Source organism: Phycodurus eques, chromosome 1 (assembly GCF_024500275.1).
Source record: "Phycodurus eques isolate BA_2022a chromosome 1, UOR_Pequ_1.1, whole genome shotgun sequence".
Classification (NCBI taxonomy): domain Eukaryota; kingdom Metazoa; phylum Chordata; class Actinopteri; order Syngnathiformes; family Syngnathidae; genus Phycodurus; species Phycodurus eques.
In genome coordinates, this window is record NC_084525.1 from 4,204,382 (window position 1) to 4,492,739 (window position 288,358).

Here is a 288,358-nt window from a genome sequence, read left to right on the forward strand (position 1 = left end):
TTAGTTCAATTATTATTAATATAATTATTATTTATTTATTTTTCTCCCCCAAAAGGTCAAGCGTGTACACCACCTCTGCTTGTTACCAGTTACCCGTGACCCTAATGAGGACAAGCACTACAGAAAATTTATGGGACACTTGTTGCAGAGTTCACATTATGTTGCTTATTAGTTTTAAATTGTGTTTGTCTTGACATGCATATATGCGCTGACCATTTGTGTACGTATTGTAAACCACTAAAATAGGACTTCTGGGGTTGCCGTGGCAATAACAGAAACACAATTACCTGTATTACTTGTCTGGTGGACCATCCTAGAAAATCTAATACGTAAATGTTTAAGGTGAAATTATTACATATTTGTTCTTTGTCTAAATAAAATCGACACAAAACTTTAGAAAAGCAGGATTGAGGGTAAAATAAGTTCACAACTCTTGAGTGGGTTGAAAACCAGTTGTAATTAATTACAGTACTTATTACTTTTTCTAATCAATGTATTTAAAACAAAAAAAAAAACAGTTCAACAGCCTACTTGAAATATTAATGTTAAACTAAAATCATATCTGTATCTTACACACCTAATTGAACCAACAAGAATAAAAGACATGCGTTCCATTCCATAGTTCCTCATCCCCAAACTATCTGCCAAGGGGGGGGGGTCGCCCTAAATTAATTTCTTTATTTTAATATTTTGATGGATAAAACATAATTCTGGATTTGGACTGATTAACATTAACATTATCATAATCATCCATCGGTTTTCTTTACCGCTTCTGGAGCCTATGCCAGTTATCTTCGGGCAGGAGGCGGGTACACCCTGCACTGGTCGCCAGCCAATCGCAGGGCACATAGAAACCAACAACCATTCGCGCTCACATTCACACCTATGGGCAATTTAGAGTCTTCAATCAACCTACCACGCATGTTTTGGGGATGTGGGAGGAAACCGGAGTGCCCAGAGAAAAATCCCTCAGGCACGGGGAGAACATGCAAACTCCACACAGGCGGGGCTGGGATTTGAACCCCCGGTCCTCAGAACTGTGAAGCAGATGTGCTAACCAGTCATCCACCGTGCCGGCCATTTTCTTATTTTGGTTATGAAAACGGTATTTGGGATTCACGTGTTGATGTTTTGGTGCGCTTTAGAGGATTTCTAGAATTCAAATTGGGCCTTGGCGCACTGAGTTTGGGAATGACTCCGCCTCCTCTCTGTCCTCATCCTTCAACCTCTGATTTGCACACACCCAAATATTTCATTTAAAAACACACAACACATTTCCAAGCACCAAAGATGAAAATGATTACAGGAATATTGGGTGGCACGTTTGAACGATATCAGGATTCAAACAAAATAAACCACAAACACTGACTGTTTTCTTACAACAAATAAACTAAACAAATGCAGCTGCGAAAGCATTAAAAATAAAAACTTCCCTTTCAGAGATGCAAATTAACTTTGTTGGCAGCACCCTTCTAAAGAATAAGGAAAGCCGGTTTCGAGAGTCGAGCTGGGTATTATTAAAATGTTTTAGACAGAGGCCAAGGTGCTGAAATAATGATAATTTAAAAAAAAAAAAGTAAGCAAATGTACATGTATGTTCTTTCCTACATGATGGCTCTCGACTTGTGCTGCATTGAATCACTAAACTCATTTTACATTTACTCTCTACAGACCAAAGTATTGGCAAGTTCACTTTTTCTGTCTTGTGTGCTTTCAACTTAGTGGGAACAGTTTGAGGAAGGCCATTTTCTCTTCCAGTATGACCCAAGTGACGTCCATAAAGGCATGGTGGGGTGAATTTGGTGTGGAAGTACAGGTAGTAACTGTTGTCTCTGGATCCAGTTGACCCCTGCGAATAGCGAGTGGTCGACCGGGCCGGACCGCAAATAGCGAAAATTTGCGGATAATTGACGGCCATTATAATTACATAGGGAATTTAAAAAACAAATATTTTAAACCCCAAAGACTCTTCAATAAGCGGGGATAAACCGTCAAAAAGGATTTCAGGGTTGGTTTCCCAGCACCCAAAAAAAAAATGTTAATCATTTTTTTTTTTTTTTTAAATAGAAATTAAAAGAAAAACAAATCTGTGAATAGGGGAATCCACAGGAGCCGAACTGTGAGTATGTGGGGGTCCACTGTACATAATGTCTATGATATCTTAAAGGCAGTATTTTTGGGTATCCATCCAGCCATTTTCTATAATGTTTATCCTCACTGGGGTCGCGGGGTTAGGAAAGACGCAGGGTAGGTACTTGCCCAGCGAACAACTTTGGGATGAACTGCAGCGGAGATGGTCCAACATCAGTGAAACGTAATCTGGGAAAATGTTGTAAAAGATCTTGGACTGTCTGTTAGGATTTTTTGGTCCTTTCATCTGTGAGAAGTGTGGAGGCTGTTATAGCTGCTAATGAAGAACAATTGTATATGTTCTTCCATTCAGGACAACAGGTGTGACGCAACTTTAGCCAAAATGTTATTTTACTTTCAAAATGTGGTGCAGAAACACACTCTCCACATGCACACACTCGTCACACACACAAAGCCTTTGACCAAAGTTTGACGAACTTGGGAGGTTAAGCAAACCCATTGATCCATTCAACCTGCACAAGAAGCTGAAGCTTCAATTCCAGCATGCGCTGGGAATGAGTCTAATCACAACTGAGGATGAGCATTCCTGGAATGCAGTAATTTTATTATTTTATATTATTTTTAAGACTCATCTTAAAATGTGTCAAGTGGTCTAAATTGACACTTTGGCAGGCATTTCCACAGTGTAGCCAAGTCTACGTGCCCCAAGTCAAAGCCGTGGCGTACATTCAGCAGCCGCTGTGCCACAGACGAGATTCACTGGCCCAGCCTGGAATCGAGATGTAAAGCAAAATGCTTACAGAAGGTCACTGCCTCCAAAAATGCTGAAGGACACCCTGAGCTTCTCATTTTGTCAAATCAAAACAATGAGGCTTGACTGTTGCCAACTGCCAATAAACATTCCGCAGGAGTCTTTCAACAAGAGTTACTTTCCAAATTGGATCATACCTGAAAATTATTACGCTGGTCCTCCATTCCTGGAATGTGCGCACAGCGACAAAAACATCCGGCCATTGGTTTGAAGCCATGATTCCGAGAGTTTTGAAATGTGGAGTCTTTAGTGAGACGTTGGGCCTTGTTGGGCGTCCTGGTCCTGTGGGAGTAGTTTGTAGTTTTGCTGTGCGGCCATGGCCTGCAAGCGCTGCCGCTGGGCCTGCCTGGCCTTGTTGTACAAGAAAACCCCCACGAACACGAGGAAGGTGCCGGTGGCGCTGAGCACGGTGAGCTGATTGCTGAACACGATGACGCTCAGCCACACGGATAGGGCGTGCTTGACGGTGCTTGCGACGCTGAAGAAGAGGTGAGGGTTAACGGTGTGGTCAGTGGCATGATCCTGAGGTACTACAACTGGAAATTTGACTGCTAAATTTGCACAAAACCACCACAAGAGCTGAATTTAGTCAGCATCAAAGTTTCTAAGGAGTGACTCTGTGAGTCCAAAAATCACAGTGAAGTAAAACAGTGTGAGAGCTGGCTCCAAGTTTGATGAAATGAATTTGAATAAATTATTGGGTCGCTCTGAAGATGGGAAAATGGTCGAATGTGCTGGGGAAAAAATACAATTACACACATTTCAAATAGCACTACTTTTCTTCTAAATTAAATGTTGACATTACAGAATGCCTGAAAGATTTTATACTGTAATGGCTGAGAGATTATAAACTGTGAATTTAATGGAAGTCAATTTGGTATGGTATTTGGAACGACATGCAGTCAAATCAGTTTTGTTGCCATGTTTGACATATCCAAGATTCTAATCATCACCAAAGCCTTATCACGCTTACTATTTATTATATGGAAAATAAACAAATAGTTTTTTTAAAATAAAAAATAAAAAGTGTTTTAAGGATTAAAATAGCAAAAAAGAAATAACGCTGGTAGTTTTGAGCAAGTCTGTAGTGATTTATGGGGAAAGAAAGCAGAAAAAATATCGAAGTATGATAATTTTATAGGTGTTTGTATATGCGTGTATGTTTTTCACCCCCACAAAGGGGTCGAAAAGGTACGGCAATACATTTGAGAAGGGCGCCATGGTTAAACTAGACAACCCCAGTGTGTAAAGTGTTTAAAACGAATGGGAAAGTACTCTAACCTGAAAGTAACTGGAGAAATGCGTCCCATAAGAGCGTAGGCAGTGACACTCTGCAGGTGAAACAGGCCGCCATTGAAAAGCAGCAACAAGACGATGTCCCGGTTGAAGGTGAAGGTCTGTCCGCTCTTCTCAGTTGCTGGAGTTTCCTAGAAAAATGAGACACGCATCAGACAAAATTTCTACCAGGAAAAATCCTTGAGGGTCAAAAATCAAGAAATATATGTCATCCTCATATATTTCTTGATTTTTGACCCTCAAGGATTTTTTGAGTCACCATTGTTCATTTTAATTATTTGAAATGAAGTTTTGTTGCAAATGTTATACGGAAATGAGGAATTTCAGTATTGAGCGACGATCATAGAGTGCAGTTAAGGCCCAACTAGTTTGCTGCCTTAATGGGTTGTCAAACAAAAGTTGCACAAACATTTTGGGCGTTGCTTATAAATATTGAAATCCCGTACGTCCCAACAACAAAGGCTGGGGGAAAACTTTGCACACATGAACAATGAAAGGCTTATGCCATGTCAAACTCAGGCCCAGGGGCCAAATTTGGCCCACGATGTAATTATATTTGGCCCGCAAGACCCTATTAAATGTGTATTAGAGCTGGGCCGCCAGTATATAGCACATGCGCGCTACCAATATTACAAATCCCAGAATGCTTTGCTAGTTTGTTGGCCCATCAGTCTAGACCGCGAGCGCACTTCCCTTTCCGTTGCAGTCGTTAGCAACTGTGCTACCAGTCTCCTCGACACTTCTCCTTCCCAAAAATGGGCAAACGAAAGATGGAAAACAGTTAACTTCCAAGACAGGTGGGAGGCCGATTATCTGTTCACTAAAGTAAAAGACAGACCCGTTTGTCATGTGCGGAGCGCCGTGGCCGTAACAAAGAATATAACATAATTGAATGAATTTTTCTTTTAATGTCCTTGATCAACTCCTACGCAGGGACTGTTAATAGTTTGATGCTTTGATTTTTATTGAAGGACATTCTTATTTTTTGGGGTTATTTTGTTGTTGGCCTTTGAAAAAAAGATTTACATCAAAAAGAAATGTAGTTGGAGATAGATAAGTTGAAGGTAGCGAGACAGAAGAATTCATTTTATCGATTTAAATACATAACAACAAACAAATACCACTGATGTCTTTTATCGCAAATGGGATTTCTCGTGTTTATAATATTAAAGTTTGTTCATTCCAGATTCAGTGTTTAAGCAAAATTTAAGTTTGTTGTCAATGATAAACTTGAACGCTACATTTCTGCAGAAAAGGGAAACATGCACATCGTAGTGATTTTTCATGAAATATTGAGTTTGGCTCGCGACGTTGTCCCAATTTTTTATTTTGCCCCACCGTGAATTTAAGTTTGACCGTGAATTTAAGTTTAAGTTCGAGACAAATGGTCTCAGTGGTTGCATACATTTGTTCAGCACTGTATACAAGAGTGTGACTACACTTACTATTTAGTACCTTTATATCATATCAGTTTAAGACAGAATTCACGAGTTGTCCTACCAAGAGGAAAATCCAGGTTGGGATGAGCATAATGATTGCTGCTGCACTGGTGTAAAACTGCAATTCTGGAGGGCTGGAACAAAACAGAAATAATATTGAAAATGTATTATTTCACTTCTACTGTTACTTTTCCTACGTATCTTTTTTACCTGAATTTGTAAGTGTCACCACTCAATAGTTTCTTGGAGAAGACATTCTGTAAACTGAGACGGGAGGGAACGGGTTAAGTGAAGCGTGCCACTGTGGCGCTGCTGAGGCATGGTTGGATGGCGGCAGTTACCATACCAGTCCATGATGTTGGTGGAGAGCGCGGCGGAGAAGCCCAGCAAGTTGAAGCTGAGCTCTGTGGCCGTGCAGAGCGCCAGGCCCGCCATGACGGGGAAGAGGGAGAGGTTCACCCACAAGCCTGCATTAAAATCACACGGTAATCGTTCTTAGTCAGGATACATTTAGCGTGATCTGGGTCCACTTAAGACCACAACAATTCCTCCTTATTGAATACAAAACCCACACACGCACATGGGAGAGCATGCAAACTCGACATAGGAAGGCCAAAGCTGAAAATTTAATCTCAGAACTGTGAGCTGCTAAGTCACCGTGCTGCCCATGACAGAACATATAAAAGTAGTTGATCACAGTTTGGGAGCAGACAATTCCAAGTGGCAAACGTAACTATATGTGAATGTCAATGTATTCCTCGTGTACCTGTGTACTCTCCAAGAATCAGCCGGGACATGATGACAGTAAAAATGGGTGCAGAGCTCTTCACAGTCTCTGCAAAAGACACCGCCACGTTCTTCAGGCTCACCAAGCCCAAGACCACCGTGGTGAACCTGGAAAACAAGCACAGAGATTCTAAGTACTCCGCTGAACGACTAACTTGTGAGGTTTGTTGTACAATATTACTTCCACCAATCGGAACTACTTCTACCTAAAATAGGCCTCGGCTAACTTCAGCTGTGGAGAAAATCGGACCACTAGCGAATATTACTTCAGAGCATAGAATGATTCACTCTAAATTGAAACCGAGACCTTGGAATTTGAGTCCTCTTTCGTGTACTACGCTACAGAATGGGAGGAAAACAAAAGTGTCTGCTATGTGAATCTTCCAGTTACACACCCGCAGTGGAAAGGCTAATTCTATCAGGGGGCAGTGGCATTGTGGAACAGAGGATAGAGGGCTCCATTTGAGGCGAGCCATTTATTTGTTCAAGTGGACAGCGCACCAGGTGACTAATTGTGGCACAGGCCCCTATTTGGAGATATACCGTACGGTTTTCCATCAGTGTGAACGTGAGTAGTTGTAACAACCACACACACACACACCGTAATTTCTCATGTATAATGCGCACCCATGTATAATTCGCACCCCCAAAGTTGACCTCAAAATTCTGGAAAATCTTTGTACCCATGTATAATGCATTTTTACAATGCATGATTTTGCTTCAACTCATATGATCAAAACGAACTATTATCTGTATTTTGTTAGTTGTTTCAACGATTTTTTTCTGAAGTTAAGCACTTTATTTGAACACATAATACTTTCTTTAGATTTACTTGGTCACAGCCCTACTTTTATATCAAATGAGAAAACACACAGTTGTGCTCATGTTTGTTTACCCAGACAGAATTTGTAAGAGGGATACAATTTTCAAAAGAAAACATGAGGGACCAAGCGAAACATTACATTTTATTTTAATGGGATTCAAATTAAACTGTCAAGCATTTCAGAAAAGCATTATCATTACACTAAAGATAACCATAAAGAAATTAATGATGGATGTTGCTCAGTCATCAGTCATATTTAAAAACAAAACAAAACAGTATTTCACCAATTCTGCCAGGGTATGTAAACTTAGGAGCACAACTGTACATATATGCAGTCATACGTACGCACCTCTGTCATATTGGAATGAAAGTGTAGGTTACACCTTTTTCATAACCTCTAGGTGGGGGTGGCATATTTGAACGAACATGTACACCTTTCTCATAATCTCTAGGGGGCGGTGGCATATTGGAATGAAAGTGTACAGCTTTTTCATAACCTCTAGATGGCGGCATACATTTATAAAAAGTGAAAGTTTTTTTCATTTTCCTATATACTTATGTATAATGTGCACTACTGATTTGACAATTTCTTGGGGGGGGGGGGGGGGATGTGCATTATACACGAGAAATTACATTATATTCAGACACCTTAATCAATTGTTACAATTAAAAACGGTGCACTCTTACAAGAATAAGCTCATGAGTAGAATAGTGGAAAGTAAATAAAGTCTACCTTCGGGCGTGATTGTTGTCCCGTATGCTCATATTCCGCAACAAGAATCATTAGGCTGGAGAGGTACTTACTGTACTTTTGTAGAGGTAGCATATGCATTTGTACGTTAAGAACTTTAGCTAAGTCACAGGCTAGATGGGGCTTTCTTTTGTTAACTGTCATCAAAAATTCAGTGATTCCCAACCAGGGTGCCATGGCACACTAGTGTGCTTTGTGAGATCATCAGTCGTGAAATTAATAAGTGAAATAATCCAATTTCACTAAATTTGTCTCTTAATTGACATATAGTCAGATGCAGAACAACTGAATGGTCTTCCTTTACGTGGCATCCACCTGTTGCCATAAGTCCATCCATCCATCCATCCATTTTCTACCGCTTATCCAAGGTCGGGTTGCAGGGGGCAGTAGCTTTAGAAGGTACGCCCAGACTTCCCTCTCCCCAGCCACTTCATCCAGCTCCAGATCACGAGGCGTTCCCAGGCCAGCCGAAAGACAGTCTCTCCAGCGTGTCCCGGGTCGCCCCCGGGGTCGCCTCCCAGTGGGACGTGCCTGGAACACCTCACCAGGGAGGTGTCCGGGAGTCATCCGACTCAGATGCCCCAGCCACCTCATCTGGTGGCTGGGGCATCTGTATTGCATCTCTGCTTTTTACAGATGATGTGGTTCTGTTGGCTCCATCAAGCCGCGATCTCCAACTTGCACTGGAGCGGTTCGCAGCAGAGTGTGACGCGGCTGGGATAAGAATCAGCACCTCCAAATCTGAGACCACGGTCCTCAGTTGGAAAAGGGTGGCGTGCCCTCTCCAGGTCGGGGATGAGATCCTGCCCCAAGTGGAGGAGTTCAAGTATCTTGGGGTCTTATTCACAAGTGAGGGAAGAATGGAACGGGAGATCGACAGGCTGATCGGTGCAGCGTCTGCAGTGATGCGGACTTTGTATCGGTCCGTTTCTGCTTTTTTTCCCCATAAATCATTTAAACAACTACAGACTTGCTCAAAACTACCAGCGTTATTTATTTTTTACTATTTTAATCCTTAAAACACTATTTTTATTATTTGAATTATTGAGTTTTCAATACAAAAAAAAAACAACAAAGTTGTTCATTTTCCATATAATAAATAGAAGCGTGATAAGGCTTAAGTGATGATGAGAATCTTGGATATGTCAAAGATGGCAACAAAACTGATTTGACTGAATTGGTATTTTTATGTAGTTCCAAATACCACACCATACCAAATTGACTGCCATTAAATTCACAGTTTTTAAACTCTCACCCATTACAGTATAAAATCTTTCAGGCATTCTGTAATGTCAACATTTAATTTAGAAGAAAAGTAGTGATATTTGAAATGTGTGCAATTTTTTTTCAGCACAAATTGAGAGGAGATCATAATTCCTTTTAGTATTCATACTTTTTGTGACATTTTTGTTTGGTGGTGTGTGGTGAAAATGTTCTCATGTTGTTTCAAAGAAGGTCGGGAAACTGCACAAGGCTGTTCACCTTTTACTTGCCGGAATACAATTAGGAAAACCATGATTTCTCTTGACCGTTTGAAAAATATTGAAGCTTTTGAGGAGGTCTGCGTAATATGCGTAATATGTTTTGGGAAGTCACCTCATCAGTCCAACAAAGAGCATGATCATGATGAAGTTGGGGGGGTAATCGTTCCTGGACTTGTGCTGGTAAAGGCAGCAGGGGACAAACATTTTGAGGAAGCCAATGATGGTGGTGGAAAGCATCTGAATCGCACCTGGCCAAAGAAAGGAAGGAACCATGAGGAAGGAATCATTGAAAATTTTTGGGGAATTATCCTCAAACAGCATTTTTGGAACCTCTATTGTTGAACAGGTCTGAAAACATCCATCATCATGCGGGACTTCAGCATATTTCGCGCCTAGCACATCGCTTTTTCTTTTGATTTTTTTGTTAGTTACAACCACTTAAATGTATGTGTGATGGCAAATTGGAAAAGACGACCACAGAACCGGAAATAAGACCCTTTGGGTATGCCGCAGTGGGATTTGCTGTTTTTGTGCTCAGCCGACGCCACCTTGTGGCATCTTGGTGCCAAGAACTACAACCCCAATTCCAATGAAGTTGGGACGTTGTCTTAAACATAAATAAAAACAGAATACAATGATTTGTAAATCATGTTCAACCTATATGTAATTCAATACACTACAAAGACTAAGACATATTTAATGCTCAAACTGATAAACTTGATTGTTTTTGACAAATAATCATTAACTTAGAATTTTATGGCTCCAACACATTCCCAAAAAGCTGGGACAGGTGGCAAAAAAGACTGAGAAAGTTGAGGAATGCTCATCAAACACCTTTTTGGAACATCCCACAGGTGAACAGGCTCATTGGGAACAGGTGGGTCCCATGATTGGGTAGAAAAGGAGCTTCCCTGAAGAGAATCTGGAGAAATCACTGCATGTAAGCGGCAAGGCCGGAAACCAACATTGAATGCTCGTGACCTTCGACCCCTCAGGCGTCACTGCATCACAAACCGACATCAATGTGTAAAGGATATCACCTCATGGGCTCAGGAACACTTCAGAAAACCGAAGTCAGTAAATACAGTTTGGCGCTACATCCGTCAGTGCAACTTGAAAATCTAGTATGCAAAGCAAAAGCTATTTATCAACAACACCCAGAAACACCGCCGGCTTCTCTGGGCCTGAGGTCATCTAAAATGGACTGATGCAAAGTGGAAAATTCCACATTTCAAATTTTTGGGGGAAATTGTGGACGTCCTGTCCTCCGGGCCAAAGAGGAAAAGAACCATCCGCACTGTTATGGACGCAAAGTTCAAAAGCCAGCATCTGTGATGGTATGGGGCACTGTTAGTGCCAATGGCATGGGTAACTTACACATCTGTGAAGGCACCATTAATCCTGAAAGGTACATACAGGTTTTAGAGAAACATATGCTGCCATCCAAGCAACGTCTTTTTCATGGACGCCCCTGCTTATTTCAGCAAGACAATGCCAAACCACATTCTGCATGTGCTACAACAGCGTGGCTTTGTAGTAAAAGAGTGCGGGTACTAGTCTGGCCTGCCTGCAGTCCAGACCTGTCTCCCATTGAAAATGTGCAGCGCATTATGAAGCGTAAAATACGACAACGGAGACCCCGGACTGTTGAACAGCTGAAGCTGTACATCGAGCAAGAATGGGAAAGAATTCCACCTACAAAGCTTCAACAATTACTGACCCCAGTTCCAAAACATTTATTGAATGCTGTTAAAAGAAAAAGTGATGTAACACATTGGTAAACATGATCCTGTCCCAGGTTTTTTGTGCTGCAGCCAGAATATTCTAAGTTAAGGATTATTTGCTAAAAACAATAAAGATTATCAGTTTGTACATTAAATATCTTGTCTTTGTAGTGTGTTCAGTGAAATATAGGTCGAACATGATTTGCAAATCATTGTATTCTGTTTTTATTTGTTTAACACAACGTCCCAACTTCATTGGAATTGGGGTTGTATGTTAAAGTGAGGTGAGGCGTGACATTTAGACCAAAGTAGTGCTTTGCCAACATCTCTATAAGCAATTATAAATCGTCTTTGGGCGTGGGGTCAATTAGAGTTTGTTATTCGCGGCAGGGCTCAGTCCCTTGGAGAAGCACTGCATAAACAAAAGGTTGAAATCGTGGTTTCCTCAAACAGATTGCGCTCGACCTTAGAGGTTCCAGTGTATGTCATCCGCCCTTACCCAGCATGCTCGGCTGCCCCTCCAGCAGTGACAGGATGTATTTGTTGAGAAAGAGGGTGCAGAAGCTGAAGAAGTACCAGAGAGCCAGGTAGGTGAGGGAGCGGCGGTTCAAGACCCCCGAGCCGCCCTTGATCACGGTGGTCTCTGTGACGGTGATCTTCAGCACCTGGTCACTGGGTAGGCTCTCGCTGCGGGCCAACACCACTCGCTCTTGACCGATGCGAAGCGGGAGCAGAAAGCGCCACAGCGAATGCCTGCCGCTTTTCTGCCGAGTGCCCGGCATCGCCCCTGTTGCCCGGGACCCTATGGGAGTTGAAAGGGTGAAAGAGCGGCTGTATGACTATGGCATCTTCTGGTCAGTCATGTGATGTTCTTTGCTTGATCTTGACGTGAAGACATTGTAGTATTGATGCCTGCAGCGCCTGCAACACACAACAGAGAATACAGTGAGTGAACAAACCCTCGCTATATTGCAGATTTTTAAGTGATTATTCAATAGGAGTGCTTAGCATATACAGGAAAGTCTGCATTCAATAGTTGGGTGCCTTCAGTGTAATACCAAGTTGTGCCACAACACGCCAGACAGCCCTGAGAACTATGGAAGAGATGCGGGCATGCGGCATATTAACGGCAAGAAGTGGATAGCCCTTCAGGGTAATAATCCATATTTTGCCGTTTAAATATTTATCGTTCCCAACGAACAGAGAAAAATACATGCCCCTGAGTTTGTTGTATGCTCTGTTTGTATGTGTTGCTGCACAGTGTGTGCTAAATTAACAGTTGTTTGAAGGTTTATAATTACCTTAACGTCTATGCTAATTTCCATTAGCTTGTCGAGGGTGTTTCAGTATGTTAGCATTAAGATAGCAGATTTTTGTTAAATGAAATTACATAGTTTGATGGAACATGTTGGTGTTTAATTCTCGTGTGTTTTCTTTTTGTGTGTGTCTAAGTTACATGAAACTTCAACCGGGAGCGACAAATAAGCAGCACGAATCAGCGCGGCGATGATTCTTATTTGGAGAACTGCTTTAGCGAGCAAGCCAGTCTTCTTTTGATTTCCTCAAAGTGATACTATATAATTGTCTCTCATTTCTTTACCGCGAGAGTGAGAACGGAATTCTGTAAAAGATTGTCTTAATAGGTTTCTATATGTTTTTTTATAGGGTTAAACGTGTGTGTGTGTGAGAGAGAGAGAGAGGGGGTAAAACTATGAGAAATATTTTTATATTGACTCTATAGCATATTCTTTCGCGGGTGGGTGTTGAACCTATGCACCGCGATAAACGGGGGCGGGGGTGACACCGTAAACGGAATATCCCGCATCTTTTTTTGTTGTGACAACGACAGCAATATTGCATCACTAGATATACCAAATAAGTACATTTTACGGATATAAAAGGATTGCGCAGCATCGGTTTACTGTCCATCGACCCTGCTCATTCATTGCAACATGATAGATGCTGCAGTCTTGTAAACATTGAGTACGAGCCAATTCAGTTCAGAGTGCATTGCAGAAAACCAAATCTTATTAGCAAAAAAAATGCATGTTGTGAAACAAAACGGGAACGAACAGAAGCTTACACGAAGACGAACCGCTCCGTGGCAGCGTTCACCCAACGACCCAGCAACACAACAGACAGGACAACACTAGCAGGAAGTTGAGCGTTGACGTTAGCTAGCGGCTGCTCGCGGCAACTGGGTGCGAAAGGCCAGCAGAGCTTTTAAATCAGCGCCCAAGGCGTGGCAGGCAAGCGTGCGATGCAGCACATAATGCAGACAAACATTTTCTAATCTGCCAGAGGGGACTCTTATCGGCGCGTTTGACTTTTGGACGTGGCGGCTAGAACGTCAAGTATGTTACTTTAGGGCATCAGCAGCATGCCTTCGAAGTAAAATGTGTCCGTCGAACCTTTTAGCTAATCGTTTTGAGTTTCAAAATGATGAGGAATAAATGTTACTAGTAGGTAAGTGGTCTGCATTTCATTGATATATGTCTTTTATTGTCTTTTGACGGACAAGGCTCGCCATATATATGTTTTTATTTTCTTAATACATGCGTTTATTACACACGTAAACTTGACAAATCAGGCTCGGTTTCAGCTCACGATGCGTTCACAGCCTGCCGTACTTTTCAAATCTCCAACATCATTCGAAAGGTCACACAAAGTTGATGCAGCGCTCTCTCTCTCTCTTTATGTCAACGCTGCAAATTGTGAGATGCCTAACTGATTTTCATTGTTTCTGTGATGGTGACAATAAAGTCTAAATTATCTTGGTTTAAAAAAAAAAAGTACAAAACTGTTTATCTGGAAGCGTTTTACAAGCGTGAGATCTGTGAATACATCAGCATAAGAATTGTTTTCGTTTTCATTTTCGCTTGCTAGACAAGGCACCACTCGCTTTTTGTCATTGCACTTGACAACTCCTCACCTTCATCCAGATCTAATAATGGAAACGTAATGCATTTGCATGAATGATGAAACCGCGTACATGCCATCATCAACAGCTGAAATATTTTCTTCTTAGGACAGTGCAACATTAATAATTTTTCTTTTCAGGCTGTGTAAAGTTGTGTTTTCTAGTCACAATGTCTGCTAGCCAGAAGTTGAGTTGCACTGTGTTTGTTTATGGATTAAGCGTGATGAGAGCGCATGGCAGTAACATTTTACAACCCTTACCAAATATGTTCCGTGAGGGAATCCGAATACCATTTTTAAGGCTAGCTTTGAAATATTATGAAGTTTATTTTCAGAAGCTTATGTTGTAACAAAATGATGAATATGTCAGACCCCTATGGAGATCAGGCATTTTTGATCCCTGTAATTACAAGGGACAGAAAGTTGGTCAAAGAAATATGGCGCACACACACAAAAAAAAGTAGAACTACAAACTTAGTGAGGATAAAATGTGAATCTATCAAACCATTGTCTTCAGTTAAAAAAAAAGGGTGGTGGTATTGCTGTTATTCTTAATTCATTATTTCAGTGTAAAGAAATTATACTGGGTGATTTTGAATATCTCTGTTTTTTTTTTTTTAGTTAAAGGTGACCCAAAGGTTATTGGTTTAATAATTTATAGGCCTCCAAGATACAATAGAAAATGTATGGGGGACTTTTCGGAACTGCTGTCAGTTATTTGTACTGACTATTTTGTCATAACGTGAGTCTTTAACATTCATGTTGACAATGACATAAGACAAGGTACATAAATGAGAGTACCGGCACTAGGTTTATGGAGACCATTGCTGCGCCACAAATTGGGAATGCTGAGACAGTTGAAGAACTTTTGGATAATTTCACTTGTAAAATCTCAAATGTCACGAATGCTGTCGCTCCTATTAAAACTAAGACAACCTTGAGGCGACCAAGAACACCGTGGAGGAGCACAATGACGGTAAACACCTCTAAATCAAAGGGTAGGAAAGCAGAACGTAAGTGGAGAAAAACTAAACTCCAAATTGACTATGACCTCTACAGACCAAGTCTTTGTAATTTTAACCAAGACTTAGTCAGGGCAACACTTTTCTGCAATCATCAGTAAGAACTTCAACAATATTGGCACTCTGTTTACTGTGGTTGACAAGCTCAAATCTCTCTTTCATAGCCAAGATTGTTGAGAAAGTTATTTTTAATCAACTCAGCCATTTGTTGAACTTAAATGGACTTTTTGACAAATTTCAATCAGGGTTCCGAACCCATCACAGTACAGAATCTGCTCTTATTAAAGTGCTAAATGATATAAGGTTGAATACTGACTCGGGAAAGGTGTCATTTCTGGTCTTGTTGGACCTCAGTGTGGCTTTTGATACCGTAGATCATAATATACTGCTGAACAGGTTGGGAACGTGGGTAGGACTAAATGGAACAGTCCATAAATGGTTCAGGTCCTACCTGGAGGAAAGGAGTTATTTTGTAACCATTGGAAGTGTTCAATCTCATCGAATGGCAATGACCTGTGGGGTCCCTCAAGGGTCAGTTCTTGGACCCATCCTGTTCAGCCTGTATATGCTACCCTTGGGTCGAAGTCTTCAGAACTTGAATTTTGACCATCATAGCTATCCAGATGACACACAGTTATATCTAGCAGTGTCTCCAGATGACGACAGTTCAATTGTATCACTGTCTGAAACAGATAAATGTGTAAATATGTATGAGCCAAAATCTTCTTCAATTAAACCACAACAAAACTGAGATCATTGTTTTTGTCAATAAAGAAAAGAGGATTGCTGTTAGTAAATACCTGGAGTCACTCTCTTTAAAAACCAAAGACCAAGTCCGAAACCTTGGTGTTCTGATAGATTCTGACCTGATTTTCAACAGTCATATCAAATCAATTACTAAAACTGCCTTCTACCATCTGAAGAACATATCCAGAGTGAAGGCTTGCATGTGTCAAGCAGACCAGGAGAAGCTCATCCTTGCTTTTATCTCAAGTAGACTTGACTATTGCTTTTTTTTTTTTTTTTGTCCTGTTCGGCTGTTAAGTCAAGCAGAAAGAGAAACAAAGACAAAAGTCAAAGCACTAATTGTAAACAGGATGAGAGAAGTAAATCATTACATTATCTACAACAATGAAACGTTAAATATGAGTGTTTCATGGGGCTGTGCTGCTACACCCTGTGAGGGAAGGACGGGAAGAAGCATGCAGGACAAGGGTCGTGAACCCGGCTGTAAAACTGAAGTGTGGTGGCGTTATGTAAATTCTAAAGGTCTACAGTACAAGAGTATAAGTGAGGGGATACACAAGCGATTTGCATATTCATGAGTTATCTGACTCAGGTCAAATAGTTGAGCACAGAAGCAAAGCAAACATGGCGAAGCAGCATTTAACTATTGTGGTGCACACAAATGGAATAAGTTGCCAACAGAAGTGACGTCAGCCCCAAGTGTGCATGTTTTGAAGTCCAGGTTAAAACCTCTCCTTTTTTCCCCATGCTTTTTAGAACATTTCCACTTTTAAATATTTCTTGCACTGCACGGTGTTTTAATTGTATTTGTATATTATTTTTTTCTCTTTGTTTTAAATGTTTATAAGCTGTTTTTTTCTGTTTGTAAACGTTTTAATCATGTAACGCACATTGAGTTACCTTGTGTATGAAATGTGCTATATAAATAAATCTGCTTTGCTTTGCTATAAAGGACAGTGCCGTGAAAAAGTATTGCCCCCCCCCCCCCCCCCCCCATCTCATATTCTTATTATTTTGCATAGGTTCCCCATTTAATTGTTGAAGATCACCAAACAAATGTAAATATAAGACAAATAGAATCCAAGTGAACTTAAAATGCACTTTTTACATGATTTCATTTAAGGAAAAAAAAAATAATTCAGTTACCGGGCCGTGTGTGAAAAAGTAATTATCCCCTTGTTAAATCATGAATTAATTGTGACTAATCACCTTTGGTTAATTTTCACTCATAACACCCAAGACTGGTTACCTGCAAACCTATTCAATCAAGAAACCAATTAAACAGAATCCATCCCGACAAAAGATCTACAAAAGCTGCAACAAAATGACACGATCCCCAAAAATTCCAGTCGAGAAATAAAGTAAGTGACAGACAGTATATTAGTCTGGAAAGGATTCCAAAAGCAGTTTCTAAACCTTTAGTATCCAGCGAACCATAGAGAGAGAGCAATTATCCTCACATGGAGAAAACATGGAACAGTGGTGAAGCTTCCCAGTAGTGGCCGGCGTATTAAGATGAACCCAAAGAGACAAAACAATTACTCACCCAGGAGGCCACAAAGGAACTCAGGACAACTTCTAAAGAACTGCAGGCCTCAATTAAGTCATGACACAACATTGAGGAACAGACTGGGGGAAAAAATGGCAGGGTTCCAAGGCGTAAACCACTGCAAAACATTATTATTATTTTTTTTTTTGCATTAAAAACAAAAACATATCTGAATAATTTCCAAGACATTTGGGAGACAATGTAGCATAGCATTTCAGAAAAAGAACATCATACCAACAGTCAAACATGCCGGTGGTAGGGTGATGGTCTTGGGCTGCTTAACTTTTTCAGGACCTGGACAATGTGCTGTGATTGATGGAATCATGAATTCTGCTCTTTAACAGAAAATCTTAAAGGATAACGTTCAGCTATCGGTTTGTGACCTCAAGCTGAAGCGATCGATCCAAAACACACTAGGAAGTCAACTTTTGAATGGCTTAAGAAAATGATAGCGGGAAAAAAATAAATAAAAAATAAAGTGGCCTCGTCAAAGTCCAGACTCGAACTGATTGAACTGCAGTGGCATGACCTTAAAAAGGCTGTTCATGCTCGAAAATCCTTTATTTTTGTTGAATTCAAACAATTTTGCAAGGAAGAACAGGCCATTACATCTCCAGAGAGATGTGAAAGACTCATTGACAGTTAAAGAAAACGCTTGATTTCAGTTGTTGCTGCTCAGAATGGCCCAACCAGTTATTCGTTTTAGGGGCCCATTACTTTTTCACACAGGGCCAGGTAACTTTTAAATGAAATCATTTAAAAACAGCATTTTAAGTTCACTTGGGTTATATTTGCCTATTTGCATTTGTTTGATGGTCTTAAAGGTGGCCAATACTTCTTCACAGCACTGTATGAATGTATTTTACAACTATACTTCTCTTTATTCATAATTTATGATGTGACAGTGGATGAAATAGCGATGCTTGCGGTAATTTTCGCCAGCGACGATCATCGCGGCAGGTTCAATTCAAATGAATAGGAGCGGATGATGAGCGTAACATGAAAAAGTTCCCGTGTCTTTGAATTTCACCCACATTCCCTTTCGGATCATGTTCCCTATTTGTGGGCCAACAATCCGACGCTTGGTAAATTGGGCTTCACAATGATAGTAATGGTAGACGGGAGTCCCACTAGCCGACATGGCCGGTCATCGCCGGCCGCGAAGGTCTTGGGGCTGGAATGGAGAGTAGAACTGAGAAGGAGCGAGAGGGGGAAAAAAATTAAAAATAAAAATAAGTCACACACACAAACTCGAAGAGTGCTTCAGCCTCCTTTTAAGGCTCATTTACACGTCGGACAATGAGAAATCTGGCTGTCTCAAATACCACGCAGAAAAGACCAGCTAGAAGAGCTTGAAAAAGGACATTTTGGGCATTTCCAACCAAAATGATCACACAAACCTCATAAAAGGATATCAAAGATATCAGAATTAAATAGAAAAGTGATGGAAGGGAAAGACAAAAGTGCAGCTGACCAAAAAAAAACCAAACAAAACCACACAACAACGTATAGTAAAAAAAAATAAAAATAATAAAAGTACCAAACAGATTTATTTTCCCCATGATACATTGTAAACAGGTTAATAAAACACATTTTACAAAATACATCTTATTAAAGCGGCACATATATACAGTACATTGCGTTTAAGAGCTCAGTTGGTCCTCTTTGCTCATCTTTTCATTCCAATGCAACATTCACTGGGAATTTCTGCCGTGGCGACAAGATATCTCAGGTTAGGCCACATGGCTGCTTTCACTATGGCTTGGAGGACTTAAAAAAACAAACTGTATTTATCATTAAAAAAAATAGGCTGCATGTGATGTCCGCTGTAAGTAACAAACTATGTGTGAATGGCTACTGTGAAAATAGACAAGATTGGTGTTTTTTGTTGTTGTTTTTTACAAAAAACAGCCATGGGGTAAAACTGGAAAGGTATTGTTTTCACTCATTCCTGTGTCAATAGTCAATGTTAATGTAAGGCACAGATTGCAATGTTGACTCACTTTCTTACACAAATTCAGAAAGATGTGAAAAAAATAAGATTTGGCCACTAAAGTGCAACACCCTCACCTCGAAAGAATGAATGAATCTATAGTTTTTACCAGGTCGTAAGTCAAAAACAAATAAACCAATCAGACAACATCAGTTAGGTGTAATATTCTAATAATAAGCTTTGAAGTTGTGCACGTTTGCGCAGGGACACCCCGAAATCTTGATTTGTCGCCTTGGGATGACAAAGAAAAAAAGGATGATCCTGTAACAACTGTGAGCCATAGTCCATTCAAAAATTTTTTTTTTGGACTAACTTCTTTTCATTTCTCAAACTTCTGTCATCCCTTTCTGATGTTATACAAAAAAACGGTGCTGGTTTTATTCGTAAGAAGTATGTCCAATGGAGCTCGAGGCCTTCCACCATTAAAAAAAGGGAACGTTAAAACAAAGACTCAGAACTCATCATCCTCCAAGCTGAGGTAGTTCTGCTTCTTCCTCACGTTCCAGTGTAAACACTGGGCCAGGCTCTCGAACCAGTCGTTGACCGGGTTGCGGAAGCAGATACAAGGAACAGGGAAGCAGGAAGTTGTGATGGCAATACTGAAAAAGACAGGAAGAGAAAGACAAAAGAGATGTTGACGTCATGTGAGGCTGCCTGACTTCCTTGTGAAGCAATCCTGGGGATTTTTGCACATTGTTCAACAAGTCAAACTTTGCCGCAATTACCTAAAAGAAGACGTGCCACTCTTTAAAATTCCAGATTAGATTACGCAAAGCCACGCGTTGCTGTAAAGACAGCGACTGGGCCAGTTCTACTTTTCTTTCCTGCATTGTGTCAGTATGTGGACCAACCTGTCTCCGTGACAGATCTCCTGTCGGCGTCGCCCGTCGAACGACACCCACGCCGTATTTCTGGCATCACGTGACAGCATTATCTAGGAAAGGACACACAATTTTCAACAAATTACATTTTTTAATCAATGTAAAAACAATTTCATAACCAATTTAATAAAATAATAAATGTAAAGCATAAAACTATTCAAAATAAATTAAACTCCATAAATTGGGGGGGGGGGAAACAAACAAAAAACAAAAAAAACCCTGTGGTAGGTATGTTAGCTTCACTGAAGGCTCAAAATTGTCCTTAGGTGTGAATGTGGGTGGTTGTTTGTCTACATGTGCCTTGTGATTGTCTGGTGAATTTCTTTTTTGGTGTCCTTTTCGCACAGTGTACAGACAGGTAACAGAGAGAGAGAGTAACTGCATTTTTGCTAGTATGTAGCATATTTTTTGTATTTACATGAAAACGCACTGGACAACAAAGTGTTGTCATGTCTGCTTTTAAAAATAACTAGTGATCGGCTTGTGTCTACAGTGTGCATGTACCTTCAACTCGACTCCGGCCGGCACCACGATGGGTCTGAAAGAGAGGGAGTGGGGGCAGATGGGAGTGATCATGATGGCTGGCACGTTGGGGTGTATCATGGAGGCTCCCGCGGCCACTGCATATGCTGTACTGCCTGTAGGCGTGGACACAATCACACCTGTGGGAACAAGGCAGGCCCTTTGTTCAGTGCAATGCAGGTTAAAGGAAGGCACATGGAAGACTTTGTAAAGTCACTTAAATGAGAGGTCTAAATTTTATCTACTTATATAGGACTATTAGGAAAGTTGGCAATACAGGCTCTAATTTCTTTTGTTGCAATGATATTTTTGATTTACTATTTCTATATCCATCTGCAGGGAAGGCCCTGTTTAATGGGGGGGATACATTCCAGACTCACTCACAATTTGTGAAAATCTTCCATAGAGAGAGACCATATACAACTTTTTTATTACTATATATAGTTTTAACCTTTACACACAAACTTAAAACACACTGTAAACATATTTGAACACAAAATAAACAAAACAAACTGCAAGCATAATATGTATAGAAAATACTGCACATATTGCATCTGTGTACATGCATGTGCCTTTAAGAGGCGGGGCCTGGCGGGTGGCGTGTGATATTGGCCGTGACGTGCACAAGAGCGCAGAAACATTTTTCTATAGAACTTGTCCTCATTTGAGTCACAGGTGAGCTGGATCCTATCCTGGCTGACTTTGAGTGAGAGGTGAGGTACACACACCCTAGACTGTTTGCCAGCCAATTGCAGGGCACACACAGATACAAACAAGTATTCACACCCATGTACAATTTAGTTTTCAATGAACCTACCATGCATGTTTTTGGAATGTGGGACTAAAAATACATTTAAGACTAGACTAGACGGCCGATAATTAGCATTTTATGCTGGTCGGCATTCACGTCGATCGGCTCCGCAAAAAGACATTTACTCTGCGTCGCCATCGTGTACAGGATATTTGAATCCGAAAGCTAGTTTATTTTTAGCCTTGTCACGTGTCTTTTGATGTAGTACTGTAAATAGCTGACCACCAATAAAGTTATTTAAAAAAAAAAAAAAAAAGTCCACAGTGTGGGACAGACACCACATTTGAGACAGACAACATGTAATGGCTGGATCAGACTACAAGAGAAATGTGGTTCTTTTACGATTGCACTATGTCAGACTACTAGGGAAAAAAAAAAAAAAAAAAAAAATCTTGGATTCTGATACCACTGCATCCCGTTTTTTTTTTTTTACGATCACTGGGCTTCATCTTGTCAACTCAAACGCGACCAGATACACTCGTTAGCAGGGCGACGACAACAATAATGGATCGCACCGTGTGTTTATAAGAACAAAATGGGGGGGAAAAAACGTGTGTTTGTAGTCACCGGTGCTCAGGAGAGGACGTTCGTTTCAGGCTTGCTCAGACCCTTCAGGTTGTTGGGTGCAGGCTTATTGCGCGTTTCAAGAACCAGAACGAAACAAAGTGAAGCAGCATTGTGTTTCTATGCGCCTCAACTGCGGAAAAAACTTCCTGAACACCAGAGATCTGTTTATTTCTTGTTTTTATTTCGGTTCAACTTTATAAGCTATGTTTTGTTTTAGCTTTTCATTTATCCTGCTCTTACAGTTGGGATTTGATCTTGGTTTTCATTGTGTAATTTTGTTTTTAATAATTATTTCTTTGCTCAGTAAGGCACGATGGATTTTCCTTGTGTATTAATGATGGAATAAAAAATAAACTTGCTTTGCCTACTAATACTGGGACATTTTGGGGATTAAGTAAATACCCCCCCCCTCCCCTCACATTTACTCACTTATTATTGCACTTCAGATGAAACAAAACCTTTCAATGGCCTAATTCCAGTTTTGCGCAAAAGAGTGAGACAGTGAAAGAGTGGGGGAGTAGTAATGCCCGTTATGAAGGAAGTGTCGCTAGTGTAGCATGTAGTAGCCAGATGGAACCTAAATATTTTTTTTATTTAATGTTGCTTATGTTCACAAATGTCTATTCATCAAATCAAACTATTTGTGTAGCACCTTTCATACATAAAAACAAAGTGCTTCATAAAAAATACAACAGATGGGAAAAGACCCGCCCCCGATACTCCCACGCAAAGACACCCACACGAACAATGCATACATACTAACTGCAAATGCATACATACTAACTGTGAGTCGGTACGTGGCCTGGCCCTGAGGAACCAGAATCGGTAAGGGGAGGTTAACGGGAGCTCCACACTAATAGATGCCACAGCCCACGGCTGCAGGGAGCGCTGCACCAGAGAACACCCCACCCTAAATACCATACACAATTTTTTTGTATCAGACTTCAACTCCACCAACTGAAAATTCATTAAATTCTTCACAAAGATTTCAACGGAAAATATGACAGCGTTGTCTAGTGTGTCTGTGAAATGAAAACGTCATTTTAAAAGTATAATTAAGGCCTCAATTATAGGAAAATTATTATTTAAGACCGACACCCTGTCTGTCACGCAGACGTCAGGGATGACAAAATGTGTCAACCCACCATATGTTGCAGCTGTGACGCCTTTCAAAATACTGATGTTGCAAGATAAAAAGACCAACCTTGAAGCAGGTTTGACAACGTCACGGAAACACACATCTCTGCCAAGCAAACAGGTATGAACCCTGGCTGACTTGAGCGTGGGACAAAAATAATGTGCTCACTCACCATCCCCCTGCACCGTGGTGATGAGGTGTCCGTCCAGGAAGAGGTCCACGTTAGAAAGATACGAGGAGGGGCCTCTGTCCACCACCACCTCGTTAAGAACCTGAAACATGCAGAGGGAGAACGTGCCATGACATTCTGCGTCCGCATCTCATGTTACTATCTGCAAGCTCCAATTGACAATTGGCAAGGCTGCCACATGTGGACTCATCCCAAAAGTCGCTCAATTCATCGCATTTCACTTTCAAAAAAATGAAAGAAAAACAAAACATCCTACAGGAAACTTCAAAAACCCATTCAAGAGGAGACTGATGAGAGCAAGAAAACAGATCGCTGCAGCAAAGTGGAGACTGGTTCTCATTTTCAAATTTTACTCGTTATAAATAATTTAATTAGAATTAAACAATTATTTCATAAAATAAATGTTACATGTACAGTGAATGTAAATTTTTTATTTTACTAATATTTTTCATCTTATCATTTAAAATAAATGTATTGAACTAATTATTTGATAAATACTATGGCCCGTGGACCATACTTCCCAAACCTTGGGGTAAGATAAGGTCAGCATGTGTATGCATGTTTTTTTTTTTTTTTTCATTGTGCGTTTTCATGTTTAACGTTAGCTCTACGGCAGGGGTCTCAAACTTGCGGCCCGGGGGCCAGTTGAGGCCCCATGACGATATTTTGCGGCCCCCTACTTGACATCAAAGTTTAGTGTGACTGCGTTCCGTGTGTTTTTTGACGAGTTTGGGCCTTGGGTTTTTTTTTTCCTATTTTTTTTCTTTTTTTTAAAATCACGTTACCCTAGCTCAGGCTCATGACAGTTTTCGGCAGTGTTTGGTGACAAGTTACCCAAAGTTAATTAGCAATGTTAGTGGCTCGGTTGAAACGTATTTCTGAAGTGACACCAAGTGGAAGAAAACTATTTCCTGTCACCCAGTCCCAGTAATGTCTTTCTCAAAACCTGTGAAGAGAAAGGTTGGCGATGAGCACAGCCAATTTCAGGAAAAGTGAGAGGTGGAATGTTTTTTGTTGAGCACAGGGGCACCAGAAAAATTTGTGGTGCTCAAGAAATGCAGCATCAGATGTTACCATTACTCAACTAGACATGCCGAGGTATATGGAAAGTACAAGGGAGATGAGAGAGAGGACTAGGTCATCAATCTTGTTTTGAACTATGAAAAATAAAGACTGAGAAGACTAAATTAGTTGTACTGTTTCTGACTACTTGAAACCCTCTTATGTGGAATACTTGATGCGGCCCCGACTCTCTCCACCGGCCTCCATGGTATCGGCTCGGTACACTTGGAACCACACCTGACCAGGAAAAGTACCTTGTATCTTGTGTTCCATTGCCAGTGGAAAAAAACATCAATAGTGATTTGAGCTATCACGAGCCAGGTAGGTAAGGTGCAGTGGAAAAAGGTACATTGGAATTCAGTTTCAATTTATTCTAAGCTCGAGAAACATCAACGCAAAAAAACACAAGACAAAACAAAACATAAAAAAACCCTCCATATTATATCAAGCATGAATGACTTTTGTGCATACCCATTCACCAATCTAAATTTCATCAGGCTATCATGCCAATTGTGCATTGGGAACCAAATATATGGAATATCCCATAACATTCAAACAACCGTTTGTCAAATCTCATGAGATCAGACTGTAATATGTTTTGCTTACGTAGGCTCTTATCACATTGCGATCCATGTGAGTATATAAACGTCACCCTTTTTTCAGTTTGCAGCCATTTTCATTGATCACATGTGAGCACTCTCATTGTGTTTGTTTGCTATCCTTTGAAATCAAACCACATGGCGAAAGCAACATTCCTGGTGGTTGCAAACTTTCAGCTGCTCAGTTCAAAACCACAGGTGTGACACGAAGAGCTGACTCATGATGATGTCCTCAGGGGGCGAACTGCTCTGGCGGCTTTTTGATTCAAAGTGTATGTAAAAACGCTGGATTTGAACTTTTAATGTCTTGTGTCTATGGTTCTACACCAGAGTGGTGCTGACATTACCTGATAGTTTGTGGCTTTGCGGCTACCGTCCACTTCGCCATTGGTCAGAATGACGCCCTTTTCCCTCTCCCGGTGCACACACACTTTCAAGCGACTGCGCAGCACAATGGCTGCATTACCTAAAAACGATGCTTATGTCAGTAATTAATCGTATAGTTTTTTTTTTTTTTAACCCTGTCTCTAAACACCTTTGTTGGAGAAACATACAATACCTTCAATAATTTGGGTGACCTGAGACTGATAGGTGTCAAACTTGAAAGGCGTCAGGAAGCCGAGAGAGCCAAGATGGAAGGCCATCACTGGTGGAACGCTCTCCTGCACGGCGATAATAATGCAGAAGAGTTGCTGTTGTGCTTCACAACAGTGATTGTGATAAAAACACAAAGTAACACATACCTGGAAGAGTGACGACGCATAGAGCAAAGTTCCATCTCCACCGAGACAGATGATGAAGTCCACACGGTTGGATATGTCATCAAGATCTAGGAAACAGAGTAATATCTTAAAAGTAAGTGGCACATTATATGAAGAATTTACTTTTAATGCCTTCTCGACTGTACAAATAGTTGGGTCAAATGTGAAATGAAATGACCAAGTAAATGCTTCGTTATATGCCTTTGTCTAAAAAGGTTAATGCTGTTCTGCCCTCCGGCCTCGCGGTACAAAACAGTGGAGCTTTTTAACCAAATAACCACCGCCACACAGAGTTCCTCAGCCAATGACTTGGCAGCTAGACCGGCTGAAGTTGCAAAGATCAACTTTGAAGTGGCCGAATCATTATCATGTCAACCTCCATGAGTAAAAATGATTTTTTTTCCACACTCTGCTTATGCAAGTAGGAGCTAGTAGCCGGCCGGAGAAAACCCTCGGCACAGAGCGTCGCAGAAGAGGTTACGGTCAAACGGCGAATGGAAGGCACAGACTGGCCAGGCAAAATCCAGCCTACTGGTCGTCATTCAACAAAAGCTGGCCTCGCCATTGGCCCAGCAGTTTATGGAGTGGGATAAAGGCTGGCTCACTGCATGAGACAGATCCACCCCTAAACAAGATAATTTCACTACTGCAAGAAACATTCTGTATAAGAAGTGTCTAGAATTCTTGACTGTTTGGGTATTTTTAAGTATTCATTCGGCAAAAAACTGTCAAGTGTCCTATTGTGTGAAGCAAGGTAAGAAGACACAAATATTAGGTGTATGTGCACTGCAACGTGATGAAGAAGCACAGGGAACAACACAGCTTGCATCCTCAGTCTGTAACTTTTAGCCAAACTACGGCCGAGCGATTAATTGATGTAATTCTGTTTGTGGCTCAGGACGATTCTGTTGTTGGGGAAAAAAATAACTAATAATTTGCAGCGCAAGTAATTTAAAGCCCATCTTCGCTGATGTGAACTACTAGCACCAACAACATTGGTGCAAACAGAGTTAGTTAGTTTACCAAAGCACAGTCAGTGTTTTCAAAAAAGTGACTGGGATCTTAAATTCCTGAAAGGAAACAGACAATACAAGTGGAATATTTTTCACATTGTGTTCTGAATGACAAGAAAGGAGCCAGGTGAAAGGCAATCAGAGAGTCACTTGCTCTGAACACTGTCAAAGACAGATATATGTTTATAAAGTAAATCATACAAAGGGAAAAAACAAAATGCTAAACTTGTTTTGAATGTGATTGTCATTTGGGGGGATCTGAGATTTTATTTTCAGCTCATATTGCCCATCCCAAGGCTAAACCCAAATTTTTATTCTGAAGTGGAAGCAGTTTGCAAGACACTGGATTTAATGGAGGTGTAGTTATTAACAGAGCAAGGGCATTGCTCATCCAACTCTGGTTCCACTTCTTTAATAAGCGTTTAATTGTAGATTCAACCCTCACAAGGTCGTCATACCTTCTCTGAAAGTGCAGAACTTTGTAGTAAGAGTTCCAAAGTTGTCATCACCAGAAATAGCTGGGTCCTCTAGAACTTTCTTCTCCACATAAACAATCATGTTTTTGACCTAAGACACAAACAAAGACACAAGATGAGTCATCCAACTCTCGTGCATGACACCAACACAAAGTATTCAATGTCCACTCTCTGTCATACCTCAGTGAGGAACATGCAGAGCTCCTTGAAAGGCTGAAGCAGGGTGGCGTCTCGGATCTTCTTAATTACCAGGACACTCTTGGGGGGGGTGTTCCATGTTAGCCGCTGGGTGGCGGGGTCCTGAATGTGCCTGGTAAACACGTAAACAAAACCTTTAATGACACATGAGCCTGGGCTCTAGTCTCTTAAGAAGCTAAAGCGCATGCAAGCAGCAGTGTGTAGCCGCTATCCTATTAGAGTTTAAGGTCTGCAGTGGAATCCCGTCTGTTGGGCGTCACCCTTTTGCAAACTGACAGCAACTGGCGGATATTTTCTGGCGAGATTCAACCACACACAGGGCAAATCATCAGCATATGAATGAGAAAAAGATCATTAAACCAACGGAATAGGAAATTATTGTGGAGGGGAGATTTTTGTTGAAGGTTGTCTTTGAATTCAGGGATAAAAGGTAGGAAGCATGATTTATGAGAATGCTTAGAAGCAGACACTGGAATTTGCAAATTACAGTGCCTTGTATTTCTACCCCTGGAACTTTTGCACATTTTGTGACCTTACCTTACCTTACATTCACCAACTTGAAAGTGTTTTGTTGCGATTGTATGTGATAAACAGACAGAAAGTAGCACATACTTGTGAAGTGGAAGTATATACAGTTTTCCAAATTTTAAGCGACTAAAAATCAGAAAAGTGTGGTCTGCCTTTGTATTCAGCCCCCCTGTACTCTGATACCACTGAACACATTCTAATATAATAAATTACCCTCAGAAGTCACCTAACTAGTGAATAGGGTTCACCTGAACTGACAGTAAATTACACACAGTAAATGTTCTGTGACGACTTGAGTGTTTTGTTAGAGAACAGCAGCATCGTGAAGGCCAAGGAACTCACCAGACAGGTCAGGGATAAAGTAGAGAAATTTAAAGCAGGGTTTGATTATAAAAAGATATCCTCAGCTTTGAACATCTCAAGAAGTACTGTTCAATCCATCATCCAAAAATGGAGAAAGTATGGCACAACTGCAAACCTACCAAGACATGGCCTACCACTTAAACTGACAGCGAGCAAGGAGTGCACTGGTCTGAAAAGCAGCGAAGAGGCCAATGGTCACTCTGGAGGAACTGCAGAGTTCCACAGGTCAGGTGGGAGAATCTGTCCGCAGGACAACTATTAGTCACAAGCTCCACAAATCTGGCCTTTATGGCAGCGTGGCAAAAAGAAAGTCATTGCTGAAAGGAAAGCAAAAGAAGTCCCGTTGGCCATGAAGGGGACAGCGCACCGCAAACATGTGGAAGAAGGTGGTTTGAGACTAAAGTTGAATTTTTGAGCCTAAATGCAAAGGGCCATGTGTGCCAGATAATATGAATACTTTTTCAAGGCACTGTAAATTTGTGCTGACTTACCAGTCATACACAGTTGGAAATTAGTGACTTAACAAGTAGGGCACGTAATTACAGCGATGAAACAAGTTAGCTGCTACATGTAGCCATACTGGATACAGGCTGTATGCAAATGATTCTTAAGTGCATCTTATTGGACATAATAATGATAATTACATAACATAGTTATTTGTTAAGTTTATGTTTTGCTGTTGTGCAAGTCCAGGTTCAAAAAGACTATTTTCACAGGACATCAAGTCAACTTTTGAGCAAATGAAATACCTCATAACGCTTCTACGAACTCAAAGTCAGCGAGCAACATGGCTATAGGTGTGCAAATCTGTATAGCAATTGAATGCAAAAGTTATGCAAACCTAATATTTTAACGCAACACATGCCTTTTTTGTTTTACCTCAAGGCCGTTTGAGCCGCTGCATATTAGCTTCAGCATCCCACTGTGATGTTTGGGCTGGTCACATGTTGAAACTGATGTGCTCATAACCGATTAAACTGGACTGGAAGAATCAATGACGTCTTGTTAGTGAATTTTTTCCCTCTCTTTCATAAACAAGATGTGGCATGCGACCAGTCCTGGATGTACTCCACCTCTCACCCAAAGTCAGCTAGGATAGGTTCCAGCTCCCCCACGACCTCAAAGAGGACAAGCGCTATTGAAAATATTTTTTCAACTCTTTTTAAATTGACATGATATATGCAATATATTGACCCAACATTTACACAAGGGGCTTAAAAGACATTTAGCACAACAAAAAAGCGTGAAATGCCAAACAGTCAGTAAAAAGTGTTATGTAAAACTAATTGATTATATTTATGGGATTTCACAAAAATACATTTTTATGCAATGGTGTATGGGTCACATTCACTCATGAAAAAATTTGGGGTACCAAAGAAACAAACATAACAGGAGGCTTAACATGAACATGAAATTGTGATGAAAGAATTGACTTCACAGTGGAAAATGTTTTCTTTTTAAAAAAAAGAAGAACTGATTCCTTCTCCAGTCCAGCGTCCTTGAGAGCTGTGCAGAGGTACTTTAAAATGCAAATTCAACAACTGCAAAGCTTGAGTGGGGAACTTCATTTTCACATACAATACTAGTCACACAAACTTCCTTTGATTAATGACGGGCAAAAAATGAATCAAATCAATCCACTTATTTTGAAAATATTAATTTAATATTTTTCATGTTCATATATTTCACACTAAGTTTAACCCTCTGCCAACTTGCTATACATCTAATTTGGATTAGCAGTTGCCATAGTGTGGCTGCTAGAAGAAGAGCTTTGTTTCACTTAAGGGAGAGACTTGTGTGCATAACATTTTGTAGGGGAATGGTGCATGTGCTTAGAGGGGGGGAATTGTTGAGGATCTAGATCAGTGGTTCTTAACTTGGGTTTGCCGTGTCGCGTAGCGATGCTCAAGGTGGACGTTTGTTGTAGCGGCAACTAATGCGTGGTTCATTTTGTGTATTAATAAATAGCTGATTTGAAATAAAACATATTTTAGTATTGTAATTATGAAGGGTTCCGTGAATGCGTGTATGAAATTTGTGGAATTATGATCTACATAAAACAAATGTGGCATCAGTGGAACGGTGCACCTTTCAGTATCAGAATGGCACCACCCTTCTGTTAGTCATCCTTCATGAACCAGGAAGTAACCTGCTAACAAACATGGAAAAACCAAACAAACGAGACACTAACCATCTGCACTCCACTCAGCGACAATGTACTTATATCCTCTTTGGTCATAATAGAATTGATAAAACAAAAAAATCTAATAGTGTGAGACTTTCGCACTGTATTGTATATCTTGATCTAAGAATAATCCCTCCCCCCACAACAATTGGTTTATAATTAAACAATAAATGCTATGCAACAAACCACATTGCTAAAGTCGTTATTACCGTTTATATTACAAACTAGTTGAGAGTGAATCTACAACGCCTCTGCTGGTTGCTACAATGTAGTGGAATCTCCATTTTGTGTCAACTGCGTCAAGTTGCAATTCAGCAAATAAATGATTATTATTCAAATCCCTAAAAGGTAATGCAGCCACAGCTGGCAGAAAGCTCCACATGAATTAAAACAACCCGATTATATTAAAACTCATCCAACGCTGCCGTCTGTAAACCGCCGTGATTTCAAACAACATTAACATTTCAAACAGAAACCACCTGTGATCCATTCACAAAGTGCTTCCCAATGAACAATTCAATACCTGCCCCCCTTTCAGCAGGTGGGCCCAGTCCAAAACCAAACAGCACTGCCAGCACTGAGTTGAATATTTCTCACTCACTGCAGTGAGGGTTGTTAATATTTCACCCAGGTTGCATATTCTGATACAGCGAAGATGCTTAAGGTAGTCCTCTCACCATTTCCATACTTTGCTGTCTTTGCTGCCTGGCGCGTCCTGCAATACCACCTTCATGGCTGTACACATGTGACACGGATGGATGCCACTTCACGCTAGAGCTGGAGAACAGTGATCTGCCCGGTCACCAACAACATCCTTGAACGAGCTGGTCCCTGTGGTCCAGCCAAGAGATGAGCCTCTGTCCACGGTGGAGGGCCTCCGTGTGTGTGTGTGTGGGGAGGGGGGGGAGGGGTTAACAACCTTACAAGCTAGACTCACACCTGCTATATTTGTCCCAGTAAGGACTTAACACTAAACCCTCCTCGTGTGTTCTGCTGCTGAATCGAGCCTCTCACTTGTTTTAAGCTTCCTCTGAACCACACCCACACTGCTCTCTGCCAAACACGCCTATTTCAGGGAAGGGCTTGCCTGTATCTTTTTATTTTTCAACAGGTGTGTTTAAAAAAAAAAAAAAAAGCACAGTTGAATACACTACTTTGCCCAGAAGCACTTTATCCACTCTAATGATACACTGCGTTCAAACAGGAACACTTCCTGAGAGGTTAAAATGTGTGCAATTGAGTTGCAAAACAAGCGAGTTTCAAAACAAATGTAAGAAGGCAAAAGGCTCTACGTTATGCTCCAGTTTATAAAAAAAAAAAAAAAAAAAAAAAAACCCACTCAAGAGAAATGTTAAGACCAAGTCCCAACAAGAGGAAGTGAATGTTTGTATTCTAAATGATGTCATAATGTATTTTTGGAGGTTATTTTTTTAGCTTGCCCACTTTGTACGTTGTCATTACTTAAAGTGGTTTTGTAACATTCAAAGGTGGAAAATGAGTCTTCCATATTGGACAAATATCTGACATTTAAGATATAAAATGCCAAAACAGACAGAAATGGCTTGTCACCACTCTACAAACATAAATGCTTTGCGCGTCTTGCTGTCATCAAACTCTGTTGGGTGAAACCGTGCCAAGGCATGTGTGTGAGGCATAAACAACAATGTCAGTGGACAGTGGCCTGAGAAGTCAATGCACATTGTATATTACTGTTGCCGCTGAACGTTTTGTACTTTAAGACCACTGAATTACCTACCTGTTTTCAGAATAGAAAAGCGGCATTACTAAATATTTCCAGAGCCTCAAACTTGTAGCGACATGACCTGCTGGTGGCGTTTGCCTTGTGTAGTGTTATAATTAGGATCATTTTCTACACTGTACGTCATAGTGACTGGGATAATGCAACATCTACTTCAAGAATAATAAAATGAACGTGGGAGACCTTAAAAAAAAAATAAAAAATAAAAATCTAGGCTGATCACATCCATCCATCCATTTTCCATACCACTTTTATCCTCACAAGGGCTGTGGGCATGCTGGAGCCTATCCCAGCTATCTTTGGGCGAGAGGCGGGGTACACCCTGAACTGGTCGCCAGCCAATCGCAGGGCACATAAAAACAAACAACCATTTGTGCACACATTCACACCCAAGGGCAATTTAGAGTCTTCAATTAACCTACCGTGCATGTTTTTGGGATGTGGGAGGAAACTGCAGTGCCCGGAGAAAACCCACACAGGCACGGGGAGAACATGCAAACTCCACACAGGCGGGGCCGGGATTAGAAACCCGGTCCTCAGAACTGTGAGGCAGATGTGCTAACCAGTTTCTACCGTGCCGCCGGCTGGTGACACTAGATTTCCATTCAACTTCCAGACCTGCAAATGATTTATTTGAAAAACAGGTGAGATGATGCTCAGTCGCAGTGGAGTTTGGCAAGGTCCGGCTTATGAAGCAGAGCCAAGACGACAAAAAAAAAAAAAAGAGACAAAAGGTTCAAAAGTATTCAGCTCATTATTGACATTCCCTTCAGGGTGCGGGCAGGACGTCAGCGCAACTTAGGTGAATGGGTGGAGCACAAAGTAATGGTTAAAAATAAAAAAGGGGTTAGCCATTACAGTATCACAACCACACCCTTCCATAGAGTCAAGGAGGGGTTTCTGTTTCCAGTTTAGCCAAGAGAACAAAGCTTCATGTGCCACGCTGGCACAACAGTGTTTCCGTATGGAAACGGTTGAAAACATTGCCCATTATGATAGCTTAGTCTTAGCTGAAAAAAAATAAATAAATAATCGCAATCTGTGATTATTATTAATATTGTTTTTTTTCTTATAAATATCACAAACTAATTCTTTTACAATTAAAAGTCTGTTCTTGTAACATGCCACCGAGAAAATAGTTCTAATCTTAGGCTCGGACTGGAACAACGAGAGTAAAGTTGTAAGTTTAACAAGAGCAGAGCAAAAACTCAAAACTGACACACAAACAGTTTGAAACATGCTATAATCATTCATCGGACAATATTAATAAATGTGTGTTAAACGCACTTCTGGTTGATGATGGCATAAACTCCAACAAAATGAGGCAATTTCACCTTCACCTGTGTAGTTCTTTCTCAGGCACAAACACAAACAATAACACAATCACAATGAACTGTGCCTACTGTCGAGGGTGCTGATTAGACTTTATACCGATTTGATCTGCCTGATCGGTATCGGCCGATATTTAACATTTTGCGCTGATCGGCTTTAATGTCATAATTTCCTGATCCGATCAATGGCTCCGCCAAAGACATTTACTCTGCGTCGCCCCATGCACAGTATATTTGAATCCAAAAGCTAGTTTATTTTTAGCCTTGTCGCATGTCTTTTGACGTAGTACTGTAAATATCTGACGGCCAAAGAAGTTATTTAAAAACCTCGGCGGTGTGTGACAGACAACACGTCGGAGACAGACAACACGTAATGCCCGGATAAGACTAATTTGCTCTTTCGCGATTGCACTGTCAGACTACTGCAATAAAATCTTGTATTCAGATACCACCGCATCCCGTTTTTTATGATCACTGGGCTTTATCTTGTCAACTCAAATGCGACCGGATACACTCGTTACCGTGGCAACGACAACAAGAGTAGAGCGCGCCGAAAATGGGGAAAAACGTGTGTTGGTGGTCACTAGTCCTCAGGACAGGAGACAACGTTCGTTTAAGGCTTGCTTGAGGTATGTTCACGTACTTTTAATACGATACGGCTCACAAGCAGGCAATAAAATGTTATGTAGCCTAGCAAGCTAGCGGTACCACGAACGGTTGGATGTAAACATGCCGCCGTTCTGTCGAATCATGCTCTAAGGTTTCGGTGTGGGTGAAGTAAGTTAACTACAATAAAGTAATTTAATTACAGTAAGTTAGCAGTCATTATTTCTGTCATGTTGTAATGTTGGTTTGACCTGACTGATTAGAATACACGATCTGACGAGAGCAGTGATTTCCAACCTTTATGTAGCCAAGGAACATATTTTACAATTGCAAATCTCACGGCACACCAAAAAACAAAAATGTCACAAAAAGTGGATACATTAATTACTGTATTTACTTCCTGCCATCTAATAGAAGACCATTCATTTGTTCTGTCTGTCACTATGCCTCACTGGCATAAATAGAGGAACAAAGATACATTATTTATTGTAAATATAATTTTTTTGCAAGTACACAAGTATATATAGTAAATGAACAGGTCATTTAAATAGACACATTCCTCCATCTTGTGATCGGTTGTCGGTTTTTTAAACTCGCTGATCGGCCCCACAAATCCTGATCGTGTAAAGCCTAGTGCTGATGTGCCAACACATTGACTATTTCATTGTTTGATAAACTTAGTATAAACTAAACTTAGTATAGTGTAACTTGACAACAGTCCTCGTTTTAACACGGGTACATATTTACACTTTACTATTGTAAAATGGGCATTAAACAAAAACAGCCATGTGTCTTCTGTCATAGGTTAGGGTTAAGTTTATAGTTAAGGTAGGTGCTAACTAAGGCCTGGTACACAAGGATTTTTCATTCCTTAAAAGTTATTATTTTAAATCTGCGACAGACCCCAGAAATACAGATTTTAAAAAATTAATAAATAAATTAAATTAAATAAAAATTAAAAACAACAGTTTTAACAGTTTTGATCGTTTTGTGTGTGGTGTGCTCCGATATTCTCAACACAAACACCACACACATACCTTAGGATTCTGTTCTGCGGCTGATCTCACGTGATCAAACGTGATGTCACAAAAATGAAGATGAGCAGACACTTCTGGGTATTTTGGGCCAACATTTTCTTATATTTGTCAGTTCTAAACTTTTTAACTCATAACCTTTTGTCATCGAGCGTGTTCTGCCCCTTCATTTGCCATTGATTTCGTCGCACATCTGTTTTGTCGAACAATTGTTGTTTGCTGCCATTTGATGACGCACAGGTCAGATGACCATGACTTGTCCGCGTCCATACTGTACTCACATTGAATAAATATCCGTCTTATATCCACATACAAAAAAGGCCTGTGTCAGATACAAAAAAAAAAAAAAAAAAAACCAAACAAAACAAAACAAAAATCTGAATTGTACTGTTCACATTCACATGAAAAAAAATCACATTCACAATCTGCAAAAAAAAAAAAAAAATTAATTGACCTGCAGTGTGTGCCTATAAGCAAATGCAACAATAACACTCTGCTGAACTTACATTACTGCTTGTGGATTCTGTAGCATGCATGCCTTTGGACCAAATGTAGTCACAGGGCTTGGTCCGTGTAGAGATTGGGTCTTCCTGAAAGTAAACAAATAAAGCAATCTGAGGTTCGTTTGAGAGCATCAATTGTTAACAGTTTATTGGCCTTATTACATGTATGTGTATTTTATTTTACTAGTTTGAACATGCTTGAATCAATAAATAAATGAATAAATTGAGATAAACCCAGATTATTCCAGCCACAACATTATGATCTCTTGCACAAAAAAATGATAGCCAATAGGGAAAAATAAATATTTAGTCAGCCACCAATTGTGAACGTTCTCTCACTAAAAAGATGAGAGAGGCCTGTAATTTTCATCATAGGTATACCTCACCTATGAGAGACAAAATGAGAGAAAAATAAAAAATAAATTTAAAAAAATCCAGAAAATCAGTGTCTGATTTTTAAAGAATTTATTAGCAAATTATGATGGAAAATAGGTATTTGGTCACCTACAAACAAGCAAGATTTCTGGCTCTCACAGACCTGTAACTTCTTTAAGAGGCTCCTCTGTCCTCCACTCATTACCTGTATTAATGGCAGCTGTTTGAACTCGTTATCAGTATAAAAGACACCTGTCCACAACCTCAAACAGTCACACTCCAAACTCCACTATGGCCAAGACCAAATAGCTATCAAAGGACACCAGAAACAAAATTGTAGACCTGCACCAGGCTGGGAAGACTGAATCTGCAATAGGTAAGCAGCTTGGTGTGAAGAAATCAACTGTGGGAACAATTAGTAGAACATGGAAGACATACGAGACCACTGATAATCTCCCTTGATCTGGGGCTCCACACAAGATCTCACCCCGTGGGGTCAAAATGATCACAAGAACGGTGAGCAAAAATCCCAGAACCACACTGGGGGGACCTAGTGAATGACCTGCAGAGAGCTGGGACCAAAGTAACAATGCTACCATCAGTAACACACTACGCCGCCAGGGACTCAAATCCTGCAGTGCCAGACGTGTCCCGCTGCTTAAGCCAGTACATGTCCAGGCCCGTCTGAAGTTTGCGAGAGAGCATTTGGATGATCCAGAAGAGGATTGGGAGAATGTTATCTGGTCAGATGAAACCCGTGTTTGGAGGAGAAAGAATGCCAAGTTGCATCCAAAGAACACCATACCTACTGTGAAGCATGGGTTGGAAACATTATGCTTTGGGGCTGTTTGTCTGCAAAGGGACCAGGACGACTGATCTGTGTAAAGGAAAATGAATTGGGGCCAGGTATCGTGAGATTTTGAGTGAAAACCTCCTTTCATCAGCAAGGGCATTGAAGATGAAACGTGGCAGGGTCTTTCAGCATGACAATGATCCCAAACATACCGCCCGGGCAACGAAGGAGTGGCTTCACAAGAAGCATTTTAAGGTCCTGGAGTAGCCTAACCAGTCTCCAGATCGCAACCCTATAGAAAATCTTTGGAGGGAGTTGAAAGTCTATGTTGCCCAGCAAAAGCCCCAAAACATCACTGCTCTAGAGGAGACCTGCATGGAGGAATGGGACAAAATACCAGCAACAGTGTGTGAACGCCTTGTCAAGACTTATAGAAAACATTTGACCTCTGTCATTGCCAACAAAGGGTATATGAAGTATTGAAATGAACTTTTGTGATTGACCAAATACTTATTTTCCACCATAATTTGCTAATAAATTATTTAAAAATCAGACTGATTTTCTGGATTTTTTTTTTCTCATTTTGTCTCTCATAGGTGAGCTATACCTATGATGGAAATTACAGGAGTCTTATCTTTTTAATTAGGAGAACTTGCAAAATTGGTGGCTGACTAAATACTTGTTTGCCCCACTGTAAAAGCACGTCATTATAGTCCTCTCTTCCTCACATGACTAAAAAACTTCTGCATTAAGATTTTGTGTTTACAGATATTTTGACTAAAATTAAATCAATCTCCTTCATTATCAGCTCTAAAAACACAGCATCACAAGGTAGCACTGTCATATGTCACATTGAGTGTCACCAACGAGCAGTGGGAGGGTGTTGTCAACATTTAACATTACGTTGTTCACGTAGCCTACTCAAAAACTGTACAGTTCGGATGGAGGGTTGACGGCATGGGAAAACAAGGTGAATGCTTCACTTCCCCCACAGAGAAAAACCCCATCACGGTTGCGAAAGCACACCAACAGAGCTTTTGCGACACTGATTGTGAACAAATGTTTGAGCCCTTTCAAACAAATGGCTTCCTATAAGACACTGATGACTACATGAGATTGTGTGCAATGTGCGGGGGTGTCACAACGCAACTCATGTTACAATGCGCTCTGAGGTGCTTTTGAAAATAACAAAAGAAAGACAACACTAAAGGCTTCTTTATACTCTCGCGGTCGCTGACCGCGCTGCGGCTATCTGGCACGTACTTTCCCTTTGTACTCGAGCGCAACCCACACGCACAGTTTTGAAAATGTACTGCAGTTCACCTCCAAGTCGGGGGTGTCACTACGGCTGGTATTGGCTAGGACACCACAGGGTGGAGTTTACTTTGCATTTTGTTGGGCATTTCCGGTAGCCTTTACTTTTCCTTTCAGTAACAAGGAACAAAGCAACAATGGCAACCGTGGAACAGTGTCTGCTAGAACAAATGGACCTAGATGACCAGATGATATGTTTAATTATTCTGCCAGATCGATCGGGAAGGCGGCGGCGTCAATGGTATGGAGAACCAAGGGGCACGCTGAGTACGTCATCACAGAATGTGACTAAAACGGACCAATCACGAGATATTATCTCCGCAGCGTTCGACGCGCAGCAAGCTACGCAGAAGTGCTGCGCGGGGCAATTCGTCAGTCACGTGATGCAATGCGGGCGTTGTCGGCCGCGGGAGTGTAAAGAGCCATTAACGTGCAGCATCGTTGCTGCCGTAATTGTGCACCAAGCCTCTAATCATCCTTAAATGCCCTACCTGAGGAGAACAACTACTACCTTCAGGTATGTGCAGGAAGAGGCAGACAAGTACAACCTGATTAGCAAATGTACACAGGTAAATGGCACATACCAACGTGGCCACATGTAACAAATCGCTAAAGAAGAAGACATTTCAACAGCACGATAATGTTTGCAGTTGGAAAGAGTAAAGGTGCAGTCGGTGTGAAATTCCCCATGAGCAAATCTTTTAACATTGCCTTTACCGAATGCAAAGTAGGAGGTATGGCTTGGCGATATACCCCCACCCCCAGAATAAAAATCTGATATCCGATTTCAATATCCCCATTTCACTGATTGAAAAACAGGCGACAATAAAATTAGCCATATGTTTTGCTTGTTTGTACCCCGCCATTCTGAGATTTGCTTTATTTCTCTTGATAACACAAAAAGCTTTGAAACTGTTTTTTCCCCCCCAGCAAGTTTCCCCCCACCCCAACATTAAGGGATGGAAAAAAAAAAAAAAAAAATCAGCTTCACCGATTAACCGAAAAAAATAATTTTGATTATTAAAAAAAATCATGAGTTTTAGGCCTAAAGTAATTTTTTTTCATTATAGTTAATGTAAAAGTAAATGCTTTCTCTTGGAAAAATATCCTTCGTCAAAACATGTATGTGCAACCCCAATTCCAATGAAGTTGGGACGTTGTGTTAAACAAATAAAAACAGAATATAATGATTTGCAAATCATGTTCAACCTATATTTAATTGAATACACTACAAAGACAAGATATTTAATGTACAAACTGATAAACCTGATTGTTTTTAGCAAATAATCATTAACTTAGAATATTCTGGCTGCAGCACAAAAAACCTGGAACAGGGTCATGTTTAACATTGTGTTACATCACCTTTTCTTTTAACAACATTCAACAAACATTTGGGAAATGACACTGTGTATAGTGGGGATGGGGCGCTGCTGACCTCGACTCGGGACGTTGTGAGTCGGTGGGGAGAATACTTCGAAGACCTCCTCAATTCCACCGACACGCCTTCCCATGAGGAAGCAGAGTGTGGGTTCTCTGAGGCGGGCTCTCCTATCTCTGGGTTTGAGGTCACCGAGGTAGTTAAAAAGCTCCTCGGTGGCAGGGCCCCGGGGGTGGATGAGATTCGCCCGGAGTTCCTAAAGGCTCTGGATGTTGTGGGGCTGTCCTGGTTGACACGCCTCTGCAACATCGCGTGGACATCGGGGACAGTGCCTCTGGATTGGCAGACTGGGGTGGTGGTCGCCCTTTTTAAGAAGGGGGACCGGAGGGTGTGTTCCAACTACAGGGGGATCACACTGCTCAGCCTCCCTGGTAAGGTCTATTCAGGGGTGCTGGAGAGGAGGGTCCGTCGGGAGGTCAAATCTCAGATTCAGGAGGAGCAGTGTGGTTTTCGTCCTGGCCGTGGAACAGTGGACCAGCTCTACACCCTCGGCAGGGTCCTCGAGGGTGCATGGGAGTTCGCCCAATCAGTCTACATGTGTTTTGTGGACTTGGAGAAGGCGTTCGACCGTGTCCCTCAGGGAGTCCTGTGGAGGGTGCTTCGGGAGTATGGGGTACCGAACCCCCTGATACGGGCTGTTCGGTCCCTGTACGACCGGAGTCAGAGTTTGGTCTGCATATCCGTCAGTAAGTCGGACTCGTTCCCGGTGAGGGTTGGACTCCGCCAAGGCTGCCCTTTGTCGCCGATTCTGTTCATAACTTTTATGGACAGAATTTCTAGGCGCAGCCAAGGCGTAGAGGGGGTCCGGTTTGGTGGCCTCAGTATTGCATCTCTGCTTTTTGCTGATGATGTGGTTCTGTTGGCTTCATCAAGCCGTGAGCTCCAACTCTCACTGGAGCAGTTCGCAGCCGAGTGTGAAGCGGCTGGGATGAGAATCAGCACCTCCAAATCGGAGACCATGGTCCTCAGTCGGAAAATGGTGGCATGCCCTCCCCGGGTCGGGGATGAGATCCTGCCCCAAGTGGAGGAGTTCAAGTATCTTGGGGTCTTGTTCATGAGTGAGGGAAGAATGGAACGGGAGATCGACAGACGGATTGGTGCAGCGTCTGCAGTGATGCAGACTTTGTATCGGTCCGTTGTGGTAAAGGAGGAGCTAAGCCGAAAGGCGAAGCTCTCGATTTACCGGTCGATCTTCGTTCCTACCCTCACCTATGGTCATGAGCTGTGGGTCGTGACCGAAAGAACGAGATCCCGGATACAAGCGGCCGAAATGAGTTTCCTCCGCAGGGTGTCCTGGCTCTCCCTTAGAGATAGGGTGAGAAGCTCGGTCATCCGGGAGGATCTCAGAGTAGAACCGCTGCTCCTCCGCATTGAGAGGAGCCAGATGAGGTGGCTGGGGCATCTGATTCGGATGCCTCCCGGACGCCTCCCTGGTGAGGTGTTCCGGGCACGTCCCACCGGGAGGAGACCCCGGGGACGACCCAGGACACGCTGGAGAGACTACGTCCTTCGGCTGGCCTGGGAACGCCTCGGGGTCCCTCCGGAAGAGCTGGATGAAGTGGCTGGGGAGAGGGAAGTCTGGGCGTCCGTGCTAAAGCTACTGCCCCCGCGACCCGACCCGGATAAGCGGTAGAAAATGGATGGATGGATGAGGACACTAATTGTTGAAGCTTTGTAGGTGGAATTCTTTCCCATTCTTACTAGATGTTCAGTTTCAGCTGTTCAACAGTCCGGGGTCTCCGTTGTCGTATTTTACACTTCATCATGCGCCATACATTTTCAATGGGAGACAGGTCTGGACTGCAGACAGGCCAGTCAAGTACCCGCGCTCTTTTACTACGAAGCCACACTGCTGTAACGTGCAGAATGTGGTTTGGCATTGTCTCGCTGAAATAAGCAGGGGCGTCCATGAAAAAGACATTGCTTGGATGGAAGCATATGTTTCTCAAAAACCTGTATGTACCTTTCAGCATTAATCATGCCTTCGCAGATGTGTAAGTTACCCATGCCATCACAAATGCTGGCTTTTGAACTTTGCGTCCCGGAGGACACGACGTCGACAATTTTCAAAAACAATTTGAAATGTGGACTCGTCGGACCACAGAACACTTTTCCACTTTGCATCAGTCCATCTTAGATGAGCTTGGGCCCGGAAAAGCCGGTGGTGTTTCTGGATGTTGTTGATAAATGGCTTTTGCTTTGCATAGTAGAGTTTTAAGTTGGATTTACAGCTGTCCCGCCGAACTGTATTTACTGACATTGGTTTTCTGAAGTGTTCCTGAGCCCATGTGGTGATATCAATTTCACATTGATGTTTGTTTTTGATGCAGTGCCGCCTGAGGGATCGAAGGTCACAGGCATTCAATGTTGGTTTTCGGTCTTGCCGCTTACATGCAGTGATTTCTCCAGATTCTCTGAACCTTTTGATGATGATATGGTCCGTAGATGATGAAATCCCTAAATTCCTTGCAATTGTACGTTGAGGCATCCATTCAAAATTAAGAAAAGTAATCAAAAGCAAATAGTTATGTTACTTTAAGAAAGAAAAAAAAAAGGCTAAAACACTTGTATAGTGTTTTCAACAGGGTAACTTGCAACTTTTACCAACTACTTTTCCAAAGTCATCTTCCCAAAACTCCACCTTAGAGACATTTGTTACGCTCTGCTGTTAAATTCCAACAGCCATCATTTTAGCATGGAATAATAATACAGAAATAACAAGAATGTCGGTATAAAATAACTTAAAAGGCAAGTACCTGTATTCAGAGGAGCTGCTGGCTGAGGAAGTGCTCAGGCTGCGGGCCTTCTTGCTGCGACGGGCCAGGCGGGGTCCAGTGATGTTCCCTCCATCACGAGTTGACCAGCAGTATGGGGACGCTTTCACTCGCACCTCTTCTCCACCGTCCATCTCAAGTTAGTTGACGAGATACATCCATTATTCATAATCTTGGGTACATTTAAGATTACCTTTACATGGAAGGATCAATTACAAATAAACTGGAATAACAGCAGCCAAAAATGATCCATCTGGAGGTGCACAAAAGTGATCATGGACTACTACTACTTTTGTACTATAAAGGCTGGCTTAATTTAAAAAAAAATTAAAACCATTGCATTCACTATACAGATTTGCGCTTAATATAAAAATAAGCAAAATGAGCTGCCATACGATTAAAAACTTGGTACCTAGTTTCACATGGAGGGATATAGAAATTATCTCTTAAATTGGATCATTTTACTGTATTTGGATTAACACAAGCTACAGCTGCCTCCTGTTCTTGTTCATTAATGATTATGTAAGGGCGGCTTAGGCAGCTTTGTTGTTACGTACGCTAGCTATCGCCGTTAAATAATACTTTTTCACCACGCGAGCGTCTGCTTGCTTGAAAAAGGTGATTTGGGGGGAACATTGATGTGAAGGGAGCCCCTCAGACTTTAGCGACGAGCAACAAGTGAATGATCGCCGACCCAGCTGCTATCCACGGCTAACAAAGCTAATGTGACGCTACTTTGCAAGAAAGAAATGGCATATTCGGCGCAAAACGTAGTAACGGGCAATTCGTGAGCAAAATTGACCTTACCCTCGCAATGTTACAGACGGCGACACAAATTCAGGGCTTAATTTACTGTCGTAGACTTCAAACCGCAATGGATATTACCAGCTGACCATCTTAACTTTGTCAACTATCAACTACCATCACTTCCGGGTAGGCACCGGCCAATCAGACAACATACTTTCGTGACGCAAGCAAGCGTCGTCATGGTTATGCGGGACTCTTAATGGACTCCTTTGGTCAAACTGTAACTCAAAAGCTGTCAGGCGAGTCATTTACACTTCAGCTTTTAGAGCTCAGTTGCAAACACTTGGTAGTAATAGTCATTGTTATTTATCAACATTACTGAACCAAGCATTTTTGGATAAGATGCATTTGTGCATCTGACTCGCTCGCGTACTCTACTGTCTTTTTTCCTCCGTCGTTTCAGACTTTGTCCAACAGGTGGCAACCAAGATCCGAAGTCTGCAGGTTCGACATGGTCGAGCGGCAGGTAGGTCAGGTGATTTGACACTGTGGAACTCGAGCCAAGTATTTTGACACCGGGCACCAATAATCAGCCAAGTGTCACATTTCCACGCCTGAACACAATAAACGCACAATTAACGTGTTTATATGCTACGAAATACTGTACCAAGTGTGTAAATGAGTGGACGGAAGTCAGACAGCTGGAACAGTGAATAAGAAAGTTAATCTTGAACATAATTGGAAGGAAAACCAAACCGCTGGCAACATTCTGCAGGAACTGCTCTCATTGACTCACACGACACAACAGGTCATCTCAAACTGCTTTTTATTACATCTTAAATAACAGTACATTTTAATATAGTTTCTATCTTGCATCCAGCTTTCGGTTGTACACTGACTGACTTGAAAATTAAATACAAAAGGTGAAAAGGGAATAGAGGGGGTGCAGAGCTCTACAGTTATTTGATGGAGAAAGAGAGAAAAGGGAATATATTTTTTGTAACTTTTTTATTCAGTTTTAATGTTTTCTTTTTTGCCGACTCCAGGCCTAACGCACAATTACAGCATATCTTTTGTTGTACAGAATGTTGCAGAGAAAAAACAAAAAAATGGCACTACTGCTAAAAGGAAGAGGGTCTGTTTATAAGGAGAAGGGAACAAAAGTCTGCCATCCAGATGCTGCAAGATTTTGAATTTTTTTATTAAAGGACAGGGAAAAAAAACTGTTAGAAAATGTTTTTCTTTGTAAGTGAAATTTTGTTTGCTACAGTAGGAATTTGTCCCATTGGTATGTTTAGGTGATTAGATGTATATATGCAAGTGTGTACAATTTACATCTAAATTTGTGGAATCCCTCCCAAGTATGGACCAAGCAACTGTTAATGTCGGGTTTGCTTCTCATGTACATAGTTTTGACATTTTAGTTGTTTTATGTATGCACGGAGTAGCAAAAAACAAAGTCAAAACTGGGGGAAAAAAATAAATACAGTTGTATTGATATATTCAACAGGTTCTTTTCTCAAAGAAAACATCAAAGGACTTAATTCCATACGCACCTTTAAGCAATTCTACAGCATGCGATTCTAAGAGATAACCCACCCATGGCAGACAACCAAATTTTTTTTTTTTTAGTTTTTAACTTAAAAAGCTTCAATATTATTTTCAAACATTGATTTATACAACATGTCATTCACAGAGTAGTAACTGCATTTCCAAGCACGGAATGGGCACCCCTGTTCGAGAAAGCTCGGGAACGCAGTCTGGCTAAAGTAGAGCAACTGCCTACCTCACCAGTCACAACCCCCGGTGGTCCCAACCACAGCAACACAAAACTACAGGAGGAAAAACGTGAAATAAAAATAAAGAACGCGTCATGTGGATTATGATCCAATAGATTAATCTTCATGTCATTAGTCTAGACTGGTGCCAGACAAAAAGGTGTAAGAATGGTTAAATGTTTTTTTTTCCTTTTGCATTTTAAAAACAAGCATTCATTTATCACAGCATGTGCTTGGTTAGTTATTATTTTTTTTTTTCCTTTAAACAATATTCTATATATGCAAAGTTTACATTTTTGTGCAAACAAAGATTTCTGGACTACACTGGGGGGGAAAGACTAAAAGTTTCATGGGTCTAAATATACAAAGCAGGGCCAGAAGTGACTCGAGGACTCCTTATTGAAGCAAAATTCTCTCACTTTGTTCTCCAGTGGGCTAAAGATCAATTCCCAAGGATGTTTTCAAATTAAAACATTATTTAAAACATGTAAAGATCAGCAAATAAAACAAAGATTTTATCCTCATTTTAACAGACAACCTACAGATCTACTTCAACAGAGAGGAAGAAGAAAACAAATTGAAAGGTGGCCAAGAAGCTATTAAGAGTTAGATCACTGTCGCGTAATCTTCACTCGACCTGTGGTCATGGGAGGAATGCACAATTTTCCATCCGTCCATTTTGAGACAACCAAATTCCTTGACCTATATAGTTGGCGCTGAATGAGTGACAGACAATTGTGCTCTTTTAAGGAGGAGGGGAAGGAGAGAGAAAGATAGAGAGGATTTTTGCCCTTAATAGTTTTTGGGGTGTTTTGAGTCAGTATCATGTTTTGAAAAGATTGGATATGCAATACAATTGAACATTGTGATGTTGGAATGGTCTTCCACGCAACTTTGGAGGCTGGATACCATCTGCAAAATGAACAAACCACTGTTAGTTGATAGAATTACTCAACAACAGGCTTACTAATTAAATACAAAAGAGTGATACATGTTGTGTTGTGCTTTGCAACTGCTGCTCGTTACAAAGCAAGTGCAATTAGTGGCTGACTAAAGACAGGCCACCACAGGCGAGATTCTCCAGATTATCAATGACAGCCTTTGCCAAACAGAACCCATGCAACCCCTTCAACATCCCAGCAAAGTCACTCACCCCCTCTTCTCCGCACCAAATCAGTTTTGCATAGTTGGATCAAATTGGATTCCACAACGTATAGCTCCTTTAACATTATAGAAGACGACCGGTTGTATTTTGGGATCCATTATAGTAAGTTTTTGAGTGAAGAATCAAATTTCAGAGCGGAAGTGCTAGTAGTGCCTACACCGCAGTTTAGGAAATCCCTGACAAATGGTAGTGTACACACCACTAGATTCGCTAGAAGACCTTGATTTTCCTCTCAGAATCAACATTTTGTGTGGCATACTGTAGTACAAAATATTCCATTCAGAAAGTAGATATGTGAATATGCACTTATAAAAATGTAATTTTTCTAACCACAAAGTCTAGAAAGAACTCAAACAAAGGGGAGTGTAACCATAACACTGAAAATGGTTTTCAAAGGGTATGTACTCATCTGTTGAGAACTTTACTGGAGTTTATATCACAAAAACAAGTTCAGGTGATTTTCACCCCCGATTGGCACATTTTAAATTACCTCCAGTGCTGTTGTTTCTCATTTTTGGGTCAAATTCTTCAGAACTTTAATTTTGACTATCATAGCTATGCAGATGACACACAGTTATATTTATCAGTGTCTCCAGATGATTATATTTCAATTGAAGTGTTGTGTCACTGTCTAAAACAGATAACTGGATGAGCCAAAACATTCTTAAATTCAACCACAATAAAACTGAGATAATTGTTTTGGGCAATAAACTGGAGTCCCTCTCTTTAAAAACCAAAGACCAAGTCCAAAACCTTGGTCTTCTGATAGATTCCGACCTGACTTTCAACAGTCATATCAAATCAATTACTAAAACTGCCTTCTACCATCTCAAGAACATATCCGGAGTGAAGACTTGCATGTGTCAAGTAGACAAGTAGAAGCTCATGTATGCTTTGATCTCAAGTAGACTTGACAATTGTAATGGTCTTCTGACTGGACTCCCTAAAAAGAGCATTAAACAGCTGCAGCTCATTCAGAATGCTGTAGCTCAGGTTCTGACCAGAACAAAGAGGTCAGAGCATATCACTCTAATTCTAGTCTTTACACTGGCTTCCAGTCAGCTTTAGAATAGATTTTCAATTTCTGCTACTGGTCTATAAATCACTAAACGGTTTAGGTCCTGAATACATGAATGAAATGCTAATGGAATATAAACCCAGTAGGGCTCTTGAGATCGACAGACTCAGGAGAAATAGTGGAGCACAAAGTCCAAAGCAAACATTGTGAAGCAGCATTTAGTAATGATGCGGCACACAAATGGAATAAGTTGCCAACAGAAGTGACGTCAGGCCCAAGTGAGCATGTTTTTAAGTCCAGGTTAAAAACTCATTTTTTTCCCATGCTTTGTAGATAATTTCCACTTTTAAATAATATTTCTTGCACTGTGCGCTGTTTTAATTGGGTTTTTATTTTTTTGCTCTTTGTTTTAAATGTTTATAAGCTGTTTTTTTTAAATTTGTTGTTAAATGCTTTTCATCATGTAAAGCACATAAAGCACACCTTGTGTATGAAATGCGCTATATAAATAAATTTGCTTTGCAACATTTTATTTAAACACGACTGAATTTATCTGGCCTGTAAACAAAATAAATCTGGGTTAGCAAATTTAGTGCGTGATTTTGTATATGGGACAGATGGGAAGAGTCATTTAAAGATGAGGGTGAAAATTAAAATATTTTATATAATATCCATCCATCCATTTTCTGTACTGCTTATTCTCACAAGGGTCGTGGATAGGCTGGAGCCTATCCCAGCTATTATTTATTATTATAGTTTGACAAGATAATTCTAATTTTTAATGGCATCATTTTTTATTAGTTTAATCATCACGACCTAACTGAAATGAATGAAAACACTTTTAGTGGTTTTATAAATAAATGGACACATTTTCGGAAAAACAGCTAAATAAATGCAATAAATATGATTAAATTTGACAGACGCGCCATGTCATTCACAGATTAAGAGGGGACAATAGAAAAATTATTTTAAAAATCAAATAATGCACTCATTTTAATGGCATAATTTACAATTAAATCATCACTGATTCACTAATTAAACACTTCTTTAAATCATTTATTTCCCCAATATATATTTACCATAAATCAATCAACCAATTACTTAAATTAGATTCATGAATAAAAGAAACATTTTAAACATGTTTGAGGAAACAAATGGCTAAATGAATGCAACAATGATGATTAAATGTGACTGACGGGCCAGGTCATGCGTAGATGAGGGCAAGTTCATTTTGATAAAATAATAAATTTTTAACAGCATAATATATAATTGCAATATAATTAATTTAATGAACATTTATATTGTTTATTTTACAGACGTTTAATTTTATTATTTACAATAAATCAGCTGACCAATCATTAAATGAGATAAATTAAGTGAAATAACAAAGGCTAAATGAATGCAACAAATTGGTCTCTTCATAATGTCAATGCTTAAGTGGGACAGATTAAAGAATGGGGCGACCTCCGGAACCGAACTTTGCCCAGCCCTGCTGTAAATAAACCCACAGTGAACATCTTGGGGCCTTTCCATACCTTCAGACTCTAGTTCCAGATCTTGAGGAAGCTATCCCAGGACCCTGTTGCCACTGCCATGCCGTCGTCAGTCACACCCAAGCAGCTCACCCGATTATCATGACCAGCCAGGACACCTGTGGACACAGTGAAGACCCAGGAAAAGCTCAGCATCTACATAAATAATCAAGGTCACAAAAGTTGGACATGCATAAAGCCTGACTGAGACCTTTTCTCTAATATTTGTGGAAGGGTTTCATCCCTACAGTGGAACTTAAGCCTCACCTAAATTACACCAGATCTCAGCCAATCACACGGAATTTCACCACATCATGTGAGATGTCATCTCAAAGAGCATTTTGAGGATTAACTCCAAAAGTGTTTTGTTTGTGCGACACCACTGTACAAGGGTACACCAGTGATAGCGAAGAGGAAAAATAACAACCAAACAACAACTTATTCAAGCAAAGCAGTGGTTCACACATCCCTGTCCTGGCTGCTCAATCCAATATGACTAAAGTTACACTAATAAAATAATTGCATTTAGTCTTAATTTGAAGAGACTCACTTCCCAATAATGTCCTAAAAAAATGCATGACATTTAAGAATATTAAACAAAACGCATAATTTGTGAGGTGACTTGCGTTCCAAGCAGTAATCTCCCGCTTCACTTTTCCACACGCGTCCTAAAATGTTACCTCAAACATTGCCTGCCGTTAAATCAAGGTTTAATGATGACAAAAATTGACCCTAAAATGGAGTAATTCGGTTTCCACGATTTCCTTTGGGATATTTTAATTGTGAACAAGACCCCAAGATATTTGAACTCCTCCACTTGGGGAAGGATCTCATCCCCGACCTGGAGAGGGCACTCCACCCTTTTCCGACTGCGGTCTCAGATTTAGAGGTTCTGATTCTCATGCTAGCCTCTTCACACTCTGCTGCGAACCGCTCCAGTGAGACTTTGCGATCACGGCCTGATGAAGCCAACAGAACCACATCATCCGCCAAAAGCAAAGATGCAATACTGAGGCCACCAAACTGGACACCCTCTACGCCTCAGCTGCGCCTAAAGTTATGAACAGAATCGGTGACAAAGGGCAGCCTTAGCGGAGTCCAACCCTCACTGGAAACGAGTCCGACTTATTGCCGGCAATGTGTACCAAACACTGACACCGGTCGTACAGGGACCGAACAGCCCGTATCAGGGAGTTCGGTACCCCATACTCCCGAAGCACCCCCCAACAGGACTCCACGCGGGACACGGTCGAACGCCTTCTCCAAGTCCACAAAACACATGTAGACTGATTGGGCGAACTCCCATGCACCCTCGAGGACCCTGGTTCCCCCTGCGGTGTCTTAGGTGAGGGAAGCAATCCACTATCAACACTGTATATTATTGGAATGAGGCGCATGCTGCTGACCTCGACACAGGTTAAAAAACTTCTCGGGGGTGGACATGATCTGCCTGAAATTCCTAAAGGGACTGGATATTTTGGCTGACAACGTGACAGGCCTCTGAAACATCGTGTGGACATCTGGGACAGTGCCTGCGTTCTGCCAGACTGGGGTGGAGGTCTCCCTTTTTAAGAAGGGTGACCGGAGGGCATGTTCGAACGACAAGGCGAATCACAGTCCTCAGCCTCCCTGGTAAGGGGTTCTGGAGAGGAGGGTTGTCAGGAAGTCGAATCTCAAATTCAGGAGGAGCAGTGTGGTTTTCGTCATGGGAGTTAGCCCAACCAGTATACATGTTTTGTGGACTTGGTGAAGGCGTTCCCTTCCCCTACTTTTTGTGAGTTGTGTACACACCAATCTACCCATCTATATGAAGAAGTAAAATGGCGCAACATACATCACATCAGGCAAAGTTTACCTGCACGATCGGCCTTCAAAGTGTCCCAGACATTGCAGTTGAAGTCATCATAGCCAGCCAGCAGTAGGCGGCCACTCTTGGAGAATGCCACAGAGGTGATACCACAGATGATGTTGTCATGCGAGTACACCATCAGCTCCTGGTCAGCACGCAGGTCAAACAGCCGGCAGGTGGCATCGTCTGAGCCTGTGGCAAAGGCATTGCCATTGGGGAAGAACTGCAGGAAAGAAGATTTTTGTTGTTGTAGTAATCACAAAAATGTTTTTGCAATTTTAAAAGAAATGCACTATATTTACAGTTAAGGTGTTAATTTCTATGCAATAGGAATGTTTGGATGCACTTAAGTGAATGATGATTCGGACAATTTTTTTTTTCTCCCAAAAACAACTAACAGTCTGGTGCATAAATATTGGGACATGGACACAACACTCATCTTTTTGATCGAAATGTAACTCTAGTCCTGTTAACATTTCTGTGGTAGCAAACTAATTAGGCTTAACTTATCGGCACTGTTTGCTGGTTGCTGCAAAGTTTTGATTGACTCAAAGATGACACCATGTAACCTTACAAAATCCTCAATTTCCACATGATCACCAATTAATTGACAAAAGGCAAAACCACCTTCTCATGGCCATCTTAAGTATGTCACTTATGCATGAGTGTAGGAAGGGAGCCTTACGCAAATGGCATTGATGTCCGACTCATGGCCAGTGAAGGTCTGCCGACACATTCCTTCTCTGATGTCCCAGAGTTTGGCCGAGGCATCACAAGCCCCAGACACAAACAGCCTGGTATCGGGTGCCAGAGAGAGACTCATGACATCACCAGTGTGGCCAGCAAACGTAGTTGTCTGCTGTCCAGTCTCAATGTCCCACAGGGCGCTGAAATTAAGTGATCGGGATACAATCAATATATATCTAACTAAAGGAAAATTAAGGTGAGTCCATCTAATCGGTTATAAAAATGCAAAAGAGACTAAGCTCCAAAACGGAACATCAACATTTAAGACTCATTCAAGGCAGTCAAATACAATCAGCGATGAAAATGTGAAGCACTCACGGTTGGAGACAAAATTACTAGTGATGCACCTAATTTTTTTTGTCCAAAAATGGTCCAAAAGTAAATTTTTGGTTTCGGACCCAAATACTGTTGTCACCGAAATAAAACTACCGAGGCAGGATGTTATGACGCATGCAATAAACCATGGTCAGCCGCACAGTCGTACACACTGTATTGGACAAAAAAATAAATACAGAAAACCCCGGTGAGTCCACATCGAACAGTCGGCCAACCGAGCTGCTTTCCACCGCTTGGGTATGAAGGGGGAATACTTGTTGCACACTATTATGCGGTGCCCCAGGTACCTACAAGCTAAGGTGGCTAAATACGATGTCGAGCTGCATATGCAAATGTTCGCTTCGTGTCCGGTGTATCAACAGCATAAGTCATAGGAGGAGGAAATGCTTGTTGCACGCTATTGCACGCCGTCCAAGCTACAAACGAGCTAGAGCTAACACGGCTAAATATGAAGCAGAGCTGCAGAAGTGAATGTTTGCTTCGCGTCCAATGTCAAGCAAGTCACCAATCATCGCCTCCATGGCAGGGAATAAGCTACACTTCTGACAAGTTTTGTATCACAAAGGGAGGACGAGGAGTAGATAACAGGAGAAAGACGCCATGCTCAGTGCTAAGCGATCGTGACATGAAGTTGCAAAACACCAAACTAAGTCATTGGGTAATAGCGTACATTTGTCACATAGGTCTGGCTGGAACGGTGTTTTAGCATAGAGTAACCCTCCTTGAAGAGCAAAATAGCAGATAAATTAACGGTCTAGAGAAAAAATACTGTAACACACGATAGTGCTCGACAGCCACACCGGGACCAGAACCGGAAATTAATTAGTATGCCAACGCTAGTTTGCTACGTCACTTGAGAAAATGGGCCTATACATTTAAAATGACATTACTATAATAAATATTTTTAACATATGATAACCTTTATTAGTCCCACACTGGGGAAATTTGTATCGTTTCAGCAACAGAAGTAAAATCAGAAAATCCAAAAATTGCCTGCAAATGCGTCCGCTATTACAAGGTTATTGCAAGAAACACATTAAAATAAACATTGAAGCCATAATTTATTAAGGATTGCAATTATAGAGTATTGATTATGTTGTGCAATTCAACAGTATGGCGAATTATTTTTATTACATTAAACAATATACTACAATAACTGTCTCACGGTAATGTTGCTGACAATTTAAATATGAAAATTCAGACAAACTATTTTGGAAATGAATTTTTAGATATTGGCAGCTCTGCAGTCATAGCCATAAATGAAATATTACTAATAACTGACATAGTAATTTCTTTTGGTGTTTCAGCTTTCAGCCTGGGGCTCCTCATTTTTGGTTTGGGTCAAGAATTTTCATTTCTGTGCATCACTAAACATGACATTGAAGATGAGATTAGATAAAACCAATACTTCAAATATTGATATTTTAAGTCACTAATGTTAATTTAGAAACAAAACTGGTTTCTAACAGGGTTTTCGGAATATGTGAGCCCAACATGAACATAGAAATCAAATTTCTTTATGCCTTAATGTTAGTACTGATTTGAGCATCTATTAAAAAATATTTTTTTTCATTATTAAATTAGTCAAGATTGTGAGCCAACACGTCATGCATGTTTGAGGCAGCAGGAATTTAACTGCATTGGGTGCAATGTAACAACTCACCAGGTGGTGTCTCCAGAGCTGGTGACAATCTGGTTGTCATCCAGGAAGCGACAGCAGGACAGGTAGCCTGTTAGCAACAGCATCAAGATTGAATATTTATTTTTGTGATCGACCCCCGAAAACCTTCCAGATTACAAAAACAGAATACATTCCAGTTCCATGCCATCAACACACGAGGAGGATGGGAGTATCACACTCCAGACGTCATAGAAAGCTATGGAATTAATTTCATAATATTCAAAACAGGACTTGTCACTTTACAATTTGCTCTCAAGATAGTCGAGTGTGTGCGCCCCTCCCTGTGGCGAAGGAAGAAGAACTTAAATGCTGACACACTTCCTGTGTCATGTGACACTGATCAGATGAATAATTCTTGCCTTCAAGCACAAAACATTTATTAGTTAAAAGGCAATATAATTCCAATATGTTGCACAAAGAGATCACAGAACATGTGGCTGAAATATAATCCCCTCCAAAAGTACTAGAACGGCAAGGTCAATTCCTTTGTTTTTGTTGTATACTGAAGACATTTTGGTTTCAGATCAAAAGATGAATGTGAGACAGAAGTTCAGAATTCCACCTTTTATTTCATGGTGTTTACATCTAGATGTGTTAAACAAGTCAGGACAGCGCACCTTTTGTTTGAACCCACATACTTTTCAAGTGAGCAAAAGTATTGGAATGTGACTGATGGGTGTTTCTAGTTGCTCAGGTGTTGCCTTTTAGATTGATTGCTGTTAGTGCTTGTTTTTGGCGTTGGGTTTCACCTGTGAAAAATGCATTTGCTGTTAAGCAAACATGAAGGCCAAAGAGCTGTTTATGGGAGAAAAGCAAACCATTTTGAAGCTGAGATAAGATGGAAAATCGATCAGAGCTATTGCACAAACATTGGGCATAGACAATAAAACAACTTGGAATGTCCTGAAAAAGAAAAACTCCTGGTGTACTGAGCAACAGACATTGAACAGGTCGGCCAAGGGTATCAACAGTAGTTGATATAAAAAATTGTGAGAGCTGTGACGAAACACCCAAAGACAACAGTCAGTGACATCACTGCCAACCTCCACAGAGCAAGGGTGAAGGTATCACAATCCACTGTTCGAAGAAGACTTCGAGAGAAGAAATATACAGGCCATACCACAAGATGCAAATCACTCATCAGCAAAAAGAATTGGAAGGTCAGATTGGATTTTGCAAAGTAGTACAGCGATGACCCACAAAGGTTTTGGAACAACGTTTTATGGACCGACGAGACCAAGATTAACCTCTACCAAAATGATGGCAAGGTCAAAGTATGGAGAAAGAAAGGCTCTACTTATGATCCAAAATACACAAACTCATCTGTGAAGCATGGTGGAAGTAATGTCATGGCTTGGGCTTGCATGGCTGCTTCTGGAACAGGCTCACTAGTCCTTATTGATGATGTAACTCATGATGGTAGCAGCAGAACGAACTGAAGTCTACAAAACCATTTTGTCTGGCAATTTACAGAAAAATGCATCCAAACTAATTGGGAGAAGCTTCATCATGCAACAAGACAATGACTCAAAACACACTGCCAACAAAACAAAGGACTTCATCCGGGGGTAAAAGTGGAAGGCCAAGTCAATCACCGGACCTTAACCCATTAGAGCATGCATTTTACCTCCTGAAAGGAGAAACCCCCTGAAACAAACAAACTGAAAGAGGTTCCAGTAAAGGCCTTGGATCATCATTTCAAATGAAGAATGCAACAGTCTGGTGAAGTCAATGGGCTGCAGGCTTGATGCAGTTATTGCAAGTAAGGGTTATGCCAACAAATATTAAATGTTATTCACTAAGTTAATTTAATAATGTCTGTTCCGATACCTTCGCTCACTTGAACAGTGGGTGGGTTCAAACAAAAGGTGCTCTGTCCTGAGTTGTTTAACACATCTAGATGTAAATACCATGAAATAAAAGATGGAATTTTGAACTTTTGTTTCATATTTACCTTTTGATCTGAAACCCGAATGTCTTCAGTATACAAGAAAAACAAAGGAATTGACCTTGCCTTTCCAACACCTTTGGAGGGGGCTGTGTCTCTGACGTGAAAATTATCCAATAGAGCTAAATTACAACTCAAAGCATGGTCAATGTGCATACAAAGAAAAAAATGCACTAGAAATGGTAGTATGGCATTTTTATTTTTTCCCTACACTCTTCTTGTTTTAATGAAGTCTAATGATCACTAGATAGAATTTCCAAGAGGAGGAATTCTGACAATCTAATTTTTCAAGTTTGTAGTAAATCGACATGAAGCAAATCAATGCGGTGTGCAGCCTACCTGTGTGTCCAGCCAGCTCACGGCTAACACGCACATTTCCCTCACGGGTCTTCAGGTTGTAGATGGAGCAGATGTTGTCCAAGCCCCCACAGGCAACATAGTTACCAGAAGGGGCATAGGCGCATGTCATCACCCAAGAGGAGCGCAGCGGGATGGCATGGACCTGCAGAGAGGGAAAATATTGACATGATAAAAACATGCAATGACATATGGACATTTGACCAAGTCTGCGATATTATTAGTTTATAAGTTCATGGTTTCAAAGGAGCCATACAAAAAATAGTGTTACTTGGACAAAGAATAAATGCAGGCTTAATCTTAAATTAGATAGAGGTCTAGTACAGCGATTCTCAACTAGTGGGTTAGTTATGAATCCACAATGTTTACTATGCATCTGTCGTAACATTGTCATGTTCCCCCTCAGTTTGTGCTAAAAACAGATGTGAAAATACCAAATTGGCTTACATTTATTCATTTTAATATGTGCGGTTCTTCCTCCTCTTCTTTTTTTAAAAATAATCTCTGAAATGCACTTTGCACAGGTAAATGTCAATTTATGTTAATGTGACTGATGTTCTCAAAAATTGTTTTGGAAAAATACCTCTTCTCTGTGTCCATTAGTTTTCCAACAGAAGAGGCACTCTGGCCATTGTCATTAACATACTCCATCCATCCATTTTCTGAGCCGCTTCTCGTCACTAGGGTCGCGGGCGTGCTGGAGCCTATCCCAGCTATCATCGGGCAGGAGGCGGGGTACACGCTGAACTGGTTGCCAGCCAATCGCAGGGCACATGCAAACAAACAACCATTCGCACTCACATTCACACCTACGGGCAATTTAGAGTGGTCAATTAACCTACCATGCATGTTTTTGGGATGTGGGAGGAAACCGGAGTGCCCGGAGAAAACCCACGCAGGCACGAGGAGAACATGCAAACTCCACACAGGCGGGGCCGGGGATTGAAACCTGGTCCTGAGAACTGTGAGGCAGACGCTCTAACCAGTCGTCCACCGCGCCTCGTCATTAACATACTAAACAATTAATTTACCTTGTTTGTGGTGTAGCTGTCCCAAATAATGAGTTTTCCATCCTGGGAGGCACTGACCAAAAGCCTGATGAAAAAGAAATTATTCAGTATTTTATTTTCATTTTCATTAATTTCATTCTATAAACCAGTATTCTTAGTTGGCGGTAATGATTCAGATCCCCCCCCCCCCTAAGATTGAAGAGCTTCGGGTGACTGGGGCTGAGCTTTGCTATGGAGGTCAATCCAACAAGTATAACTACAGTGACAGCACCAATGCACAAAGGAGCAGGGAGAGCAGTGAGCAAAGCATAGCGAGGCCCACTGGGAGCCTGCAAATCTTAACTACCTGTACCATGGCGCACACAGATCAGCGCAATGAAACATGAACACACACCACAATAGGATGTAAGAGGCAGAGACTGTACAGATGTCAGTTTTATATTACAATAATGTCTGCGGAGTGATACGAATGCAATCCTTGAATGTGCCAACTTTTTGACAGTTAACCATAGAGGATAAAAACTGGACTTTATTTATTTATTGTGAAGCAACAATAAATGAGACAGACAACATTTGTGAATGTGACTGTGGGTGTGTGTGGGTGTAGCTATGTGGAGCGGGGTGACGGGAGCCATTCTATTGAACTGGTTCAATTTAGTGTATTATGACAGTAGTTACAAGAGCAGACTATTTGAAAAGTCATGTTCCCATCCTATCTTCATTTCACTAGATGCATTATAACTGGGAATATGACATCTTGAGATAATCCTATGAAATCTATTAGCAAAAGACAGCAGTAAAAGTCAGTTCAAATAATGTCTACAAGCTCTGTTAAACCGTTTGTACAAAAAGGTATAGGACCAGGTTACTGGTTACTGGTCCTATATTATCAGGGGTTTAGGCTCATTTTTGGTCTCATTCCAGAAGTTAAACTAAGGTAGCCTTTAACCCACATTATTTGTGATAGCCAATGGGAGCTAAATAATACAGACTTGGCAAATATGAATTCTGCATGGAATGACTTCTCTTTTGATTAATCTTCAAAGTAAACACCTTTCTTGTAAACTGCCACACCTTTCATTTCACAACAAAGACAGCAGTGGACAACAGTAAAATTTTAAGCCAAAATAAATAGATTGAAAAAAAAAAAAAAGATTCAAAATCCCATGGGGTGGCCATACTAGTAGTTTTTTTTGTTTTTTGTTTTTTTTTAATATGGAAGGCCAATATAATCATCGATCCAATGCTATTAGAAGGCCAATATAATCATCCATCCAATGTTGTTAGTAAATACCTGGAGTCACTCTCTTTAAAAACCAAAGAGCAAGTCCGAAACCTTGGTGTTCTGATAGATTCTGACCTGACTTTCAACAGTCATATCAAATAAATTATCTTTTATCGCAAATAGACTTGGCTACCGTAATGGTCTTCTGACTGGACTCCCCAAAAAGAACATTAAACAGATGCAGTTCATTCAGAATGCTACAGCTTGGGTTATGACCAGAACTAAGAGATCAGAGCATATTACTCCAATTCTAAAGTCTTTACACTAGCTCCCAGTCAGCTTTAGAGTATAATTTTAAAGTTCTGCTACTGGTCTATAAATCACTAAATGGTTTAGGTCCTAAATGCATGAAATAAATGCTAATGGAATATAAACCCAGTAAGGCTCTGAGATCGACAGACTCAAGTCAGATAGTGGAGCACAGAGTCCAAAGCAAACATGGTGAAGCAGCATTTAGCCATTATGCTGCACACAAATGGAAAAAGTTGCCAACGGAAGTGATGTCAGCCCCAAGTGTGAATGTTTTTAAGTCGTGGTTAAAAACTCTTCTTTTTTCTCATGCATTTTCACTTTTAAATGATTTTTCTTGCACTGTATGCTGTTTTAATTGTACTTTTATTTTTCTCTTTGTTTTAAATGTTTATAAGCAGTTTTTTCTTTGTTTTAAAATGTTTTTAATCGTGTAAAGCACATTGAGTTACCTTATGTATGAAATGCACTATATAAATAAATTTGCTTTGCTTTGCATTGCATCATTTCCTCAACAGTTTTTCCTCATTAGGGGCACAGTTGTCCCAGCTGACTGGATGAGAGGTGGGGTCCACCGTGGACTGATGCCAACAATCGCAGGGCACACAGAGGCAAACAACCAGTCAGACTCACATTCACGCCTGTGGACATCTATAGTTTCCAATTATCTAACATGCATGTTTTTGAAATGTGGGAGGAAGCCAGCGTACCCAAAGAAAACCCACTTATGCAAAAGGAGAACATGCGAACACCACACAGGAGATCCTAAAGCGTGCATTGAACACAGACGTGATAACCACTGGGCCACAACTGAATGATTTATTTTTTAACAAAGATTAGTGTTATGCATATTTAGACGTTTGAAGAATTTAACATTAGACGACAACCGACTGCACCTACTTGTGTCCACTGTCCCTGCGGCTAAAAGGAGCAGACACGACCTAGATGCTGGGTCAAAATATGTGACCCTCTTTCTGGGAGGCAAAATCTCAGATGGTAGTCTAATAAATACCAAAGCCCTATGGCAAATGAAACATTAGAAGATGAAACAGAAGGAAGCTGACAGATGGTAGGAAGTTGCACACCGTTTCATGGGTTTTGACTGGTACGAAGGTGGGGCAACATTACAGTCTTCCACACAGAGATTCAGCTGCTGCTGTGGGGATGTGACACAATCTGGGCAAAAGCTTTTTTTTTCTTCTTTTTTTTTTTAAAGTAAGGAATATTGCTCAATGAATCATTGCGATCAAGCCACCATTTTGAGTATTTTCCCTACCCACATACCCAACACCTAAACCACAAACACAACACAAAAGACACTGTAGAAGAGTGTGATTAATGCATGTCCAATAAGTGTTCAACAAAAACACATAGGATTATACTGTCTAAATACACTACAGTTGACTTGTTAGAACACTGGGTTTACGTTAATCTAATCGATGGCTTTGGGCAGATGTTTAAAAATAGAGGATCTTGTGGATGCAAGATAGAGCTGCTGTATAATTCCAGGACTTGACAAGGGCCCTGAGGAGAAACACCCAGCACAAAGACACTCAAGCAAGCTTTTATACCCATTTCCTGCATTTCGGCAAGGATGTGGGTCGATGGCATGAAATATTTAGTTAATGGACTGACTGGAGCTGAATGGAGTACCTCGAATCAGTGCCCCAGTGCATGGCATAGATTTTAGCCAAATGCCCCCTCAGTGTCCGGCGAGTGCGCATCTGAATTCGGCCAACGGGGTCAATGTTAGCTGTAATCTAAATGGGATTAAGAGGAGAGACATTTTTACCAATATGTAACAAATCATAACATAACTGTTGTCAGTGTAAAGGCATGTGAGTGGCATTTATTAATATGAATAATGAGCATGTTGACCTGAGTTGTACACAGTAATTGGAACATATTCATTACCTGAGACAGGGTAGCATCAGCACACGCTTTCCTGGCATCCTGAAACACAACAATCCAAGTAGATTTGAATTAAGGACTACAATTGTTTCTATAATTCTAAACATGGAGGGCAGTGCGGCTGACTTACTCGGATCTGGTTCTTGAGCTGCTCAGCCTCCTGGCGTAGCTGATCCAGTTCACTCATTTTCCTCTGCTAATGGTGTGCTTCGCTCCGCCGCCTAGATTCTTTCAGATCTGAGGGAGACAAGATAGTAGTAGTAGTTATAGTATAGTAAGTAACTTCTTTACATAAGATGCAACATAGCTGTCCAGTAACGACTGTAACAGAAAGTAAACATTTCTCTGCAATTTCATCGGACTAATCCATTCAGTGTCTAAAATCCAGGGGCCAAAGTCACAGTCACAACAGGCAAACAATTTCAAGATAACTGAATATTTCTCTTACCGTCCTAAAACTGTTACAGAGCAACAAGCACTTGGTAGACACTCCGAGCTTAATTTTGAGAATGCATTTCTCCTTATAAGACCAAAACACAAAACAGCTGATAACCCTTAACAGTAAGACAGTAGGAAATGATTCAACAAAGAAACAACCCTCCACCCCCCAAATAAAAAAAAAAAAAAAAAAACAGGATCAAACATCACCTAACAAAACCTTACCAAAACAAGGCAAGGCTCCAGCTATTCAGAAAGCAGAAGGGTAGACCACAACACAAGGTGGTTTTTGCAGCACTCCAGGTAAACACAAGATGCGCAATTGATGGGTGGCGGCTGATGAAAGTGTTGCTGCTCTGGCCTCGAGACGCTCAACTATCCTCCAATGTCATTCCTGTAATCCTGGGACACAGTTGATTCAGCTCCTCCAGCCAAATCCGTTTAAGACAAAACCTGCTGATGATCTCAAAATCAGTGGCTATCCAGCTGACCCCAATCCTTGGTTGAGGCTCTTAGCCTCGACACTTTCACTTAGTTTACATATATAAAAATCATATTTAAAAAAAAAAAGTGACAACCACAGTGACAACTATGATAAACTATGGCTTTCAGTAGTGGCAACTGATACGAGACAAACTGCAAATTTACTTGGCTCATCCAAGTTGACCATTAAATCACACGTCTAAAAGTACATTCTTGATGCCACCTTGTCCATTCAAAACACCACCCCTCCATTAAAAAAACCAATAGCTAATCTTACCTCAACTTTTCTCTGTGATGCTTATGCCAAGGTAGCATTGACACATTCTAAAGGAACACCTTATCCTTCAGGGAGCAACCCGGTAGCTACCAGTCACCTGATTGGTCAGTGTTGATAAATGGATCTACACCTAGGTAAGTGAAGGCTTAAGTACCTAATCTTCCCACTGAAAGATTTTATGATAATATATGCTAATTCTCTTCTCTCGCTTATTAAAATGTGTTACCGGTGAAGGTTTTACAGATTGTCGAGATATTACTTACTTTATTGCCGATATTGTAAACTGCTGTCTGAGACACTTGACAAGATAGATTTGCAAAAATGTCAAACAGTTACGTGCACAACTTGTGTTACGTCTATTTTTCAAAATACAACAGTTCTGGAGCTGTGCCCATTGGTCAGTCCAACAGCCCCTGACTCTGCCCAAATAGTTACTGGTACAACAGTAAAAATAAAAAAAATTGTGCTGGAACATACTGTACATCCAATGTATGTTAAACCACTCAGCCATGAAGCAGCTTTATCCAATGTTGGAGTTACAGGTGAACAATCCACTGAGAGGTTTCTTAAACTGTTGTCAGTTTTATTTCTATACCACCTATTGTATCCAGCAGGAACTATATCCCAGCTTGCAAAGGACAATAGATGGGGTACACCCTGGATCCCAGTCAGTTGAACCATGACCAATAACACAAATTTACATAACTAAAACGGGTTAGGTGTCGTGGTAGAAATTGTCACCCTGAGATGCCCGAGACAAAATGTTTCAATGGCCACCTAATTTGATTTAAATGTTTATATGCTTTACACGTTTCTTCAGGCAGTTATACAATATTTGAGGGTGACATATATTTGGACCAACTACCAGCTTTCAATAAAGAAACTGTACTGTACTCAAAATTATGTCAATGACTGATATTATAAGCATTAAGCCACAACTGAGGACCTGTGATAGCGTTGAGGCCAATACTGTAGCAGCCTAATAGAAACAGCATTGACTTCAGTGTCTTCTCTTTCTACCAGCTATTTTTAGAGGTGGAGGGGAGGAGGAGGAGAACAAGGGAACGGGGGAGGGAAGCAGTCTTCACATTTTCCAACCACTCCTATCACTGCCGACATCTCATGCACTGCATAGTAACGGGCAGGGGAGGAATTGCCGTCCACATAGACGCATATCGGTATTTCTCATTACTACAAACTAGACCATGTAAATCCCTCTCCCTTTCACACAGCACAAACATTGAAGTGTGAATGAAGGATAAACATTCTATGGCAAAATAATGTTGACCCCACCCATGATGTACTGTATATGCATTTATTGTATTACAATTCTGCTTAACTAGTACACAAACAAGGTGCCATCTGATGTGCAAGGCTGAGAATCCTCATTTGTTTAATTCTTTCTAAATGTAGACCAAAAAACCTAAATAAATTTGAACCATTCAGGTTGTGCCTCCTGGTCCAAGAAATGGGACCCTGTACCTTACAAAAGCAGGAGTATAGTAAATTCTTTTTTTTTTCAGGCGCAATTCTTCAAATAGGTTGTGTGACAGGCAGTACAATTTGGGGGATCACAAGAGGCTACTAAATGATGACAAAAGGTGTAAGCAATGACCTGCTCTGATGCAAAAGAATAGATGGATGACAGGGCCAGATTATACTAATACGTGGGAACAAGCAGAGAGTCTGAACTTCCGTATTAAGCCTTCGGAAACAAGGAGGCTAAGCAGTGTCCTAAAGTTACTCCATTTTGGTTGCCGTGTATTTGTTCAGCCATTGCTGCGCAAAGAAGTTTAAAGCTGGAATTTGAAGTAAAAAAACAAACTAAGAAAAAAATATATATATACTTTTGTGCGTCTCTATGACCAGACAGCAGAATATTAAGAAAATGATCTTTTGAAAAAGCCTCCCTCTCTTGCCTCATCTAATGCCTCTAATTTAATTTTAATTATTACTTTAATACCGACTCGGTGCAAGGAGAACTAGCCAGTGGGTGTAGAGACGGCAGGTGTAATCGAAGAGATGTCAATAATTTCCTCACGCTCCCCTTGTGCTCGCGAGCCTCACGGAGGGGACGCAGCAGCCTGGGGTAAAAGGATACTATACTGTTGTTTCTTGGCCCGAGTAGTTTGGTCAGCAACAAAAGTTAAAAAGAAGGAATTGGACTGCGCTCTACTTCAAATCAAGGGTAAAAGAGTGGGTCACGTCCTACCCACAGAAGCTGCATTGGCTTGGAAAACCACAGTGTACGTCACTTCACCTTTCTCACCAAATCGTCAGGTAAGTTGATCCCTTCTCATATTTTTAATTGATTGTATATTGCAAAAAAATACAACATTGAACCGGCAAAATTTTGTGTCACGTTGGCGCTCGTGGTGCAGGCCGAGCGAGGCGGCTGCAGGCGAGCAAGACACAGGTCCCCTCCTTATTCCTCCAGCGGCTCCTCACGTTTGCCTGGCTGACCAAGGAGCTCTAAAACGGCCAACCAATCGCAACGAGCTGATGTCTTCCTGGTTCTTTTTCGTTGAATGAGCTGGGTGGGGGGCTGAAATGAGGCTAGGTTCAAATCTTGATAGTACTTTGAAAACTTGCATATCTCGACTTTAATGCTTTGTACATGGATTGTGGTTTCAAAATAAGTACCACAACAATGCAGTTTAGCAAGCAAAATCACAGGATGACGTTTCACTGTCATGTTTGTGTACAAAGTATAAAAGAAACTACAAAGGCAAGCTCATTTACAACCACAATAAATCCAACAGAGCATCATCAAGACGTTCTTGTGCATTCAAAGTAAAACTACGTCATCCAGTCCTTCAAAAACATGCAAGTGTTATACGTATTTACCTAAACAGCAAAGTCGCCTTGGTATACAATTTTGGGAAGTAAATCACAGATGACAATAATTTGGTGTGGAGAGGTGACTTGAAGACCACAACACAGCTTGGCCAAGATGCACAGTGGAGCAATCCCAAAGCTGGTTTAGACAGTGGTGACAACCACCACCCTGTCAGGGGTCTATAAGGGTGCTCCCCAGCCCACTGTCTCCAAGTTTGAGATAAATGATCAACACTGTGCCTTTTTATACTGTATCAATTCCTAACAACACCACTTTGGTTGCTGATTGCGGCTGATCTTTGACATAAATCTGTCAACAGCAAATTATAAAAATTCTGTCTATAATCGTGCGTTTCTACAAGGTGTCACAATCTCGATATGAGGACGGAGCATCATGAAGCAGGCGTTTCCTTTTTAGAAAGGCGTTTCCCTTCTTTTGCCTTTGTCAAAGCAATCAGCGGATGTGGCAATAGAGTACACATACAAAGTGGTTTCTCTTATTACAAACACAGAGGCCTGTGCTCATCCGGGTTTCAGACATTATTACTGGAGGACATTACCAGGTCACAGGGTACATCCTGACAGGAAAACTGATGCCAGCAGGCAAATGTTGGGCTGCAAACATCTCATAGGGATGGGCTACGGTCCAGGAGGGGCACTGCGAGTCCAAAGTGAGCATAGGCTGAGCATTCTCCTAAATTAGGTCAGTCAGATGTTATTAAACAACAATGACTGATAGCAAGATGTATAGACCAAAGCCAAAAGGTTGGATTAATCATGTCGGTTCACTCCAAAGAGCAGGGGTAGAGTAAAGGGATGTGGAAGACATTCTGGATTCATACAAAGATGGGGCAATCAGTAATGGCATTTCAGTTAGACAAAAGATTTGAACACTTGGCGCATGTATCTTTCATCCTCCTCATCCTGTTGGGTGAAAGTCTTTCTAAGTGGATTTAGGAAGTGATGCATGTCAAATGTGGATGAAATGCAACCAGGTCATGAAGAGTACTTCAACAACGGACTGACTGTAATATAAGAAAAATACAGAAGGATATTGCTCCTGGACATTCTGTAAAAGCCCCATCCAGTCTCACTCAGTCTGACATCCCCGACAACACACAGCTTGTTATCGGAGAAGTCAAGACCATTGCAGATAGCACTTTCTACAATTGACCCACAATAGTTTCAATTCCAATCCTATATTTAAAAAAAGTCAAATCTGATATAGTGGGTTATCGTACAGCCTTTGTGCAGTGAGTTGTGGTGTAAAGGTTAAGATTTGACAGGAAATTTTGTGGCTCCAATGGATAATACTGACAGAAAAGGTAGACCAACTATCTCTTGATCACTCTTTGAGAATAGGTAGATTCTAAATATTTATAGGAGTCAAGAAGAATAGTGAGGCTTGTAATAAAAGCCCTGAGGCCATGTAACCCATTTTGCTGTACAAAAACTAGAGCAAAATCCTGGGGCTACAAAGGAACATGCATATAGTGACACAGTTCTGATCAGAACGTTCCAATTGATTGTTAGCTTCATGATTCCTCTGATAGAAAATGGAATCACTTTCAATTTTCTCCTGTGTTATTAGTTTTGCAGCAAAATGAAAAACCTTAGATATCAACGAAAAATGGTGTACGGACGTTACGGTGCTCAGCACACACTGCAGCCCGCATTTGGAGTCGCTATTCTTAAACTGTAAACCATTCTACTCGCCACGCGCGTTTGCATCGTTCATACTGGCTGGAGTCTATATTACGCCGCATTGCTAACGCTCGCCGAACAACTCAACGACATTGAAAAAAAAACACCCGGACTCACCCCTCATTATTCTCGGGGACTTTAACAAAGCTAAACTCAACCATGAAATCCCTAAATACAAGCAGCACATCGACTGTCCTACCAGGGAAAATAATACTTTAGACCACTGCTACACTACGGTAAAAAACGCATACCGTGCTATACCTTGTACAGCCCTGGGTCCGTCTGATCACTGCTTAATTCACTTAATACCGACGTACAGGCAAGAACTTAAATGTGCGAAGCCGACAGTGAAAACAGTCAAAAAGTGGACCAATGAAGCCAAGATGGAACTTCAAAGCTGTTTAGACTGCACAGACTGGAGTGTCTTTGAAAATTCAGCTGGCAGCCTGGATGAATATACGGACACTGTCACATCCTATATCAGTTTCTGTGAAGAGGTTTGTGTACCAACAAAATCATTTTGCACATTCAACAACAACAAGCCGTGGTTCACTGCTAAACTTAAGCAGCTTCGCTAAGGAGGACGCATATCAGAGCGGGGACAGGGCCCTGTATAATCGAGCTAGAAACCAGCTGACTAAAGAAATTAACATTGCAAAGAGGATCTATGCAACAAAGTTGGAAAAACAGTTTATCGCAAACGACTCTAAATCAGTCTGGCATGCATTCCAATCGCTGACTAATTACAAGCGACGATCCCCCCAAGCTGAGAACAATAGCACACTAGCCAACGAGTTGAATACCTTCTACTGCAGATTTGAAAAGGACACTTTCACACCACAAACCCACCCGGCCGCACCCGCGACCACAACCACACCTCTGACTTCTGCGTTAACCATCCATGAACAGGATATGAGACGCATCTTCAAACAACAGAAGATTAACAAAGCGGCAGGCCCGGACCATGCGGCAGGCCCGGACCATGTGTCCCCATCCTGCCTCAAAGTCTGCGCGGACCAGCTCGCTCCAGTCTTCACTCAGATCTTCAATAGAGTGAGTGAAGCGAAGTTCCATCCTGTTTCAAACGCTCCACCATCATTCCAGTCCCCAAGAAACCTGCAATCTCTGGTCTGAATGACGAAAGGCCTGTCGCTTTGAAATCTGTGGTCATGAAGGCCTTTGAACGTCTCGTGCTGGACCACCTCAAGAGTGTCACAGGTCCCCTGCTGGACCCCATGCAGTTTGCCTACCAAGCGAACAGGTCTGCGGATGATGCAGTCAACATGGGACTGCACTCCTAGAACACCTCGACAGTGCAGGGACCTCCGCGAGGATCCTGTTCGTGGACTTCAGCTCAGCGTTCAACACCATCATCCCTGAACTCCTTTCAACCAAGCTTCTCCAGCTCAGCGTCTCACCTGCCATCTGTCAGTGGATTTACAGCTTTCTGACGGGCAGGACACAGCAGGTCAGGCTGGGGGAGGCCACCTCATCCACACGCAGCATCAGCACTGGGGCGCCCCAAGGTTGTGTCCTCTCTCCGCTGCTCTTCTCTCTCTACACGAACGACTGCACCTCAGCGAACCCGACTGTCAAACTCCTGAAGTTTGCAGATGACACTCGTCACCGTCCTTGATGACACCACTGTCATCGGCCTCATCAAGGACGGTGACGAGTCTGCATATCGACAGGAAGCGCAGCGGCTGGAGCTGTGGTGCGGCCGACACAACCTGGAGCTGAACACGTTCAAGACTGTAGAGATGATCGTGGACTTCAGGAGGCATCCTTCGCCACAGCTGCCCCTCACGTTGTCCAGCTGCCTTGTGTGTCAACCTTCGAGGCCTTCAAGTTCCTGGGAATTACAATCTCTCAGGACCTGAAGTGGGCGACCAACATCAACGCCGTCCTCAAAAAGGCCCAGCAGAGGATGTACTTCCTGCGGCTTCTGAGAAAGCACGGCCTGCCACCGGAGCTGCTGAGACTGTTCTACACAGCGGTCATCGAATCAGTCCTGTATTCTTCCATCACAGTCTGGTTTGGTGCTGCTACAAAAAAGGACAAACTCCGACTGCAACGGACAATCAAAACTGCTGAAAGGATTGTCGGTACCCCCCTACCCACCATTGAGGACTTGCACGCTGCCAGAACTAAGACAAGAGCGTGCAAAATCCTCTCTGACCCTCCGCGCCCCGGTCACCAGCTCCTTCCCTCAGGTAGGCGCTACCGATCAATGCAAACTAGAACTAGTAGACATTCCAACAGCTTCTTCCCTCTTGCGATCAACTTCTTAAACACCTAACATATAATTCCATTACATGAAGCTGGCAATTTTTTGACTTGAGTTCGTTGTCACATTTCTGTGGGGCCAATTATGTATTACTCGTGCAATCACTGTAGTTGTCTCGCCATGCTGCACTATTTGCATATACTGGCCACTCATGCCAGAGTAGCATCTGCTCCATTTGCACACTGATTGAGGAGTATCTGTAACATTTGCACAACCAACATTGTCCCAGATGATCGCACTACTCGTCACTTTAAACAGCATACACTCCTTGAAGTCTCAGCGCCCTTTGCACAATGGTCATTGCACCGGACTATTGCAATATTAGTCATTCGAACTGCTCTAAGTGCTCGAGGACTCTATCTTTTTGCACAATTGCTTTTTGTCAATGTCTTTATGTCTGTTGTACTAGAGCGGCTCCAACTACCGGAGACAAATTCCTTGTGTGTTTTGGACATACTTCGCAAATAAAGATGATTCTGATATCATTGATTATTGAAGTAAAATTCACCACAAGTCATTATTTAGCCATTGCACTACTTGAGTGGGGCAAGAATTGGACAAGGAGGTTTGAGCCTTTTTATGCCTTTAATTGATATGAGGTCACGTTTAGTTGCGGGATTGTGTGAGTAAACTGTAACAGCTTAGGAAAAAACAAAAACTTGAAAATTACATTAAAGGGCAAGTCAGAATTTTTGCGATGAGTCTGTCACTGTGGTAGCGTAATGTCTGATTAGCGCAGCCATGACATTAATAGGGCTGACAGTATAATTTATTTGATAGAATTGTGAAATGTTCCATAATACTGTTAGCACTAACTAAACTGAGTACAGTATAAGTAAATGTAACTGACACTGTATTGGGTTTTGTAAAAATGGTGGACTATTTTCAACTAATGTTTTAAAACTGAATTTGTAAAAACTGCTGAGTGTTGATCTTCATTTTCTTTCACGTTTGAACAAGAATTTTTAGGTGTATGAAGAGTCAAATGACCACATTTATAATTGAGTGATCACAGTTCTTGTTTTAACAAAGGGGGACACCATTCATTAGCTTTTGTAACTTGTAATTGATTTTCATGTGTGAAATTTTCTTGGTTGAAGCCTTTGTGTCTTGAACAAAAGCAGATCGTGTTTGATAGAAATGTGCATAATTCCAGGGCATGTCATGTTAGTCTCTCCAAACAGATTGTTCATCAAGAAAAAAAAAATGGTTGTCCTGAACTGGCACAGTATAAATGTTATGGCATTGTAAATGTAACTGTACAAATATGATATGATTCATAAGCAACCCTGGAGGATTACTTAACTTGTAAGACAACAGCCAGTAAGGAGACATTGGCTCCTGCTGTGTCAGTTAAACTGCGCTGCAAAAGACCGCACAAAATGCGAAAATGTATTCTCTTGGCTGTGCCAAGAACGAAAACCTTAGGAGTGAAGATGGAAAGTTGCTAAACAGCCATTACTTGCCTCCAAGTGAAACTGCGGCACAGTATTATGGTATTAAGGACAAGGTAATAAAAACATTAATATTTTGCCATAGCAATTTGCAAATGTTGACAAATATTGCATTTTGAGAAAACTATCTGATAAAGTGACAAAATATGTTATATCCAGTGGAAAATTTTAGGGTGTCCCGGTCTGCTCTTTGAGATCGAAAATCGGTTCGATGTCAGCAAAAAACGAGTATTGGATTAGATCGAAGTGGATCTAAAATCGGCGGTCGACTGGTTAGCATGTCTGCCTCACAGTTCTGAGCTACCCTCGCCTGTGTGGAGTTTGGATGCTCTCCCCGTGCCTGCGTGGGTTTTCTCCTGGTACTCTGGTTTCCTCCCACATTCCAAAAACATAAATGGTAGGTTAATTGGCGATTCTAAATTGCCCGTAGGTGTGAATGTGAGTGCAAATGGTTGTTTGTTTATATGTGCCCTACGAATGGCTGACGACCAGTTCAGGGTGTACCCTGCCTCTCGCGCAAAAATAGCTGGGATAGGCTCTAGCACGCCCGCGGCCCTAGAAAGAATAAGCGGTACAGAAAATGGATGGATGATCTAAAATCTCTGATTTTACCACTCTTATACAAGCACTCCATTCCATATTCCACTCCATCACTTAGCAGCGCCCGGATAGCATGCAGAGCCCACGTGATCACAACAACAGGTTGCTAAGGTGCTAACATAGTACCAAGGAGTAAGCGTGAATGTTGCATACTTAAAGTCATGTATTGAATAGGCTTTACACGATCAGGATTTCACCAATCACCAACCGATTTTCGCCAATCACCAATCCAACGATAACCGATCACCGATCCCAACCCAAGATGGAGCAATGTGTCTATTTAAATGACTTGTTAATTCACTGTACATACTTGTGTACTGTATACTGAGTAACTTAAAGTATTCATTCTCTAGTCCAGTGATTCCCAACCATTGTGCCGTGGCACATGAGTCTGCCATGAGCAAACTTCAGGGGTGCCGTGGGAAATTATCAAATTTTACTTAAAAGGTCAGAGAACAAAGATTTTATTTTTTTTCTTGATAACTCTAGAACTCCTTTACAAACCACTTCTGCCATTTCAAAGTGATTATAGAGCAGATATACAGCAGTTAAATGGATAAATATGACGCTTTTTGCATCCAGCCCCTTCCGGTCTTCGGCTCTTTCCGGCGCTGTGACGTCACACGAGCCAAACAGCCTGCTCATTCAGTGTTGTGTGCTATTGTTCCATGCTGTTGTTCCCGCCCTTGTATATTTGTTGTCATATGATTTAACGATGTCACGATGGTTTATTGTGTGGCATTTGGTTGTACAAATGGTTCAGGCAGTGGAAAAGAGTTTTTTTTTTTTTTTTCCTTGTATATACCTACAACTTTATTATGGTTACTGTGGACTGGGGAGTAGGAAAAAAAGACCCACATAGTACTTTTCACTACTGTCGTTGGTACTTTTGCCTATATGGCAAGCCAACAGACACAGCAAAGACTTTCTGTGCGCCGTGTTATAACGCTACTCGAGCGAGGGGCAATATTACAATAGGAATACTGCATACTATGTAAACGCTTGTGCCGTGTCACTGAAACCTATATGAATATATAATGCGTAGTCGTGCAAAAAAATATTGGCACTCCTGGGGTGCCAATATTTCAAGCCATGACTGTATATAAAGACATGCTTTTGACATACCGTTACATCGAGCCAGTGGCCACTCTCTTTTCCTGTTGTACAGCTGATACTTGGCTGCTCGTAGCCGTGACTATTCGACCTCCTGATCGGCTCAAACGTACGGTTTGACGATGCCAAATTCGGTTGGGTGCTCTTGTACACCGAAATCCTCCTCCTCCTCATATTCCAACACGTTGCTCGCCATTCCATATAGTGTGTAGCGTGCTGTGTTTAGCAATTGCAACATCACTTCTGGTAGCCCTCGCGGTGGATAGAGTAACCAAACCTGCGTTTTGAGCTTCGGGTATGTTCGGGGAGGGCTCAGTATGCGTCATAAAAACCTAATTTTTAGCTAAACTATGTTTAAGTTACATGCATGTATTACATAACATAAACAACACAAACATGAATTTTAACTGACCCCATAACATCTTTGTCATTTGACCTTTAACTGCTCAAAAAATTATTCATTTACAAGAAATAATGTATTTGTTCCTCTATTTATGCCAGTGAGGCACAGTGACAGACAGAACAAATAAATGCTCTTCTATTAGATGGCAGAAAGTACATACAGTAATTACTGTGCATCTACTTTGGGTGACATTTTTGTTTGTTGGTGTGCCGTGAGATTTTCCAATTGTAAAATGTGCGCCTTTGCTCCATAACGGTTGGAAGTCACTGCTCTGGTCAGGTCATGTATTCTCATCATTCAGGTCAAACCAACATTACATGACATGACAGACATTATATAATGGGTGCTCACTTACTGTAGTTTAATTACTTTATTGTAATTACTTTACACACACCGAAACTTTACAGCATGATTTGACATCACGCCGGGATGTTTACGCACAACCGTTGGTGCTAGCACTATAAAAAGGTGCAATATAATTACCTCAAAATTAGTGATGCATCGAAATGAAAATTCTTGACTTTAAGCAAACAAACAAAAATGAGAAAAAAGGCTGGAAACCAAAACACTGGAAGAATTTATTATGCCAATTATAAGTAAAATTGCATTCATGGCTATGACTACAGAGCTGCCAACCTTTAAAAAATCACTTCCAGAACAATTTGTCTGAATTTCCATATTTTTTTAATTATGTCAAGAACGTTAAAGTGGGACAATTATTGCAGTAGATTATGCAATAGGATAAAAATAATTCTGCATTCTGTTCAATTGTGCAACATAATCGTTACTCTACAGTTGTTTTCGTTAATATATTAAGACTTCAATATTTGTTATTTGAATGTTTTTCTTTGGGTTTGGCTCTGTTATAGGTGTTCATGACTTAACCATTAGGTGGCAGCTATGCACTTAAACATGCCGAGTCTGATAGAAATCGAGAAGAGGAGGAAGAAGAAAAAGACTAAGAAGAAACATGACGTCATGTGGAACGAAAACAATGCGGTGAGCTGCACATAAAGTGAATAAAAAAAGAAATACAAGAGTGATTCTTGAGAATGCCACACTGTGCAAACCCAACTGCCTGGAACAGTTAGCTCAGACAGGGACGTCTGACCCAATATCAAACTATTTGCGTGATTGACGATCACTCATGCAACAGAGCTAGCTAGTAGCTGCTAACGCTAACATAAATAAACCCCGTTAACACTTTCTATCTTGTCCATGAAAGGCAAACTACTATCTTATCTTCCCGCCCCGTTTACAGAGCGACCATAAAAACACAAGCTCTTCAACTGCCACCACATTCGCTTCGCGGCGTTGGTTTGTTTACATTACAGGAGCGGCATGGAGTCGCGGATCTCTTTAACTTGATAAAGTGTCACACTCGATAACGTGCTTCATCTTCAGGTGATTTTACACGAATATGCCTTACTTCATCGTGAAATCTTTTATACACGTTTTGCAGACTACGGTTGTCTCCACATTATAGATGTGCCCTTGTTGGGGGCTATTTATGGCTTGCTCATCGCTAGCATCTTCTCCCCCATGTTGGCGGAATTCCCGCGGAGTAGTGAAAAGTATCGCAAATAAAACCGATGATCCCATTTTTCCTTAGAGCATTAATAAAATATTTATCGAATCGAGCTTCTCGATATATCGCCCGCCCAGCACTACATCACACCCACACACCCATGGTGGAAATACATGACTGAGTAGGGGTTTACCGATCTAACTTGTACCATGGTGAACGGAACTGAACCAGGAACATGGAGAACTGAACCGAGCCACTCGTGGAAACCTGACTGGACAGATTAGCCTGTATTGCACGCCAGTCAACACTTTTTAAATTACATTTTGATATTGATTTGTGATGCTAAATAGTAAGCTACTGCAGCAATGGTTTGGTAAAAGGAGTGCGTTTAAAATACTGACAAGGTACAGTGAAACTTAAGATTGTCCTCGGCAATTGCTAATTGTGATAGTGACAAAGCAGTACACTACCATCTGAGCCATCACATCATTTTAACTCTACCAATGTGCTGTACTTCAAACTTCTACTGGGAGTTGCCATAGTGCAGCTGCTGAAAGAAAAGATTAGTTTCGCTCTATAAGCACCAGTGTTGCATACCCACACATTATTTTGCCTGTCATCACTACCACTTGATTTCATTGACTCTCTTTGTCACTTCCCGTGTGAATGAAGCTTTATATCATAGGCAGGCAATTAATTTTTCAAATGGGCCATGTGATAAATTGGAATAATTCTGAAATAATGTTAAACAAAATGAGTCGTAAAGTCATGCATCTACACAAGATTACATCGCTATACCAGCATTCACAAAAAAACATGTCTACAGGTATATGTTATGCATACATTTTTCTAAATGTTTAGTGTGCTGGCATTATGAGCACCAATCGCTAACTCAAAACGGACGTTCCAAGACTGAAGTCTCAGATCATTATCAGGGCAAATCTCCTTCTTCCCTCCACCATGTATGTAGGTGACTAAATGCAGATAACTAGCCACAATTTTCTTTCAATTTCGATGTGCCGGATTTCACGCAATTGGATGTAGCGGAGGTCCACCAAAATTGCTTTTTGTATTGTTTCATGCAAAGTAATCCCTGTTCTACTGGCTGATGACATTCTTGGGAAAGCCCTCTACCACCAAGTTTTTTAAATTTTCAATTTAGATGAGATTTGGTGGTTCTGACAAAGATGGAAAATGTTACTGGATTTCAGCATCCAAAATCACAAGTTCATAGGATTTCGACATGATTAAAAGGTATAGCGACGTGACGAACGGTTATTATTCTTGTTTTCTGTTAAGTGTGATGTAAGTCTGACAATTAGCTTGCTCTCGGTTCCAGAATGAGATGGCTTGAGCAGACGCCACCATTGAAAAATCTGAAAATGGCCTGTTTAAACATCACAATTTCATCTCAATTAAGAAACATACGGGCATTTTTCTACCAGTCATGATTTCACTCACATTTCCTACTGATTTACATTGATTTCTGGACAAGTAAATTTGAGCCGATTTGTGACATAAAAAGTGTTATAAAATCCTTAATCCTTATCAGATTCTTACAAACTATGCTCATTTTATTTGTTTCAAATCTCAATCCATTGATATCCTCTATTTTGATAGACAGGCGTTTTAAATTTTCTGTAACATACCTACACCATGCAGGAAAGAATTTTGCTAACATGAGGACCAATGTTGCTGGCATTGTTGGTAAAGGGGTCTGAAAACTCGCTAAAGGCAGTGACAAAGTTGCTTTTGCTCGCTTGAACTGCCCACATATGTGAACAATAATGCACCGCTTTCAAAATAAACACACTGCGAATTTTACATCGTATATGACGACTTTGCAAGGACCGGTTAGAGTCTGGGGATGGGCCTAATGTGGCCCGCGGGCCGTATAATGGTCAGGCCTGCTTTAGATACTTTGACAGACCCTAGTATCGCTATTGACAACTAATTATTGAAAATGTGTCATTTTGTGACCTTACGATGCCATTCATGTAAAATTGTCAGGCAACAACTTCCTAATGGTGCCGAGTGCAGACACTGAAATGGTCTTACAGCACTGGTGAATCTTCTTGACCACTAAAGGATGGTATGAGTTCAACATGCTTGAAACGCAAATTGGCCAGCTTTGAGAAATTCAATGTAGTAGTGGCTTTTGCTAATGGGAATTTTTAAGGAAAGTAAAACTGTATCAAGATAAGTAGGTCACTTAGAAATGGGACAAAACAGCATGCAAGTCGTTTAAGGGCACGGGTTTTATGTACTGTGTTTTGTTTGCAGTTAACCCTTCCCTGTCTCTTGCTGTGGACACAAACATGACGTTGAGTCTTCACTTCAACTTTCTGGATGATTTCAAGTCTTTCTGTTTATTTCTATTGTGCAAGGTGGTGGTTATTAGTACAAGAGGAATTAATGAATATACAACATGCCCAGGTTTGGCATCCTAGGAGGCGGTTGTCATTAATAACTGGCTGGCGTAATCATTTAGATTGATTATACAAAATCTCCATTTGATGGGTGGGTGGGAATAACTGTAATAAGTAGACCACTGATGTGATACATAGGTTACATCAATGAAAGTAAGTGGTGGGCGCAGTCTGATTTCCAAGTTTCCCCGGTCTAGAGGTCCATTGTAATCAACAAAGTGAAAAAGTTCTCTCTATGAAGTTGGGAGGACAGAGGAAACACAGACCACACAAAGAATCAAATCCCAAACACCAGCCAAGACGTCAATTAGGTGGTCAGCGCATTCATTGAAATAAAAAAATAGTGCAGAGGAAGTCAAAATGGAATTGGCACAAAAATTAATTCTACCAAATCAGGATGGTGCAAACAGATGAAGCTAGAGCCTAAATTCATGACTGTATAATTCCAACTCCTTCCCAAAAATTTTTAAATAAATAAATCATTCAAATTAGCTAAAAATACAATATGTTGTGGGGAAAAAATCTGAACGATTACCGACCAAAACCATATAATCCCAGATAGTGGAAGAGACTAAGAATATAATCCCATTTCTATCCCGCACTCGCAGATTAAAAATACACATCATAATGAAAATCCTTTTTTGAAAACAAAATACACCTCTTAGCACATATGGCTAATAACGGTAACACCCGTCTGTCCTAGTAAAATGTGCTGCACAATCATTAAAGACACACACATACATGCATATAGAAAACGTCATGAAGTAACAGAAGTGGATTTACAGTCAAATAAATATAAGTGAGTCAGGATTGTGATCTGGGTCATGTCTCTCTCTCTCACACACCTTTTAAAAAAGATTTTAAAGATTAACAATTCCTAATGCAAGCCTCAAATTCCCTTTGTATCTGTTGTGTGATTGGACTGAACCACTTTAGTTGGACTGTAGTGAAAAGTCAGTAATTTGCATTTTTTTTCCTGAGGAACCTACTACCAAGTAGGCTTTACACTATCAGGATTTTTGGGGCCAATCACTGATCGAGTTTTAAAAAAACGATAAATGACTTGTTCATTTACCTCAAGTAATCATTGAATTAAAGTCCTCTCCCAAGCACCGGTGACCAACACACGTTTTTCCCCATTTAGTTCTTATAATACACACGACGCGATCGAGTGTTGTTGTCGTGGCAACGAGTGTATCTGGTTGCGTTTGACAAGATAAAAGCTCAATGATCGTAAAAAAACGGGATGCGGTGGTATCGGAATACAATATTTTATTGCAGTAGTCTGACATAGTTCAATCGTGAAAGACCAAATTTGTCTTGTAGTCTGATCCACGCATTACGTGGTGTCTGTCCCACGTTGCCGACTTTTTTTTAAACTTTATTGGCGGTAAGATATTTACAGTACTACGTCAAAAGACACAACAAGGCTAAAAATAATCTAGCTTTTGGATTCAAATATACCGTACACGATGGCGACGCAGAGTAAATGTCTTTTGCGGAGCCGATCAATGATCGGCGAATTATGACAAAGACGATCAGAATAAAATGCTAATTATCATCAGATACCGATCAGGCAGATAAGATCGGTATAAAGTCTACTACCTCACCTCAACATTTGCTGAAAACCTCACTTATTTGTATTTTTGTGCTCTTTGTGTATGTAATGCCAAAAGATGCTACAAGATGCAGTTAAAGCCCTGGTTAATAGTAAAATATTTATGGGTGTCAAGGACGTATATGTTGAAGGAATACAACTTGACCTTTACATTTTTTTATGTCGGGAAGATTTAGTCCGTGTTGCGAGCGGAAGTTCCGAAGAGTCATTTCCACGTGTATGTTTTTGCTCTGCTGAGCGGCTACTTAAAAGCTCATGTTAACAAACGGTGGAAGTTTCGTTAATACTTGACAAATTGGTACTTTTTCAAGTTACAAAGGCGATGTACATGCAAACTTCCGTTGCATGTCTTTTTAAACCAATCACCCTTTAAGGTTCATGTTGTACGATGAGTTGAACTTGTATGAAAGTGTTTGTGGATTATATTTTGTGGTATATTTACAGTTCAAACGATCAATACAGGCAATTATAACCATACTTTTAGGGATGCCAATTACTTTTGTTTTTTCACTATCCATGACAGGACTCTGTCCCTAATCGCCCTCAAACTTATTGTAGTATATTTGAGAACTTATACATTACATATCATTTTATTGAAGACATGACTTGCAGTTATTATCGAATCCGAGGGCAGAGTGGTTAGCTTCCATATGCTTGCCACTTGATCAAAGTGGAGTGGGGTTTTTTTTTGTAATGTTTGAAAGGTTTAGATTATGTTAGTAATTAATGTAATTTTATACTTGTGTGAAAGTTAAAAAACGAAGACGCATGAGGTGCGTGTGACTTTTATTCCACCACATTCGTAATTAATGTCGAGAGTGTAAAGACTCGTGCCTAACATTAAATTGCTTAAACGGCGCTTATACCTTGCACAGCAATACTTAAAATGTTACATAAATCCTTTACTTTTTATAAAAGGTTTGATCCAAAAGAAAAAAACATTCAAAAAAAGGGATTGAGCTCATTGGGGAATTTTATTTCGTAAACTGACCACATCTGAGGTTTGACTAGTGTAATGTAACTAACTGTTGAGGTACTAAAAACATTGACAAAAAGCCAAAAACCACATATTACAAAAAGTAATGTCGAAACGCACACATGCCACGCGATCAGAAATGGATTTGCAGTTGTTATTCACGCTCGAACAGTCAATTCCTCACTATGTTGTCCGACGTCTGACAGGCTTTAAACAACACGAATTAAACAAACAAAAACAAAAATCATACAAAGCGTTTTTTCCCCCAGGTTTTCACAGCAAGGGAACGAAGGCTAGCGGGCCCAGACTAAAAGCTCCCCGACGCTCGGCAGCTGTCTGTACGAGTGGGAGAAAAGGCGCTGATGAGAAAGGCTTTGAACGCCATCTTGTTGAGTGCAGCAACTCGGGCCCTCAATGCAGGAACCCATTCATTGGAGGCGATGCAGGAAGGGGGGCGCACACCGGCAAAAAACAAAACAAACCAACACAACCGAGGAAATACGAACTGTTATATTTAAGAGATGTACAAAAAAAATAAAAAGTAATTGACAAGGCGACTTCAAATGGACTGCATCCATTTCCGAGTTCTCCGGCCCGACGGGAAGTTGCTCAGCGGCATCTCGTTGCCCCTTATTTGGGGAGGTGGCGCTCGATTCAGCAACACGTCTTAACGACACTTGAACCTCCTAATTTCATACGCACACGGAGCCACACTTATGCTTTTGCTCAACCCAGCTGAGAACGATCCTTTTGATCGGGTTTTAGGTTCGTGGTGTAACGACACAGCCGGCCCACACCGGCGTAGCCGCTAGCAGCTCGACATAACAGGATTGCAGCGAGCCAATTACGCTCATTTGCTCTGCTTTACACCGACAAGTTCACTCACGGCCGATTTGCACACTACGGCCCAGGAGCAAAATACCATGGAAACCCATGTGATTTGAAACAAGTCGACATTGTTGCCATAGGCTAATTATGCTACAATGAAGTTATGTCCCCGTGCAGCCTGATTTTGTGTGTGTGTGTGTTCCGGTTAAAGTCAAATGTGGCCCAAAAAGAAGCCTCAACTCGGTTATGCTTTTGATTCACTTGCATTCATAAACTCTGCTAATTTGACGAAAATCCTCCAGCTACGAAACTCGGCGTTACGCAAATAATCTGAGCGGAGCAATTACTGGTAACACTCTCGAGGTTTAAGCAAACATGGTTCGCAAAATACCCCCTCCCCCCACCCAAAAAATAAATAAATATATGTCCCACTTTTGACACGATCGAGCGAAACACGCCCAATGTGAGCCACGGCAGGCTGCGGCCACTGCTGGGCTAACTTGCTCGGACTCGCTACGGAAACCAGGGTGGGTGGTGTCGGTGGTGATTCGGGTTGGCGGAGAAGCCATTTTTAGACTCGCTTCGTTGTGAGCTGCACGATGCTACGATTTGCGCCGAGACGGCCAGGAAAACCCAAATTCGATTCGTTTCAAAGCGTTCCGCAGGGGAGCGGAAATTGTGTCGGTAATCTCAAAGAGTTTACAACAAGTTTGAAAGGGAAAACCCATCGGCATACGAGAGGTCTACTTGCTTTGCATGAAGCAAAGACGTGGAAAATATGGGCCGACGTGTCGACTTGTTGGCAACAACCGGGATCGGAATTTGCACCTTAATAAGCCCTCATATGGCACAGCAAAGTGATTTTAAAGGGTCAAGTTAGCTGGAAGATAGGGCGTAGACAACCGTTACCGAATAACCTGTTAATAGTAGGCGGGAGCATTCATGCGAAAGCTACACAAATGTCCCAATTATCTCCAATTACAAACCACTGTGCCTTTCTATACTGACCCCCACTCACTCTGCTGGTAGCAGGGACTTACCGTTAGCGAGTGGCAGGCTACCGTCAAACCAACTAGTTAACCCAGTTAACCCCTTCATTCAGTACATCTCATCTTTAGCTAGCCACATAAAGAAATGATCATATCAAAAAATAATAATAATACTCCTTACCTGCTTTCAGATGGTATCAGCGCTTTTATTAAAAAAAAAAAAAAAAAAAAAAAAAAAAAAGAAAAAAAATTTCACATTAGCTGGAAACAATAAAAAGCTCGTCTTCTCCTCCTAGCAGCCAGGCGCTCGGATGTAGCTCAGTGTAGCTAGCGAAGAGCGGCACACCCCGAACGAACAGTTTTGAACCGCCGTGGGGGGGGGGGGGGTGGAGTGGGGGACACACACCGGCACGGACGAGCAGCTACGAGGCGGTGTTTTACCCCGAGAATAGGTGCTTAAGAGTCCCGCGTGAGCACTCTCCGGAGCCGCCACAAATTTCCACCTTCAAGGCAAAAAAAAAAAAAAAAACCAACAACAGCCACAAATCCCTTCGTCCAAGCAAGCGTCGTCGTCCCTTTTTTTTTTCTTCTTCCTCGGCGGGCGTCGGGATCTCAGCGGTTTCTTCCTGCGGCCATCAAACAGCGGAGATGGGCGCGGTAACCCTGCACTCAGCTCCGGGAAACCCCACGCTCAGGAGGCGTCACAACGTACGGCCAAGGGTCGGCGACCACTTCAAGAAATCAGGAAATACTGCCATCTTTGGCAACTCCCGACACATGCACACATTCAGGGTGCACCAAAAGTAGCTTCGTTACATTTACGCCCATTTATTCCAATTACAGTCCATTGAATAAACGCAGTAAAAGCTTGTCAATTCAAAGTAGGGTTTCAAGCCAGGGTTAGGGTTTCTAGTTGAGGTGTCACAATGAATTAATCATCAAATTAATTGACGAATATTTTGAGAAACGATGAATTGTTTACAGCCATTGTTTAACATGAAATTGTCCAAATCCTCTGATTTAAGCCTCTCAGTAAATATTTTCAGATTTCTATAGTCCTTCATGAAAGCAAATAAGACATTTGAAAAACATTTGCTTTGACTTTGGAAAACAATGATTATTATCCCACACCTATATTCTTACATGTTACAGACCAAACCACCAACTGAAATGGACAAAAATAATAATTTAATCTATCATGAAAATAATCGTTATTCTCTGCCATAGTGTGACTAACCTGTAAGTGAACCTGATGTAACCTCAGGAGTGTTGCATTAATCAGTACCCAAGTAGCTCTGTTGCAAAAAGGTTGGAGAGTACAACATCACTCCCTCTTGTTTTGCGTATTGCATTGTTGTTGATTTGTGTTTTTTTTCCATCATTAAACAATACCAAATAAACAATAATAACCAGTTGACAAACAGTAATTGAAAAATAATACATTTTACATTCAGACTAATAATTACAATAATAAAGTTTTTTTTAATCAGATTTTTTAAATCTGATTATTCGATGGAATAATCAACATAAAATCAATTCTAAAAATATTCCAAAGTCACAGGCCTAGTTTCTAAAGTGAGTTAGTGTTTCAAATCATGGTATCAAGCCAGGGCTAGGCATTTAAACAAGGGTTAAGGTAGGTTCCAAATTAGGGTTTTCAAGGTCAGCGTTTGGTGGTTGTGCAGTGCTGTACTAAGATTCCATGTTAAAATCTGTGTTGACTGTGGCCGTTCTACGCAGTTTGCATGTTGTCCTTGTTCTTGTGTGTGTTATTTGCATGGTGGTGGTAGTGTCATGGCATAGACATGTATTGCTGCCAATGGAACTGGTTCCCTATTTATTGATGGTCTGACTGCTGACTAAAGCAGCTGCATGCATTCTGAAGTGTTTCGGACTGTATTATCTACTCCTATGCAACCAAAGGCTTCAGAACTCATTGGACGGTGCTTCGCAGTGCAGATGGAAATGACCAGATGCTTACTGCGAAAACCACGTTTTTCAAGGCAAAGAAGTGGAATGTTATGCATTGGCCAAGTCAATTATCTGACCTGAATCCAACTGAGCATGCATTTCACTTTCTGTAGCCAAAACTGAAGGCAAAATGCCCTAAGAACAAGCAGGAACTCAAAACAGTTGCAGTAGGCCTGGCAGAACTTCACCAGGGTTGACTGTCCCAATTTTTATGGACCTGGCTGTAGCTGAGAAAAAGGCTGGCTGTCTGATTTACATAACCGCAACAACCGCTACATCCAGTACTGTACGGTGTTATTTGCAAGCCAAAACAGATGGCGTGGCACGGTATTCAACTTTGGATGGATTGGTCACCGGATGGATTAAATGGATAGATAGAAAGATATTGTTCTCTAGCTCAAGCTGGGAAATCAGCAGGGATTTACTTCCTGTGCATGTTTGTGGATTGGAGACACACAGAGACACCGCAGTCATTATGACCTGTAGTCTCGGTGTCGTGCTCCCGGCAGGGTTTGTACTGGATACTAGATTAAAGCGTTAGTTGGAGACGTGGAACTTGTCTTTCGGGAGTGTCTTAATCCAATGGGGGATGACAAGTATTATCAGTTCTGGTTTGGATGTCGTGTGAGTTGTGCCTTGTTTAAAGCACAGTACTTGAAAATATGGTTAACGTGTCTGCCCCACAACTCTACGGTTGCAGGTCCAAATCTCGGCTCAGGCCTTACTGTGTGGAGTTTGCATGTTCTCTCCATGTTCCGTGGGTTTTGTCCAGGTATTCAGGCTTCCTCCCACATTCCAAAATCACGCATGTTAGGTTCACCGAAGACTTAAGATTCTCCATAGGTGTAAATATGATTGTAAATGCTTGTAATTTTTTTCCCCACCCAAAGTCAGGTGGGATAGGCTGCAGCTCTCCGACGATTTGGCTGATTTGGGGAGTATACCCCTTTAATTTCTGCTTGTTTGTGGGTCTAGCTGCTTTCATGTTTGTCTTTAGTAAGGGCCATACTCTCCCGTTTGTGCCCAAGTCTTTCTTTTACACGGCAGGCTTACACATCTTTCACCTAAGCACACTTTCCCGTCCAAACCTCTGACACACCCACCGTGCGTAACCTGGAAATTTGGGCACAACCACTAAAGAGGCGTGACTGATTCAAGTCTCAGACTGGCTGTAAATCATGGAGTATGTAGCTGGGGAGAGAGCTTGTCGGGCCCTTAAGGGTCCCTGAAGGTGCGAAAATGATCCTTCCATGGTATCAAAAGAAGTGCTTTCATTAACAAAATCCTTTTCAAGCATGAAATGTACCATCTTAAGAAATTCAAGCAGAAACTCTCCAACAAGTCACAAGAGTAATGGATGCAAGAAGTGTGAAGCTGCTGTCAAATCAGGGGTTGTATGTCAAAATGTAATTTGAGGTCGGTTTTTCATTGAAATAGCTTTTGATTTCGTTAAATATGGCCTCCTACTGCTGCAAATTCAATAAATGACGATTTTCAGTTCTTTAAAACCTGTCAAATGTCTTGAAACTGTCGTGCATAATTATTTCTCAAAATGTAACTTAACTTATGTTTTTGACTGAAATAGTGTTTGATTTCAGTAAATGTCCTCCTAATGCTGCAAATTCAATAAATGACGATTTTCAGTTCTTTAAAACCTGTCAAATGTCTTGAAACTCTGTTGTACTTAATTATTTGAAACAGTGTATTTTCAGTTTTTTATATAAAAAAAATACTGTTATCACTGGGAGGTTTGTTTAAAAACATTTGAAATATATTCTGACGGGTGATGATTTGAAAATTATGACAACTGTCCTTTGTATCAACTGTTTAGGAAAATCAGAGAAAAATATCATTTGCGTAATGATTTGGAACGCAGTGTAATAAAGGGGTATGTTCTATTACTCCACGCTGCCCTGCAAACTTCTTTGTGCCACAAACGGTTTTGACGACTGACATCAAAGCAACTAAAAAACAAAAGATTCAATATCTGACTCACTATTGTGCCATTTTAATGTTTGTAGTTGTTGTAATAATGAGCCCTGCGCTTTCAACACAAATTCCAAGCAGCATGTTTTGAAGCGGAAAAGCTCTGCGATTGCAACGTTCGGCCGTCAGCATAATGTGGGAGGGACACATGATGGTGGTTGGGCAGTCGGTGAGTATTATCGGCCGGGTGTGTCCTGCACCGTCACCACGAGTCGGTCCTCGCTAGGCAGTTAACCGAATCAAAATGTGCAATACGATGTTTCCCCCAGAGGAGCGGTGCTTAAGTCCATGGGACAAAGCGTGCAGCATGCGCGCAGGGCCAGATTTGACACATAACGCCGACATTTTAGCGTTGTTCCACCCAGAGTGCGAACCGGAAATGCGGGTGTGTGAATGACAGATTTGAGTGGACGAGAGAACCCGCGCAGCCAGAAAACACAGGAGAATATGGCCCTTAAAGAAAAGCACGCTCCGTAGGATTAAAATCAGGCTACTGACCAAGAGAAGAACATCTCATTTATTTGCCTTCAAAAAGTCTTCAATTACAAAGAGTATGGTCCTATACACCTCACAATTCATGCAGTTACTCTGTTAGCAGTCCCATCATCGATAAACACTAGTGAAAAAGGGTTACAACGCCATTTCTAAAGGTTTAGGACTTCAGCGAACGATGGTGAGAGCCAGTATCCTCAAATGGAGAAAACATGGAACAGTGGTTAACCTTCCTAGGAGTGGCTGCCCTACAAAAATGACCCCAAGAGCAAAGCGAAAGCTCATCCATGAGGTCATAAAGCAACCCAGGACAACATCTCTGGCCTCTCGCCCAGAGTCAGCTGGGATAGGCTCCAGCACGCCCGCGACCCTAGCGAGGATGATTGGTACGGAAGATGAATGGGGGGGAAAAAAAAAAAAAAATAAAAATTGAGCGGGGGCTGGGAGAGAGACACCCGGTGAGGACATGCAACAACTAACCAAACGAACAAGATGAGAGGACAGAAAAGGACAGGACAGGACAGGATGTGGGAAATGAACAAGGCAGTAGTACTGATGAATGGTGCGGTGGGAAGGCTTTTTATAGTGTCTAAACACCTGTAAGAACCTGTGAGTTGATATTTTAATATAACCTGTGTTATTATTAGTGGGCCCAGCGCGAGCAATTAAAGCCTGTAGCGTCTATGGAATTTATTAGTGAATGAACAGCATATCACATGCATGTTAGTCAACTGGTGTACTGAGTTATTAGTTATTGTTAAGTTAAATGTCGTTGTCGTTTCTGTATATGTTACCAGCACTTTATGGAATGTGTACCTTTTGTAACTGCCACATTTATTGTTGATTTATGTTGCAGTTTTATTTTAGTTTTTTAATAAAACCATTACTTTAGGTAATGTCTGAAAGAGTGAACTCCTGGTCAAGTCCCGTACTTGAGTGTGCCCAACAGGGTTTTAACTGTTAAAATGCATAAGCTCTAATTAAGCGTTGTATGGTGGGACACGTCCACCTGAGTGAAATCCCTGTAATACAATAAACTTTGGCATGTTAAGCTACTGAGAGAGCTGCAGAGTGTTTGTTTCTCCATAATTAAAAGTAGCAAGTCTTTTCAAGTCGGTGGGCTCGAGTCCAAGTGAAGAAACGAGTCATTGGTGTCTAAGCCGAGTTGCAAGTCTTGTGACATTTTGTCAAGTGGACTCTAAAGTCATCAAATTCATGACTCGAGTCCAAGTCATGTGACTCGAGTCGACACCTCTGATCATTGGATCATTCCAACCAAGATGGTGGTGGTAGTGTGATGGTCTGGGGCTGCTTTTCTAGTTCAGGACCTGGCTGACTTGCTGTGATTGATGGAACTGTGAATTCTTCACCAGAAAATCCAGAAGGAGAACCTTTGGACTTCAGTTCGTGATCTCAAGCTAAAGCGCATTTGGGTTCTCCAGCAGGACAATGATCCGAAACACAACAGCAAGTCAACTTCTGAATAGCTTAAAAAAAGGTTTTGGAGTCGCCTCGTCGAAGTCTGGACCTCAATCAGATTGAAAAGCTGTGGCATGACCTTATAAAGGCTATTCAAGATCGAAAACCCTCCATTGTTGCTGAATTAAAACAATTCCGCAAGAAGAATGGGCTAAAATGTCTCCACAGAGATGTTAAAGACTCACTGCCAGTCTTAGAAAATGGTTGATTTCAGCTGTTTCTGCTAAGGGTGGCCCAAGCAGTTATTAGGTTTAGGGAGTAATTACTTTTTCACACTGAGCCAGGTGAAAAAATAAATACAAATCTTTGTCTAATATTTACATTTTCACATTACATTTAAACACTAAAGAGGGGAAAAACTCATCTGGCCAAGGTTACTGCTGCTGTGATTTAGTTGCCCCTGGATACGCTCCCGCCTGTCTGCATGCATGTGGTGTGAAGCTACTTAAGCCGGGTTTCAGGCCACCCTGGGGAGAAGTTATTCATCTGAATTGACGCTTTTTCACGCACCCAGTGCAAAAGAGGAAGAAAAAGTTGTGCTGTGCTAAGACGTGGTGATATCAGTAACATTTTCTTTTCAACAATCAATTATTGAATTCATTCTAAAATAAATCTATTACAGTATACAAAGAAAAATGTGCCAATTTGAAAATGTACTCTCGTTGATATTCCCCTTTTCTATACTGAACTGGAGCACAGCCCTGATGTCACAATCGGAGGTTCATCAATTATCATGAAATCCCCCCAAAATGTGTCTCGTCTAAGATTAATGCTGAGTGTGATTGATAGTCAGATATTAACCAAAATATTCTGAACAGCTCTCAATAAGATGCAATGCAGTTTACATCTCGGCAACCTATCACCACAATGGATGGATGGCATATTGTTATATTAATCCCTCTGTGACAATGTCAGTCAAACAATCATTAACTTTGCAAAGAAATAATTGAAATAATAAATAATGAATGTCATTCTGTTCAGCGGGTGTACCTAATGCTGTGGCTGGTTGATGTAGATTTGATTATTTTTATAAACCCAGTGGGTGTTCACATAAAGGCGCAGGAACACCGCAGTAAGTGGCATCATCGCTCAATATGAGCAATAGAGATCAGAGCAAAAATCAGATTAGATAAAGTGGCAAAATAACGGCAATATTGTCTAATATGATGTAGGACTTGCTTTGTAAAAGCCAGCGACATTACACGAGGCTAAGCTCATAATGACCTTGCTTTTTATAGGCAGGTTGGGGTCCATTAATCTTCTTTAGTATAATCTCCTACAATCTGTGATAAATGCTTACTGCATGTATCTGAGAGGAGGCAGGAGAGGTCATTGGACCACTCTTTGGCATTGCTGACATCTGCTGTTCACATGCACAAACCGTAAGCGCATTTTGTTGTTGCAATCGCAATTTGTAAATTTAAGGCACCTTTCCATTTAGGTTTTAGATCGGCAGCTACCTGCTAGTGTTGAATTATGAGAGGTCACGTTAAATATCATCTATGATATCTTCTTTATACTGCATATATTGCCTGATTGTACCTTAATGAAGAGCGAGACATTTATATGGTAGATGTAGAATCGCTTAAACAAGTCTAATGGTCGCCTAGAGGTTTTGAACTGTACCGTGTATTGGCATTGTTTTATATTAAAAAATCTTAATGCAAAGTCACTCATTTTAAATTTAACAAGTTTAACTTCTTCCTACTCCTTTTTGGGCTGGTAGGACATGGTGTTCCAGTGTGGGATACTTATATTGTATATATCTTTTCTTTTATAGTTTCGTACTGCATGTTCAAAATAAAGCTCAATCATTCAAAATATGATAGCCGTAATGACTTTTAACCAGAGGTGGCAGCAAGTCATTGCTTTGCGAGTCTCAAGTCTTTGCCCTCAAGTCCTGAGTCGAGTCGCAAGTCCTAGACTTTGAAACAGGAAACAAATCATTTGTTTGATGATCTTAAACATTGAAGTGGGGAAACTATGCAAAAAAATAACAATAATTTGAGAAGGGGGCTCATACTTTTTCACAGCAATGTACTTTTCCCCCCAAAGAAACAGAGAAACTAGGTATGAAGGAAGAACATTGATTTATCATACAGTTTGGTACAGATCTGGATAAAGGTGCAGGGTTAGGAATTTCTAAAACATTTGTAAATATAGCGAGATAGGACAGCTTTTTCTCTCTGTACATAATGCATGGTCATTCTGGTCATATAGACCTATAAACCACAATAAAAAATAACAGCAACTTGTGGTGTTTGCTGTCTTTTGCCTCAATAACAGAATATCTAGAGAAAAGAATCCATGAAAAAAAGGAATCAGTCCACATGAGTGGAGACTAAAGCCATGAGGGTGACGTTGTATACCCTCGTTTCGTCACCTTTTACTGTGAGAGGCACACACATCTGCACCACTTCATTGGGCTGAAACACAAATTATTTTCATCATTACTACACAATTTCACTCACTGGGAAGTAAATATTTGGAAATTTCACTTGCTGTTTGATGATCACATATCTTGCATTTGAAAACATTTATGCTTCATTGAAATCGCCCTTTCTAATTCAAAAAGAAGCCAAAATTGCAATCTTCCTGACCTTGTGTCCACTCTGGGGGGTCCATGTGAGCTTGATGGTGTGTCTGCTGCCTGCCTCTACGCTGCCTTTGCTGGGCTCCACACTGAAGCCCCTCTGCTGCAGAGAAGCCAGGTTGTCCCAGAGAAAATCACTCCCCTGAAATGGGTGGGTCCAAACAAGCAGTCAGAATACAATCACTGCATTGGCTTATACGACAAACATATTTCACTTTACATGCATTGGGAACTTGAATATAGGCCTTAACAATTTTTAAATAATGAGATATGGTTATGCACTGTTATGCTATCTTTTACAACTACAGTCCAACAATTACAACAGTGTCAAAACTGTAATTTACCACCTTCATCAATAGGTAAAGCAACTACATTCTTATTTGTGGTTTCATCTCTTATACCTGTATATTGGAACGCATGAGAAAGTCCTCAAAGATGCCCAGTTGGATGCATTGTGGGCCTCCATAGGCAGGCTTTTAAACTCATTCACTGCCAGCCATTTTCATTGCAGGTTGCCATATTGCCAGTGCCCCATATTTTGACTGATCTTTCAAGAATATTGTGCTCTGTGACGATATAAGAACTGACCAACCAAAGAGTAATCTCTTCTTTGATCAGAATTTTTTGTTTCTAGTTTTTTTTACGTTATTTTAGTAGTCAACAGTAGAACACGGGTTGGTTTAAGCAAAACCACTGGTTTCTGCTCAAAAAGCGGCGCAAATGAGCTTTTTGTCAAAATATATTTTGCTTTTGTGGCATCAAACTATAAAACAAGAGAAACGAGATTCAGGAATGGCATTTGATGGCAAAATAATAATTTATTTACAGATACAGTGGCACCTCGATTTAACAGACTACACCTAAACTTGTCCGACTTCCAACATGGTGGCATTTTTCTCCCTCATAACCGACATGACGAGCCAAGATTCACCCCTTAAACTTTATCGTCTACTCAAAAGCTGTCCTTGATATATACTAAGGTGATGCACTACTATCTACAGGGATCTGTTAGCCATTACAGTGCTCTAGAAACCTGAATTTCACAGACCAGCTCGGCAAGGCCCTCTTCCACCCCTAACCTTTGAAAAATGTTCTCGACAAATATATTTATCCGTGTACTCGCATTCACGTCCACAGCAGTGAATGAGGTACGTTATTACAATTGTATTTTGTGCAATTTGGTATTGAAAAGATGATTGACCCCTTTATAGCACATGACGATGCTCTTTATGTAAACGTTTCACATCTGCCTCACTACCTTCTTACTGGCCCGTATGCAGCCTATTTGCAGCTCCCTGACTGCAGGTCTGATGGTCCCCATACTGTAGCTCGCTCGCAGGGTGACCAACACCGGGATTTCCATCTCCTCTGACTGTCCTGGTGGAGAAGAGCAGGAAATGTTAACTCATTTCCCCCCCCCCCATCCCAAGTCGAAATAATCATCTAGTTTATAATATTACATGCTGAGAACATCAGAGATGACGGCAGAAGCTAATGTACCGGCGAGTTCAGGTTGACTGGTTATTAGTGGAGGAAGAAGGGATTCAATAGGAACTGTCAGTGGGTCTCCTCCATTTAGATACATATTGTGTGCAGACGCTGCACCTCTCAGATCCAAGACACACAGTTTAGTCTAGCGCACAGAAACAGATTCACACTTAAGATTGGAACATTGGCGATAGCATCGGCAGCTCGCGTGGCCTAATGACCCTTAAAGCTGTGTGTTGCTTTTTGTGACCTTATTGACAAGCTCAATGGTGAGCCGATCTGAATAGTTGACCGAGGGGTGATCAGGGTGAAAGGTGACAACCACGTCCTGGCTTTGTCTTGCAGCAATGCTTGCCTCCACCGGCTGAACACTGAAAACACTTAGCCCATTGTAGTTGTGGGTCCCTGTACATGACACAACATATACACAATTTATACTAAGGTGGTTGCCACTGATACATCTGTTTGTTGTTCTGATACATGAGATAAGGTTGATAATAAAATACACCAATTCGAACACACAGTCGACCACAATTACAACAGATTTGCAATTAAAGAATGAATCTTTTACTCCTTTGTCATAAAAGGTAATTTCACATAGAAAGAATTGCATATCAGTATGTGAGAGCGGATAGTTTTGCCGGCACAACCTTTAGTTTCATGTACAGAGGATATAAAAAGTCTACACAAACCTGTTGAAAGGCTGGATTCTGTAACAGTATTATGAAACAGTGAACAAGATAAATCATTTCAAAACTTTCCCCACCATTAATATGACCTATAACCTGTCAAATGTAATTGAAAGAAAAAAAGAAGACATCTTATAGGGAGGGGAAGTAAAAATAAACGCAATAATGTGCTTGCACAAGTATGGGGATGTGGTTGGGATCAGAAGTAACCAATCACATCCAAACTCATGTTAAGTGGAAGTCAGCACACCCCTGCCACAATTCAAGTGCCTCTGATTAATTTCAGATGTTCTAGTAGGCTTTTCCTTTTTGTTTTGTTTTGTTTCTAACAGAACCCTCAAGGAGAATGCTTACACTGACTCCTATTCGGAACTGTTTCTAATTTCCTCCATCTTGACGAAGGCTCTAGTTGCAGCGGAAGCATAACAGGCCCAAATCATAACGTTGTCACCACAATGCTTCACTGTAGGAATGGTGTTCTTTTGGTGATGAGCAGTGTTGTGTTTGCTCCAAGCGTACCTTTTGAAATTATGGCCAGAAAGTTTCACCTTGGTTTCATCGGACCATAACACGTTTTTCCCAAATACATTTGAGAGATTTCACCTGTTTGTTTTGCAAAATGTAGCTAGGGTTGAATGTTTTTCTTTGTAAAATGGGGCTGTCTTGCCATCTTCCCAAACATATGAAGAAGACGGAAGATTGTTATCACATGTACTAAGCAGCCAGTACTTGCCAGAAATTCCTTCAACTCTTAGCAGCCTCCCTCACCAGTTTTCTCATCTTTTAAATTCTGTCGTCCCGTTCTTGGTAATATCACTGTTGTTCCATGGTGCATTTAATGCCTTGGAAATCCTCATCCTGACTGATAGTTTTGAACAACGAGATCCCTCTGATGCTGTGGAAGCTCTATGCGGACCACGGCTTGTACTGTAAGATGTGACTACAAAAATGTCGGGAAAGCCTGACTAGAAGAGCTGGACTCTATTTTGGGTTAATCAGAGGCACTTTAAATGGTGGCAGGTGTGTACTGACTCCCATTTAACAACACTATGATTATTGGTTAATTCTGAACAAAGCCATATCCCCGGTTATAAGAGGGTGTGCACACTTGTGCAACCAAATTATCTCAGTTGTTTATTTGTACTTCCCCTCTATTTTTTCAGTTCAGTTGTATAGGATAGAAGTTACATTTATGGTGGAAAACATTTTGAAATAATTCAGTGTTTTCAATTAAGTTGCATTAATTGAGTCGTTGTATGTTATAGGTTACATTATTGGCAAAAAAAAAACAAAGTTCTGAAATGACTTATCATGGTCTCATTTTTCCAGATCACAAAGTGAAGACTTATTATATCCATTGTAACTACCTCTGGCCCAGCATTACTACCTACCTACTCACTTAGTCATCTACTCACTTAGCAACCTATCCACCTACTTACCCACCACAGGCTGGATCTTAGAGTCTGTGTAGCCACCCAACAGTAGGGCCACCTTCTCATCAGCACCTTGAGTCTTGGAGGGCGAGAGGCTGTACAACATCGCCTTGAAACCCACTGTAACAGCCGAGCTGTTCTGGAGCTACAATCAACGCAAGGCTTAAGTGGCGACAACAACACAAAACCTTACAGTCCTGGCATTTGAAGATCTGAAACAGGGGTCGGCAACCTTAAATGTTCAGAGAGTCATTTGGACTGGTTTCCTACCTGGGGTCAAATAGCTCAATAAATCTTAGCGCTCGGTATTGCACGTCGGCACTTGTGATGCCTATTTTGAGAAAATGTTTTATTTTAATGTTAACAAAAGTCAAATTAAAACAAATTTAAATCAAACACTCAATATTTATTTTCCAAAGTCCGAGCAGAAGGCAGAAGGATGAAAGAGCCACATATGGCTCTGGAGTCGCAGGTTGCAGACCCCTGATCTAGAAGGTGCAATGCAAACATCACCAGCTTACCCAAAATAATAAATATTTATTTACACATTACTGGCAAGGTCATTAAGCGAGTGGATGGGGATACAACCTGGTTCTGGATCCTACAAGTCGCAACCTGACTATACATTGCTCTTACACTGTCGTAATGAGCAATATTTAGACATTTAAAATAAACTTGGCTTGCTTTGGAAAAGAAATGACTCAAAAGTTATTCAAAGAAAGTTTTCCAGTGTATAACAAAATAACACAAGAACAATTATTAGACAGGGATGTGACATTTTTCACCTATTATAATCAAATCCAATTATTTTTAAATGATGTATTTTTTTTTTTCATTGGACGATCACCTCGTGCTAATGAGACTGTGTTGGCTCACCTTCAGGACCTGTGAGGTGCTCTCCTTTTCCAGCACATAACCAAAGTCCAAGAGACCTCCAGAGTGGGAGGAGGTGATTGCAGGAACTATTCCCTCCCCCCGCAGAGTCACGGCCAAGGTCATCTTCTGACAGCGCACCTCCAAAGTCTCACAGTACTAAAGATCAGAAGACCTGATTAGATACTGCTCAAAATATATCACATGCTCAATGTCATTCCACAGAATGACAAATGTGCATGATTCATATGTCAATAACGAAGGAAAGAACCATCAATGAGCAGTCTTAATTTAAATATGGCACCTTTTTTTCTAACGTAGGACAGAAGGCCAACACCAGGGTGTGTTTCTCTCCAGGTCCTATGCCTCTGAGTGAGTTAAGAAGTGAAAAGGGGCCATATATATCCAGCAATGATGACCTCAACTTGAAAACAAGCACAAAACAATGGTGACATGTAGCCGGTAAGTAATATTGATTTGAGTCACAGGAGCAGGGGCAATTGAAGATTGAAGACATCACTGAAAAATAGGCACATTTAGCCAGCAGGCATAATTAAAAATTGAAAAAACAACAACAATCAAACACACCCTGTTGAATATCATGTAATTAGGCTTACAGATTTTTTCAACCAAAATATAGTTGCCTGAATAGAAAAGAATATACTAAATTGGAAACTGGAAAATTATGTTGTCTGGTGTGTTGAATATACAACAACAACAACAACAACTACTACTACTACTACTGCTCCTGCTGCTACTACATTCTCAATATTCGATGGTGAAATAAATACCTCCAAAGATTCCTCCGAAATGTTCTGGACTGAAAATCGTTTAATCACTCTCTCTCCTAAAAAAAAAATAGAGGGACCGAAAAGCCTAAAGTTTAAAACACAACCATACACACGCATGTTTGGAATGACACGTGGGAAATGTGTACTTACTGTACAGTACTAACCTACTGCCACTTGCTGGAAATCCAAGGCGTAATTTCTGATATTGCTGGATACCACCACTAGAGGAGGCTGTACAGCAGGACATTGTAGCTTCAAGTAGACAGTATTGAGAGGACTGTGGAGATATGATACCGAATATACGAAATGAGTGTGGTATCCATTCTTAACATTCTTCTACATCAGGGGTCCTCAATTTTATGGGGTCCAGGAACCCTTTACAAGAGAGACATTTTTCCAAGGACCCCCCCTCACTCCCCCCTATCTTAACACCAAAAATTCACAAAATTCCATTGAATAAAATACAATATTTATCCATCGTCACAAGCTGAAGTGCACTGCTTTCACTAACAACAACGCTGGAATCAGAGCTTTTAATTGGCTGAAAGCTAAGGTAGGGAGAGTAATTCATTTAAGTGTTTGTTTTGTTAGCGCGCCGCTCCCCATTTGTAGGTACGCACTCATTAAAAATGATATGGCATGCTGTAATTTATTGCAAATTATTTTGCAATTAGTCACGGCTCGCGGACCCCCGGGGAGGTGGGGACCGCAGTTTTGGGAACTACTGCTCGAGGCAGTTCTAGATTTGAACTCTGGCTGTTTTACCTCCACGTTGGCTGGGTCTGCCTGTCTTCCTCCGGGGGGTCTCCGTCTGACACAAAGTAGGGGATGGTGTACTCGCTGTAGCGCGAGGTGAATGAGTGCAGCAAAGACGCCCTCGCCTCCTCAAACCTTTGACCTCTAGAAATAAAAGAATGAAAATGAGATTGTTTGTTGTTTGTCGGTGAGTCTTAGTAAGTAAGGTGAACAACATAATTTACAACAAGGTGCAAACCACTGGTAACGTTCAACTAGATTAGGAATTTGCCAAGACTATACATCTAAAAAACAAAAAGACAACTATCCAACAGTCAGAAGACTTGGACAAAAACCAAGGACAATTTGTATGAGGATGATGACACGATAAAAGGAGAAAGAAAGGAACAGCTCCTCCAATTGCGAGGCGAACAGGATGACACGCTGTCGAACGATAAGACCGTTTCCATCTACAGGCACAATTTATATACTGTAATAAAAACGATGCAAAACTAAAAGAGCAGAGCAACCGAAACTGCATGATAGGATTGCATTGAAACTAGTGATCTCTTGAGTGTTGATTCAAAGACAAGCAAATACGACGTAAGACAAGTAATGTTCATCTTCGCGTGGATGAGTGAACACGGCAGCATGAAAGGAAAGATAACAGTATTTGGAGTTTTGCTAATAAAGAAAACTTGAATCATAATCATCCCGTGTTGTTGGATCTTTCAACTGTCCGTAGCGTTAATTGGGTTTAGCCTGCTTGGAACATACTTCACATGTGTAAAACAGTTCTTTTAAAAACAATGTATCCGACATACAATGTTAGAACACACTCTTACCCTGCATCTATGTTGTCGGGGGGTTGTGTCTCTATTGGGGTTGCAGTTTTGGAAGAAAAATCTGACATTTTGCTGCTCTTGGACAATTTCTTCCCTTTATTGGGCTCCGCCTCCCTTTTAGCCTTTCAAAACATAAGTAAAATAAGTACCATCACTGACATGAGAGTGAACAAAATTATTAGTGAGGTCCGAGTTGCAAAATAAAGGAGGGCGAAGTTACACCTCCTCTTCAAGGAGTTTTTTAATGTCCTCCTCATTGGTCTGCTTGGCTTTGAGGAGGAGACGCAGGGCCTCTTCCTTGATATGCCGGTCTTCCAATTTGGGTTTAAATGTGACCAGGACCAAACACCTCTGGAGTGGAGGAACAAAGATGAAGACAAACACTGGCTACTATTGGTGATCGTAGAATACATAAATACAACAACAATGCTACGTTCAATTCAATAGGTTGTCTTCAATGCACCTAACATGCATGTTTTTGAAATGTGGCGGTATCCGTAGTGCCCCTTGCACTGTTGCACAGACAGGGAGAATACGCAGACGCCAAACTGTGAGGCTCGCTAACCAGTCTTCCAACGTGCAGCCATTATTTTCAAGAGTATGTTTTAAAAATGACGCTCACTTCTGTCAGATTTTCAACAGAGGGCGGCCTCACACCGTAGCGACATCTCCACTGAACCACCGGCAGCTCGAAGTCATGTTGTAGTAACTGCATCGACTTGGTAATGAGCTGGAAGATCAGTGAGCTACTTTGATTTGTATGTCTTCTTTGTTAAAAATACAACAACTAAAATGTATTCATAAATAGAATAAGGATTTTACTTATTCAAACAACTGAGATAGTTTTTCAGAAATGGGTATGGATCTTATTATTGTCATTGTCCAAAAATATAGGGTGCAGCAATAAAGGAAAAGAACCTAAAGTATTTAGCTGACCTAGACTGGACAATAAACAACAATGCATGGACCAATTATTTCCCCACTAAATCAACTCAAAATAGTGCATTCTTTACTCTTGGCGAGAATGAGTTTGAAGTTTGATAAGCAAATTCAAAACACTTCCAATTCATTATAAACCCCCAAAATACAAGATGCAAACATCAAAAGTAGTTCAAGTTTGAGTAATAACATCTAACTACAAATGACTGAACTGTTCGTTAAATGTAAGCCTGAACTCGGAAGACGTGCCCCAACCTGCTCTGACCTTTCCAGGCAGCAGGCGTCCTGCGGCAGGAGTGATACTGATGCTGGAGTCTTGAGGTGGGGTGAAGGAAAACAGTCTGGCCCCAGCAGAGGGTCGTTGTTTGGACTGGTTTCGGACGGTTTGGTTATAGGTGAGGTAAAGGAGAGCGGTGGAGTGGTCGCCAACCGCCGTGGGCCCAAACTGCACCAGGGAATGGGAGAGCGCCAACGTTGGGCAAACGCCCATGGCACGGCAAGCCAGGGGAAAAACTCTTGACGACAAATACGAATACAATATAAATCAATTGTCATTTCAGTGACATACAATAAAGGGCTCCAAGTTCACCTGTTGATTCCTGACTTGCAACTTAGATGGAAACGGTACTCTTTTGCTTTGTTGGCGCTGAAAATGATATCAATCTCCAGTGTTTCTTGCGGGAGAAGCGTGCCGAAGCCATCGTTAGGTTGGACGTCAACAAACTGCAGTGTGAGCAGAACATACAGCAAATGCTTAGATTTTATAATAAGCAAAGGGAATATCACGCATTTGAATATGTCCAACTACCAATGGTTATATGCAGTTGTACGTGCTTTCACAACTTCTGAACCCAAAAGTCTTTAATGTTGTACCGTATTTCCTCCATGAGAAAAATCTCATGGCACACGACCAAACAAAAACATCCCAAAAAAAAAAAAAGTCAGTAGACAGATAATTATGTGCCCTCTGCCATCTAATGGAAGAGCATTTTATTGTTTTGCCTGCCACTATACATTGCTGGCATAGATCAATACAGTAATCACCACTATTCCAGGATCGAGCTCTACCGCCAATAGTGAAAAAAGGCGATCAATTGATAATTGCCTTTAGATGCCACAAGCAAGTTGGTGGAAAAACACACTTGGACGCAATACCTCTGGAAGGCCAACGAAACCAAACTCTTGAGGTAGCAGGGACATGTTGGTCAGGCGTACGCTGCTCTTGACTGACTGGTAGATAGAACAGTAGCCAAAGTCCACCTCGCTCTGACCAAACTTCAAGTCGGATGATGTCACAATTGCTTGGACCGTGTAAATGACAGGCTGCACCTGAACAAATCGACATGATCAGTGGTTAAAGCTTCGAATATTTTCTAAATGCAGTTGATATCAGCATAGTATACATAAATGTATTATAATCCGTAACTTGAACTTTATTTCATTTATAATTGTTTATTCGGACATACCGTATTTCCTCATGCTGTATAGTGATTTTTTTTTAATTCACTAAAATGCAGAGAGTAACTTTGGCTGTAGAGTGGAGAGCATTTTATAATCTTATATACATTGTGCAATTTTTATATTGTATACAATCTTCCCAGAAATCGGCTTACTTACATTATTTTTCTGACAGCGACTCGATGAAACTGATTTTCCTCCCTCATTCCTGTGTTGGCAAAAATTCTTTTTTTTATTTTGCTTTTGGTCTGCATTGCATACGGGAGCACTTTCTATTTAAACTCCAGCGTAAACTCCAACTTCTTTACAGATGCTCCGCAAGTAGTGTGTGCTGCGGTACTGATGCCTGGGAGGCGCCCACTTGATGTGCGACATTCATTCATTCAAGTGGACGTCGTCTATTCAAGTGGAGGAAAAACAGTAATGCCAATCATCATGTCATGTTGTCATGATCGTGTCTCTAAAGCCTTGGCATATAAATCATATCCCAGCGATCCCAATTTCTATATTTCGCTGCAAATATTTGCTCTCAAATGCCGCAGGTTACATTGGTTCTTGACCTTACAACAACGTGTGTGCGCTTGCTTGTGTGTGTAAGCTTTAATGCCAGGAGCTCAGGGCGTGTAGGTGACACATTTGGTGCTCCACAGGAACATCCTGGCCTTGTCTTTGGCTCATTGTCAGAGCTCTACCTCCCCTCCTTGTCCATGCAGGGACAGGGAATCAGGGCTGGAGAGGGAGGACGGGGAAGGTGACGATTTGCAAGAAGACTGGATACATTTAGATTTACCAGGATGAAAACACGACTGGCATCAGTGCAATACCAGTGTTTAAGCAGCTGCTCTGTATTTCAGAATCTAGGCTTCAGTCGAGAGACATTTCCCTTTAGACAATGCGGAACAACCTTTATGCTCGGCTTGTTAACACCCAATGGAGCAACTGGGCCTTGGGGGTACGAGATAATTTTAGATAACCCTATAAATAGGTTACAACCTCCAGTGGCGCAGCTTCTGTTCGGGGATAAGGATGAAGAAAATGTTTCTAGAATCACGGAAATGACATCATTTTAATGTTAAGTGTAATAACAACCTGCCCTGCAACTTGCACTGCCATTGGAACCTCCAGGACACTAGTAGCACTGTCGAAATACTTATTAGCATCTTGGGGTAAGGTGTTCCTGGGAGACAAACAAGAGACTGTTAGAATGAAAAATTCCCTCCCTCACTCTTGCACTTCCTTGTACACCACACCACCTTTTTACATTCTTATGACAGTTAAGAATGTTCAAATGGATTTTGCCATTACCTTTAGAATGATTCAATATTTCAAGATGGTGACAACTTGACATTGGAAATGGATTCTTCCCATGAATTCCGAAGTATACTTTTTTTGAATCAGTCAAAAGTATATTATAAAAATATCCTTTACAAAAATGGCGCACATTAGAAAATGGACAAGCAATAAAATGGAAAAGGAAAAAGGGAAAGGAAAGTATAAGACACAAATACTTTTCACCTAAAACATGGAGCTGCGATGTAGGCCATTTACCCCCTTTACTCTTATTTTTGTTGTTGTTGTTTTTAATGAAAGGCGAAGGTCGCCCCCGCATCCTTCACTTCTGTATGTAACTTAAAACCCTTTAATCCCTGACGCGTCGGCGACGACACGTTAGGGATAATCTAATGTAACCCTAACCCTAACCTGCTAGATATTGAAAATTCAAAACTTTTTGGGAAAAGGGGCAAAACATTTTTTAATTATTCACACGACATTTTCTGACCCTTTCATAGTCAAAACAAGCAAAAAAAAAAAGTCCAGGCAGACATTTTGAGGCTTAGGTGTTAAAGGGTTAAAAACAATGGTAATAAAAAAAATAGTACAAACACCGCCAACAATTTAGCTCATGTCTATGATACCAAAATTCAAAAGCCAAACGCTACTAGTGAGCTTTTCAAACAAAGACCAGGATTCAGACCCAGAAGGCCCATTATTTGACTTTAACCCACGACTGTGGGATCGGCTCGCCAGGGAAAGCAGGAGAGAGACGCAGAGCACGCCTCCACACTGCTGTAGGTTGTAGCCATGGTGATAGGAGATGGAAGTATGATTCAAAGAGGACCGGTACTTATGCACATGTAACTCCGGTCCCTCAATACCCCTCGTATCCAAGAGCTACATGCTTGAAGAATACAAGCAAAAACTGTACATGGATGTCAAAGGCAAATGTACATCTTCATCATTTGGTCAAATGTCAACACGAGTTCCAAATATAGAACTATCTACCACCTCTCACATTTTCTCTTAGGAAGCCAGCCGCTCTTTCTAAATACAACCTAGCTTCTCTTGTTTTTCACCCGTGCTGTTAATGTTGGATGAAGCTTTGAGAGCTAATGCTGCAGATGGTGGTTTTAAGGCTCTCCAGATGACAGTGGGTTTCTTCCCCAAAAGCATTCGAGGCAAGTTGTCTTCAAGAATTTGTCATATTCCGGGTTTGACAACAAGTGTGCATTTCATATACCACAGGCATTATTATTACATGCTGGAAATGTGCGGTTCTACTGTCAGTCTATTTACGGGTGCGAGCAAGAAAAATGACTTCATAAAATGCCCAAATATCATCTCTGCATTAACAAAGGGGAGTGATGAAAATGAATAGTTGTAGCCTGACCAATGAGTGCAGAGCGTGTATTTAAGGAAGCACTCTGCTGCTGCCTGCTAATAGAATCGCTGCTGGAAAGTCACTCTTGAATTAGCTTGGCAGGCCAGAGTGGAAAAGCCTGGCGGGGTATCACCAGGCCCATATGCTCTGGGGAATTTTGAGGATGGATGACTTTTCAGATTTGTCAGCCTCCTTCACAGATTGGTCTGCGTGTTCCGTTTCCTTGTGCCCAGATTATCCACAGCGTCAACCGCAAGTCCTTCTCTACTTGTCTCATGTGATTACACTGAGATGAGTCCAGAACCTAAACAGGTGAAGTAGTGACACTGCGACACGGGTTAACTGTAGAAATTACTTACTTGCCTCTTAATGAGTTATGATCAATTTTTATCTAAGAATGACGATTGAAAAAAAAAAAAAAAAAAATCTACTGTTTTACATCTATGTTGAAATAACAGCTGTGCAGTGGAGTCTCCAAAGCATCAAACTGTAACCTTTATAAACACCTTTAACATTCCTAACTGTCATACAAATAAGAGAAGTTAACTAAAATTCAGTTAAATCGTGGAAGACACCTGACAGAACTGTAATAGAGAGCACAGGAAGATGTTTATCACCTCGTGGCGTTTGAGCTGGAAACAGTCAGTATTGAATGTATTATACTGTATGTTGATGAGCAGTCCGATAGCACGTCTTTTGTTTGTGGCTGCCATTTAAGTTCTGGATTCTGCATGGCTGGTTCTGAGAACGAGCAAGCTTTTCTCGTCAGCTTCATGCTAATCAGTAGCCATTCATGCTTTTTACATAATTATCTCCTTCGTAAGATAAAAATGTGTATTTAATTGATGTTGTATTAACTGCGCTGCTCATTTTGCATTTGGCTGCAGATTTTGAGATTCATTTGTGTTATGTTAACATTACACGTTTCCTCTTTGGCCCTCTTGGTAGCCACCCTTTTGTGGCGGCATCACAAAATTAAAAACAAAAAAGACAACGAAGGAAAACATGCTAGTGGCATTAATTTACTTTCGAGGTCTGCAGAGCTGAAGTCTCACAACATTTACTGAAGTTTTGTGTGATGTCCACTTTTGAGGTGTCTATTCGCGGAGGATAGGGACGGGGCCGGACCACGAATAGCAAAAATCTGTGGTAATTGACGCCCATTATTATTGCATTGAAATTGATTAAAACAAAATAAATAAACTAAAAAAAAGTAAAAAAGCATTTTCTCCCTAAAAAGAAAATAAATAAATAAATAAATAAGAATGAAAAAGAATGACAAAAAAATTCAAATAGGTGACTATTCTGAACTTCTGACTATAGGTGACTATTCTGACTATGCTGAACCATGAGTATTCAGGGTCCATCCATCCATCCATTTTCTGAGCCGCTTTTCCTCACTAGGGTCGCGGGCGTGCCGGAGCCTATCCCAGCTGTCATCGGGCAGGAGGCGGGGTACACCCTGAACTGGCTGCCAGCCAATCGCAGGGCACATACAAACAAACAACCATTCAAACTCACAGTCACACCTACGGGCAATTTAGAGTCTCCAATTCATGCATGTTTTTGGGATGTGAGAGGAAACCGGAGTGCCCGGAGAAAACCCACGCAGGCACGGAGAGAACATGCAAACTCCACACAGGCGGGGTCGGGGATTGAACCCGGCCGGGTTCCTCAGAACTGTGAGGTTGACGCTCTAACCAGTCGGCCACCGTGCCGCCTATTCAGGGACCATTGTAATTAAATTCTGGTGTAACGCTAAATTGTACCACTTTTGGGGTGTTCGACTTTTGAGGTTCTACTCTAAGCATTTTGGGGCAGACTTAACGACAAACCATGTTTTTGTTTTTTTTGACAATTACATCCACTGCAACATGGACCCCTGCATTGATTTGACTTCACTATTAAAAAGTGATTATAAAAGGGATTACAACATGGATTAAGAGGTTTAGAGATATGTTATTCTGTACAAATAAATAAAAAAAAAAAAGCCCAATGACCGCACAAGATATTGGCCAAATAATGATAGGCAACAAAGTTTGTTTCCCTCAACTTAATTAAAAATGTTGCTAATGGTGAGCGCAGCAGCAGCGTGCTTTGCGGTGGCAGCGCCGGCCGTGCCATTCCACGTAATCTGTTTGCAGGAAATCATCCTTGTAATCTCCCTTTTATCAGATGGAACTGCAGCTGTAGGACACTCTTCCGAGATTAAGCGTAAAACCGCTGATTTAAGGGATACTTTTCCAATGACTCTGCCATCAGGTTTGCCACAGCAGAGACCCGTGCCTGCAAAATGTATCTTTAGTTCACAATAAAATAATCTGTATCAGGTCTAAATTACTGTAAAGAATAAAAAAAGACCACTTGGCTCAATAAGGTAGCTCAAATTCTATTGAAGAGGTCATATGTTTCGTTTATTCTTATTGTTATTTGAAACAAAACAGTATTAATTCCCTGGTCAAGTGAATAATTTGTTCAACGAACAGGTCAAATGGCCACTCATCACTTGTTCGGTTATTGTTTTCCTGGTGACTTAAACCATTAAAAACATATTCTGCATTCTGTGCACACCTAAATGACAATGAGTAGCATTCCAATCAGATGACCAGGGTCACTAGCAAATGAACCACTGAGCTTGATATTGTGGAGAGGGGATTATGGAGAATATGGAACAATACGATGGATTTACAGTATGGGGTCGGGGGGGGGGGGGGGGGGGGGGGCTGCGGACTGGATGGTGGGAGAAGAGAAGGATGCAGTGAAGGAAAAGCTGGTGGGCAGGCAGAAGTCTGACTGTGGACAGGAAGCAGAGCAAGAACCTGCAGGAAAGTTATGAGTCATTCCAGGTTCTCGATTTAACAGCTCACTGAACAAGTGTGTGTGTGTGTTTGAGAAGAAGACTATAAGAGTGAAAGCAACAAGGGTTTTAGAATTCAAACAGGCCTGTGGGTGGAAGGCCTTGGAAGTTTAATTTTAAATGAAATACCACAAAAGCAACCTTCCAAATTTTGCACAGAAGCAGGCCAGAGATGACATATGATGACGAGGTGCGGCCCATTCCTTTGTTACTTCAAGACAAACCAAAAAGATCAAAGTCTGGAATTGATATCAGGTATTGAGCATTTGGTGGCTGTGTGATTTGAACTACCGATAGGAAGTTCGTGCTGGGCATCATCATTTGGCTGAGGAGGAGGGGAAAACAGCATGAATTTACGATCAGGCCAAAGCGACAGACCCCCCCTCGCCTCCCCCCAAAAAAAACAACAACAGATATTTGTTGATGTGACTGCAGATGGAAGTCACACGGTGAATGACTGACAATTACTCTAAACATACTGCCAAAGCAACGCAAGACTTTTTTGAAGGCAAATACATGGAATAGTCTTCGATGCCCAAGTCAGTGGCCTGATCTCAAACCAAACAGAGATTTCTTTTATTTGAAGGAAAGTACACGTGAAGGCATGGCAAAAAGTACACGTGAAGGCATGGCAAAACATCATGTACATCATGTACAAAACATGATGTACATGGTCACTGCCTGCAAATTATTTTCCTCAAACTCTTAAAAATGAAATGGTTATAGTTATCATGCCATATTTGAAGTACACTGTCATTTCTAAAAGGTGAATATGACTCCTCTTGAATTAAAGCAGGAACTCTACGCATGAATCCCATCTTGAGTGCTTCATTTCAAATCCACTCTGGTGGTGTATAAGGGTCATTTTCAAATAAATGGATCAATAATGGTAAAGACATGGCCCTGAGCAGCAGTTCGAAGGGCAACACGTAAATTGTACAACTCACACGATGTTTATGAAGCTGTTTGTCTTTACCGTTGTGCACTTTTGTCTTTAGCTTTAGCGTATTTCAGTAGGCCACCACCATTTGCTCTTTCAATAAGGACGGCCTTTACTATGAATTCCTAAAATATTAAATCATCAATAACTTTTTGAAAACACAACTCTAAGCGTGGTTGTTTGAGCATTGGAGACATAAAAAAAAGAGGCAAAATTAGATTTTTTTTAAATTTTTATTTACCCTTATTGATCAAATTATATGAAAACGACCCATAAAGGATAAATCCTAAAAAAAATCGGTTATTGTGCAAATACTGCTTGAGTTAACTGTATGTGTGTTTTGTCAATAGATCCCCAGAAATGGATTGACTGATTTCTTTATTTGGGATTATCCACAAATGGTAACAAATCTTCAGAAACGTCTGATCTTCCCAATACTATCCAAACAATGGAAATATCTCCAACAGCAGTGTGGTTAAAGAGTGTTGTCTCTTTGCATTATGAATACAAGCCTGCTCATAAACAGTGAGGTTTCCACGATGGGACGAGAAGGAGAAGCGTTTTCGCAAATGACAAAGAAGAAATTTGACGGAAGAGCGTAATGCGAAGCTTTGCGAGAGCTGCGAGTTAGAGTTGTTGTCGGGAATTAAGAAAAACAAATTTGAGACGGAAAGAAAAAAAAAAAACACTACAGTAAAGCACACAGGTGAAAGGCTAAGAAAAATACAAGTCTGCGTGAGAGAGTGGGAAAAGCCAGAGTGAGCAGTGCAGAAGCAAAGAGAGTATAGAGGCAGTAAGGAGGGGGCGGAGGCTGAGGCTGAGGCTTCTGCTCGGCTTCCCGCATGCAGCACGACTCGCGCTCTAATCCTCACATTAAAACCTCTGCTGATTCACTAAAGCAGATTACTGCCATTTCCCTCACTTTCCCCTCCCACCTCGCTGCTCTGGGAGAACCCCTAACTTTGTCATTTAATATAATTTGCCATATTTTCATCATAATGCATAACTTCCTAGCTATCAATACATTAGACTGTCAAGATGCAAAGGAAAAGAGGGTGGGAAGAAGAAAACAAGCGCCCACATAGTGCGTGCATCTCATATTTGCCCTGGAGGTCTCCTGGTCGATTTCCTGGCATTCACAACTACACTCAAATCTTGTTTTGCGTGCGATTAGTATTACTAAATGTGCTTTTCATATATGGGGCTAGTGCAGCCTAGTGCGACTGCGCTACGCATCCTTTCCTGTACACGTTTGCAGGAGGTCAATATTAACAGGCTTACGGTAAAATTGAAATTTGATTACGGCTGCTCCAGTGATTCCATTATGACTGCATCTTCTGCATGTGTCCTATACCTTGGCACAAACTTGAGGTGAGCAGTGAAGCTTGATTGAGCCTGGAGAAAACCTGTCCTTGGTATGATCTCCATGTGTTTCCTCATCTCTGGCCACAGGTCAAAAGTAAGCTTCAAGGCTCTGCTGGTGCTGGCATGCAAAACACATGGATGATTATTATAAGACTGACAGCTGAAAGATATTGTTTTATATATGGATTGTATATTAATATTAAAGTATGGTAAAACAAAAAAAATCAACCCTCAGCATTTTACATAACCGCATTACTTTTTTCTAGGTATAGCCTACATTATGATGCATTCACCATCTATGCAGATAGACAGTTACCTGTACATCTCATTCATCCAATCACATTCAGACACTCGCCCATCCACTCACATTCAAATACCTTCATAGCCTCGCAGACAGTCTGAAACAGCAATTCAAATAACACAACAGGAGGGTCGCTAATTGCTAACTAACTAAATAACATTTAATTGGCAGACGTTACGTGTTGCTTAAACTTGTCCCGATCATAATACTTCATGCCGCTTGTAATGACATGTACACACACTGAGGGACATCACAACTAATCAGTGGTTCTGTTGCAATGATTGGCACGTCTCCTGTCCAATGACAGTGACCGATCAAGTGACAGATCAAGTGTAGCCAATGACGCGACAGTCAGACAATAAAACTACAGTAGAGCCACACATGCAGACTGAATGAACAGAAACTGTGATGTGAAAATGCAATGTAACATACATTACTGAAATTCTAAGTTTGAATATTACAGAAATGTTACACGTATTGCTTTTCTGTACTTTACTATAGCAAAGAGCAATAGTGTACTTATTGTAATTTCATTAACATAACATAACACAACACTGGGTTCAATACACTAAGGAAAACATAGCAGTATTGTTCATTACTATTCTTTTCTTAAAAGTAGGTATACTGGACATGTAACTTTTAAGGCAAGGTGACCTTTGGTTTGGCAACACTGCTACTGAAATACATCATGTACAGGTACAGTATACTGCAGATATGGTTTACCTAGTGGCATTGAGATTTTTTTTATGACAATATTAACAAAAAACATTATATATATATATAAAAATAAAAAAAAATGTATATATATATATATATATATATATATATATATATATATATATATATATATACACACACCATTTTTATTTTTTTCCCCTCAAGGTGCGTCCGCCAATGAAATTGAAGGTCAAATCTCCAAACTTTTCAGATGCACATCTCGATATGAGGCAATTTCTGCTGGAGACACACACACATACAAAAGCTTTCACTTTCTTTTACTTTTCTCTTTTTTTGTTTGTTTGTTGCGTCTCTCCAGCAGAAATTACCTCATAAGGAGATGTGCATCCCAGGTCCATATCAATTAGGTCACCCAGTTTCTAGGAGCTCCAGCAGACGGTTGTGCCTGTGGCTACAAGCCTCAGTGAGAGCTTGAGATATAAATGGCTTTCCACCATGGGAATTTTCAAACCCATCAAGCCCCCTGCTTGCACCTTTGTAAAATAATAGGGGGGAAAAAATTCATCAATTTTTTTTGACGACTTTCATTGGATGAACTCTGACCAGTTAAGAGTGAGAGGTTTTATTCAATGAGAGATGTCCACGCAAATGATCCCCCCCCCCCCCCCAACCCCCCCGGTACAGTCCAAATTTAAACATTTCGGTTCACAGTTTCGATGCCTCGTCCTCACACCGCGAAGAAGAAGTGGCGAAAAGCAACGAAGAAGAACGGGCACAATGACGTGCTTGGAATAAGATTATATTGTGCAAAGGGGTTTTTCCCGATGTGTAGCGTCTGATGCGCTCCGAGCCTCAGCCTACAACGCGCGGAGCTTCAATGAAGTCAATTGAGTGAGTGAAACAATAAAATACATTTATGCCAACATTGAGACAGCTAACAAGGGAAAGGGTTGCTTGCACCTTTGGGCTGATGGTGTTTAGCGTTGATTTTAGTCTTCAAACCAACCGTAAGCGCCGATGACAAAAAAAAATAAAAATAATAATAAAGCTTTACATTGGGTTAAAAGTTTACCATAGCAACTTTACATCACAATGAATCGGGACAAAATTCACCGTAAATGTTGTCTCACAGTATTATTAACACTAACATTGTGCCTCATCGGTGGGTAGGGAAAGTAATCAGCGTTTTATAGCATTTGGTTCAATCCATAATAAATAAATAAATAAATAAATAAATAATCACCGGTGCCTTGTGAAGTTACTTTTTGTGCCAAAATGCCGAGTTCCGGTGCTTACCCTTCAAAATAAAAGGCTACAAGCTTAAAACAAAAAGTCAAGTTAAACACAGCGATTGGCTGGCAACCAGTTCAGGGTGTACCCCGCCTCCTGCCCGATGACAGCTGGGATAGGCTCCAGCACGCCCGCGACCCTAGTGAGGAGAAGCGGCTCAGAAAATGGATGGATGGATCGAAGTTAAAACACATATAAACCATTTCACGTGATGAAACAGAATACAGGAGCGGCTATATAGCATTGTTACAATAGTTATATTAACAATGCTGTCAGTGAAGTCAACTCTCAGTCAACTGGGTGAGTGAAACAATAAAATAAAATAGTTAAAACGGTTAAAATAACTATTTTAACAATGCTAAATTTAACTTTTAGCTGAAACATTAATTAATATTAAGTCAATTGGGTTAGTTCCACACACATTGCCTTTTAGTTCATAGGTTTGATATTGATACAGGTTATAAAGAACCTCGAGTCAAATGTTCATTTTAGTCTATGCTGCAGGCTGCTAAGAAAATGGATGTTAATAATTTGGACACCCTTTATTTAAACCATGTAAACTTTTCTGACCCAGCCCCCTAAAAGAACCGGAATCGAGAATCGTTTGGAACCGGAATCGAACTAAGGAATCGGAATCGCTCAAATTCATATGATGCCCAACCCGATATTATGATGCTGTCATTACTGCAGCCAAATTATAATTTTGACATTCAGGGGTGCCGACAGTGTTATGGAGCCCCGTGAAAAAAACTTCAATCCTGCAAAATTAAAATACTATTATTTAATCATAATCATGGGCTTCCAGAATCGTTATTAGTTTTTCCCTCGTATGAATACTAACGGATGCATAATGGATCAATGATTTTATTATTTTTATTTTATTTTTTTAGTGCTGATGTGCGGCACGGTGGACGACTGGTTAGAGCGTCAGCCTCACAGTTCTGAGGACCCGGGTTCAATCCCCGGCCCCGCCTGTGTGGAGTTTGCATGTTCTCCCGGTGCCTGCGTGGGTTTTCTCCGGGCACTCCGGTTTCCTCCCATATCCCAAAAACATGCATTAATTGGAGACTCTAAATTGCCCGTAGGTGTGACTGTGAGTGCGAATGGTTGTTTGTTTGTATGTGCCCTGCGATTGGCTGGCAACCAGTTCAGGGTGTACTCCTGCCCGATGACAGCTGGGATAGGCTCCAGCACCCCCGCGACCCTAGTGAGGAGAAGCGGCTCAGAAAATGGATGGATGGAAAGTGCTGATGTACATTTGTGTACTGATTTGAAATGAGTAAGTATACAAATATTGGAATATAGGAAAATGTGGTTGAAATCCTAATGTCCAGACATTCAAACGCCACCAGCCACAAACAAATACAAAATGTTTGTCTGATGAATGGGTGACCTTCCTGTCGGTGTCTCAATTGGAATGTGGCAAGGGTTTGAGAAAATGTACCACTGTGCTCAGAAAGCTCAGAACTTTGTGCTGTTTCTCACGTCACATGAATATCTTTGCCTCCGTGCTTCAGGTATCTGTTTTTTTTTGCCTAAAATGACAGCCATATCACACAATGCAATGCTGCGCTGCACCGTAAATTGTGTTTTCACCTTTTTCTATATTGCACAATATTTATTTTTATCCACACACCGATCAAAATAAAGTAAATATAACATCGGTCTGCAGCTGGAACTGATTAACTGCATTTCCATTAATTTCAATGGGAAACATTACCTCGGTTTGCCAACGTTTCAGTCTGAGAACGGAACCAATTTAATTTGTAACCTGAGGTTCCACTGTACTGTATTTTCCTGAGGTGTTGTTCAAGCGAACGACGCACTGCAGCAACTAATTTGAGGCACAGAGTCTATTAGATTGAAGGCCACTATTTGAGGATGTTAATGAAAAATTCTGTATGATATCTCCCTATCAGATCTCAACAGACATGATGGCAAATGTTGAGACAGCTCTATCCACCCCCACAAAAAACTGTCAAGCCATTTTTGCCCATACTGCTGGAATCAAGAGTGACATATTTTATGGTTTGCTTTCAGAGTTGCCGTCCACACTGAGGCTGTTGTCATTGTCATGTTGTCACATGTCGCACCAGATGGCAGTTATCATAAAACAATCCCCTCCCTGCACAAATGTGCCTTCTCCCCTACGTGTCACAATGACTATATAGGCGATGGACCACCGGCCTACCCGCGTTTCTAACCCCTCCTACTCTCCTCATAATACATCTCATATACAGTATAATCTATATGATATTAGTTTATTATGTTATTTATATTAGAGCGGATTTCTCAGCTCATTTTTTTTAAAATTATGAATGTACACATGAAATATGTTAGTACAATTCAAAGTAATTCTTCCAAATTGTTTGGAAAAGGAAAAGGAAAGTTTTCGATTTTCATAAGCCACGTTCCTGTACAAAAAAAGGACTGTTTTGGCACAGTGTACAATTGTATACTTTATATATGAAGGAACTTGTGAGGGCCTGCACGGTGGGCGACTGGTTAGAACAGTTCTGAGCACCGGGGTTCAAATCCCGGCCCTCCTGTGTGGAGTTTGCATGTTCTCCCCATGCCTGGGTGGGTTTTCTCCAGGCACTCTGGTTTCCTCCCACATCCCCAAAACATGCATGGTAGGTTGATTCAAGACTCTAAATTGCCTGTAGGTGTGAATGTGAGTGCGAATGGTTGTCTGTTTCAATGTGCCCTGCGATTGGCTGGTGACCGGTTCAGGGTGTTCCCGCCTCTCGCCCGAAGATAGCTGGGATAGGCTCCGGCAACCCGCGACCCTAGTGACAATAAGCGGTGAAAGAAAATGGATGGATGGAACTTGTGAGGAGTTGCATTATGTACCAGCTTGCTAGTTCATAATCCATTACAAATCGCTTTAACGATAAATAAACAATAATGCCTATCACTTGTTTCATTCAGTCACATTACTGAGAAAAGTCTGAATCATAATGACACACTACTGTGCGCCAGTATGCATTATTTATGCACAAAGTGCAGGGTTGCAAGGTTTGACTTGAGCACATGCAGGACAAAAAACAAGCCGTACAGTATTACATTTCATTTAACCAATATGGCCAAGTACCTAACGAACAAGACATTATCAACATTCTCGCTGGAGGGTGTCTCTAAATGTCAGTACAGTGACATTTAAACTAAAAACAATTAAAGTGACACTTATCACTATAATAATTAATTAACTAGCTTCCTGCTGAAGCAAGGTAGCAAAAATGCAGGTATTGAAGTGAATCTGGACTGTAAAGCCATCTGACAACAAGGCAAACTATTCATTTATATTACCAAGGCACACTGTATCTCTGATGTATTTATGGCTTGAGCTACAGTTATTGTGTCGGTTGAACATCAATGAGACATTACACGGTGGCAAATGTTTGATTCTATTTCTGAATCGCCATTGGCTTCAAGCTGCTTCTTCTTTTTTTTTAATTATTTTTTGATTAATTCATCATGAATGTATGAGACTATTCTGGGAATAGAACACTGTACGATAGCCACCACAGTGTATATACAGGTACACTTTGGGATTCAAAGTTAGATTTGAGACTAAAGTACCATCTAAAGTGTGGGGCCATACCTGCTTTGGAGTGTGACCACCTCTTGATAAAGGTGGTCAAACATGCAGATCTTCATGTCAATATTGGGCTCGACCACCCATACTGGGAGGCCCACTCCCTCACCCTTCACCAGGATGGCTATCTGTTGGAGCCAGTGAGTGTTCAGTTCCTATCTTGAAACAAAAATTCATCATCCTATAATAGATTATGATGACCATTCTTTATCTTACTGGGCAGCTGGTCGGATCTGAAAACTTGATGTAGAGGTCCAATTTGACTTCTCCGGGAACAGTCGGAGAGAATATTATCTCCAGTTTGACACTTTCAAAAGGTCCAATATCACCTTCTCTTACCTGAGATAGAAAAAAAAGTATTTATTCTAAGTAACCATGGGAATGTAAAATAGAATAAAATACACCACGATGAATGCAGGACAGTTTCACCATTTCTTCTTGCGAAGCAGAACTGATACTTCATCCACCACTACCGCATCCACCCAAATCACTCAGCTGAGCAATTTAAAATGACACACAATCCGACTGCTACAAAGCACGAAGGTGATGATGGAAAAATTATAAATGAAAGATAGAAGTCATTATTTCACGCTATAATCAAGCCAGTATTGTAGGGCCAGGATAGCGTGATGTATTATTTGCCATTATACAGCACAGCCTTCAAATAGGCCATGTGCAAGTACTGTATCAGTCAAAATGACAATGACGGAGGGGCTGGCATGCGAGTACATGTAGTACAACATAAGGCCATAACAAATGCAGATGGAGAGGTGACGCGCCATTAGCCCCTGCTACAGAGACGTAATGAACCCTGAACAACCCAAGAACGTCGCACAGGCTAATGTACCAGATATAAAACACAAGTGCTAAGAACAAGACTTGAACAGGATCATGATACCTCAGTGATTAACAACCCCTTCATCAATCAACGAATAAATAATCCTGTGTTTTATGGCCATATTAAAGTGACGGTAAATGAATCCCAACAAAGTCTTGTCGTGCAACACTACCCACAGATTGAAATTCCAAAGGGAACTTTATTACACTGTACAATATACAGTGTTTACAAGCGCTTTGGTATCTTCCATTATTTTCAAGACAAACTGACTTTTAATTTAGGGTCATTTAAATTGTAATTGCTCTTGTCTGACTTCCTCACAGGCATTGTCAGTTCAGTTTCATCGTTTAAATTTTAAAGGGACAGCGCAGTTTGACATAACAATGGAGCATGCTAAGATCAGAATGTATTGATTGCTTTTTCTTCTTCTTTTCCTTTGGGCTTGTCCCGTTAGGGGTCGCCACAGCGCGTCATCCTTTTCCATGGAAGCCTATCTCCTGCATCCTCCTCTCTAACACCAACTGCCCTCAGGTCTTCCCTCACGACATCCATCCACCTTCTCTTTGGTCTTCCTCTCGCTCTCTTGCCTGGCAGCTCCATCCTCATCATCCTTCTACCAATATACTCACTATTTCTCCTCTGGACGTGTCCAAACAACTAATTGATTGCCTAATACGTAATACAACACGTACCACAACATATGTACAATTAAAATCCAATCTAATCCAAATATTAAGTAGGGGAGATTTGTTTTAGAGTGCACTTGACCTTTTGTTGTAAAGAATTTGTCAACGTTATCACAGTGATGTTTAATTAAGCTACTACAGCAATCACTTTGAGAGGTATGAATTTCAATTACGAAAGCATCTGCCTCACGGTCAAATGGATCCTGGTTTGAATGTCGGCCTTGGCCTTTATGGGCTGTATTTTTGTCGATGGCACATTTGCGGCAGAGGGCTAAAACTGGCATATCCTGATTTCGTGCGCAAGACTCACTGTGCGGGTTAACCGGTTTGGCAGAACCGTCTGCGACAAGCTTGGCGCTGCGGCGCAGTGAGGGTGTGTTCTTAGAAATGCCCCCGGTGCAGTGACATTTTGGTGGCAGTAAGTCGGTCTGAACTCACGCCTGCCCAGACTGCGTCTAAGTTCAGTGCAGTAAGGTAGACCACTGGTCTAACACGATTTTGGTGAATTTGATCGGGGCACAGGCAGTCAAATACACAAGCTTCACGGACATGTGTGATGGATGTCAGGCATATTGCATTCATAAATACAGTATGTGAGCATCGGGCACCAAATCCACTGAATCATTGTTGAAAACAATTCATTGAACACATTCCCATTAATAAGCATCAATTTATCCATGTTCTATTTTGCTTATCCTCATTAGGGTCGTGGGTGAGCTGGATCTTATCACAGCCAGCCAATCAATTATGATATTAACAAACAATGTGATGTATGTTGGAAAGTCATTTAAACCCATATGCTGTCATTGACATACTGTATGTGATACCCTTACAATACTTACATTCCCTATACGTATGTCACAGGAGTCAGAAAAGCCCTCTGCGATCTGGGCATGCATGCTGGAAGACACAGAAGCAGATCTCGGATCTGCAGCTGAAACCTGCGATTCTGCCGACACATACAGCAATGTTAACAATTTCTGTTCTTGGAGAACTAAACCTGCTTGAGAAGACACCAAAGTCAATCTTGGACAGTAGCTTAATTTATAATAGCTGTACTAATGGGTGTGTGTTTTCTTTTCCTTTTAGACATAAAATAAGTCAAAACGAAGACCTAAACATTCCATGACAAGCCATCAATTGAGGACAAACAGAGACAGAGCAACATCATAACACATTGTTACAGCCAGCAGAGGAGCGAGTGAACATCTTATCAACGCCTTGGTGGCGGAAAGTGCCGAATGCAGCGATGAAGACTGACGCAACATTCGAGAGGAGACTTCCTTGTCTTTTCCCGTGAGAGCAATACAAGGTGAAGCCTGCTTCGGGTCACTGTGTGCTTGTGTTTACTTTTTAGTGTTTAATCTGAATTCTCTTTGAGAAATCTGTTAATTGCTCATTAAGAATTCAATGGTGTGGAATTGACTGTTGATAAATCAGTGTTGATTCAGTATCTAATTTGCAGTCTGATGTCATGTGATTTCAGCTATGGGAAGCTGAGCTACATCCAAACAGATTGCACACAGCAACATTTTGCGCAGTACAACACTGACATAGAAACAGGAGTTCGGACATTTAGAGGGAGAACTCTGCTTCAATACTAAAGCAACAATATCAGATAATTGGTTGTTAATTTTCTCCAGAGTTGACTGAGGGCATTCAATCATATGCTCCCCCCCCCCACACAAAAAAAAGACATGACACTATTTTTCTTGGTGGAAAACATCTGATGCAATCTCCATTAACACAGCAGAACAAAAGTCTGTTTTTCTTCAAATTGTTTTTATATGAATTGTTGATTTCTTATAGTGGCTTTCCAACAAAAATGCATGCATTTATGTCTCGTGTTGCGCTGTACAAAGATAATATAATTGTTTGAATTGTAATAATTTGCTTGTTTATCTGTGTATTTGATTTGATTTACCTCGTTGGCACTGTCGGGATACTGAAGACCTATCCAAAACATGATCCATATTGTGTAGCTCTCTGGTGGCCACGGATGCAGAGCTCTGATTCTGATCAGCACAAATTGTGTCCTATCATCGATCATCACATGCAAATTAATTCGCTTTCCATAGATTATTTTTTAACACATTTCATAACTGATTTAACAACAGTTTGCTGCATTTGCAGCAATATTAAATGGAAGAGCAGATTCTAGTGTCTGTCTGACCTGCTGTGTGTCGGCCGAGCGATGGGATGGCATCTGGACCTGGTGAATTTCTGGAACGGGCTTCGTCGTGTCCAGGCTGAAGCGAGTTGCTAGTGCACCTTTGTTGGTCAAGGTGATAGTCCGCGAAATAATTTGGCCCATTACATGCGATCCAAAGTCAATAAACTGGTTGTCGACCTCCAACTAGAGATAAAGCAAGTTAGTAACATTAGTGAAACGCATCGACCTGCCAGAATAAATACTTGGACATACCAATTTGAGAACAATATATAGTACAGCTAGGCTAGAGTGTGTCATCACTATGGCGGGTCCAATGTTGTTCAAAATTAACTACAGTTAATTACAAATTGACACTTGATGTCAGTTGTTGCCGCAGAGGGTAGCCCAATCAGTTATTAGGCACTGAATGTTGTAAAATCTTGTTGAACATAATTCATGTCGCTAACAAGTGAGAAAATGTTTTCAATACGAGCACAACTGTGTTTATATATGTACAGACACACATATATATCTCCTTTCTGTTGTACAGGGATTAAGAAGGAATGGATATTTCACAGCACACTGCTTACATCACATCTCTTTATGGTGCACCTGACAGGCACAGAGAAGCGACCTGCTGCTGAGGCAAAGTCCACCTCTCCTTCCAGGTCTTCATTGATCTATAGGGGTCAGAGAGAAGGAAGTTGTTGCTTTATGACACGACATACAGTATTCAGTTCCCAACTCTTGAGTCCAGAGGTATAATTGGTTTATTGAGAATACATTTGACGTCACGTGTGGTTTTAAACTGTTGCCAGGTAAAAAAATCCAGTCAGCAAACAAGCAAAAAACACAATAACTGGGCTACTGACCGAAGGGTGGAAAGTAATTTGCATTTCACAGGACATCCCAGTCGATAAAGGACCAGGAGGTTGAAAGCTGTAGAACAATATCCAAGTTAGTGAACCAAAAAAACAGCTTCATAATTTTCAAATGGAAAATAAAATTTTGCGTGTTGGCAGTGGATTACATTGATATGCATTATTATAACAAATAAGGTCGCCAGTGTGCTGCAGTATAAAAACATAAAACATTTTCCAAACCAAACTTAAGTCAGGCGGCACGGTGGACGACTGGTTAGAGCGTCAGCCTCACAGTTCTGAGGACCCGGGTTCAGTCCCCGGCCCCGACTGTGTGGAGTTTGCATGTTCTCCCCGTGCCTGCGTGGGTTTTCTCCGGGCAATCCGGTTTCCTCCCACATCCCAAAAACATGCATAAATTGGAGACTCTAAATTGCCCGTCGGTGTGAATGTGAGTGTGAATGTTTGTTTGTTTGAATGTGCCCTGCGATTGGCTGGCAACCAGTTCAGGGTGTACCCCGCCTTCTGCCCGATGACAGCTGGGATAGGCTCCAGCACGCCCGCGACCCTAGTGAGGAGAAGCGGCTCAGAAAATGGAAATAGAAACTTAAGTCACCCATGTGTCTTCAATACAAAAAAGAAGAGAACCCTTACATTAAATATCTCACATAAAATGCATCTCCTGAGAGTAGTGCCTATGAGCTTAACTCAGAGCAGAGGTTAAAAGTCAACCCTCTTCTCTGAAAAAAAAGTGGTTATTGTTGGGAATAAATGTTGTTATTTATATACAGTTTAGCTATACCAACATTTGAGATAAGGAAGGAAAGAAAAGATTCTGAAAGCAACATGTGCATCCCATAGCATGTTTACAGCAAACTGACAGCTGCCCAAAGGGCACCGAAACCTTTTGCACCCTCAGAAATCACTATGAAAATAAGAGGTTGGGTTGCCAGAGATGGAAATAAGATTGTAAAAATGACATCTATTCAAAACTGTGAGCATAATCAGCAAAGTGTGCACATTGTAATGGATGCTAAACCATTACACTGCATCAGTATTGTGTTTTTATTGTGTTAAAAACGAAAAGATGTTTTATTCTGACTGCATTCTCATTGCCGCTCTCATTGAGCGTTTGTGTATACTATGAGCAACGGACTAGTGGGTTTCATTTAAGCCTTTTTTTGTGACCTGGCAGTGTATGAAAGTATTCCACCTGGTGTGAGCACTTTGATGCTAACTTGAAATAACAGTTTCATCAGAATTTGTCTCATTCTCTTTTTGTGTAATTCTCATCTTGTGTCATTCTTTTTTTCTAGTTCCAGGACACGTTTTAAAGCGGCAGACAACGTAAAATAGAACAGTTCACTAGGGATTAAACGCTGAATGAGACAAAGTTGGAAAAAGCCTACGACAGCACTATATAAAGCGCTGCAAATGAGGCCAAACAGGAGAAGATACACATTGCACTTTGCAAAAGCATGATGCTGCAGGGATTCCATGTCTCTCCCAGCAGTGTCAAAACTGTGGAGGAGATACCGAGAGACAGTCAAATATTGTTTTCCCCATACATTTTTATTACCTTAATGAAAAGGTAATTCATAAAGATTTTCAATTTAGCTCTTTCATCCAGATCTGGGACATCAGATTCAAGTGTCCCCTTCATTTTTGACCAGTGTAATGTATAATCTACATGTTTTAGAGTATACTTATTTCAAAAGTAAGGATCTTGTCTTTACACCAACATTTCGAGATAGATAGATAGATAGATAGCTAGATAGATAGATAGATAGATAGAAAACAAAGCTCTCGGTTTGTAACATTTCCAGCGGTGAAACGGTGAGCTGATTCTGGCATTGTGGCACAAATGCACCCACGCTGGCCAACGAGTGGTGTGTGGTTGGTTAATTTTTAGAAACTCGGGGGGTGTACAGCAAACGTGGGTTGGTGTTTCTCTCTGTCTGTCTCTGTCTCTCTCTTACTCGCTCTCTCGCTCTCCGACAGTAATTAGTAATACCTAAGATATTACACTTTGCAAGTAACTTGTAACACTGTATTTAGCCAATATAACATCATCTAAAAATGGAAATCAATTTCCTGTTGTTTCAGTGAAAACAATAATAAATAATGAACACAATCCAAGAGTCTGAGTGATAGAATGTGCAGTATACTTAGTGATGTCCTTCAGTCAATAAGAAACAGAGCCACGTGCGTTAAGAGCCGAGTGCAAGAGCTTATACGTTGAGACAGTGTTTACAGAAGATCATTTGTAGCTCGGGAGATGCTGTGCAATGAGGCAACAAGAAATCAAATCAAGGTTTGGGGGTGTGCACGCTGAAGGGAATGTCATATGCAGTTAGAATCCTGGTGATCAATACATTCCTGGTGCACCCCTAACAGGCTGAGAGAGTGAAGTAGACTTGACTCACAGCATTTGAGGGGTTTTAAGCGTCGTGACGCGAGCTGCTGTCCGCATGTGGGAGGACAGGCGTGCCTCTCACGTCCACTGAATTGTCATAATGACAAGTGCTTGTGGCAAATAGTGGTACATAAGCAGATGTTGCCAAGTGATAATGAACGCTCTCCGGCCCACAAAGATGTTTTGAAAATGCTTTGACAACACTGTCAGTCAAGGCATTGATTTAAGTGGTTCAATGCATGTCTGCAGCTCTAAAGCCAGAATTTTCGTATCGGATTGCATTCAATTGTGCCTGCGTACCTAATGGTGACGCTTGTAAGGTCGTATCATTTGGAAATTGTTTCGGGGAAAATATGCAAAATGAATACTGCAATTTGAGGCATGCAGAAATATACAAATGTCTTCACCTCTTTGTTAATGTTACAGTGAAAATGCTAATTCTAATAGCGACACAATTTAGGGAACAAATAAACCTGATAATGTGTGACTTCAGCGTCGTTGAGGTGCAGTTTGAGTTTTTCAGTTGTAGTTTTTTTCAACTCATCACTTTTGCATTACGCTCTTAAGTCGTACATACAAAGTTTAGTGGGAGTGTTGTGGAATTTTTCATTCTGGATTTACAATTGTATGACATTTAATAATGTAAAATGTTATTTCAATTCCTGTACTTATTACAGAATTTAAGATGGCGGTTTGACCATGTAATGACCATGACTACTGTTTTTCTATTTAAAGCATTTGCTATGGTACAAAAGTGAGAAGTCGACCAGTGTCCCGGATCAGATTGTGTTTTACATCATCTACACATTCTTTCCAATAAATAAAATGCAACTGCCGATGAGTCATGGACTGGACTCTTCGAATTCTGACCAAATCACTTACTTGATCATAATAAAATCCTGTAGTTGAGCAGAGATTCCAAGAAATTTGCAGTGGTTAGTGATATAGCTGATGTTAGTCAGGATTACTTTCTTCTTATAGGTTTCCCCCACTTCAAAGTCCTAAAATAGACATTAAATGATAAAGTCATATGTATTACATTTGGAAAGCTTTAAAAATACACACGATTTTGTTCACGTGTGTCATACCTTGAATAGGATTACTTCTGGTTTACTGGTGAAAGAAGGGCCTTTTATCTGTTTTCCACCAACTTTTTTGGGGGTTGTGCTGAGCTTTCGGTAAACTACTGCAGGTTCTCGTTTCACTTCTGTTGGTGTCAAAGTTGTCTTCTCATTCAAGGGGAGCTGTAGTCACACAAGGATGAAATTAGTGATGAAATGATACATAATGTATAATCCCTATAGTATTCTAACATAACAATAATGATATCAAAGGTCATTGGCATTAAAAAAAACTGCTTAATATCAGTAGAGCAATGCGCTTGGCTGTTGAAAATCAGTTTATTGGTGTATAAATATAGCTTTATCTTGAGCAAAAAAAAAAAAAAAAAAAGAGATATATATATATATAACTGCAGGAGCCAATTTCAAAGTTAATGTATCGAATAATTAAATGAGATGAATTATCTGAATTATTAATAACGAAACCTTGGTGTTCTGATAGATCCCGACCTGACATTCAACAGACATATCAAATCAATTACTAAAACTGCCTTCTACCATCTGAAGAACATATCCAGAGTGAAGGCTTGCTTGTGTCAAGCAGACCAGGAGAAGCTCACACATGCTTTAATCTCAGGTAGAATTGACTATTGTAATGGTCTTCTAACTGGGCTCCGCAAAAAGAACATTAAAGAACTGCAGCTCATTCAGAATGCTGCAGTTCGAGTTCTGACCAGAACAAAGAGGTCAGAGCATATTATTCCAATTCTAAAGTCTTTACACTGGCTTCCAGTCAGCTTTAGAATAGATTTTAAAGTTCTGCTACTGGTCTATAAATCACTAAACGGTTTAGGTCCTGAATACATGAAAGAAATGCTAATGGAATATAAACCCAGTCGGGCTCTGAGATAGACAGAGTCAGGTCAAATAGTGGAGTACAGAGTCCAAAGCAAACATGGTGAAGCAACATTTAGCTATTATGCTGCACACAAATGGAATAAGTTGCCAACAGAAGTGACTTCAGCCCCAAGTGTAAATATTTTAAAATCCAGGTTAACTCTTCTCTTTTCTTATGCTTTTTAGAGCATTTCCACTTTCAAACTATATTTCTTGCACTATACGCTGTTTTAATTGTACTTTTATTGTTTTTCTCTTTTGTTTTAAATGTTTATAAGCTGTTTTTTTCTTTATTTTTAAATGCTTTTAATCATGTAAATCACATTGACATACGTTGTGTATGACATGGGCTATATAAATAAATTTGCTTTGCTTTATCTGATGCTCGCTACTTGACAGTTTAATAGAAAAAAGCGACATCAGACACACGAGACAATGTGTTTTTCATGCATAAAGAATACACTTGATGCTAAATATTCCTTAAGCCTTTTAGGACACAATCTGTATATTACAGTGGATATAAAAAGTCTATAAAAATGAGACCAAGATACATTATTTCAAAAATGTTTTCCACAATTAATGTGACTTATATCCTACACAACTGAACTGAAAAAAAAAAAAAAAAAAAAAATATATATATATATATATATATATATATATATATATATATATATATAGATAGAGAGAGAGAGTGGAAGTAAAAATAAACAACTGAGACAATGTGGTTGCACAAGTGCACACATCCTCTTATAAATGGGGATTTGGTTGATTTCAGAATGAACCAATCACATTCAAACTCAAGTTAAATGTGAAACAGCACACAACTGCCACCATCTAAAGTGCCTCTGATTCACCCCAAATAAAATTTCAGCTATTCTAAATGTCTTTTCCTAACATTTTAGCAGTCACATCTTACAACCCAAGCCATGGGCCGCAGAGAGCTTCCACGGCATCAGAGGGATCTCATTGTTCAGTTATCAGTCAGGAGAAGGGTACAAAGGAATTTTCAAGGTATTAATGTGGCAAGACAGTCCTGGATGTCCCTCAAAAGTTGATGAAAAGACGAGAAGAAAACTGCTGAAGTAGGCTGGCAAGAGGCTGACAGCAACATTGAAGAAGTAAGTACTGACTGGTGAGTGCACGTGACAACAACTTAGCGTTCATGTGTCTCGGCCACAAGTTTCAAACTCAAGGGCCGGGGGGCCAGATTCGGCCCACCACATCATTATACAGTGCTGTGAATAAGTATTTTCTTCTTGTAACATGTTACTTTCTTTCTCAAATTATAATATTTTTGCACAGTTTCCCCACTTTAATGGTGAAGATCACCAAACAAAAGTAAATATCAGACAACTATAACCCAAGTGAATTTAAAATGCTGTTTTTAAATGGTGGTTTCATTCATAAAGGGAACAAACTTTTCAAAGTTACCTGACCGTGTGTGAAAAAGTAATCGCCCCCTAAACCTAATAACTGGTTGGGCCATCAGCACCAACAACTGAAATCAAGCATTTTCTGTGACTGGCAATGAGTCTTTCAAATTTCTGTGGAGATATTTTGGCCCACTCTTTCTTATAGAATTGTTTGAATTCAGCAAAATGGAGGGTTTTCGAGCATGAAGGGCCTTTGATTCGGCCACTCCAAAACCTTCATTTTATTACATCCTGCTGCACAACCCGAGTGCACTTCAGCTTGAGATAAAAAACTGATGGCTGAACATTCCCCTTCAGGATTTTCTGTTAAAGAGCAGAATTCATGGTTTCATCAATCACAGCAAGTTGTCCAGGTTCTGAAGGAGCATAGCAGCCCAAGAGCATCACACTACCACCACCACGTTTGACTGTTGGTATAATGTTATTTTTCTGAAATGCTGTGCTACATTTAGGTCAGATGTAACGAGACTCACACCTTTCAAAAAGCTCAACTTTCATCTTGTCAGTCCATATAATATCCTCCCAAAAGTCGTTGGATTCAAGTCAGAGTTTTTTTGGTGTTTTTTTTCCAAAAAGTAAGACGAGCCTTTATGTTCTTTTTGGCCAGCAGCTGTTTTCGCCTTATAACACTGGGCAAAGCAGTCTGTTCCTTATTGTTGTCATGAACACTGACCTTTTAACTGGCAAGGGAGGCCTGCAGTTCTTTTGAAGTTGTCCTGAGTTCCTTTGTGGCCTCCTGGATGAGTCATTGCTGTTCTCTTGGTGTAATATTTGTAGGCCGGCCACACCTGGGAAGGTTCACCACTGTTCCATGTTTTCTCCATGTGAGGATAATGGCTCTCCCTATGGATCGCTGTAATGCTAAATCTTTAGAAATGGCTTTTGGAAACCTTTCCAGACTAATAGACGTCAATTACTTTATTTCTTGACTGTTCTGGAATTTCTTTGGATCTTGTCATTTTGTTGCACCTCTATTAGCTCCGACTTGATTTTGTCAGGACAGATTGTTTAAGTGACTTCTTGATTGAACGGGTCTGGAGGTAATCAGGCTTGGGTGTTATCAGTTTAAATTAATCAAAAATTGTGATTAGCCATAGATGAATTGATGATTTCATTACTTTTTCACACAGGGCTGACTGAATATTTTGAATACATGAAATCACCATTTAAAAACATCATTTTAAATTCACTTGGGTCATATTTGTCTGATATTTACATTTGTTTGATGATCTTAAACATTAAAGTGGGGAAAGTATGCAAAAATATAAGAATCTGAGAAAGGGGTCAATATTTGTTTTTCACGACACTGCATGAGGCCCATGAAAGCAAATCAGGTACATAAACTTCCATGATTCTTGATAAAATTCTAAAGATGATTCTGATCAATACCAACATTTCAAATTGTCATATGTAATGAAAACCGTAATAATGATGAGCTATTGCAAAAACGTTGTTTTTTTTAACCAAACCCCTTTTTAAAGTAACTAGACCAATTGTTGAACAAACTATTATCCTTGACGTCTGATTTCAAAACTAGATATTCACCAATTTGTTGCGTATGTGTAATACTGTGAGGCGATTAAACATTTAAATGGTTTCACAGTCATAATGGCCCTCTGAGGGAAACCAACTACAATGAGGCCAGCGACAAAAATGAGGGGTGGGCTGGCAAGATGGAAGCCATATCTTACAAAGAAAAACATACAAGCCTGGCTACATTTTGCAAAATCACACTTGAAATCTCCCAAAAGCATGTGGGAAAATGTCTTATGGTCCATTAAAGGGGGGCATATTTTGCCAAACCAACTATTTGTACTATTTGGGATGTAATATTGTCTCTGGGCGGCATGGTGTCAGAATGGTTAGCACATCTGCCTCACAGTCCTGTGGAACCGGGTTCAAATCTGGCCTCACCTGTGTGGAGTTTGCATGTTCTCCTCGTTTTCTCTGGGTTCTCTGGTTTCCTCCCACATCCCCAATACATGCATGGTAGGTTAATTGAAGAATCTAATTGCCCGTAGGTGTGAATTGAGTGTGAATGGTTATTTGTTTCTATGTGTCCTGCGATTAGCCCGGCGACCAGTTCAAGGTGTACCCCGCCTTTCACTCAAAAATAGCTGGGATAGGCTCCAGCACGCCCCTGACCCTAGTGAGGATATGCGGGAAATGGATGGATGGAATTTGTCTCTTTGGTGCCTCAGTAAAACATGTGAAATATGAATTCAAATCGTCCACCTATCGCCGAGTTCCAGATGTTTTTCTGCCGAGAGGCCTGAAATAAGGTATTTCGAATTTCTCGAGCTTATCTACGTCACTAGCAAAAATCTGCACCTTCCCTTTCCGCGACCAAGTCAGCGCTGTCAACGTAATAAACACGTGTGCTCTCCCAAGTGGGTTTTCTACACGGAGGCAACCAATCAGCGGAAAGGGGGCGGTCCTAGCCAAATATGGACAAAGCGGATACAAAACTGGGTCCAACAGGAAGTGGAGGGAACTATGAAAAGTTCAAAATATGTGTTAAAAGTGTTAGCACCAAATCTTCAGGCTTCTGCTAGAAAGCAAAAGAAATGTCAGGAAAAGCGTACTAGAGGAGCTGAATTTTACTGCACTAAAAAGCGGCAGGTATGTACTGACTCCCATTTAACATGAGTTTGAATGTGATTGCTTCATTCTGAACACAGCCACAATATCTCAGTTGTTTATTTCTACTTCCCCTCTTGAAAATATATATATTTTTTCATTTGGGTTGTATAGGTTATAGGTCCCATTAATGGTGGAAAATGTTTTGAAATGAATTATCTTGGTCTTTTTATATTACAAAAACCTGGCATTTGAACAGGGGTTTGCAGTCTTTTTACATACACATTAGGTGGTTAAATGGACAACAAAGATATGAAAAAAGCATTGTTTCATCCTCATTTATGTAACCTTGTTAAAAAGTGTCATTTGATTACATGCCTGGCAGTAACGTATCAATTGACAAGCACGCTCCCATCGCTGTGCTCATCTATTGCCGGTCATTAACTATGCTGAGACAGAGCTTTGATGAGGGCACGAGTCGGGTCCGTTAGATCACTTACACTCCACTTGTCACATGCTCAGGCCTCGGAGCTGCACTGTGGCTCGCTCCGAGGCATCAAAGGCACCAGCACAATGAGAAGTGATGCTTGTCGCCCTACATTTCATGTGTGGGCTGCTGGATGAGCTCGAGAGCCAACGCACGTCCGTGGCAATGAGCGAGAAGACACACTGCAGTTAGTGCCACGGAGCTGCCTTTGAGCAAACCATTTTATACTGCAGCTCACCTCTGTTCACGAGCACTGTAAAATCTGATAGAGCAGACTATTTTTGTAATATTTAAAGATGTTCTGTCGATCAATGTTCTGTTGCTTTCTATTATTGCAAAGAAAAGCAATTGTTGTGTTTCGTGTGTGTGTGTGTGTGTGTGTGTACACATGCATATACTGTATGTGTGTGAACTGAAAAGAAGAAAAAATAGCAACAAATCAAGCGGTTCTAGTTATGCATGTAATGTAGTACTTCGACAGTGTCAACACCGTCAACAGAACTTGGAATAATAATAATAATGATCATCATAATAATAATAGCTGTACCTAATTAAATGAGTGGCTCATGGGATCGTTTTGTGTCATTTATATAAACAAATGCTATGCAGCTATTCAGGAAATTATTTATGGTGTTTTCATGTTCACATCTTGTGGGGATTCGCTTTAGCCAGCAGGGGCTTTCATTTCACCTTGAACTTTTGGTCCCACAGCCCACAGAACTCGGGCTCTTCCAGGCTGTCAGGAAGGCTCGGGTGCTGCATTTCCTTTGGGATAATGTCCTCCTGGTACTCTGACTCTGAAGATGAGCCGCTAGCGCTGAAGTTTCTTAACTGATGGAAAATCAGTTAAGAAATATAGTAACTTATAGTAATTTCACTCAAATAGCATCACACGTGACGACATCCACCCACTGTTGTGTCTCTCTCTGTGCCCGACGGGTGTACGGAATCCAAGTAACGCAGGAGCTTCTCTCGTATCCTGCCTGGGGAAAGGATCTTGTGACCAGTTTTGGTTTTTGGCAACGGCGCCTGGTGTGCTTTTCTACTCTTCACCAGCTGTTCCTCCTCTACGAGCTTTTCCACAATCTCTAGTCTTCTCGCCTTCTGTCTCTCCTTGAATTCCCTGAGAAGAGCACATCAACAGCACAGGATTATACAGGAATGGGGTCACGTATACCTCGGCACACAGCGAGCGAAAACACCTACACACTGCTCCACGGAGTGGGAGTGGAGGACATGCATGTGGGAGAGCAGAGGGGAAGAGAGGAGAGGAGAGGAGAAAGAGCCTGTTCTCACACTAATTGAGTAGGATTTGGGGTAACATATTTGGAGTATTTATTGTGAAATTTTAATATTTCGGGGGGTTTACTTGAAGAACTGTTGAGGGTCGCTGGAGCCTATCCCAGCCAACTGCGGGCGAAAGGCAGACTACACCCTGAACCGGTCGCCGGTCAGTCATACAGCACATATACACACAGACAAACATTCACACGCACATTCACACCGTGACTGAGTGGGAACTGAACACACGCTGCCTGCACCGAAGTTAGGCGAATGTACCACTACACCATCAGTGACCTACTTGAAGAATTTGTTTTTCTTAATGAACTCATGAAAACAATCCTAACCACTTGCTTCGCTTTTTTTGGGAGTGTGTCCTGTCGAGGGTTTGCACACACGGGCCGAGCGTGGCTGGAAAACAGTCCAGTTCAAATACAGCACTGTAACAATTCATGAAATTTCCTTCTAAATTCCCATGCGAACATGCTGGCAGAGGGGAGGACATACTCTTGCTTTTGTTTCATCTCCTCGTCTCGTTTCTGTTGGTATATGTGCCTGGTGCTGTTGATGCCTTGCGCCTGCAAGGATTCTTTCAGACGTTTCTGTTGCCGTTCTTTCTTCAGGGTGTTTGCTTTGGCTCGGCTGTGTCTGACCCGTAAGTTTTCCTAAAGAAACAACATGAGCTTTATGAGGGAACACCACAACAACCTGGCGCGTGCATGCAGACTTTTACGAATGTTACAACTTAACCTATGTTGAGGTAAATATTGATAACTTATCCACACACAAAAATAAATGCAAACAGACATAATCGGGTTAATACTTCAAATAGTCCACAATTTGATGTACCAAATTTGGGGAAATTGTGATTGGTGCAGTTATAAAAACTCATGTAGTGACCAGACGAATGTGTATGTATATGAACACAGTGGAACCTCGAAAATGGTCGTGCTATTTGGCAGTCGACTAAAACGATTGGGTGGAAAAAATGCCTATAAGCCTAAAGGTTGCACAAAAACTGTCACCATGTCATGCGAGACATTACCATATAGTATGTGATTTCAGCAAAATCTTGCGATACTTTTTCTTTGGTGCTATTGTTTTTGTGATGCAACCACAGAACAGTACCAGAGACTACAAATATTGGGAATTTTGATGATAATCATAGAACCACAGATAAAACAACCCTCCCTTTCTACTTCCTAAAATGCTAATATTTCACTTGACATCAATATGTGAGTCGTTCTATTCTGATTTTGCTTTATATAGTTACATTTCCTTTATCATGTATTAAGACAGAAGTTACATTTTTTTTTATGACACCAACAATTTAAATTTGGAACTGATTATTTTAATTTATTTTCCATCTTTTCCTATGGGAAATTTTGTTTTGAATTCAAACAAACCAAAGGTCGACCAGCCTTCCCGTAACTGATAGTGTTGGACTTCCAACAAATGTACTTTTGAACAACCGTGGATGTGGTATACGGTCACATTATACACAACGTACATTGCATCATCCTTTAAAATGCAGCTAAGCCGCCTTAAAAATGCTGTTTCGTGGACTTTAGTTTGATTTAAGTTCTTGCCAGTGCAGCGACAGATAACACTTAAATTAGCTGTTTGTTACCATGGTTGCAGGAATTAAAATTCCAGATGATGTATGCTATTTTTCAGCATTACAAGGAGAGGTCAGAACTGTCAACAACATCTTGAGAACCGTGCAGCTAATACTGTACATGTTCCATTACACACAGTATATACGAAGATGGTAAATGCCGAGTTTCTGTCCAACTCTTAGATATACTGTATACATAAGACTCTGTTTATCCACATTTCCCAAATATGATGCTGTAGGGTGTGGAGGGCTTCCTGCTGCTTACTTGGGTTGCTTCAATGTTAGATTTCAGTAACTTGACAGCCTGTATTCTCTTTTGCATTGACTCTCTCTTCTTCTGCTCTCTCTCAACCTCTTGCTGTTGCATTCTAAATTAAGAGGACAGTCACAAGGGTAATACAAATACAACACAACACTATCCATGTCCTTGATGACAGCCGGTACTAGTAAGCAAGCAGGTCTTGTGGGTTATTTCACCATTTCTATGACTTTTGGACAACATGGGTGGAGCTTATGTTGGTAAGAGGAAGAATTACGATTCGTGGGTAAAATCACAAATTACAATTACAAATAACCTTTAGCTGATTAATCATTATATTATAGGGTGTGTCACAGAACCTTTGTCCATATAAAGTAAGAGTACGTCACCTCGATACGAGTACTCAGGATAATTTTCGATTACCTTCTGATAGTTTCCTTCAAGTACTTGGCCCCTACTTTGCGGTTTGTCCGGCCATCTTCAGTTTTCTTCTCGCTCAAAGTTCCCATTTTCTCCAACATGTCTGTATTTCCCCTATCAAAACTAGGGATCACATGTATACAACACACTAATGGTTATAAGACTTTGCAATGTTAAGAATGATTCTCTTTTGAAAGCTGTAGTACACTGCAGTTGGATTTGACTGTGAACCGATGCAATAGTTAGTCTTCTATACAATTACAGTGGTGCCTTGACTTACCAGTGACTTACCAATTTGTGTGGCTATAAGGAATTTAAAACTGCCATGACAATCAGCGCTAGCGACAATGAAAGCAAGCTTCGCTCTTTCTTCCACCACAGTTACATTAAAAATTTGAACTAAAGTATTGATGTAAAACATAACATATGTATACCTATAGACTGTTTTTATATAGCTGAAACTTGCTCGTTTAAACCGCATAGATGTCAAATTTAAACCATGTCACAGACTTAATTTGACCTACTGCGTTATGCATACAAGAGTAGACATTTTTTTTTTTTATCTTGATGCAAGGGGAACTTTAAACTTGTAAGTCGAGGTACCACTGCATGGCAAAGAGTTACAATGTTCATATCGCAAGATCATGATTTCCGTAGTCTGCATGCAAAAAAAAAAATAAAAATAAAAAATAAAAACATAAAAAAACCTTCATTCAAATCCATTGAGTCAAAAAAAAGAAAGATTCCAACTTTTTGAGATTTTGAATCTTTAGCTGCAGGGTATGGCTGTTCTTCTTCTCCTGCTGTAGCCTTTGCACTGCATTCTGGGCTTTGAGGATCTGGAAGACCCGCTCCTCCTCTTGCACTTCCTGCCGCAGCATGCAGAACTTGCCCACCTCCAGCTCAACCTCGCTCAGCTCTAATCTAAATGCCAGACAAATACATTGTGGCAAAATAAGTCTGACTGTTTGCAAAGGAAAGTTGCACAATGACAATAGACATAGAAATGATCATAAACTACACCAGCTCCTTCTACTGAAGGAACATTGGTTGATGATGACTCAAATACTGTATATCAGGTAGTATTAATAAAAAGATTTGATGGGAGATTTTCCAAAAGGTTTAGTTGGATTCTCCCGATCATGTTTACAGTTCCTGTAAAATGAATTTCCTATTCCTAAAAGTCCTATTCGTTATGTTTCTGGGCACAAATTCTAGACTGTATGTGACCAATTGTGTGAAGGTTTTAAGTGACTGATTTGTGATAAAGGCCCGTCTTTGGTGAAGATGTTTGTATACGGCATTTACCACAGTGAAGTTGCTGCAGGAAATGTGATCATTCTGAAAACAAAAGACTGTGTTTAAAAAAAAAATAAAAATCAATCACAAGTGGCTGAGTTGAAGTACACGTGTCAAGTGTCATTCAGAATGATAACTGGCCACACTGAAAGAAGACCAGTTACTGTGGGGGACGGATGCAAACACTCCGCTCCAAAAGTATTGAAACAGTGAGGCCAATGCCTTTCTTTCTTTACTGAAGACTGAAATTGTTTTCTATGTCAAACATAAATGTTTTCCGTCAAAACTCCAATACTTTTGCAAGGGAGTGCATGTTCGACATTAGTTTTGGAGAGGCATTTTCTTGATTGGTTATAGTGAAAATGAATCATCAGTCATTTTTTTATGAGGTGGGATAATATTTTGAACTTTTGCGTCACCCTCAGTGTTATATTGAGCAGAATAAAGCTTCCCGCGGGCATTTTGCCAGAGCGGAAGACCGGTGTAGCTGTAATCATGTTGGTCTTCAAAATGCGCCTCTGCTGTTGCAACCAAGTAGGGCACTCCATTTAATGACAATTGCTCTAAGACATGATTCATAAGCAACCATTTCAGCAAAAACAACTGTAGTCTTGGCTGTCAATTGATTGATTGCTTTGCCAATCCCTAGTTTGACAACTCGGATTTGTCATAGTGTTAGACAAATCACTGCAAAGTAGTGCTGTTCGATATGGACTCAATTTTGTATCCTGATATAGGTAATTTTATATCCTATTAACGATATACAGTATATCCCGATATAGTATTGTTGAAAACACAAGTGGAAAAATAGCATTTAAAATATCTTGTAGTACAACCAGTTTGCAAGGAACGTCCACTGTTGTCGTGTGCATTGCAATGTGATGTAATGCACAATGTTCACATTCACGCACATCGAGCAGTGTCGTGAATGAGTGAGTGTAGGTGATGTAAAGATGCTAGTGCAAAGAAGTAGCATGGCTGCAGTTACATTAACCTTCATTCATCGTTCATACAATGGCAAGTGTAGCGTGCGATATGCAGGGCAGCTCAAGTTCCTCTTGTCACACAAATTCCTACTCTCTCGGTTTATTGAGCTCAGCTCACAAGTGACCAATGTAATGTAACACTTGCCTCCTTAGCACGTCATCCCTGTGCCCCACTCTCCAGGCACGACCGACCAATTAAGCGACCAATTAATTGAGCGTAAATTGCTGAGTTATGCTTGGAGATTGAAGTACAACGATGACGTAATAGAAAGGTGACTGTTGTGTTACAGTCTTGAAAAGGACAAGAGGGTTATTTCCTACGTTTTTTGATATCGCATTACAATATATGTCGTTATATCGCATAGCTCTACTGCAAAGTATTCGGTGATCTACTATAAATGCACACATTTACATGAGTGGCCACTTCCAAGGTGTGGCCAGACTATGCTGCACGGTACCTTGCCAGGTTCCTCTATTTTTATGGCTCCATCTGTGCCACCGACTGTGCAGAACAGTGGTTCAGCTAGTTAGTCGCTGCCAAAACACGTTTTCCCCATGGAGACTCACTCTTGTTGCCTCAGCTCATTGTTGGTGTGGGCCTCAATCTCTTCTTCCCTCTGCAGCTCGTAACACAGATTCTTATGCTGAGCCCGCAAACGAATAACTGCCACACTGCAGAGTGACATAAACAGAGTGGAAAGTAGAGACTGGAGGAAACCACTGTAACATGTGTGTGACTTTGTTATCTACTGTATGATCATTAAAGCAAAGCCATTTTATCATTCATGATGAACGGACCTGTTCTTTGCTGCCTCTTGATTTTCTATTTCTCGCTCCAAGACATCCCGCTGCTCCAGTAGACTCTCAATGCTGTGATGTAAGCGGTTAAGATCTTCTCTGGAAATGGGAATAAACACGAGACCGACAGCTTGCAAGTGTTGACAGAGAGAAAACAATTCCAAACCAAATGCAATCAGAAGCGTCGTATTCAAGTGTGGCCATTTCAATAAAAGGACGGTACAAGACAAACGAATATATAAACAGTGCCGCAACAACAAAATTGTGCCAGGGAGAAGAAATCGTCATGAAATGAAAATGTCATGAAAAGAAAATGATAACACATGGCATGTGGCAAGAGCCCCAGATGGGTTAAAAGCTGGGAGTGCTTGAGTTCCATTTAACTCGTGTTTGATCAGAGTACAGCACAGCTCCACGATGACTTTAAAAGGTTTTCGTGCAAAATAAAATGACAAGACACATTTGCTGGCTACTGCATCATGCATTGTCGGGCGCGTCATGACTCGCAGTGCATACCGACGCAAGGGAAAAAATGGAAAGCAAATGACAGGCATGGAAACTACTTCATTGCAAACTGTAAAATCCGTTGCTATGGAAATAAACTGATTGGGGTCTTTGTCAAAGTTTCATAAACACAGAGTCTGTTCATGAAAAGCTACGTTTACATTATGTTCCAAGCGACAATCACGTTTCAGGCACCGTAGACAAAACGGAATGGATGTGACACAATGTGGGGGAACGGGATGGGGAAACATGACAGGCCGTGATTGTCGTGAACGCTCAGACAGATTTTTAAACTGTCGAAAAATGTGCCACGACGCTTACAGTGCGGATGAGAAACCAAGTCGGCTGTAATAAAATGGGGTGAACCACCTTAATGTGACAAAACATACAATACCGTGACAAAACTTGGAAGCGGTCCATTGTGGTCCATATCAGTCCTTTTTTTTGTTTTGTCACCTCCGGTGATTGGTGCAAGTTTTGACCCGCTTTGCCGCATTTTTGTCACAGTCCTCATGACAAGTATGGTCGTCGTTTCGTCATATTCAATCACAGTGTGTCGCATGTGACGGTTTATTGGCCCGGTGCGATACGCAAGGAGCGTTACTCCCTAAATAAAGTCACGTCTACTACGGTCTGACATGGTCTGGAAGGATGTATAAAGCCGGGCCAGACCGGGGAGCTTCATTCAAGTCTGCCCTGGCCACAAACGTGCAGCAAAGCTGCCTGGCGTCCACGTTTCATGTGTAGAAATCCTTGACACAATGTGAAAAATGCGTCAGACTTTGAACATGCAGAAACGTGAGGGACCCCATCAAACATGAAGAGCCAGAAGGGAACGTACTGTCATTTGTGGTAGACCACGGGCCAAACCGTACTGCGCCATTGACCCTCCAGGACTCAGCAATCCCATCACAAATTCCATGATAGACGTGTCTTTCATGGAATTTGTGATGCGCTGAAAATTAGCCTGACTTCATTACAGAGGGAAACAAATCCAGTATGTTGCAGGCAAATGGTGCTGCCAGGGCGGGAACAAAGCATAAAAGTAGCATTAGGCTGAGTTGTGTGCACCAAACCTGGCTTTCAGCAGGGCACTTTCCTTCTGTCTGTGGAAGTTGTCCAGCTGGTCCAGGTTCCGTCTCAGCTTGAACATCCGCGCTGTCGCTGAAAAAGTCCTCTGCCTCTCATCGCCAGGCTCACCCGCAAGGTCACCATCGCTATCGTTCTCTCTTCGAAGGGGGCAGAAGGGAAATTGCAACGGTTCCAGTATTATGTAACGTGATATATGATCTACAAATTCTGTTTGTTTTGGCAAAATATTCGCCAAAATAACATGAAATCGTGTCTTGGAGCAAAATACAGGGCTGCAAGGATGTTCTACCACAAGAAGACACACATGAAGACACCGCAGCTTTGGAAGCATAAGGTTCGAGTCCCGCAGTGGACAAATGCAAAATGCCAACTAGTTGTTGGAGAGATGTTGGTCTGCTGCCTGACTATCGTTCCGTACCCCTATCTGAGATCTCTTTTAAAGACCTGCATGAGTTTGTTCTGGTTCTCCGTATGTTGTGCAGCACAAATATACGGTAAAGTGTGAGTTGAACTTCCCCTCAAGGGATTATGATGAGTGTAAAAACGATTAATAAATAAAAACAATTCAGATGTATTGTCCACGAAGGATCATTATTTGAGTAAATCAAGGATTACCCACTGGTACAACTCTTCTAACCATTCCAGATCAGGAAACTCGTTTACTTCTCCATCCTTAAAGTCGTCCGTCTTAAAGTCATCCTCTTCCTTGCCTTTGGAAACAAACGCATTAATAATGAATGCGAATATCATATCATTGCAGCTACAATGGACTGTGAACTGACTGGCAACAGCATTGGGTAGAGAATGTAACAGAAACCAATGCAAACAATTATTAATTAATTATTAATTATTAAAGTAGTTCACTCACTGCAGTTTGCAGGATTAAACCGACAGACGCTTTTCATATTTTGGTTTCCTGAAATTGAATTCGCCTATATACAGTCCATGACATTTTTTCATAAAAGAAGTATCACTCACCATCAGTTTCTTCATCAGAGCTAAGCTGCTCGGTTGCCAGTTCGCAGGTGTCAGACGCCACATCCCATTCACATCCATTGTCCGCCTCCTCCATGTTCCCCTCTGAATGAGCAACCTATTAGATTTCAGAAGTTACGCGAGCAGTGAACTTGGTTATGTGTTGGGACGCAGCTAAGAGCTGCGTGACATTCGAGGCAAGCGTCAACGTGCCACTTTTGCGCTGCTACGACGTTGCTAATGTGCCGGAAGTCGCGCAAAAACACAATATAGCCAATTATCAGTTACCTCACTCCACCTCTCTCGAACTCTTCACGTCGCTTCTCTCGACTTGACCTTTTGTTTGGCTGACAGGCAATCAGTTGGCCATGTTTGGCGGTTTCCAAGGAAACACGGGAAGCCGGAAGTAAACACATCTCCCCTGCTAGCTCGAGACAACATGGCTGACATTCGGGGTCATGATTATGCAATATCTCGAAACAATAACAATAGCTTTATGATGTAAATGACATGTTTTTTTTTTTGGGGGGGGGGAATAGTCTTAGCTTTTATCTTGTCATTAAATTAAAAATGCATCTCAAGCGAAGCAAATTTATTTATATAGCGCATTTCATACACAAGGTAACACAATGTGCTTTACATGATTAAAAGCATTTAAAAACAGCTTATAAACATTTAAAACAAAGAGAAAAAATAAGTGTACAATTAAAACAGCGTACAGTGCAAGAAATATCATTGACAAGTGGAAATGCTCTAAAAAGCATGGGGAAAAGAAGAGTTTTTAACCTGGGCTGAAAAACATTCACAATTGGGGATGACGTCACTTCTGTTGGTAACTTAATTCCATTTGTGTGCACCATAAAAGCTAATTGCTCCTCCACCATATTTGCTTTGGACTCTGTGCTCCACTATTTGACCCGAGTCCATTGATCTCAGAGCCCTACTGGGTTTATATGCCATTAGCATTTCTTTCATGTATTCAGGACCTAAACTGTTTAGTGATTTATAGACCAGTAGCAGAATTTTAAAATTTATTCTAAAGCTGACTGGGAGCCAGTGTAAAGGCTTTAGAATTGGAGTAATATGCTCCGACCTCTTTGTTCTGGTCAGAACCCGAGCTGCAGCTGTTTTATGCTCTATTTGGGGATTCCAGTCAGAAGACCATTACAATAGTCACGTCTGCTTGAGATAAAAGCATGAATGAGCTTCTCCTGGTCTGTTTTGCACATGCAAGCCTTCACTCTGGATATGTTCTTCAGATGGTTGAAGGCAGTTTTAATCATCGATTTGATATGACTGCCGAAAGTCAGGTCGGAATCTCTCAGTACACGAAGGTTTTCTTAAGTTCACTAAAGACTGGATGTATGGCTAATTCAAGTAGAAACACATTTAATACAGCAGTGCAAGAGAGTGACACTAATTTGTATTCAGGGTCAAAATAGAAAACGTGTTGGTTCAATAACTTCTCATTGCAAATAATAGTTGGTCCTAGCTATAATAGATTTTTTGATTTTATTTTAATACTGCAATGCCACCCCCTTCACCAACACTCCCAATGTCATGCCGCAGTGTTATTGCTGATATTTCTAAACCCATATTCAGCAGAAAAACGTCTGGACTGGATCAGAAAGAATGATAAATCTGTGAGCTATGCAAAATCTTTTGTTACACGTGCCAGATACCGTCCCTATCTGATGAAGTGCAACTGGAAAAAGACATTGACAGTGCATTCGAGCTGATCAGTATTGAAGCGGTAACGTTTTCTTCATTTGACAGCATCACTGTCATCTATCCTTCCACTTCTCGCTCGCCGCTTGTCCTCACTACGGTCACGGGTGAGCTGGAGCCAATCCCGGTTGATATCTGGGAGATCGGCGGGGTACACAGTAGACTGGTTTTCAGACAATCACAGGGCACATTAAGACAAACAAGCATTCGCACTCACATTCACGTCTAAGGACAATTAAGAGTCTTCAAGGAAACCACACTAGCACAGGGAAAACAACCTATCTCCAAACAGGAGGACCTGAGCTAAGATTTGAACCCAGAACCTTTGATCTGTCAGGCAGACGTTCGACACACTCTACGCACTCAGAAAGATAGCAATATTTATGCCAGTCGTACCAATCATTTGTGCTTTCAAGCCTGAAAAAACCAAAATGTTACAAAGGGCCCCATTGCCCCACACAACAGAGAGCGGACAGGGAGAACAGACATTGTGTCCAAAATCATTACACTCTGTATTGAGTGTAGAACGTGTATATTGGACCCCTTTTCTCAGGACCAAAAGGGTAAAGATATATTTCCAAGCAAATCTCAGAGACAAAGTTCTAATTATATACTATCATTATTATAAGAACATTACATAAGGTTGGCTTGGCTATGTTTTGGCGAGTCATTTATATGAACATCCAGCCAGCAACAGTACTAAGTTGTAATGGTGCAAAAGCCAGACGCCATATGATTTGTGTATATACGACATTACATAATGCTGTATTATAATATCCAAAAGTTCCATATTTGTGTCTATGTGGCCAGATTGAGTGTGGTGTTAAGACGCCAAGCCAGGGAGGGGAGAACAACAGATTAGTGAGTCTCTCTCTCGCTTTCACTCTCTCTCTTTCAGCCTGGCGCTGGAGAACAGGAGGAGGAGGCTGCACCGCGCTGCTGCCGGATCGGTTCGTTTCGGTTTGGAGCTGGACTTTTGCGCTTTTCCTCCAGTGCGCCTTTTCCTTGTGCGCCCTCGGACAACATGGTGTCATCATCGCCATCATCATGACTATTTCTATCGTTTTCATCAGCATCAGACGCGCACTTTTACTTTGTTGTTCCTCGCATCATTGGATCACAAGGAAAGCTCCTTAAAATAACATTTACAAAGCTCTGGCATCGTTTTCCGCTGAGATTTTATTGGTCGTTGTTATTTTAAGTACGTGTGAAGATGGATCTGTCAAATATCCTGCTCAGCACTCTGGCTCTGCTCCTTGTCGGAGGGGATCTCTTCACCAGGTGAGATGAGCATTAATTTTACAGGTGTTCAGTTATTATTTGAGCTGTGGGTGGGAGAGTTTGCTGTTTTCTGTTAGCACAGAGTGCGTCAATTATTCAATATGTGGGAAAAGTTGGACACAACCTAGCAGAAAGCAAAGCAATGCATATGAGATGAGAACATTTTGACCCTAGTGAAGATAAGCGGAACGGAAAATGAATGAATGAATGAATATATATATATATATATATATATATATATATATATATATATATATATATATAAAACGTTTACACACCCCTGTTGAAATTCCAGGTTTTTGTGATTTAAAGAAATGAGACAAATAAAAAATCTCAAAACAGTATATCATGTACAACTTCATTGAAAAAAAAAAAAGGAAAAAAAAAAATATATATATAATATATATATAATATATATATATATATATATATATATATATATATATATATAGTCGAGAGGGGAAGTAAAACAACAAAAAACACGTGAGAACATGGTTGCACACATTATAAATGATGGGATGTGTTTGTGTTCAGAATTATGCAGCCATCTTAAAACTCATGCTAAATGTGATTTAGCACACACCTGCCACAATTTAAAGTGTTTCTGATGATCCGTAAATAAAGTTTAGATGTTCTAGTAAGTTTTTGCTGACATGTTTTTGCTTTCTAGCAGAAGCCTGAAGGTTTTGTGCTAACACTTCTATTTGGAACTGTTCATAATTCCCTCCACCTTGACTAAGTCCCTGTTCCAGCTGGGGGGAAAAACAGCCCGAAATCATGAGTCACTGGTATGGTATGATGTTCTTTTGGTGATGAGCAGTCTTGTGTTTGCACCAAACATAAAATTTCGAAGTATAGCCTAAAAGTTCACCCTAGGTTTCAGTGAACCATAACCCATGTATCCACATATCTTTTTGTCAAAATTGTAACTTTTTGGCCATAATTCCGAAAGGTATTTTTGCTGCAAACACATGACTGCTCATCACCAAAAGAACATCATACCTACAGTGAAGCATGGTGGTGGCAGCATCATACTATATGGCTGTAGCTTTCTTTTCAACAATTGAGTCGTACAGGTTAGAGGTTTAACATTAATTAATTAAAGTTTTGATAGGAATCCCCTTGTTGTTGTTTTTTATATCACAAAACCAGGCATTTAAACAGATGTGTAGACTTTTTATATCCACTGTATGCATATAGTATGAATGTGAACAAAAAGCAAGAATAGGCGTGACACACGCACACACACATTATACCGTGTATCATATACTGTCCTGTCATAACTGTCATTTGTACCTTTAATTTAACTCACTTGCACAAAAGTACCAGCAGTGTGCTTTACTTCTGTGCCAATGGACTCAATGACACAATTTGCATAATGCATATGCATAGAAGGAGGTGACTTGTTTGTTATGGAGATGAATGTCAAATGAGGTGGGCAGGTGCACCTGTGTGTGGCGGCTCACAATGTCACTTGACGTCCACCCGCACATCCGGACCTGGTCAATAGGAGTCAAACATTTGGTGATGGAAAAGAACACGCCTCTATCGTGTAAATAGCTCACTGGAGGTTTCACAACTTTACCTGATTGGAAGACATGTGCTGAGTTGAGAAATGAACGGGTTATATTCGAACCTGAAGGTACCATAGGCACCAAACTAGAGCCCTACCAAGGTGTAAATACAGCATCTTTATATTTACAACATATTTGCAGCTATGGCCTCGTGTGCCCCTCGTGAGACTAGATGATTGCTGCAAATATGTTAAAAACGGTGAACCTTGTTAAAGCCAATGACACCATATATGAGGTACTTTTATTGCACTCCCATGTCTTATTAGTTTGAATTTACATAAATGTGTTCTTAAGACATCCTGGACACAAACCAGGATGGTCTTGTCAGATGGGTAAGCGTATGTCCGTGAGATTTAATGAAAATCATGTACTACTGGTCTATGTCAGCTATATAATTCAACAGCAGCACCAAATTGCTGTTTTATTCTACATTGAATGACCCAGCATAACATCACATGCTGTAAGAGAGTACTTCAAAAAACAATCTGATCTAAGCCCTCACGAGAGCCAAATTCTTGGAATAAAAAAAACAATCAATTGAGCTGCAATTTCCCCATAGGGTCGCATAATGAATTGTGTCAAGGGCCTCATACAGTATTTGGTTGAATTTGGTCAAAACACTGCTTTTGGCCTTTTGGCTGTTTCGCTGTCAGTTGATCTTTTGTTTATTTCTTTCCTCGCTCCATCCAGTCACGATATTATTTTCTTCCCAGTACAATGCAGTGTAGGCTGTGCTTCTTCCACCTCATTTTGTGTCAACTCTCTTGCTCGCGGACACACACGCTTAACGTTGCAGCCTGCCCGCCTCACTACAACCGCCCACCCATCTGAGAAAATAATGACTCCCTCTCGCTCCTCCGTTCCACCAAAGTTGCTTGTGGCTAAAGTTAGGCCATTGCCACCTTTTGCTATCCAGGTTGGTCTTTGCTGATGAGCTGTCACTCTAACCTTTTGATTCACCACCCCAAGTCTGCATCTAATAATAGATTATTCATGTTGGATGATGCAAGGAATATTGCGGGAGAGAACAGAATCTGGAGAGATAGTTCAGAGTACATTATCCATGTTAAATCAGTGCAGCACATGATCATGAGAAATATCAGTAGACAGGTGAGGATGTGATTGATGTTGGTTATACTGTAGAATAGCTTTATGATGCCCCCCCCCCCCCTCCCCCCTCCCCTCCTCATCATATTGCCGTGTCTCTGGTGAAGGCATGGCAGTGTAGATGCTTTACAGGGCTACGGATGTACACCAGAACAGCAAAAAATAGGAGACAGCAAAGAGCATTTCATCGGATTTAACAGGTTTTAACAGGTTTTGACTCTACGGAGAACTGTGGGATGACCAATCAGAGCAAAATGCTGTAAGCTGATCATCAAGCAGACACACAATATTTTCAGCCAGGAGCTTTTTGCTTCATGTTTATTGTAGTCAATTTGGCTTCTGTGTTCTTTATCATAAATGTATATACCGTATGTATCTCAGTGTTATGGTAATATATGATCTATTTAGGCAAGAGTGGGTATCAGGGAAGAACCAAATTCCCAATTTCAGTCTTGAGCCGAAAAAGTTTGCAAACCCCGATATACAAGAAACTTAGAGGTCCAATAAACAAGCAATGTGTGCGAATTGTAAAATATTATATCCGGATTTGATGCCGTGATCAGTGTTTCAAGTTTAAAAATAGATATTTTGATTGTGGCTTAGTTACCGTAATTTCTCATGTATAATGCGCACCCATGGATAATACGCACCCCCAAAATTGACCTAAAAATTCTGGAAAACCCTTCTCCCCTTGTATAATGCATTTTTACAACCCCAATTCCAATGAAGTTGGGACGTTGTGTTAAACATAAAAACAGAATACAATGATTTGCAAATCATGTTCAACCTATATTTAATTGAATACACAACAAAGACAATATATTTAAAGTTCAAACTGATAAACTTGATTGTTTTTAGCAAATAATCATTAAGTTAGAATTTTATGGCTCCAACACGTTTCAAAAACACTGGGACCGGTGGCAAAAAAACAAGTTGTGGAATGCTGATCAAACACTTGTTTGGAACATCCCACAGGTGAACAGGCTAATTGGGAACAGGTGGGTGCCATGATTGGGTAGAAAAGGAGGTTCCCTGAATTGCTCAGTCATTCACAAGCAAAGATGGGGCGAGGTTCACCTCTTTGTGAACAAGTGCGTGAGAAAAGAGTCGAACAGTTTCAGGACAATGTTCCTCAACGTACAATTGCAAGGAATTCAGGGATTTCATCATTTATGGTCCATAATATCATCAAAAGGTTCAGAGAATCTGGAGAATTCACTGCATGTAAGCGGCAAGGCCGAAAATCAACAATGAATGCCGTGACCTTCGATCCCTCAGGCGGCACTGCATCAAAAACCAACATCAATGTGTAAAAGATATCACCACATGGACTCAGGAACACTTCAGAAAACCAATGTCAGTAAATACAGTTCAGCGCTACATCCGTAAGTGCGACTTAAAACTCTACTATGCAAAGCAAAAGCCATTTATCAACAACCCAGAAAGCCGCCGGCTTCTCTGGGCCCAAGCTCATCTAAGATGACTGATGCAAAGTGGAAAAGTGTTCTGTGGTCCAACGAGTCCACATTTCAAATTGTTTTTGGAAATTGTGGATGTAGTGTCCTCCGGGCCAAAGAGGAAAATAACTTTCCGGACTGTTATGGATGCCAAGTTCAAAAGCCAGCATCTGTGATGGTATGGGGCTGTGTTAGTGCCAATGGCATTGGTAACTTACACATCTGTGAAGGCACCATTAATGCTGAAAGGTACATACAGGTTTTGGAGAAACATATGCTGCCATCCAAGCAATGTCTTTTTCATGGACGCCCTTGCTTATTTCAGCAAGACAATGCAAAACCACATTCTGCACTTGTTACAATAGCGTGGCTTTGTAGTAAAAGAGTGCGGGTACGAGACTGGCCTGCCTGCAGTCCAGACCTGTCTTCCATTGAAAATGTGTGGCACATTATGAAGCGTAAAATACGACAACGGAGACCTCGGACTGTTGAACAGCTGAAGCTGTACATCGAGCAAGAATGGGAATGAATTCCACCTACAAAGCTTCAACAATTACTGTCCTCAGTTCCCAAACGTTTATTGAATGTTGTTAAAAGAAAAGGTGACGTAACACAGTGGTAAACATGACCCTGTCACAGCTTTTTTGGAACGTGATTATTTGCTAAAAACAATCAGGTTTATCAGTTTGAACATGAAATAGCTTGTCTTTGTCGTGTATTCAATTAAATATGGGTTCAACATGATTTGCAAATCATTAGATCTAGTTTTTATTTATGTTTAACACAACGTCCTAACTTCATTGGAATTGGGGCTGTACAATGCATGATTTTGCTTCTACCCATATGATCAAAACATAAAGTATCTGCATTTTATTTAATTTTAGTTTTTTCAAAGAATTATTCTGAAGTTAAGCACTTCATTTGAACACGTAATACTTTCTTTTTATTTACTTGCTCTTCTCTTACAATTTACAGCCCTACTTTTAATTAGTAATTGAGAAAACACATAGTTGTGCTCATATGTTTGATTACCCGGGGAGAATTTGTAAGATGGGTACAATTTTTTCAAGAAAACATGAAGGGCCAGGTGAAACACATTTAATTTTATTTTAATGGGATTCCAATTAAACTCTCAAGCATTTCAGAAAAGCATTATCATCAAACAAAACATAACCATAAAGAAATTAATGATGGTTGTTGTTCATCCATCCATCCATTTTCTTTACCGCTTCTCCTCACTGGGGTCGCGGGCATGCTGGAGCCTATCTGGGCAGCAGGCGGGGTACACCCTGAACTGAGTGCCAGCTAATCGCAGGGCACATAGAAAGAAACAACCATTCGCACTCACATTCACACCTACGGGCAATTTAGAGTCTTCAATCAACCTACCACGCATGTTTTTGGGATGTGGGAGGAAACCGGAGTGCCCGGAAAAAAACCCACGCAGGCACGGGAAGAACAAGCAAACTCCACACAGGCGGGGACGGGGATTGAACCCCGGTCCTCAGAACTGTGAGGCAGACGCTCTAACCAGTCATGCACCGTTCCACCGGTTGTTGTTCAGTCAAGAGCGTGCAAAATCCTCTCGGACCCTCCACATCCCGGTCACCGGCTCTTCCGGCTCCTTCCCTCAGGTAGGCGCTACCGATCAATGCAAACTAGAACTAGTAGACATTCCAACAGCTTCTTCCCTCTTGCAATATACTTCTTAAACAGCTAACCTACAAATTTATTGCAACATGCTGCCAATTTTTTTGTCTGAGTTTGCTGTCACATTTCTGTCGGGCCAATTCTATATTACTCACTCACTCCCTCACTGTAGTAGTCTCGCCACGCTGCACTATTTGCATATCTGTTGTTGACCAATACTGGCCACTCATGCCAGAGTAGCATCTGCTCCATTTGCACACTGATTGAGGAGTATTTGCAACATTTGCACAATCAACATTGTCCCAGATTATCGCGCTACTCGCTTGAAGTCTTGGCGCCCTTTGCACAATGGTCAATGCACCGGACTATTGCTATATTTGTCTGCTCTAAGTGCTAAAGGACTCTGCATCTTTTTGCACAAATGTAAAAAAAAAAAAAATAATAATTTGTATCGGCATTAGCAGATAACTAGCGACCCTTTATTGCTCAGTGATTGTTTTTCTCAATGTCTTTATGTCTCCAAAGTGTTCTCTGTCAATTGACTGTCTGTTGTCGTACTAGAGCGGCTCCAATTACCGGAGACAAATTCCTTGTGTTTTTTGGCAAATAAAGATGATTCTGCTTCTGATTCTGATCAGTCATATTTAAAAAAACAATATTTCACAAATTCTGCCAGGGTATGTAAACTTATGAGCGCAACTGTACATATTATGCAGTCATACGTACACCTGTCACATCGGAATGAAAGTGTACGCTAAACATTTTTCATAGCCTCTAGGTGGCGCTGGCATATTATAATGAAAGTGTACACCTTTCTCATAACATCTATCTGGCGGCGGCATATTGAAATGAACGTGTACCGCTTTTTCATACCCTCTAGATGGCGCCATATATTTATACAATGGCAAAGTTTTGTTTTTTTTTTTAATTATTTTCCCCTATACCTATGTATAATGAGCTCCAGTCATTTTTGACTTTTTTTTTTTTGGGGGGGGGGGGGGGGGGGAAGGATGTGCATTATACACAAGAAAATACAGTAATTCATCAGTTAGCCAAATTATGTTAAACACAAACATTTCTAGGAAGGTTGCAAGTGGTGGTGCAAAAGCCAAAGTAGCAACATTCTGGGGTGGCTATTGATTTGGGCGCCCACCAACAACCCCCCGCCCCCTGTAGATGAATGGATTTGCAATGTAAAGTTGCCCCTTACGTTTTTTTGGGGGACCGGTTTTGATTGGCGAAACATTTTGGGCAGTACCCACCCCTCCTGTTGCAGCATGTCAATTCACAATCCCTAAATTAATAGGCTGACTCACCCATCTGTTATAGTGCAGTATTGGGCACGAAAGTTCACTCTGCTTTTTTTGAAGGAGCCCTGGCGCATCTCCCCCGTGCTGCCGCTTGTCCAAGCAACCATACGTGTTAAATATGTCCATGTTTTGGAGGACACGCAGGACACAACTCCTCGCGCACTTTAAACAAACCGTCAGTGATTATTTTTAGGTATAAAAATCGCTGTTGTTTGTGTACTTTTGTAGACCTTGCATGCATTGCGGTATGCAATGCTGAATTTTCTTCCATAATAAGGACGTTAATCATTTTCATTTAAGTGTGTTTATATCACCTGTAGTTTGTTGAATGTGTGTCTTAAGTAACTGTCAATTTCAATTTTTGTTGTAGGTTAACATGTAACCGTGACTGTGACTTGTGTGCGATCCTGGTGAGACTATCGCTTATTAAGCAGAGGTTTGCATTAGCTGGCCTGTCAGCGGGCTATGCAAGCATGCTCTTCCGAGTAACATGACATTTTCTCCTCCTTCTACATCTTGGAGGAGTCGGCGGTGCCAAGACACTATTTGCGGTGTCCGCACGATCTGCAGTGCGCTTATGCAATAAGCTACGCTACACTAGTACTTATCCCTAACGTTAACCTTATTCACAGCAGACTTTTCGTGTCAGGAATCGCATCGGTACATATGTATTTTGTCCTTTTCGTCCTACTGTTGTTGTCGTAGCTCGCTATCAAAGATGGCCGACCTGTCGCGCATGCAGACCTCAGATAGTGCAGGCACCCATGGTGCCATGATGGTTTGACCCCAAACTAGCTCCAATATTGCTCAAACCATCATGTAATTAACCCGTAGTTCTGCTAGTAGATATCACAGCACACATAGGGAGACCGCTATCCTGATTTTCGGGTTTGGTCACCTGATGGTCACAATGCAAGCGCGAGGGCGCTTGTGACATCAATTTCATTTGCCAGCAGAGGGTGATATTGCCCAACATGGCTGGCCCCTGGGATTGATGAAATATGTATTTAGCTGTTTCATTTCTCTTCCACAAATGCAATATTACTCAGAATAATATGTTTAAACTAGTGTGGGCACATAAAACATATTTTATTCTTGACCAATAAGATTTTGCGTTTCCTTCTCCTTTCATGGCGAACAATCTGTGGAAGTGCCACAAAGTTCTGTCTGCCATCGAGTGGTGAACGGCGTAACTACAACTTATAATTCATCGTGGATGGTGGAGGATGCATTTTTACAATGTTAAAAAAATGAATTGAAGGGTCATTCTTCTCTGGCTGCTGTGAAGGGACTTGCAGGTTTTTCATTTCTTGGCACCTTTCAGGATTCTTGTCGATGTAAAAATAAAAGCTGTGATGCTGTGATTGAAGTCTAAATATGAATATTATATGAGAAAGTACATACCTTCCAGGCAGCATTTTTTTTGGCCTTCATAACATACTACTACTAAAAATAATAATGTGCTAATCTTGGTAATAATACAAAAAAAAAACTATGTATAATATATACACTTGATCCCACTTTACAGCAGATAATTGTTTTTGACCAAGGATAGGACATGATTCTTTTTTACAAGCAAATGTCTGAATTGTCAACTTAGACATTTTTAAGTAGTCCAAGTTTCAGTCCAGGGTGAACCGTGCCTCTCGCCCAAATAGGCTACTCGACCCAAAGACGACAAGCGGTATGGAAAATGTACGGATGGATGACGTTTCACTGCAAACACTTTCGGTTTATGGGAATACCATTGGAAAAGTTTCAATAGCCCCATCAGCCAGTTTGTTCACATTTTTGTTTTGTTGCTATTGTCAATGCCTTTGAGATAAGCGTAAAACTCTTCAAAGAAAAGTCTGAAGTCTACATTTAATTGTTTCCACATGATCTTTTCCTACATTTCCTTCCTGAGAGGTAGACAAATATGCTGCAATCAACATATCAAATGCCTCTAAGAGATACATTTGAGTGCAGAAACGTTATTTGTAATGTGCTTTATTAAAAGGGTGCCGTTTTTTTTTTTTTTTTAATTGAGCTAGTAGTAACATTTAAATGCCAAACATCTGAAACGTTACTGGAGCACTTATTTATTTTATACATACATACCGTAGAAGTAGCTTTTTAGCGACATACACACGTTTTTTTTTTTTTTGATTCATGCAATTGGATTATTTATTCATTTGCACACTGCTCAACTAACTGCCAATAAAATTAAAGCGTGTCTCCAAGTGAGGATCAGGGCCCTGCTTTTGTGTTACGAGATGCGCCGCCGTCTACAGTAAATCTAATTAGGTCTCAAAGCTTTCGCTGTACTGCACATCAAATTCATTCAAAGATGTTGGCTGACACACCGAGACGGGGGTGAAGATCCCGGCGTTGAAAGAGAGCAAGAGGGGAAGAGAGGAAATCGACTCTCTGAATTGTTTGTCACGGATGGAAGGGTGCAAACGTTTAATGCGACTCCCCTGGAGAGCAAATGTGTCTTTGAAGAGCATCTACGTGTATTCCCTTTTGCTCAGGTTTGAACACGCCTTCTCATGCTATTAAAGGATGTTGAAGGTTTAATTTGAAATCTGCTCCTGTGTACACAAAATAATTTTAGCTTTTGCACTTTGTTCTCATATGGAAACTGAGCCATGAAACCAAAACCTAACCAGGATTGTTTTGGCCATTGTTACACCCCTAATGGAGATATGTTTACTATTGATTTTTTTTGTTTTGTTTCATTTCTAAAATACAGTAGGTTGAATCTTTTCTTTTTAGGAACATGGAACATAAATTTATTTTTTTAAATTTTTATTTCAAGAAATTAAGGATGCAAACAAGTGCAACGATAGGAGTTTGAACACTTGGAATTATAAGGCTAAAAAAAACAGTTTAACAGTTATTTGTTTGCGGTGCACTGATTTTCTTGTTCGTGTAATGTCGTTTCAAAGAAGTTAGCAATTTTGATGTACTGTACCAAATGTTTTTGTACTGAAAACAAATAAAATCAAAACAAATAATAATCTGAAACTTTAAAGTGACAGAAACCCATTCCCAAACCTTATTCGTAGTTATTGTATAGCAAACCATTCAGTGAAGTCGGCTGACATTGTGAATGAATTTTTGAACTGGCCAGGTCTGAAATGTAAAATTGGAAAATACATCTTTTATTTTTTCATATCTCTGCTAGATTCGAGTTTGTCTTTGTCAAGTGTCAATAATGATGAGCCGCAGTAGATGCACGAGAAAAACTGGTGGCTCGTGCCATTGACAGCTATAGAAGGCAAATATCCATGTTAAATGGCGGGGATGCTGGCAGTGATGGATTATAATACATTGTTAGCATAATAGCACAATTGCCCAAGTCATTTTTAACACGAAGTCACAAATTGAATGAAAAATACCTATGATCTTGTTAAAAAAGTAGTTTTTTCTTTATGTCTATGGGGATTCTCAGTCATCCAGGTCATGCCAATCTGCAAATCTTGACTCTTCTTCTTCTTCTTCTTAAATTTGTTGTGTTTTTTCTCGTTTTCCACAAACATTCAAATGTGACCTTGGCAATGACATGCAGCATGAAGTACCTTTGATCCCAGTTCAATTGCTCCTTACGAGTTGATCTTGGCCCGTTTGACCTTGTCGTGTCATAACACTCTCCTGTCGAGGAAAAAAAGAAAAGAAACATGCTTCATTTCCACATTTAGAAGTGACCATTTTGTGAACACAATCCAGGAGTCACACAGTGATGAATTAATTTGCACAATGATCCCATTTATTTCAGACATGGCAGTGATTGCCAAGCTAAAAATACCGCTGCTGCTGCTGCTGATACAAAATGGCTTCACTCAGGGAATGATGGTAGGAGGAATACCATTTCAGTTGCTGTTCACGTGGATGAATGATTCCAGATACTTTCTCTCTATGCCTTTATAAAATGGGAAAGTCACGCTTGCATGTAGCTGCAGGTGCAATGCTGCGAAGGTGCCTTTCATCAAACGTTACGACCTTCTCCCAAAGGTCACAGCGTGGTTTTGCATTCGATGAAGGCCCCATGCATCTATTTCACTGTCAATGCCGACACGGGGCGCTCTGCCTGTTATGAATGTCAGCCTTACGTTCTCTTGCATTTATTTTCTGCAAGTCGTCTTGTATTAAAGTCAATCTGCGGTGAAAGGTCTTCGCATTGAGTGAAAACTCATTATTGACTATGTGCCTCTCGTGACAGGGTGGAGGAGACTTGACATTCTGTCAAGTGCAATAAGATGCAGAGTGTGCTGTTTATATGCAGGAGACGTGGCGTCCCTCTTCATAGGATTCAAGTTTTAGGAGTGCAAAACTGTCACCTAGTGGTGTTGCAGCTGTACTGCGCTAAAATGGCTTACCGTAACTGGTATCTGACTGTGTGTGAGCGAACATGTTCTGTGAATCTATTGAATGGAAGATGTACAGAAATTACAGTACAGTATATTTTATGAAGCAAATATATGACCAAAGTATAGCATTATTATAATGGCTAACACATTTAGAAAAGAATGTTAAAATAAAAGAAAAACATGTAGAATTGTAAACAATTTGACATGGCTGAAATGATGAATTTCTAAGCATTTCAACGTGTGCCCTATAAAATGTAAAGTTGAATATTTCAATTTCAAAGTTTTTTTTTTTTTCAATGTAATAAGGATTTAAAAAAAAAAAAACACACACACAAAACAGATCAACGTTTCAGAGCGGTTACATCTTTAAATCCAACTGCAGGGGGAAAATATACAGTTGCTATATGATCAGACAGACGGACATCCAAAAAGGAGCACTTGAAGTCAGAACGGAATGTAAAAATCCCCCAAAACCTGACGAACTTCAGCTTTATTATTTGTTTTTCTTGTAAGCAGTTTTTTCTTTTTTTTTCAGACGTGAGTGAAAAACTATTCAAGTTTGCTGTGTTTGCTCTTTCTTTATCTCCTTCAGGGCCATGCTGAGTGACATTGGGGACTACGTAGGTACAGACATTGAAATATCCTGGTTGCCTAATCTGGACGAGCTCATGAAAGGCTATGCCAGAAACTTTCGCCCTGGGATAGGAGGTGAGTATGAGATCTACTCCTCGTGGCATTGGATTGCATTTCATCCCCCGACATTTACAGCCATCCTTAGCGTCATTTAAATTGAGATATTCTAACGTGCATATTTTTTAAGGAAGATTATTCGGTGAGATGCATTCCTTACACCTTCTGTGTTTAGTGGACATAAAAAAGTGGATACAGTGTTGTTGAGGATAAGAGAAATGCACTTTTGTTAAGAATGGCTGCAAGATGCGAACCGTCCAATGACCACACAGATAGATTTCTCAATCTCACAGCTTAACTCAGTCGTGCAAAGGTGGACATGTGGGGCATGTGCTGCACAGTGACCATCGTCATGCAGTATCCTGTGCTCAATGCAGATTGATGAATGGAACATTACAAATACTGCAAATATTTGAAAAAATCAATAAAATGAAGCAGTGTTCTACGGCGCTGACCATTCAGGAATCAAGTCTGTTGTCTACTGCCATTCCCCTCATTCAAGTCACATACGGTAGCTAATCTAGAACTCCATGTCACAAACACAGATTCACAAATATAGATTGCTTTGGAACATGATACGGACATAATATTCATGATACCAATAATGCAAGGGTGTCCAAACATTTTCCTCCAAAGACCACATGCAGAAAAATCCAAGAATGCAAGTGCCACTTGCCTTTAATTTATTTAAGCACGGTAACGCAATCTACCAAGCAAGTTTACTGTACATTGTCTATAAATTGTAGTTATTAAAAAAAACAAAAAACAAACTTGAGAATAGATCCACCCCTGCATTGTCTTAATCTCTACGTTTATTACCAAAACATTTTGCAATCTCGAGTATTTTTTCTAAGATCATGAACTAGACCTTGACAAGGAGCAGAAAGAGGACAAAACGATTTTTGCTTATTAACTGTATTCACCGTAATGAAGAGAAATGTTACTATTTTAGTTGCAAATAGTTTATTTGCATTTTGCATATCGTTAACCAAATATAAATGTAAAAAGTACCAATGTGCTTGCTAAAAAAATATTTTTCCTTCTGTCTGTGTAGATTGTCATTCATCCAGGTCAGAGTAATCCAGAAAAGTTGAACCGTGGCAACTGGACTCTAGTTGTTTGTTGAATTTGTTGTGGTTTTTTAAAAATGTTTTCTGAACATGTCAAAACATGACTTGGTAATCATGCAATTAGGCTGACAATATCTAGAAAAAGCTGGATATTAACAATCTTTTTGGTAGTAGTAGTAGTTATAGTTGTAGTAATCTTGAATGGGGATTGTGAGCGTTGCAACCCCTCCACTTGTTTGACACTCACACCTTTCACACTGCCCTCCCACCATTAAAAAAAAAAAAAAAAAAAGTGATGCAGGCCATGTCAAATGTTATTTTGAGTATATGCCACACGCCGTTAAAAAAAGGAAGGCGGACTGCAAATGGCCCCCGGGCCTTAGTTTGGACACCCCTGCAATCATGGAATGCAAAAAGACGCAACAAGGATATGTTGTTATGATGGCGTATATCTTCGAATGCAGGCACGGCACACGGAGCCACCAAGTGGTGCTCAAGCACCTGTCCTTTTGACCTGGATGAGGAAACTGCCCTTTCTGGGTTCAGGACAAAAGGACAGGTGCTTGAGCACCACCTGTTGGCTATGTGTGCGCACGTGCCGGATCCAGTAAAAGCTTGAGTCTGTGCAGAAATGCAAATCTTTCCAGTGAATGCATCGCAGCACTACGCTCTCCTCTGATGACCTTGACATGTACAGTGTAAATCACCTCAAAGCACACATGCAGTGTCTGCCCACTGGAGTTTGACTTGCCATTAACAATTGCCGGAAGGAAAGCGTTGGATGGTGGGGAACGGCTACGTATGATTCCATAATGTTCAGCCTACATGGCCTCTCTGTTATGCATCGCTGAGCTCCCCCGCTAGTTTGTGCCGTCGAGGCTCGCGGGCGTGCTCCATGCTAATCATATGGCAAACTGCAGAGTGCGGACCCAGCCATGTGTGTGTGTGTGTGTGTGTGTGTTTGTATACTGTATGTGTGGGATTGCATGGACGCCAGCAGAAGCTTGCCCCGTGTGAGCCCATGAAAGCTCAGCGGTGTTTATGGCGGCCCGTGGTGTGATGTGACACTGGATGGTTCGACTGGATAATGCCTAATCAAAAAGCCTAATAAAAGTGTTGGAGATGTGGGAGGGAAATACATGTGTGATGTAGTAGTGTGTGCGTGTGTTTGTGTGTATATGTATGTGTCTGCGTGCATATGTGTGTATGTTTGCTTTTCTCTTCTCACTTCTCCCCCCGCAGGTCCACCCGTGAACGTGGCCATGGCGATCGAAGTGGCCAGCATCGATCACATCTCTGAAGCCAACATGGTAAAGTTGAGCCATTCCCTGGAAAAAAAATCAACCCACAGCAAAGACCACAAATTTTCTATTTTCGTAATCCCGATTTATCCTTCTTGAGGGCTTGGAAGCAGATAGCGTGGATACATTTGACAGATTGCCACATTGTTGTTTCATCACTTAATACGTTGAGTGGTAAAAAAAAGAAGTCAAATCTGTTTGAAGAACTGCATTCATACTGGGATTTTATTTTATTGTGTGCATAATAACTGATCACAGTGCTAGTATTTAAGTCATAGGCAGTGGCGGTGCTGCCTTGAATGGTGCTCTGTGCGATGCCCCCTCGAGGGTGCCCCCCTGGCCACCTGGGAGGGGAGGAGGGAAGCATCCCCCCCCCCCCCCCCTTTCCTCAAAAATAAACAAATGACATGTTCGAATTAAGCAAATTCAAATGATTTTTTTTTCAGTGTACATGCATCAAATAGCAACTGGAAAAGATAACCCAAAAACACTCCAAATCAAAATGACTTCTTGTGTCCCTTTGTGCATGTGTTTTTGAGCCTTTCTTTTTGGATCTATTAATAATAGACAACTACATTTCTGGTTGCTAAGTTAAGATGGCTTTGGGTCAGAATGCAAAAATATGCCACCCAGACAACTGTATACTACTACTACTACTACTACTACAAGTTCTTCTTATTATTTGCCAAACATATATGTTCACCAGGATGAACAGTCCTGCAAATGATGGTGAGTTTTTATTTCAATATGAGAAAACCCTCAAAATGGTATATAATGATGAAGAAACATCACAATTTCAAGAAGGTCCTGGAAGGCTTTTTTTGTGACTTTTTATGACTTATTTCAATATTAGGTACCGTGTCACAAAAAGTCTTGTTTTGTACAGTGTTCCCCTGCTATTTGTGACAGAGCACTGCAACAATCCGTGAGTAAATGACACCCCCTCAAAATATTTATAGTTGCCTAGAAATGCCACAAGATGGAGGCAAAGCACAGCTATTATCAAAATGAAGCTCTTCAACACACTTGAACATTGTTTTAGGTAAGTTTCCAAAAATAACGGGGGTAGGTTTTAGGGTTCACTGTGACATTTTTAATTCAACGATCATCCTAACAAAAAAGGGTTAAGCTGCATAAATTGTTTTAACAACTCTTCTTTATAGTTTGTTGGTGCGTCCATGACTCAGCCTTCATGTTTGTGTGTGGTTGTTGGCAGGAGTACACCATGACCGTGTTCCTGCGGCAGAGCTGGCACGATGACCGCCTGTCCTACAACCACACCAACAAGACGCTGGGATTGGACAGCCGCTTCGTAGACAAGCTTTGGCTGCCCGACACCTTCATCGTCAACGCCAAATCGGCTTGGTTCCACGACGTTACTGTGGAGAACAAACTGATACGCCTGCAGCCCAATGGCGTCATTCTATACAGCAGCCGGTACGGGCAGCATGTTGACCATGAAACAAGTTGAGGTGTTGATAATGTCGGCTTTATTTCTCCGCTTTCAAATGTTTACACTTGAGAAAAAGTCAGTGCACCGACATCTCCTATTTACTGCGCCTCATTATTCATGCCATGAGAGGGGCATAAACACAGTTTCTATGGTAACCTCTGAAGATTTAACTCATTCATCTTGAAGCGGTGGCAGCTTCTGCAACAGTAACGCTGCAGAACCTTACCACTGTCATGAAAGATGCACACGATTTGAGAAGCTGAGAAAATCAAACGCCGTTTTAACGTTGGACTGACTTTTTGTCTTTGAAAAAACTACAAATGTGTGATGGCTGCGGCAGCATTTGATAGTCTTTCATTTGGTGTAAAAATGTAACAATTATTGCGAATCGCTATCAGGTTGTTGATTAATAGAGGCACTATCCTCCACAGAATTACCTCAACTGTGGCATGTGACATGGACCTGACAAAGTACCCCATGGATGAACAGGAGTGTATGCTTGACCTGGAAAGCTGTAAGCTGCAAATTAAATGCTTTTTTAAAAATTTGCCTATATATTTTCATTTACACATCTTAAAAGGTTCAACTATTGTCTGCATTTATGTCATGGCGGTTCTGTGGCATCGGATGTGATAGGTCACCTTGGGCAAATATAATTAAAAATAAGAAAAATACTTAGTAGGACAAGTAGAACAGGGTCCAAACTGTGGCGTGTGCACTCCTGAGGGTACTCAAAGACGTTCCAGCGGGTCCATGAGGTTAAAAATGTATTTGGTGAAATAAGTATAGATTTTGAGGCGGCCCTTAGTCTCTGGTTTACGATCCAGACATACGACATTATGAGGTTACAAATGGCACGCGGCATAAAAATACATTGTTGCACGACACAAGAAGCCAAGCTCAGTTGCCACAATATTTACACTTTTTTATTTGATAGTTTGAACTTACATGTAAAAGTGTTGATCATACAAATATTTACTGTAAATATGACTTTACTACTGGGTTAGTGATAGACTGTGGCGCGTTCTGACTTGAAAAATCGTTACCATCGCTGCCATACGAATGGAACGCCGATGTTAACCAAGATACATTGTTTGTTTAAAGTGTTCCCCCCCCCCCCACACACAAAATAAAAACGTTTAATGTGAATGTTTCCCCAACAGAATTTATTTTTAACTCAAAAACACGTGAGTAAAATTTTTTAACTCATTTACTGATTTTCTTATTTCCACAACCACTAGTTAACAGGGGTTGAACCGATTAGTCGACTAGTCTATTAGTCGACTTTAGTACTCTGCATCAACGATTAAAGCTTGAAGTTGACTAATCTCGATTCGTGTGGTTTTGACATCCCATCTTCCAATTGGCCAATTTACAGAGGACGCTCGACTTGCCCTTTTGCTTGCGTTGACGAACTAATATATCATATAATAATAAGACAACAAGACCTAAGGAGGGTTAATCCACACAATGCAACTGGCCAGAATTGCTAAATTCTTTACCAAGTGATATATTTGTTTATCTTTTGTTCTTTTTTAGATGGTTATTCCTCAGAGGATATTGTGTATCACTGGTCGGAAAGCCAGAGGCACATTCATGGCCTGGACAAACTGGAACTCTCACAATTCACCATCACATCCTATCGGTTTGTCACGGAGATGATGAATTTCAAATCTGGTGAGTTTCCATCTCAGTCAAGGGTGATTTTTTTGGAGTGTTTTATGCATTTAGTAGTGCTTTGAGTCTCTCCTTTTGAAGTGAGATATTCTTTTGATAGAGTCCTTTTTAATGTTGTATTCTATGTACAGAAGGAATGTTTGAGGCCTGGCTCGGTGCTGAGCCACATAGGAGGATTAGGATAGCAGCTCCAGTACAGTACATAGCACGAAAGCTGCAGTCTGCAACATATCTTAAGATCTCACCAATTAAAGCTTTGACTCCACACACAAACAACCAGGCTGAAAATTCCCAGGCATCAGCATGTCTGAAGAACAGCTGTATTTCAACTCATAAGACGTTTTCAAAACTGATAATTACACTCTTCAAAAAAATGCAGTTAACAACTGGTTGTCCTTTTCTTCTCAGCGGGAAGATTTCCAAGGCTCAGCCTTCGCTTCGAGCTGAGACGTAACCGGGGAGTGTACATCATCCAGTCATACATGCCTTCCATATTACTGGTTGCCATGTCATGGGTCTCCTTTTGGATCAGCCAATCAGCAGTCCCTGCTCGTGTATCCTTAGGTTGGTATTGGACAAGTCAACAAAAAAAGATTGGTTCAATATTTTACTGGCAGTTTAAAGGACATGACACACAATGATGTACACACCATTAGTTTTCCCATTCATTAATAATTCACTCAGTACCCAATATCTATTTGATAGACAGTATCGAGCTACACTACAGTACCTTGAAAACCGCGCATATGATACAGTGACTTACAGGTTTTTTGTTAAGTACAGTTCGATCGTATTTAATTTTTGAGTACAATACATTTGCATTACAATGTTTGAACTGCTCGTTTCTAAACATTGTGGTGCAATTTGCATTTCACGTGTTTTATGTTATGGCACAATGACGACTTGGATTTTGCATCATTTGTTTTTTATTTGATCAATGTCAGTTGTGAAATACATTTAAGTGACTCACACATGGTCTTTGTGGCGCAAGCTGGTTGCAGAGCACTGCTGATAAACAACGGCTGGCTCATCCGATGATGGACCTCCAAACATGCGTTCAGTCATATGCACAATATTCTGATTAAATTACTTGTATTGGATTTGTTTCATACATAAAAAAACATGCTCTCCCACAAAGCGTGTTGAAGTGGTGGGCACTTAAATTAAATGAACAATTATTAAAAATAATTAAAGTAAGACGCATCACGTAAAAACTACCTTGTTTTTAGACAATTGTCACTCGTTTCAAGCTAATGTTTTACCTGAAATAAGTAGAGCAAAAATTAGTCACACCTTTTTGGGCTTTTTACGCACACATGAGCTGCTGTCAGAGCTGTCTGAAGTCATTACGGAAGAATGCGTTTACACTGAAGTTCTGCAAGCCAGGCGCATAAAGAAAAGACTTGAGAGAGAGAAAGAGAAAACTACCCTAAGTTTCTTGCAAAAGGAATTTCATACTTGAAAGTTGCACATCTCACTCAGGAGCAAAGTGTTTCTCAAGCTGATCCTACTTTAGCTGCCAGTCGAAGAAAACAATAAGTTCAAAACCTAGCTGATGTACATTTGACACAGGTCAAATATCTATCATCAACACGTCATGTTTTGGCCTAACAGGTATCACGACCGTTCTCACCATGACCACGTTGATGGTGAGCGCCCGCTCCTCCCTGCCTCGTGCATCAGCCATCAAGGCGCTGGACGTCTACTTCTGGATCTGCTACGTGTTTGTGTTCGCTGCACTAATCGAGTACGCCTTCGCTCATTACAATGCTGACTACAGACTCAAAGAGAAAGCCAAGGTGAAGGCCAACAAGCTCGGTTCTGAGGTGAGGAACCCATTCCTGTTCTATTTTAGCCTATCGGCTGCTGACTGCTGTAGGCAGTATTGTGAGCAATGAGTAGTCCTGGCTTTTAAATCACAGCGCTGTCAGACATCTAACCTTCCGATCTTCAGCACCGCTATGGAATTCCATAACCCATAATGGGTAAATAGAAGATTTCCTTGTAGGGAGTAATATAACTTTATTATTCTGTTTCCGGTGGAACGGTGGACAACTGGTTAGCACATCTGCCTCACAGTTCTGAGGACCGATGTTCAAAGCCTGGCCTCGCCTGGGTGGAGTTTGCATGTTCTCCCACATCCCTCCAATGCCTTTAGGAAAAGTTAATTTCTGACATACATTTCTGAAGTTAATATGCAATAGCTTAACCCAATAAACTAAAAAATTAAAACAGTCACAAATTGGATTAGTATCTAATTGTATACTTTCATAGATACCAGATATCTTTTTCCAGAACTGCTCCAAAATAAATGGCATACTTCCTTGTCCTTTGCCTGCATAAAGTCATTGAAATTTGTTAAGTAATTCATCAATCAGCACCAACATTGTCAAAGATCCCAAGAAATTAATGATTCTCAAAGTAGTATGCGGGTTCCCTCTCGTAGTGTGCAAAAGAATTGCTGCCAAACTACAGTTTAGTTGTATTTAACTTTTAAATTGAATACATTTGCGCTAAAACATTTTATTTATTTATTTAGTTTTTATTTACAGCACATTTTAATGAAATCATTATTTAAAAAATGTTTTGTTTTTTTCTACCTATATTTAAGTCCAGTGTTTATGTTCAAACTGTGCAAAATGACACAGTGGCTTACAATAACATTGAATATACTTGTTAGGATTAAAACCTCGGTCTCATTTTTTATTTACATTTAGGCATTCTGCGCGACTGTATTTAATGTTGTTTCATTGCGGTACATGAATAGTTCAGAATTTTTTGAGGTTGTACTTTTTCTAGGTGGTAGTAAAAAGTGAAGTAAGTTGCAATTCCACCCACCCAAAAAATAACCGAAAATTTCGTAAACAAATTCTCAGTTCTTTATTAACGGGACAGGCAACGCTTTCACCTTCATTTGAATGCTGAATATCAAACAACTGTAACAAAAACAAAGTTAACCACTGTTAATATTAAGATGTACAAAAAATAATTTATAATATAAAGTTATGTGCAACTTTAGGGGTCATGTCAATTATACTGCTCTAGGTGCATAAACAATAGCTAGGATTCAGACTATTTTGTCTTTGTCCTCAGAGATTGTTTACAAACGTCTCTGTGTGTCCTTGCAGTCCATCGTGAAGAACGGCAAACAGGCCATGGTTCTGTTCTCCCTATCTGTCACCGGTATGAACCAGGGCGTGGTCATTTCCAACCGCCACAGCCGAGCGCAGCGTTCCAGCAGCGAGATCCCGGGGGAGGCTGTCTCCGAAGAATCCGAGTCCAGGAGGAGGTCCAGACAGACGAAAGATAGCGAGGAAGAAAAGAAGTGTTGTTCCAAGTGCGTTTGCAAGCCCATTGACGCCGACACCATCGACATCTACGCCAGGGCCGTGTTCCCTTTTACCTTCGCCGTGGTCAATGTGATCTACTGGGTGGCGTATACCATGTGAGAGGGAAGAACAAGAACTTGGATGCCGAAGGCTGCCATCCAGGAAGGACTGTATATATATACAATACTGCTGGAGCTGTGCCACTTCAACGTTGGCAGCTGAAACACACTGCAGGAGACACTAAAATGACTTGAGAGGGAATGATGTGTTCCAGCCTGTGAAAATGGAAGGGAAATTGTGACCTTCAAATCTAAACACAAACAGACGTGTAATGCAAGTATGCAATGTCACATGGTCCTGGACAGCTTTAATAAGTGCATCACCCTGCTCGTGCACCTGCAATGGTGACCCCCCCACATACACATACAGTATAAACGCTTAGACCTGCAAGCCACCATCTGAAGTGGGCCGCGTGTTATCGAAACGCCAACCGAGCAAGTACAAGATGAAGTGTTCCTACTACTGCATGGCTGATAACTCTCTCACTCTCTTCTTGCGCCATCACTAACCTGCCCTTTTGCGGCTTATCCCCGTTGTCGTCTGCCACCTGTTTCCTTCCCAACTAACGTTTTTGTTTTGGCGCTGTCTAAAGTGTCTTATCTCATTTTTCAAGTTCTGCCAGTTTCCTCGCCATTAAAGGACTTCTTCCACCGTTGGTCTCAGTATGCGTGCATATCCAAAAACGTGAAAAAAAAGACTATGGGGTATATTCCCCCGTGTACTTCAGTCAAAAAAGGTGTGCAGCGCCGCGCTTCTCGAGATGCACAGGTCAGAGCTCCCTTGCTCTGGGAGGGCGGCGAGTGGCGTGTTGAGGTTCCCACACAGTAATATTTTCAAATTTATTGTATTTTACTGTTTGCAGGAAGCCCTCTCACCCAATGCCAGCTGGGATTGGTTCCCAGATGGACTGTAGAGAATGAAGGAATAGATGAATCAACTCGGTGAATTACGTTTGTCTACAGTATATACCTCAGTACGTTAAAACATTTTGTTTTTTTTAGTTGTGATTGTGATTTATTGGAAATGCAGTTTGAGAGAAAAGATGTGAGAGGGGACAGAAATGAGAACCCATGCAATACTCAAAACAAAATGCCCTTTTTATCATAACAAAAATACCCACAAAAATAAAATGTAATTTCCATTTTGACATAGTTGAATAAGAGTGAGGAACATTTGCTAAATTTGAACTGTAATTTCATCTTTATTTGCCTTCAAACATTGTATCCATCACTTCAGTCATGCATTATTTCTGCATCTAGACTGGCCTCTTGCCCTTACCCAAAAGTCACGCCACCCTATGTGAGCAGTCTGTTGCTTTTTATTGTTGTGCCATGTGACAAGATTTCTGTTTGCGGCTTGATATGCGGATTTCAGTGCATTTATATTTTGTTGTTGCAAACTTCCTATACTTTGTCGCATAATGCTGTTTCAAATTGGAAATCCATCACATGGAGTCTCTTGGCATATTGATTAGGCCTACATGGGTCTTGTGCTGGTTAGAGGGACAATTCATGCAAATTTGTTAAACCTTGTTAAAGGTCATCAATGTCAATAACCCATGACTCAAAACTAACACATAAGTAGTGTAACACATTACAATTCAGAGACAGTGAGTTTGAAATGTAACACTACTTTCAAACAACAGCAGCTGGTGAAATATTACATTTTGGAGGGTACACTGCTGCAAACCATCTGAAACTAATCCACATTCTGATTAATATTCCAGCATACCCCAACATTCTGGCAATAGCTGCTCGGTGGTCTATCCACATGTTTCTTTCCCCTTGTTAGACCAGGCTTTGCAGGGTGTTGAGGCTAATGAAGGCTGTCGTTATCAGATCTGTCAATTTGTGGAGATAGCTGCTTTCTGACAGCTGCTGACCCAACTTCTCCCAGGAAGCTAACTTTGCCCCAGCCCAGGAGAGATGACATCATGACAGATGACAATCAAAAGGCGAGGGCATTTTTTTTTTATCGGCTACACGATGGCACCGATAGCATGGAGACACATGCGCACGGATTCTCGACATACCTTTTGAACACACGTGCGCCTCATTCCACGGGTGTTGGGAGGTGGCTGTCACTTACAACCCCAATTCCATTGAAGTTGGGACGTTGTGTTAAACATAAATTTGCAAATCATGTTCGACCTATATTTAATAGAATACACAACAAAGACAAGGTATTTAATGTTCAACCTGATAACCTTTATTGTTTTTAGCAAATAATTATTAACTTGGAATTTTCATGGACACACGACAAGGCTAAAAATAAACCAGCTTTTTGATTCAAATATACTGTGCACGATGGCGACGTAAATGTCTTTCGCGGAGCCGATTCATTGATCGGATCGGCGAATTATGACGTTAAAGCCGATCAAGCATAAAATGCTAATTATCGGCCGATACCGATAAGGCCGATAAAACCGGTGTAAAGTCTACTTTTTAATGGACTTGAAGACAAAAGTGCAAGCAGAAAAGCCCCTCAAACAAGCAGCAAATGAAGCTACTTCTGGACCTAACTACATTATTTAATGGATTACTTTCAAGATTCCTGGCTAGCATTATCGGCAACAGCATCTAGTATATATATATATATGTATATGTATATGTATATATATACTTGAGCCAAAAATAAACAAGTGAATAGACATGGAGCCATAAACGATTAATACACTGATCATCAGAAAAAAAAAAGACATTTGCAGTTTTGCACATTATGGATAGTTGATATTTCAGTTATTAATGCTTAATAAATATAATTACATAACCTTCATTCTCCTGGGTAACAGACTGAAAACAGAAACACCCCAATTGGATTGTCTGGTCACTGAAGAACTAATGAATTCATGTCAAGTTGATATTCCTGCGAAACCCAATATTGAAAGTTGACTCAGATTTGGGGGACTTTAAAAATTCTAAATTAAAGTCAATAAAAGTATTAAAATAGGCCTTATAACAAGGCTTTTTTTTCTGATCATTCTGAGTTATACAAAGGGTGACATTTCTTATGTCATAATTAAGTCATCACTGTTATCCACCAGCAAGCTCTTTGTTTTCCGTTCCCCGCACGTTTTCCATTCCCTCGAAGCTCAGACGCTATAATCCTGTTTGCCAATTAACAGTGAGCATGTTTCTGCATTGCCGTTTTGCACTATTAATATATAAGGAGAGTGTTTTGAGCGCAAGGCTTAATGAGCAAGCGTTTTTGCAATTTTTTTGTTCCCTCTCACCTGTTGCAAGTCTGACACCGATCATTTTGTGTAAGTTGAATTGTTTTGCAAAATACAATCAATGTGAAGGAGCCTTTGTTGCCGCTTCATTCGCAAACCATATGGGGGGGTTGTGTTATTCGTTCTGTAAAATACATCATGTTCTGTGCAGGTTCTTTCGGAAACGATGTGCCTTCTATTGAACATCTGCCTGGCTCTCCTGAGCCGCGTCCTGTTTGCGGTCCACGGCATAGTGACAGTGTGGCGGGTGGTGGTCGTTAAAGGACCAATGTACTGGTTTCTCCTGTTAGGCATCACTCTACTAGCTATTGAGCTCGCCATCACCCTGAAGTGCACCCGAAATGCAGAGTGGAAATGGTAAATATTTATCATATATAATTATTATGCATTTAAAAAGATCATTGATAAATGTCATGGAACAGGGTGCAGTCCATGTTTTCAGCGAGTACTAAATAATGATCTTAGAATTGTATGAAAGGTTTGATTTAAACCCTGCGAATAACATAATGATGACGAAGAAAATTAAAATAGGAACGTATTGACAAAATAAGTGCTCAAAACCAGTGCACGGACTCCTTGCTGTGGAAAAGCTGGTCTAGGTTTTTTCTTTAATTAATTGTGGATGTGTGTTCCATAACCCAAGCCTCTTGTTGGACGTAGATCCAATCTGTTTACAAGGCAGTTGCATATGTAGATATCCAATTCATATCCACATTTGAAACACGTCTGATCTTGAGCTGAGATTTTTCTTCATGTTGCCACGAACCATGTTCAAATTGGGCCATATAGGAAATAATAATAAAAAAATAAAAAAAATCATAAAATGCTGTGTCAATTGACACATCAATGCAGCCTGTCAAGACATAAAAACATTACCCCAAGACCCCACCTCAAATGTTGTTTCTCTACTAATTATAGTGCATACAATTTTTGTACAAAAATCCCACTGCATTTCTGGGAGAACTGGTTTTCAGACGGTGACCAGTCCTGGTACTTTAACAAGACGCAGCTTGCGTTAGGCCTATAATACTCCCTCCCACTTAATGTCGTGTCATCCTTCGCGGCTTGCCCTCTGTTTCACTGTCGATGAAAAATAAATCCATTCCTCTGTTCAGTTATTGCTCCGTCCTTTATGGCAACATGCCATCATGCCTTTCACAACCTGTGCCATCAGAAAAAGGTTTTTCTGGCTGACAATTTTTCTTCCTTTTTGGAAGGTGGGGGGTGACATATAACAAGTGGGTCTGCATTGAGTAAATATAAACTGAGGATGACCTCCATTATGCAAGCTTCTAAAGGATATAAGTGTTTAGTGCCATACGTGCTCATTGGAAAGCTGACTGAACATCCTCAGATGCGCACGCTTTCTTCAGGCCTCGTTTTACTTTGAAGTTCTCTCCTCATGCACGAAGCTTTGCACTGTCAAGTGGGATTTACATTTATGATGAGAATAATTGCCCCTCTGAAAGATCATACTTTCTGACGAAAGAAATGGACCTCTTTATTCTGTCGTGCGTGGCTGTAAAAATAATCTCCCCCTCTTTTTAGGTCCTCCACCATGGTTTTAGTTTACTGTGGCCTGTCAGTGTCACATCATTTGTGAGCAGAGTATAGCACGATACACGTCACAATTCGTGTTACGTCTGTCAGCAGTTGCGCCACCAATAAACACTCAGCAGTTATATATGACAGTGTCGTAACACTGCCTCCCTTATGTTTTTTTTTTACCCATGATGCGGTATGCTTTGGATCATGAGTTGTTCCTCTTTTCGCCATACTTTTCTCTTGTAATTATGATACGAGTTGACCTTGTCCAAAGAATGTGATTCCACACAGCTTCCTGGCCAAGTCCTCAACCTTTGTTTTACTGTTCTTCAATGTAACCAGTGGTTTGAAACTTGTTGGAAACTCTGTGTTTAACATTTATAAAGACATTTCTTGGGTTTAAGATATTTCCAATGGCACATTGCCTTCTCCAAAGTATTCTTAACCAATGTTCAAAGCATCCACTAAAAAGAAATCAACCTTCTCTTTTAGGTTCTCCCCGATGGTTTTCCTCTACCTCTGCACTGTCGTCCCCTCTATTTGGGTCCTGGAGCTGAGCCTGTTGGAAGAGAATATCAATTTGAATTTAACAGAGATTAACTATAAGTTGTTGAAAAAGATCCCAATATCTGTGGTAGGTGTCCTACCTCCAAACTACCTTTTTGAACCGCTACCTTCACTCAGCCACATTAGGCCTAGCAGCTGCATTCGCGAGTAGGCAGATTCATTGCAGGAAATGTGTTATAAAGATATGCTTTGAGGTCTGGGGAAAAACTGATCTCCATTCTTCTGTAATGGTTATATTGCAGTTTCTTTGGAAGTTGTGTGTCAGCTTTAGACATTTAGGATGTGTCAAAGGATGTCATTAGGATATTTTGAGTAAACTCCAAGCAATGAAGCTTACACATTCTTTAGAAGTTACTGTATATTGGAGACCTAACATATTTACTATTTACATTACAACCCATTCCCCTGATCCCTTATTGGACACATGATAGTAAAAAATTTTTAAAAATGAGATACGTGTGATAAGAACACAAGCGTAGACCTCCAAGGTTGATGTAGCTTTGTTTTTGTCTGAGATCATTTCAAAACAGTCTTCGCTAGAATGTGCTAAAGAGTGCAAGCCTCCACCAAGGCGAAACCTTTACTTGCTGATGAGTGGAGCATGGGAACATAATCACCTTAATATTTGAGTACCTAGTCAGATAAATGGTGGTGGTCCAGACTCAAGCCCTTCCAAGAGCACACACAAGAACCCAGACCTCCACCAAGACAGGTTTATGTTGTTGTTTCTGTGCAGCATGACAAAAAGTTCTTAAAACACCCTTTTCAATATGTCATTCTCTGTAACACTTGAAATTTTCTTTTACTGCAAATACTTCAAGTATTCAGATGAAGGCTGCTGATAAAAGCTCTAGCCCTTGCTCGAGAGTCCTACTGGTCTGTTATCGGTTAAAATGTTCCCGTACCCTCGATAAAGGCGTCGATCTAGGCTTGGCTCGCGAGTGCTAGAGAGCGCAGATCTCCACCGAGGCCAAACATCTAACAAGAAATTTACATAGAGTATTATTGATACTCATACCCTGTGATTACCTGGCAACCAGTACAGGGTACCTCGCCTCTCACTCATAGTCAGCTGGGATAGGCTTCAGCTCACGGGTAACCTTACTGAGGACAAGCCCGATAGAAAATGGATGTACAAATATTTATATTTGTGATCTTTTTGCTTTTTGTTTGTGCACAGGATTAAACAATTGTGCACAGAATTAAACAAAAAACACGTGTGTATCTAGTCAAAGTGTACCGGTACAGACTCTCAGTCCTCTATTTTCATAGATGACGTGTCTACGGTGGAGCACAAAAGCTGGCATATCCTGATTTTTTTGTGCAAGCGCAAGGCCCGCTGCTCGTGTTTGCCAATTTGCCAGACTGGCCTGCGACAAACTGGGCACTCTGGCGCAACGAGGATGTGTCCTTTGATATACAGAGTGACAATTTGGCGGCAGAAAGTCGGTCTAAACTTATGCCTGCTGGAACCAAGTCTAAATCTTGGCGCAGCTGGTCTGAAGCGACTTTAATAAATTTGATCGGCGCGCAGGCAGACAGATTCTGAGCTCTGCGGGGATGTGTGGTGGATGTCAGATGTATTTCATTAATAAATATGTGAACGGGCATCGGCAGAGGAAGTTCTTCCTCCTGCAGCTGAGAACTCAAGCTGCCAACCAAGGTGTTGGTGCAGTTTTACACGGCCATCACCAGGAACTGGCCCAGACAGCAGCGCACTGTACATGCCGCTGAGAAGATGATTGGCTGTAGGCTCCTATCCATTCATCACCTATACGTTTCCAGGACCCGGGGGTGGTCAGATTACAGCTGACCCTATGCACCCTGGACACAACCTGTTGAACCCTTTCCCTTCAGGCAGGACCTCCCGCCACATGCGGCTTCTTCCCACCGGCCATTACTCCTGAACCCTAAATCAGCTGGTATCACCTATTAAAAATTCACACCTACACTTGATGCGTGATGCACACTGTTTCTTTTAGGTCTTAGTGTGTTTTATATTGGAGGTTTTATTTTCGTTATTACCATCTATGGTTCATGTTGAACCATCAGACGATGGCAATGTAACTGATTCTGATTCTGATCAAGCCATCCGAATTATTGTACAAATACAGTAAATTCATTGAACGCATTATTACTAATATATTTATTAAATCATCCCACTGGCTGGCACAGCGATGGGGAGGGGCACATGAATGATCAGGGGATAGATACTGTACATGAGGTCTGCCGAAATACAGTATTTGAGTCACCAGCAGTCATCAGCTCATTCTGTATTCAATAAGGGTACCCGCTCAACTTGTCTGTTGCCACACCGCCGAGAGCAGCGACTGCTCCACTCACGCACAGTGGCTGCGATTACTCTTCCTCTTCCAAACAGATCTCTCCATCGAGACTGTTGTTGTGCCACAAAGGGAATGAGAGGAGCCGCTTTGGTTGGCGGTAAATGAAGTCGGGTGTAGACACACCCACAGTCACGCAGCCTGGTTACTCAGATCTGGGCTCTGCTGGTCTACGGAATTTCCAACACCGGTCTAACCCGCCCCAGGTGCACAGTTGTGTTGCCCACCGTGCCGGATTTATTCCAGTCGCAAAAATATAGCCCTAAGAGTGTATTTAGATTGGGGTGGCAATCTAGATTCTATAGTCCTAGAAAATGCAAACCCCGTCATGGCTGATTTTTGCTTGTGTTCAAGAGAGTATGACACATTGCGGATCCTGATAAAAGTGGAGATTCCAAATTTGTTGGTTCACTTTTACTGGCCTTGGTGGAGGTCTGTCCTCTAGCCCTTTCTCGAGAGTTCCCCACCCCTGAATATACCTGGCCACCTAGCACTTAAAGGGAAGTTTGTGGTTTTAAAACTACTAGCAATATTTGAACGTAGTCGCCTCACTTCACTAACCCCCTCCACAGTCACTGACCAAAGCCACGCCTCTCATTGACGTGCATGAGCACGATTCCTCATGTCATCCGATTAAGAAAGTGCGCAGTTGTGATAAACAGTCACAGAGAATGCTGACCAGCTTCAACAAAATAGCAGTGCTAGCAATACTAAGCTAGCATTAGTGCAGTAAACAGACAAATTCCTTGTGTGTTTTTAGACATACTTGGCAAATAAAGATGATTCTGATTCTGTAAACAAGCTTACGTTATCCAAGGCTACTATGTTGGTAGCATTACTTATTCGTAATAGGTTGTTACTATAACACTAAATGTTAACTGTTTGAAGTTTTGAGTCGCCGAATATTGTACTCAAGTAAGAGTTCTGTTAATATAGAATAATATGACTAAAGTAAAAGTAAAAAGTAGTCCTCCAAATATTTACTTGAGTAAGAGTAACAAAGTACTCAGTGAAAAAAACTACGCTGCATGACGAAGCTGTTGTTTTTCGGAATCTGTTAAGTAAACATTTGCACGGCTGTTTTTCCCCCCGCAAAAATGAGTTACTTTGATTGGCCAACGAAGGGTTTGTGTGCGGTCATGTGACTGCCTTGTGCCGTCTGATTGGGGAATTGGAGTCAAATGAAACTCGTGATCACATTGAATTGGCGTCGTATGCAGAAGTCGATGAAGTCTAATAATAGATCGTGCACGTTATAATGGATAAGTAGCGAGCGGCATGTCAATCATTGTAACAAAGTATTGATTCTTTTTCACATAAAAACTCAAGTAGATGTAAAAAGTATGCTGCATTCAAATAACTCTGACCAGTACGATTTTAAGCAAAATGTGACTTGATTTAATGTAATGGAGTAAATGTAGCGTGTTACTACCCACCACTGCACCCCGTCAGTCATGCCTTCTGTCTCTGATTGGATGTTTTTCCTCCTGTGGTTTCTTAAAAATCGAATTTTATGTAGGCATACAATATAGGGCCAGAGACCATACTGTAACTGATTTAATGAGCTATTCGCAGTTGAGAATTTCTTTCACATTAATGACTAACTAATGTCAACTGTCAGGTTTATACTGAGTTTTTACAAATACCAGTGTTTTTTTTTTTTCAGAAATGAAAACACCCAGTTCAACAAGTTAATGCCTAGAGTTACTTTCTATTTTCCTTGTGAACAATGCTGTGCTTTTCTTCTTGACCCAGAATATGGACATCAATCCAGAGGACTGGGTGACTGGTATAGAGCAAACCATGCTCATCGTGTTGGTGATCGGGCGCTGGCTAATGCCAATGGGCTACTTGTCCCGTGACCAGCTCTCCCAGCTCCTCATGGTCTACGTGGGACTGGGCGCTGATATCCTTGATATCTTTGATACCTTCAGGCAAAAGGAGATCAAGGAAAACAAAAAAGTGGTCCTTGTTGGCTTAGCTCTCTTCTCGTGGGCACTCATGCAGTTCCCTTTGATGCTCACTCATAAGGGCGGGGATGCCCGGAGGACCCGGGGCCGCTTCGCCAGTGGCCGTATTGTCCAGAACGTGAGGACGTGGTGCCCAAGTGAGGTGTGGATCTTGCTTCTGACGGTTGGACTCCAAGATGGCCCCTTCATGTGCTACCGCCTTTATCTCATGATACGCGAAAAAGTGCTCAACCAGCTGATGATCTTCTTCACTTGCAAGAACATCCTAGTCGTCCTCATAGAGTTCTACCGGATATTTGTGGTGAAGTGGGAGCATCACAAGAATGAATTCGGAGATTTTCCCGCTGGGGTGAAATGCTGTAAGTGGTGCTGCGGGAAGGAGCAGGAGGAACTACAGCTAGCACACATTGAATTGACAACTTCAGGGCAGGATTGCGAGACGCAACCCTGACACAGAGAGGTCAGAGAAGGGACCCACTGTTAAACGCAACACTAACACCTAAACCCACCTTAAACGCTTCATTGAGAGTTTTTATTGCATTTCTGAGATTAGGAAAACACTGAAACAAGACCCATCCTCTACTAAAGAATAAGTTTGACCTCATTACAAAAACCTGCTCAAAAACAAAGTTGTTTGAGCTTGAATGAACATGAGTCTATGCTTCACTTATTTTGTGTTTAAAAAAAAAAAATAAAAAATAAAAAAAAGCTCATATACAGTTTTAATAAATAATATTTGTGTTAAGATGTTGAAATTTAAATGTACCAGGAGTTTTTTTTTGTGATGTTGAAAATGAAGACATGAGATGTATTCAATTATTTATTTCTGTACTATTATTTATATTCGTAGTTTACGTGAGTTAGAACATATTGCAAACAATAGGGCATTTAAGATTATTTCCCAAAATAAAAAAAATTGAACATAAAAGTATTTTTAAAATGTGTTTTGTATTTCTTTAATTATTTGGACAGGAGAAATATGGCATGCAAGCATAACATCAGAATGGCCATAAAATGGATTCAATGGTCTTTCCCCCCACTGTACTAGATTTACAGATGCAGTTTTCACAAATAATACAAATAATGATTCAAATAACCCCCCCCCCCACACTGGTGTTATTTTCTTTATTTTTATTAGAAACATAAATTTTGGATCTAATAGAATATATGTAGATTAGTGATTATGCAAATTATGAAAATGAATAAATAATATGATATATATATTATATATTATGAGATAAAAAATAAATGGCCAAAAGTCTTAAATATAAATATTATCCTCACTTGCGTTGCAGGTGAGCTGGAGCCTCTCCCAGCTGAATTTAGGCAAGAAGTGGGGCACAGCCTAGACTGTTTTTAAAAAAAAATTCTAATTATTATCCATCCATCCATCCATCTTCTTTACCGCTTATCTTCACTAGGGTCGCGGGCCGCTGGAGGCTATCCCAGCTATCTTCGTGCGGGAGACGGGTTACACCCTGGTCAATCGCAGGGCACATAGAAACAAACAACCATTCGCACTCACATTCACACCTATGGGCAATTTAGAGTCTTCAATCAACCTACCATGCATGTTTTTGGGATGTGGCACGGGGAGAACATGCAAACATGCAACATGCAAACTCCACCACAGGCGGGGCCGGGATTTGAACCCCGGTCCCCAAAACTGTGAGGCAGATCTGCTAACAAGTCGTCGTCCTGGCTAATTATTATTATTATTAATTTAATTTAATTTATTTGAGGTTAATAGCATGATTATGCACAGAAATCGTATAATAATTTATACTTGTTGAAACATTTCCTTGTATATTTCCACCGGTATTTTTCTGTGAATAATGCATAGGTTGTGTACAATGTGGCGCTGAGGCGTATTAGGAATATTTGGCCTGGTTGGAGGTCTGGGCTCTTCTGAGTGCCATTCTCCAGGATAGGAGTTGATATATACATAAATATATACATATATATACTTAAAGCTCAAAGTTTGTGCGTCCGTTTTCAAAGAAGCGCCCTCCCGCACGCCCCCGCACGTCCCTGCACGCTCCCGTACGCCCCTGCACGTTCTGGCACGCCCCCGCACGTTTTGCACGTTTCTGCACGACTCGAAGGTTTTACATATTTTTTTTTTTTTTTTTTTTACATATCATGACAGGTAATTCTTACTATTACATGCGACCAAGGACATGTAAAAACATGCAGAAACATGTATTATAAGTGGAGGCTTATTGCAAAACATGCAGGAACGTGCAAAATGTGCCGGAACGTGCAAAAACGTGCAGGAACGTTCAAAACGTGCAAGAAAACATTTTTGCTCTAGAAAGTTCTTTGAAAACGGACACACAAACTTTGAGCTTTAAGTATATAGATAGATGTTGCCTAACGTGCTTGAAGCTATTATAATCACAGCTCCTTCTAATGGCGAGACAGCATTTCTACCCCGAATACCATTTTATAATGATTTACCAGTTCAATTCAGAAGGCTTCAGTTTCCAATATCAATTTGTTTTGCATTGAGTATCAACAAGTCACAAGATCAGTCTCTGAAAGCTACTGGCAGAGAAGAAGATGACAAAACATATTGTCTATCCTGAGGCGTTGCAATAAAACCTTGAACTGTTTGATGTGTACAATATTATCGCATGTGAACTATTCATGAGGTTTGGAGTATTGGGCTTTCCTCAGGAACTGGAGTCCGGGCGCCGTAACCCGCTAGTGTTACAATAAAGATGTTGGAGGAGAGCGCAGGTTGTGATTTCCATCACCATGAGATGGCAGTGTTGCCAAGACAACCAAAAGAACCGACACTCATACAGCTCTGTGAGCCCATACATACTCATGCAACGTTTAAGTGACATCATCACAAAGTTAGAATGGAGAACGGAAAACGGTGTTTAAACCTATGTTTGGGTTTAATGTGAAAAAAAAGACTCGTGTGATGATACAAAGAAGAAGAAGAAGAAGATGCTGGTGATGTGACAATTGCAGATTAAAAATGTAGCCACCTTGAGGCAATGAATTGCTGTAATCTACAGCCTGGAGACATTTTATACAGTAACAGGTTGTAGGCGAATTAAGAAGTTTACTTCATTTTCAAAGGATGGCTTTCCTCTTGAGCCCGATCAGCTCACTTGAGTGCTCAGTGCATTTTTATGATGTCTGAAAAGGCCCACTCGTGATTATGTGGGGGAGTTGTTCAGGTTTGCTGTGATTTTCTCTCACTTTCCCTCTTTTGAGGGAACCAGTGTGCTTTAGAAGAATTCCACCACAGCTCGTAAAAAAGAGCAGGAGGCGAGCTCTAAGAGCCGACAAGGACAGATAAGTGTTTGAGGTCTCAAGGTTTTGAGCCACTCTAGCATGGGGATGAACGCTTGCAGCACAACATCCTGCCTCCCTTTACCAGACAATACGTCGCGTTTCAAATGAGGACCGGGATGCAGCCCTCCTACGTTAATGGATGACACTCTCGCCTGTCTTCTCTCACACTGTGTGGGGTTGGGTATGAAATGAAGAACAGCACCAGCCGTGAAGTGGCAATTCAGTCATCACAGGGCCTTTCTGGTGCTGCCCCGCATTCCTCTGGATCAAATTGCTGCACTTCACCCCAGCACGCAAAAGGATGAAGGAAGCAATGTTCTCAATGAGGTAGGAAACAGCTTTCAGTATGCTGTGGACGAAATAAAGAAGCGATATGGATGCATTTTCCTTGTAAAAACGGAAAAGACTGCAAGCAACATTTCTGAAATACATGGCTTCTTCAAAAAGAGGACAATTATGCTTCCATAAGTGACATCAAATCTACCAACTTTAGTTAACTCATAAGGCTATGAAAGAGACAGTACAGAATATCCATTATTACTAAAAAGAATTTTGGCTCCATTTTTGTGACCAGGGTTTTCGTAATTTCGGAGATGTGCGGTCTGCGCCGTTGTGCAATTAAACACTTCACCGGCAATCAAAGCGGCTGCTCTCATTACCTTTAAATGTGGCGCGCTCACAGTTGTGCATGGGCACGCGTCTACGCAGAAGGGGACCATGCGGAAGAGGACCATGCGTAATTGTAGTGATTCATGCATGCGTGCAGCATGTCACTGGTCTTGGCCTGTGTGGCAACTCACAATGTGAGTGGGGAGTGGGTACCATTATTAAATACAGAATGAGCCGGTTATAACCGATGGCAACCTAAATATGTCCGTGGACCTCAAGTCTATCCTCACCCCTGATCATTTGGGAAGATGATGATAATAATAATAATAATAATAATAATAATAATGTGTAAAATGTATTGATTTCTACAATGATTCAGAGTTTGATGCCCGCTGGTCAAATATTTATGAATGAAATACATTTGACATCCACCACACGTCCGCAAAGCTCTGGTATTTGCCTGCCTTTGCCACGATCAAATTCAACAATTCGACCTACTGCGCCAGACTTAGACATGGTCATAGTAGGTGTAAGCTGACAGCGAAGTTCTGTCACTGAATTGTCACATGCGCCGGACGCAAGTCCAACGACACACCCTCGTTGCGCTGGTACAACTAGCTTGGCCCAGACCGGTCTGCTAAATTGACAAAAATCGCAGTGAGCTTTGCGCTTGCACGAAAATCAAGATACGCCACTGTTTGCGCTCCGCCACAGTTCCACTGTCCAAGAAAATAGAGCCCTTTGACTTAATGTCAGTCAAGTTATTTCTCCCACTTAATACTTCTTTTCCTTTCAGCTTGTCCCTTTAGGGGTCGCCACAGTGCGTCATCCTTTTCCATGGCAGCCTATCTCCTGCATCCTCCTCTCGAACACCAACTGCCATCATGTCTTCCCTCACGACATCCATCAACCTTCTCTTTGGTCTTCCTCAAGCTCTCTTGCCTGGCAGCCCCAATCTCATCATCCTTCTACCAATATACTCACTATTTCTCCTCTGGACGTGTCCAAACCATCCAAGTCTGCTCTCTCTAACTTTGTCTCCAAAACATCGAACCTTTCCTGACCCTCTGATGAGCTCATTTCAAATTTGATCTAACCTGGTCACTCCGAGAGCGAACCTCAACATCTTCATTTCCGCCACCTCCAGCTCTGCTTCCTGTTGTCGCTTCAGTCCCACTGTCTCTAATCCGTACATCATGGCTGGGCTCACCACTGTTTTACAAACTTTACGGTTTGACGGTTGACCCCAAGTATCTAAAGTCTCTTGCTATCTCTTCCCCCTGTAGCCCCACTCTTCATCCAGCACCCCTTTCCTTCATGCACATATATTCTATTTTACTTCGGCTAATCTTCATTCCTCTTCTTTCCAGTGCATGCCTCCATCTTTCTAACTGTTCCTCCACCTGCTCCCTGCTTTCACTGCAGATCACAATGTCATCTGCAAACATCATGGTCCACGTGGATTCCAGTCTAACCTCATCTGTCAGCCTATCCACCACCACTGCAAACAGGGCTGATCCCTGATGCAGTCCCACCTCCACCTTAAATTCGTCTGTCACACCAACAGCACACCTCACCGCTGCTCTGCTGCCCTCGTACATGTCCTGTATTATTCTAACATACTTCTGTGCCACTCCAGACTTTCGCATGCAGTACCACAGTTCCTCTCTGGGTACTCTGTCATAGGCTTTCTCTAGATCTACAAAGACACAATGTAGCTCCTTCTGACCTTCTCTGTACTTTTCCATCAACATCCTCAAGGCAAATACTGCATCAGTGATACTCTTTCTAGGCATGAAACCATACTGTTGCTCGCAAATACTCACTTCTGTCCCGAGTCTAGCCTCTACTACTCTTTCCCATAACTTCATTGTGTGGCTCATCAACTTTATTCCTCTATAGTTCCCACAGCTCTGCACATCACCCTTGTTCTTAAAAATGGGCACTAGCACGCTTTTCCTCCATTCTTCAGGCATCTTCTCACACGCTAGAATTCTATTGAACAAGCTGGTCAAAAACTCCAGAGCCACCTCTCCTAGATGCTTCCATACCTCCACAGGAATGTCATCAGGACCAACGGCCTTTCCATTTTTCATCCTCTTTAATGCCTTTCTAACATCCCCCTTACTAATCATTTCCACTTCCTGGTCCACCACACTTGCCTCTTCTCCTCTCCCTTCTCTCTCAATTCCTCATTCATCAACTCCTCGAAGTAGTCTTTCCATCTATCTATTCTCTATCCTTAATCACCCTAACCTGCTGCACATCTTTCCCGTCTCTATCCCCCTGTCTGGCCAACCTGTATAGATCCTTTTCTCCTTCATTAGTGTCCAACCAGGCATACATGTCATCATATGCCTCTTGTTTGGCCTTTGCCACCTCTACCTTTGCCCTATGTCGCATCGCAATGTATTTCTTTCGCCTCTCCTCGGTCCTCTCAGTGTCCCACTTCTTCTTAGCTAACCTTTTACCTTGTATGATGTCCTATACAGTGAGGTTCCACCACCAAGTCTCCTTCTCTCCTGTCCTGCCAGAAGATACACCAATTACTCTCCTACTGCCTCTCTGATCACATTGGCTGCAGTGGTCCAGTCTTCTGGAAGCTCCTCCTGTCCACTGAGAGCCCGTCTCACCTCTTCCTGAAAAGCTGCACAACACCCGTCCTGTCTCAGCTTCCACCACATGGTTTTCTGCTCAGCCTTTGTTTTCCTAATCTTTCTCATCACTCGATCTGATACTCTTTTCACCTCCAAGACATTCTTACCTAACTCTTCTTTTAAAATAACCCCGACTCAATTTCTCTTCCCATCTACACCATGGTAAAATAATTTAAACCCTGCCCCTAAACTTCTATCCTTAGTGCCTTTCCACCTGGTCTCCTGGACACACAATATATCAACCTTTCTCCTCATCATCATGTCAACCAACTCCCGAGATATTCCTGTCATAGTCCCAACATTCAAAGTCCCCACGTTCAGTTCTTGGCTCTGTGCTTTCCTCTTCTTTTTCTGCCGAAGAACCCGCTTTCCACCTCCTCTTCTTCTTCGACTTCGACCCACAGTAGCTGAATTTCCACCGGCGCCCTGCAGGTTGACGGCGCCGGTGGCGGACGTTGTCAACCCGGGCCCCGACCGATCTGGTATGGATTTCTTTGGATGAACACTCATATTTGTTTGGCAATGTTTTAAGCCGGATGCCCTTCCTGACGCAACCCTCTGCTTTTATCCGGGCTTGGGACCGGCCTGCAGTTTGCACCGGCTTGTGCCCCCCATAGGGCTGCATTTTTCTCCCACTTAATTGTTAGGTAAATATGAGTCATCTTGCTAAAGCAACAGAAAGTGTAAAATAACACTGAACACCCAAAAGTTCCGTCCAAGCTGTCATCGAGGTAGAGACCTTCATGTTGCCACCAATGCGGTCCTTGCAAGCTTTTTTTTTTCCCCGTGTGGTTTTGTGTGACAACCCGTACAAGCGCATTATGAGGTAAAAATGTGCACCTGCTGCGCAAAATCCAGATTCCAAGTGACACTCCCAGTGGGGAAAAAGGGCATCACAGGGAGCCACGATGAAGAGAAGAGTCATCCCAGCACCTGGGTTTAGGGCAGATGCGAAATCTTTTGTGACAACGTGATGAAGGAAACACAATGGCATGATGAAAGAGCGACTTGCAAGTGAAGAGAGCCCTTTTCCTCTTCAGATTAACTGTATGCTTTAACAAGATTGTGTGGGCATGTGGGAGGAGGGGGATGTCAGCTGATCCACAAGCTGCCCTACATAGATAGATTGAGAGGAGAAGAGCATGGAAACTGAAACCCTGTGACTCCAGTGCACATAGATAAAAAATAAATAAAATAAAATCAACCCTTACAAGCCCTTCTCTGTCTGTTAACACCAACAGAGTGATGGTGCCTTCAGGTGCTTCCTCAGTGTTCCTCTGTGCATATATCTGATTACATACATGTATAAAGCCTCCCAGAAAGCTTGTTTTTTCCATATGATAAAAGAACAATTTTACTAACCATATTTCGATTGGCTGGCGACCAGTTCAGGGTGAATCCCTCCTCTCGCCCAGTCAGCTGGGATAGGCTCCAGCACCCCGCGACCCTGTTGAGGATATGTGTTACAGAAAATGGATGGATGGCTATTTAGAACGGTGCTTCTGGTTAGTGAGCATGTCAGCTGCTCAGACAATCACTATAGAAAATGGATCAATGGGTGAATTTGATGTTTGGGGGGAAAAAAACCCCAGCAGGTTGGACTCAATAAAATGACGGAACCAATGTATACAGTTGAAAACAGATGTTTACATACACTATATAAAAAGACATTATTTTTTCCCCCTCACCTGTCTGACATGAAATCAGAGTAAAGTTTTCCTGTTTTAGGTCAAATAGGATTACCAAAATTTGTTCTATTTGCTAAATGCCAGAATAATGAGATATGGATTTTTTTTATTTCAGACAATTTTTCATTACATTCTTCTAAATCAGAAGTTTCAGTTTATATACAGTAAGATTACTAACTCTTTCAACAATTTGGGAAAGTAATTATAGAGACACGCCTGTGGATGTATTTGAAGGCACACCTGAAACACAAAACTAAATATCAGGAAGAGAATTGCAGACTTGCACAAGTCTGGTTCATCCTTGGGTGACATTTCCAGATGCCTCAAGGTGCCATGTTTATCCCATGTTCAAACAACTGTACACAAGTATACATACCATGGGAATGTCCAGGCATTGTACTGCTGAGGAATGAGACGGGTTCTGTGTCCCAGAGATGAATGTGCCTTGGTCCGAAATGTGCATTCATCAACCCAAGAAAAAAAAGCAAATAGACCTTGTGAAGATGCTGGCTGAAGCTAGTAAGAGTGTGTCATTGTCCACAGTGTAACAAGTACCGTACCGACATGGGCTGAAAGGCCAGCAAGAAGCCATTACTCCAAAAGAAACACATAAAAACAAAATACCGTTTACAAACACACACAGGGACAAAGACCTTAATTTTGGAGACATGCCATGTGGTTTGACAAAACTAATATTGAACTGTTTGGCCATAATGAGTGATTACATTTGGAGGAAAAAGAGGGAAGCTTAAAAGTCTGAGAACTTTGAAATACGAGGGTGGCAGCATCATCGTATTAAAAATTTATGGGGAGACTTGAAAAGGCATGTGCGAGCAAGGTGGCCTAAAAACTCCATTACACCGGTTCTTTTACCGGAGTAAAATTCCTGTTGTGGGAAGTTTATGGAAACATATCCAAAACATTTGACCCAAGTCATACAGTTTCAAAGCACTGGTACCAAATACTAGTATGTACTGTGAACTTCCGACTTTGAAGAAAGTAATGGAAAATTTCCCCCCCCCCCCAAAAAAAAAAAATACTTTCATCAGTGACTACCACCACAAATTGGGAGTCGAAAGAATGGATCTGCTTGGGTGTGCTGTCAATGTATTACCACGTTGGCTGAGGACTGGAATGCCATCCCACAGCAGTGTGTTACCGGGCTATTATTGTTGTTGGTTCTTCCGCGCGCCACAAAAGTTCCTGATCGTTCGTTAAAAGAATACATTGACCCGTAAAATACAGTACAATTGCCAATGTCGTGTTTCTTTTGTGTCTCTTGTTATCATCCATTCCATCCAAGATCACCAACCACTGTGACGATGTGGCACATTTTCAGTGTTAGGCAAGCTACCATCATTTCTCATGTACAATACAGTCCCGATTATAATACGCACCTCCAAATTTGACTCCTAAAATCAGGAATTCCCTTCTACCTATGTATAATATGGACCAACAATTTTCTGGTATCGAGGCTCTAAACATGACGTACTAACCGTATTTCATGAGGTTTTTCAAAGTAATGTTTTGCTCTGTGAGCATGTACTGATGTTCGTGTCGCTTCCTCAGCATGCATTTCAACTCAAGTTCTCATATTAGCAACAAACAGAGCCAGTGATGAACTCAAATCAATGCTCAATGATATGGTAAGGTATAACATTTTAATAGTCTTGTTGAAAATTGTACAGTTTTACAAGGCCAACGTGACTGACATATGCCAAGTAGACATGAGAGCTGCTGAACCACGGCGTGTTTTCGGCACATGCCACAATTTCCCTATTGTGTGTCAGCCAATCTAATCATCCAAACATGACAAGTTGAGCCCCATCAGTCTCTGGTCCAGCAGATAAACTCGTTAACACTGAAACGTTAAAAATGGGAGACAATGAATGAGTCATCAGAGCGTCTAAAGTTTGTTCCAGCATGTAACGTCGTGTAGTCAGCAGAGTGAAAGAGAGCCGCTGTGAATGTGCATGACACGCCACATCGAATAATAAATTACAGGTTAATAGACATGCTGAAGAGTATACAAATGTGTCAGCTGTTCAAATATTGTATACTCTGCATGCAGTATCCCAGCAGCACCATCCATCCGATTTCTCTACCACTCATCCTGTTCTGGGTTGCGGTACATTAAAGTTCAAATGCCCCATAGGTTTCACAATTTGAGCACTGAATGCTCATGAGATAAGATGACATCACATAGGATACGATTTTGGTTGACCCTTCAACTAGGCCCAAATGCTAAAAAGTGCCTCGAGCTGTCGATTTACATGTCCAGTTTGTTTCAAGTGACACATCCGACATCACTGTGTGTTTATTCACTGAACGCATGGAACAACACGTATGTGCAGAAAAAAGTGCACATTACCAAGAACACATATGTCAACACTGGCAAGTCGCAACATGGAAGTACACTAAAAAAAAATGATATAAAAAATATGAAACGTTACATAGTGTTTAGTTGGCCTGGACTGATTGATTGAATGTAATCAGGCTAACCTTGTCATTACTGCATTGACCACCAGCAGAAGTTACTTATTTATTATGATTATTTATCATTTAATCATCAATACACATCTACGGTACCATATTTAGAACATAATTGATGGTCTATTTTTCACTAGTTTAGATTTACAGCATTTCTTTCATTTCTTTCTTACATCATTTTTTAAATGACTTTATTTATTTATCCATGCCTGGGTTTTTTCTCTCTGCACTGCCATGACATGTATCAGAATTGTGCCACTTGAGAGCAAAACATTGGAATTGTGTTACTTGATGTCTGTAGTGTAACTCCAGCCTTAGTAGCCCAGGTCGATATACAATTCTAATTTGGGTCCTGAGATGAAAATGTTTTGGGAAACCACCTTCTTCCCTCACGGCAGTTTTTGTCTGAGAACTGACGCTTTCTCTCTTAATGGGGATATGCAATGAAAAGTTTATTGTTGAAATATTAATTGGTTGCCTCCTTTGCCATCCCCTTGTTTTCTCTGAGCTGGGAGAATTGCCACTTCATTCATTTCCAATTTACAACAGGGTCTGTGGTCATGGAGGCCGGGCCATGTCAGGACACCAGTCCTAAAGATGAAACACCGTCAGCCGTCTGACTCGACGACTTAATAAGGGCAGTGGAGAGACCGCGCTGAACAAACACATATGTGAAATTAGCACAAGTATTGTTTGAGCCATATGCCCGCTGATGGCCTCGCAGTGAGTGAGATACCCATGTCCCAATTCTGTCCTGCTCAAATAGGGTTGGCAGCTCCAGAGTGCTTTTTACCAGTGGAAGCCTAAAGTCTTGTTGATAAGTGAGCTGAATTTGAAAGTAATATGATGAAGATGCTTTCCAGAAACACATAAAACATGGTTAGATTGGAAGTTTTACCATACAAAGTTTTTGCATTTTACAGTTCTTACCATAACAAACTCATATTCTCACATTTTTTCGAGACATTGCAGAAGATCATTGTACATACAGATGTACATTCATTAATTAGACTGTTCAATGAAAATATACTGTACCTTCATTGCCAATCATCTCAGATTGAAATGTTTTCAGTGATTGATTGGCTACAGACTTAACAATAAAACTACATTAATGTTCACAAGGCAAATCACCAAGTGGACTTATGAGGTTGAACAGTAACAGTGTGCGATATCATAATATGAGAATGGCAAAGCCATAGATTGTTTCTTGTTTTATTCAGTATATCCATTGTGTGCTTTTAAAACAGCACGGATCCCCCTTGGTGTGCTTCGTTCTTGATTTTCAGTGTACTGTATTTGGATGATTGTTCCACCCTTTTCCCAAGGGTTTAGAGATGTCAGTCTCTTCATAAAATTCTAGCCTGACAGGACTTTCTGCTTCACAGCTTTGGCTCATAAAAGAAGAGTAACAGTAAGGGCATCACATCTGGAAACACCTGTTAGAGAGCATTCTGTTGCAGGACGACAGCTTGTGTCTGCTTGCTTGTCCTTGCAATAGTTTCTGTAGAGAGATTTGTAGAGGATGTTGTCACTTAACTTATCCTCTGGTTGACCATCTTTGACTTAATAGACAGATGATTTTGTTTCAGCACTGATTATTTTGCGTGATTGGATGTACAGTTTCCAGAACCAGTAATTACTTTTCTTTGTTTATAATATACCCACATTTTTAACAGCACTTGTCCTCTTTAGGGTCGAGGGTTGAGCTGGAGCCAACCCAGCTGACTTTGGGTGAGAGACGGATGGGGTCACACACGGGCCATAGAGGGCTGTGCCCCTATATATGTATATCTGCATGAAACTACCCATGTATGAAAAATCAGGAGTGCTATTTTCCTCATTAAAAATCTCATTTTTGAAATCACGCTGTTTTTTTGGGGGGGGGGGGGGGGAGGGAGGCTGAAACAGATGAAAGGTATATTCATTCATTTCAATGTTGACAGATTATTTGAGATACAAGTGTTTTAAGTTACGGACGTGGTTACGGAAAAAATTCAAATTATTCCTCAATAAATATTGCAATGACTTCCAGACAGAACCCCCGTGTAATACCACAAGTGTGCCCGAGCGAGCCGATATAATCAATGGACAACACAGATGGAAAGTGAGGAGCCTGTTCCTGCTAATGGCCGAGCCAATGAGCTGTGCTCGACACATGTTGCAAAATATGTAAGATAAGACATGCAAAGCTGTTCTTCCATCCCAAGCCATTATTGTTCCCTCTATTTCATTGGCTTCAATCCCTTTCCTGCATTTAGAATTCCATACTGACATAGATTTTAAATCGAGGAGTATACGCTGTGACGCACGTGCATGTCATGATTGACGGGAGAATTTGTCCTATATTATATGTATGACAACTTACACTAGCTTCAAGATAAAATAATACCAGATTTAAAAAAGCTAAATAACAAGAAAAACGGAACAACCAAAAATAATTGAGTAATAAATCTAGAATTGCTTTTTATTTTAAAATTTCGATTTTTATGTGTACAGCACTTTGTTTGCAGCTGTGGTTGTCTTTATAGAGTTTTATAAATAAAGTTGAGTTGAGTAGAATTTAAAAAAATTTTAAAAATACAATTGAACTGCTAAGTAGAATTAAGTAATACATTTAAAAAGCAAAATGACAATAATGGAAAAAGAGGTTTTTGCAATAAATACAAATATAACAATGAATTATTGTGTGAATAGAAAAAAAGTTAATAAAAGGATATAATAAAATACACAATAAAATAACTGACAAAATGATGAAAGCCCTGTTTTGAACTTACAACATGAAAAAACATAATTCGAGAATTTTAAATAAAGGCAATGGGAGGTCTCTGAGAAAAACAACTGATCATATAACATGTAGATCAGTGTCGCAGATTGATTGCTGTCATACAATGTTTTTTTTCTTCAACAAAACCCAGTTTGCCACGATCTTAAAAGACATAAGGGTGCATTTACATCATATCCAATTAGATATATTAAAAAGGTATTCAGTCTTTACTAACTATTGTGCAATACTGGTATAATAGCCTGCCAAAGTTAAACTTACTACAGAAGTTCCGACTCTAATTCAGGCATGTTTCATGGAAATAGTCAATCATTTGCTTCATCCTGCAATTGCTATCAGCTTAAAACAAAATGACAAGGTGATAACAAATGATATTGGTCATCTGCCCTTTCTTCCCTGCTGGTTGTGAAGGTCTTTTCCTAATTACCTTTGGGATAATTTTATTTCCTTTTGTCCTGAGTCCATCTGCCCAACTGTGAAAGTACGACGCATCAAAACCAACACAGTTCTTTTGGGGAGCAAGGAAGCGACAGAAGCCAACAAAAAATTGCATCCACACTGAAATTGACTGGTAATATTTCCTGGGAGAATATTTGGCCCATAATGTGTTGAATGAGCATCTTCTCGGCAACATCTGTTCTACAAATATTCACAGCCAGATTGGCGTATTAAAGAGCAGTTAGGGGTATAATCATCTTGTAAGAGGAAAATTATTAGGTCGTAACTGTGTGTCTGACTGTGGAAGCAACCTAGAATTGAGGTAATCTTTATTACTTAGCGTTTGCCTAGGGTGTTTCTTTTTTGTTTTTTGGTGGTTCATGGATTTGCTGAGCCGGCACGGTGGGGGACTGGTTAGCACATCTGCCTCACAGTTCTGGGGACCAGGATTCAAATCCCGACCCCGCCCGTGTGGCGTTTACATGACTGCACCTCAACGCACCCGGCTGTCAAACTGCTGAAGTTTGCAGGTGACACCACTGTCATCGGCCTCATCAAAGACGGTGACGACTCTGCATATCGACAGGAAGTGGAGCGGCTGGAGCTGTGGTGCGGCCGACACAACCTGGAGCTGAACATGCTCAAGACTGTAGAGATGATTGTGGACTTCAGGAGGCATCCTTCGCCACAGCTGCCGCTCACGCTGTCCAGCTGCCTTGTGTCAACCGTCGAGACCTTCAAGTTCCTGGGAATTACAGTCTCTCAGGACCTGAAGTGGGCGATCAACATCAACTCCAAGGACTCCAAGCAGTGTGGGTACTCTGAACTGCTGTTTGGCGCATAGGCACAAACAACAGTCAGGACCCGTCCCCACACCCGAAGGCGGAGGGAGGTTACCCTCCTCTCGGGGTGAAACCCAACGTACGGGCACTGAGCCGGGGGGCAATGAGTATACCCACACCTGCTCGGCGCCTCTCACCGTAGGCAACTCCAGAGTGAAATAGAGTCCAACCCCTCTCGAGAGGACTGGTACCAGAGCCCAAGCTGTGTGTGGAGGCGAGTCCGACTATAGCTAGTCGGAACTTCTCAACCTCACACACCAGCTCAGGCTTCTTCCCTGCCAGAGAGGTGACATTCCACGTTCCTAGAGCAAGCTTCTGTAGCCGGGGATCGGATCGCTAAGGTCCCCGCCTTCGGCCACCGCCCAGCTCGCACTGCACCCGACCCAGGACTGATTTCCAAAGGCGCAATTAACTTGCAATTTTCACCAGATGTTGGGAACAACCCAGGTAATCCATACATACAAAGAAAGTATAACAAATAAGATCAGAAATTAAGTTGTATTTAATAATATGAAATGACACAAGGAAAAAGTATTGAACACATGAAGAAAGGGAGGTGCAAAAAGGCATAGAAAGCCAAGACAACACCTCAAATCTATCCATCAAACGGCAATCCAACCCCTTGTCAGTGCAAATGAATATCAGCTGGTTCAGTCCTAATTGATGGCCTACATAAAGGTCTCATTGCCAGGGTGTGAGTCAAGACACATCTCGTGACGGGTAAGAGCAAAGAGCTGTCTCACGACTATCGCAAAGTAATTGTTGCAAAACATAATGATGGCATTATTTACAGGCACATATTTAAGCTTTTGAATGTTCCAGTGAGCACCGTTGGGGCCATAATACGTAAGTGGAAAGCCAATCATAGCACCATAAATTTGCCTCAATCAGGTGCTCCTCGTAAGATTTGTGACAGAGGAGTGCAAAGAATAATTAGAAGAGTGGTACAAGAGCCAAGGACCGCCTGTGGAGCGCTTCAAAAAGAAAAGAAAGAAGGAAAAGAAATAAAAAATAGCATGTCAAACCTCACTTAAAGTTTGCTGAACATTTGGACAAGCTAGTTAAATACTGGGAGAATATAGTATGGTCTGATGAGAGCCAAATTGAGCTGTTTGGATGCCATAATGCACACCACGTTTGGAGGAGAAATGGCACTGCACATCAAACAGTGTAGTTCGGAGGTGGGAACATGATGGCGTGGGGCTGCGTTTTAGCAAATGGTACTGGTAAACTTCACATTATTGAAGGAAGGATGAATGGGCATATGTACCGAGACATTCTTGACAAAAATCTGCTGCCAACTACAAGGATGATAAAAATGAAACGAGGGTGGACATTTCAGCAGGATAATGATCCAAAACATACTGCCAAGGAAACTCTCACATGGTTTCAAAGAAAAAAAAAATAAAGCTGCTAGAATGGCCCAGCCAATAACCTGACTTGAATCCAATCAAAAATCTATGGAAAGTTCAGTTGTATTTAAATTTTAAAGTGATCACATTTGAACACTTTATTTAGGTCCAAATTGTACTTAACTTTTACATGCAATGCATTTGAACTGCATAGTGCATACATTGGCTTACAATAATATAAAATAAACCTTTTAGGAATAAAACCTCTTCCTCGTTTTTGAGGAAAACTTTGGCCTACTATGCAATTGTATTTTAATATTGGACATGATGATGACGATGGTGATGATGTGGTTGTCTTCTTTCAATATTTCAATAATATAATTTCATTGAAATTGTAATTTCAATAATTACATTATGTTGGACATTGGCAGCCAGAAGGGCTTTTTTTCAGAGAGTGAATGGAGCAGATCTATTTCAGGAAGTGGGTTAGTAGCGAGGCGAACAGGCTCCATTCAGGGAATAAACATATTTCACACATTAGGATATTTGTTATTTAACCATAGCCCTTGGTGTTGCCAAGGCTATCAACAAGTTCTCAACAGACTTTAGTCAGGAAAGAAATCTTGATAAAATTGTAAGCATTGTAATATGTTCAAGGGTTACTATTGCCAAGCAACATATACTACACACTACAAATATGGCAAACATCCATACATCCATTTTCTGTACCGCTTCTCCTCACTAGGGTCATGTGCATGCTGGAGCCTATTCCAGCTATCTTTGGGCGAGAGGCAGGGAACACCCTGAACTGGTCGCCAGCCAATCAGGGGGCACATAGAAACAAACAACTATTCGAACTCACATTCACACCTACGGGCAATTTAGAGTCTTCAATTAACCTACTGTGCATGTTTTTGGGATGTGGCAGGAAACCGGAGTACCTGGAGAAAACCCAAACACGCACGGGGAGAACATGCAAACTCCACACAGGCAGGACCCCCGGTTGAACCCCGGTCCTAAGAACTGTGAGGCGGATGTGCTAACCAGTCCCCTACTGTGCCCTATGGCAAACATGCCACTGAAAATAATGGCAATTAAAATGACATGTTAAATTAGTGAAAATAAAAAATTGAAAATGTCAGTTTCCTACTGATTTCATTTACTCATTTGTTGTGTTCCATTACAATAAAAATATATTTAGTTTAAAATATGCAAGATCTCAAGACAAAATTCACTGCATTGAGATCGGAGGAGTCAACATTTACAAAGCCACGTACAAATGACAACATCACTAAATGTTGAATGTACTGTACATAGCAGTGGAAAATCGATGGATATTCTGTGAAATGCATTTCCATCCTGAGAAGGGTTGCGCTTATGCCATTTCTATTTTAGCGATCCATTTTCGACTGCTTATCCTACTCGAGTCTGCCTGAGACTATCCCAAGATGGAGGGGCGGGACTGGTCGGCAGCCAATCACAGGGCACATGTAGACAAGCAATCGTTCACGCTTTGTATTTACACCTACGGACAATCTTCAATAAATATATTTATTTATTATCTTTGCTTATATATATTGTCTTAATTTTAGCAAACTACTGGAGACTGAGTCAACAATGCCTCTGCTGGTTGGAGGAAAATCACTTTTGACTGAGCCCGCATCGCGCTCGGATAATCGTTCAAAATAATCTTCCACAGACATCCGAGAATCAGACCTTTGATTGGAACGGAGAGAAAATGCTCAAATTTGGCCCTGTTGTCGGTAGGTGTCCCCCCTGCTTTGTATTCTTTTTCATATGCCACTCAAATCTGCTCGCACGCATCCGACTAAAGACCTGATTTTCATTTCTGTCGTGCGGTACTGTCGTTGTCGCCTCGCTCATCTGGAGCTGTGGACGAGCGTCAAAGCTAATCGGAAACAACATGACATGGATCGGAGGGCCGTCGTGCTCTATGCTTGTATTCCTTTTACGTAACATCGCGTGGAGGTAGTGCACAATGTTGCCGTGGTGTTTCTGGACTGGGAAGGTGTTATTCAAATCCAAACTGACAGACACACTTCAATCCAGGTAACATGGTAGAAGGGAGATTTCCTGCAGATGTTCGCCAGCAGCAATATGCAGAAACGCAGAGGAAGACTGCCTAGTTGTGGGCTTCACGTTCCATCGCTCACTGCTTCAGATCCCCACAAAAACAACCGGGCCTCATATGTCACTGCCACTTCTGGCCTGCATTGATCTAATGTAAAGTATATACAGCTATGAGAGGCTATGTTCCAACACATTACTGGCATTGGCTAACAAGCAAAGCGGCTTAGCTCGTAATACTGTGTCATTGCTCTCCTATGTAGCGACTATATGCTGTACATAATAGCTGTGCCTCACAAAGAGAATCCTTGCATGACATGATGTGTTGTCATATGAGCCTCACAGCTAAAAGATTGCCTAATCCAGACAGAATTATTTTTGCAGATCCCTTGTTTTTGAACAAATAATTGTATTCGCCTACCTAACACTTTAGGGATCGAAAGGGAAAGATGGGGAGCCACATCAATGTAATTAAGGCTATAAAAGGATGGTGCAAACTCACCAACACTGCCGGCAGTCAGACTTTCAATCAGTACCTCACACGAGGATAGAGATCCACAGTCAGAAGGAGACAAAGAGGGAACGGGAGGATAACAATTTTGTTGTGCAACGGTTTTTACAAACTTGTAAGAGAAATACAGAATAAACAATAAAACAGAGTATTTTTGGGAAGCCCTGAGGAAACTTTGAGTCGAATAACGCCTTATCTAGAGGTAAACGTAGGGTGAAGGACTTAAGAGTGTGTTGTAGAAAAGTGGAAACAGAAAGCAGACAACAATAGTCTTCAAAAACCACAAAAACAAAAACTGTTTTCTTTGAAATGAAAGTCACACAAAACTCAGGGAACTTTTATAATAATTAAAAGTTTCCATTCATGATAGGTAGGAATGAAAGCATACAAACTGTAAGATACCGGAGGACTGTGTTGCCCAAATTCACAAAATAATACATGTGGATATTCTCAAGCACTGCTTGAGTATTAAAACAAGCCTCATTGAGCACATTAACAATCAACAACAATGGCGAATGACGAACATCTCCTCCACTTACTTCTTCGCAACTCATAACTATACCAATTACGACTTTATTTGGAACATTTATTTACTTTGTTAGATTTGATTGTTTTTTTTTTAAGCATACTGTTGTTAATAAGGTTCCAGAGAAAAATTTGCGAGTAGGTGTGCTCGCGAATGGTAAATCGCAAATCGGAGGGGATCACTGTGAAATACCGCAGCATCCAGAGTTAGGGCGAAGCAACAGGTTAAGTGAATGTTAGCATGCGTGTTGTGCGAAAGTGGCTGAAGTTCAACTTTCTGCCTACATTTAAGTTTGAGAGTTTAAGTCTTTGGGGAACTGGACTTTCTGATGACACCACACAAAAGCACATAATTTCCCAATAGCAACAAATGTCTCAAAGACTGCTGTTAGTGTCATTTGAGTCTTTTGGACATTTAGCATTCTGCACCTCTTGCGCTTCATGTTGCGTCTGCTAATTGGATGCCGCACACCTGCTGTCCTCTGAATTGAATGTTATTGTGTTTTGTTTTAAAGAATGACTCAAGCCCATATGTGCAGTCTAATATTTACTAACTCAATTCATGCACCGCAGCGCTCGGATATACAGGGCTCAACCGTTTAATACCTACTGCTTTGCCTTACGTTCATGTGAATGACAAATGTAAAAAGCTGTGAAACAATTGAACTCGTACCACAAGCGAGGACCACATTGTTTCTTTTACCCGTCCACTTTTTTTGCGACCTACAAAAAGTGTCTGTGATTTAACTTGATTCTTTATCCATTCATTCTTCATTCATCCTGTCAGTGTTCCAGCGAGATGGAACCTACAATGGATGCCGGCTGACTTCCAGCAAAATGCGGACTACACCCTGGACTGGCTAGCTCCTCCCGCATTCCAAAAAGAAGATGAATTATTCGATGTCAGTGTGAATTATTTTGTCTGTATGTGCCCTGAGATTGACTGCCGACTATTCCAAGACCAGCAAAAGAATGGTACGACGGTACAACAACGTAAGCTAACAGCGAATTGCAGTGAACATGTAGACAAACAAGCATTCACACCGACAATTTAGAGTCTTCAGTAAACCTAACATGCGCGTTTTAGGAATGGGCAGGAAGCCAGAGTACCCAGAGAAAACCCACGTGAGTGCAGGAAGAACATGCAAACTTGCCAAGATTCAAACACCCAACACTCAAAATCTGATCAAGAATATGCATCTTATTTCTAGTCAAAACTAATTAGAATAACAATCATCATGTTTTTGATCAACTTGTTTTTAGACAATTGTCACTTCTTTAAAGTTCATTTTTACTTGAAATAAGAAGGGAAAATATTGCCACTGGAGTAAGAAAAAAATAAAACGTAGCCCACTGGCAATTTCCCCCCGACTTATTAGGAAGTAAAAATTAGCTTTATACAAGTGAAAATTGTCTAAAAACAATGTACGTTTTCAGCGATCAGTCTTAATTTAAATGTAATCAGATTAGTTGTGACTAGTTGTGATTAGTTGTGATTTTGAGTTTTCACAATGTCATCTCTCGACTGTGAGGTAGCCTAACCACTTATGCACTGTGCTGGCAACAACATTCATAAGTATATTAATATATATCCATCCAGCCATCATTATTTTTTAATGGTAATATTAATTTGACATAGCGAAATTACAAGTTTGAATGATTTTATAAATAGATGTTTTTTAAATGAATGCACTGTAATAGAAACCCCCAGCACGCGCATATGCACAAACCCTGCAAACTCAGACACTGCCACATTGCTCTCACCTGTATCAAAATTAGATTTAATAGGAATATTTTTCTAAAATGCAAGATTAGCCAAAGCACGGAGGACCATGTCAGGGTGGAAGACAGGGGAGTAAGATGAAGAGACTGCCAGAGGCTCATACAGTGCAATCAGGGAGTCAGTCCGAGTAAGTGCAATTTACCTGACGGCCTGACATCACCCTTCAGGATTCTGCCGGGGGAGAACGAAGAGAGTCATCTTGTACCTCAGAATGTCAGCAAAATCAGCTCCATTCTCTTATTACTTCCCTAGATTGGAATTCAACAAGGGCGGCACGGTGGGTTAGTGGTGAGCACATCTCGGCTCCAGTGTGGAGTTTGCTTGTTTGCTTCTCCCTGTGCTTACTTGAATTTCCTTCAACATTCCATCACCCCTACCAGATGCCCATTAAAGGCAAACATCCAACACACAAATACTACGTTACGTACAGAAATTTTTACAAAACCAGTTTATTCCTTTATATTCTTTTATTATGTTTTTATTGAATACAATGCCGTCTTTATTAAAAAATGGCAAACGGATAGAAAGAAAAATTCAACAAAATACTTATTTGTTCTTGAGCTCTTGCCCTTTCTTGCCTTAATAAGAGCAGTGCGATTCAATTTATCGTTATGCCATTTTAAAAAGAGTTTTCCACCTTAGCGATCATCTATTAATTGAACATTTTTGCTTTGTGGGGCAGTAAATGTTGAAAATAAAACCAGAAGCAGCACATTCTTAATGTTGTTGACATGCTAAAGTTGACTAGCAAAGCTCTCCAGAGACAAATAAAGTCTTCCAGATGACAGAGAAGGTGGGAGCATAGCCGAGTTAGACGTTTGATTTGTTTCCCATGCTCTTCTCCCAGCTCGCAGTTCTTGCCTTGCTCTGGTGCACATGACCGAGCTCTCGGTAGATGATCTAGTGAAACACTTAAAATTCGGCCAACAGGTTTTACAACCACATTAATCATCAGGTGCTCGGGTAGCGCGCTCGGCCACTTGAGGAGCGGAAGAGCCCAGCCAGTCAACCTTTTCCTTGAATTCATACAATATACAAAATCTGATCAATTTATGGACTAAGAGATACATGGGAAGCAATCATTGTTGACAATCTGAAGTGTCGTGCTAGGATTTTTATTTTTACATTTCCTGTCTAAAGTGAACGCAAAACTATCTGTGTAAATTAATTATTTGCAAAACTAAAATTTACATACAGGCTTATACCTGACAAAGAATTGGAATGACAAGCATGATGTCCTAAAATTGGCTTGGTGGTAAACCCTACCCACTCAAGCATCATCATTCCGTGAATAAGATCAATATTTAGTAACAAATCCTTTGCTCGCTATAACCCCATCAAGCCTGTGACCCACTGCCATCCACAAACCGTCGTGTTCTATTTGTTATTCTAAGCTTTCAGTTCTGTTTTATTGTGGGTGGTTACTCCCTTCAGTCTCTTCTTTATCAGGTAAAATGTATGCTCTATAGCGTTTAGGTCTGGAGAATGACTTGGGCATGTCACAAACCTTCCATTTCTTTCCCTTGCTGAATTCTGAAGTGTTACGACACAATGGCGTAAAGTGACACAAGTGTCAAGATGTTAGTGAATAAGGTTTTCGTTAGCACACAGTTATTCACGCATTGGACATAACATTTTGGCAGCGAATATGGAGCTACTGTATAAATATTTGAAGACTAGCAGCCAAAGATAAGGAAGCTAACCGTTATTCTCATCCACAACTAGTTTATTTTCATTCTCTCTGACCCACGCAGACGTACAGTATAAAGACTGTGTCACCTTGTTGGCCGAGCAAACACTTCTCTGCTCCACAGAGCGCTATAGTCCCAAGGGCGAGTCGAAAGTCAACTTCAAGCTTTAAACGTCAAAGATGTAGTTAATTTGACTCATCGACCAGTTGCCTAATCAGTTCAAAACCTACTCTGTACTTTTTGTTTTCAGTAGAAGTACATACACAAAAATAAACAATCAAAAGAAACAGACAAAATACACCATGTTTTTTTTCAGATTAGACTGGTGGTGTTTCTGCTGGCCCAAGAAAAACAGATTCACCACAGATCATTCTTGTTGTCTCGTCTCATCAAACAATTCTCTTTAATAAGGCCAAGGATGGGGAATATCTTGCTTCTCCAAATCTGTTGCGTCATTGTCGTTAATGCTCCCGAGTTTATATTCCTCCATGTCGCTGTTGTTCCTGTTTATCTGCCATATAAGACCCGAGATCTCAAACAATCAAAACCACTCTGTATCTTTTTGTCTTTGGAAAAACGTGATCTTACTTTGACAAAGTAAGGAGTAAAAAGTACAGATATATGTTTACAAATGTAGAAACAAAATGTCTACTACAAATCGACTTAAGTGAAGAAATATTTGTACTTCCTTACTTCCCACCACTGAAAATGAATATACATATTCAGCACTATTTATTGTTTGAATAGTAAAAGGATACACCCGGACAATAAAACACAGCTGTTCATCCTATGTTCCAATACTTTTGTTCACATTAAAAACGGGCGGGTTCCAACAGAAGGTGCTATCTTTAAAGTTTGTATGATATAATCATGAGGAGGAACATGCAAATCTTCTTAACCATGAAACCATGTGAAATGTCGCATAATGTGGTGGTAAAACGGTGATGCGTGGGAGAAGGAATACTCTAAAATAATGTATTTTTGCCATATGAATCACTATGTAATCAAACGAGAGAAGTAAAAATGAAAAATGAAAAGCATCAGGAGCCGTTTTTAAAGGCAGCAACAAAATACAACTCATTGTTCAGGGGCAAGTATATGGTGATCATATGATGCGCATTAAAAAACCTCTGACTGGATCAAGATACAACTTGAGCTTTTATAAAAGCACACCCAAAGAGGCCCTGCATCCTGTGAGTGGGACACAGTGTAGCGGAGCTTTGGATATTGTGAGCCCTTATCTGCCATTCTTCCCTCCAATTTGCTTGCTGTTTAACTGCTCCTCTTTTTTTTAAGCCTGGAAATAAGCAGGCACTGAAATCCCAGCCTGCATCAACTTTGATTGCTTCTGTTTGTAACTCCCACAATGCGAATTGAATCGCCCGCCTCCAAAAAGATTCCACCGCAATCAGACAATGCTTATTGCACTCTGTGTGGAGTCGACAACCGAGGAGATGGAGTGTCACCACATTTACACGACTAAATGGAAGCAAGTGAAGGGAACTGCATGGATGGACACGCATTGAGTGGATGTCCGCCACATTGTTAAACAAAGCAGGGCGCTCTGTTTGGCCTCGTTTGCAGCCATGAGATTGTTGACCATGAGGCGAAAGCTCAACAAAGAGAATTTATAGAATGAGTTTCTCAGGATGTAAATGTTAGATTAGGCATCTGACAAATAACAGAAGATATAGCATTTATATATATACCGCCCATTACAAAAACATAGTATTAAATAGTATAATAAAAACATTATATGTGGGGCATTTCACTGAATCTGTGCCATTTGCATCCCCAGAAAATGAAATGAATAAATGTATGATAAAATTAACTTTTTTTTTTTTTTTTTTTTTAAGCAAAGTGTCCTGCACATTATATAAATAAATACAATGGAATAGATTAATGTAAACTACCTTGAGCACTGGAAACATAGAAGTTGTTACTTCTATTGGAATTTTAAAACAATACAAAAACACATGCTCCTTTAAAATAGCCTGTTAAATGAGCAGCGCGCACATCTCACTGGCGATGATTAACTTCTGGTGCAGGACTTAATTTCACATTTAAAGTGTGACATATTTTCTGAATGGATTCTATATGGCATTCATATGGCATTCATTTGTCGCGGACATGCTCCCTGCAACCTGATGTGTCACAGTGATTCCCCCACAGCTGGATAAACTGCTTTCTTCCAAGCGGCCCTGCTGTTCGAGACAACCACGAGAAGATGCCTACTGGACCCTAAATTAATTAGAAAGTCCCCTTGAAATCTTGGTTTACAGTCATCAAGGAGTCCTTTTCTTCGTTTGTACTGACAGCAGCCAAAAGGGACAGATCGACGATGGAATGCAAATACAGCAACAAACTATTTGCTTAATATTCAAACGTGCACCCAAGGCGCCACCCATTGGCGTTTGAGAGTACTGCAAGCCATAAACTTCCATTCAGTTGTTTTTAACTGAAGATAAAATGACAGTTTTTATATTTCACAAACTCTGCAGATATATTCCAAATGTATGCCTTGATGTCTGTGTCAGTGTGTCAACTTTACCGGTGCAGCTGCAAGACTTTGAGAACTGTTTGTCCTAATTTGAAACCCCAAGCAGCATGAAATGTGACTGAACCATAAGCAGTTGATTTGCAAAGATTAAAGTTTAAACAGTCATTCTATATGCTTGACCTATGAGTAAAGAGTACAAAGTTGGGAGTATTTTATATTAATATATGATTTTAAACCCATTTTATGGGTCAAAATTGTAGACAAAATTCAAGCTGATGGGTGTGGTCTTGTCTGGTCTTCTGTCCTCTTTGAACACGCCCCCTGGGTATTTAACCGGTGGCTCCCTCCTCTGCCTCTCACTCTTGGTTCTTCGCTCTTAATAAAATCGCTTTTCATAAAATGTAGCAACCTTTTGATGAGAATGATAAAAGGTTTGTCGTCGCTTTCTCCTAAATTTATACTTATAAAAAGTGACGTGGTTCCCCTTTACGAGATAAAAATTCCTTGAATTTTAACGTTAAAGTGTAAATTGGACTAACCCCGAAGTGAACGCAGGTGTTTAGCTTCCTTTGTATCTTTTTCAAAATGAATTACATTTTTATTTCAACCAATATACGCTACACATGCGTCTCAGGAAAACTTCCCTATCTGGGAATTCCAGAGAGCCTCAGACTTAAAAAAAGCCACACCTTTTGGGTCAGTGCGCACATGTTGGACAAACAAGTATTGGTGACATTCTAGTTAAATATGATTTAAAAAAAAAAAAAATGTAAATGCTAAAACAAAAAATCTTATCTAAAGCATAATCTACGCCAAAACCTGTCCAAAGTTGAAATCAATCATGATGCATTTGGTAGCCATTTATATTTAACAGAACACCAAATTTAACAGGTTAACTTGTGTGAATCTGTCGAATTGCATTGGATCAAGTAGGAATTTCTTATACTTACGAACAAGTTTATAGCTACTAAGATATGTTTATCCAGATTCAGGATTTCTGCCATATCAAAATGAACAAATTGTAATAAAATCAGTAAAATCAGCATGACCAATATTTAAGCTGTGACTGAGGTCTGTGCTCTCAGTGTTCTTCTTTTCTTTTTTTCTTTTTTTAAATTCATAAAATGTAACCCAAACTTTGTCATGGCCCTTGACCTTTACATGAGAGTATAAATTGAAAAGAAAGGTTTGTTACATTGCAAGAAAGCGAGCAGACAGTAGCTGCTTTGTTCAACTAAAGGTGAATTGTGACCAATTAAGAAGAAAAGTTGTCATGAAACAAACAGAGCTGCTGTCGAGCTACGGTAAATAACAACAACAAAGCACGTCAATGCCCACACACTCTTGACATGTACACACACATTGTGCTTTTTAGCTTTGAAGGTGTGCAACTGGAGGCTTTGCTCTTTTGGTTTTTGAACTTAGGTGTTCTTACACACCAAACACCTTACACCAAAATAACTAACATTGTGATCACTGTAAAACTATTATAAACATTTATTGAATAATATTCTATGAGTGTGTGCACACTTGACAGCTCATTATTACTATTTAAACAAACTCCGGTGCGATTGCTTTGCCAATGTGGTTTGTTTGATCAAGTGTTGACGCTATCATTAGGGAACCCTGGTGACCGCAAAATACAGTACGTGGACTGAGACTACTTGAAGAGTTTGTTTTTGTTCGGGCTGTGATCACACTTGTAAAGTGTTTCCTAGAGTTTTGAATGACATACAACAACCATCATTCGGCCGATTTTTGCTTTGACTTGCTTTGACAAACACTTGAGATCAGAGCGCTGCATGGCGGCAGTGAACTCTACTCACAGCAAGCACCAGTTTGACCTACAGGTATAGTAAACTACTCTTAAAAAAAGGCTTCAATCAGTTTATTGCCACCTCTAGTTGCAGTTTGGTAGTGATGTAACACATGAGACCTGTCTTGGTCTCGAGACCACATTTTGGAAGTCTTCGTCTCGAGTGGTCAGACTCGGGATTTTCTGTCGACACGAGTCGATCGCTGCTATTCTTCAACTTCATAATGTGATAATAAAGAGAGGCACCTGTCAAACAAACAAAAAAACATTACTTACTAACCCCCCACCACAACCCCGTAATGACTGCAACTTCAGCACACAAGGGGAAGTGAAAGGTGCGAGACGTAGATATTACACACGCGAAGGCCACAGCCCGGATACAAACCATCGATCTCTGAACTGTGAGGCGGATTTTCTAGCCAGTCTCCCACCGTGCCACTGGAAGTCTTCTATTTGGTGTGAAATTATGATTGTTTTGTTTCTGACAGTTACCGACCTTCTCGTGTGCTTTGCAAAACCAGAACTTATGTATTTAGCTTTTTTTACCCAGCTTTTTCAAAGTGATGTCTCACATAACCCTCTCTTGATACATATCCATTATTCATTCAAAAAAATAAAAATAAAATAAAAATAAAAATAAAAAAATAAATAAAAAAAAGATTTATGACAACATATTTTGTCTGACAACCTGATGTTAAAATAGAATACATTTTGGGCAATTTCAGGGAGCAACTATCTTCTCCTACGTTTTTACATCATCTCATCATTGTAGTCTCTTCAACCCATCATTTTGATTTTGAGCTGAATTTGACATGATGAAAAAAAAAAATACAGCATGCTGCAATGTGATGCTGAAGTTGCTTGTAGAAATCTATTCAGGAGTTTAACACAAATAAGTTGGAGTTTAACAAGACGGTATACAAGAGGCGTTGTTGGGAAAGTTCATTTTCTTTACAAGCTAGTTCAAAGTACAGCTCACAAATTTTTAAATCAGTTGGGCTAATAGTTCCTAACTTAAAATTAAGAACAAAGTTCAGCTTTTCTGAACAATGAACAACAGTAGTTCATATTAGCTTTTTCCTCAACATGTTGCTTATTTCCCCATTGCTGACACCCATTCAGTCCACACACAGCGGCTGGAGCGGCTGGAGCTGTGGTGCGGCCGACACAACCTGGAGCTGAACACGTTCAAGACTGTAGAGATGATCGTGGCCTTCAGGAGGCATCCTTCGCCACAGCTGCCCCTCACGTTGTCCAGCTGCCTTGTGTCAACCGTCGAGACCTTCAAGTTCCTGGGAATTACAGTCTCTCAGGACCTGAAGTGGGCGATCAACATCAACTCCGCCCTCAAAAAGGCCCAGCAGAGGATGTACTTCCTGCGGCTTCTGAGAAAGCACGGCCTGCCACGGGAGCTGCTGAGGCAGTTCTACACAGCGGTCATCGAGTCAGTCCTGTGTTCTTCCATCACAGTCTGGTTTGGTGCTGCTACAAAAAAGAACAAACTCCGACTGCAACGGACAATCAAAACTGCTGAAAGGATTGTCGGTACCCCCCTGCCCACCATTGAGGACTTGCACGCCGCCAGAACGAAGACAAGAGCGTGCAAAATCCACTCGGACCCTCCACACCCCGTTCACCAGCTCTTTCAGCTCCTTCCCTCAGATAGGCGCTACCGATCAATGCAAATTAGAAGTAGCAGACATTCCAACAGCTTTCTTCCCTCTTGCAATCAACTTCTTAAACACCTAACCTACAATTCCATTGCAACAGTTTGTTGACACATTTCTGTGGGGCCAATTATACATTACTCGTGCACTCAATGTAGTAGTCTCCCCACGCTGCACTATTTGCATATCTGTTGTTGACCAATACTGGCCACTCATGCCAGAGTAGCATCTGCTCCATTTGCACACTGATTGAGGAGTATCTGCAACATTTGCACAATCAACATTGTCCCAGATTATCGCACTACTCGCTTGAAGTCTCGGTGCCCTTTGCACAATGGTCATTGCACCGGACTATTGCAATATTAGTCTTTCGAACTGCTCTCAGTGCTAGAGGACTCTGCATCTTTTTGCACAATTGTCAAAAAAATAAATAAAAAATGTACAGGCATTACCAGATAACTAGCAACCCTTTATTGCTCAGTGACTGTTTTTGTCAATGTCTTTATGTCTCAAAAGTGTTCTCTGTCAATTGACTGGCTGTTGTCATACTAGAGCGGCTCCAACTACCGGAGACAAATTCCTTGGGACATACTTGGCAAATAAAGATGATTCTGATTCTGTTTCTGACTTGTAGCCAGCTGCTGCTTTTGCCCTAGATTATCAAAAACATGAGGAAAAATCTCGTGCTTAAATGTTTTTTTTTTTTTAAATGAGGAATTAAAGCAAAAACAGGAATATACTCGGGTGTACAGTATTTAAATAGTGTGTTACTATATTGCCGATTTCACTTACCTCAACCTCAACTCAGTTAGAGTCAGCTTTATTGTATTTGCTGCTTTGACTGCATCACGGTAATGTTAATCCGTGCAAAGTTCAAGTAAAAACTCATGTCTTAGGCATCTAACAATCAGTAACGAATTCGCAAAGAACTAACTGCAGAACTTTTTATTTATTTTCCTTATGTGGAAAAATGTATTTGAACAAAAATTACATCCTAATTATTTGACTTTTATTGCAACGTAACCATGAGACAGTGTAATTAAATAATTTCAGAATTAAATACTGCCCTAAATAAAACAGAATTTAAAAAAATATATTCAAACTAAAATAATCAAGGAATGATGAAAACAAAAGATTAACTTTTTCATTTTCAACTCCTGCTCTGTTTATGGTCCATCTGGTACACTCCGATTTTTAGACATCACTGTCGGGGAAATAAAAGACTTCTGCAATGAGTTGATAATGTTTCACCAGTGTAAACAAAGAAAGTTAATTTAAAAACATTTCATGTGGCTAAAGTTGCTTTAAATTATGATACTAAAATTTTTTTTTGATGTATTGTATTAGTTAAAGTGATATTGTTGGACAATATCTCATTTAATATTTTTCGGGTATGTCCCAATCTAACTTTTTAACTTCCGATCGATACCGATATTGCAGCCTTGAATTTTGGCCAATATTGATATCAGTGGTCTGATCCGATATCAACAATAATCAAACATACTTTACTTATTTTGCAGTATGGAATGTTGGAAAAGGCTTGTCGAAGTCATATTACTCAAACAGAGAACAATAATCAGCAACAGTAGATATTAGAAAAACTGACCCATTAATTATTAACTAAGGGGTTATATAAAGTAACTTTAAAAATAAGAATGTACTACAGTTGAATAAAATAAAAAATATTTTAGGAACTACTGAAACATAACTTCAATAAAATCAATAACAAAAAAATATATTTAGATTGCAACATAACTACGGCTCAACTTAAACATAAGCACATTCTACATTTCCATCCATCCATTTTCTGAGCCGCTTCTCCTCACGAGGGTCGCGGGCGTGCTGGAGCCTATCCCAGCTGTCATCGGGCAGGAGGCGGGGTACACCCTGAACTGGTTGCCAGCCAATCGCAGGGCACATACAAACAAACAACCATTCACACTCACATGCACACCTACGGGCAATTTAGAGTCTCCAATTAATGCATGTTTTTGGGATGTGGGAGGAAACCGGAGTGCCCAGAGAAAACCCACGCAGGCACGGGGAGAACATGCAAACTCCACACAGGCGGGGCCGGGGATTGAACCCGGGTCCTCAGAACTGTGAGGCTGACGCTCTAACCAGTCGGCCACCGTGCCACACATTCTACATTTGAATAGATTAAATAAAAAATAAATGAGAAAACCATGAAAAATATCAATAAATAAATACAAATTGTACTTTTAAAGTGCAAAATAATGTTCAATTCAGTTTTTCTTTTTTTTTTTTTTTTTTTTTGCTGTATTATATGGTGGAAAGCTCATTTGCTTTCTCCACGTGCGGCAACACACTTTTGAACTTCTCGATGCAACTGGGGATTAATTTTATTGACAATCGCTGCTCCTGCTGTGCACGTCTTCGCCTCTGAGGGGCAGTGTGATGCACGCAATGAGATACACACTTGCAGTAACAAAGAAAGTAGAAATCACCATCAAATATTCTTATAACTTGTTTTTCACAGAGTTTGAAGAATATATGCCAGAGAGTATTGTTATATTGCCTGTTTGTGTGTTATACAGCGTTTGTGTGCCAATATTCCTGATTACGAGAGATATAAGTGCCGCGAGTTCAATGCTAATTTTCATTAGCTTGTCAATGGTGTTTTGCCATTTATTGTGTGTTAGCTTTTTAGGATTTTGTGTTAGCTCTTAATTCATGCTGACTCCATGAGTGAAAATACAATTGATGTTTTTATTTCATCTTTGCGGTACCTCGTTTTCTCCTTCCGACTCTGGGCTGCTCACAGACAAGTAGCCGCTTACCGTCTCGCAATTCCCAAGCTCAGCACGGGACCCGCGGTAGAAAAGGCCGCCGTGTCAGTTCCACGACAAGAAAAAGTGAAAAGTGTGCTATGATTCTTGATCCTAGTGGTACTTTGACAAAAGCATGCCACGGTCATGTTGTTAAGACACGCGGGAAATGTTTTAAAATGCAAAATAATTGCATAATATATCTCCTTTAACATCTTAGTCTGGGGAGTTGCTGCTGCTAATAATGATCATAGCAAATTGTCTTTTGCGGTGGTGACAAAAAGCACTTTGCCCAGTCAGCGGTGGGTAAACGGTAGGACACATTACCATTGGGAGAGATTCTCCTTCTGCTCCTTAACTGAGAACATATTCCTTTGCCTCTCCCAAAAAGCAGATGTGACAAAATGGCGAAACACAGCAGAGTCTCCTGCAGTAACAGAAGGGCTGATCGTTTTGGGGGGCGGGAGCGTCGCGCATATGGAGGGCCTCGTGTACATTTGCCTTGGGCTGCGAAAAACATTGTGTTTGCCACTGGCTGCGCTGCATCTTGTATTCAGGAGCTTGAGGCACCTTGCATAGAACATTATTTTTTTTTGGGGGGGGGGGGGGGGGGGGGGCTTTGAGCATTCCAACCACAAACCGCTTTGATTCTTCAGTTCTTTTGTTGGTCTTTTCTTTTGGTTCTAATAAAACAGTGACAAAGGTAGAAAGTTTTGTTAAGGGTGTCGCATTTGAAAGAATAAAAACACCCAAAAGTGACACCATAGCACAGTATGCTTCTGTAAACAGTAAGGGATGAGGCCTTTTATCAGTTGTATAAAAAATGACATTCCGCTAAGCAAAAGAGAAACTTCCCCGTTCAATTTAATGATACATTTTCAGATTTTTCAAACATATTTTTGCTCTTTTAAAAGGATGATTACTAAATTTTGTGCACCTGCATGAATTAACTACAATAACAGATCATAACTTAATAAATTTGCCCTTTAAAACATAATAAAGGGCCAATAACGTAATAAAGGCCCTGAACCTATAACATCCACTTCATTTGGAGATAGCTTGAAAGCCTAATGAGCAGAAACAGAACTCGAGATTATGCTAGCAAGTTAACTCGACAAATGCACGGAGAGCGAGAGAGACAGACAGATACAGAGACAGTATGCATTTTCATAGTTATATCCAAAAATAAAAAGTTAAATATGAAATAAAATGTATTGGTATGTTATTTTATGGGCTCAGTTATTACATTTGAAAAGATTTTTTTTTTATATAATTTTTTTTATTTAACCAGGCCAGTAATGTAATAATCAGTTATTACGTTATTGAAAAAAAGTTATTACGTTATAGGTTCAGGACCTTCATGACGTTTTTGGCTATTTATTACATCATGAGCCTATTACATTTGAAAATGGGCAAATATGTTACATTATGGCTCGTTATTATGTTACAGGCTTCTACAAGCGCGTCATGCAAAAAGAATGGACAGGAATGTTTTTTTTTTTTAAAAATGAAAAATGCAGGCCCTGGATAAACCTAGACAGCATAGTCATGTCAATCAAAACTCGTACCTAAGTAATACCTTGAAATATAATGAGGTTTAATCACTCTAGCTCCATTTTTATTAAGCCATGTGAATCCTTAGACATACACGAATATAATGAATCTGTTGCAAATGTTGGCGTCATTAATATCTTCCTCATTATGCAGTCTTATACAATCCTGGAGGTATATTATAATTGCTGTAATTATTTAAACCAATACATGCTCATACAATTAAAAAAAAAAAAAAATCTCCTGAGATTCTCATTATTAATACAGGACAAATATAAAACACTTATTGTCTAAATCTGTAAGCATCCCAAATAAGTTAATAGAAATACTTTAAAAAAGTAAAATCAACACGATAACATTTTAATGATTGAGGAGAGCCTTTGTTGAATTGCTTTTAACAGCTGCTAAATATTTCAAATTAGAGGGTAATGCATTCTTACATTGATTATTTACGCTCTCATTGTTCCATCAGGGTCGGACTGTTGGCACATGTGCGTTTGGCACGTTTCAAAACACTGACGAAGAAAGTGAGATAAAGCTGCAAAAATGTAATAATGAATCAAAAAATAATCTGGCCCCGAGCATAGCACCAAACTCAAGATGGTCCAACGACAGAAGGCAGGACTGTGACATCGTGTAAACTGGGCAAATGTAGGACTGTGGGCAACATGCTCTCACGAGAATTTTGTAGGAAATTTTACAAAGCGTAAATAACATTATGTTTGAGTTTTTTGTTTGTCTTTTTTTTTTTTTTTTTTTTTTACATCTGCACAAACCACCCCTACAGCAACATTTTCACCAATATGCTGCTCTGTCCATAAATCCACTTAATGTGACAAGGGCATCCAAACTACGGCCCGAGGGCCGTTTGAAGGCTTCTGTCAGTTTTTTTAAAAGCCCTGCAGCATATACTACTACTACTACTACTACTACTACTATTCAATGCCATACATTGGTTTTATGTTGACTTTTTCTAGATCCGCATAAACAAAAAGAAACTGTAATTGTAACAAAACTTCTATTTGTAACACCCCAATGAATAAAGAGAATTCAGTTACACCAGCAAATAGCATGAATCAAGATTGTTTGCGCCACTTTATGATTTTGCGGATGGATTGGTTTCAGCAAGTTACTGTAAATAAATGAAAGGTGAAGAATGTAAATCTGGCCCTTGCCTCCTATTTTTTTCTGTATGTGGTCATTGGGAAAAAAGGTTTAGACACGCCTGTTCATGGCATTTTTTCCGTTCTGTGGCATAAACTGGTAAATATTAAACCTTGGAGGAAGACAAAGAACTCAAAGAACAGGAGGAGGCGAAATAAAGATGACATCAGACGCATATGTTACGATGCTACCAAACATGGTGGAGCGCAATTTTTATTCTTTTTTTTTAATGCCTACAAAAAAGGACTAGGGCAAACGTGTGGGTGTATTTATTATTATTTTCAACATGACTGCAGATGGATTTCAAAATAATTACATGAAAGTAGAGAATGCAGGAAAAGGGCACCCAAAAGGGGAGAGTAATTTTCGTCTCTTTAATGCATTCATGTAAAGTTTATAATGTGGAAAAGTGAAAATGGTTTCTAATTTTATGCGTCTGTTTCTTTTAGTAATATTGTGATTCTACTAAGCTGTGATAATTTTGGTCACTACGTTAATGATGTGAAATGTCGGTGCACGGTATTTGCGATATATAGGGGTAGACGGTTGGCTATAAATTTGGTCTGCGGCGGAGATTTGGACTTTGCTGACCAATTGCATTAACGCTTGTTGATGACGTCATCATCCATCTATCCCTCAGTGTGAAAATGTCTTCAAGCACGTCTGACCCCAGACTTGGAAGAGCTGCCGGCAGTCACCAATCCTCTCTGCTTTCCTGGCTGCTCGGGAATTATCAGGGGAATACTAAGTGCTAAGCTAAGCTAACTTTGGCCGCACCAGCTGGCTAGCTAAACACTGTCCTTCCGCGGTGTGGATCTACTCCTCTATGTCACTAAGTCCTGCTTCCATGGCAACGAATAAGCTACATTAATATTATAAGTGTCATTCTCACTAAAGACGGATGAGGAGTAACTATAAACACGTGACATGCCGAGCAAGAACAGAAAACGGTAGAAGATGGAGAAACCATGCTAACCGCAAAGCTAATGTGGAATGTCGAGAAACACCAGAATGAGTGCTCAGGTGGTACAGTACACCTTTTACAGACGTCTGACCGGAATCCCATTACAGCAAATTAGCTGGGTAAATAATCAGTGTCGAGAGAGAAGATTGTACATCCGCTCCACAGTAAACACACATCCGAAAATTGGAAATGATGGCGCCACCACCTCACCCAATTGGCTAGTTGCTTCCCATTGGCACCCTCCTCCGCCCCGTTGACAAACAGTTGCTGGTCGGCAAACAATATGTACTTGCCTCAACCAGTGCGTGGCAGACCGCTGATATAACCATTCAGATATAGCGCCATCATTTTTACACTGATGTTTTAATCGCTATATATACCGTTACCAAATTTTGGGCCATACCGCCTAGCTTTTGCTTATGCCGTTTCGTCTCTATATCCAGATATTCATCGACATTTTCATTTTGCTGAGCAACTATTTTAGAAAATGCTTACAGTTTCACAACAGAAGCCCTTGTTTACAGTACAACAAGTACTTTAATATCTGTAAACAATATATGTCCAAAACTTGGGTATCTTGCTGTGCAGCAAAAGGAACAGATGTGGAGAAATTATGAAATGATTGTGATTGCTCAGAGGATGAACAAAACAAAATGGATCCGCGAGAAGTCAGCATTTCTTCCAAATATTGTGCCCTGGAGCAAAAGAATGGAGCAATGGAGAACTGGAGCGCCTCATAGGACGGTGCAGTGGATCCATTATGTTTTTGTTACGGCTCAAACACATTTAGAAGTTTTGTACTGAGTCATTCAACACTGAGAAGATATTTTCCCCTCGCCACCCCCATCTGCTACGATCCCCACAGCAATCAGTGCAGGACGTACAATGTGAGCTGTTGTTGAGGCTGTCATACATTACAGCAAGTGAAACACCAAGGTGGACTTACTATCAGAAGCCTAACAACCTAGTACCAGGAACAGAGACAACAATCGGTGATGCCTTAAGGTACGAGTGACCCGACTTATGAGTTTTTTGTGACACGAGCTGTCATTAGGCTGATTTTTTGCTTTGACTTGCGAGTGCAAATCTGAGAGACTGGCGCTGTATGTTGGCAGTGAACTCAACTCACTTCACAATAAGCAGCACATTGCCAAATAGTGAACAATTCTTCAAAAAAAAAAATACCAGGAAAAGCCAAATAGAACGGCTGAACTTTATTAGGGGTAAAGCTGAGGCACTTTAAATGATGGCAGGTGTGTGCTGACTCACTAATGTGAGCTTGAATGTCTTTGGTTAATTCTGAACACAGCCACATAGCCATATTTTTACTTCCGCTCTCTAAATATTTTGTTTTTTTCCAATTGAGTTGTACAGGTTATAGGTCACGTTAATGGTGGACAAAGGTTTTGAAAAGATTTATCTTGGTCTGATTTTTTTTATATCTCAAAAACGGGATTTGAACAAGGGTGTGTAGACTTTTTTACATGCGCTGCAGAATATGGATGTACTGTATACAACACCATATATCATTTGTATTCCAGAACAGGGGGGTGTTGCACTGTCAACGTAACGTTTTTATTCTTATTTGCACCAACATTTTATGGTTTTATGGTGTATTTGTGTGATAAGCAAACAAACAAACAAAAAAAGAACAAGTGAAAAGATTACCTCTTGCTTTTATGCTGTTATACTTGTCAGAAATAATACATTTTCTAGCTCCATAACTGGTGAAGAAATGTTGATTAAAAAACTTTAAACAGCATTCCTCTGCTATGGTGAGAATTAATTTTTCTGGCCACTTGTTGCTAGGCAGAATTCACATTTAAAAAAAAAAAAAACAGTCCAGAAACCACAGTTTATATTATTATTTTCAAACGAGTTTCTCTTTGGGTAGACATTCACGTGGAGTAGCAACTGTTGTGCACTTTAACGAGGCAACGGTTAATGAAGCGACTTGCTCTGACAAGATGGTGTCTTCGGTCTGATCAATCTCGATCAATTGATGACTGCAACGGACAAATTTATCTCGGGTAATGAAGATGTTCAAGTGCCCCCCAATAGCGCTGGAAAAAATACTGCTTGTCTGGTAACTTATCTAATTGCCACGGGGCGTCACCTCTGTGTTAGATTTCCCTTATTAGTTTTCCAAGCCCAAACGAGGCTCATTAGCTGACCCGCTCTAATTAGAAGACATACATCAGAACACTCAGGGGTTTCTCAGCATAGCAAGCGGGAAAAATGAAATGGCATTAATCAATCTGGCCTTCCGTTTAATGTCCTGCACGCTTGAAACCAAGCAAATGCTGATGGAGTCACTTGTGCTGAAAGGAGAGCTGTTCAATCTGCATAAAGTATTGCCGCCAGTGAGGCGCAGCAAATGTGCATTAGTGGAAAATCTCTCAGGTCTTTTGAAGTCAGGCACAGTTTGGTTTGTTGCATCACTGGTAGGAATGAGATTTTTTAATAAAGTCTTGTTAATTGGCCATTGCAATATATTACCCTCAAAATAAGATGGCACTTAACAGGGTGTTACTTTTTGATGGCTAAGACATCCACTGTGTCTAATCTTGTACAAATACACTCCAGCGCAAGCTACAGGAGTTGGCTAATATACTTTTTTGAAAAGGACCCAAGTCACTCAACTGCGGAGAATAGCAGTTTATTTGTACATTTCCTCTATTTTACTAATCTACCCCACACATCAGTGATAATATTTAATTTAGACAATAGTTATTCCAATATTATCTAGTTCATACAATCTTCTTCAGGTCAGTGTCTGAATGCTTCTCTTCAAACTCCACCGTTAAACTGCAGCTTTACAGACGCCGTGTTTTCTTTCGGGTGTTGTGTGCAACTTATCATTTCTTTTTTCTGAGGGACGAAAAAAAACACAGTGGCTTTTGGTTGTAATTATTCATTTGAGGCAGATCTACTTATTAGTGGAGACCACCATTTGCGTATTTGCTGTCAATTACAAAAGCTTAGTTATTTTAATAGTTTGTGTGTTATGACACAGCCCTTTTCTTCTCCAGAAAACTTGTCTGAAATGTCTACGAACATTGATAAATAATGAATACAGTTTTCTTCAAATGTTTCATTTATATATATTTTTTCCCCCGAACACAGGGATTCAGTGTTGTCATTTAAGATCAGCTTGAGATGAAAAACACTTCCACAGTTTCTTTTAAGCATCAGAAGGTCCTCACTCTTGTGACACAAATGTGTGCCACTAAACAAACACTTTCAAACAAACCCCGTTTGAAATCATTTGCATATTCAACAGATTTGAAACACCAAATTTTATGCATATAAAAACAAAGCGTTACTTGGTTTAGGGGTGATTTAGGGATCCTGCTTATGAAGCTCTCTCTCTTTTTTTTTATTTTAGCAATGTTGTAATAATGACTTCTTCCAAGAGCAAATACATACTGTATATGTATATACTGGATGGATGATTATATACAGTTGTGCTCATAAGTTTACATACCTGGGCAGAATTTGTGAAATGTGGGCAATTTTTTTACTTTTTTATGGGCAATTTTAAAACTTTTTTATTTTTTTATTTAGGGATATTAGTTAGAGAAGGCCATTTGTTGTTATGTAAGTGTGTGTGCTGTTTTTAAATCATATAAACTGAAATCCATCAAATGGCCCTGATCAAAAGTTTATATACCCTTAAATGTTTGGTCTGATAATATACATACATGTTGACACACAGAGATTTAAAAGTCTATTAAGGGTAAGTGTCCACACCAGTGACTTGTCTGAATGCAATTAGTGTCTGTGTATAAATAAACAATGAGTTTCTAAGCTCTTGAGAGCCCCCTACACATTTCATCTAGGACTTCCTTGACTTTGCTGGATACTGAGCCATGGGCAAAGCAAAAGAACTGTAAAAGAATGCTAGATTAATTTAAAAAAACAATCCAGTTATAAAAAGTTATCCAAAGATTTGAAAATGTGTTCAAACTCTGACAAGGAAGTGGAACATGAGTGTTTCTGTTGTTACCAAGCCACGGTCAGGTAGATCAAGATAAAGATTGTTCGAAATGTAAAGAGAACCCCAAAAGCAACTTCAGCTGAAATACAGGCTTCTTTTCAAAAATGCATTTGACTGTTTCAAGATGCACAATAAGGAGGCACTTTAACACATTCAGGGCCACTGACTGCTTTAGAAGTCAAATATCCATGTTAACTGCTGAGGGCTGGCACTGAATGAGTTAAACAGACATGCAAACACCAAAGGCATGAAAAAGGTGACAAAAAGTTTTTTTAAAAAGACTTTCTGTTTTATTTCAATATAAATTAAGCAATCTGGAAGTACAATAATGCAAAATAAACAAATTTGCTTCACACAGAAATTTATTTCACATTTACATTTATTTACAGCGCTCAAGTACATGATGTATAAATTTAAGATTAAAATGAAATTTGCATCATTTCTTTGCTTTTTTTGTTTTGGCCTCCAACTTGAGCCAGGCCCATCTCCACCTGCACCTGATGCCTGCTTTGAGCTGTGCCACATGAATAGCATCTTCCTCTTTCAGTACTCTCATTCTGGAAAATAATTGACTAAAATCATTGTCTGTTTCCCTAATGTTTCAATATGACCAACTTCAAAGGCTAATTCCAAATGCATCCTCCAGGAAAATATTAAGTACAATATTTTTCTGTTTTTATTGGCCCTTTCTGAATTTGAAGTTAGTTCATTCTGTGTTGTGACAGTCACTAAAATCGCTCCGTCGCTTAATACATTTAACATGAATATCCTTAAACTAATTAGACAATTGTAGGCGCGTTTCCTAATTAATACAAGCTGTAATAGCGGATCAACTCTTGTCGACGATGTTACGTGTGCTTGGCGGTTCCGCTGGGACCACAACCAGGCCCACGACCAGCAGCACAATCAACGCGAAAATACAAAAGACCAGAGCAACAAATACACCACTGGCTGATCTGATGAGCAAAAATGTTGCTTAAACGTAAGAGTAGCAATAGAGGATGTCTGCTCCAGAGGTGGGGAGAGTAGCCAAATATTGTACTCAAGTAAGAGTACTGTTAGTTAACAATAATATGAGTCAAGGGAAAAGTAGTCCTCCAAAAAAATGTTTTGAGTAAGAGTATAAAATACACAGTGAAATAATTACTCAAGTACTGAGGAAATAGTGAGTAACTTAATATTTTTAACCATAGCATGATCATCATTCAAAAAAATAACTTGCAAAATAAAATGTGAATGTGCAAATTTGTATATTGCTGTGTATGTGTGTGTGTATGCACAGTCAAAACTACAACAAAACATCTGCAATTTACTGCAAGGTTTTATCTCAAGTTATAAGTGGGGTGAAATGTCCACATTTGGGCAGACAGTACCAGACAAATACTACAATACATGAACGCTGTTGTTTTTGTTAGTCTAAATGTAAACACGAGTACGCGTCGTTGCCTTCATGATAATGAAAAACATGGCCGCCACATAGTGTTAATACCTATGCCCGGGAAGCTCAATGGAAGACTTTGTGTGAGGACTTTCTTGTGTCGTTTAATTGGTGAACTAGACTTAAAGGTCACTAGCGCTTAAATTGGATTGGCGCAAACAGCGGCCAATGCGGAAGTCGTAGTCTCGAGCACGAAATAGTTGATAAGCAATAATTGATAAATAGAAGTAGCGAGCGACATTTAGAGTATTGTAACGGAGTAAAAGTACCGTTACTTCTTAACAGCAGAAGCGGCGGAAGAGTTTTTTTTCTGGTCTCGTCAACTCCCGTGACTTATCTAAAAGAGGTCTTGAGCGCAGAGGCAGAACCTCAGACCAATGCGTGCGCATACTATTCCGCCGCGAAGTAATATTAAGAAATTACATCTGCGTGTGGATGGTGCATGTGTGGAATGGATCTAGCTACCAGCGTTGAAGGAGTACGAAACAGTCTATGATGTCAGCGACGGCGCCGCCCCCCCAAAGGAAAAACTCATGGGATCTATACGATTCACGTTAATGGCCTATTTTGAGTTCAAAATGGCGAATTTCTCCGAAAGGCGACTGATTTGCATGTATGTTTAAACCAAAATGCAACAGTTGAGTTGGCAGGAAAAAAAATAAAGACATTTCTGAGACAATACCAGGAAACAGCACACTTACAATATGTCAGACAAGCCTCACAACCTCTGGAACAAAGTCATTTGGAGGGACAAGACCAAAATTTAACTTTATCATCACCAAAAGTTGAAAAGATGCCTTTGTGTGACAACAGATGAGGTTATGGATAGATGGCTGCCCTTAAATATAAGAGTACCCCCATGAAGGGTAAAGAAAGTATTTATAGATTGGGAATCACACAGTAGTGTTGTAACACTCGAGAGCAATCCAGGTCTTGAGATCACATTTTGAAGCTCACCGTTTTTGGCTGTCATAAATGAAAGAGGTCTTTGTGAGTTCTGGTCTCGGGCAAGTCTTGGTCTCGGATAGTGTGACTTTGAGCACCATACAAATTCTGGATGAGCTGCACTACCTGAGCAACTGCTGTGGGCTGCAGATACCACCTCATGCTACCACAGCGAGGTGAACGCACCTGCAAAGCCATTCCTAGGTACAGGTTGCCTTGCTTTGCCAACAGTAGATGAAATTGATTCACTATCAGAGCGTGTTACGTAGTAAATTCATTCATTTGAGAGTTTTCTTGTGTTCATGGGCAAATAGTTTGATTGAAAAAAAAATTGGTGTGCAACATTGTTGACTCCAGGACCAAGAATGAATTCCGATGTGATTCTGGACCTCTCTTTCTGCATTAGAATGAATATTTTAACACCATTTAACACCATTTCTTGTGTGGTGTGCGTTCCGGTGACATTTTTATTTCACGATAAATTGCTAAGTTTGTACAGAGCCCCACACAGTTCTAGTGCTACAAATTGCATCCCGGAGGTGTGACTGAATATGGTGACACTGGGATGATTTATGTGTTCCTTTATTTTAGCAGTGTATATGACCTGATAATTTGGTAATAATGTGTGAGAGTCTGTGCAGCACCATGCGTGATACAAAGGTAAACTGTCATAAAAAAAGTTTCCAAGGCAATGTGTGTGTGCGTGTGAGTGCCTTGCTGAGGTAATACATTAATAACTAGGGATCAACTGGGCTGGAAAATTGCAGCTTTTCTGCTGCAATGCTGAAGTAAATGAACCCTGGGAGATGGCAGCATCTCAGCTGGTGTCACATCTCTCCTAATCTTGTCACCCAGTGACCTGCTGATGGTTGCAAACCATTGTTAAATGTGTCCTTACATAGAGTGGTGATTTATGAGCGTTATGTTTGTATAAAGAACGAAAAATATTTGCTTTTGGAAGAAGTCATTTATTACAACATTGCTGAAAAAGAGAGCACTGCATAATGAGGATCCTCAAAGCATTCTTAAACAGTGTTACATATGGTAGTATTAAAAGGCATTTCAGAATAGGAGAATCATTTGAAAAATCATAGCAATAAAGAAAATGAGACGGTTACTGTTCAAAAATACCTTAAGCCTTCAGTTATTAGGTTGTCTTACATGAACTGCACGTTTGAGACCCCCCCAAAGTGGCTCAATGACTTCGAGGTCAGTAAACTCTAATGGCCACACCAGATCCTTCAATTTTTATTTTATTTTTTTAGCCGTAGCCACTGAAGGGTCGACTTACGTTGGAAAGTCCAGGTGTCTCCCATGCACAGCTTCCAGGCTGATGAAATTGTCCTCCAATAACAACTGATAAGAAGCTGCAATCATCTTGCCATCCATTTTGTCAATCCCTGTGCTGTTGTAGCGAACAACCCCCAAAACAACAGAGATTCACCTCCACATTTGGTGTATTTTTTGTCATAATCCTTGTTGACTCCTCTCCAAACATTGTGTTAATGATTGTGACTAGTGTTGGCTCAAGACAACACTATCTGAGACCAAGACTTTTGGGAATCGACACAGAGATCTTGAGATATCGACCCTCACAAAAACAAAACAATTCATAACCTAATCAGTCAGGAAGTGTATATGAGTGTCCTGCCTTGGTGCAAAGGGTGAAAACTGTTGCTGAAGCTGGATTAAAATGTTGCTCAAATAATGTTTGAAACCATGGTTGGAAGATTTAATATGCAACACAGTCTTTGTGGTTGAGGAAGCTAAATTGAATTACCGTCGAGTTAGCTGACATATCTTGCTCCGGCGTCTCCTCAGTTAGTTTCTAACTTATATCTCGCACCTTCCACTTCCGCTTGCGTGTGGGCGGTGGCTGTGTTCCTCAGTCACAACATCGTGAAGGTTGCAGTTCTTACGGAGATGGCGGGAGGTTGGTAACACAGGAATTGAAGGTATTTGTCCTTTTATCAAGTGCTTCTCCCTTTTAAAGAAGTTGAAGAATAGCAGATCAGTAATGGTCTCGACGGAAAATCCCGTGTCCAGGCAGTCCGAAACAGAGACCAAGACCTTTGGGAATCTCGTCAGAGACAAAACCAAGATGTTCAAAATGCGGTCTCACTTCAAGACCAGTCTCGAATGTGACAACACTACTGCGTAATTCCCAATCAATAGATACTTTATTTCCCCTTCATGGGATTACCCTTCTATTTAAGGGCAGCCATCTATCCATCACCTCATCTGTTGTCACACAATGGCGGCTTTTCGTCAGTGTCACTGGTCATTGACGAATGTCGGAAGAGAGGGGAGGCCCTCAAAGGCGCCTTGCAACCTCTAATGCGCTGCAGCTATTGAACAGGCAAGTGGGGCTGTATTGACTTTGATCTGAATTGAGTGACTTTCATGGTCAATTTTACACGGGCCGCTAGTTCTGCGCATCAATACACCCCGAGCCGAGGAGGGGAAATGAGATTCTTTCTGCACTTGAGGATCTAGTGCAGTGTGAAGACCTGATACACGCTCTCCCACATGACATGATATTGTCCATGGAAAACGCACGCACGCACACAAACAAACTCTTACGTAGTACAAAGTTGACCTTCAGGAGATAAGAAGCTATTTGCTTGCTTGTTGCCATTTAATCCATTTTCCACTCAGTTTCCAATATCCTCTATTAAAACAATCAGCAACAGCATTGTAATTCACTTTGTGCACGCATTTTAAACGGCTCTTTCATTTTTTTTTAATTTATTTTTTTTACTTTGAAGGAAAGTGTGATCAACATTTTCTCGGCGCTCTCTTTTCACTTAAAATTTTTTTTTTTTAAATCCAAGCAAAAAAAAAAAAAAAAAAGGCAGCACTCTGCATGCGTGTGGATGTTCTTGATTGTGCTTTTTTTGGTTCGATGTTCTGGGGCGGAAGCAAGAAAGTAAATACATGCTCTGCTGCATCCCAGAATGCAAAGCACATCTGGCTACACGGGCTGTTTAGCTCAAACTTGGAGAGTGCACCAAATGTTGGCTTGCAGAGTTGGGATCACAACAAGAAAGAAAGATGAACTCAGTGTTTTTTTTAGGTCCATTATGTCATTACTTCTTTTACATCTGCTGCAAAAAAAGGTTCATTTCCTGAATATCAATTATGGATGACCATGAAGAGAAAGTGTTTAAATGTAAAAAAAAAAAAAAAGATAGGCCTACATAGAATGTATAAATCTCTGGAAATGACCTTTCCTAAATATATATATTGAAATACATGTAAAATATATAAAAATATAATAACAGCCTTTTTAGAAAGTGACACATTTTGGTCTAATACAAAGAGGTCTGCACCGACGTGAACATCAGAATATAACATACCCAACTAATTTTGATCAAAATCTGAATATTTTACCATTGTTTTACAGACATCATCATCACACTTCATCACCAAGTAATGAAATGTTAATTAGAGGGGGAAATGTCAGTATATGAATGTTATTTGTATTCGCTGTTTTTTTCAAAAGGTTTTCGATTCAAGTGAGCCACTCAAAAATTCTGATGTAGTCACACTGTTAATGTTTTTTTTTGAGGGATTTTTTGTCATGATTGCCACTACATCAGGTTTTACAGCCTGGCGGCTGGTTGTAGCTGGCAGATGAGGGTAGGGGAAACTATAGTATAATACCTTGGGGGGGGGGGAAATAAATAAATAAAATCAGCAAAAAATGTGAAGTCATACTTAGATGAGATGCCGTGAACTTAAAAACATTTTTGTTGTTGTGAGCAACGCAGAGTGAATGACCATTTTACAGTTACATACTCGATTGATGCTGAGCCTTCAAACTGGCCAACCCTAGAGGAAAGAACATGGAGGGTAAAATAACAAACAAAAAAAAGCAATCAAAAAAAGTAGTAAGACAAGTAATGTTTTTCCTTCAAAGCAATCATTCATTGGCAGTGAGGGAAAGCTTGGAAAGGGGGACCAAAAACAGTTAACAGATCAAAATGAAGAGAGTTCTTTGTTTGGTATCAACTTGAGCAGTGAAAAATAGACTTGACTTGACTTTGACTGCAGCTACTGCATCAAATTCACGGAGATTTTTTGACATTGTACAAAATGTAAATTTACAAATTTGACCAAGTGGTTAACGCGTCTGCCTCAGAATTTAGAGGTTCGAATCTGGGCTCTGCGTTCGATGCATACGGTCGATCAACATACTGCTGAAGAGGTTGGAAATGTGAATAGCACAACATGGAACAGTCCTTAAATGGTTCAGGTCCTACCTGGAGGAAAGAAGTTGGTTTTTAACCATTGGAAGTTTACAATCTCATTGAAAGGCAATGACATATGGGGTCGCCCAAGGGTCCGTTCTTAGACCTCTTCTGTTCAATCTATTTATGCTAACCTTGGGTCAAATTCTTCAGAACCTTTATGTTGACTATCATAGCGATGCAGATAACACACAGTTATATCTTGGTTATATCTTGCAATGTCTCCAGATGACCACAGTTCAATTGAGCTGTTGTGTCACTGTCTAAAACATAAATGTATGAACCAAAACTTCCTTCAATTAAACCAAGACAATTGTTTTTTTGAAGTACAGAAAAGAGGATTTCTGTTCGTAAATGCCTGGAGTCAGTCTCTTTAAAAACCATAGACCAAATCCGAAACCTTGGTGTGCTGATAGATTCCGACCTGACTTACAGTAGTCATATCAAATCAATCACTAAAACAGATTTCTACCAGCTGAAGAACATATCCAGAGTGAAGGCTTGCATGAGCCAAGCAGACCAGGAGAAGCTCGTCCTCCCTCGGCGGCTTTGTTTATACAGTGGGTACGGAAAGTATTCAGACCCCCTTAAAATTTTCACTCTTTTTTATATTGCAGCCATTTGCTAAAATCATTTAAGTTCATTTTCCCCCCCAAATTAATGTACACACAGCACCCCATATTTACAGAAAAAAACATAATTGTTGACATTTTTGCAGATTTATTAAAAAAGAAAAACTGAAATATCACAGAGCCACATTCTGACCCTTTGCTCCGTATTTAGTAGAAGCACCCTTTTGAGCCAAGAGTCTTTTTGGGAATGATGCAACAAGTTTTTCACACCTGGATCTGTGGATCGTCTGCCATTCCTCCTTGCAGATCCTCTACAGTTCTGTCAGGTTGGATGGTGAACGTTGGGTGGGCAGCCATTTTCAGGTCTTTCCAGAGATGTTCAATTTGGTTTAAGTCCGGGCTCTGGCTGGGCCATTCAAGTTCAGCCACAGCCTCTTTGGGTTCTTCTTTACCTCTTTCACCAAGGCTCTTCAGCCCCAATTGCTCAGTTTGGGCGGACGGCCAGCTCTAGGATGGGTTCCGGTCGTCCCAAATGTCTTCCATTTCAGGATTATGGAGGCCACTGTGCTCTTAGAAACCGTAAGTGCAGCAGAATTTTTTTGTAACCTTGGCCAGATCTGTGCCTTGCCACAATTCTGTTTCTGAGCTCTTCAGGCAGTTCCTTTGACCTTATGATTCTCATTCGCTGACATGCACAGACAGGGGTGTGGCTTTCCTCATCAAGTCAAGTTAGTTGCACGTTAGCATTTTGGTCATCAAGCTAGCAACACTATATCATAGTTTTTACGGATAATACAAATAGGTTGTTTAGCTTGGAGCAGACGATGATGCGCCTGCTGATTTTGACTTAGCTTTATTCTGAGTCTACATTCCCATGATTTACAAATAATTAGCCTTTACAAGATGAACAATGCATCAACATTTGATAAACTGTGTACTGACAGAAAAGAGTTCTCTTCTGCACTATGATTGGCCAGTCTGTGTCTTGGGGAAAAAGGTCAATTAGCAGTTTGTTCATGAATCTGAGCTAACTTATGTGATACCCGAAATGATTTGCCGCTGAACTTTAGCGTACATTTTGCGGCACGATCACAATGTTTCTGTTTGAGTCCTCATGCCAATGTATGAGGTAGGGTGTGTATTTGTCAGTGAGATGGGGTGGGGGGGGGGGGGGGGGGTTGGGAGGGGAAAGCTTTTGTCTGCACTGCCTGTGATAAAACACTCACATTACTATTTTATGCAAAGCTTTGATTGTCTGTGTTCAGATAAGGTCTCCATCCATTTAGTCAGGCGGTTAATGGCATTCCGTGGCCTGCAAGGTAAAACAAAGAAAAAGAAAATGCAATTTCAATACAGTTGCGTTTTAGAACCACCCAAGCATCGTCTTGTCTTTTTAAGGCTCTGATTTTAACTGAAGAAGATCTGTAGAGGATCTCACACACGCATACGCATGCACACACACACAAAACGTATGGTTGCTCTAGTGGGAAGGCCGGTTCCTCTCCAAACTTTTTCATGAGCTATGCGATGCAGATTTTCTCTCCCTGAGCTTTTCTTGTTAAGGAGCTGGGCAGATGCAAGCGGAGGTGAAGTGTAATGAGAAATTAATTAAAAATGCAGCAGAACATCGGCACTCTTTTCAGCGAGCAGGCACTCTCACGTTCTTGTCTGGTATGTGTTATTTAAAGTGCATTTTCAAATATGTACATCACCATCGGCGTTACAAGCTGATCACACTCACCATCATGCATTCTGTGAGATGCAGGAGAGCAAGTGGAGGGACACAATTGCCTTGTCTCTGGTGAGCTTTGAATGTCATTTTACAATGGAGTGTGGGAGAAATAACCTCTCTTGACTAATAAGCTTGACTTTGCTTTCTCTCATACGACTATCAGTTGCAGGAATACCAAAATGGTCTAAAAATAAGATGGAATTACCAATAACTAGGCTTTATACGATCAGGCTATTTGGGGCCGACCACCGATCAGCAAGTTTAAAAAACCGATAACCGATCACCGATCCGATCACAAGATGGCGCAATGTGTCCATTTACATGACTTGTTCATTTATTGTATATACTTGTGTGCAGTGTGACTTGTTCTTTTATTGTATATACTTGTGTACTCTATGACTTGTTCTTTTATTGTATATATTTGTGTACTGTATACAGAGTACTGTATCCATCATCCATCCATTTTCTGTACCGCTTATCCTCATCAGGGTCGCGGCCGTGCTGGAGGCCATCACAGTTCAAAATTATTCGAGCATTTTAGACAAAAGTTAAAACATCAATGACCTCTAGGGGGCATTCAAGGATTGGCCACTGACATAAGTTTAGGTCAAATCAACATTACAACATGATAGAAATAATGGGTGCTAACTTACTGTAATTCAATTACTTGATTTTGCAATTAAATTACTTTAATAAATACTGTTAATGACATGCTTACTTTAACTTTCTCAATGTCCCGGCTCTATGGAGGTGTTGTCCAGAATTTGCGTTGCTTGAACACGCCATGCTCCTCCTTGTGTACATTCTTCAGGTGCCCGATCAAATTTGTTGTGTTGAATCATTTAGATGGCGTCCCCCACGATGTGCTTCAGTTGTGCACAGACTGCAAATAACTAACGTGTTGTTTGTCCGAGACACCACAAAATAGTTCCACACCGACGACGTGTTTTTTTTTTTTTAACTTTCTTGGCCCATCAGATAGTTACTGTACTGCGCCACGAGACACGTGACAAGGCTCAAAAGAAACTAGCTTTTGAATTCAGACGCGACGTGAAATGTCTTGTGCAGAGCTGATCGATGACGTCATTGATCGGATCGGATAATTATGACATGAAAGCCGATCAGCATAAAATGGTAATTATCGGCCGATAGCGATCGCACCGATCAGATCGGCGTAAAGTCTACCAAAAACATTTTCCATGCAATGGCCTAGTTGTCTCAAGACAAAAGAAAAATACAGTAAATCTTACATTTTAGTCTCGCCAATAGGGATGGGAATTGATAGAAATTAAACGGTTCCGATTCCATTTTCGATACTATCATTGATGTCAGTGTTTCATTATATACTGTAGATCACTATATGATGCGATAAGAAAAAAGATGTTTCTGCATAGTGATTCTAAGTTGAATCAATTGCTGCAGATCTTTGCGCAGTAACACACAATTTAATCTAAATAGTGAAATAGAGTATGCTTCAAATATATAGGTATCATGTCAGCATTATGAATTCCACAAAAACATTCCAACTAAAGTCTTAATTACGATTAAATGCCCAAAGCTATAAAGTTGGCTCATGGGAAATGAAGTTTTCATTCCAATAAACACTTTTACCCCCGAGAGCTGCTAAAATGATGGCTACCTTATATAGGCTGTAAATTATTTAGCAATGAGTGGTTTACATGAAGAAAATAACATTCACCATCATGAATATTGGAAGGTACTGTACGGCGTAAGTTTATGGAGACAATCAGATGTTAAATATACATAACCACTGGGTGTAAGAAGAAATGCAAAACCAATATTACTGTTTTCTGCTGTTTACATTCCTCCACACATTTAAGTTGTTCGGCTACAGCAAACACATTCAAGCATCATACTGTTAACAAGTGCGCCATTAAAATTTTAACATCCACCGAGATGGTGTGGGGAAATGAAATCCTGGAGGGGAAATAAGATGGAACAAAGACTTCATTTCATCTCACTGAAGCTCTCAATTCAATCAATCCAAAGGCGATTAAACCACCAGCCCCGTGTTGCCCTTGGAGATAAAGTTTTGTTAAATATTTCATCAAATCTGTTATGAGACCGCGAGGCTGCAGAGCTAGATCAGTGAGGGATGTACAGTGGGTGAATGTGGAGCTTTTCCTGACATCAAGTGTCACTATTGGCTTTGCAGACACTGTCCAATCACCTGGAGTTTTCAGGTGCACATGCAAACTACTCAAGCCTGACTGTTCAAAAACCTTAAATGTAATCCTGGCGGATTTCTTTGTTTCCTTGTGGATGTAAGCCTCACAGACCATAAAATCAGAGACTTCATTGCTAGGCAACTAGTTTCAGCACAGAGATGGGGCGGGTGTTTAGTGTTTACTGTCAGAGACCTGCTGCTAGTGGGAGTGCAGTCTCTACTAAATAGAATGGAAATGATTATTTTTCATGAAAGATAAAACGGATAAAAGTCATTTATGCTGACCTAAAACAATTCTAAGCCATTGCTCAATCCCTCGAGGATCACACACATACACATGCAAGGGACCTTGTTCACTTTAGAGGTTGGCTTCGGCTTCGATATTAAATTCCCATGTCGCGTTTATTGAGCGGAGCTAAGAAAGAGCTGGAGCTCTCTGGAGAATGGAACTGATGAGGTAATCATTCACACTGATCTGAATTAATAAGGCCTCATTAGTCAGTCAGAGACACACTGCAGGGCTGAAAGGAACCACAGTGCGGACTCATCCCGACGAGTCGCCTTCTGCGCATCTCAGTCCTAATTGTGCGTTAGCCCAAAGCGCTTTGCATGGGGACCATACAGTAAATCAGATAGAAGCTTGACTTTTAACCCTCAAAAGGACACACACACAAAAAAATTGGCGACAAGACTGTTTTTTTTTTTTTTTTTTAGATTTGTGACTTTCTTATATTACTGTGATTTCATTATACTAATATTTGGAGCTATGCCTGTTTCATCTGACAAGCAATACAGAGATTAACCAAAACTTGCAGAAAAATCCAAAACCTGAATGGCGCCTATCAGGGTACCAACAATGATTGCCAAAAGAGGCTACAACTTCAAGAAAGCTAAAAATTGACATTCACACAAACGTTCACATGCGTTTGGGAGATTGACCAATCATAATAAGTTTCGCACTTGTACTCGCACACTTGTTCAGTATAATTATTTCAGTTATTTTGTTTCACTTTTTAAAAAATATAATTGAGTTGTTCAGGTTATAGTCACGTTAGTGGTGGAAAAAGATGTTCCAATAACTTTAAAAAAAACAAAATAGTTCTACTTTGATCCCTTTTTTTCCTAGCAGTGTGTGTGTTGTGTTCAGGTCTGTGAAACCTAATAAACTAGCACTCACTGAAAAGAAAATTATGACTTCTCCATTTCTTTTCAGCTGTCATCTTGCATTGTTGGCAAGAACCCTAAATCCGGTACATAAAGCTAAATATGTGGGCAGCGACCCATAAGGAAAAAATATCATCCTATCCATCGATTAAATGGCCCATGACAGAAACACAGCACGCACACGTGCGTCCTCAGACACACGTGCGTACACACACACACACACACACACATAATGCATCAGTGCCTTCGCTTCTGTCTCGCTGCCAGTCACAGTCAGGTTTGAAATTTACTAGCTTGTTGTGATATATCGCTGAGGATTGGCAGAAAGAATTGTTTCATGGAGTGGAAGCCTGTGGCTTTATTTTCAGGAAGAGCCCCTCGGTGAGCAATCTGAAGGGCACTTTGGTTCAAAAAGCAGCCCACCTTGCCTCAACCAAAATGGTTGTGACAGGAAGGCATGAAACCCCCCCCACGACCCCCAGCCCATCACCCCCCACTCCTAACTGACATGAAAACCTTTTGACTCCCATCTGCAGGACATGTAGAGCACAACAGGAACTAACCAGACAGACAAGTGACTAACTTTCAAATTTGAAACCTAAACCCAAGTTGTTAAGGGAAAACTTCTAAATGTAAACAATGTATATCATAGTATCCTTCCAATTAAATGTTTAGTTTCAAGGTGGCTTCTATTGCAAAGGGGTGTGACAATTGTAAAAATATCGGGGTGAATTACTGACGACTTTGTCATTAACCTAGACTTCTGGTAATTAAGGTCAGACACTTGGAGACATGAACAGTAACAAAGTACAACCCCAATTCCAATGAAGTTGGGACGTTGTGTAAACCATCAATAAAAACAGAATACAGTGATCCCTCATTTTCCGCGGTTAATGGGGACCAGAACCCCCCGCAAAAGGTGAAAAACCGCAAAGTAGGATTTGCCCCCCCCCCCAGGAATTTTCGTGTGTGTGTACCAGAATGTTTGAAATATGTAAACAGTATTTATACTTTACATATTTGAGACAAAGATTACAACAGTACACATATTTACTTAAATCTTGAATTATAAAACCTTATACAGTCAAGCAGAATGAAAAATCTGTATCCCTTTTATGCCGAAACAGTTTTACTGTGAAATAATAAATACATTAATTTGGTGGTGTCATGCATTTGAGTCCATCTTTTTGTGCTGTTCGACAAGAAGCACTGAGTGAGGCCAGCTAGCCGCGGACTAGTTAGCTGCCATATGCTTGTAGGCGTACTTGTTATGTCAATGTTTTAATTACTCAACATTAGTGGTATTTTAATTTTATAAAAGACAATGTTAAAATAAAAATAAATATGTGATGTGCTAGTTAGGTGAGTTTATTGTTTTGTTTGTTTGTTTGTTTTTTTGTCCTGTTCCGCTATTAGGTCAAGCAGAATGGAAAATCTGTATCCCTTTTATGCCGGAACAATTTTATTGTGTCACAGTGGAGTTTTGAAGCTTCCGCGGCGGTATTATAATTGAGGTTTATTGAGAATCAGACTTGATCAGTCGAACAGAACCAAGTTTCTAGAAGGGAGAAAGAAACAAAGACAAAAGACAAACCAGTAATTGGGGTTGTAATTTGAATTATTGCTACACATGCTAGGAATTTTTCTGGCTCTTTCCCAGTTTAAAAAAAAAAAGACGTACAGTACAGAGGTACCTAAAGGTTTGACCACAAGACGTTTCATGAGGCTGGCCAACCGCTTATTGGGGCACAATGTCAACTATATTTGAGGGCAACACTTGAGGAATACTGCATTAACAGTCAAGGTTGAAGTCACCCCAATTTGATGGTTCAGAATAAAGTCCATCCTTCCATTGTCTACTGCTTATCCTTTTCAGTTTCACAGGTGAGCTGGAGCCCATTTCAGCCAACTTTGGGCAAGAGGCAGGGTACACCCTGAACTTGTCACCAAGGCACGTATAAACCACCTTTTACACCCACATTTACACCTATGGGCATTTAGAGTCGAGTTAACCGAACATGTATGTTTTTGGAATGCAGTAGGAAGTCAGAGTACCTCGAGAAATGGTTGCTTGCCCATACGGGGAGGGTGTACTGCCCATAGTCAGATAGGATATGCTCAATCTCACCTGCGACCCGAAAGAGGATAAGTGGTATCGGATGGATGGATAACATACCGATGCACTTCAAACCCAACAACATCCTCAGACAAAAGCTGGTTCACCCCGAAGGACAAAATCCCTTGCGGCAAATTCAGCAATGTTGTTTACGCAGTGCAGTGCAGTGAGAGATGCCTCACTTCCTGGAGGACTCAGAATCCACATAGACAATACGGAATGGATGTGTGAATTCAAAACGTAAACATCAACAGCAGGGCCTGTAAAGCTTGAGGCCCAGGTAGTGGAAATGCTTTTACAGGAGAAGCATCCAATTAGAGTCTCCCATTTAATTTTTTTAATACTACCAGTCAAACCTGCCGTGTTTTTCTTATAAAACATGCTGTACACACACACCAAAATCATATTTCTAGTTGGATTAATGAATAATATTTGAGCTGGTTAATATATATAGATTTAGTGAACTTTTAAAATAAATGGTTAAAAAGCAAACACATGCTACATGCCTCGTTGCAATTTTTGCTAAGTGATCGCGACTGACACAGCACAAGACTGACACAGCACAAGACTGACACAGCGCCGCTCTGGTTTAGAAACCTTTTTTGAAAATAAACCAAAATAGCTCCAAATAACGCAGTATATGGCTTATTATTTTGACAGTAAATCTGTCAAATTCCATCGAGACCTTCTGCTCTCTTTATAAATTGTTGTTCCCGATATTTGCCATTGGCTGGCTTCAGCTTTCATGCCACAGCCAACATGAAATGAGGTTTGCGATTGGCTGGCCTTTGCGTTGCATTTAAAGGCAAGCGTAAAAATGAGCTGTATGTGCAGTTTCAAGCAGGGGAAATCTATATGGTTGATATCATTGATCACCGGGAGCAGTCACTCCCGTCATGGTTTCCACTCCCGGTGACTTTGTTGTCATAGTTCCCGCTCCCATCCACTCCTGGTGACTTTATGCACCCGCCCAAACATGTGATTGAGAGTGAAATTCACTCCCATTTCGCGGGACCCGGTGGGCATTCCTAAAAAATGTCAGCCTCTACATCCAATGTACAAGTAAATAACCAGTTAAGCATCCATGATGCACGGCAGACCGTGGCAAACGGCATTAACACCGAAAAGTCACAGAGACACAAGGCGTGCGCATGTGCATCAATATAAAGCCATTAGTCAGACTTCTCTTGAGATTTCTCACTTAACTATAGAGCTGCCTATGTGACAAGCGACCTCAACAGCTCCCCCCTTTAAAGCTGATGCGTCTCTGGTGATACATGACGCCCACAGTTTGTGCAGCACAATGTAAGGGGAGCAGCAGGCCATTTTGGCTCCTGCAATTTCCTCTAATGGTTTTACATACCTCATTCAGTAGAGCAGTCACTTTGATTTACCTGAGTGGTGCTGGGAGCTGAGTTTCCAGCGGATGGGTGCCATGTAGAACAGCAATAAATTATCCAGAGGATGTGTTTAACTGATAAATGGCTTTTTGCTTGAGTGCCATCTCTCCTGAGGAGAACGTGGGCCTGGAGGGACTGCCTCAGTGCTACACTGCTCAGTTCATGTGCTCGTCTACAATTTACCAATAATTCCTCACTAAATAAGTAGTCCTTGTATTTCGCATTTATCATCAATTAAACTGGTTTGTGCTTTGTTCTTTCAGATTCATCGGTTAACAGCATAATTAAGCTCTTAAGATAGCAAAATAAAATAATAATAATTCAAGGCAACCTGTCAAGAGTTTGCAGGGCGCATGGTGGAGTTGGTGGCAAAAGGCGGTGGATCCAATTGCAGGGAAGTAGGGAGGCAAGGCAGGAGTTCAGGAGTCTCAAAAAAGTATTTATCTACTAAAATTAAAAAGGCAATCAAGGACCAGGGAAAAATCTAAATACTAAATTAACAAGGTCCCAGAAAATCAAGAATCAAAAGTAACACTAATAAACAAAACACTCAACACTACAGAATATAAACTAGGCATGCAAGACAAAGGACAGCAACATCCACGAACAGACAGACTGAAACAAACAAACCAGGGAACTAAATACAAGTTAACTGAAGAGACAACGGGGCACACCTGGACAAGACACGAGTGGCTGGAGGGAGCTGATTGGTAGACACAAGGAACAGGGATAACGAGAACAGGTGGAAACGAAAACAAGACATGGACATGGGACAAAGGAAAACAAGACAAAACATGAAACATAACTAAATCGAAACAAACACACAGATCATGACACAACCACTTTCAATGAAATGCAAATTGGTTCAATTATTATTATTTTCTTTGTAAATTGTCAGTAAAATTCTCCCAAAATGAAATGCTTTGATATGTTCTAGGTTTAAACTGACTTTATTACCTTTGTAAACTGTACAATGAACCCCCGCCTGTAATAGCCTAAGTTACCGCAAGAATACGCCAAAGCTTTGGCTAATATGAAAGTAGTACATGGTGTGAAGGTAGTATGTTTAATTGATACATCTTGACTATTCTAAGAGCTTTGTATGTTGGGAAGGAGCTACGTTTGGCCCGGGTTGTGAGCAGAAGTTACAAAGAGTCTTTTCCACTTGTTGTTTTTGCTCTTTTAAGTGAAATCAAATCATATGGAAACCATTTTTTTAAGGCTAATGTGAGATGAGTTTGAAATAATAAAGTTTTGGGGGGATTGTATTCTGTGGTATAGTTACAGTTTAAACTAATATATGCAATTCTAAACCTTTTTGGAGCGAGGCATCATTTACCTGTTTTTTTTTTTTTTTTTTTGCTATTTGTGTAACATTATTAACTGTCATACATGAATTTTAAAAAAAAAAAAGTTAGTTAAAGTAACATTTGAAGTCTTTTATTTTTGGCAACTTGTTAGAGTGTATGAATCAACCCGTACAGAGACATGTATCATTTTCCTACATTGCAATAAGTTAAATTTTGTTATCACAGTAAAAAGAAAACTAGAATTGTTTCAAAACCTGTGGACTTGGGGCAAATTGATGACAAAAGAAACCAGAAGACTTACAAACAAATCATGGACAGCACAAAGCTCAGTGAGTTACGCTTCAGTAATGGAGGATCAACTGGTTTAGCTGTGTTGTACGAATAGACAAACAGCTAGCCTTGCTTTTACCTTCGCATGTAGGAATCTATTTATTCATTTACAGTTTCCAATTCACTCAGAATATTTGTTATCCATGCCGAGTTGCCACATTCACTGCTGCTGCCATGATACTCCATCTCATTTCCACAGGCTGCACTGTATTTATTTCTTTTTCCAGCCGACTTCCTCAAGCCTTTACAATTTGAATATTCACAAATATAATCACATATGGGTGGCACGGTGATCGACTGGTTAGCCTGCCCCCCTCATAGTTCTGAGGACCTGGGTTCAAATCCGGCCTCGCCTCTAAATTGCCCGTAGGTGTGAATGTGAGTGTGAATGAGTGTGAATGATTGTTTGTTTATATGTGCCCTGCGATTGGCTGGCGACCAGTTCATATTCTGCCTCTCGCCTGAAGATAGCTGGGGTAGGCGCCAGCACGCCCGCGACCCTAGTGAGGATAAGCGGTGAAAAAATGGATGGATGGATAATCACATATCCACTTGCACAGTAATAACCTATAGCACAGGAATGCCTTTTGATTAGACTGCAATCTTTAATGATGGCAAAATAACAAACCTATGCATTAAAAACCCTTCCCTCCCGCGAGTGATCATGTCCGTGTTTAATGACCAATTGTTGTTAGGAGTGAATATCTTTTTTACAGTGGCCTCAGCCACTCATTTTGAGTATGTGTTGTTACCCCATTGTTTATTTGACCCTTTTCAAGTTGTGGCAGATGCATAGAGGAACAACTGTAACTCTGTATCACTCCCAAATCATGCATTCATTCATTCATTATCCAACATCAAAGACCATAGGTCATACAGCCTTTCAGAATCAAGTCGTATCGACGTTGTGGGAGAAGAGTTGCAGCTGAATAAGATCCAAAGGAAGGCGCTGAATAATGAATCAAATTGACATCAAGTGGAAGCCAGAGGTTCAATGGACACAGTCATAGGAAGCAGCCAGCATTAACATGACTTTTGCTTCACGCTTTCTGAACCACAGTCAGCAATAACAAGATGACATTTAATTAGGTTGAAGATGATGAAATACAACAGAATAGGAAGTGTTAATGGTTTGATCATTGACTGGACTGATTAGTTGGATTTGGTATGCCCATGAAATTTAATCTGGTGGGGAAACGACAAAGAAACAAGAAAACTACAGTTAAACACAACAATAATCACGCTGGAGGACCTTGTAGCTACACAAACATGGATGGATGAGTGGATGGATAGCGAGGACATGACAGTGGTCGTCCAAGTCCTTAAGAAATCACAGTTCATAGTGACAGTGATAAATCTTTGGCCACATTTTGTTGGCGAAACTTTAACATCAGTGTAACCTATATCTAACTACGGAGCACTGATTTTCTTTTAAATGGCTCACAATCTCCTAGATTACGGCCGTTTATGGTCTAGACTAGTAAATGTGAAAGAGTTATCCGTGGAAGCATTCCTCATTTTGTTTTTTCACGGATCCTGAAGGTGCTTTATGTTGGTGCCTCTTTTGGTTTTGCCACAAACTACTTCCCTTCTCACCCAATGGTGTTTCCTAATTAACTGAATGCTGATGGTTCTCGTAGGAGAATGTTCCATGGTATATTAATCCCACTTGGGTAATTTTCTGACCCGTGTGCTCCCACATGTGCTTTAAAAAATCTATGCAAAAGATAATGATCTGTCAGGCAAACTTTCTTTCTAATGACTCCCCAGGGGCTGTAACTCCCCCATGAGGGCCACAAAACATATTGGTCCGCAATATTAAAGTGTTGATGGGGGGGGGGGGGCCCGTTGTTATTTGTTTTAATGGGGCCCAAAATGTCTAACGACTGGTTTATCGGTATGCTAGTATATGGCGCTTTAGGTGACACCCTGGCCAGAAAATGGACAAGGTCTTTTATTCAGTGAAACATCAGCTCATAAACTCTGACCAAAAATATGCCTTAAATGTCACAAATTGTTTTGGATATAGAGCTCTCCTCTCCTCACCTCTTGGGCAGTAGCAAAGCACTGACTCACAGGTTTTAGTTCAATTTAATTCAAACATTTAAGACTCCAGGAGTTATCCAAGATTGTATTTTTGTCCAGCATTGCCAAATAGTTGAGTGTCATAGTGATGGCCACTAGCTACATGGATGACTGAGCAAAGGTGTTACTTCTTTTATGCAATGTTTATCTTAGTCTGAGAGTCCATGAAATAGACACAGAAACCACAGAACACATGAGAATTTTCCCAGAAAGTTTGAGGATTGGCAGAACTGTGGACGACTGGTTAGCACATATGCTTCACAGTTCTGAGGACCCAGGTTACAATCCTGCATCGCCCGTGTGGCGTTTGCATGTTCTCAAAGCACCCGGCTGACATACTCCTAAAGCTTGGAGACAACACCACACTCATCGGCCTCATCAAAGACGATGACGAGTCTGCATATCGACAGGAAGTGGAGCGGCTGGAGCTGTGGTATGGCCGAGACAACCTGGAGCTGAACACACTCAAGACTGTTGAGATTATCGTGGACGTCAGCAAGCATCCTTCGCCACAGCTGCCCCTCACACTCTCCAACTGCCGAAACCTTCAAATTCCTGGGAATTACAGTCTCTCAGGACCTGAAGTAGGAGACCAACATCAACTCCATCCTCAAAAAGGCCCAGCAGAGGATGCACTTCCCACGGCTTCAGAGGAAGCACGGCCTGCCACAGGAGCTGTTGAGGCAGTTCTACACAGCAGTCATCGAATCAGTCCTGGGTTCATCCATCACAGTCTGGTTTGGTGCTGCCACAAAAAAGGACAAACTCCGACTGCAACAGACAATCTGGACTGCAGAAAAAAATTGTTGGTACGCCCCTACCAACCCTTGAGGACTTGCACGCTGGCAGAACTAAGACAAGAGCATGCAAAATCCTCTTTGACCCTCCACATCCTCGTCACCACCTCTTCAAGCTCCTTCCCTCAGGTAGACGCTATCGAACAATGCAAACTAAAACTAGCAGACATTCCAACAGCTTCTTCCCTCTCTTGCTATTAACTTCTTAACCAGTGAACTTACAATTCCATTGTAACATGGTGCAAATGTTGTCTTGAGATTGTTGTCACATCTCTGTCGGGGCAATTACACATTATTTGTGCACTCACTGTAGTAGTCTCGCCACTCTGTACTATTTGCAAATCTGTTGTTGACCAATACTGGCCACTCATGGGCTTGAGAAGTATCTACACCATTTGCACAATTGACATTGTCCCAGATTATCACATTACTCATCACTTTAAACTGCTTAAATTTCTTGAAGTCTCAGCGCCATTTGCGCAATGTTCACTGTACCAGACTATTGCTCTAGTAGTCATTGTAAACTGCTCTAAATTGCTAGAGGACTCAGCATCATTTGCACAATTGTCAATAAATAAATAAATAAATAAAGTATCGGCATTACCACACTACTGGTAACCTTTTGTTGCTCAGTGACTCACAGTATTGTTTTTTATGTCTCAGAAGTATTTTCTGTTGTCGTACTAGAGCAGCTTCAACCACCGGAGACAAATTCCTTGTGTTTTTGACATACTTGGCAAATAAAGATGATTCTGATTGTTGAGGCCCTGCTGAATCCCTGTGCTATACGCCTTAAGCTCCCAACCTTCCTCCAGGTTTCACCTTTCGTGTGTCACAGATGAAACATACTTCTCTAAGCCCTTGCTTAGCATGTCATTGTCTGAGTCAGTCTCGTTGCCGGAGGAGTGTTCAGCAATGATGCCGGCTTTTGCGAAAGCTCGGACAACAGTCAAAGCAGATACCTTAGCCCAGGCATCCACAATCTATTCACATATGGTGGCGTAACCCCGCCCGGCGATAGATGGATAGATGGCGCAGTTTCATAAAAAGAATGCACCAAGACGGACCTCCTTGAAAATGTTCGATTGTCATTTCTTCTGGAAGTGTTATTGCCCTCAGTCGAATGGTGACTGTCGAGACGCTTCTCCCGGCTGTTCTTTGATCATTAATCCATTGCTCGTGTTGGTCTTCCAACTCGGGCCACCTTGCCTTGTTTCCGCGGAAACTCAGCTTCGTCTTCTTGACTTGTCGAAGCTCGTTTTCCTTCTTCCTCCACTTGCAAACCACGGCTTCCCCCTTTAACATCCGCATGCTGTCCTCAGTCACGTCCGCCTTTCCTCTATATAAGCAGCGTGTCGGCAGGAAATGCTCCCAGTCAGTCAAGCGGAGCGCTCATCAAAGTCACACAACAACATTTACAGATTTTGGAACTCGGTGCACACATAAGGCGGTGCACACGTAAGGCGTGTGTGCAGTGTTAAAAATGCTTGCATGTTTTGAATGTAGCCTCACTTGACTAAATTTGAGTACCTGTATGTAAAGAGTACCATAATTTCTCAGAATCAGAATCAGAATTAGAATCATCTTTATTTGCCAAGTATGTCCAAAAAACACACAAGGAATTTGTCTCCGGTAGTTGGAGCTGCTCTCGAACGACAACAGACAGTCAATTGACAGAGAACACTTTTGAGACATAAAGACATTGACAAAAAAACAGTCACTGAGCAATAAAGGGTTAATAGTTATCTGGTAATGCCGGTACATTTTTATTTATTTATTTATTTTTTACAATTGTGCAAAAGATGCAGAGTCATGTAGCACTGACAGCAGTTCGAATGACTAATATTGCAATAGTCCGGTGCAATGACCATTGTGCAAAGGGCGCCGAGACTGTGTATGCGGTTTAAAGTGCCGAGTAGCGTGATAATCTGGGACAATGTTGATTGTGCAAATGTTGCAGATACTCCTCAATCAGTGTGCAAATGGAGCAGATGCTACTCTGGCATGAGTGGCCAGTATTGGTCAACAACAGATATGCAAATAGTGCAGCATGGCAAGACTACTACAGTGAGTGCACGAGTAATATATAATTGGCCCCACAGGAATCTGACAATGAACTCAAGTCAAAATATTGCCAGCATGTTGTAATGGAATTGTAGGTTAGGTGTTTAAGAAGCTGATTGCAAGAGAGAAGAAGCTGTTGGAATGTCTGCTAGTTCTAGTTTGCATTGATCGGTAGCGCCTAGGGAAGGAGCGTGCAAGTCCTCAAGGGTGGGTAGGGGGGTACCGACAATCCTTTCAGCAGTTTTGATTGTCCGTTGCAGTCGGAGTTTGTCCTTTTTGTAGCAGCACCAAAACCAGACTGTGATGGAAGAACACAGGACTGATTCGATGACCGCTGTGTAGAACTGCCTCAGCAGCTCCCGTGGCAGGCCGTGCTTTCTCAGAAGCCGCAGGAAGTACATCCTCTGCTGGGCCTTTTTGAGGACAGAGTTGATGTTGGTCGCCCACTTCAGGTCCTGAGAGACTGTAATTCCCAGGAACCTGAAGGTCTCGACGGTTGACACAAGGCAGCTGGACAACGTGAGGGGCAGCTTTGGCGGAGGATGCCTCCTGAAGTCCACGATCATCTCTACAGTCTTGAGCGTGTTCAGATCCTGGTTGTGTCGGCCGCACCACAGCTCCAGCCGCTCCACTTCCAGTCGATATACAGACTCGTCACCATCCTTGATGAGGCCGATGACAGTGGTGTCATCTGCAAACTTGAGGAGTTTGACAGCCGGGTGCGCTGAGGTGCAGTCGTTCGTATAGAGAGAGAAGAGCAGCGGAGAGAGGAGACAACCTTGGGGCGCCCCATTGCTGATGCTGCTTGTGGATGAGGTGGTCTCTCCCAGCCTCACCTGCTGTGTCCTGCCCGTCAGGAAGATGTAAATCCACTGGCAGATTGCAGGTGAGACGCTGAGCTGGAGAAGCTTGGATGAAAGAAGTTCAGGGATAATGGTGTTGAACGCTGAGCTGAAGTCCACGAACAGGATCCTCGCATAGGTCCCTGCACTGTCGAGGTGTTCAAGGATGAAGTGCAGTCCCATGTTGACTGCATCATCCTCAGACCTGTTCGCTCGGTAGGCAAACTGCAGGGGGTCCAGGAGGGGACCTGTGACGCTCTTGAGGTGGTCCAGCACGAGACGTTCAAAAGACTTCATGACCACAGATGTCAAGGCGACAGGCCTGTCGTCATTTAAACCCGAGATTCTCGTGTATAATGCGCACCCATGTATAATAAACACCCCCAAAGTTGACCTCAAAATTCTGGAAAACCCTTCTATTTATGTATAATGCGTTTTTACATTGCATGACTTTGTTTCTACCCATATGATCAAAACATTAAGTATTATCTGTGTTTTGAAATTCACAGCCCTACTTTTATTTAGTAAATAAGAAATCACACAGTTGTGCTCATATGTTTGATTACCCAGGCAGAATTTGTAAGATGGGTATAATTCTTTGAAGAAACCATAAAGGGCTAGGCGAAATACATAACATTTTATTTTAATGGGATTCAAATGAAACTGTCATGCATTTCAGAAACGCATTATTAAACAAAACATAACCATAAATAAATGAATGATGGTTGTTCTTCAGTCATCACTAGTATTAAAAAAACAACAACAGAAAAAACCAAAAATATTTCACAAATTCTGCCAGGGTATGTAAAGTTATGAGCACAACTGTACATATTGGCAGTCCCCTGTCATATTGGAATGAAAGTGTATGCTACACCTTTTTCATAACCTCTCGGTGGCGGCATATTAGAATGAAAGTGTACACCTCTTATAACCTCTAGATGGCAGCATACATTTATAAAATGTTTAAAGTTTTTTTTTCTTTTCCTCATTTTCCCCTATACCCATGTATAATGTGCACTATTGACTTTTGACAATTTTCTGGGTAAGAAAATGCGCATTATACACGATAAATTACGGTGAATGTAACATGGGTCTTCAAAGGCAGTTTTCCTTTTTTGGCACTTATGTAGTCTTTACAGTCAATAGTCTGGTCTTCTTGTTTTACATCTTTCTCTGGACAGCCATACTTTGTCCACTTAAAACCACACTAACTTACAAGTTGGACAAAAATTCAAAGAAAATGGCACCCTTTCCACTACTTAAGCCTGCAGATGTTACTCAAAAAAATTTAACTGGGTGCATGGATTGGTGTTTTGGAATATTATAGTAGGACTTGTAGCAGAAGGCAGACGACAATGCATCACAGAGAATGCAGTTACGCTGGTCACTTTGATTTGTTCGACTTTCAAAGCAAAACTTCCCGTTGAGATCAATTATGAGCATCAGGGTGACGCATGTTGCTGACATGTCTGCTGCACATCAAGGAATTCTGCGTCTGAATATTGGCTCAGGCCTTTTTGTGTTTTGAGTTTACATTTTTTCTTACAGAGAACAAACACATGCATGTTAGATTAATTGCTGACCCTAAGGCGTGCTTGAGCTCTTATGACATCCTCCTAAACATTTTTTTTTGGGGGGGGGGGGGCAACTACGACGAAAAGTTTTGCTCCCACACAAATGGGCACTTCTCCAAAATGTGGGGGGGAACTGGTCCCCCCTTTCCGCCGCCTCTGACTGTAATGTGATTGCTCATGGACACTTATTCATCATAACTGTCACCTTGCATAATATAAATAAATACAACATCTTAATAATTTAAGACCATGGCATGCTAGGTTACGCACGGGCACATGTGTAACTAATGCAATTGTTCCTCTTGCCAGTTATTCTTGATAATCACTACCTTGCACGATAGAAATAAACAAAAAGAAATGCTCCAAAGTTGTGAAATTTGAACTGATGACAGACAATGGGTCAAGCTCAAATATTTAAAGCGCAGACCAACAGGGGAAAGCAGATATTCATCGCACAGTTCGAATGGCTTTGCCATAGTATGAGTAGACCCAACATTGTTCATAGGTGTGAATGTTAGAGCAAATGGTTGTTTGTTGAGACCTGCGACCGATGAGAGACCAGTTCGGGTTGTACTATGCCTTGGCCCAAGTCAGCTCGGATTGACTCCAGGTCTCTGGCTAACCCTGAACAGAATAAGCAGTAGAAATCATCCATTCTTCGTACTGCTTATCTTCACTAGGGTCGCGAGCGTGCCGGAGCCGATCCCAGCTGAGTCTGGGCAAGAGGAGGGATACACCCTGAACTGGCTGCCAGCCAATTGCAGGGCACATTTAAAGTCTTCAGTTAACCTACCATGCATATTCTTGCAATGTGGGAGGAAACTAGAGTATCCGGAGAAAACACGCAGGCACGGGTAAAACATACAAACTCCACACAGGCGATGCCGGATTTCAACCCAGGGCCTCAGAACTGGGAGGCCACCGTGCCACCCCAGTATAAAACATAAATGGAAGTCAATTATGTTTAAAATAATTAGTTCCAGAGTTAAAAAATTCACAGTCATAAAACCTTAAGGAAACATTAACGAAACATTAACGAAACAGGCTACAATGTACAACCCCAATTCCAATTAAGTTGGGACATTGTGTTAAACATAAATAGAAACAGAATACAATGATTTGCAAATCATTTTCAACCTATATTTAATTGAATACACTTCAAAGACAAGATGTTTGATGTTCAAACTGATAAACTTTATTATTAATGTTATTATTTTATTTTTTTTAGAAAATAATCATTAACTTAGAATTTTATGGCGGCAACACGCTCCAAAAAAGCTGGGACAGGGCTATGTTTACCACTGTGTTACATCACCTTTTCTTTTAACAATATTCAAAAAACGTTTGGGATATTTTCACTGTCTGTGTAGTATCAAAGTGTTATCCTATGATTTAAAGTCGACATATTTCAGAAGTTGATTTATTTGGAGGTACGCACTGAGCCGGTATTTTTATCGAATTCATGTGCAAATCACTGTTATAACGATCTCACCCGAAGCAGTTTAATTTAGCTCTACCAAACATGGAGCTGGAACCAAGGGTGATGTGCATTGTAGATCATGGTGTGCGCTGCCAAAGAATCAAGCAGAAAGAGTGAGGCAGCTGAAAACAAGGACACCACAGCACACAGGGCACGTTCCTCCACAGTTGGCGCTTCCATGGCTCACAGCTCCAACATACATGTATTGAATGAATTAAGATCTAAAACAGAGCCAATTACCGGAGAGCTTCAGGTCAGTGTGTTCTCTGCCCATTTGCGGTCAGCTGCTAATGATTGCGGCTGGATTCTATCTTCCTCGCTCCTGCAGGCGTGACTGGCTGAGTCCGGTACAAGGACGGCCATGTGCAGAGCAAGAGCAGCAATAAAAAGCCGACCTGACTGACTCATGCCGTTTATAAATGAATCCCTGCTCGAGTGGGTGTGAGGAGGTGGACCTCTTTGTTTGTGTGTGTTGATATTCTGGCACCTATTTAACATCATCATATTTATAATCAAACATGTGCTTCCAAACTGCTGGGGTGCTTTAAGGATCTTTCTTCTTTTATACATAGGTGGCTTGATCTGGAAGGAGGAGGCAATTATTTTTGATTGGCTACAGATAAAGAGTTTTGCTGAGCGCGTACATGCCAGCTCTCCTCTGCACTGAAGTTGGTGCTTCCGTGGCATTCACACTTTACTGAATGACAGCAGAAGATTAGATAAGAGACAGTTACATACTGTACAGTAGTCCATGTAAACCTTTTCCAAAAGTTAGGGTACAGTGAGGCCAATTTTTTTTTTTTTTTTTTTATACATTTAGGCTTGACATTAAAAGATTCGCAACACACAAAAGGTATGTTTTCAGCTTTTATTTCCAGGTGTCTGGATTAGATATGTATCCATCCATCCATTTTCTGAGCCGCTTCTCCTCACTAGGGTCGCGGGCGCGCTGGAGCCTGTCCCAGCTGTCATCGGGCAGGAGGCGGGGTACACCCTGAACTGGTTGCCAGCCAATCGCAGGGCACATAGAAACAAACAACCATTCGCACTCACAGTCATGCCTACGGGCAATTTAGAGTCTCCAATTAATGCATGTTTTTTGGGTTGTGGGAGGAAACCGGAGTGTCCGGAGAAAACCCACGCAGGCACGGGGAGAACATGCAAACTCTACACAGGCGGGGCCGGGGATAGAACCCGGGTCCTCAGAACTGTGAGGCTGACGCTCTAACCAGTCGTCCACTGTGCCGCCGGATCAGAAATGTAACTTAAGTAATATAGCATTTTTCTCTGTGAACAAAAGAAATGTGACTGGCATGCGTGTCCTCCCCCATAGATTATTCAAACAAGAAGCACAAAATTTGCGAACAGCTCCAGAATTTTCAGTCATGGCAGATGAAGTAAAATGGAGCATGATGTGTCCAGAAAGTTCCTGAAACCTTTAAAATAATATTCCTGATTAGGTAACTATCTTGCCATGCACTGACCTGTGGTCCATATACTGTATATAAATTCATCATTGTGAAGATGAATGCTGTCGCTCCATATCTTGCAACACCTTCGATTGTAAATGTAGCCTACATTTGTCCCCGTGGGCTGACTGTTTGATTAGTGTCACATGGTTTTCTCATCTCTAACTGCTGTGATGATGTGCAAAGTGAGTCTCTCTACATGCAAGCCCTCTGCAGACCCCCAGGTGGTCCACCCGATGTCTTACTCGATTTGTCTCTGCAGGCTGCTCCAATATCAAGGCAGCAGAAATCTATGCTAAGGCCATCATGGGGGCACACTGCCTCACTAGCTGCTTCTCACAAGACAACCCTGACTCAATTATGGGTAGACATTGACGGAAATGAACTGTAATGAGCTTGAATGGCCTTTGAACCTGTAACCTGTGCTTGGTGCTAGATGACCTGACCTGGTACTCATTAAAAGGGATGTTTCCTTTTTATATTTTGACAAAAATAGAAGATTAAGGTTCCGTCTGACGTTCTATGACAAGAAATAATTCAAAATCTTCTACAGTAATTTCAAAACAAACTAACCGCTGTTTCCAGACACTCTTCAGTCATTTACGAAACTGTATTGTCAACCCCTTCCAAAAGTAATAGATTTTACGATGATGACTACCAAAATTCAGTGGCCTTTCTTTCTAATATTAATTGTCAAATCAAACAACTGAAAGTACTTTTTGTTACAGTTGCTTCAGGTTGGTGATATGTAATTGATTTGCTTTAATACCAATATGTAACTGATTCTAATCAGACATTAAATGACATTTCAGTTTTTTGGGTTTTATGGTAAAAAAGGTATAAGAATTGTAGGTAGTCATGGTCACAAACTCTTACATAGAACAAGAAATGTAAAGGTCTCTGTTTCTCAACGGCCTCATTGATTAAGATTTAGTACAAAAGTTCAGTGATTACTATTAAGTTGATCTAGGAGTAGTTTCTAACATGAGCAAAGTACTGTACTACCAAAATGCGAAAAGTACTGTACAACCCAATTCCAATGAAGTTGGGAAGTTGTGTTAAACATAAATAAAAACAGAATACAATGATTTGCAAACCATGTTCAACCTATATTTAATTGAATACACTACAAAGACAAGATATTTAATGTTCAAACTATTGTTTTTAGCAAATAATCATGAACTTAGAATTTTGCAACACATTAAAAAAAAACTGGGACAGGGTCATGTTTAACATTGTGTTACATCATCTTTTCTTTCAACAACATTCAATAAACGTTTGGGAACTGATGACACTAATTGTTGAAGCTTTGCAGGTGGAATTTCCCATTCTTGCTTGATGTACAGCTTCAGCTGTTCAACAGTTCAGGGTCTCCGTCATCGTATTTTACTCTTCATAATGCGCCACACATTTTCAATGGGAGACACGTCTGGACTGCAGGCAGGCCAGTCAAGTACCCACACTCTTTTACTACGAAGCCACGCTGTTCTAACACGTGCAGAATGTGGTTTGGCATTGTCTTGCTGAAATAAGCAGGGGCGTCCATGAAAAAGACGTTGCTTGGATGACAGCATATGTTTCTCCAAAACCTGTATGTACCTTTTAGCATTAATGGTGCCTTCAACAGATGTGTAAGTTACCCATGCCATTGGCACTAACACAGCCCCATACCATCACATAAGCTGGCTTTTGAACTTTGCGTCCATAACAGTCCGGATGGTTCTTTTCTTCTTTGGCCCGGAGGACGTGACGTCCACAATTTCCAAAAACAATTTGAAATGTGGACCCGTCGGACCACAGAACACTTTTCCACTTTACATCAGTCCATCTTAGATGAGCTCGGGCCCAGAGAAGCCGGCGGCGTTTCTGGGTGTTGTTGATAAATGGCTTTTGCTTTGCATAGTAGAGTTTCAAGTTGCACTTATGGATGTAGCGCCAAACTGTATTTATTGACATTGGTTTTCTGAAGTGTTCCTGAGCCCCTGTGGTGATATCCTTTCCACATTGATGTCGGTTTTGGATGCAAGTGCCGCCTGAGGGATCGAAGGTCACGGGCATTCAATGTTGGTTTTCGGCTTTGCCGCTTACATGCAGTGATTTCTCCAGATTCTCTGAACCTTTTGATGTTAATATGGACCGTAGATGACGAAATCCCTAAATTCTTTGGAATTGTACGTTGAGGAACATTGTCCTTAAACTGTTGGACTATTTTCTCACGCACTCATTCACAAAGAGGTGAACCTCACCCCATCTTTGGTTGTGAATGACCGAGCAATTAAGGGAAGCTCCTTTTCTACCCAATCATGGCACCCACCTGTTCCCAATTAGCCTTTTCACCTGTGGGACGTTCCAAACAGGTGTTTGATGAGCATTCCTCAATCTTTTTTGCCACCTGTCCCAGCTTTTTTGGAACATGTTGCAGCCATAAAATTCAAAGTTAATGATTATTTGCTAAAACAATAAAGTTTAACCATTTGATCATTAAATATATTGTCTTTGTAGTGTATTCAATTAAATATAGGTTGAACATGATTTGCACATCATTGTACAGTGTTCCCTCACCACTTCACGCTTCAGTTTTTGAAGCAGTACCGCCTGAGGGATCGAAGGTCACGGGCATTCAATGTTGGTTTTCGGCCTTGCCGCTTACACGCAGTGATTTCTCCAGATTATCTGAACCTTTTGATGATATGGACCGTAGATGATGAAAGCTCCTTTTATACCCAATCATGGCATCCACCTATTCTGTCTTTTTTGCCACCCGTCCCAGCTTTTTTGGAACGTGTTGCAGCCATAAAATTCTATGTTAATGATTATTTACTAAAAACAATGAAGTTCATCAGTTTGAACATTAAATATCTTGTAGGGGAGAACAAGCAAACTCTACAAAGAAAGGCTGGAGCCTGAATTTGAACAGTCATCTTCAGAACTGTGAGGCAGATGTGCTAACCACGAGTCAACCAATGCCACCCCACCAAATTTAAATTGTTGTTCTTGTATCAAAAGTGTTGCTCCTACAATGCAACGCTATTGTGATTTAAACTTGAAGCTGTGACTGTACAGTAAATGTTACGCCTTGACCACCTACAGTACTTCATCCGCACACACGTACGCACGCACACACACACACACACACACACGTCGTTAAAGAATCTTGAATTCAGTTATAACCAGTAAAGCCAAATACTACACCAGAAAGTAATTTCACACCAATTAAAAGCCGCAACAATCTGTTATTGCAGACCCCGTTAATCCTGCCTGCAGCTCCTACAAGATGATGCATTGAGGTCAGTTGCATGCTGAGTGTCATGATCGTAATGTCTCAGTCTTGTCCCCACCTCTCCCACTCACCCAACAAGATAAAAAGTAACAGAACATGGTCAAAATGACACGAGGAAAATCTACATGACAAAAGTGGAGAGCATGGAGGGGGAAATAGGGAGCAGAGAAGAGGCTTCAGGAAAACGGTGTAGCTTTCCTTCAAGTGTGAAGAGAAATAAACAGACAGCATCTGCTGAAAGCTGTTGGTGAGATAATTAAAACTGGCACAGTACCTGTCTTTGCCCCATTGGATTTTATTGCTAGTGTTAAAGTGATAGATTATTTTTAATGGGAATTGTCTCGTCACTACGAGCTGATGGCAAAATTAGCATAGGTAAGAAAACCATCAGATTTGCACACTCCTGTTCTATTGTTAAAACCCTCATTATAACAAAACAAAAATGAAAAAGAAACATGGAGGAAGTGATTTGTTGTCTATCTATCAATAATTTGACAGACTGAACCGCAAGGCTACATTCATCTTTTTGTGGCGTTCACCCAGTGGGACATGGTCTTTTATCAAATCGCTCATCCCACTGGACCTATTATGGGGGATTTTCTCAGTAGGAATCGCATTATTAATGGTTTTCTAATTTGAATAATTTTTCAATAACAAGAAAATTAATTTCCTGTGTCCCCAGACTGCTAGCTTTTGTGAGGTCTATCATTTTCTAGTAGCTTGCCTGTGGTTGATGTTGCATTACTCGGAGCAGTCTGGAAATACTCGAATTGTGTCGACTTAAAGATAATCTTCCCCTGATTTGGGTATTTGTGTTCATTTGTCATGTTAAATTGATTGTTTTTTCCCATGTTATTGAATGAAACTTTGAACATTGTGCCATTACTCTGTGTAAACTCAAAAATTTAAATGCATTTCATACACAGCATGCTTCTGTTGGCTTAATACTCTACTACCTGCACCATTGATTTTCAGAAAACAATTGACAGAAAACTAGTATTTGACTTCCTGTAGTAGACAGTAACAAAGGAAGTTGGGCGAGAGGGTAGTATAGGTTTGTGGAGAGAAGTAGCGCTAAGTGTTATCCGTGCAACATTGAGAATCAGTTCAGCTCAATTTATGGAAAATATGGCTGAGAGGAAGTCAATAATAATTAAATTATGTGGGCCCCAGACCGCTAGCTTTTGTGAGGTCTCATTGTCTAGTAGCTTACCTGTGGTTTATGTCGCATTACTCTGAGCAGTCTGGAATACTCCTTGAATTGTGTCGACTTAAAAGATCATCTTCCCCTAATTTGGGTATTTGTGTTCATTTGTCATGTGAAATGTATTGTTTTTTTCCCCCTCCATGTTATTGAATGAAACTTTGAACATTGTGCCATGCTCTGTGTAACCTAAAAAAATTCAAATGCATTTCCCACACAGCATGATCCCCTTGGCATAATACTCCACTATACTATCAGCACCATTGATTTTCAGAAAAACTAGCGGGTTAGGCGCCCGGACTAGTTCCTGCAGAAAGTCAACTCCAAACATCATGAATTGTTCACATGCAATAATATTGTACATATCAAACAGTTCAATATTTTATTGCAATGCTTCAGGATAGACAATATTTTTTTGTCATCTTATTCTCTGCCAGTATACAAAAATCATTAGATATTGAGCAACATAAAACTGACCATGAGAAAAACATGGAGAACGCAAATCCAATCCAGCAATTTCAGAGACTGACCTTGTGGCTTGTTGATAATCATTGCAAAACCAGTTGATATTGGAAACTGAAGCATTCTGAATTGAACTGGTAACTCATTATAAAATGGTATTTGGGGTAGAAATTAGAAGGACCTGTGATTATAATAGCTTCAAGCACGTTAGGCAGCATCTATATACTTAAAGCTCAGACTTTGTTTCCGTTTTCAGGGAGCTTTCTGGAGCGGGAACATTGCACGTTTTTGAGCGTTCCTGCATGTTTTGCAATAAGCCTCCACTTAAGGCCTCTTTATACTCCAGCCCTCGCGCAGCCGTCAACGCCCGCATTGCATCACGTGACAGACTAATTGGCCCGCGCGTCGCTCGACGGGCACACGGCAAAAATTGTTGCTGCGCATAGAATGCAGGAGATCATCTCTCATGATTGGTCTGTTTTAGTCACATGCTGTGATGATGTAATCAGCGTTCCTCCCGGTTCAACATAGCACCTACACCACGCCTTCTCGATCGATTTTGAAGCATAATTAAACTTATCATCTGGTCATCTCCGTCCATTTGTTCTAGCAGACGCTGTTCCACGGTCGCCATTGTTGTTGCTGTGTTCCTTGTTACGGAAAGGAAAGTAAAAACGGCTACTGGAAATGGCCAAAAAAATGAAAGGGAAACTCCACCCTGTGGCTTCCTAGCCAATACCAGCTGTAGCGACACCCCCGACTTGGAGGACAACTGCAGCACACTTTCAAAACAGCGTGCGTTGGTTGCGCTCGAGTATAAAGGCAAACTGCGTGCAAGATAGCCGCAGTGACGTCAGCGCAGTCGCTGTCCGCACGAGTATAAAGAAGCCTAAATAGTACAAGTGCAGAATTTGCTACCATCTTGCAAGCAACGTTTACTAAGGCCCGTCCTGTGCTGAGGAAGGGACAGAAACTAGACAGGAGTTGTTTGTCGAGGTTATTGTCAAAGGAATGGCTGTGGAGCTGAGACATAACTAAATTCTTCACAAGAGATATAACAGACTTCCAGTGAAGCTCATGTTGCTAGTGAATAGTCGAGTAAAGACTATTTTACAGTACCTTCCTCAAATAAACCTTCCTTCCCTCAAAATGTCGCAACTCTTTTTGGAAAACAAACATTTTGTTAAACTTTTGACAACTGGCAAATGCGCCCTTTGATTACTACCACTGCAAAAACTCTGTAAGATGTCCCATCCTCTGTATTACTCTTACAAAGACTTTTGGAAGTTGAGTTGAGTAGAATTTGAACAGAATACACGTTTCCTTAATTAACCAGACAAGGAAGGTGGGCTTCACAGTTTGTCTTACTTTGTTTGATCACTCTTGTTCTGTTGGAAGCACGTAGCTTTACAGCAAGTCACTCACTGTGTATTTGTATTGGCTAATTAGATTTTCTCTCTTCTCTAATCACTCAAGTCGTTAGCACATGTACAAGGTGTCCTCTCACTCTTGTCAAGGTTCCACCTGACTCTTCAGTATCAATTCTCTTTTTTCCTCCACAATAACAAAAAAAGAAATCATTGAAACTAGCAGAAGATTTGACAAAACTAATTTCAGGGTCTGTCAACACACTGACTTGCGTGAAACAACAGTGTGGATCAAGTCAGCAAAAAATGACAGATAAGGCTATTATCATGACCTTCTGTCTGGTCTATTTTTCTGCTGCGAGCAGAAAGAGTGTACACAAAGATTTGTTGTCTGGGTTTACGTGGGCTATTGACAAAGCTGCGGATGAAGGTGTCCATTAAAACACTACAGGCACTGCTCAAGTCATTGTTGAGAGAGTCAAATCATTTATCCTTCTGATGTGGTGAGAGGACAGAATCAATGCTGGCAGAATGGCCGACATCAGCGATCCAGGGCAATTACTAATGTACAGGTTTTGTGATGTGTATCAAGGGCACACTACAAATGTGTTTTGAACTGAGGGAAGAAACAGTTGTACCAAGAAAAATTGCGATTGAAGGATTGACCCCCCGGAAAAAAAAATCCACTCTAAAACTTGACCTTCAGAGTGTATAACAGAAATGGCGATAGTTTCTAGAGTGAAGTTGAAACCAAAGTGCCATCAACTTTCACTCTCAATCAGGAAGTGATCGTGCCTTAATGTTTCATGTCAACAACCTCTACTTGGTTGCCATTTACAACTGAACTTCACACTTCTAGGGATTGAATGATTAAATAAATGTCATGACCAATGGTCGCTCCATCAATGACAAAAGGAAATTACTTGAGGAGCAAGAAGTGCTGAAGAGCAATGACAACTCCTTTATGTGTTGTCATTTCATAGAAACCATAAAATATGAAAAAAAAAAACATCACATGCTGGCATCATGTTGTTGGACATTAGACATCAATTTGGGGGTCAGTGCTGCTGCTGTGAGTGACACGTAAGACTGTCCAATGATAGTACGAACATCACCTGAAATGCTGCCATATCACAGTCGTAAAACACTTCCATTGATAAAAATATACAGATTGTGATCATGAAAATCGCAAGCAGATGCTATTTATAGGTCTTTTATGAGTTTCTAGTTTGGGTGAGTGGTTTCTGTTTAATAGGACAGCAAAGTGTTAATTTGCAAAATCATGCCTTTGGTGAGATTTGTATTGGCAAAGAAAATCAAAGTATCCACTATTATAATAATTATAGCATCTGCTTTAGTATGCATTTTCTATTATATCAGAATTATTTTTTTTTAAATGCATACCCACTAACCAATGGGTGATGCAAATGCACAAGTATGATAACGAAATGCTTCAGCAGCTGCTATCGCATTACAAAAGATGCCGTGTCAAAATAATTTCTCTAATGAAAATATTCATAATGACATAAGCAGAAATAACTCAATCCTCAATCAGACCAATCTTACTTCTGCTCATGATATTTGGAGCAATAGTATTTACTGGCAGGGTTGTTTAGCTTTTCCTCCATTTTCTTCCATGAAATACCTGTTAATATTACAACCCCAATTCCAATGAAGTTGGGTCGTTGTGTTAAACACAAATAAAAACAAATTACAATGATTTGCAAATCATGTTCAACCTACATTTAATTGAATACACTATAAATACAAGATATTTAATGTTCAAATTGATAAACTTTATTGTTTATAGCAAATAATCATTAACTTCGAATTTTATGGCTGCAACACGTTCCAAAAAAGCTGGGACAGGGTCATGTTTACCACTGTGTTCCATCACCTTTTCTTTTAACAACATTCAATAAACGTTTGGGAACTGACGACACTAATTGTTGAAGCTTTGTAGGTGGAATTCTTTCCCATTCTTGCTTGATGTACAGCTTCAGCTGTTCAACAATCTGGGGTCGCCGTTGTCGTATTTTACGCTTCATAATGCGCCACACATTTTGAATGGGAGACAGGTCTGGACTGCAGGCAGGCCAGTCTACGACCAGCACTCTCTTCCTACGAAGCCACGCTGTTGTAACACGTGCAGAATGTGGTTTGGCATTGTCTTGCTGAAATAAGCAGGGGCGTCCATGAAAAAAACGTTGCTTGGATGGCAGCATATGTTTCTCCAAAACCTGTATGTACCTTTCAGCATTAATGGTGCCTTCAACAGATGTGTAAGTTACCCATGCCTTTGGCACTAACACAGCCCATACAATCACAGATGCTGGGTTTTGAACTTTGCGTCCATAACAGTCCGGATGCTTCTTTTCCTCTTTGGCCCGGAGGACACGACGTCCACAATTTCCAAAAACAATTTGAAATGTGAACTCGTCGGACCACAGAACACTTTTCCACTTTCCATCAGTCCATCTTAGATGAGCTCAGGCCTAGGGAAGCCGGCGGCGTTTCTGGGTGTTGTTGATAAATGGCTTTTGCTTTGCATAATCGAGTTTCAAGTTGCACTTACGGATGTATTTACTGACATCGGTTTTCTGAAGTCTTCCTGAGCCCACTGTGATGATATCCTTCACACATTGATGTATTTACTGACATCGGTTTTCTGAAGTCTTCCTGAGCCCATGTGATGATATCCTTCACACATTGATGTCGGTTTTTGATGCAGTGCCGCCTGAGGGATCGAAGGTCACGGGCATTCAATGTTGGTTTTCGGCCTTGCCGCTTACATCAGAATCATCTTTATTTTGCCAAGTATGTCCAAAAAACACACAAGGAAATTTTCTCCGGTAGTTGAAGCCGCTCTAGTACGACAACAGACAGTCAATTGACAGATTTAAACATTTTTTTTTTTTTTTGTCAATATCTTTCTGTCTCCAAAGTGTTCTGTAAATTGACTGTCTGTTGTCGTACTAGAGCGGCTCCAACTACAAATTCCTTGTGTGTTTTTGGACATACTTGGCAAATAAAGATGATTCTGATTCTGATTCTGATATTATGGACCGTAGATGATGAAATCCCTAAATTCCTTGCAATTGTACGTTGAGGAACATTGTCTTTAAACTGTTCGACTCTTTTCTCACGCACTTGTTCACAAAGAGGTGAACCTCGCCCCATCTTTGCTTGTGAATGACTGAGCAATTCAGGGAAGCTCCTTTTATACCCAATCATGGCACCCACCTGTGCCCAATTAGCCTGTTCACCTCTGAGATGTTCCAAACAGGTATTTGATTAGCATTCCTCAACTTTCTCAGTCTTTTTTGCCACCTGTCCCAGTTTTTTTGGAACGTGTTGCAGCCATAAAATTCTAAGTTAATGATTATTTGCTAAAAACAATAAAGTTTATCAGTTTGAACATTAAATATCTTGTCTTTGTAGTGTGTTCAATTAAATATAGTTTGAACATGATTTGTAAATAATTTTATTGTTTTTATTTATGTTTAACACAACATCCCAACTTCATTGGAATTGGGGTTGTACATGCCTAGACTCCAAAATGAATTACCGGCGATGCTCATGAATATTCCAACAGGGTTAGGTGGAGGTTTTGGAGCAGTCTTCCGCAAGTTCAGACTATTTTCACTGCAAAGATGATATACAAGTCTATTTGGAGCAATGAAATGAAGAAATAGACATATCTTCAATAGGATTCAGCGCAACATTTGAAGTATCTCTGTGTGTACTTGGTTTTCTGGCTGTATGCTTCTCTTCATTGTTCGAACACTTTATATTTTGTGTTAAAGGAATAGTGCAATCATTGGCATATGCAATGCCATTTCTTTACTCGCATATACGAGGTGTTTCAGAAATATTCCAGGACTGGAGTAACAAAAATCATATTTTTAATCCACTACAGCTCCGTCGTCATGGCCATCTTGATGTCGTCCATTTCTTCAAAATGGGTCCGCTTAATGACCCCCTTGAGCTTTGGAAGGAGTAAAGAAATCACACAGAGCCAGGTCTGTGGAGTGTGGAGGTTTCTCCAGGACGGCAATTCTCTCCTGGACCAGGAACTGATGCTTAGGGCATTGGGTCTCATTCACTGAGTAAGGCGTAGAAATGTCCTTCGTCTGCACCAGTTGAGCGTATACGCAAAATCACCGTCGGACACATGACACTTGCGTACCGGCCTGTTTTGTTTGCACCACAGTGTGTGTGTTAATGAATCAGAATTAATTCTGCAAGACGCTCGTGCCAGCGGCGCTAGAATCTTCATAAACTGCGCCACTATTGGCCTATAAAAGGGCGCATGTTTGACGCATCTCAGTCAATGCGCAAAGGTTGAAATTTGTGATCTATGGCCCCAAAACATAAATAATTTTCTTCATCTTTATCCTAATTATAAAAGGTTATCGTCGGCAAGTTTGATAAACACAGACACTGACAACATATAATCATGCTAATCATTCTTCATTTTTTACGAAGTTAAACTAGAGAATGCTGCACACAAAACATCCATAGAAACAAAATTATTAAGAGCCGAGAATGAACAAACACTGCACAGGTTCTTAAACTAGATCAGGGGTCTGCAACCCAAAATGTTGTAAGAGCCATATTGGACCAAAATAAACAAAAAACAAATCTGTCTGGAGCCGCAAAAAAATAAAAGCCTTATATAAGCCTGATAATGAAGGTAAAAGATGCTGTGTCTATATTAGCCTCCTATCCAAATAACATAATAAGCGTTCATTAAACGTTTGTTTTGCCTGCAGCGCATCCTGGACAGAATGACGCACCACTTGACTACTACACGTGACTACTTAACTTCCATTATTGATGTGTTATGCTTCGTTGCATTGATGAAATTATAGAAATATAATAAAGAAAACAGATTTTTTTTTTATGTCATTTTTATTTTGAGGATTCAAAAAAACCAAAATGGAACATGCCTCCTGTAATTTCAGACCTCTCCATGAAAATAAAATGCAGTCCTCTTCAATCCTCAATAATACAAACAATCCTCTTCTCTTTCCCCCCTTATCTGGGCAACAGACAGTGCAATAAAACGCAGCCTGCAATTATAAAAAAAACAACAGCAGCCTTTTGAAAAGTTAAGTACAACGAAAATAAGCCAGTTTCATTTCAATTAATAAAATAAAATAATGCACAATCCTCTTTTTCCCCCCTAATGGCGCCAACAGACACAAATGAATACGTTACAAATGCACGAGTGTGACAAATCACGGCCTGCTTCAATAATAAAACAGCAGCCTTTTGAAAAGGTAAAGTATATCAAATTAAAATAATACAGTTCTTCTCTTTAGTTTTCTATAAATGCTAAGTCAGTCCAAGGTAAAAGCAGCATCCTCTTCTCTTTTGACACGCACAATACAACGCAGCCTTTCTCGGACCTGAGCAACAAAACAATATCATCCCTGTGTGTCGTTCCAAATATATACTGACAAAAATCAGAAACCGCTTTGTAAAAACAGACACTTTGTTGCTAAATATGTTCTTACCTCTTTAAAGTGACTTCTGTTTTCTGACATCACTGGACAGCTTCTCCACATCGGGCATGTATGATGTAACTTTAATCTTGACACGACTGCAAACTCTCATCTGTGAGGCGGTTGCGGTGTTTGGATTTAATGTAGTTCATGTTTGAGAATATCTGCTCGCACAGGTATGTTGGATGATAATACTCCAAATGCATATTTCTTCATGTTCCTATAACTGTCAGCAAGTTTCTCGGGTGTTGCGAGGCTTTCAATTTTGCTCCATTTGTGGCTTTGGGCAAGCTGGGCTTTCTGGCTAGCCTCAGCTGTCTTTCTCTTTTTCCCTTTGCGATCCATAGCCCATCACACACCCGCCGCTTTGTTTGCCACAGAAACCCGCCATACCGAGCTCGAAGAAGCGCGCGTTGCAGGCTATGACGCAAATCTTCGCTGACAGAAATGTTGAAATTTAATATTTATTCCACACATTTTTACAGCATTGGAAAACGTTAAGAATGCTTGTGTCATGTTTGTCCTCCTACAGAAACCATATTAAAACAAAACATATATATATATCTTTTTCCATTTTCATACATTTTTGACAAAGCTCCAGGGAGCAACTAGGGCGGCGCTGAAGAGCCGCATGCTCCTGCACTGTTAACCAAACAATTGTGACCAGGATGAACACACCTGCCACATTTGGTTACTTTTTGAGAATGGTTAAGCCCCCGAAATTTATTTTTACCTTAGAATAATAAGGTCAGGGGAACAAAGATAGAGACCTGTGATTGGCTGGTGACCAGTCGAAGGTGTACCCTGCATCTGGCCCAAAGTCAACTCCAGCTCACTCACAAACCTAATGAGGACTATAGAAAAGGGATGGATGAATGGAAACAAAGCAAAGGAGCTATGCTCGGACTATTGTTAAGAGCCTCAGTAATGCCGTATTTGATAACTCAAACAGTTGGTGTAGAGTCCAGTTTCAGTTGTAAAGTTTTCAGTTATGCAACCATGATAAACAGATCTATGTGTGCCCTGACCTGAAAGCTGCTTTTCCGGAGAGGCTGGTTGTTCCCACAGAGACGTGCTCGACAAACTACACACGCGGAGACAACGTACCTGCCAAATGGATGGTTCTCTCACTCAGCTCACATGGTTGATTGATTATTGAACCAAGCACTGTGCCAGAGATTTTGTTTGCAGGGTTGCTCAGGGCTTTACCCTTGATTGGGAATCAAGGGGAAAAAAGTCAAAGAGATGAATTTAAATGGGACTGATTCCAAGAATAAATGAATGGAATCATTGTCACTCACAGCAAAAGGGAGGTTTCCCCTCGAAATGTAGAACAAACGCTGACTTGAAACAGCACAAAATAAATCTCCTGACCTCTTGTCACGATGAAATATCTAGTGTCATCGCGACAACCTCTGCGCTGATGATTTGCTGCGCAACAAGGTCACTATGGCGATATATCCGATAGGCAGCTTTAAAGGTTTACTGCCGCCAGGTTCCTGTCAATGCCATCATTCAAAGGTTAAACTCTGAAGCAGCTCGGAGATAGATGGAATGATAACACTGATATGCTTTGTCTTTGTGGTTAAAATGAGCAAGATCTGAGGCGTTGATTAAGAATCTGCCCTGAAAGAATTATAATAAACATTGTAGTAAAATGTTCCGATTAAATTGAAAATACATTGGTACCTCAACAAGCCATAACACTGGTCCAAATTTGAGCTGGTCAACTTTCATTCATTCATTCATCTTCCGTCCGGCTTCTCCTCACTAGGGTCGCGGGCGTGCTGGAGCCTATCCCAGCTATCTTCGGGCGAGAGGCAGGGTACACCCTGAACTGGTCGCCAGCCAATCACAGGGCACAAACAACCATTCACACTCACATTCACACCTAAGGGCAATTTAGAGTCTTCAATTAACCTACGCTGCACGTTTTTGGGATGTGGGAGGAAACCGGAGTGTGCGGAGAAAACCCACGCAGGCACAGGGAGAACATGCAAACTCCACACAGGCGGGGCCGGGATTTGAACCCCGGTCCTCAGAACTGCGAGGCTTATCAGTCCTCCACTGTGCCGCGAGGTGGTCAACTTTCCAAACTAAATTTTCCACTGAGCTCAATTCAATTTGAAATATGAATGAATGAATGAAAGTAATTTGGCATCACAGATGATCTAGTGGTTAGCACGCCTGCCTCAGGTCCTCCGATGTGGATTTTGTAAATTCTCCGTGCTTGCATGGGTTTTCTCCTGGTACTCTGGCTTTTATTGGTGTGAATGTTTTCTGTATGTGCCCTGCGATTGGCTAGAAACCAGTCCAGGATGTACCTTGCCTCTCATCAAATCTAGCTGGGACATGCTATACCACTTGTCTAATGAAGACAAGTGGTATAGAAATGGTTGGATGCTCCTGAGTCCAAACTGACTGCATCATAAAACCTTGATAGACTCTAAGGTAATGAATAATGAATAATGCTCCGAACATTGGGACTTATTTTATAGTTCTGGACTTAAAATGTCTGCAGAAAAACATGCAGTAGTTATTTTTTAGGCTTGCTTTCTGATGCTTTTCCGCCCACAATTAGATTGAAAAGCTGCTTGAGGGTGTGACATCAGCACTGGAGGCTGATCTGATTTCTTTATACGAATACATGTTCTCATTTTTTCTGGGACAATAATCAGTGAAAATAGTGAGGTTAGATAAATTTGTTTTGTTAAAATTCATATGCTGTACTAGTTTGTTGCAGAGAGCAGCCACCTGAGGTGATTCATTTCCGCTTATATACAAAGGTTTTGGAAGCTCTTTGTTATATTGATTGTTATCACATTAACCTTTGAAAAACCATTTTGAAAGATGATGTAACATGGGCGATCATGTTACATTATCATGTTACAACGACCGTGGACGTTGATGAGCATGGCTAGCTGTCAACGTGGCCAACACCTGCCATCAAAGCGCCATGTTTGTAACATTTTATCAGGCTTAAACCCTCAAAGTGCGGGCAGCGTGGGATCCGTTCCCACTCAGTGACGGTGTGAATGTGAGTGCAAATGGTTGTCCCTGTCTGTGTGTGCCCTCCGACTGACTGGCGACCACTTCAAGGTGTAGTCCGCCTTTCGCCCGAAGTCAGCTGGGATAGGCTACGGCGCCCCTGCGACCCTAACCAGGATCAGCGGTGTTGAAAATGGATGAAATGGACAAATACTGCCACTTTATAGTACAGTACATTCTGCAGCAAATTTGGTCCCCACTTCTGCTTCTGACGTCACACCAAGACATGCCAGCGTATCGATTTTGACGATGAAAAAGGGGCGTTCCCACGGCTGTTAGTTATTTACCAATTACTCCAAAACTCATTGCTGTAATTGAAAATGCTAGTCAGTTTCATTTTCTTGAGCAAAAAATACATACATATAACGTGTTAGAGAAAAATATAGGCCTTCTAGATGCTATAAGTAACATTTTCACATTCATGCAAGTACTGTATATGCAGATGTAAACCAGTCTAGTTCTCTTTTCCACTTGCAACTCCAAATTGTGTTATCCCCTAAAACAGGGGTGTCCAACTCAATTAAGTTTACGGGCCACATTTAGCCCAACTAGCTCTCAAGCGGGCCAGAGCACAATATTTGTGGCGTAAAAAGCCATAAATAACAGCTATTCAAAATGTTCCTCATTGTTTTGGTGTAAATAATTCGTACTTTCGGAAAATATTCACTTTTATTCATTATTATCTTGTTGCAAATTTTGTTGCAAATCATATGAGCAGTTTGAAATTTTTAGCCAAAAATTATTTCAACAGTATTATGAATCAGTGAGCATGCACCATTCAGTTATGCATCCTTTGTAAATGTATACATACAAATTTAAGTTGTGGCAGCGCATGGAACAAAAAAACCAAAAAGGTTCCAACAAACCAACCTCTTTTGAAGTGAAGCTTTTAACTGAAATTTTGTAATATTCATTGTCTTAAAACATTTCTACAGGAGGTATTTATTTTCACAGTGTGAACATGGCACACCATTTTATATTAGTGTGCTCCTGAAACATTGTTTGGCCCTCACAAGTGCATCAATGTCATTTGAAGTGTTGTCAGTGCACCCTTCACTTGACAAAATTAGCAAAAAAAAAAAAGGTACTTTTATTGAAAAATAGCAGTGGATGTGTTCTCCATCCCCACGGGCCGGAATGGACCATTATTCATTATTATTATTATGTTATTATATATTATTATGTTTGTAATCACTGCCCTAGAACGTACTGTCAGGTATACGGCCAACTATGTTTCTCATTTGCACCGTCACTGCCGTGGTTTTGAGAGTTTTAACATCTTGCGGAGCAACCACCGCATTCACGGCCGGTTTTGTTTCCCCATCCTGTCCCTGACTCCCGCGTTGTCTCACGACCATTCCGGTTTGTCTATTTTGGCCTGAAACAGTGTGAATGTAGCCTTAAATATGCATTTGATCCTGTGCAGCTTAAAGAAAGTTTTTCTACTCTTCAAAAGTGGGCACATCTTGATATGCCACCCCCTTCTTAATGAGCACACAGCAGATATTATTTTATGAATATTGCTAATGGCCTGCCTGACCTGAACAAAAATGACATGGTGGTACTCAGTCACACAGCGACAGTAATGAACAAATTTAATCGCAGCTTTCGGCCATTCTCCAAACGTCGGAAGGGAATATTATTAAAAACCTTTGCTACATTATGGGTGGAGAAAGTGGAGGGACTTTTGGGGAATACATTACAAAATTTCATTGTCAATTAATGTTTTTACGGAGGGTGCCAACAACTTTCCACAGGACAGGAAAAATTGTAAACTCCTCTGACTATGGTGTGATTATCTTCTCCCTATCAGTATGTTGCAACAGTTCACAGTTGGTTTTTGAACCAAGGTTTTGCTGATTGACTAAACAACGTGCCTGTTTTCAAAAGACTAGTAGAAATTGTCCTCGTTAAAACAAGAAAAAGAACATGAATAAGGCCCAATAGTGAAAACCAAATTCTAAATATGCCATGAAAAAAAATTGTTTGGGGGAACATTCAGACATAAAATTATCGACAAACGAATAGATTATGTTACACTGCACAGTCCAACAAACACCCCCCCCCCCCCCAAGAAAAATTTATTTAAGAGCTTTTAGTCACGAAAGTTTGAAAAACTGTAAGAGCATCCAGCAAATCTACATTTATGGATAAAAAGAAACAATAAATGCGTATTTTGGAAAATATAAGTAGTGGTGAGGCAATATTTTATATGCTAAACCGTTTAAATGAAAACGCATCAGTTTAAATGTTACACAATGCCTAACATTTATAAAACGTGACTTTCTGCTCCCGTCCTGGAAGCACTCACCTTATTGTGGTGGAGGGGTTTGTGTGTCCCAATGATCCTAGGAGCTAAGTTGTCTGGTGCTTCACGCCCCTGTTAGGGTCACCCATGGCAAACAGGTCCTAGGTGAGGGACCAGACAAAGCACGGCTGAAAGACTCCTGATTATGAAACATATAATTGGATCGAGGTTTCCCTTGCCCAGATGCAGGTCACCGGGGCCCCCCTCTGGAGCCAGGCCTGGAGGTGGGGCTCGAAGGAGAGCGCCTGGTGGCCGGGCCTGCACCCATGGGGCCCGGCCGGGCGCAGTTTGAAAGGGTAACGTGGGTCCCCCTTCCCATGGGCTCACCACCTGTGGGAGCGGCGATAGGGGTCAGGTGCAGTGCGAGCTGGGCAGTGGCCGAAGGCAGGGACCTTGGCGATCCGATCCCCGGCTACAGAAGCTGGCTCTAGGGACGTGGAATGTCAACCTCTCTGGCAGGGAAGGAGCCCGAGCTGGTGTGTGAGGTCGAGATGTTCCGACTCGGTATAGTTGGACTCGGCTCCACACACAGCTTGGGCTCTGGTACCAGTCCTCTTGAGAGGGGTTAGACTCTCTTCCACTCTGTAGTTGCCCACGGTGAGAGCCGCCGAGCAGGTGTGGGCATACTTATTGCCCCCCGGCTCAGCGCCTGTATGTTGGGGTTCACCCCAGTGGACGAGAGGGTAGCCACCCTCCGCCTTCAGGTGGTGGGATGGGTCCTGACTGTTGTTTGTGCCTATGCACCAAACAGCAGTTCAGAGTACCCACCCTTTTTGGAGTCCTTGGAGGGGGTGCTGGATAGCGCTCCCACTGGGGACTCCATCATTTCAATGCTCACGTGGGCAATGACAGTGAGACCTCAAAGGGCACGATTGGGAGGAACACCCTCCAATCAGAACCCGAGCGGTGTTCTGTTATTGGACTTCTGTGCTCATCACGGATTTTTCATAACGAAAACCATGTTCAAGCATAAGGGTATCCATACGTGCACTTGGCACCAGGACACAGTCGCAGTTCGATGATCGACTTTGTGGTCGTGTCATCGGACTTGCGGCTGCATGTCTTGGACACTCTGGTGAAGAGAAGGGAGGAGCCTGTCAACTGATCACCACCTGGTGGTGAGTTGGCTCCAATGGTGGGGGAAGATGCCGGTCCGACGTGGCAGGGCCAAACGTATTGGGAGGGTCTGCTGGCAACGTCTGGCAGAATCCCCTGTCAGAAGGAGTTTCAACTCCCACCTCCGACAGAACATTGCTCATGTTCCGGGGGAGGCGGGGGACATCGGGTCTGAGTGGACCATGTTCCGCGCCTCCATTGCTGAGGCGGCCGACCGGAGCTGTGGCCATATAGTGTCTGTCGTGGCGGCAATTCCCGAACCCGTTGGTGGACACCAACGGTGAGGGATGCCGTCAAGCTGAAGAAAGAGTCCTATCGGGCCTTTTTGGCCCGTGGAACTCCTGAGGGAGCTGATGGGTACCAGTTGGCCAAGCGAAATGCAGCTTTAATGGTCGTGAAGCAAAAACTCAGGTATGGGATCAATTCGGTTAAGGCTTCGAGGAAATTCTGGTCCACCATCCGGAGTCTCAGGAGGGGGAAGCAGTGCACCATCAACACTGTGTAAACTGGGGATGGGCCGCTGCTGACCTCGACTTGGGACGTTGTGAGTCGGTGGGGAGAATACTTTGTAGACCTCCTCAATTCCACCGACACGCCTTCCCATGAGGAAGCATAGTCTGGGTTCTCTGAGGTGGGGTCTCCTCTCTCTGGGGTGGAGGTCACCGAGGTGGTTAAAAAGCTCCCCGGTGGCAAGGCCCCAGGGGTGGATGAGATTCGCCCGGAGTTCCTAAAGGCTCTGGATGTTGTGGGGGTGTCCTGGTTGACACGCCTCTGCAACATCACGTGGAGATCGAGGACAGTGCCTCTGGATTGGCAGACTGGGGTGGTGTGTTGACCGGAGGGTAGTGTTCCAACTACAGGGGGATCACACTCCTCAGCCTTCCTAGTAAGGTCAATTCAGGGGTGCTGGAGAGGCGGGTCTGTCGGGAAGTCGAATCTCAGATCCAGGACGAGCAATGTGGTTTTTGTCCTGGCCGTGGAGCAGTGGACCAGCTCTACACCCTGTGCAGGGTCCGCAAGGGTGCATGGGAGTTCGCCCAACCAATCTACATGTGTTTTGTGGACTTGGAGAAGGCGTTCGACCGTGTCCCTCGGGGGTCCTGTGGGGGTGCTTCGGGAGTATGGGGTACCGAACCCCCTGATACAGGCTATTCTGTCCCTGTATGACCGGAGTCAGAGTTTGGTCCGCATATCCGGCATTAAGTCGGACTCGTTTCCGGTGAGGGTTGGACTCCGCCAGGGCTTCCCTTTGTCACAGATTCTGTTCATAACTTTTATGGACAGAATTTCAAGGCACAGCTGAGGCATAGAGGGGGTCTGGTTTGGTGGCCTCGGTATTGCATCTCTGCTTTTTGCATATGATGTGGTTCTGTTGGCTTCATCAAGCCGTGATCTCCAACTTTCACTGGAGCAGTTCGCAGCCGAGTGTGAAACGACTGGGATGAGAATCAGCACCTCCAAATCTGAGACCGTGGTGCCCAGTTGGAAAAGGGTGGCACGTCCAAGATCCTGGATACAAGCGGCCGAAATGAGTTTCCTCCGCAGGGTGTCCGGGCTCTCCCTAAGAGATAGGGTGAGAAGCTCGTTCGTCCGGGAGGATCTCAAAGTAGAGCCGCTGTTCCTCCACATCGTATGAGAGGAGCCAGATGAGGTGGCTGGGGCATCTGATTCGGATGTCTCCCGGATGCCTCCCTGGTGAGGTGTGAAATGCTTCAGATTAAATATGAGTAGTAAAAAGCCAGTTCATCCATCCATTTTCCATTCGGGTTTTCTTCATTAGGGTCGCGGGCGTGCTGGACCCTATACCAGCTATCTTTGGGCGAGAGGCAGGGTATACTCTGAACTGGTCGCCAGCCAATTGCAGGGCACATAGTGTATAAACAAACAACCATTTGCACTCAAATTCACACCTACGGGCAATGTAGAGTCTTCAATTAACCTACCATGCATGTTTGTGGGAGGAAACCGGAGTCTTTATGCAGCATATATATCAGGTGTATCAGAAAAGATCCAGGACTGCTATCACAAAAATTTCAAACTCAAACTATAGGTTTTCTCCTTCAACCAGCAATCAACCATACCAGCATGTATTCAAAGAGATACTGCGGTGTATGCTTTGTTCAGTGTGCGAGAAGAGCTAAGAGTTGTGGCATGGCAACTCGTAGCTGCTTCACCACAACAATGTGGCTACTCACAAAGCCGTGAGCATCCGACAGTTCCTGGCCAAGAAAAACATCACCGTGCTGGAGCAAACATCCTACTCAGACCATCCAGACCTGGCTTTGAGTGATTTTTTGCTGCCAAGCTCAAGGGAGTCATTTAAGGGACTGGATTTGAAGAAGTGGACGACATCAAGATGGCCCTGGTGATGGAACCGTCCTGGAAGAATCCTTCCATGAGTGCATGAAAGCGTGGCAGAGAATGCTGGGAAAGAGCATTAGATTCCAGATTAACCTCAGTCAGATCATAACAAACAGTGGCTTCGTCTTTCAATTCAGAAGTGGAAGAACGTTCAGCCACGTCCTCTAAATAGATGACATCAGGCTGTATGTCAAGAGTGAGCATGATATCGACTCCCTGATTCACAGGATATATTGCAATGATAACGGAATGACTTTTGGATTAATAAGTATTGCCGAATGATACCTAGACAAGGGAAGATAATCACAACTGAAAGGATTGAAGTACCTGAGGCCAGCATAACAGATGTGCAGGACAGCTACAAATACGTTGGAATTCCACAGTCAAATGACAACCGTGAGGAGGGAGCTCGAAGAGCAGCCACAGCCAAATGGGCAGATCCTGAAGAGTCAGCTGAACAGCAAGAATAAGATCTCGGCCATTAACGTCTATGCCCTGCCAGTAATCAGATACCCAGCTGGCATAATATCCTGGCCACTGGAAGAGATGCTAGCCATTGATATCAAGAGAAGATAATTCCTTACAATGCACGGAGGGCATTGTAAGGAATCTGATATGGCGATATGGGCAGTTGCCCAAGGCGGCACTCTGTGAGGGGTCGGCACTCACCCAAACCCCCCCAGATGCTCGGCCTGAGGTACACTATTAATGGTCAACGCCCATGGCAAATACACTTCGAAGACTTTTTATGAAAATAAACCAACACAAATTTTTTGCCTAGCCAAGGTCCTCTGGGACTTCCATATCCAGACTGACAAACTGGTGATGGCCAGCCCATAGCGGTAGTGGATATAAGAATAGAAGACAGCGGTCATGATAGATCTAGCTATCCTGAGTGATAGCAAGACCTGAAAAAAAAGGAACATGAAACGCTGGAGAACTACCAATGGCCTGAAAGACAAACTAGAGAAAGTGTGGGCCAGGGCAAGTAGATACTAAGGACAATATCTGACATGTCCATCAAGAAGTGTGCAATACTGGAAGATGGAGAAGATATCGATATATATCTATATCGATCTCTATAGATCTATAGATATAAATCTATCGATAGATAGATACATACAACCTCAATTCCAATGAAGTTGGGATGTTGTGTTAAACAAATAAAAACAGAATACAATGATTTGCAAATCATGTTCAACCAATCTTCTTCTTTTCCTTTCGGCTTGTCCCTTTAGGGGTCGGTCGCCACAGCGAGTTATCATTTTCCATGTCAGTCTCCTGCATCCTCCTCTCGAACACCAACTGCCCTCATGTCTTCCCTCACGACATCCATCAACCGTCTCTTTGGTCTTCCTCTAGCTCTCTTGCCTGGCAGCTCCATCCTCATCATCCTTTTACCAATACACTCACTATTTCTCTTCTGGACGTGTCCAAACCATCGAAGTCTGCTCTCTCTAAGTTTGTCTCCAAAACATCGAACCTCGGCTGTCCCTCTGATGAGCTCATTTCTAATTTTATCCAACCTGGTCACTCCGAGAGCGAACCTCAACATCTTCATTTCCGCCACCTCCAGCTCTGCTTCCTGTTGTCTCTTCAGTGCCACTGTCTCTAATCCGTACATCATGGCTGGCCTCACCACTGTTTTATAAACGTTGCCCTTCATCCGAGCAGAGACTCTTCTGTCACATAACCCACCTGACACCTTCCTCCACACGTTCACTTCCTGACCACACTCACCATTGCTCTGGACGGTTGACCCAAAGTATTTAAAGTCCTCCACCATTGCTATCTCTTTTCCCTGTAACCCTCTTCCCCCACCACCCCTCTCATTCATGCACATATATTCTGTCTTACTTCGGCTAATCTTCATTCCTCTGCTTTCCAGTGCATGCCTCCATCTTTCTAACTGTTGCTCCACCTGCTCCCTGCTTTCACTGCAGATCACAATGTCATCTGCAAACAACATGGTCCACGGGGATTCCGGTCTAACCTCATCTGTCAGCCTATCCATCACCACTGCAAACAAGAAGGGCCTCAGGGCTGATCCCTGATGCAGTCCCACCTCCACCTTAAATTCGTCTGTCACACCTACAGCACACCTCACCGCTGTTCTGCTGCCCTCGTACATGTCCTGTATTATTCTAACATACTTCTCTGACACTCCAGACTTCCGCATGCAGTACCACAGTTCCTCTCTGGGTACTCTATCATAGGCTTTCTCTTGATCTACAAAGACACAATGTAGCTCCTCTGACCTTCTCTGTACTTTTCCATCAACATCCTCAAGGCAAATTATGCATCTGTGGTACTCTTTCTAGGCATGAAACCATACTGTTGCTCGCAAATACTCACTTCTGTCCTGAGTCTATCCTCCACTACAATTTCCCATAACTTCATTGTGTGGCTCATCAACTTTATTCCTCTATAGTTCCCACAGCTCTGCACATCACCCTTGTTCTTAAAAATGGGCACCAGCACACTTTTCCTCCATTCCTCAGGCATCTTCTCACGCGCTAGGATTCTATTGAACAAGCTGGTCAAAAACTCCACAGCCACCTCTCCTAGATGCTTCCATACCTCCACAGGAATGTCATCAGGACCAACTGCCTTTCCATTTTTCCTCCACTTTAATGCCTTTCTAACTTCCTCCTTACTAATCATTGCCACTTCCCTGTCCACCACACTTGCCTCTTATACTCTCATTTTCCTCATTCATCAACTCCTTGAAGTATTCTTTCCATCTAGGTAGCACACTGCTGGCACCAGTCACCATATTTCCATCTCTATCCTTATTCACCCTAACCTGCTGCACATCCTTCCCATCTCTATCCCTCTGTCTGGCCAGCCTGTATAGATCATTTTCTCCTTCTTTAGTGTCCAAGCTGCTATACAAGTCATCATATGCCTCTTGTTTGGCCTTTTCCACCTCTACCTCTGCCCTGTGTCTATTCCTTTCGACTCTTCTCGGTCCTCTCAGTGTCCCACTTCTTAGCTAACCTTTTTCCTTGTATTATTTCCTGTACTGTGAGGTTCCACCACCAAGTCTCCTTCTCTCCTTTCCTGCCAGAAGAGACACCAAGTACTCTCCTGCCTGCCTCTCTGATCACATTGGCTGCAGTGGTCCAGTCTTCTGGAATCTCCTCCTGTCCACTGAGAGCCAGTATCACCTCTTCCCGAAAAGCTGCACAACACTTCTCCTGTCTCAGCTTCCACCATATGGTTCTCTGTTCTGCCTTTGTCTTCCTAATCTTTATCCCCACCACCAGAGTCATCTTACACACCACCATCATATGCTGTCTAGCTACGCTCTCCCCTACCACTACCTTACAGTTGGTAACCTCCTTCAGATTACATCGTCTGCACAAGATGTAATCCACCTGCGTGCTTCTACCTCCGCTCTTGTAGGTCACCCTATATTCGTGCCTCTTCTGGAAAAAAAGTGTTCATTACAGCCATTTGCATCCTTTTTGCAAAGTCTACCACCATCTGTTCCTCCAAGTTCCTTTCCTGGATGCCGTACTTACCCATCACTTCTTCGTCACCCCTATTTCCTTCACCAACATGTCCATTACAATCTGCACCAATCACGACTCTCTCTCTGTCTGGGATTTTGTCTAGCTCCTTCCAGAATTTCTATTTCACCTCTAGGTCACATCCTACCTGTGGGGCATAGCCACTAATCACATTATACATAACACCCTCAATTTCAAGTTTCAGCCTCATCACTCGATCTGATACTCTTTTCACCTCCAAGGTATTCTTAGCCAACTCTTCTTTTAAAATAACCCCGACTCCATTTCAGTTCACATTCAGTTCTAGGCTCTGTCCTTTCCTCTTCTCTTTCTGCCGAAGAACCCGCTTTCCACCTCTTCTTTGACTTCGACCCACAGTAGCTGAATTTCCAATGGTGCCCTGTAGGTTGACGGTGCCGGTGGCAGACATTGTTAACCCGGGCCACGACCGATGCGGTATGGAATTCTTTGGATGAACGCTCATATTTGTTTGGCAAAGTTTTAAGCCGGATGCCCTTCCTGACGCAACCCTCTGGATTTATCCGGGGTTGGGACCGGCCTACAGTTTGCACTGGCTTGTGCCCCCCATAGGGCAGGATTAAATCATGTTCAACCTATATTTAATTGAATACACTATAAAGACAAGATATTTAATGGTCAAACTGATAAACATTATTGTTTTTAGCAAATAATCATTAACTTAGAATTTTATGGCTGCAACACATTCCAAAAAAGCTGGGACAGGGTTATGTTTACCACTGTGTTACATCACTGTTTCTTTTAATAACCCATCAGCAAAAAGAAAGGAAGGCCAGATTGGATTTTGCAAAAAAGTAGTTTTCTGGACTGATGAGACCAAGATTAACCTCTACCAGTGATGGAAAGGCCAAAGTATGGCTTATGATCCAAAACACACAAGCTCATCTGTGAAGCATGGTGGAGGTAATGTCATGTCTTGGGCTTAAATTGCTGTTTCTGGAACGGGCTCACTAGTCTTTATTGATGATATATAGTACCTCATGATGGTTGCAGCAGAATGAAGTCTGAAGTCTACACAAGCATTTTGTCTGGCAATTTACAGAAAAGTGCATCCAAAGTTTTTGAGGGGACTCTGTATATATATATGTATATATATATATATATATACAGAGTATATATATATATACAGAGTATATATATATATATATATATATATATATATATATATATATATATATATATATATATACATATATATATATAACGGAATACCCGGAGAAAACCCACACAGGCACGGGGAGAACATGCAAACTCCACACAGACGGGCCCGGTGATTGAACCCCGGTCCTCAGAACTGTGAGGCAGATGTCCACCGTTCCGCCGTGTGTAAAGTCATTTAATTAAAAATAACGTAATTTAATTACAGTAAGCTAGCAGCCATTATTACCCACCGTGCCGCCAAAAACATGTATGGTCGGTTAATTGGAGACTCTCAGTTGCCCGTAGGTGTGAATGTGAGTGTGAATGGTTGTTTGTTTATATGTGTCCTGCGATTGGCTGGCAACCAGTTCAGGGCGTACCCCACCTCTCCCCCGAAGATGGCTGGGATAGGCTCCAGCACGTCCGTGACCCTAGTGAGGAGAAGCAGCTCAGAAAATGGATGGACGGACTTTACCCACACCGAAACTTTAGAGCATGATTCGACAGAACGCCGGTACAACCGTCAGTGTTAGCAGTAGCTTGCTAGCCTACATGACATTTTGTTGCCAGCTTGCGCGCTGTATTGAATTCAAAGTATGTGAACATACCTCAAGGAAGTCTTAAACTAATGTCCTCTCCTGTCCTGAGCACCGGTGACCACCAACACACGTTTTTCCCATTTTGTCCTCATAATATAGTCGCCGCGATCCACTCTTGTTGTCATCGGCACGGTGACGCGTGTATCTGGTCGCATTTGAGTTGACAAGATAAAGCCCAATGATCGTAAAAAACGGGATGCGGCGGTATTGGAATACAAGATTTTATTGCAGTAGTCTGACATAATGCAATCTTGAAAGAGCAAATTGGTCTTGTTGTCTGATCCCGGGCATTACGTGTTGTCTGTCTCAGACATGTTGTCTGTTCCACACCTCTGACATTTTTTTTAAAAATAACTTTATTGGCCGTCAGATATTTACAGGAATACGCCAAAAGACACGCGACCAGTCTAAAAATAAACTAGCTTTTCGATTCAAACATACTGTGCACGATGGCGACGCGGAGTAAATATCTTTTGCAGAGCCGATCAATGATGTCATTGATCGGATCGGCGAATTATGACATTAAAGCCGATCAGCCGATCAGCATAAAATGCTAATTATCAGCCGATACCGATAAGGCTGATAAAATTGGTGTAGAACCATCTGAAAGATGATCAGAAGAAATGGACAGCACCCGAGTTAACTATATGAGTGTCACAGCAAAGGGTCTGAATACTTATGGCTGTGTGATATTTCAGTTTTTCTTTTTTAATAAATCAGCAAAAATGTCAACAATTCCGTTTTTTCTGTCAATATGTGGTGTTGTGTGTACATTAATGAGAAAAAAATTAACTTAAATGATTTTAGCAAATGGCTGTAATATAACAAAGAGTATACTTTCCGTACCCACTATATATATATATATATATATATATACACACACACACACACACACACACACACACATGAAACTTTATTATAAATTGACAATCCTCTGTGTGAGTCCTAATTATGAGATAAGATCACTGACTTGTTCTTTGTCCAATTTCCTGAATGCAAATTTGATAACTGTCCTGGTGTGCACCCGAGTCTTGATAGGCATGAAATTAATTCAGCAATTGGCATAGAGGTATGCATTTGTTTTAATATATCATAAAAACAAAAGCCACTGAGTGGTGAGGTGCATATTTGAGTTGTAACTCAACTGAGTCAACATTCAGCAATGATTAAACACTACAAAAGTGGCATAAAATCGCAGAAACCTCAGGGCCAATTTTTTTTGACAGGATAAACATGAGAACAGGCTGTGACAGTTCATACTTATTTGCATGAGAGTGTTATATTTCAAGATCATTTCCACGCATCCAGTTGGAAAGGTTTGCCAGCCATGAACAGGTTTCTAATAGTGTTGTGAAACAGATCTGTTCACATCAAATATTTAATATATGGTTACAATATTCCATATTAAAAGCATGAGCTCGAGGGTCACCATGGCCATGAATGGCACACTCCTCAAGCCATTGTAGCATTGCAATGAATTTGACGGTCCTATTTTCACGTTAAATTATTGTATATTGTTGCTTAAAATCAATAAAAGCTGTCGTTTGGGCCAATGGACCCAACTTGGTTACAAATCCTGATTTTCTATTGCACTGTACTGGCTTGGCTCAGCTTTACATGCATGGATTTGTACTGCAGGAAAATGCATAAACCACGCCACATTAAACACAGATGGAATGAGACATGGAAACAAACAACAAAAATAGAAGATGACAAGGATCTCGTATTTAATTTTGTTGTTGACCACAGTAACGAGACAAAAATGGATCGTTGCAGCAAAGTGAAGACTGTGTTGTATAACACTGCAGCGTCAAGACCTAAGGCACAGCAGCGGTATAATGCTAAAGTATGTTTACATTATGTACTGGTGGCCACGGCAACCACGTTTCAGGCCATCAGACAAAACAGGATAGACGTGAGACAATACGGGGGAACGGGATGGGCAAACGTGACAGGCTGTGATTGCCGTGGATGGCGAGCCTTACTTTTAAACTGTCAAAGAAATTGCCACATCAGTCGCAGAACCGATGAGAAACCTAGTCATTAAAATGGGTTCACCTATGAGTTCCTCAACCCTCACAAATAAGATACGAGGTCCGAATCTGTCAACTAAATGGATTGTATCTAATTTAATTCTACTGTCAACAAAAAACATCTATATAGACTTTTGAGACCTCAGGATATTTGAAATAGAAAAAAACCTTCAATAACCCATATCTACGACTATGTCAACCCAATCTCTTACAATACAGTTATTTTTTAATTATTCATAATTTGTCCATGATTTCAATCCATGTGTGGTTTGTTCTGCCCACCCAGGAACCCGCCCAAGAAATTTGTAACTACCCGCAAATCATCTTTTTACCTATGTGTACTTGACTCAAGGAAGACCTGTAGCATTCTATTCTGTACTTAACCATGTTCAACTATGTATATAAATGATTTATTTCACTGCATTGATTTACAAGGTGAGGCTATTGGCTGTATTGAGAAATTATGTAAATATCTTTAGCTCATTAGAAGTTATGGGAGAGTAGCCATTTGATGACTTCGTGAGTCATTTGAATTGCACTCGAGGCATCCACCATACTTGCAATACATCTTTCTCTCTGCGTTTCTCAAACCACTTCTTTTCTTCACATCAATCCCCGAAATGCGGACAGGACAAACACATGGACTACCCCCACGCATCATAGACACTACGTCATCACTATTAAAGACTTTGAATAGGGTCACTATTGTCTGCCACATCTCCTTCTTAGTTTAACAGTTTGTGAACATTTGTCAATAAAAAATGTTTTTATGTTTGTGTCTAAATGCTGTAATCTGTCATTTTAACAGCGCACAGCCTCATCAGTTGTGCAATTTGTTGGTCCGAACAATTTGACAGTCCCACTCATATTTCACTTGAGTGCACAAGTAAATCAAGTAAGACTGAAGGCCAAGGCAGTTGTATGTAGAGGCTTAACATCACACTTTGTGATTTATCTAGTTTACCTCCTTTCCGGCACACTTCAATGTCTTTCTCTCTCTCCCTTCACAATTATCTCTTATGGCCGGTGAGGTGATTAATGGCTTTCATTTGATGCTCTTTCCAACCCTTCGCAGAGCACCAACAAATAATAGCATGGCCCAACAAACAAATTGTCCTTCAGAAGAGCCGTAAAACTGCAGCGTTGGTGGCGGGGGTAGTACAGGGGCTGCAAAGACAATGAAGCGGAGCATTCTGGCCTTTGGAAAGATAACTATTTGCCGAGGAATGGCCTGGAACGATTTTCTCTGTAGTCCCTCTCCCTGGAGAAATCCCCACACTCCTAATCTACAGTTATTGCGACCGCCAACGGCAGACTCCAAATTAAAGAAGGGGGTGGTTGGGGGAATGCTTGGACCTCACACTAGTTGTTGCTGGTAACATTATTTAGTGTTTTGGTGAGCATGCCATGTAGAAAAATTTGGTAATTGCATTGCTCAGTCTTCTTCCTCTGTCTTATAAAACAGAAACATCTTAAAGCTGTGATATTTTTTTTAAAGCAAGGCCAACATTTTTGTGTAGAAAAGGTAAAAGGTAAACAACTGCATAAAGTCCAGAGAAACATAGCTAAGGAACGCACATTCTTGGAAAAATTATCTGAGAGTAGTTAATCCTTCCATGGACATTTATATACACTTTGGACATGAATGTCTACACTTTCTTGCATTATCACATTTATATTACAGCACTTGTACTCATCTGTATCACCGATGTACTGGAGTTTATCCCAGGTGACTCTGGACATGAGGCTGGATACAGCCTGGACAGGTTGCAAGGCACATACAGACAATCAACCATTCACACTCACACCTATGGATAAACTAGAGTCTTCGATTCACCCTACTTTCAGGAAGACGGAGTAGCTCAAACCCCTACCATGCTGCCTCCTTGTTTCAACTCAAAATCATAACATTTCGTCATACACTAACATTATATACTACATAGTACCTAATACGGTTGATTAAAAGCAATCAGTGTCAAGTTGACTTCTCAACGGCACAAGGTGATTGTAATTGAGTTGCATACAGACACGTTCCCTTTCAGCTGACTTCTGTGATTCAATCAGTCTGTAAGCTTGTCTGTTAAGAGCAGAGAGTCATATTTTTGTTGCTTTCGTTTGCCGCAGCCTCTCTGACGGTAGTCCTCCCTAAAATAGCATGCCACAGACAGCAGCACCTCTAATGATGATACCATGCTGACTCTTCATTTCCTTTAGTTTTGTTTTTGTAAAGGGAGGGAGGCAACACAATTATGCATTTCTGTTTGTTTAATGCACTAAGAGAGTCTCATAGCGCTCTTTGCCTACACCATTTCTTTTTATGTAATTTGTTGTCTTTGCAAACCTGTTCACTGCCTCATTCACCATGAACTCTGCACTAAGATGGGCCTTTCCACTCTGCTTAAGGCCATTTATGCAGTGTTATCCACGAGGCTTGGGAGGAAATGCCAGCCAATGACATTCAGCTCAGAAAAGGGTACATCAGTCCATCTGCTCTGTAGCTCTCAACTGTCTGACCACTTACCAAACCCTGTCTGGGCATCATTACCGTATGTTCACTGCCATTCCGACAAGTGGACCTCATGTGAGAGAAATACTAAGGGAGCCCCGAGGTCATCCTCAAGTGGATTTAGCAGAGAGGAAAAGGACAAAACGAATGTGACGACACGCTAGGCTGACTGCTTGTGGCGATGCAAGTGTCCTTGCATGCCTCCAGCATGACATCAAAGTATTTATTTTTCTTGCTCTCAAATGTGCAGTATGATGCAAACTGCCAATTAGCAAAACGTGCAAATGCATTCAGTGCAAGTCGCTCTCGAATCAGCAAAGTGGTAAACTCCTCTGCCCTCTCGTATGTCTACCGGCAAACTAATATGCCAGTAAAGGAGATTATAAATAATTCAAATCACTTGTCATGAAACATGAGGAATTAATCACAGAGTGTGGAATTGGAAGGTGGTGGCAAGATTGTCAAAGGTTCAGGGTAAGCGCTACAGGTTTCTCAAACGACTTATAAAAGGCAACCTGATCTTAAATCAATACATTCAGGATTAATTAGATGCCATTGTGAGGGCAAGGAGTGAGCAATAAAAAGAAAAACAGGGTTGAAACCATATTAAGCGTGTATTAAAACGTGTCTGTGTTAAAGGTTGACGCACAAAGAGGACCGTGCTTGTCAAACAATTGGGAGACATCATTCACACAGAATTGTTTCAGAAATCGCGCTTGATGATTGACATGTGGCGAGTGTAATTTAGTACCCATACCCAGATGGAGCACACCTTACCACTGGAATAGTTCACAGTCGAGGGAGTGAGGCTTTGAAGATGGGGAATTGTTCTTGGGTGAAAGCAATGCTCCGTAATCTATGGATAGCAGGTCAGAAAAAACTTTTTAACTGTTATAATTTTAACTGTTGTCTTACGTCATGATTCACAGAGAGCAGAACAAGGAAACTGACACTTCGTTGACTTTGTAGAATAGTCAAACGTGATAAGGTAGAACTCTCACAGAGTCGTGCTGTAACATCTTGCATGTATGACAGTCAAATGCTCTGACAATTATTGCATCATTAACAAAGCCTTAAATAGGTGGGTGTATCTGACTGTGGCTAGTAGAATGTGATTGGCTGATGGATTGGCTATCACTGTGGCTTGTAGAACATGGTTGGCTGATGGACTGGCTGTCTGTAATGGCAGACTGTGACAATGATAGTGGAATATTGTATAGGTGGCAACAGTGGTGTCTCGATAGCTAACCACAATCCATTCTGGAACTGAAGCGTAAAAATAAATTTGCTGTGTGTATTCATTTTTATCTTATTATATTATTATATAATAAGATAATTATTATATATATTATATATATAATTATTATATACTCATTGTTGTTGACTAACCTATATTGTAACTAGCAGACTGGACCTAGATAATAAACTTCTGAACAATTCTGAAAATCAGAATCTGTTGCAGGTCAAGCTTTTTTCACAAGAATTTAATAGGGGGTTGTGCAAAATATATGCTGGTACTGGGGTCTCCCTGTTAAATTGCACATAACCTGAAGTGTCATCATGCACAATTTCAAGTGAGACCTCAGCGTACCTAAAAAAAAATCTAAATTCAATGAGTATCAAGAGATGTTCTGTTTAAATGTAGAAGCTATTAAGATAAAAGCATAACACAACATGTGCATAAGCATCTCCGTCAAATATAATCAGATGAGGTTTGCCATATGTTGCGGAAGTATTGTTCCTTTCCATTGAGGTATTTTCCTTTTAGTTATTAAAATTTGCAGGAGACAAAATGAAAGCGTGATTGTTCCGATCCATATTATTGAATGAGAGGAGGTGAGGGCATTTATTTTCCCAAAGAAGTGGGTCTAGCTCCTGCCCTAGACTGGATTAAACTAATCTGATTTGAGCCTCTGATGAATTTTATTGGATTTGCGACCCTCATGTCAATGGCAGTGCCACAGCCCACAGACGCAGGGGAGTACTAAAGAGAAAATAGGTGTAGAGATGAGTGGCAAGACAAGTTCAAATAAATAACACAACCCCAAGGTGAAAGTCAAAGTCCAGACTGCTGACTGTGAAATGAATCCCCCACGAGAAGGAACAGTGCTGAAGACAGAAAAGGCAAATGATTATGTTCAGGAAAATCCTTTCAATTGCAGATGACAGCAAGTAAAACCTATTAAGGTCCTCATAATACGGTGGTGGGACACGAGCGTTTATCAAAACACTCTATTGTTCAGCCCCTGGCAGACAATAGTTGTGCTGTTGTCTGGCTGGATAAATTAGATGCTTTTATAGCATTTGAGCTGCGTTTGTTTTAACGTTTGTTTATTTATTCCGAATGTGATTTTTACAGAGTTGAGGAGACGGGGAAAGCAAAAAGTGTCTTCAATCCACACAGGTTGACAGTTTAGTGCTAAGCACGGCATTACCGCAGTGCAGCCTTTGGATGAATACACTTAATTCGCCCTAATTTACTTTTTCAGTGTAGACCAAGACTATGTGATCGCCTTAATTCTAAAATGGACAACTTTTTCGATTGTGTTTGTTGTATAAACGTATTGTGAACTTTTGCCATATTTGAAATCAGATCATTGTCAAAACGTGGTCGAGTCCAGTGAGAGAAAAATATGACCACAGTACTGATGTTTCTTTTGGTAATTTTTGCATTTGACAACTTCAGTTTAATTTTAAAGTTATTGTCGTCCGAAAACTACAGATGATGTCACAGCTACATTGTACACCTGCATCCTCTCGTTGCGCGATACATCTAGGAAGCACAAAATTAAGAGGAACTGTTTTGATTTGACCCAAATTATACCAATGGTTTCCCACAAAACTTTGAGGCAAGACAAACTCATTAATTTTTTTTAAATGATCTGGATAAAATTGAATTTTATGTAATTTCACCTTTCACCATTTTCACCTATGGGAGTTTACTGCCCTCCCACTCCCAGAAAGCTATACAGTCCTGTCTGGAAATTCGTTACTAATATTTTCAGTACAACCGTGACTTCACAAAAAGAAGGGTGGCACATGGGCCGAAGGAAAAAGAACAAAAAAATTTCAATGAAGATCTAATTCCTATACGTCGACATCATCCGTTCGCTTACATCGTTCTCAAAGACGGGCACCTTCCTTGGCAATTACTTTCTACTCCTCTTCAAACCATACATGTCAAAGCAATTATTGATTTGAAAGGATACAAACTAGTTTGATGCTTTTGTGTTTTTTGTTCGTCTTTTGAGACATTACGCACCTTACTTATACAAGGGAAGACTTGCTAAACATTAGTGAGTCTACTCCAGACTTTCTTTCACCAACTTTTACACATTTGTTTCTCGGAGTTACTCACCGGTGGAGTGGCTGTGATCTATGGCGCATGGAGGCGTTGCCACATGCGGAAGCGAGCCAGAGTGCAGGTCAAGCTCCAGAAGAGAGGATTCCGAATGCCGCTCCCATCGATTCACCTCACAAATCTATGCTCTCTACCCAAAAAATAGACGAGCTTCATCTTCTCACAAAAACCAGTAAAGACTTTGGACATTCCGCCTCCCTGTGCTTCACGGAGGCATGGCTATGTGAATGCGTCCCTGATGGCACCGTAATGCTTCCGGGCTTCCAACCGCACCGAGCGGACCGCATCATGGAGGTATCGGGGAAAACAAAAGGCGGCGGAGTATGCTTCTATACCAAGGAAACACGGTGTACTGACGTCTCGGAGGTCAACACACACTGCAGCTTAGACTTGGAGTCGCTGTTTTTGAATTGTAAGCCATTCTACCTGCCACGCAAGTTCGCCTCTTTCATCATTGTGGGTATCTACATTCCTCCCCAGGCTAACACGAACGGCGCGCTGTTAATGCTCGCTGAACAAGTAAAAGCAATTGAAAAAAAACCACCCAGATTCACCCCTTATTATTCTTGGGGACTTTAACAAAGCTAAACTCAACCATGAACTCCCTAAATACAAGCAGCACATAGACTGTGCTACAAGGGAAAACAACATTCTAGATCACTGTTCTACAATGCCAAATGATGCATACCGTGCTATCCCCCGTGCAGCCCTGGGTTCATCTGATCTCTGCTTAATTTCCTTAATACCAACATACAGGCACAAACTTAACTAATGTGTGAAGCCTATGGTGAAAACAGTGAAGAATTGGACCAAAGAAGCAAAGATAGAACTTCAAGGCTGTTTAGACTGCACAGACTGGAGTGTCTTTGAAACTTCAACTAGCAGCCTGGATAAATATACGGACTGTGTCACATCCTATATCAATTTCTGTGAAGATGTGTGTGTACCAAAACAGATATTTTGCATTTTCAGTAACAACAAGCCGTGGTTCACTGCCAAACTTAAGCAACTTCGCCAGGCTAAAGAAGACGCCTATTGTAGAGGGGACAGAGCCCTGTACAATCGCGCTAGAAACTACCTGACAAAAGAAATTAACATCGCAGAGAAATTATGCGGAAAATATGGAAAAACAGTTTAAAGCGAACAACTCTAAAGGCTTCTTTCTACTCGCGTGGGCGGTGACCGCGGTGATGTCACTGCGGCTATCCCGCGCGGTGTTTGTCTTTACACTCGAGCGCAACCCACGCACACTGGGTTGCGCTCGAGTGTGTGCTGCAGTTCTCCTCCAAGTTGGGGTTCGCTACGACTGGTATTGGATAGGACACCAGAGGGTGAAGTTTCCTCTGGCCAATGGTCTTTTATGGCCAATTCCGCTAGTCGTTTTTACTTTCCGGACCAAGGAACACAGCAACAACAATGGCAACCGTGGAACAGTGCCTGCTAGACAAAATTGACCTAGATGACCAGATGATGCGTTTAATTATATTGCAAAATCGATTAAGAAGGCGGCGGCGTAGGTGGTATGTGTGGTATGTCATCACAGCATGTGACTAAAACAGACCAATCACGAGAGATGATCTCCGTGGCATTCTGCGCGCGACGACAATTTGTGCCGTGTGCATGTCAAGTGTCGCATGAGGGCCACATAGGAGCCAGGCGGCCCAATGCGTCGGTCACGTGATGCAATGCGGGTGATGTCGCCCGCGGGAGCGTGGGAGTATGAAGAGGCCTTAAATCAGTCTGGTGAGAATTAAAATCGCTAAACCAAATACAAGCGAACATCCCCCCGAAGCAGAGAACAAAAGAAGACTAGCTGACGATTTGAACACCTTCTAATGCAGATTTGAAAAGGATACTTTCACTATCCCACACCCACCCAGCTGTACCACTGACCACAATCTCACCTCTGACTTCTGCATTCACCATTTATTGAACAGGATTTGAGACGCATCTTCAAACTACAAAAGATCAACAAAGCGGCGGGCCCAGACCTTGTGTCCCCATCCTGCATAAAAGTCTGCATGGAGCAGCTCTCTGCAGTCTTCACACAAATCTTCAATAGATCTCTGGAACTGTGTGAAATACCATCCTGTTTCAAACGCATCCCAGTCCCCAAGAAACCTGCAATCTCGGGTCTGAATGACAACAGGCCGGACAGACATCTGTGGTCATGGAATCCTTTGAACGCAACGTACTGGACCACTGCAAGACCGTCACAGGACCCCTGCTGGACCCCTGCAGTTTGCCTACCGAGCAAACAGGTCTGTAGATGATGCAGTCAACATGGGACAGTACTTCATCCTAGAACACCTCGACGGCATGGGGACATACACAAGGATTTGTGGACTTCAGCTCTGCATTCAATGCCATCATCCCCAAACTCCTTTCCTCCAAGTTTTTCCAGCTCAGTGTTTCGCCTGCCATCTGTCAATGAATTTACAGCTTCCTGATGGGCAGGACACAGCCGATGAGGCTGGGGGACACCACCTCATCCACACGCCCCAAGAAAGTGTTCTCTCTCCACTGCTCTTCTCTCTCTACATGAACGACTGCACCTCAACGCACCCGGGTGTCAAACTCCTGAAGTTTACAGACGACACCACAGTCATCAGCCTAATAAAAAAACAGTGATGAGTCAACAGGAAGTGGAGCAGCTGGAGTTTTGGTGCGGCTGACACAACCTGGAGCTGAACACGCTCTAGACAGTAGCGATTATCGTGGACGTCAGGAAGCATCCTTCGCCACAGCTGCCACGCACACTCTCCAACTGCCCTGTGTCAACTGTCAAAAACTTCAATTTTCTGGGAATTGCAGTCTCTCAGGGCCTGAAGTGGGAGACCAACATCAACTTCATCCTCAAAAAGTCCCAGCAGAGGATGTACTTCCTGCGGCTTCTGAGGAGGCACGGCCTGCCACAGGAGCTGTTGAGGCAGTTCTACACAGCAGTCCTCGAATCAGTCCTGTCTTCATCCATCACAGTCTTGTTTGGTGCTGCCACAAAAAAGGACAAACTCTGACTGCAACGGACAATCAGGACTGCCGGAAAAATCGTCGGTACCCAGCTATCCACCCTTGAGGACTTGCACACTGCCAGAACTAATAAAAGAACATGCAAAACCCTTTTGAGCGCTCCGCATCCTGCTCACCACCTCTTCCAGCTCCTTCCCTCAGGTAGGCGCTATCGATCAATGCAAACCTCTTGCCATTAATTTGCTAGGTGCTAAGTGACTAGTGTGTTATGTTTTTATGTCTTAATAGTATTTATTGTCATAATGGCTGTCTATCGTCTTACTAGAGCGGGTTAGGGTTAGGGTTAGGGCTACCAGAGACAAATTCCTTGTGTGTTTTTGACATACTTAGCAAATAAAGAGGATTCTGATTATGATTCTCAGATGGTCAAACATTAAATGTGCATATTCACATTAGGTATGGTCCAGCCATCCATCCAGTTTCCTTGCAGCTTATCCTCACAAGGGTCGCTGACGTGCTGGAGCCTATCCCAGCTATCTTCGAGTGAGAGGCGGGGTAGACCCTGAACCGGTCGCCAGCCAATCGCAGGGCACATATAAACAAACAACCATTTGCACTCACATTCACACCTATGGAAAATTTAGAGTCTTCAATCAACCTACCACACATGTTTTTGGGTTGTGAGAGGAAACCGGAGTGCCCGGCGCAAACCCACGTAGGAACGGGGAGAACATGCAAACTCCACACAGGTGAAGCCGGGATTTGAACCTCGGTCCTCACAACTATGAGGCAGATGTGCAAACCAGTCGCCTATGCAGCTCATTAGGTATGGTGATTGTCTAAATTTCCTTTATATTACGAGTGATCAAGCAATTGATGACTGCTATTTTTTAAACATCGTTTAAAGGAAAGAGAGAATCCTGTGAATGTCCAAAACTCCCGTGTCCACACTAGCATTGTCTTGAGCAGAATAATTTTGCTCGGGGGAGATGTGCTGTAACAGGTCTTTTGTGCATTTACTGTACCTCTACTTCCCAGAGTTGATATTGTGTTTTTCTTTTAGCCCGTAAACTACTTGTAGATTGAATTGAATTGAATCAACAGCTCCTGAACTGTTTGTTGCATACTTTTACCTGATAATGTATTGAAACTGACTTATGGCACTGTCATGTACTGGAACAGAACGTGTACAGTACATCTGTTCATGTGGTCGTATTCAGGAACACCCAGTGCAATGTTCTTTACATTTAATCCATTTATCTGCCGCCTTTGCTGCCTCCCTTTCTTTTCATGGATACCTCGCTCTTGTTAATGCCAAAGTCAACCATGTGTGATATTGGCTTTGCTGGGTTTCCAATAGTCATGATTCAACCTCTGCACTACATTTGTGTGTGGTGTCATCAACTGTAAGGAAACTGTGGTTAATCTAGCTCAAAAGGCTTCAAAAAGGAGACAGGATTTGATCCAAGTGGGAGGGAAAAAAGAAGGGATTTGAAAAATACCCCCTTTGTATAGTGTTGATGAAAGTACTGACTCAGGTGTAGATTATGATTCCACTGGGGGCGAGAGGGGCAGTGTCCCACCACATCCAGCAGATGAAGCTATGGTGTGAAATGCATATTTGTTTTCGGTCCCACATGTTCCACTGGGTTTATTCTAAATGTGTTTGGCATATAATTCTTTATTTATTTATTTATTAGTAATACACTGACTTTTTTCTTGCCAAATCTCTTATGTTCTTTCTCTGCTCTGGGCTGCGGTGGAGCCGTATTGAAGGCAGTACTGGCTCGTGATATTTTTTTTCTGAATTGGTTTTGAGGACAAAATTGATTGTGCACCTCACAACCTGCCTAGCAACAAGCGGTTGCACAAATGTGACTCTCAATACGGCTCATGCACAATTTATCTTTCAGTTAACACATCAGGATGAATTGGGGAAGATCTGAATTTGGTCCGTGCATGCAAACTATCTACTTTTCCATGCAGGTTTCACTCAGTTCTGGCCATATAGTGACCAACATGTTCAGTAATACAGGTTGACAATCATTCAATCACAATGGAACAACTCCTATAAGTTCTGCTCATCAGCCTTTGTTCCTACAACGACACAGCTGCAGCTTTAACTTATGAATGCCTCGGTCTGTCAGTGTTATGCTTGTTTCCATAGCGATGACTCCTGCGCTCCCACACTCTGTATTTCCAGGTTTTATCTGCCAGAGTGACAACACTTTACTTGAAGATTTTTTTGTCTTTACAGCTCCTCTGCAAGACTGACATTTTATATATAATTTTTTTTTCAACTATCCTTGAGCATGCTTTGATAAATCGGCATTATCTCAGTGAAACCTTCCGAGTGTCAACAATTAGCATAAAATAATGGCTTTTTGATTATTTTACGGTGTGATAAAAGGGGTAGAAATAGAGGAAAACACAATAGGTTACTCTTGCTTTGCGATACAGTTAGGGAAACATGACGAGATCTGATCAAGCACCGGTTTCTATATATAGTAATGTTTTTGTTTCGTCAGTGTCATGTCAAATAATTTTTCTTCAGTCCATTTCAATATTTGGCATCCTTCTCTCCATCCTGCATGCTAAACCACTTGGTTAGAATCCAACCCACCACCATCAGTAATACAAATTGAACATTTCAAGGACAGCTCCCCACATCGCTGCTCCCCTTCTTCCATGGGCACAGCTGAGCTGACGCAGCTCAAATTCCGACTGATTCATCCGGCTGTCTTTGTATGATTCAAGCGAATGACAAAACGCAAGAAGCAGCAGCAGAGATCTGGAGCGAAGTACTGCAACATGTCACATCATTTCAAGCCTTGCATCAGTGCTAAGTGCTTGACGCTGACTATATAATTCAGTTTTTAGGGAAAAAAAATACTATTCAAAATGCACTGGGATAATGGACTCACAGCAAGTGTAAAACAAACCAGATAAATATATTGTTCCTTCTACCATCATGTACTTCACCCCACTGCCTCTTAGAGTGGATTGACTTGATTGGTCATCCCCCCCGTCCTCCATCTTTGTCAAATGCATTCATGCATGAAGAAACAGCCCAAATGTGTCCCCTTATAGAAAGTCCCCATCTTTATTCGTACCTTTTCTTTGTTGCAGCCATTCAAATAAAAACCCAAGATGGCGCTAACAGTTTCTGATCATGATGACACGTTGGTTTTATAAAAGGAACATAGTGATGATAGGTTCTGGGTTCAGTCTTGGTGCAGGCCCTCTTATGTGGAGATTGCATGCTCTCCCTGTGCTTGTGTGGGTTTTCTCTGGGTACTCCGACCTCCTCACACCTTCCCAAAAAATGCATGTTAAATTTAATTAAGGACTCTAAATTGTTCATTAGACATAAATGATTGCTTGGCTATGTATGCCCTGCGATTGAGAAATAACACCGCCTCTCGCCCAAAGTCAGGTGGGAGAAGCTCCAGCACACCCGTCCACCTAATCAGCACAAGTGCTATAAAGAGAAGTTGTTAGTTACTTAAAAACAATAAAGCCGCCCCTCGATTGATTGGGTGGGGTCCTCAGCCGCCGCGGTGCGGGCACAGCAATTACAGGACACTTCTGTCAGTCTTTGTGCATGTAAAATGGTATCAATTCACTTGCATTTATCCGCTGACACACACCCCTAGGACTGTTTCACTGGGTGTGGGGTCACGCACTTACTGCGACAAATAACTCATGGATATGCAAATCGCTTTTTTATCCCCTCACTTATACTCTCGTCCTGTAAACTTTTATAATTCACATAATTAATGCCACCACACTTCAGTTGTACAGTCGGGTTCACGACCCTGGTCCTGCATGCTTCTTCTCCTGACCTTGTCCTGTTCTATCTTGTCCTGTCCTTCACTCACAGGGTGTAGTACTACAGCCCCATGCAACACTCATATTTAATGTTTCATTGTTGGAGATAATGTAATGATTTGCTTCTCTCATCCTGTTTACAATTAGTGCTTTGTCTTTTGTCTTTGTTTCTCTCTCTCTTCTAGAAACTTGGTTCTGTTCGACTGATCAAGTCTGATTCTCAATAAACCTCAATTATAATACCACAGCGGAAGCTTAAAAACTCCACCGTGACACAATAAAATTGTTCCGGCATAAAAGGGATACAGATTTTCCATTCTGCTTGACCTAACAGCAGAACAGGACAAAATAAATAAATAAATAAATAAATAAACTCTCTTAACGAGCACATCACATATCTATTTTTATTTTAACATTGTCTTTTATAAAATTAAAATACCACTAATGTTGAGTAAACATCGACATAACAAGTACGCCGACAAGCATATGGCAGCTAACTAGTTAGCCTCACTCAGTGCTTCTTCTTGTCGAACAGCACAAAAAGATGGACTCAAATGCATGACACATCCAAATTAATGTATTTTGCTCGTAAAAAGTTGTTCAATATCGGAGGAGAATCCTATCACGCCAACGACAATTGAACAACGTTAGTAAGTGGAAACCTACCAAAATGTCTTCATCATCAACATCTTCTTACTTCATGGCAACTTCCAGTGGAAATTATTCTTCTTTTACGCCTGCTGCCAGAAAAAAACATGTTGTAACAGGTCAAAGGAATAATAAAACACACACGCATGCACACACACAGCTGTGCTTGTCTAGTCTGATGGCGAAAGGACAAATTTCCTCGAAGTAGTTTAAAGTTTGAAGCATATTTTACACCAAAATTCAGGCTAAACTCCAAATGGAGCAACTTAAACATACCACTGCCATTTTTTTCTGTGCCCCACATTATTGATTCATATTGTGCATCTTGGGTTTGGATGTGAGTTAGTCAGTGTTGTGGGTCCAAGCTCGGCCACTAACAGCCGCCCTCCTCACACTTACTCACAACTCATTTGCTAACAGACAAATCATATCGCACAAACAATGTCACATGACTTGCTCTGAATGGCTTTAAATAGCTTTCGGAATATTGCATGTGATAAATGGAATGTGGACTGCCAATTTAAGGATTGCGTATCCTCTAAATGGATGTATCAGTGACCTCAACAAAAGTAATGCGGAGTTTTTAATATCCCACAACACTGCATCTTGGATATTGTTCAATCAAGAGGGCCTTGATCATTTTCATGTCAATTCCGTATTCCACATACTAAAATACTTCCAAGGCTGAACAATGCTAACCATGAACCAAATTTGACAATAATACAAGTGTCGGCAATCTTGATTAAATCCGGGTAAAGCTGGCTTTGGCTGTTTTGATAACAGATTTTCCATCCATCCATCCATTTTCCATGCCGCTTAACTTCATTAGGGTTGCAGGTGTGCTGGAGCCTAGCTGACTTCGGGCGAGAGGCTGGGTACACCCTGGACTGGATGCCAGCCAACCATAGGGCACATATACAGGGTGATTGAAAAGTAACGCCCTATTTTTAAGCACTTGTAATTTATTTCTGAACTATAATTCTTGCAAGAAATGAACATGAGAAGAAATTGAAAGAGAAAAATATTACAACATACAAATAAATGATATTAAATTAAAGTATTTTAAAATAGGGAGTTAATTTTCAATCACCCTGTAGATAAACAACCGTTCACACTCACATTCACACTTAAAGAAAATTTAGAGTCTTCAGTTAACCTAACATGCATGTTTTGGGAATTTAGGAGGAAACCGGAGTACCCGAAGAAAACCCACACATGTATGGTGGGAACATGCAAACGGCACACAGGAAGGCCAGAGGCTGGATTCGAACCAACGTCCTCCGAACTGTGAGGCAGACATCCTAACCACTCTAACCACTGAGCTACCATTACAAATTTAGACACGGCTAATTTGGTTGCAATTGACTGTTAAAACTCTGACATTTTACCCATGATGATATATTTTAATTTTAATTATTATGGTCTCGTCAATGTGTTGTATTCTCACACAAACTTAATAGCAACATTCTTGGAAGAAAACCAACTCGCCATAAAAAAAGTTGCTTTATCAAAAACATTACAAAAACAAACAAACCTAGGGCAAAGAAAACTTGCTTGCCAGAGGTAATAATTCATGTGCCGGCGCAAATAACTAGCTTGGAAAAAACAAAAAAATGAATCAATATAAAAGTTGTCCTCAGAATAAAGGCAACGCAGTAAAATCTCACATCCCAACACTGGCAGCATGTGAAAAACTTGAGAATGTTCACACTTTTCAAATGCTCTTTCGAGTCACAGGAGACGTACTGTACTGTGCTACATTGTTAAGGACTTCACAGCCATCATCATAACTTTTCAGGATGATGCCTTCATCTTCATCCCGTCCCTGCATGCTCACTCCTCACGTTAACTTCCTTTGACGCGCTTGTACGCATTTCATGTTTTCCATCAACGTCATTATATTAACTCCTGAGCTTAGGGGCACAGGTTAATTATCCTTTGTAACTGAGGGAATAATACAATGAGACTGTCAACACCATCTGGAATAAACAATTTTAAAGTGGCTGTGGACGAGCGATTCCCTGATCTGCATGTGGGCATTTAAGAAATTAAACACCATGTAAACAAGCACTTCGGCAACAAGAAAGAAGTCCATCCATCCATCCATTTTCTGAGCCGCTTTTCCTCACTAGGGTCGCAGGCTGCTGGAGCCTATCCCAGCTATCATCGGGCAGGAGGCGGGGTACACCCTGAACCGGTCGCCAGCCAATCGCAGGGCACATAGAAACAAACAACCATTCACACTCACATTCACAGCTCCGGGCAATTTAGAGTCTTCAATCAACCTACCACGCATGTTTTTGGGATGTGGGAGGAAACCGGAGTGCCCGGAGAAAACCCACGCAGGCACGGGGAGAACATGCAAACTCCAAACAGGTGGGGGCCCGGATTTGAACCGCGGTACCCAGAACTGTGAGGCAGATGTGCTAACGAGTTTTTCACCGTGGCGGCAGAAAGAAATCCCTTCAATGGAAAAGAAACCAAGAGTTAGTGCAGGCTGCCTCGAGCTTTTGGTTTATGATAGATCGACAGAAATCGGGCGGCACTGTGGACGACTGGTTAGAGCGTCAGCCTCACAGTTCTGAGGACCGGGGATCAATCCCCGGCCCGGCCTGTGTGGAGTTTGCATGTTCTCCCCGTGCCAGCGTGGGTTTTCTCCGGGCACTTCGGTTTCCTCCCACATCTCAAAAACATGAATGAATTGGAGACTCTAAATTGCCCGTAGGTGTGAATGTGAGTGCGAATGGTTGTTTGTTTGTATGTGCCCTGCGATTGGCTGGCAACCAGTTCAGGGTGTACCTCGCCTCCTGCCCGATGATAGCTGGGATTGGCTCCAGCGCGCCCGCGACCCTAGTGAGGAGAAGCGGCTCAGAAAATGGATGGATGGATGGATGGACAGAGATCAAAACAAGGATAGAGGGATTGGAGAGGGACAAAATGTGAACAATAATACCTACAGTATACCAGTCAAAGCATTAATGTTGTAGCTTCTCTGGCATAAAGCCCCGACTGGTGGAGGGCTACAGTTATGGTTGACTTTCTTGAACTTTCGCCCATCTCCTGACTGCATCTCTGGAGCTCAGTCACAGTGTTCTTTGGGTTCTTCTTTACCTCTCTCGCCAAGGCTCTTCTCCCCCAATTGCTCAGTTTGGCCGGACGGCCAGCTCTAGGAACGGTTGTGGTCGTCCCAAACGTCTTCCATTTCAGGATTATGGAGGCCACTGTGCTCTTAGGAGCCTTAAGTGCAGCAGAAATTCTTGTGTAACCTTGGCGAGATCTGTGCCTTGCCACAATTCTGTCTCTGGCTTTCCTAATCAACTCCAATCAGTATAATCAAACACAGCTGGACTCCAATGAAGGTGTAGAACCATTTTAAGGATGATCAGAAGAAATGGAAAGCACCTGAGTTAAATATATGAGTGTCACAGCAAAGGGTCTGAATACTTATGGCTGTGTGATATTTCAGTTTTTATATATATAGATATTTTTATATATCCCCACCGCGTTGTCGTCACTTCGGGGTTTAACTGTAGGTAAAATTACGGGACTAAATTTGGGCAATCTGCCAACACGCATTGGGCCAGTGTGGCAGATTAGGGCCTATTCCTTCTTATGGCAGTACAACAAAAAACACACCCCTCATTCCCCAGAAGCCAAAGAGCCTCAGCCTACGGCAGCGGGCAGACAAGCTTGGTGACAGAGGGTGCTAAGAATCACCGGGTTAATTATGGCTGCTTACGGACAAATGACTTGGCTATTTTTGTTCCATGTTCCTTTGGGTTACACATAGTCTTTGTATAACTTTGGCATTCGTAGTCCAGGTTTCACTACCGTAAGTGAGGACTGGGAAAATACATCGATCGAAAACTTTTCTTCTCAAGCAAATGGGAAGATTGTTCTTGAATATAACACTAAGCCTTCCATGAGCCTGCCAGGCAAGCTTTATGCGGCGTTCAACTTCAGTGCTCCATCCCTTGATTTACTAGCACCTGCAGTATTGAAGTTACGGTGACTGAGTCAAACGCTTTTTCATAGTCGATTAAGAATAAGGTAAATCTTGAAAAATCCCTAAGAGTTATTGTAACTTTTCAACTTTGGCAATGTCATTTTCTATTAGCTGCATCAATTACTGAAATAAGATGTGAAGGACTAAAAGTAATGGCTTTTGTGCAGAGAAGACAGGACCTGTAATTTTAGGTGTATTTATTTTTATTTCATATACCAGGAGGGAGCTGTGTCTCAGATGGGATACATTATAAGAGGGAAAACATGCATGATGACTTTGAAGGCAAGAGAGAAAGCCTAGGGGGAGTATAAAAGAGAGAAATATTTAATAAGAATAAGTCTACAGCATCCAACTGTCACTGGAATCTCCACAATTGGGTCTCTTAAAGCCAAGTGAGTGGGCAGTAGATGATGCCGGTCACACCGCCTGCTCTATTATGAAGCTAGAAGGAAGGAGCTATTCTGTCATGTTAAAGCATTTCAAATGGAAAAAAACAAATCCCTTTTAAAAGGAATGTTGCTTTAGGTCCAGACAGGCAGCCCGCTGGATAAAAATAAGACCAGACAGACATTGAGTACTCTCTGTTTAGTTAGAATGCTCCAGTCACAATCTAGGAAATGACTATTTTTTTATTATTTAACATTTTGGCCACACCATTTTGCTTTTTTCCCGTCAACTCAAAAAAATTAATTGTCACTCTCAAACACAATTAACATGGTATGAACATGAGTGATGAATAAGACAATTTGACTAGTCTGTCATGGATGAAACTGAATTTAGTGTCTGTCTAGTTCTGCTAACTAACAGTGATGAAACATAACCTGCTTGGAAGAGGTTAATAATGCTTGGGTCATTAGATTTGACGGCAATAAATATGCTGTCGAACCGAATGTTGTGTATGATGACTGCATGAAAAAAAAAAAAAAACACCTCTGGTGTTTCCTCTATGCCTTTTTGTTGGAAGAAACAAAAGAAACATGATCCTCATAAAATTACAGTAGAATATTCAGCCCAGCTGGCTCTGTAATAGTCATCCAAAAATGATGCTGTTGCTACGGCAACACATCCTCTTTTTATGGATTGAGTATTGTCAGATATAATGATATACAGTGAACTTGTTGTGGTGGAATGGGAGGAGTGGAGAGATATACACTCTTTATTAGATCTAAAATAATTGTGGTTTTTGTGTGTGTGTAGTGCCTTCCTGTAAACTGTGTCTCCGTCATTCAGAGTGACACCAACCATGAACAAATAATCTGTTAGATTCGCATCCAGTGTACCGTCATGCCGACTTCTGGGATTTCTTCTCGATGGGTACGTTTTAACAGTATCATAATTAAAGTGAGGATGACATTTAAAATTGTCTGTAAACCATGATGCAAAATGATCATTTTAATTGGCTTAGTAGCGGGCAACAGCTTTCTAATTGTGAATTCAGAGATAACAGATACTGTACCTTCTGTTTGAGCAGGGATTCCCAAACTGTGTTGTGTGCACCCAAGGCTGCGCGCAAGATTAAGTGGCTGTTTTTTTTTTTTTCAACAATTACTAATTCCCCCCCCCACAAAATTAAACATGTTAAATATGGAGTACTGCATTTCATTTATATAATTTTCTTTCCCCATACAGCTTTGCAAAACTAGTTTTAAAAAAAATAGGTTTCCCTTTGTTTTTGTTTTACATTCTCATTTTAGGACATGTTAGATTCCACTTGGTTCGATTTTTGAAGAGATTACATTCCTTCTGCTGTGAGTCCATCCACCTCCTTTAGTTGTTAGCGTTCGGAATACTCGTTTAGTTCGAGATTTTGTAATCGCTGTTTTACATTTGTTTATTCTATTGTTTTGCATTTCTTGTGTGGCTTTGCTTTGGTTCTGTTTTGAATTGCTCAAGAATGGTTTTTGCCTGCTTTGGGATTCCCATGTCGGCTGTAGCTTAATTTAACAAGTATCCTGGCAAACTGAACTACTCTAGTGGGATACAGGCCACCCAAAAATTTGAAAATCCAAGACTATTTGATTTTTTACCTTTAACAGAAAGTTGTGATGTAACAGCTTCTGAAAAAAAATAAAAATAATTGCTGGATGGATTGGTTTTAGCATGTTTAATAAAATAGCTATGTATAATGTATATTTCAAATTGACCCTTGCGTCCTTAGATTTTTCATTCAGCGGCCCAAAGATTTGGACACCCCTGCTTTACAGCACAGGTTGAAGGGTTAAAAAAGGGCAAATTTGGAAACAGACCAAAATATCTCATGAGAACATGAATTCTAAAGGTTAAACTCCACCTCAGTCTCTTTTTTTTCCCCTGTCTTTTCCTCTTTTTTTTAATGTTTTTATTTATTTTTTGGATTCCACGACTGAAAGTTACTGGTGATGACAAAGAGGGAAAGTGTAATGATGACCATATAACCAGAAATTGCAACAGAAATGGTACACGCAGCCACATATGTGGCTGTTCAGTATAAAATGAGTGACAAAAAAAAGGTAAACAAGTAAGCAATGTTCAGTGTTAATGTGAAGAAATTCTCCTCCCAGGTAGTATTTATCCTGTCCATCACGAGTAAATGTATCATTCTGAAGTTTGACTACACAATGGGTTAAAAATCTTAACAAGCGATGAATAAGGTCGACTGCCTTCGCAGGCCTACATCTCCGCTTCCTTAAATGTTGCACCCACAACACATGTTAAAGGGTGACTAGATTATACATGATTAAAACTCGGAAGTCAACCGACTTCCCGGTGTGTATTGTCTTAAATTATAATATCTGTAATGGAATCAAAGATAAACCCCAAATGCAGTATCCAGATTTCCCGTAACACGACAAACTACAGGCACAATGCTGCAAAAAGTGACTCAGTAGAGTTGAGCAGATACACAGCCATCCCCAAATCCCTCATCCTTTGAATTCGCACTGCCGTGGTGGGGTGCTAATGATTTACACAACAGATGTTTGCTACCGCATGCCGTGTTTGGCTCCATGCGAGCCGAAGTGAGGTGCCATCACACACGTAGACATGCAGGACAACCGGTGACTGTGTCGCTGAGGTTAAAATAAGCCTTTTTCACGTGGCACCGCCCTGGCATTTTCTGCCAGTCATGCAATTCACCGAGGTACCGTGCAAAACATTGGCGAGAAGGAGAGAGGGTGAATAAGAAGGGAAAAAAAGAAGGTAATGATAGAGAGGAAGAAAATGACAGCTTCCATCTCCTGTGGAGCTGGAGACTATTTCTTTCGCACAGATACCCACACACAAAAGAATCAGCAAAGGGCAAAACCTCTAAGTCTGCTAAATAACCTTAGAATTTTTTTCATTTTAAAAAATGAACTGCCCCATAGAAAATGATAAAGCCAACATTTTTTGGACATTCTTTAAAAACATCAGAATTGCACAACTTCAGGGCATTTGATGTAAGATTCTACAATGTATACTTCGCATCGCAGCACATGTAAGTAATGATTAGGGTGCGCCAATTGTTTGTTGCCAAAAAAAAAAAAAAAACATGAGAAAAGATGGGCACCAAATCTTTTATGTTAAAAAACAGTCCGCTTCAGGGGAAAAAAACAGTGGAAAGGAAATCCATTTTAGTGGAATCTGATGATAAAACTCAAGCGGAATTCACTGATGCGCCCGTCCGTCCGTCTTATCCGGTTCAGGCTCACGCCCGTATGAGCTGGCGCTTATACCAGTTGACTTTGGATCCATTTAGAGACTTCAATTTACCCCATATACATAGTGGAAGCCAGAGTACCTGGAAAAATCCTACAAAAGCATGGGGAGAACATGCAGTCTCCGCAAAAAGGCTCGTGCCCTTCTTTTCTGACCTTTTCCAATGCCATGCCATTTCCCACAAAATTCAGCAGAAAGTGCTCTTTTTTTTCTTCCCCGTGTCTTTTAAAGATGATGTGATGTCTCCCAATCCTTGTAGTGCTGTTTTTGGATGAATTTCATTGCTGTGTGTGCTCATTGCTCTGAGTCCTGGTGCCGCGGTGAACATTGTGGCCTACGGGACAGTCCTGTTAAGTTTCCTGTAAACATCTCGCTGTAAGAAATGTGATGTGACCAAGAAATAGAAATAAAAGAAATTCTGCCGTTGTACATTGTCGTGTGTGCCTGAGAGCAAAAACTTAATTTCAGTTGTAACCTATAAAGACTCTGTGAGTGCACTAATTCTTGTTGTTTTTGCATGTGAGGACAGCACAGTTTACAAGTAGTAAGCACAGTTCTGAGGTTCGGGATTTGACTCTCAGCTCCTGCCTTCTTATGTGGCGTTTGCATGGGCCCCCGTGCTTGCATGCGTTTTCGCCAATACGCCAGCTTTCTCTCACATTCCCGAAACATGCTTGTATCTTAATTTCCATCCATCCATTTTCTTTACCGCTTATCCTCACTAGGGTCGCGGGTTGCTGGAGCCAATCCCAGCTATCTTCGAGCGAGAGGCGGGGTCCACCCTGAACCCGTCTCCGGCCAATCGCAGGGCACATAGAAACAAACAACCATTCGCACTCACATCCACACCGAGGGCAATTTTAGAGTCTTCAAAAAACCCTCCGAACACATTCCACAGCTCAGGACAAATTGGTCAGGATAATCTTTCAGAGACCTCCAATAATCAAACCTTCATGGGCTTTGATCAGAAGAGGGGTACAAATATTCAAATGTGGCCTGATTATGTGTATACCAATCTTAGGAATGCAAGTCTCTTATTTCGTGATAACTTACAGTGGATATTCTTCTTCTCACTTTCTTCATTTTGTCTTACCACTGTCGTCCTTTCGGAAAGCGTACCACAAAAAGCCACAATGTCCAAACATAGCTTGAAATTGGACTTTGTCCAAATTTTGGACCGACTCCAAATTGCACAATTTCCTTTGTCCAAATTTTGGACCGACTCCAAATTGCACAATTTCCAGGGTGTTAAAAATTCAACCTACAACCTAGAAAAGTTGAAAACAAGTGCAATGTATAATTTATTTTGTGCAAAAACAAGCACCAGCAAAAGCAAAAAAATAACCTGGATATAAATATAATACATTTGCTGAACTAAAGTAAAGGCTAGAGCAGTCGCAACGGCTAAAGCAGGTGTGATGTGTTCACTGGTTTGACACTTTGACCTGGAGGTTTACAAGAAAGGCTGCCACATTCTCTCTTGTTCTCACGCAAGAGCTGATCTTGTCATAGGTGATTTTTTTGTGTGCGTGTGTGTGAGGTAATGGATTTTGCCTACCGCTGACATCTTGTAGTACAGATATGTAAAAAAGCCTCCGGGGTGACAGTTTAATGCTGCATTCGTGTCACGCGGGAGAGATAGTAGAATAAGTAACTCTCCCAACTTAAGTTCACTTCACTTCAGCATTCTGTTGGTTGAGATTATGAGAGGGGAAACAGCTTAAAACTCATCTCAGAGGTTGTGATGCTCAGGGTGATGTGATTGATCCTGATGTATAAGTGTTCCTGAAGTCTGACATCCCTACATACACCGGGTATACTCCATGTTACCCTTTTTCTTGATGCATTTTGTGTTGACTGTTCTTGGCAGGCCTTTATTTTTAGCTATGAACCCACCAAAACCTGCACAAAGTGGTGACCTTTGAAGTAGAGAAGGCTTCAACTTGCGTACAAATTATTTCTTGCACTTTTGAGTCCCACACTGACATTAACGGCTGCCGCCTTCTCTCGCTGACTCAGCTTTATTGTGAGCAAACAGCCAGCAAACAAACTGTGAATATTGAATTACGTAACACTCATTATGTATTTATTTGAACCAATCAAAGGTCCAAACGAGTCCATCTGTGTTGACATGCTTTTTGTCATGAGGTCTATGAAGCAAGATGTTCTATATTGAACTGCAGTGATAGCATTTTGTTGACCCAAGATACTGTACACAACAGGTAGACCAACATCGAATAACATAAACTATAAAAATGTAATGTAAAAAATATGAGGGAAACATCTTTTTATGGTGAGACATGTTATCTGTGTAATATTTTATTGTTATAGTTATATAAAAGGCAGAGAAAATTCAAGACATGCAAAGTTTATCCTTTTGAGTTCCTGTGAAATATGCTGTGTGCGTTTTCATGTGTGTGTGTGAGATAGAGAGAGAGAGAGAGAGAGCGAAAGAGAGAGAGAGAGAGGGAGAGAGAGAGAGAAACTGATCTAATATAATAGGAACAAGTATGTAATAATTGCAAAAATGTTAATATGTTTAATATACCCTTTTAAAATATATATAAAAGAACAGGGTTACCCTATATATTTTAAAACTGTTTTCTAGAGTTTTAAACTTTAAAATGAGTGAATATGACCCACAAAAATTGGAGGAGTTCGACCTTTTAAAAATGATCAAAAATGGTTGAAAACGTTCATTTTTTTCCCCAGTTTGTGTGCAATAAGCTTACTGATTTGTTTTGTGTCCAGTGTTGCTATTCGAGATTTAATGATTTGGTTACTTATGCTTTACTGTCATTGTGTCCAGAATTTGATAGTTCGGTCATTTAGGGCCAAATTCTCATGTGCGTAAGTCTGTTTTTTTCACGTACCTGACTTGCACAATTCCGAAGTAGGTGCGTTCTCCTGTAATGACACACCTACCTTGCATTAGCATCTAATTTGTGCCCAAGAGGCGTGACTCACTGAAGCCTGAGGCTCACTGTAATTCCAGGAGCGTGGAGTTTTCCTGAGACGTGAATTCCAGAGGAATCTATTTGGAAAATATGGCTGATTTTAAACGTGAAATTAAATTCGGTAGCGGATGTGTTGTCGCACCGCTCCATCTAATATATAACACTATGAAGGAACATGTGGTTTTTTATATTTCTTCTGTATGGAAAAAATCCAATTAAAGCAATTTAATCAGTATACTGCGTTTTTGACTGAACACATTTGAATGTCCATCGATTAAAAAAAAGGATATGCCTGCCATTCTATAGATCAGCAGTGCCCTGCAGGCTGCAACCAATTGCGCCACAGAACGGGCGAGTCACTTTAACTTATGTATTTGACGACCGATTCAAAATCTAACTCACCATTGCGCCATTGCTGTTGTGAGCAGCACTTTCAGACAAACTCCAAGCTGCTAGCAGAGTGGAAATGCCCCTCGCAGGTGATTAAAAACTCCTGCTGGCGCTGAATTTTTCTTAGTCTGATATGATATAATATCTTGACGTTCGGCCGACGGCGTAATGTGGTAGAGAAACATCATGGCCGTTGAGCAGTCTGTGAGTGTATATGGGCCAGGTGTCTTCCTTGCTGTCAGCATGAGTCAGCTGCCGTGCCACTGCTGTACCGTCACCAGCCGTTGCCGCGCCGCCACTGCGCCGTCACCGCACCGTTGGGGGTTCAGAGCACTCGAGTAGTTGACTGAATCAAAACATGCGGTGTGATGTTTCACCTTCACGGGGCGCTAAATGTACAACAGCCTCTGTAGTGCCGAAGAGAAAAGGCACTTAAAGGGCACCCCAGTTTGACCATGCCCATATTTGGAAGTACTGATGTAGCAGCCTAAAAGAAAGTAGGGAGACATGTCTACTCGTCCCGCTAGTGGACGAGTAGACTACACCTCAGCAATATGTATTTGTTATTGTTTTAAAAAGAAAGCTGACTTTGCCTTTTTTCAAGAGGAGGAGACAAGCAGATGCAAAAGAAAGAGGGAATGGGTGCATCCCATACTAATTTCACAGCAGGAGCTCAGAGAGTTTAAGCTCCTTCGTGAGCTACAGTTCCACGAAGAGCGCTTCGAGGTGTATTTCAGGCTGAGCAGGGAGCAGTTTGAAAGCCTCTTGCAGAGACGTCTCGGTATATAATTTTTTTTTTGTCCCAAAGCTTAGGATAGTGGGACGCCCCATTTATGATCAATTCCTCCATTTTACTCATGCTGTTTGCAGCCCATGTCCACCAAAATAGCACTCAGAAATCACCCCACCAGCTCGTTTCCTATTGGAGGCACTTTCTGGCGTCCCCACGACGCCGCTCTCGAAAAGATAATTTTGCTATTCTAGCACACATTGCGTCTACTACCCTCTGCACTTACTGCGCCG

General features: G+C 41.1%; 6 protein-coding genes across 18 annotated transcripts; 2 read left to right on the forward strand and 4 right to left on the reverse strand.

The window, feature by feature from the left end:
• Nucleotides 1–531: 531 nt before the first annotated feature.
• LOC133417418 (solute carrier family 35 member E2A-like) lies at nucleotides 532–13,534 on the reverse strand. Its single transcript, XM_061705568.1, has 9 exons — nucleotides 13,289–13,534; nucleotides 11,705–12,126; nucleotides 9,594–9,729; nucleotides 6,404–6,531; nucleotides 5,984–6,104; nucleotides 5,848–5,901; nucleotides 5,699–5,771; nucleotides 4,184–4,329; nucleotides 532–3,380 (listed from the first exon to the last, which is right to left on the reverse strand). Exons 2-9 carry the CDS (start codon nucleotides 11,985–11,987, stop codon nucleotides 3,149–3,151), a joined length of 1,173 nt encoding a protein of 390 aa, XP_061561552.1. The 5' UTR covers nucleotides 11,988–12,126; nucleotides 13,289–13,534; the 3' UTR covers nucleotides 532–3,148.
• Nucleotides 13,535–18,973: 5,439 nt separating this feature from the next.
• nadka (NAD kinase a) lies at nucleotides 18,974–43,584 on the reverse strand. 2 transcript variants are annotated; one of them, XM_061673228.1, is made up of 12 exons: nucleotides 43,464–43,584; nucleotides 42,639–42,790; nucleotides 35,966–36,049; nucleotides 27,636–27,765; nucleotides 27,438–27,546; nucleotides 25,949–26,034; nucleotides 25,765–25,867; nucleotides 25,553–25,671; nucleotides 23,527–23,626; nucleotides 20,821–20,978; nucleotides 20,287–20,369; nucleotides 18,974–20,034 (listed from the first exon to the last, which is right to left on the reverse strand). In XM_061673228.1, the coding sequence occupies exons 2-12, from the start codon at nucleotides 42,788–42,790 to the stop codon at nucleotides 19,887–19,889; spliced, it is 1,272 nt and encodes a 423-aa protein (XP_061529212.1). In that variant the 5' UTR covers nucleotides 43,464–43,584; the 3' UTR covers nucleotides 18,974–19,886. The 2 variants fall into 2 exon arrangements, with proteins under 2 accessions (XP_061529212.1, XP_061529222.1); XM_061673238.1 differs by lacking the exons at nucleotides 35,966–36,049; nucleotides 42,639–42,790; nucleotides 43,464–43,584 and adding an exon at nucleotides 31,407–31,739.
• Nucleotides 43,585–44,212: 628 nt separating this feature from the next.
• On the reverse strand, nucleotides 44,213–80,443 carry LOC133400489 (guanine nucleotide-binding protein G(I)/G(S)/G(T) subunit beta-1). Of its 4 annotated transcripts, XM_061673252.1 has the most exons (12): nucleotides 61,468–61,565; nucleotides 60,933–61,160; nucleotides 60,400–60,506; nucleotides 60,273–60,311; nucleotides 60,012–60,118; nucleotides 56,846–56,909; nucleotides 55,797–55,959; nucleotides 53,492–53,558; nucleotides 51,431–51,632; nucleotides 50,752–50,968; nucleotides 48,900–49,015; nucleotides 44,213–46,093 (listed from the first exon to the last, which is right to left on the reverse strand). In XM_061673252.1, the coding sequence occupies exons 3-11, from the start codon at nucleotides 60,454–60,456 to the stop codon at nucleotides 48,909–48,911; spliced, it is 1,023 nt and encodes a 340-aa protein (XP_061529236.1). In that variant the 5' UTR covers nucleotides 60,457–60,506; nucleotides 60,933–61,160; nucleotides 61,468–61,565; the 3' UTR covers nucleotides 44,213–46,093; nucleotides 48,900–48,908. The 4 variants fall into 4 exon arrangements, with proteins under 4 accessions (XP_061529236.1, XP_061529252.1, XP_061529244.1 ...); XM_061673268.1 differs by lacking the exons at nucleotides 60,933–61,160; nucleotides 61,468–61,565 and adding an exon at nucleotides 80,416–80,443; XM_061673260.1 differs by lacking the exon at nucleotides 60,933–61,160 and having other exon boundaries at nucleotides 61,468–61,574.
• Nucleotides 80,444–85,989: 5,546 nt separating this feature from the next.
• cfap74 (cilia and flagella associated protein 74) lies at nucleotides 85,990–134,742 on the reverse strand. 9 transcript variants are annotated; one of them, XM_061673299.1, is made up of 40 exons: nucleotides 134,625–134,742; nucleotides 134,340–134,454; nucleotides 133,981–134,071; nucleotides 133,346–133,498; nucleotides 131,766–131,864; nucleotides 131,535–131,639; nucleotides 129,433–129,606; nucleotides 128,686–128,805; nucleotides 128,269–128,371; nucleotides 126,893–127,050; nucleotides 126,017–126,227; nucleotides 125,795–125,935; nucleotides 119,735–119,890; nucleotides 119,529–119,647; nucleotides 116,243–116,309; nucleotides 115,961–116,050; nucleotides 115,392–115,574; nucleotides 115,143–115,233; nucleotides 114,061–114,167; nucleotides 111,911–112,033; nucleotides 111,701–111,822; nucleotides 105,817–105,945; nucleotides 99,096–99,183; nucleotides 97,704–97,877; nucleotides 97,138–97,271; nucleotides 96,814–97,063; nucleotides 96,232–96,339; nucleotides 95,832–95,960; nucleotides 95,610–95,731; nucleotides 94,795–94,929; nucleotides 94,194–94,306; nucleotides 94,030–94,085; nucleotides 93,543–93,662; nucleotides 93,242–93,397; nucleotides 92,372–92,510; nucleotides 90,494–90,648; nucleotides 90,256–90,388; nucleotides 90,014–90,132; nucleotides 88,763–88,897; nucleotides 85,990–88,588 (listed from the first exon to the last, which is right to left on the reverse strand). In XM_061673299.1, exons 2-40 carry the CDS (start codon nucleotides 134,431–134,433, stop codon nucleotides 88,484–88,486), a joined length of 5,007 nt encoding a protein of 1,668 aa, XP_061529283.1. In that variant the 5' UTR covers nucleotides 134,434–134,454; nucleotides 134,625–134,742; the 3' UTR covers nucleotides 85,990–88,483. The 9 variants fall into 9 exon arrangements, with proteins under 9 accessions (XP_061529283.1, XP_061529273.1, XP_061529299.1 ...); XM_061673289.1 differs by having other exon boundaries at nucleotides 115,143–115,254; XM_061673315.1 differs by lacking the exon at nucleotides 105,817–105,945 and having other exon boundaries at nucleotides 115,143–115,254.
• Nucleotides 134,743–136,918: 2,176 nt separating this feature from the next.
• gabrd (gamma-aminobutyric acid type A receptor subunit delta) lies at nucleotides 136,919–159,027 on the forward strand. Its single transcript, XM_061673367.1, has 9 exons — nucleotides 136,919–137,345; nucleotides 149,388–149,503; nucleotides 151,798–151,865; nucleotides 153,073–153,293; nucleotides 153,741–153,823; nucleotides 154,849–154,986; nucleotides 155,395–155,550; nucleotides 156,601–156,812; nucleotides 158,115–159,027. Exons 1-9 carry the CDS (start codon nucleotides 137,278–137,280, stop codon nucleotides 158,433–158,435), a joined length of 1,383 nt encoding a protein of 460 aa, XP_061529351.1. The 5' UTR covers nucleotides 136,919–137,277; the 3' UTR covers nucleotides 158,436–159,027.
• Nucleotides 159,028–161,773: 2,746 nt separating this feature from the next.
• On the forward strand, nucleotides 161,774–168,602 carry LOC133418076 (transmembrane protein 26). Its single transcript, XM_061663853.1, has 4 exons — nucleotides 161,774–161,964; nucleotides 163,645–163,786; nucleotides 164,068–164,079; nucleotides 167,826–168,602. The coding sequence occupies exons 1-4, from the start codon at nucleotides 161,774–161,776 to the stop codon at nucleotides 168,480–168,482; spliced, it is 1,002 nt and encodes a 333-aa protein (XP_061519837.1). The 3' UTR covers nucleotides 168,483–168,602.
• Nucleotides 168,603–288,358: the final 119,756 nt, after the last annotated feature.

Excerpts from the sequence above, each read along its gene's own strand:
- LOC133417418 (XM_061705568.1), bottom strand. The coding sequence starts at position 11,987 with ATGCCGGGCACTCGGCAGAAAAGCGGCAGGCATTCGCTGTGGCGCTTT. Across the intron at positions 6,105-6,403 it reads GATTCTTGGAGAGTACACAG|GCTTGTGGGTGAACCTCTCC; the intron begins GTACACGAGGAA and ends ATTTTAATGCAG. Across the intron at positions 5,772-5,847 it reads GGTGACACTTACAAATTCAG|CCCTCCAGAATTGCAGTTTT; the intron begins GTAAAAAAGATA and ends GTTTTGTTCCAG.
- cfap74 (XM_061673289.1), bottom strand. The coding sequence starts at position 134,433 with ATGGAGGAGGCGGACAATGGATGTGAATGGGATGTGGCGTCTGACACC. Across the intron at positions 119,891-125,794 it reads TGTGGGACCAAAAGTTCAAG|CTCCCCTTGAATGAGAAGAC; the intron begins GTGAAATGAAAG and ends GTGTGACTACAG. Across the intron at positions 92,511-93,241 it reads GCACCTCACAGGTCCTGAAG|CTCCAGAACAGCTCGGCTGT; the intron begins GTGAGCCAACAC and ends CGTTGATTGTAG.
- LOC133400489 (XM_061673268.1), bottom strand. The coding sequence starts at position 60,456 with ATGAGTGAACTGGATCAGCTACGCCAGGAGGCTGAGCAGCTCAAGAAC. Across the intron at positions 51,633-53,491 it reads AGCTCTGGAGACACCACCTG|CGCCCTGTGGGACATTGAGA; the intron begins GTGAGTTGTTAC and ends ACTTAATTTCAG. Across the intron at positions 49,016-50,751 it reads TTTGAAGGCCGATCGTGCAG|GTGTCCTGGCTGGTCATGAT; the intron begins GTAAACTTTGCC and ends CTGTGTCCACAG.
- gabrd (XM_061673367.1), top strand. The coding sequence starts at position 137,278 with ATGGATCTGTCAAATATCCTGCTCAGCACTCTGGCTCTGCTCCTTGTC. Across the intron at positions 149,504-151,797 it reads CTTTCGCCCTGGGATAGGAG|GTCCACCCGTGAACGTGGCC; the intron begins GTGAGTATGAGA and ends CTCCCCCCGCAG. Across the intron at positions 154,987-155,394 it reads GATGATGAATTTCAAATCTG|CGGGAAGATTTCCAAGGCTC; the intron begins GTGAGTTTCCAT and ends TTTTCTTCTCAG.
- LOC133418076 (XM_061663853.1), top strand. The coding sequence starts at position 161,774 with ATGTGCCTTCTATTGAACATCTGCCTGGCTCTCCTGAGCCGCGTCCTG. Across the intron at positions 161,965-163,644 it reads CGAAATGCAGAGTGGAAATG|GTTCTCCCCGATGGTTTTCC; the intron begins GTAAATATTTAT and ends CTTCTCTTTTAG.
- nadka (XM_061673228.1), bottom strand. The coding sequence starts at position 42,790 with ATGGACGGTGGAGAAGAGGTGCGAGTGAAAGCGTCCCCATACTGCTGG. Across the intron at positions 20,979-23,526 it reads CACCACGGTGCAGGGGGATG|GTGTGATTGTGTCCACGCCT; the intron begins GTGAGTGAGCAC and ends TTGTTCCCACAG. Across the intron at positions 20,035-20,286 it reads GAGATCTGTCACGGAGACAG|TATTGCCATCACAACTTCCT; the intron begins GTTGGTCCACAT and ends TGTCTTTTTCAG.